General features: G+C 54.2%; 8 protein-coding genes, 1 long non-coding RNA gene and 1 other non-coding gene across 15 annotated transcripts; 7 read left to right on the top strand and 3 right to left on the bottom strand.

Annotated features, from left to right (window-relative positions):
* Nucleotides 1-11,671: 11,671 nt before the first annotated feature.
* On the top strand, nt 11,672-30,074 carry GOLM2 (golgi membrane protein 2). 2 transcript variants are annotated; one of them, XM_064389478.1, is made up of 10 exons: nt 11,673-12,368; nt 18,014-18,068; nt 19,029-19,131; nt 20,150-20,240; nt 21,092-21,236; nt 21,462-21,542; nt 21,877-21,975; nt 22,570-22,743; nt 25,483-25,650; nt 28,860-30,074. In XM_064389478.1, exons 1-10 carry the CDS (start codon nt 12,042-12,044, stop codon nt 28,931-28,933), a joined length of 1,317 nt encoding a protein of 438 aa, XP_064245548.1. In that variant the 5' UTR covers nt 11,673-12,041; the 3' UTR covers nt 28,934-30,074. The 2 variants fall into 2 exon arrangements, with proteins under 2 accessions (XP_064245549.1, XP_064245548.1); XM_064389479.1 differs by lacking the exon at nt 25,483-25,650 and having other exon boundaries at nt 11,672-12,368.
* Nucleotides 30,075-34,680: 4,606 nt separating this feature from the next.
* CTDSPL2 (CTD small phosphatase like 2) lies at nt 34,681-62,436 on the top strand. Of its 2 annotated transcripts, none has more exons than XM_064389477.1 (13): nt 34,681-34,837; nt 49,850-50,058; nt 51,535-51,673; nt 52,594-52,743; nt 53,176-53,388; nt 54,582-54,660; nt 54,931-55,042; nt 55,879-55,965; nt 57,149-57,211; nt 57,819-57,898; nt 59,669-59,795; nt 60,023-60,118; nt 60,540-62,436. In XM_064389477.1, exons 2-13 carry the CDS (start codon nt 49,867-49,869, stop codon nt 60,603-60,605), a joined length of 1,404 nt encoding a protein of 467 aa, XP_064245547.1. In that variant the 5' UTR covers nt 34,681-34,837; nt 49,850-49,866; the 3' UTR covers nt 60,606-62,436. The 2 variants fall into 2 exon arrangements, with proteins under 2 accessions (XP_064245547.1, XP_064245546.1); XM_064389476.1 differs by lacking the exon at nt 34,681-34,837 and adding an exon at nt 47,391-47,708.
* LOC135281000 (uncharacterized) lies at nt 56,466-59,672 on the bottom strand. Its single transcript, XR_010347791.1, has 2 exons — nt 59,378-59,672; nt 56,466-56,768 (listed from the first exon to the last, which is right to left on the bottom strand). It is a non-coding gene; the product is annotated as an uncharacterized LOC135281000 (long non-coding RNA).
* Nucleotides 62,437-64,960: 2,524 nt separating the features above from the next.
* On the top strand, nt 64,961-72,578 carry EIF3J (eukaryotic translation initiation factor 3 subunit J). Its single transcript, XM_064388412.1, has 8 exons — nt 64,961-65,090; nt 65,176-65,276; nt 68,384-68,441; nt 68,672-68,763; nt 69,158-69,272; nt 70,067-70,225; nt 71,195-71,268; nt 71,582-72,578. Exons 1-8 carry the CDS (start codon nt 65,063-65,065, stop codon nt 71,708-71,710), a joined length of 756 nt encoding a protein of 251 aa, XP_064244482.1. The 5' UTR covers nt 64,961-65,062; the 3' UTR covers nt 71,711-72,578.
* Nucleotides 72,579-73,007: 429 nt separating this feature from the next.
* Nucleotides 73,008-100,223, bottom strand: SPG11 (SPG11 vesicle trafficking associated, spatacsin). The gene is given in 43 exon segments (XM_064388413.1): nt 73,008-73,382; nt 73,914-74,065; nt 74,994-75,149; nt 75,575-75,663; nt 76,241-76,409; nt 77,240-77,347; nt 77,815-77,948; nt 78,445-78,582; nt 79,278-79,476; nt 80,170-80,306; nt 81,076-81,766; nt 82,186-82,400; nt 82,507-82,666; nt 83,116-83,223; nt 83,545-83,739; nt 83,887-84,114; nt 84,849-85,008; nt 85,194-85,302; nt 85,806-85,984; nt 86,987-87,152; nt 87,551-87,617; nt 87,966-88,127; nt 88,415-88,560; nt 89,249-89,355; nt 90,020-90,223; nt 90,700-90,907; nt 91,604-91,791; nt 91,827-91,925; nt 91,927-91,996; nt 92,197-92,208; nt 92,341-92,473; nt 93,318-93,389; nt 93,697-93,873; nt 94,011-94,189; nt 94,646-94,801; nt 94,902-95,034; nt 95,690-95,835; nt 96,051-96,508; nt 97,177-97,314; nt 97,857-98,031; nt 98,521-98,748; nt 98,880-99,064; nt 99,978-100,223. Coding segments are annotated over 43 exon segments (7,323 nt in total). The 5' UTR covers nt 100,184-100,223; the 3' UTR covers nt 73,008-73,201.
* Nucleotides 100,224-100,789: 566 nt separating this feature from the next.
* On the top strand, nt 100,790-103,351 carry CIAO2A (cytosolic iron-sulfur assembly component 2A). Its single transcript, XM_064389035.1, has 5 exons — nt 100,790-100,960; nt 101,188-101,352; nt 101,865-101,914; nt 102,160-102,205; nt 102,917-103,351. Exons 1-5 carry the CDS (start codon nt 100,837-100,839, stop codon nt 103,012-103,014), a joined length of 483 nt encoding a protein of 160 aa, XP_064245105.1. The 5' UTR covers nt 100,790-100,836; the 3' UTR covers nt 103,015-103,351.
* Nucleotides 103,352-106,858: 3,507 nt separating this feature from the next.
* ADAMTS7 (ADAM metallopeptidase with thrombospondin type 1 motif 7) lies at nt 106,859-141,929 on the bottom strand. 3 transcript variants are annotated; one of them, XM_064388774.1, is made up of 24 exons: nt 141,825-141,929; nt 140,286-140,629; nt 139,309-139,480; nt 137,065-137,261; nt 136,360-136,443; nt 135,707-135,831; nt 134,547-134,696; nt 133,828-133,971; nt 130,492-130,636; nt 129,605-129,697; nt 128,909-129,054; nt 127,446-127,615; nt 127,121-127,254; nt 126,611-126,731; nt 126,078-126,322; nt 124,676-124,817; nt 123,217-123,343; nt 122,427-122,640; nt 118,728-120,323; nt 117,278-117,430; nt 116,289-116,462; nt 115,462-115,608; nt 115,224-115,383; nt 106,859-108,857 (listed from the first exon to the last, which is right to left on the bottom strand). In XM_064388774.1, the coding sequence occupies exons 1-24, from the start codon at nt 141,916-141,918 to the stop codon at nt 108,691-108,693; spliced, it is 5,244 nt and encodes a 1,747-aa protein (XP_064244844.1). In that variant the 5' UTR covers nt 141,919-141,929; the 3' UTR covers nt 106,859-108,690. The 3 variants fall into 3 exon arrangements, with proteins under 3 accessions (XP_064244844.1, XP_064244845.1, XP_064244846.1); XM_064388775.1 differs by lacking the exon at nt 128,909-129,054 and having other exon boundaries at nt 133,828-133,895; XM_064388776.1 differs by lacking the exons at nt 139,309-139,480; nt 140,286-140,629; nt 141,825-141,929 and adding an exon at nt 137,349-137,827.
* A 1,435-nt stretch (nt 141,930-143,364) lies between these two features.
* On the top strand, nt 143,365-143,437 carry TRNAK-CUU (transfer RNA lysine (anticodon CUU)). Its single transcript has one exon. It is a non-coding gene; the product is annotated as a tRNA-Lys (tRNA).
* Nucleotides 143,438-143,588: 151 nt separating this feature from the next.
* MORF4L1 (mortality factor 4 like 1) lies at nt 143,589-158,799 on the top strand. The gene is made up of 13 exons (XM_064388579.1): nt 143,589-143,743; nt 145,451-145,497; nt 147,478-147,545; nt 149,606-149,692; nt 149,845-149,925; nt 151,845-151,907; nt 154,187-154,212; nt 154,753-154,841; nt 154,947-155,048; nt 155,276-155,364; nt 156,440-156,612; nt 156,922-157,006; nt 158,126-158,799. The coding sequence occupies exons 1-13, from the start codon at nt 143,704-143,706 to the stop codon at nt 158,208-158,210; spliced, it is 1,035 nt and encodes a 344-aa protein (XP_064244649.1). The 5' UTR covers nt 143,589-143,703; the 3' UTR covers nt 158,211-158,799.
* A 24,415-nt stretch (nt 158,800-183,214) lies between these two features.
* On the top strand, nt 183,215-200,378 carry UACA (uveal autoantigen with coiled-coil domains and ankyrin repeats). 2 transcript variants are annotated; one of them, XM_064388561.1, is made up of 19 exons: nt 183,215-183,262; nt 184,202-184,335; nt 184,768-184,856; nt 185,604-185,668; nt 186,356-186,413; nt 187,261-187,331; nt 187,408-187,514; nt 188,382-188,563; nt 188,999-189,036; nt 189,197-189,280; nt 189,805-189,912; nt 190,696-190,728; nt 191,241-191,339; nt 191,527-191,563; nt 192,315-192,367; nt 193,564-196,224; nt 196,781-196,933; nt 198,533-198,598; nt 198,679-200,378. In XM_064388561.1, exons 1-19 carry the CDS (start codon nt 183,230-183,232, stop codon nt 198,748-198,750), a joined length of 4,143 nt encoding a protein of 1,380 aa, XP_064244631.1. In that variant the 5' UTR covers nt 183,215-183,229; the 3' UTR covers nt 198,751-200,378. The 2 variants fall into 2 exon arrangements, with proteins under 2 accessions (XP_064244631.1, XP_064244632.1); XM_064388562.1 differs by lacking the exon at nt 190,696-190,728.
* The last annotated feature ends 43,415 nt before the right edge of the window (nt 200,379-243,793 follow it).

The raw sequence follows: 243,793 nt of genomic DNA, 5'->3' as shown, positions 1-243,793 counted from the left end.
GGCTCTGGGAGGGAAGTGTGCAGGCAGGCAGATGGTGTGACTGCAACGCTTCATCCCAGGGAAAACTGGGCTAAAAATGTAGATCACTGTAACAGAGACAGTCTTGAGGTGCAGGCTTAAGAGGCTGCACTAAAACCATCTGAGGGTGACCTTTGTCAAGAGGTCCCCAGGAATAATTACTCCTCTCTGGGCACCTGCTGCTTGCTCCTCCCTTCATCCAGGCAGGTTCCTGCCCTTGCTGGCTGTGCTGGCTGAAGACACCTGGAGCTCCTCACAGGACCCTGCACAGCCCTGCCTGCACACAGCCCTGCTGCACATCCTCACACACCCTGACTACTGTGAACTGAAGGGTTTGTTATGAAATCACTCACTCTGGAGTAACTGAATTATCCGAGTTTCAGCTGAACCAATTAACTGATATAATACATGGCTCTTGCTCTCTTAGATGAGGAGAAGCATCTTGCTTTCTGCTCATGTCTCACTGTGAAAGTGATTTTTTTAAACACTTTAATCTAATTAACTTGTTGAGACTGAGAATCTGTTGAAGGCACTCAGGTGATGAGAATGGGATTGTTGCTGTGCGTGGTGCTAAGCAGGGAGAGGAATCCCAGAGAGGGTGAGGGGGCTTGGAAAAGTGATGCTCTTAGGACACAGTTCAAGGAGCAGGAGGTCCCGCTGGCTGGCCTGCTGTCCTGCTAAAATGCAGCTGGGAAGGGAAAGCAGTCAGGAAGAAGCACTTGCAGAGTGCACTGGCTGTGGTCTCCTCCAGAGAGCAAAGCTAAATAAAGCTGAATAAAGGGGTGCGTGTGACTGGGGCCTCAGACACCCAGCTAAACCAGGGAAGCCAAGGATGCACACTGATGTGTCCAGGCAGGCCCGGCCCTTCCCCACCCCACACCCTTCCCCGTGGAAGCACAGCCTCCCTCAGTGGTTTGCCTGCTTTGCACAAAGGGAGAGCCCCAAGCACGGGCCGTGCTGCCCACAGAGGTGTTCCACCCTGGAACTGGAACGTGCCCAACGTGCAGCTGGATGCTGCAGAGCTCTGCAGGAGCAGGGAGCGTCCCCGCGAGCCCAGCGTGAGCCATCCCCACAGCAACGACCTTGCACTGCTTGTTACAGGAAATCACAGCAGTGCAGGCACGGCTGAGCTCCCTGGAAGCCACCAGCCCTTGGGTCCTGGAGCAGGCAGGCCTGGAGGCAGCACTGCATGTAAAAGAGAAGGGACTGTGCTGGCCCACCAGGCAGGGTGATAAGGAACACAGGTCCAAAGTGGGTGTTCTTTACCACTTTGTGTACTGAATGTAAATTACCTTCCAGGGTTTCTACCTCGAAATTAATCAGAGGGAAGCATCACGGATTAATTCTGGTTGGCCCTTGCAATGTGACTATAAATGTTATACAGGATGAGGTATTGTGAATGATACTGTAAATGAAATAAATAAAATAGGATGCAGATTAAGTTACACATATGCCACTAATGTTTACAAACATGAGCTGAATCTTCCAACCTACACACTTTGGCTGAGTTTAAAATAGGACAAAATAAAGATTTCCTTCTTTTCCTTTTTGTGGCATTTGAGCTCCTGTGGCTGCACAACAACACTGGTCAGACCAGATTGCCTGGAGCAGCCTGGCTGACACTGCTGGTGAGGACAAGCAGCCACTGATGGAGCCAGCCCAACGTTTTGGAGGACACACACACGTGTGATTCCCCTGAACACCCATGACAGAGATATGGACAATCTGAAGTGGCACCGAGGCTCTAAGCCACAAGCTTCCACCCCGGCCCACAGAATCATGGAATGGTTTGGGCAGGAAGGGACCTTAAAGCTCATCTCATTCCACGCCCTGCCATGGACAGGGACACCTTCCATGAGATGTGTCCTCAGAGGTGACTTCACCCCTGCTCAGCCCTGTCCCACCCAATGCCTTGCAGAGGGGGAGAGGAAAGGAGAGGCATGAGGGGTGGTCACGCCAAATGCAGATGGAATTTTTGCTCCCCTGGGATTTGGACACTCTGTGTGGACGCAGGGATGAGATGAGGGCATTGAGGGCATCTCAGTCTCTCAGCTGCTGCATAAGCAGATTAACTTTACGTGCAGCTGATCCATGGAGAAATGGATCGGCAGGAGTCCCTGACAGAGACAGATTTCTGCCCGACTCACATTCTGCTTGCTCACAGCAGACCCACCGCACGATGTTATTTACGTGACCTCTCTTCTCTCCTCCGACTTGCATCACTTCCCAACTCAACCTGCCGCCTGGGTCGCAGCCATCCCATTAAATCAGGCCCACACTGAAGCAGCCCTGACAATCACTCCCCTCCCTGATCTCTCTGTTCCCACGGGAATGCTCTTGATGCCAACCGCTGTCCCGTGGAAAAAGCATCTAGAAGGCAGAGGAGGAAACCGATTGCTGTGAAAAGCTCCATCACTGTGGTCTGGTTGACAGGGCTGGGGTTGCTCACAGGGTGGACTCTGGTCTCGGAGGCTTTTCCAGCCTCAGTGATGCTGGGGTTCTGTGACACTGCGATGAGAGGGGAAGCAGCCATGGCCACCGAGGGTGTCCCCTCTGCCCACCCAGCCTGCTCTGCCTCTCCCAGAGCCCCACAGGACAGCAGAGCTCCAAGGACAGCCCGGGATGAGGCAGCCTGGCTGCCTCCCAGCTATCTCTTTGCTCATTCCCATGCAGTAGCAGCTCCCTGTGGTAATGGATTGTCTTTGGTGCCCTCCTGGCGCCCTGGAGGTTTGAGTCAGCTCCCCCTGAGCTGCCCGGCAGAGCAGCTCTGCCCAGGCTCATGGAAATTTACTGCAGCATTCCACAGAGCCGCTCTGGGCTCGCACCATGGAAGTGGGAGCACAATTGACCCCCTTGTTCTGCACGTCTTGGCTCCGAGGCCTTAATTAGACTGAACATTAGAAAAAATCGAGTGACGGGACAGAAGCAATTTGGCACTAAGAGAACAACAAAAATTCTGTAGTGGGTGTGCGGCAAAGGACAAGGAGCAAAGGCAAGAAAGGGACGAACCACAGTCAGGGGGGCAAGGAAATACACATTTTCTCTGGAAGCATTGTTTAAATGATTTGTAACCTCATTTAGCACATCAAGGCCTGTTCAGTTTTTGAGTGCCCTGGATGGACACAGTACTTCAGGCCAGCTCTGACTTCCAAGGTCACAAGAGCTTCCCTGGACTTAATGGAACCATTTGCTCTTGAAAACGTATCCCATTTCTGCCCTATGTCAGCTTTTCCTGAAGCTGGCTCGATATCTCTTTTGCCTTTGCAGGAGCATCTACACAACGTCCGCTTCCATTTCCTTTAAGGATGGAGCCCAGGATTTTACTGCAGTGATTCGTGGCTAATGGGCCTGGAATGGACTTGGGAATTCACCCAGCCCACACTAAAGTACACGGCTGGTCCGTGTCCTGCTGAGGCAGGACCCAGCACATCCAGGTGTTGTGGCCTCTGTAAGCCACGTCCCTGATGCACACCCAGCACTGGACTGGGAGACAGCCCAGCACGTCTCCTTTCATCCCTCCTGTGCCCTGCACAGGCTGTCTGAGCCCTCAGCACTCTCTGGAAGGTTCCCAGAGAAGTCCCTGGGAAGTTGATTCCTGTTGATGTGATGAGCATAATGGGAGTGGGGTTGGGTTCAGCTCTGTGCTGGAGAGCCCGTAAATATCCACTGTTCAATGGCTGCTGTTTCACTGACACCTAAATTGAATTAGAAATGCACACTTTATATATAATTGAAACTATGCTAATGCACAATGCACACAGAGAGCTCTCCTAGTTCTCAGCTCAATCTGCTGCTTTTCCTGCACTGAAATGACAATTCCTCCAGAGTAATAAAGGAAATCTGCCCAAATTGTGACCAGAAGTTTACTAATCAAATCCTGGGATTCTACTCTGAAGTCAGAAAAAGCCACAGGAGATTCCCAAGTATGATAAAGAATGCTTTTCAATCCAGGTATTGCAATAATAATTTGTTTTCTTTTTTTTTTCTTCTTAAAATGTACTCGGGAATACAAAAGCATGCTCCAAGCTCATGTCAGGGTTTGACACACACACCAGCTATTTCTGATGCTCAATTTGTGGCTTTCTTAGTCTACAAGAAAAAAACCCCAAAAGCCACTTAGGCCTGGAATCATAACTGTGACCCAAGCAGCAGGGACAAACAGCACAAGGAATTGGGCTATTGAGACAGCAGATTCCTGCCCTCACATACAGAAACCATCATCACCTGCTTGCAACAAATTACTTGGCCTTTTAGAGCTCTTCCTGTGGAATTGGCATTCCCAACTGTCTCCCGGAGCAAGTGGTAAACAGCAGCAGCCATTTGTGTGTAAGCTGGGAAAAGCACAAGAATCAGCTGGGCTCCAGCACCACTGCTCACGGCCCAGTGAGCTCTCATTGAATCTCTCAATCCTTAATAAGCATTTGGCCTTAATTGCTGATTTTATCGTAGCCCAGTACTTATGCCATAATTGATGAACATTGTTTGCAGCAGAGTTTTATGGCTCTGCCTCGCTCCAGTGCCTGTGCAATTGGATCTGCCACTCCTCACCATGGCACGGCGGTGCCTGGCACCATCTAGTGCTGGGATGCCCGGCTGGGGCACGGCACGGGCACCCCAGCCTCAGATCATGAATCACAGGATATCCTGACGTGGAAGGGACCCCAAGGATCCCCGAATCCAACCCTAAACCACCTCTGCAGGAAGCAGCCGGGGCAGGTCAGAGCAGTGCTCAGCAAGCAGAGTGAACAATCCTCTCCCAGCTCCTGGTCAAACTGCCCTGGGCACAGCACGGGGCCCCTGGGGGCAGGAATGTGGGGAGGGGGCCAGGCAGGTTTAGGCTGTAAAATTCAGAATATCCGTGTCTCCTGCAGGCTTCCCGAGGACTCAGCAATGGAGCGCTCTCCCAAGAGGAAAGGCTGACTGGGGAAATTGCATTTCCCAGCCAGTCCCAGCCTGGCCTGAGCTCTGACCCCCAAATATCCACCTCCTCCTCGTGGAAACATCTCACCCCGAGGAGCGGAGTCCCTCAGCATGATGAGCTTTGACTTGTTACTTTAATGTGAGTTCGGGGACATTCAATTATTAAAACAAAAACAACGGTTCACAGCTGTGAATCCAGAGCACAACCAGGACAAGGTGAGATTTTGTCCTGTGACACTGCACATGAACCCTTATCATTATGACAAAACTGTTGGGGTTTTTGGTGGATGGAGCAGAAAATTCCCTGATGGAGCTGGGGATGCTTAAATGCCTTAAAATCTTGGCCTCAAGCTGTTGTCAAATTTAGAATAGGCAGCAACATAAAACTGCCCCCATCCCTACCAGTTCAGAAAATAATTATTTTAGCAGCACTCACATTATCAAATTAAGGTTTTTAAAAAGATGTTTTGTGCAACCAATTCCCATTTATCAGAAAGTGCCTCAGAAGAATACCATGCACCAGACAGAAGATTTTTTTAATAAGGCACATTTATTGGAGAATTATCTACTACCTGTTTGACCCATGAAATGCAGTTAACTTAGATCTACTGTAAGTGGCATCATGGGGCAGCTGGAGTCTCTATTACACGGCAGTTTCAGCAACAAGAGTTGAGGAAGGGCTTCATTGTCCCGGGGAGAGTGAAAACACAGAGCCCCTGCCCTTGGAGTATCTGAGTGTGTATACTTTGACCATAATAATCTGAGGAAAGTGAGGCCAGACATACATTTTTAAATGTTTTCTTTACATTTCAAGGGCGTGATCTGCAAATTGTATCATCCTGGACTCTCTCTAATCCCCCCAAATAAATCCAGTAACAATCAGCACCACACAGATATACTTGGTGTGACTTCCAGAGCAATCCCATACACTCCTGGAGGCAATGGCTGTATTTGTGTTGCCTAAAAAAATGTTATAAAAATGCTTCCAACTAAGCTGTTCCAAGAATGTTATTGGCTGTAGTAGAGCCTCTGAAATCTGGCACAGCAACACCCCCTCAAGCTACAGAAGTCTTTTCTTTGTCCCAGGAAATCTCATGTATATTTAGCAGAGTTAAATTTAAATTATTATTTTCCTCCTCTGCTTGTGCTCCCCAGCAACAAAGCAACAGTAATTGAGGTGGATGTTTTGTGAAACCACAACATGAGACAACAGAACCTCAACTCCCCATGTTAAAACACTTGTCTGCACTCCGGCTGAGCTCCTTCCCAGCACACATAACCTTTCCTTCTAGGAGCAGGGAATCACCACAGCTTCCTGCCTCCCTCCAGGGATATTCTTCTTTTGCCTCACTTCTTGTTCCCCAGGCCACCTTCTTCAGCAGCTGCAGAGGACCTGGCTGCAGCTCTGCTCCTCTGCAGCTCATCTCTTCCCAGGAAATCCACAGCAATGCCTTCCCCTTCCTACAGCCGCTCCTGCTGGAGGGAACAGGAGAATTTTGATCCCCCCACACCCACTCTGGGCATTCCCAGCCTGGTTTGCATGCCCAGGAGCTCTGTGAGTCCTGAGCTGTCAGCTCCTCTCTGAATCTCAGACAAAACCATTCCCAGAGCACCCTTCACTCTTCATTCCCTCACAGACGCTTCCCTGCAAGAATCACTCCAAAATCAATGCTTTGCCTTTCCAGTGATTATCCACAATAACCTATGGGAGCTCCTGCCAGCAGCTGTGGCTTTATCCTTGCTGGAAATGTCATTTGCTGTTACAGGAATTCCAGCAGCCCCTCGGAGCTGCTACTAAAAATGAAAACAAACCTTCTTCTGTGGAGTACTATTGAGAGAAAGCACCTTTTTCCAAAATGCCAGACTGCACTGAGCCTCCCCAGCTGCTTCCCAGGAACAGATGTGCTCCCTGCTCCCGGCCTGGGATGCAGCTTCAAGCCAATCACAATTCCCTGGGTACAGGTCTGCTCTTTGGGCTGCCATTTGGAGAGCCAATCCCAGATGTTCCTGGGTTTGTTTTCATAAAGCAACATGTTCCAGGAGATTGATTCTGATACCTCACTCCAAAGCACTTATTCTCACAAAGATTTCCAAACCTCAGGTGCCCGTAAATAAACACAACCCCATTTCAGCTCCAAGCCCCCGTTCTGATTCCATTCAAGTCCTTCTCCAGCTGCTCAAGTGCCATTTCAGAGATGGCAAACATTTCAGAGATACAGCAAACATTTTCCTGAGAAGTCAACGGGCCTTACCTGGCTTCTGCAGCCCAAGTTACACTTTTTTAGAGACGGGAGAGAGATGCCCTCAGAGCACTGAGAGCCACTGGGTACTCATCAAATGCACTGAGATGGAAAGGAATTATTTTTACCATTCTTCCTGCAAGTGAGCACCCAAAGCGTTCACAGACACAGCTCTGGGGTGAGGAGGTCCTGAACAATTGTGCTTTAAGCATCAACCTCACCTGTGAGTGCAACAACCACATTCCAATAAAACCCCTCCAATGCCATCCCCCTGCTAGAGCTGTTTTCCTGCTTTAACTGGAGTTTTACAAATCTCCATGGAAATGCTGCTCATTTGGACAGTTGCTTGGCATACCAACAGATGGAGTATGTTAATCAGTTTTTAAGGATATGCTAAAAGTCTGGGATAATTTGAGTTCTGTGTTCAGAATGTTTGTAAAAAAACACGAACTTGTAATGGATTTAAAAAAAGGTTTATTCTGCTACAGTGGAAGGGAACTGAATCCTAGAATCTTTAATCAGAGGCTTTTAAAATCACCAATTTTCTGTAATGCTGACTAGATTATTAAATCAGACTGTCTTCTCATCTTTGAGTTAAATTATGCACAAAAAATAAATATGGCTAAATTTATCTTTCATTTAAAAACCTGCTCTGGATTCTGAAGGGATCAAAATACTTGGCTGGAACAACACCTCAGATTTTTTATTGCTTTAAGTGATAAAAGTGCCATGGCAGTAACAATGCAACACTGGGTCTTGAAATACCACATGTGGGGCTCCTAAACTTTCCAACCTCACAGCAGGAAAAAAAAGAAAAGAAAAAAAAAGGGAAGCAAATAATCAGCAATTCCTTTGCAAAGTGGAATGTCTGAAGGGAAGAAGAAAATCAAATGTATGTGATGGATTTCATCAGCAAAACCAAGCCAGGAGGATGCCCTGTCCTGGCTGTAACAGTACAAGGGTTGAAGAAGCAGTTTTTGAGGTTCTTTTGCGTGTTTTCTCTGCTGATAAGGGCTCTCATGCTGCTGCTTACACACCTCTGCAGCACCACCAGTCCCAAGCATTCTTCCTTGGAAAATGTTAACACCTTCCAGAACCACTGCAATTTTATATTATCAAACTTCTGCACATTTTTATGACACCCTGCTAACGCTAACAGAAAAGTCATTCAATTACATCAGTTTTTTTTTTCTCTGTGATGTAGAAAAAAAGGCTATAAATGCTGGCTGGGTTACTTCTTCTTGATTACATTAGTGGATATAAGAGTTTGCTGTTTTATTACTGTTTTGTTAAATAACCTTTGTGTGTATTAATCTGGTTAGTGGCAGACAAATGGAAAGACACATGGAAAGATCTGGAAGGTTTTGATACAACACCAAATAAATTGTCTTCTTTGGATCCCTCGCTTTCTCCATGATAAGCACAGGGATTAAGGCTGAGTTCTTGCGCTTGTTTCAGGATGCAACACCTCGAGTGCCCCGGGGAGTGATCTCCCCATTCTCACCAGGTCGTGGGCACAGCAGCCAAGGATCAGCCAAGATCTTGTCAGAGGCTGAGCTCAGCATGCCACGGGATACATCATTCCAACACACCGTGTAAGATTACAGCCAGGGAGAGGCAGCAGGAACACCTTTCAACAGGAAAAGAACAGACTAGCACAGGAGCACAGGGCGTGGAACACAGACGAAATTAAATGGCAGATTAATTGGAAAAACAAAAATCCCTGGTATTGCCTCAGTTCCCAGATATGCAAAGGAAACCACAAAAAATTGTGCAGGGGCAAGTTCTGACCTTGAACTCGGAGGATCTGGGAAATCAAACAAATTCCAACAGGAAGAGCTGAAATAGGAGAGAGGCCAGCACCTGAGCGCCATGTGGAGAGATTTTTGAGCTGACTCTTACAGTTAATACAAAAACAAAGTGTGTGAAACCCAGATCTAGATTAAATAAAATAAACCCAGATATGGTTCTGAGCTCTGTCACATTTATGTTGTATTTCCATTACTTAGACAAACATTTCCTGGCTCGCAGCGGCCAGGCTGGCACAGAGTAAGTGCAGCCAGAAGGAACAAGCTGAACAGGGCAGACTTAGACCCTGGAACCACCCAGCTTCACAAGAAGGAAAAAATTGCAGCGCTGCATTTGGAATGTGAATCTGCACTGCCATCTGCAGAGAGTAGGCTGGCAAATTAATGGGCCATCAGCGTAGCAGCAATTAAATTGCCAAAGTGCAAATATTGGTATATAAAGTATGGAATCGGGTGGGAAGGAGAAAGCTGTGACACCATTGTCACAGCTGACAGTTCTGCACAATGTATGCCGTGTCTCACGAAGGTATTTTATATTTTATTTCTTAAATATTCTTCTTTTTGCTCCTTTTAAGGGGAAAACTGATCCCCTTCTGTTTCTCCCACATGCTCCCCACACCATTTGCAGCTGGAGGTACTGGGATTGTGCCCAGAAGTGCACTGTGACCCTCTGCTGCCCGAGGTGCTTGGTCACAGCAGTGCAGAGAACTGTTACTAAATCCCATCACAGGGAGCAAAGCCAAGCCCAAAGTCTGTGTGGGTGAACACTTGCACACCTGACATCGCTGGGATCTCTCTCCCATCACACCAAACGCTGACTTTGCTGGGATCTCTCTCCCCTCACATGGAGCCCTGACTTTGCTGGGATCTCTCTCCCATCACACCACACCCTGTCTTTGCTGGGATCTTTCTCTCATCACACCAAGCCCTGACTTTGCTGGGATCTCTCTCCCATCACACTGTACCCTGACTTTGCTGGGATCTCTCTCCCCTCACACCACGCCCTGACTTTGCTGGGATCTCTCTCCCCTCACACCACGCCCTGACTTTGCTGGGATCTCTCTCCCCTCACATGGAGCCCTGACTTTGCTGGGATCTCTCTCCCCTCACATGGAGCCCTGACTTTGCTGGGATCTCTCTCCCCTCACATGGAGCCCTGACTTTGCTGGGATCTCTCTCCCCTCACACCAAGCCCTGACTTTGCTGGGATCCCTCTCCCATCACACTGTACCCTGACTTTGCTGGGATCTCTCTCCCCTCACACCAAGCCCTGTCTTTGCTGGGATCTCTCTCCCATCACATCACACCCTGACTTTGCTGGGATCTCTCTCCCCTCACATGGAGCCCTGACTTTGCTGGGATCTCTCTCCCCTCACACCAAGCCCTGTCTTTGCTGGGATCTCTCTCCCATCACATCACACCCTGACTTTGCTGGGATCTTTCTCTCATCACACCACACACCCTGACTTTGCTGGGATCCCTCTCCCATCACATCACACCCTGACTTTGCTGGGATCTCTCTCCCCTCACACCACGCCCTGACTTTGCTGGGATCTCTCTCCCATCACATCACACCCTGACTTTGCTGGGATCTTTCTCCCCTCACACCACACACCCTGACTTTGCTTGAGCACCGGCGGCACATTAACGGGGTGTGAGGGAACCTGCCCAGGAGTAAACCCATTATCTGAGTGTTTCTTATAACATGAATGATCGACGCCGTCTCTCGGCTCCGAGCACAGGCTTTGCTCCCTCGGGAAGCCGTGACGCCCCTGCCGCAGTGTGCCCTGCCCTGGGGCCAGGCTGGGAGAGCCGGGGGCTCACCTGGAGAAGGGTGAACCCCTTCAGGGCCTAAAGGGGCTCCAAGAGACTGGGGAGACTGGGGACAAGGCCTGGAGGGACAGGACAAGACAGGTGCAGCTTTGTCCGCTGGTCTGCAGGCAGAGCTGGGGATTCCGTCCTCACGGGAGATTAGAAGATTCCGCCTTTTTGGTCCAACACCCCGCTCCTCTTTCTAGTTAGCATCTTAGGGTGAGAAGCAGAAAGGATCCAAGCAGGCACTGGACTACGCTCCCATCCCTAGACATCACCTAGGTCCCCTAGTTCTATGTTGGCCCGTTGTTTTTAGGGGTTTTTCTGGAAAACCGCAAAATGTGGTGCAATGCATTTCTCATCTGCATACCAGCTCTGATGCCACTCCCATTCTCCTGGTACCTGCAGGGTCCCTGGCAAGCCTCAGGGGGACAATGGTTAATCACCGACCATTAACGGGTAATTGAAGAAGAACTCTTAACAATGAAGCTAACTTAACAGCACTGGTCCAGCTTGTTTTAACTCTGCAACCTTAAAAAAAAAAATAGATAACTTTTTATTCATAACAGAAAGGCTTCCCACTGCCAGAGGGCATGTTGGACGGCATGCTGGACAGGAACTGTTCCCTGGCAGGGTGGGCAGGCCCTGGCACAGGGTGCCGAGCAGCTGTGGCTGCCCTGGATCCCTGGCAGTGCCCAAGGCCAGGCTGGACGGGGCTGCGAGCGTGAAGCGTTTCCCCGAGCACGGCACGGAGTGACAGCGACACGTTTTTAATGTCCTTTAAGGTGACGCCGCCGCGCCGCCCGCCACACGCCGCCTCAGGGCGGGCGGGACGCGGCTCTCGCGAGCGCTCCGCGGGCTCCTCTCGCGAGAGCCGCGAGGGGCGGGTGGCGGGCGGGGCGCCGCGGTGGCGGCTCGGCCGGTCGGTCCCTCACGGCCCGGCGGCGGCGGCTCGGCTGGGCTGGGACCGGCACCGGCACCGGCAGCGCCCTAGCTCTGCCGGACACCGCCCGCTCCCTCGGGCTCTCCCCTCCCGCCGTTCTCTCCCACCTCCCCTAGCCCGCTGCCCTCAGGGCCTCTTCCCTTCTCAGCCCCCCCACCTCACCCTCCCTCCCCGCGGACCCCCCGGTCATTCCCTCTTCCCCCGCTCGGGACACCCCCTTCCCCTCACACCCCCCGCACGCTCGGGGCCCGCTGAGCGCCCTCCCCGCCGCGCCTGAAGCCGCCGCCCTCGGCCTCCCCCATGGTGGGGTTCGGGGCGAACCGCCGCGGCGGCCGCCTGCCCTCGCTGGTGCTCGTGGCGCTGCTGGCCGTGATCGCCGTGCTCGCCTTCCACTGCTGGAACGCGGCGTCGCGGCAGGCCCTGCTGCGGGAGGAGCTGGCCGAGCTGCAGAGCCAGGCCCAGCGCACCGAGGTGGCGCGGGGCCGCCTGGAGCGGCGCAACTCGGACCTGCTGGGCAAGGTGGACTCGCACAGGAAGCAGCTGGAGCAGAAGGAGGCGGACTACAGCCAGCTGAGCAACCAGCTGCAGGCCAGGGACGGCCAGGTGAAGAGGTGCGAGGACGGCAAGGTAAGGGCAGCGGGCGGCCGGGGGTCCCGTGCCAGGCGAGGGCAGCCGGGGCGTGCCAGACTGACAGCCTGCAGCGCTGTCAGTCCTCGCCTGCCCAAGGTGTCCCCGCAGCCTCTGCGGGCGAACCGAGGCACCGAGGCTCAGGTTTGGTGCTGCCGGGGCAGCTGCGGCGCTCTCTGTTCTCTGAAAACCTCCCCAAAAAGAGCTGAAGAGGTCCAGTGTGTGTGTGTGAACAATGAAAATCCCGAGGGATCGCTCGTTTGCAGACGGCTGTGTCAAATTTACTTACTGTTTTTTAGCTTTCTGTCTCTGCTGAGAATACTTGATCTTTTGTGATTGTTCAAGAAACCGGACGCAAAAACTACAGTTTCAAGGGAAATTAAACCAGTGTGGTGTTCAGTAGCACCCTGAGCTTGCCTCTTGGAATGCCTGGTACAGCACACTGATTTTTATGCTGCCAGCGTGTACTTGAGGCAAAAAAAAAAAAAAAAACAACAACCAAACAACCCCGCTGCTGACTAACGTGTCATTTTCCTTGGCTTGGAGAAGCCAAGCTCATTGAAAATTCAGCTGTCCCTTTCAGTGGGGGTGGCCTGGGGAGTTCTTTTGTTGTGGAAGATGAGTGAATGGTTCGACTTTCACTGTTGTGCTTTCATAACCGTCCTGAACTGGGAAGTTCACGGAGCTCAGCACGCAAGTCCTGCTCAGGGGGCATGTGGGGTGTATTTGCATGCAGGTCATCTCTCTGCTCATTGAACATTGAACTGTTCTCACAGCGGGATTTATGGAAATGCCACACTCTCCAGGGTTATTCTGGATAGTTTGTTTTTCTGGCCCTTGCTTACTGCACATTGGATGAACAGCCTCAGAAAATGCATTGAGTTGTCCCAGAAAAAGCTGAATATGTACACGTCACATTCCAGAGTTAGACTCCCTCAAACTGATTAAGTTTGTATTAATGTTTCCTACTGAACCATTAAAATTAAGCCCTTTGTGTGTTCAGCAAACATCTTTTTAATTTCTGTCTCTTCTTAGACTGCAATAAAATTCCAGTTGGATATGAGATGGACTCCATGATCTTAAAGGTGTTTTCCAGCCTCAGTGATTCTAAAGCAGTTGGGGTTCAGCCAAGATACTTCCCCTTCTGTCTGCAAAGGGGCAGTCAGCTGGTTTGGTGTGTTAGTGTCACTGCCTGTGGGTGTGAAAGTCCCCTGGCAGGATTCAGGTAAGCTGTCAGGCACAGGAGAGGAAGGATTTCTTCCTGGAAGGGCTGGTCAGGCACTGGAACTGCCCAGGGAGCTTTGGAGTGCCCATCCCTGGAGGTGCCCAGGGAATTCCTGGATGTGGCACTCAGTGCTCTGGGCAGGGACAAGGTGGGGATCAGGCACAGGTTGGGCTGGATGGTCTGGGAGGGATGCTGGGGTCAGTTACTGGGCTCCATGACCAGGGGTGCTGTTAATGCAAGGAACTGGTGTGGTTTTGGAAATCTGTGGTGTGCTCCTGTAGGACACAGGGGGAGGAGATGTAGGTCTGAGCTGGGTGGTGCAGCACTGGTCACTGGAACCACGGGGCACGGCCAGCTGCTGCTGGCTGCCCCTGCCTGCCCACCCCTCTGCTGTTCCCTGGGATCTGCCTGGGCTTTGGGCACTCTGAGTGTGACACTGCCCAGGGCAGAGCAAGACAAACCTGCCACTAAACCTCCCAAATCAAATTTAGTCTTAATTGCCTGTGGTGTGTGCAGTGTGCCTTCCTCCTTTGTTCCAGAAGCTGCCAGTTAAGGCCGTGTGAGCTCGTGGCTTTTGAACACCCTCTCTCTTGTGTTCAAAACGTTCAGAGTGCCCTGAGAGGCCAGAAGAGCAGGATTTTATCAAAAGCCAATTGCTGGCCTTTTTCCCTCCCATGTAAGCCACTGTCTTTTCTCAGTGGAAACAATGTTTATTTTTTTTCTAAAACCCTTTAAGTGACTTTTTTTATGAACTACTGCTTCTCTGAGAGTAGAGAATAAAGCTTTGTTTTAGGGATAAAAGTCTGTCACAAGGAAACAGTAGCAGATATAAAGTGTCTGACCAAAAAAAGCTTGAATGATAATTTCTTTCCTCTCAAAATAGAATTTGGCAAATCTGTCCGACCAAACTGCTCATTACCTGTGATCTTTGTTTGTGCAATGCAGGAGGTGAAATAAAACCCCAGCACTGGTATCAAGTTCAAAAAATTCAGGCTCATTTTAAGGAAGACTCATTTGAAGAGTCTCAGTGTCAGTTCTGCTTTGTGCTCCTTTGTCCTCAGCTGAGGTTCTTTGCCTTGTGGTCACATAAATCAAGTGCCTTTCCCAGTGCTGAAGCAATTCCAGTTTCTGCAGCAGCCTGCTCTTGGCTCAGGGATTTGTGGAGTCAAGGCCAAACCCTTGGCTCTCCCCTCTGTCCCCTGCTTGTGGAACGAGCCAATCACACTGCACCAGGGTGTTGTTTGCTTTTGGAAGCAAATATGAGAGTGTGACCCAGTGTCTTGTGTTTAAAAAGAAACAGGAAGACATGAATTCTTGGGAATTCTCCCCTCCTGCAGTGAGCTCCTGAGGTCTGTTGGACCTTGGAACAAGCAAGGAGTTCTCTTATGAAGCGCCCTGTGAGAGGCAAGCAGGGGTAATGCCTGCCTTTGGGCAGGTGCTGCATGCACAGGTAGCACCAGCTCCCTGGGTATTCCATGGGTTTCTGGCAGCATGCCGTGGGGTTTGGGGTTTTTCCATGGCTTAGTGCACCCGTGTGCCGTGAGCGCAGTGAAGCGTGGGCCTGGCAGCAGTCCGTGCTGGAGAGGTTCCAGGTGGCAGGCACCCAGCCTGCACAGCACCTCATTCTGTACCTGCTGCTGGCCGTGCCAGGCGTGGAACACTGCCCTGCCCTCACCTGCTGCCCAGAAATGCTCGGGATGCACTGCTCGGTCACACATCCCCAGCAGCAGCTGGCTCTGTTCTTTGTTGCCAAAACTTGGTAACTCCCCAGTTTGCAAAGCTGTAGCTTGAGAGCAGCAATGTGGAGTTGTTACATGGCAAGCTTCACAGCTCGGGATTCACTGGAGGGTTGCCACATGACCATGCATAGGATTTCTGGTGGGTTTTTTTCCTGTGCAGGGCTCATTGGGCTGCAGAGGGTTTATTTTCTCCATCCCAAGTGCTTGGAAAGGCCCTGAGGAGCCCCTGAGAGCTCAGCAATACAAACAGGTCTAGACCGAAGGAGGATGGGGCCCAGGAAGAGCTGGACCTGCGCCATGGCTCATGGATTTTGGGTTTTGCATGTGTAGGTGGAACAGATCCCATGAATCATAAAAAAGCTTCCTCCTTTTCTGTCCTTCAGATGAGGGACATTTGCTGTCAGCTGAGCTGGTTTGGATATAAATTCTGTCACTTCTCTCTGAAACTCGAAATCACCAAAAGGAAGGATTGTGTGATAAAAGTGCATGCAGCTCCTGCTCACAGACAGCAGCCCTCCCCCAGCCAGGCACATGGTTATGGAAAAAGCAAGAGCCAGTGGGAAGGGTTTGTGTGTGAGGAATTCCCATAGGTCTGAAAACAGACCCCGCTACTTCCCAGGATCTCCTTTGTTCATAGATTTATTGGGTTCTGGGGAACACCTGCATTAGAGTGGAATACAGGAAAATATGGTTATTGCCTCTAGTTTTGCAAAAGGGGGAGATACTTGTTCATTCACACAGCAAATCTCTGGTGTACCTGCTCCCCTGGCTCCTGCTGGAGGGGGAGCTGGCACCGTGGGTGCCCAGTGCATGGAGAGGCTTGGTGGTGACTGGTGTCTTCTGCTGCCCTGTGTGTCCCCTTCCCTGTGTCCCCACTGCAGGGCCAGTTGTGCATTTGAAGTGAAGCTCTACAAGTCCTAGCCAGGCTGGCCCTGATGAGATGCTGCTTTGTGCATCCTGTAAGGGGGCCTGGAATGCCTCGGTGGGCAGAGCATGAGACAAACGTGGCTCTGACATGCCAGGAGGCTCCTTGAGTATCCCTGTGGGGAGTAATTTTGTCCCTCTTTCAGAGCACTGTGGTCAGAGGGCTCAGGTTACCTAAAGATCACATTCCTGGTGCAATTAATAAATGCTGACACATTAACTGTGGAGCTGGACTTTTTGGTTATGTTTCAGGGTTTGGAAGAAATATGTTCAAGGCCATTTTGTTTATTTTACTGGTTTTTTTTGCTCTGTCCCTAGAATTTTAGAGTTCTGCTTTCTTTTTTTTTTTTTTTTGGGAGAAGCCTCGTGAAGCAGCGCTGTGTCCTGTCATAGGTGGGAGCTGTGGTGGTGCCTCTCCAGGCCCTAGAACCTTCTTGGCTTTTGTTTTGGGCATGGGTCAGGATTTGCCTGTGCTCCATGTGCCCTTCTCCAGGGGTGAGGCAGGGTCCTGCCATGCCCTGCTGGCAGGGACAGCCAGGATCCTGCAGGCTGGCACAAAAGCTCTGCTGCCCAAGGAACCTCTGCTGTGTGCCCTGTGCTGCAGGAAAGCACCATCTCTGCAGTTCCTGCATGGCTGGAGTGCCAAGGCAGGAATGCCTGATCACAGGGGACAAAGGGATCAGCCTGCTCACAGTGCCTCTTGTAACAGCAAAACCACAGTGGGAAATACATCTAAAGAATGAAGAATTTGATAAAAGGGAAGGCTCAGGTGCAGGGAGGAAGTCCTAAAGGCAGGACAGATGTGTTTTGGGGTTTTTTGACAGGAAACAGAGATCTGACTGACACAGACACTTCAGGGACTGTGGGGGGATCTGAAAGAGCCCCTGTGTCCAGGTGTGTCCCCAGGTATGTCCCACCACGTCCTGGCTGAGTGGCTGTGCTGGCACTGCAGTGTGCTGTTCCCAGAGGTGATGCTGACCTTGTCACCCACGCGTGACAGCCCTGCTCAGCACCTTCCTGCAGTTACCCTTTGTGTCCCTGTGAAACTGCAAGAAAAACAGCCACAGCCTGAGGGCAGGCAGGGATTTTTACCTGCTTTTTCAGAATATTCCACACCTTCATCTTTCTGTTAGTTCCTGCTGGTTTTTTTCTTTATGTAATGACAAAACAAAGCATCTTTACTTTAGGACTTTGTGTGTGTGCATTTTTTACTTATTGTAACTATTTTTTTCCTTACTAAAAATGCCAAATCAAAAGCTGTTGTTGTTTACTGGTGTGAGATTCCCTCTCAAAATGTGTGTTAGAATGTTAGATAGCAACACATAAAAGATCTATTTAAATATAACAATTCTATTGTATCATATATCTTAGGTAACGATTGGTTTTGCTGTTGATGCTGTATTTATTTTTATCCACCTGTGCTGTGACATTGGCTGTTTACTGTCCCTCTTGCAATATCAGGATGCAGCATGTTTATTTTAGTTGAGACAATCTAGTTTTTTTGATGTAAATATATTCTGGAATTAAAATTTAAGCCTTTGTTAGCAAAGCCTGAACACAGTGTTTGGTGATGTCACTTACACTCACTAAATACACATTTCTTAGATTTACAGGAACTTAGTGCACGTCACTCTGATAATCCTCTCTGTATGTTGGCTTCACCAAGCAAACAGACACACCTGAGTGTTCACAGCCCAAACCCTCCCCATCCTGCTGTATTTATCACCTGTATTTATCCAACCTTTTCCTCCTTCCAGATGAAGCTGCAGAACAACATCTCGTATCAGATGGCAGACATACATCGGCTAAAGGGTGAGGGACTCGTGGCCAAACTCATTTGGCAGGCTGAAGTTGTGCATTTTAACTGCCCAGGTGCTGCAGAATGCAGTATAAATGAAGGATGTGGTGATGCTGGAACTCATAATTTCACATTTCTCATAATGTAAAATCTCATTGTGTTTGTCACCTGGCGTGGGTAAGTGCAGAGCTGGCTCTCACTTTGCTGCAGAAAGGATGTGTGTTCTGGCACTGCTGAGTTACAAGACACTAGAATTATTTCCAAGGCCAAACATGAGTTTAGTAGAGTTTGATCAGAAACACTGCTGGGTTAGAAAAAGTCCAGGATGCATATTTGCAGTTCTGTACAGGCATGATTATAATGCCTGGGGTGTTGTGTATTCAGAGCACTTCAGAGTGAGCCAGAACGTGATCGGATCTGAACGTGCCTGCACACAACACACATGGGCTCTGCCTGTATCCGTGTAGCTGCAGCCTAAAATAGTAGGGAGCTTCATTATTCCTAGCCTGAGGAGCAGGGAGAACTTCTAGAGCAGGTGTGAAGACAGGAAATCCGTGTTGGCTTTACGGTTAGCGGGAAGGTGCCTCCTTTTGTACACTCACTGCCACAAACAGTGTGTGAGCATCCTGGCAGCACTTCCATGTTATTCAGGGTGACAGAACTGTTCAGGAAATTATGGACATTTCCAGCAGATAAGTGACATAGCGTTGTGCAAGGTTTCTGAATGCTAAGGTGCAGGAACACTTGGGGAGATTGGCATAGTGTCAGAGGAATTTGTCTCTAATTCACGCTGCCATCTGGCATACGTGAGTAAGGTGGCATCTTCTTCAAATCGGTTTAAGAATCTTTAAAGTATGTCTAGACATGGAAGTTGAGCAATCTCTTACTTACTTAGCAATATTGGAAATTATTTCTGCCATGGGGCATTTTTTCTTATCTTTCTGTATTCATGTTGGTTTTGCTCTTTTGCCCAGAACAACTGGCAGAGTTACGGCAGGAGTTCATCCGCCAGGAAGATCAGCTGCACGAGTACAAGAAGAACAACACGTACCTGACGAGGAGGCTGGAGTATGACAGGTATGTCCTCAGGAGTGTTGGTAGCTGCAGGCTGGTGCGTGTGAGGGGGATCTGTATTTACTAAAAAGTGCTAATTAATCTCGTGTCTGCTGATTGTCAAACGCGAGTGTGCTCACTTGGTGATGCACCTGAGCTAACTGTTTGACTTTCAAGTTCTTTGTGGTGTTGTAGTCCTTCTCCCAACGTGAGATAGGAGCTAAGGAAAATCTTGACTTAGTGGAATCGTTTTGCATTTTTAAGTCAATGTATTTTTTATAACATGGAGATTTAGTTCATTAACACATGAAGGAGTCTAAAGGACAAGTCCTGTGTCACCAGCATTGCTAATTGCTGCCTTTCTAGCGGTGTAATTTCATTTGTTTCAGCTGAAGCTGAAAGCACCTTGTGTAGATTGAAATTTTAAGTTGACTTCAGCCCTTTCAGTTGATGATAGAGAAACAGGGAGAACAAATACTCTTGCTTTGAGGAGTGAGGAAGACTTAATCTTGAGAAACTGTGAAACTTGTACACACATAAAGTTCTGTACTATGCTAAGCGTTTGTGGGACATGGGAGTTTTGGTGATTGGGCTGATGTGGTGCCTTGCTGGGGCAGCTGGCTGTGTATTCAGATGTTGTTATTTGAGTTGGGAGCAGTAACTGATAGTGGCACTCGTGCACCTTCTCTGTTGACAGCCAGGAGAGACACGTTGCTTTCCCAGCGGAATTAATATTTGTGGACAGATTAACTGTGCAGCTTGACCTTTTGGGTGCATTCCAGCTTCTGGAGGAAGTATGTTCAAGGCCATTCTCTTTATTTTACTGGTTTTTCGGCTCTGTGCCTATTTTTTTCCAGCTCTGCTTTCTTACTGTATTAAGTCCCACTCCATATACATGCCAGGACCAGGCTTCTTGGACAGACTTTTCTGGTTATATCTCAGGTCTGGCTTTTTGTGCCACTTCATATTTTTCCCCTTATTTTATTTGTGGGAGAGCAGATCCAACAAATGAAGTGTAACTAATGGTGTGTTTCTCCTCAAGCCTGCAGTGTGGGCAGCAGATCAAGGAAATGAGACTGCAGCATGAAGAGAATATCAAGAAATTAATGGACCAAATTGCTCGGGAACAAAAGGTAATGCCAAAAATTTTGTGTTGAATGAGAAAAGCCCAAAGCCCGCTATTTGACTCAGAGATGTGGAGGCCTGGGACATTTCTTCCCTAACTTTGTGTTCAGGATCCCCCTGAGCAGCTCTAAGTGAGTGTTAGTGTAAGAAATCTGCCTACTGTCTCACCCAGTGGACTGAGCTCGAAGCTGAGGCCAAGTTCTTTGCTGTGCTCCAGCCTTGCTCCATGATGTCATTGCTGAGGATTTCATTTGTTGCCTGTAACATGGATATCTCTGTTCAGCTCTCCAGGGTGGGATCTGTGTTCTCACAGCCTTACCCAGTTACTGCAGAGGGAGCCTGAGCTCTGCTGGGGCCTGAGGTGCTAATGTGATGCAAATTGTGATGGTACTGGAATGGTATCAAGGGTGTGATTACATCAAGCAGGCTGCCAGTAGAATTTGGGCCTCTTTCCTGCAAACAGATGATTAAATTTTGTTTCCTTACTTCATCTATAAACATCTCAGATAATAGGGCAGACTGAGAGCAAGTTTGTCACATCTTCTCTTACAGTCTGGAATTGTTTCAAGGCTCTGACCTAAGGCTTAAGGCGTACCTTAACCTGTTTTTGTTGTGCTCTGTACCCGTGTATGGCAGTAGAAATGTCCTGCAGCTGTGCTGTGTTGAGCATTTTCTGTCCAGTTGTGTTTCCAGGTCCCCAGGGTCCAGCTTTGTGCATGGACTGCTCTGCTCTTTGCTTTGGTGATGGCTGAATTTATAAATGCAGTTTTGCTGACCCAAAGTAATCTTGAATGTGAGGATGTTTATTTTGTAATTTCCAGGAAAGTGTTTAATGTTGTCTCCTTATTTTTTCTAACAGGCCACACAAAAAGTTCAGTCTAGTAAAGACACTGCAGTCAGCCCCAGCAATGGTGACCAGGCAATACCTGAGACTGTTGCAGAGGTGGAAGATAAAGACAAAGTGAAGAATGAGGAGCCCTCAGAACATGTTGCAAACGGCAAAGGTATTTTCTTTTTTGGGCATTTGTGATAGAGAATGGACCGGTTGGGTTGCATCCTTTGCCAGCCTCCAGACTGTGCATTTCTCTGAAGTAGAAGAAGGAATTGTTTGGCTTAGGTACATTGATTAGCTGCAGTGATTGTTCTAAATTAGAGCCTTCCACAAGAGGGAAATTCACAGTTCAGACTGAAGGGTTAGTAAGGCAGAATATCCTTTTCTTGTCTTGCAGAGAAGATCAAACCAGGAGGAGATGCAGGCATGCCTGAAATAGAAGATAATGACCCTGCTAAAGCTGAAGATACTCCCACTGGTTAGGAAATACTCTTCATTCTTTCACATTTGGGGCTTGGTGGTGTAGATGTTGTGTGTGAACACCATGTGTTTCACAGTGAGTGCAGACTTTTAAAATCTCTCTGTGGCAATAAAATTCAAGTGGAGTGTAAAATCAGATCATTTCTACTGTGCCTTAGAGGTTTGAATTCTCAGAATGGAATGTTTTGGATAATGCCCCTCTTGAAATCTTACCTTTTATATTTTCATTAAGGAAATGATAAAAAACCAGAAGTTTGCAGGATTGTTAGAGGAAGACCAAGTAAATAGTGTTTGTTTCACGTTAATGCTTTTGTCCCTGTGTTCTGTTTTAGCTTTGAAGAGGCCACTTATTTCAGCTCCTAAAAGTGAAGGTCATCAGCCTGTTATCAATCTTCCAACCGAACAGCCCCATGCTCCAAACCTGGCACCAGGTAAAATTCCTGTTAGCAGGTGACGAGGCAATATTTTGGTTACAAGGAGAAAACCAAGGATAAATTCCTGCAGGATCCAAGGCTGCATTTTTACCTGGCTGAGGCACTTGGGCTGCTATTGTATGATCTTGTACCCTCCAAATCAATAATTTCTGAGCCTTTTGACCAATGACAACTAAATTAGAGTTAGAAGTTTGAAAGATAAATGCTTCGAGTGGATAGAGTAATTTCAATGAGTGTTCCTCCTTAGGGTACTAATTAGGGCTGCACCACCCCCTCAGGGGTTGGTTGTTGATCTCTTGGTAGCCACAATCAGATGTTCCTGTCGCCTGCCCAGTGTCCTCCTGTCCCTGGGAACAGCTCACTTGAGGGTGGCATGGGGAAGGTTTGGGATGTGAGAACTTAAAGTCCTGCAGTGAAAGGGTTTGGAAGAACTGCAGTTAGAAGAGAGACAAACCCAAAGAAAATGAACTCCGTGCTTGATCAAGTCACTTTAAGGTCAGAGAATATCAGGTGATGGCTGCACTGCAGGTGGCTTGTTCCAGTCCTGTCCTGCTAAAATTCTGATTGTAACTTCCCATTTCAACATTGTAGGTTTGCCCAGTGACAGTGATGGACACGCTGACATTGCCAAGCAGATCCCTCCAAATTCTCTCCAGCACTTGAATTTTGAAGAAAATGTGGACACCCAGAAAGAGCACAAGATTGAGCCAGACCAGATAAAAATCCCAAAGAGCCGAGTTAGCGACTTGCAGAAGATTAAGCAAAGTAAGTTGGCCAATATCACACTCTAATATGTGAAAAAAAATCCCTTCATTTTTTATCTGTGTAAGTACCTGTCTGGAAAATGGGGACCATTGCAGAGGGTGGCTTGGAAGAGGGAGCCTGAGAAGGAATATAATGTGTTCCTGGGTAAAAGATAGGCTTTAATGTGTTATTTTTTACATGAACATTCAGTTATTTAAAAAAATTATTTCCTTACCGGAATTTAAGATGTTTTTGGAAATTACTGCATGGTTAAATTGGTTAAGTCAGAACTTTGATACATGCAGGATGCTGAGTTACTTTATATACTTGACTTCAGTACACTTTTTGGACAATATTGTAGGAATTCAGTCAAAACTGAAAAACCTTTGGTTGTTTTAATATCACTCATAGAACTTTGTGGTGGAGCAGGGACAAGTGTATCACAAATTGTCATAGAACCTGGGCAGGCCTGGCTTCCACTCTGTGTATCCTGAGGTGTGCAAGGCTCGTTGTTTTATCAAAGCAGCTTCTGGGAGAAACTTCTGGAGTGAGAAAGCTTCTAATTTCAGTGGTTGGGTTTGTTAATGGACTGTCTCTCTTCCCTGGTCACGGATTAAATGATGGGGGTAGTTGGAGCTGGGAAGGAAATGTCTCCATTGTAGGCTGTGGGGTACCTGAGAGTCAGGAATTGTCCCCAGTTAGTCTCTTCCCTTTGCTCCTTCATATTTGGAATAACTCTGGTTGTAGGTTTTAATGGTGCAATGAGGGAGAGACTTTATCAGGGAAGGAAATAGCTGATCCAGGTTTGTGTAAGGGTCTGTCCTGATGGTCAGGGGCTGTTCAGAGAGGTCCATTGGTGACAGACTCAGCCCTGGTGTGGAGGAGCCCAGCTCTGGCCCAGCTGAGGCACAGCTCTGCAGCTCTCCCTGTGGGCAGGTGCCTGGCTGCTGTTGGTGACTGAGGGCTGTGAAGCAGAGGTCAGAGTGGGACTGTTCAGCCTGGAGGAGAGAGGAGTCTGGGGAGACCTGAGGGTGCCTAAAGGGGCTCCAAGAGAGCTGGACAGGGACTGGGACAAGGGATGGAGGGACAGGACATAGGGAATGGCTCCCACTGCCAGAGGCAGGGATGGATGGGGTTTTGGGAATTAGGAGTTGTTCCCTGGCAGGGTGTCAGGGGCTGGGATGGAGTTCCTAGCACAGTTGTGGCTGCCCCTGGATCCCTGGCAGTGTCCAAGGCCAGGCTGGACGGGGCTTGGAGTGCCCTGGGACAATGGGAGGTGTCCCTGCCATGGCAGGGGTGGCACTGGACGGGCTCACCAGACTGACTGTGCTCCCTGAGCTCAGTCTGTAGCCTTTGTGGGCCTGCTGCATTCCTGGGATCTCTTCATCAACTTCAACCTTTCCTTCTGTCAACTTCAATCCATTCAGTGCTTGTTTGTCACAGTGTCTCTGGCTATCCATGGGCTGGTTTTGCTGGAAGCTGGGTACATGCCCTTGTCTTCCATGGCTCAGTTTGGGTTTAACATGTGCAAATCCCACTGTCCTACCTGGGTTTTGTATATAATGCAGTGTCAAAAATACCAATGGGATCACTCTATTAGACATGGACAGGCAATGAATAGTGTGTGGAACTTTGGATTTCTGAATAGATCGTGGGTGTTTTTCTTGCTTGTTTTATGAAAATACGTGAAACTGGTGACCCTGGACATTTGAGCTGTGCTAGGTGTGATTCTGCTGCTTTTCCCCCATACAGAGAAGCAGGATGGTACTGCTTCTGTCCTGGTTTTTATATACACACTGCTTTAGGGAATAATGTTACTTCTACATCTGTCCATTTTTAATACTGCTGTCGAAATCATTCTCCAGTTTTACTTCTCCATTAGTTGCTTGCACTGGGAATCATCACCTGCCCTGACAGCCTTGGTGCCCAGTGTGTAAGAATTGTATCACACTTTAATCCCATTTTTCCCATTTATACACAGTGCTCCAGGCCAGTGAGCTCTGCAGACTCAGAGCTGCTTCCCTGCAGCACTGGGCTGGAGGTCTGCCTGTATCCCATTAAACACCAGCTCTGAGCTGACATCACAGCAGTAATCTCTCATGTGTGCCTGGGTGATTGCCTGCTCATTCCATATTTCCAGCTGATTCCTGTTTTTCTCCCGCATTGTTTCAGGATCTGAAACTACTCTTAATTTTTTGTTGAGAGATGGAAATGCTGGATTTGGGACATTCTGGAAATGGTTAAAGCTTGCTAGGGAAGCAGTGTGAAGCCAGCTAGAGTTTCCAAGCTGAGCAGTCAGGGCAGGCGTGTGCTGGGCTCCCTCCTGTGCCAGCAGGGCACCCTCTGCAGGCACTGCCGGGCACCAGGGCAGTGTTGGCTGGCTCCAGGGTGTGCAAAATGCCAGGCCTCAGCAAAAGTGGGTACTGGCCCTTCCAAGAGTGAGTGCTCTTGTGCTTTTTGAGGAATCTTGTGTTGGTGCCTGTGGGCAATCCAAGGCGGAGCTGCTTGGGCGCTCACTCAGCTCTTCCCGTGGAGAGAGGAGTGTGGGACAGTCAGGTGTCACGAGGGTGACACAGAGGTGTCACCTGCACTGAGGTGCTCCTTGTTCAACCCCTGCCCCAGCCCTCTCCCTTCTCCCCCCTTTCTCTCCAGCTGGATCTACCAGAGACCCCGACTGCCTCCACCTGCGATCTGCTCTCGTGTAGGATCTCCCTGTTTCTTTCCTCTCTGCTGCTGACTCACTCCTTTCCTACTCCACAGGCCGGTTCTTTGATGAGAATGAATCCCCTGTGGACCCGCAGCAGGGTTCTAAACTGGCAGATTATAATGGGGATGATGGGAACGTGGGTGAGTATGAGGCAGACAAACAGGCTGAGCTGGCTTACAATGAGGAAGAGGATGGTGATGGTGGAGAAGAAGACGTCCAAGGTGAGCTTGGGCCTTACCTCCATCCCATTGTGATAAATCCATGCTGAATTCCTTGTTGAATTTGTGTAAAGCCTCTCTGGTTTAGCTGATCACAAATTGTTCAGATAGAGCAAACAAGCTTGAAATTTGGTCTCACTCTCTGTGGGGCAGCAACAATGCAAGTCTTGAGAGACGGGGTTTTGGCACCTTACTGCACTTGTCTATAGTTCCTGCTAGGAAAAGCAAGGCTCTAAATTCCAGACATGGTTTTAGCCAAACCCCCAGCTCTGGCCCCTGGCTGGGTGGGCTTTGGGCCTTGACATTCCTAAATTGTCAAATAGAGGAATGAAGTGGTTCAACTCCTGCTCTTGTCACACCTGCCTTGAGCTGGTGTGCAGTGAGGCCTCGGGTGGTGATTCCAGGTGTCACTTTGTGCATTATACACAGATTCAACAGGCTTGTGGTGTTCTGCTAACCCACCTCGGAGCTCCTGATCCAGTGCTGCCTAACACCTGTGTGTGCATGGCCATTCCCTGTCCTGCATGCAGCTCCTGCATCGCCTCCCTCGCTTGCCTCTGCCTGCCTTGTCTGCCTTCTCCATCCAGCTCTTGGGGGATACTTGGGACAGGCCTGCATGTCTGTAGGGCAAGAATGTTGGGTCAACATGGAGAGTGTTTCCAGTTAAAGGGAAGTGTAAGATAAAGAGGGGGAAAAATAGGAAATGGGACAAAAATCCTACAGGTTCCTTGATTTTGACCCTCATAATACAAGTTATGTAAGTTAGTAAGTTTTTAGCTGGAGGTTTTTCAGGCACCGTATTTAATTGGCATCTAAGCAAAATGAATGGGCAAAGCCAGTAGAAAGCAGCTGACTGTGTGAGCAAGCAGCTCAGTGCAGTGTCAGCAGGCTGGGCTGGGCTGCCAGTTTGAAACTCGTGCACAAGTGAAGGAATAGGATGGACCAGAACCTGTGGCAATTGATTAACTTGCTAATGAAGTGCAGTGCCTGCTGCTCCAGCTGTGCCCCTTGTGCTCAGGAGTCACAGGGGGCTTGTGTGTCACACCTGCCCCTCTGGCGGGTGGTCCCTGGGCTGGCAGCTGCACAAAGTCACAGGGGCATGCAGAGCAGCCTGCTACAGTAGCAAATGTCCCTTCCTGTGGCACTTTCCTGTCCGTGCTCAGGCATGGGAGCCATGCCCTGATGGTGCTGGGCTGCTGTGGGCAGGGAGTGCAGGGTCTCCTGTGTGTCCCCGAGCCCTCAGTGGGTCCTGCCCAGCTCCTCGCTGCAGTGGTTCCTTACCTGGGCTTCAGGATGCAGCTCTGGAGCTTGTAACTGCAGCTGAGTCTGTGCTGGCTGGTGCCATCTGCCTCGCTCAGCCTGGGTGCTCTGGACAGCCCTTGCTGGGAAGAAGTGTTCCCAGTATCCAACCTGACCTTCCCCTGGCACAGCCTGAGGAGTTTCCTCTTGTCCTGTCCCTTGTTCCTGGCAGCAGAGCCAGAGCCTAGGTGGCTGCCACACGGTGCGGGGATGCAGCTCCCTGTCCCTGTCCCCATCCCACAGAGTCTCATTGCCCCTCTGTGCTGCTCCATCCGTGTGAGTTCCTGGCTGTGGGGCCTTCACGGGGGAGCTGGTGGCTCAGGCAGCAGGGGTGCCATGAACAGCTGCAGTGGCAAGGGCAGCATTCCCCAGTGCCACTTGGGAAAGAGTGGGTGTGGTGCAGCTCTAAGTGGTGGGAAAATGTTAAACCCCAGAGACTGGGCTTGTGTAACTTGCAGTGTGAGTGGTGTTTGAAAAAACAACTCTGACTGACAGTGACCCCATCAAACATTTCCCTTCCAGGTGGGGCCCCTGCAAGGTCCCTACTCTGGTGGCTTGGAATTTGAAGTTGGGGAAGGTCCTTCTCCTGATGAGCCCCTCTTTGTCTCTGTATAGACAGACTGGATTAAGAGTTGGTAGTTAGGGTTAAAGGGTGACTTCTGGAAGCTTCTTCCTGTGGGATGGTCTGAGCAGATATGTTACTACCTCAAACCACATTTCCCAAGCTTTGTTCTGTTGTTCCTTAATAACTTGTCGTGTTGGCTTGAGATGTGATTTAAGTGTGGCTGGTGGAGCTTCCAGGGGCAGTATTCCAGAAAGAGTGGCTGCTTCAGGCTTTATACTGATTTGTCTGCAAGGCAGGAGAGGCCAGAATGGGGGATTGAAGGGAGGGTGGTTATAATTGTTTAGGGAGGGGAAAAAAGGAACAAGAATTTCTATGTAAAAACTGTCAGGTAAACATCACCCAGGTCTGCATCAGGCTGAACAAAGCTGTGGCATGTGCCACAAAGCCACAGGATTCCACATGGTTTCTCCTGCTCCTAGGAATGTGTGGGTTTAGATTTAAATTATCCAGGGGAAATGGCCAAACTGGAGGATGTTCTTGGGGCAGGGCAGCACCCAGCCTGGTTCCTCCCCTCAGGCACCTGCTGAAGGGCAAGGGGGTGTTTGAAGGTGGCAGCTTCTAAAATGTCTGTTAGTGGTGGCTGGATGGTGGAGGGGGGTAACTCCAGGGTGTCCAGGTGCTGTGGTGGCACTTTCTAACAGAACAAGGCTGTGTCGTGCAGGTGAACTCCTGCCTGTGCTGCTGGGGCAGCCTCTCTGGCCCCCGCCTGGCTCCCGGGTGTGGAGGTGTGGAGAGCTCCAGGCAGCTCGGCAGCCGGTGGAGGATGGAGCAGCTCAGCTTGGATTTCCTCTGCTGTGAACAAGAGTCTTTCCTGTGAGAAAGGAAAAGCTCTGAGGTGCAGGAAAAGCTTAGTAGTTGGAACAAATGGAAGTTTTAGGGTTTTTCACTTTTTAAGGGAAGGAGGCCCTTGGTAAGGAAGGGGTGCCAGTGACTTCCCTGTGCTAGTCCCTGAGCTTCCCACCCTCTGTGAATGGTGTCAGCTCTGGGCATGGGACTTTGAGCAGGAGCTGGGTTTTAGTGGGGGAGTTTGAAAGCTTGGTAGGCAGTCTCAAAGCCAGCAGCTGGTGTGACAGTGCTGCAGTGTCTGCAGTCAGGCAGTGTGAGGGGGGGCTGCCCTGGAGCACTGCCAGCTGGGCTGGACACATCATGTCACCAGCCCTGGCCAGCTCAGGGCTGTGCCCTTTAGCAGCATGTCCTGGGAACTGTACTTCGGTGTTTTTTCAGTGATACCACATCAGATCTGATCTGAGCATTTTAATTGTGCTCTAATGACAATCTGTAATTGCAGATGATGAGGAGCGAGACCTGCAGAACGACCTGGGGGACTACAGCAAGTCCCGCCTCAGCGAGGGGGTCCTGTAGGCCCCGGGCACACAGAGCTCAACCCAGGAACCTGAGGTGCTGCAAAACTGGACCTGTTTTATTCCAGTGTTTCCTGCTTCCAGGGAAGCTGAGGACCAAGTGCCGAGAGTGCTCAGCAGCAGGAGGAGAGGACTTCCTCTGTACATATGTACATATTTGTACTGTTGCAGGTTGTATTAAACCCACATCTTTGCTGTTACTTGGAGCTGGTTACTCAGCCTGGTCCTTACCTGTAATAATCTCTACGCTTAAACCCAGTCTATAAACACAGGCTGAACTGTTTCTGCCACTTAGAACACTTGGAACCTGGAGAACTTGTACAGTTTGTACCTGAAGTAACAAAGCCACTGTGGAAGCCATGTACAGCCAAGAACTCCTTTTCTACAGTCCCACCTGCGTGGCAGAGCTGCTGCTCCTGAGTGCTGGGGTTTGTAAGCAGTGAGAATGGAATGTCAGAGGGACTGGGAACTGAATGGTTCAATAACTGCTCCTTTCTCACTGTGCCCAGCACCACATCCCACTGAACTCCTGTACAGTGACCACATCTCATAGCTAGAGCTGCAAATCTATAGTAGAACTTGAATAATTCGATACATCCCAAAATGTTGTGCAACTAATAGCTTGACTTAAAAGGTGATATAAATAATTTGCAGCTTGTAGGAAATCTTTGTGTTAAGGAGGGTGTGTCAGTGAGAGACACATCTCCAGCAGCTGTGTCAGCCCCTCAATGGAAGGACCAGCCCTAGCCCAGGTAAACACGCTGTGGGCGCTGGTGTGATGCCCCAGAGTGTCCATCCCAGCTCCAGTCACCCCAGTTCATTTCCAGTTCCATGCCCTGATCCTGAACACCCAGCACATCCCACGGTTTGGTTTTCTCCATCAGATCTGTAAGTCAGACCCTTTTCTGTATTCTGTATTCACTTTCAGAATGATGGAGATGATTCCATTGCTCTGCAGTGGTGGGAATGAAGAGGATTGTCCCCCTGCTCCCCCAAGGGCTCCTGTGGACACAGGCTGATGGCCCTGGTGAGGGTGATTGAACTCATCCCTGTGCTCTGGTGCTGGGCTGAAGTAATGGGCCAGGTTTGCTCCTTGCCAGCTCAGCGAACCTCTTAAATAAAGTTCAGTGCTTGTACAATTATGTTATGGGTTTTTAAGACAGTTTATTATTACTTCCAGTGTCAATGGCAAAAAAACTCTCCCCAGTTTCGCATTTTAAAAATGGAACTCCAGCTCAGCACCGTGTCCCAGTTCCAGCTGAACCCCACATTCTGCAAAGTAGTGCAGCATCATACAGCACAGCCTGGGAAGTCCCCTAAACAGAGCCACTTCTGAAATGCTGAGATTAAACCATTCTGTACTCACAGCCTCAGCTGCTTTTCCCTTCCCTGCCCATCAGCAGTAGCCTCTCTTGGGCTTCTGTGCTTAGGGTGGGTTGCTCCATGTTTCTCCTCCTCTGCCTTTTCTTTTTCTTGCATTCCATGGTTTTTTTCCTCTTTCTGTCCAAGTGATTATTCTGCTTCACCCTTGTGCAGCCACACCTGGAGCATTGTGTTTAATTCTGGGCTCCACAGCTCAGGAAAGACAAGGGGCTACTGGTGAGGGTCCAGGCCACCAAGATGATGAAGGAGCACCTCTCCAAGCAGGAGGTGCTATGGGCTCACAGCTGTGTCTGCAGCCGGGCTGTGCAGCGCCCCCCGGGCTCTGAGCATGAGGAGAGTGAGAAACCAGCTCGGGTTTGTTTTGAAAATGCTGTTCCGACATCCCTGTGCCATTTGTGTGGAGCCGGCTCCCGTTGCCATGGCAATGGCAGCACAGACAACGCTGACAGATCTCAAGCAGCTGCTTCCCTCCGCACCCAGCGAGACTGGGAATCAAACCGGCTCTCACATTCCGGGCCACAGCAGAAATCCAACAAAGCCTCTTCCACCACGGCCAGCCCACATTGCAACCAGCACGCCCAGGTAGCCCAGCAGCACACCCGTCCTGGGTCTGAGCTCCAGTTCCAAATCCCTTTGGATCCACGTGGCAATGCATTTCAAACAAGGAGCAGGGAGCTGACATTCGACTGCCAAGGCTGAGGGATGAGTTCAGGCAGTGTCAGAAATGCAGGCACCTCCACCCAACAGCCAGAGAAACAACTCCAGTTACTCAGCCAGTCCTAGCTGCCCAGTTTTGGAGGTTTTCAGCAAACACTCTGCCAAAGCTTTCCCGAAGTCACATGGATCCCACAAAAACAAAGAATCACTGGTGAACCCATTTTAATTTCAAAATGAGGAAAACCAAACTGATGGGCAGCATCTTGCCAAAAGGTCAAATTTGAGTTCTGGATTAAACAAACCCTCACATTTTTCAGCATTTTAATAGCCATTAAGAGCTAAAGATACTTTGAAGTGACAGGAAACAAACAGACACGAGATAATGGTTTGCGGATTTTATTAAATGCTATCATTTTACATATTCATATATGCAAACCCAGCAACAGTGGGAAATCCAAAGCCTGAAGGACAGAAGAGCTGGTGAGTGAGTGTTCTGCAGTAGTACATACAGAAAGTACAAAAGGTTTTCTTCTCTATAAATCTATTTACTACCTCTGTTTACAGTTTGCACACTGAACAATGCTTATTCATGTGGTGGTTTTGGAGGTCCTGAGCTCTCAGCAGGACCCATTTCCCTGTACACACACATCTCTGAAGAAATTCTCTATCTGAAAACTTTCTCCTTTATCCCTATTAAGGAGAACTTGCACATGCCATAAATGTCAGCTGCAATCCCTGCTCCAGGAGATACACAGAGCTTTCAGTGACCAGCTGAAGTAACCTGGGACCCTTCCTTGAGGAGACTGACCAAAATACTTGATAGGATCAAATCTTGCTGCAATGAACTAGAAAATGTGAGATTAAGCACTTTATAAGGAGGAGCAGTGTCCTGCTGTTCCAGCTGGCTCCAGCACTGAGACCAGATTTCTGTAGTTTAAATAAAACAGGAAAACAAACCCACAAAACCAACCAGGGCCATCTCTCACTCTATTTATGAGAGTGCAGTGGAATTTTCAAGCCAGCCAGAAACAGAGTAATGATATTTATGCCTGAACATTTTTATGCCAATATAGAAACCATAATACTCCAGTTCCTTGACCTACGTGAAACCCTGTGTAGCCACACTGGGATTACTGGGATGGATAATCTACAGTTCAGCTTCCCAAAGCTGGGTTTGACTACTGGTGGCAGTGCATTTGCATCCCTGGAGGAATGCCTCATGCCACTCTCCAGTGCTGCTCTGTGCCAGATCAAACACAAGGCTCATTCCCGTGTGTTTCTGCGGGGATTGGAGCAGATGAATCCCTGCTGCTGTCAGCTGGAGTGTCTGCAGTGAGAACAGCGAGTGCAGCTGCTGCTGGACAGACTGGCTCCCAGACACCGGGATGGAGCAGCAGCACAGCCTGGGAGCTGCTTCTCTCAGCTCTGGTCAGCTGTCCAATGGAACTGATCCCCTGCAGAAAGGCAACAGGGACAGCAAACACTGGAAATGGGCAATATGAACCCAAAGAAGACTCCTGAATTTGCTGAGAAGTGCCAGATGCTGAAGTTAAACTGAGAGTGGAACTGGAATAAACCCCACCCAGCCCTGTGCTGCAGATGCTACAAAAACCTGCCCCACATGAGCTCTGCACCATCAGGGAGCTCACTCTGGAGCACATCAGTTTATATGGTGTATAACCACAGAGCTAAGGGCTCTGCAAGGCTCAGGGGACAGAGCTGGGAGGAAATCCTAAACTCTGAGGACTTGGGATCCCACTGCAGGAGTGGGCAGTGGTCTGACAAGTGCACATTTCCCCTTCAGTGTCTCTATGAAGCAAACATGCTCCTCGCCTGTCTCAGGAGCCCAGATCCTCTGGCCAGGGGAAGCCCACTGCTGCCAGCTCAGCCTTTTCTTTGGCCCAAACACACTCTGAGCTCCGAAGGCTCCGTGTGCCAACGCAGGGATTTCACACTGCCCACACAAGGCTGAGGCTGTGCTTGGGGACAGGGCCGTGCTCCGTGCGGAGCAGGGTACAGCAGGGGACCTCTGAACTCCTCCCTGCACAGCAACACCATCAGAAAGATGATTTTCCATATTCCCTTTCCTGCCAGTCCAGCCCTTTCTCCCTAATTCAGCACCAGGGAACTCCAGGAGAGCACAAGGCACTGTGAAAAACAAATGTGATATCCTGTTACACAGAAAAGGGCAGTTCTCATTGCAATAAAGATCAGTTTGAACCCTGAGTCACACGTTTAATCTCTTGTCAGAATGTTTTGGGCCATGCTGGTGCTCACACAAATACCTGCTTGCTTTGAATCTTGTTGGATCAGCTCCTCTGGCTGCTCATTTCATTTTAATTACATGGCTTGAGAGGGTATTTCCACCCACCATTTCCCAAAACTCCCACTTTCTAAGTACCAGCGACTGTCCTTTTGGGGTAACAGTGTGAGACATCACACAGTTATCCTGCCATACAGGTTCCTCCCCAGGAACTGCCAAACCATCTTAATGAGGCTCTAACATGCCCAAACTAACCTTTTTCACAGCTGATCATTCACAAAATATTCACAAGAAATACGTGAATGCTCTAAAGGAATATGGTTCCCTGTTCTGAATGAGTTTCCACTGCCTTCTTACTACCTCTTTTCTACGGTAAAATTAGCTTCATAGTGTCTTCTGTTAAAGACAAATCTTGGCTTCACAGCAGCAGATGTACTTCTCTTTAACAAACCAATAAATATTTTAGGTGACTAGAGAACTGGGACTTCTATAACCTGATCCACGTTCAAAAGCCAAGCAGGGAGTCAACAGGTACCAGGAAACACAACACCCGTGTAAGTTTCTTCACTGCTAAATTAGAGGATGCCAGATACTCCTGTAAAAACCTTCCACTTTGGGCAGTACCTTGAGATGTTATCCTGTCATAACACACACGAACCTGAGAACCTTTCTGTTACAAAGACTGGTAAGTAGAAGTGATCACCAAGAGAAAAATTAAGATATCCAAGGTCAGTAGCACTGAGATGAGAAATGTAACCTCACTACATGCTCCTATACTGCAAGAGATGCCCAAGCTGCTTCATTAAGCCCTGCAAATAATAAAGCACGCAGCATCCTCAGCATTTCCCACACAAAGAGGCTGCCTAGGAAAAAAAAAAAAAAAAGAGAGAAAGCGGAAATAAAACTTCACAACACACTCCACAGGCGACTTAAAACAGCAACCGAAACCGCAAGCCAGCGCTGCCCTACGCTTCGGGAATGGGACGGAGGGCGAGCCGGCCGGGAGCCGGGCAGCGTCCGGCGGTGCCCGGGGGAGCGCGGGGAGGGGGCGGCCGGAGCCGCGACCGTCCGTCCGTCCGTCCGCCCGCGGCGAGTCCTGCCGGGCCGGCAGCCGCGGGCAGGGCCGGGACTCGCTGCCGCTCGCGCCCCGCGGGCCCCTCAGAGCTGCCCCTCTCCCTTCTCCCCTCACCTCCCGGCCCGGCGCCAGGACAGCGGAGCGGCCGCGCCTCCTCCGCCGAGCACCGCGGGCGCTGGGCACTGCTGCTGGGCACTGCTGGGCACTGCTGGGCACCGCTGCCGGTGCCGGTCCCTCCGCCGCCGGCTCCGGCGCCGCCGCCGCGCCAGGCCCCGTTCCCTCCTTCCCGGCCTGCCCCGGCCCGGCCCCCTCCCCCGGCCGGGCGCGCCTGCGCGGCGGCCCCGCTGCCATCCGGGTCCCTCGGTGCGGTGCAGCGGGTCGGTAGGCGGGAAATGGCGACTGAGCGCTGAGCGCCGAGCGCCCGGAGCGCGGACCCGCCGCCGCCGCCTGCGCCCTCCGCCCGCCCGGCCGCCCGCCCGCCCGCAGCGCGGCCCCGCGGCGCCGCTCCCCGGCCCCCGCTCCCGCAGGTGAGTGACGCGGCGGACCCGCGCGGGTCCCAGCCCGGGATCAGGTGGGGGCGCGGGGTGGCCGCTCCGAGTGACCGGCGGGATGTCCCCCCGGGGCCTGCCCGCGGCGGGCCCGCCGCCCGCGGCCGCGCCGCCTCCCGCCCGCTCGCCCCCCGCGGCCGCCGCGGAGCCCCGGGCGAGCCCCGGCCGCAGCCCGGGCGGGCCGGCCCTGCGGCGGGGAGCGGCGGAGCGGTGTCACCCCGCCTGACACCCCCCGCCCGCCCCTCCAGGCCGAGGCCTGCGGCGGGTGCCGCCCGCCCGGCCCGTCCCGCGCCCCGGGGCCGGGCCGGAGCCGCAGCGCTGCGGGCGCGTCGCGGGCCGAGCCCGCGCGGGTCCCGCGCAGGACGCGCCTGTTGCTGCCCGTGCCGCCTGTCAGCGGCCCCGGGGACCGCCCGGGCTCGGCGCTGCCCGGGCAGGGCTCCCGGCGGCGGCCGCGGCGATGTCAGCGCGGCGGGGCGCGGGGACACCAACTTTGTCGCCGTCGGCGGTGGGGGCGGCGGCCGCGCCGGCACCGTGCGGGACCCCCGCCGCCCGGGGCCGTTATTGGCATTGCCGGTCCCCGCTGGGAGCGCGGCGGAAGGAATTAGCGTGCTGCATACCACATTGATTATCTGCTCGCTCGGTGTGACTGGAGAGCACTGTACGAGCCTGTTGCTCAATTTTATGGTACTTAAGAGCGCTCGAGAGGACAGGTCTGGCTGTCTGTGCGGGGCTGTTTGGGTGAGCTCAAGCCTAGGTCTGTCCAGGGCGCTTCGTTCTCCGTGCTGACAGTTGTGATGCTTTTTCTGGTCCCAAGCCTGTTGTTTCTGGGAGGGGTTTTCCGTCGTCTTCTGGATGCTCATGGTGCACTTTAAAAAGTAATTTCGAGTCAGTCGTTATTGTCTTTGCCTTTGTTGAGATGTTTCCCCTGTTAGAGTAGCCCGTGAAGAGGATCTCCGAGTGTAACTATTACTCTGTTGCCTTGGGCAAGTGACAACCTCTTTTGCCGTTTCTCCATGAGGATAATAATGCCTTGGAGAGTTGTTACAAGAAGTAGTTAATGTTTGTAGAGGACTTAAAAGACCTAAGTGTTATTAATTAAGCCCCATGACACATTAAGGTAAGAGTTAGCGAGCCAGGTTTGCACATGGATGAACTGAGGCAGGAAGAGATTATGATTTAGCCAGAGTAACGTCCTGGATCTGTGACAATAGCAGAAAACAAGTTGTAACTACTTCATGCTGTAGGCACAAGGGAGCCGTTCTGGATAACAGATAGGATTCCAAGATTACTTGCCCCTCCCTCACCCCCCCCTCCCAATTTCAGGCTTTTCTACTTTAGGAGGTTCTGCCTGTGTGACTTCCAGTTGACTGGATAGCTCCAAGGACACTTATGGCTTGCCCACTTAAAAGTGTTTCAGCAGTTTTCATAACAAGATATATGTTCTAGGATGCAAGCCAAATCCCGACTTAAATTCCATGAAACATTCTCCTCTTTTCCCCTGAAAACATCGTGTGGAACTTAGTTTTGATCCTGTTCCAGTCAGTGCAGTGTGCACTAAAGCTGACATTCCTGTTCCATCAAAGTTCTTTATTAAAGAAAAATTCCCCTGTCAGTCTGCCCTGGAGATTGAACGGGACAGTTGGATTGTTTTCCTGAGGATGTAAACATTCCACATATGCTGGGGCCGCACGTGCATTTCATCATTGAGAGGTGATTTTCCATCCCCAGCCTTGCCCCCCTCCCAGGGTGGTGATTCCCCAGGATGTGACACTGTCAGAGGCTCAGTAGCATTAAGCAGTTAAAAAACCAGAAAAAGTTGTCAGAATTCAAAAGGAAACTGAGTCTTCACCTTCCCAGGTTTTTCCATACTGCATTGGCTCTTCTCTGATCTCTTGTAATGCCGTGAGGTTGACACCAACAGAAATTGTGTTTGCAGGAGACTTTGGGAGTCACATATGCTCTTTTGACACATTTTCTGTGCACAATATTCATTTCATATTTCTGTGGAAGAAACTTTTCCACAGGTGTAAGGGGAAGAACAACTTGGGGCACTTGCACATTTTTGTAAAAACCATTCTGGAAGTCAGGCTGAACTATTTTGGCAAGAACTTGCAAGAAAAGCTTGAGCAGGGGGATTGCACAAGATAAACTCCAGAGTGCCCTTCCTACCTCAGCCATTCTGGGAGTCTGTAAAAGCAGGATGCATGAAGTAGGGCTGGAATTTGACATAAATTTAAAATTCCTGTGTATTTCTAGACATGTGTGTGCTCTGGGAGGAGCTTGAGACTTCTTGTAATATTGGGACAGTGCCTTGGGGTTCCAGGGCATCATCGTGATCATTTCAGGATCACAGCTGGATAAGTCATCATACAACCCTAAGAGTGCCTTTTGCAGGTGATGGGTGTGCAGCTGTGCCCTGTCCAAGCCCTGTCCAAGCTCTGCCCCTCCGTGTGCTTTCAGCCTGGTCTCCCTAGGGAAGCTAGGATGTGTGCTGGGTTTTGGACTTTGCATGTGGCTGCAGGACCACTGAGGTCATCCCAGATTTAAAGGCTGCCCCTGGCACACGCTCCCTCTGTGACTGCATCCTTATTCCATAATTCCTCGGGAGTGTTGCTCTCCACAAGTGCCGTTCTCACTCATCACTGAGAGCAGCTCAGATGTGGTGATTCCTGCTCCTCAGAAGGTAAAGGACCAAGTCTGACTGAAATCCCGTCATTTGCTGGCCCCTGAATCGCTGTCACCACCTCTTGTACCTTTCAAAGAGGAGATTGGTTTTTGCCTGTTGTGTATGAAAAGTTCCTGGGGTGCTGCTCCCAGCTCTGGGCTCCCAGCACAGGAGGGACATGGACCTGCTGGACTGAGTGCAGAGGAGACCACCGAGGTGATCGGGGCATGGAGCAGCTCTGCTGTGGGGCAGCTGGCAGAACCGGGGTTGTTCAGCCTGGAGAGGAGAACCTGCAGGGTGATCAGGGACCTGAAGGGGCCACCAAGGATGGAGAGAGACCCTTGACAAGGGATGGAGGGACAGGACACAGGGAATGGCTCCCACTGCCAGAGGGCAGGGCTGGATGGGATATTGGGAATTAGGAATTCCTGGCTGGGAGGGGATGAGGCCCTGGCACAGGGTGCCCAGAGCAGCTGTGGCTGCCCCTGGATCCCTGGCAGTGTCCCAGGCCAGGCTGGGCACTGGGGCTGGAGCAGCCTGGGACAGTGGGAGGTGTCCCTGCCATGGCAGGGGGTGGAACAGAATCAGCTTTAAGGTCCCTCCCAACCCAAACCGTTCTACGATTCTGCGATTTGATGTTTGTACATCCCAATTAAATCTTCAGAAAATGCAAATATGCACCACAAGTGCAGAGCTGATTAATCAAATCCGTGATGGGTTGTGATTTTCAGGGGGCAGGCTGTTCACATGGAATCATTGCTGGGATCCTGGGAGGGAAGAACAAGCTCTCAGCAGCTGGTTGGAGAGGAGCTCTCCCGGGCAGGATGTGGCAGTGCCAGCCCTACCGAGAGCTCCATCCCGGGGGAATTCCCTACAGTGCAGTGAGGTGCAGCTCTTCCGATTGCTTCGGGGAAACTCACATGCAGCCGGTGCTTGAAAGCCTATCTAACATGTTGTTTACATGTTGAGATGCCTAGATGGCCATTATTTAGTGTTTTAGAAAAATAAATATTTGACATTCACAGATGAAGACATTTTCAATAGCACTTGAAAAATTAAGTGGGAAATCATCCACATCTAAAGCAATCAGCTCAGGGGTTGGGTCGCAGCTTCCCAGTTGGCAGTCCTAACTTTTTCTAAATAAATTACTTCCCAATCAGATCAGTTTCAGTAATTACTTTGATTAAGGTGCTCTTAACTTCTTCAGTGATAAGTTCTCTCATCATATCCTGTGATCCAAGGAAAGCCCTTGTGAGGACAATGTGCTGTAGAAAACAGGGAGTTGAGCACAGCCTGCAGTGCACTGCCACCTCTGCCAGCACTGGGGATCCGTGTGGGATCTGAGGAGATAGAGCCTTTGCTGCCTCAGTTTCCCTATCTGATGGGTCAGTGTTTTGGTAATCCCGGGATCTGTGGCCAAGGCCAGGGAAGGAGTTGTGCAGCTGCTGGTGGAGAGGATTAACTCAGCAGCACATTGATCTCTGCTCTATCAGGACATCCAAAATACAGCTCCCCGTGGGAGAAGTTTTCAGAGTGCAGCCCCATCAGTCAGATGTCTGTGCATCCTGCTGGAAATAACCCCAAAGCCAACATTTAGGAAGTGCCTGTGCTGCATTAGATCCAGCAAGGATCCGCTGCCCACCAAGTGATGCTTCTGCTGGAGTTACACAGAAAAGAGATGATGGAAATAGAAGTTATGCCTAGCAGTCCTAACCTGTCTGAATTCAGAATTCGCTTTTGGTGAGCTAGGAGTCCAGTTAGGGTGTATGAAACACCTCTAGTTCTGTGTCCACAGTATTTAGTGTAGCAGTAGAATTTTAAGTATAATACTGTCAAGAAAATAAGTGTAACTAAAAGGAGCTGTTAACTCCACAGCATCTGGAAAATAAGCTATGGATACTTGAATAAGTATGGATACTTACTCAAATGAGCATAGGTACAAAAAATACATTCTGCTAGTTATTGCTAATATTCCAGGTGTAAGTAGGAGAAAAGAATCTAGGACTCTAAAGCGTTTGGATTAGAACTTACCTGTAAATTAATTACCTTATATGTATAAACAAGAGTGTTGTTAGCAGCAGAATAGGGCCAGGCAGCTGATGCTGCAGGGCTCATTAGCATCCTCAAAGCCTCCCAGGGAAGGGAGGGATCCTGTCCTTATTTAGGCTGTGTTTGGGAATAGCTAATTTAAGTTAATAAAGTAGCAGGAACTCTGATCGAATCAGAGCAGTTGTTGTGAGCAGTTTAGCCTGTGCTGCACCAGTTCAGTCTAAATCACAACTCAGTTTACCCTAGGCCATTCTAACCCACGAGTGCTTTGATTTACCCTGTACTTCAGGAGGTGCTAATTAGTGGAAGGGAGGTGATTGAATCAAGGCTGGGGCTGTACCACAAGGGCTTCCCTGGCTGGTGGGGAGCCCCACGCGGGTTCCTTGGCTGCCCGTGCCCCCGGGAGCCTCTCAGCCTGGCTGGGGACAAGCAGCATTCCCCCCTCCCTGCCCTCTGCTGAGCTGGCATCGCCTGGGGAGGCTGCTGGGTTACAGCCAGCCCAGCACAGGTTTGCTTAGGCTGGGCACAGCTCCGGGGGGCTCTGTGTGCTCTGCAGGGGCTGCAGTGCTGGGCTGAGCCCCCCACGGCTGTGTGTGTGCTCCTTCCCCTGTGCCCCCATGGCTGTGTGTGTGTGCTCCTTCCCCTGTGCCCCCATGGCTGTGTGTGTGTGTGTGTGTGTGTGTGTGTGTGCTCCTTCCCCTGTGCCCCCACGGCTGTGTGTGTGCTCCTTCCCCTGTGCCCCCACGGCTGTGTGTGTGCTCCTTCCCCTGTGCCCCCACGGCTGTGTGTGTGTGCTCCTTCCCCTGTGCCCCCATGGCTGTGTGTGTGTGCTCCTTCCCCTGTGCCCCCATGGCTGTGTGTGTGTGCTCCTTCCCCTGTGCCCCCATGGCTGTGTGTGTGTGCTCCTTCCCCTGTGCCCCCACGGCTGTGTGTGTGTGTGTGTGTGTGTGTGTGTGTGTGTGTGTGCTCCTTCCCCTGTGCCCCCACAGGTGTGTGTGTGTGTGTGTGTGTGTGTGCTCCTTCCCCTGTGCCCCCATGGCTGTGTGTGTGTGTGTGTGTGTGTGTTCCTTCCCCTGGGCTGGGATTGCCTCAGCCTGCTGTGCTCCCTGCAGGCTGCTGTGCTTCACATCCAGCCGTGCTGTGTGTGGAGTGGCTGCTCCAGGGACGAGGGGGTCCCCTGGCTCCAGGTGACAGCTACGGCCTGTCCTTTGTCCTTGCTTCTTCCTCCAGTTCCCCTTCAGAGGATGTAACAGCACCTTTTCTCTTTCTGTCCTGGGAGCTTCTCTCATTGTACCATCCCAGGGGAGCTCATTTAGAGGCAGGAGGATTCTCTTCATAGCCAGCAGTGCCCTGGCTGCTGGGTGTGCCTGGTACCCAGTGCCAGTCCATCACTGGCAGGGGAATCCTGCCCTGAGCGCTGAGCTCCTGCTCCTGGCAGCTGGGAAACCACGGGCCGTGGTTCCCAGGAAGGGAAACAGAGGGACAGGCAGCTCCTGGTGAGCTCTGCGGGCAGCACTTCTGGGCTGGGGCTTGCCACAGCCAGCCAGAGTGTCAGCTGGAGCTTTAAGGTTTGTTTTCCCCCTCTGAAAACAGTATACAAAAAGTAAAGGAAGTGTTTGATAAATAGCAGGAATATTTACAAGAATGTTCAGGGTGCTTGCAGGCATTGTGAACGGGGGATTTAACTACAGTGTATTTGATTGAATTACCTACCTCCGTTTGTCAGACACCTTGAGCTTGTGTCAAGACCAAGCGGTTGTAGTTAAATCAATTTAAATACAATTGGAAAAGCTTGTTTATTTTGCTTATCAGGCCACAAATTATAAAGATTACAGGAGAAAATAAAGTTAGTGTAATCTTGGTGCTTTTATGATCTTAAAAATTTAGAAGAAGCTTTTGAGGACTTCATTCTAGCTATAATAATATTTCTAAACAACTGTAATTACTGGGTTCAGAGTCCTTTACTTTTGTGTTGCTTAGGGACTAGGAAGCTCATTGGTACTTTTAAGAGAAAGGTTTTTGAGACCTTAGTTGGAAAAATGGGCTGCAGAGATCCAGGTTCAGGTGAAGAGGTGTCAGACTTAATTGTTAGGTGTAATTACCCTGTTGGACTTATTTGAAGATAATTCTCTTTTGATAGTAGATTGGTTATTATATACTTGAAAAGGTTTGATAATGTTCCATCTCAAAGATTAATAGTTAATACAGAAATGTCCTAAGCCAATTAACATAACAGGGTTCCGAACCATGAAATATTTTAAGGTTAGAAAATAAACATTTGTCTTTGGTGGTATGTGCTTTCCAAACGAAAAAGCCGTTTTGAGAGGGCTCCTCTGCTCTTTGTCACTCGCTGGATTTCTGTTCCCTGCTGGCTGGGGCTGAGGTGTGAGCAGGGTGTGGAACTGCTCCTGTGCCATTTCCTGGGCATTCCAGAGGCTCCGTGCCTGCAGATGGCTCCTGTTGGTGGGAATTACGGGCTGGAGGCTTCTTCCTTTCCTAGTTTGGTTTTGGTTGTGCACTGAAGTGGCTGTGCTGATAAATCCCTGCTGCTCTGTGGTGACCTGGGCACGGGGCTGGTGGTGGCACCAGGACCTGGGGGTGGCTCCAGGGATGGCAGCCACAAAGTTCTTGTTTCATTACATTGCTGCATTTTCCAAGTGACAGAGATACATTAGACCAACCTGGAGGTGATTACCTTGTGAAAGGAATCAGTGAAATTCAGGGTGAAGTCGACTGGAAACATTACAGCGTGGATGCAGGGCAGTTTTACCCTAGAGAATTTCTGCTGTCGTTGGTAGCTGGTGCTTATTATACTTTGTATTATTGGAATATTGAGCAGAAACTTCCTATAACTTTCCATTGAGTAGGCAACAAAGGCTTGTTATTGGTTTTTTGTTTTTTTGGGTTTTTTTCTTGTGGATTTTTCACCCAAAATAAAACAGGGGGGGGAAAAGAGAATGAAAATAAAATGTATAAAATAGCTTCATTGTGACAGAATCAGACAGGTCCCTGAAATTAATTTCAGGCAAGTTTTTAGGACTGGGTAAGTTTCAAGTCCATCACGTCTCAATATTGTGTTTTAAGGGTAAAAACATAGTATCACTCACAAATGAGTACAGCTGTTAAACCTTTAGAACTTATTTTCATGTCAGTTTTAACTCAGGTACAGGCACAAATTAATCTCAGATTTGCAATTTTGCAAGAATGAAGTTTTCCATGCAGGAAAGAAGCCAGGATGGGCTATGAAAGAGTCAGTATTAATTCAGCATGTATTCATAAGGGAAAATGATTGGTTTAAATTTTGTCTGGACACTGAGTAATACGAATCCTGACTGTGCTGGAATTTTCCCCATTTTAACAGCTCCGTTGGTTGATTTTTTTGTTTCAAATCAGGGAAGCCAGGTGTGAGGAGAGCATGAAAGCAGCCCCGTGCAAAGGGGAGAGCAGAGTTTCACCTCCTGGGAAAGGCTCTGAAGGGATACAGTGTACCAAGGAAGGTGTTTGCCAGGGCAATGAGAATCATATTATCATTTAAAGAGTCTTTATCCTGCAGTAAAAATAGTCTGCTATTTTTGAGGCCAAAGGAGCAGCCAGAACCCTTATCCATCCCTTTAAAAGATAGCAGTCTGACAAGGTCCTGTGGGATCTGTGATTGTGGCTGTGATCCCTGGGAGGATTCAGGTGGAGTGCAGCAGGGTTAGGTTTTCTGAACTTAGGCAAAAGGCAGCTCTGCTGCTCTGCAGGAATTCTTGGATTCTCCTCACTAACACAGGAGTTACTCCGTGGCTTCCATAGTCCAACACAGACTTACTCAGGCTTATTAATCTGCTGTTTCTGTTGTTTTTTTAGTGAAAAAGATAACTGATGTGGGTGAGCTGAGCATTAGCACAAGTAACTCCTCGGGATTGTTTTGTGCTCAGACCACATCCCGGAAGGTCTGCTCAGGAAGTGTTTGCAACCTGTCCATGCCACGGCTTGTGACAGAGGGACAGGACTTCCATAAATAGGCTCCCTGTGTGCCTGGCAGTGTGGATTGAATGTCCAGAGAGCCTGAGGACAGCTGGTCCCTCCCAGGATCCCAACAGGAGCGGTGCTGCTTCTGTGGAATCTTCCTGCTCCTCTACAATCCAGCCCTGCAAACTTTCCTCTCCCAGCCTCTGAGCTCTCAGGAGCCCCACAAGGTCTGGAGGTGGCTGATGTGAAATTGTCATCTTGGCAGCACCAGAGGTTGGAAATAGGCCCTTCTTTCTGCAGCAGGTTTTGGGCTTTGCTCTGAGGTTTGCTCTCCTGTGCTTACCCCAGTTCTCCAAGATTCCTCCTTGCTTAGTGTGACACAGACTGGAAAGCCTGAATTAATTACCAGCGTGTACCCTCAGTGCAAAGAGAAAAATATCTTGGCTGGGAGGGAATAAACTTTCAGTTCCAAATGCATTTGGTATAATCAAAACAAAGCCTCACTAGCAAAGCAATGGCAAAACAGAAATATGATGGCTAGAGCAGAAAAATAAAGGAACAAAACGTCTATTTTCTGTTGAGGCCAGTTGTAAAAAGCTGCCATCCTTCTCTGGCAAAATCCTTCTGAGGATGGGTTTGTTTTAGGGGAGGTACTCAGACTTGGGGAGAGTAGAGTGAGCACAAGGTAGATGTCCTGTGGGATCAGGGTTCGAACAGGGTGACTGCAGAGCAGGGATTTCAAGCAGGATTTTGTTTCAGATGGAAATGATTTGGTGCCCTGGAAGGTGGGGAGAAGGAGAAAATGGGCTTTCAATGAAACAGGGAGAATTTACAGGTGCCTTTGATAGCTGTAATTCCTTACTGTTGTTTTGATGGAACTTGTAGTTGCTTTATACATTTATCCAGATTTCATAACCCAGCACCAACATCTGAATAGTATATATTGGGTGATTTGCTATTTTAATAAATCACAGCCTTTTTATTTTGCTTTCACCTACCCCAGACTAGCATCACTTCCAGACTGCTTTGAGTCAGGCTTTCCTGGTTTATTGCTCTCTCAGTTCTGCAGTGGCAGAAAAACACACGTAAAGATTGGAGGAGAGTGACAAGTAGTGCAGTACATTGGAAAACATGAAATGCGTCTGCTGGAGTGACATGAAATGGCTGTAATTTTCTAGGGAAGGGGAATAAGTTGGTTAAAAAAGGCCAAGAGTCGTTGAAGGGGAAGAGTCTCAACATCCTGAGCTAACAAGGAGTATTTCCTTGAGGTGTGTGGAGGGCTTTGGGGCCTGGCTGGGGGAAGGGTTACCTGTCCATCCTTGCCCTTGGCTTTGGGGCACACCACGGCCCAGCCCACGCTGCTGTGTCCCCAGAGCCCTGCCAGCGTGTCCCTTCCCGTGTCACCCAGGGCTGTCCCAGCTCGGGCTCTGGCTCTCCTGAAAGCATCCCCAGCAGCGTGGGGATGGATCCCACCAGGAGGAGCACATCTGCTCCTTGGGCTGTTCCTCACCTGAAATCTGGGTCACATCGCAGCCGTGCTGACAAAACACCTCTGCCGCGACTTGTCTGAAAGCAAACTGAGCAAAATACCTGATCCAGCAAGGGCTGAAAGGAGCACACACATCTCAGCTGGGAGGTGTGTGTCAGCTGGGCTGCCAGGGCACAGGGACACACTGACCCTCAATTTCAAACCCCTCAGTGTCACAGCTGGTAAACGTGGGGACAGGTCACAGCTTTGTGCAGTTGGTCACGTCTCCATCTCTGTTTACACCATGTGTCGATGCTCTTGCTCAAAATTTAAAAAATGTTAAAAAATTATTTACTTTCTTGGCTTTGCGTAAAAAATGTTTCAAGAAAAACCCCAGATAAAGAAATAGAAGTTTTTCACGTCCTGACTTGCTGTCACCAAAGTCACACTCTGGACATACTCAAGTTGTCTGAATGCTCTGGAGCTGCTGTGGTGTGGAGGTTTGGGATGGATTGATTTCTGTGATGGCAGTTCAGTGTTATTCCTGAGTGCCAAACTGAATGGAGAAATTGTTCAACACCAGAGTTTTGCATTTTCTTGTCATTTATCTCTGCCTATTGTTCTTCACCATTGTTCTTATACCATCTTCAACCTTTTCCTGTATCAGAAAGCCCTAAACCCTGTAATTAGATGTGCCTCACCTAATTTTCCTTTTAATAGTTTGGGGGAAAGCAGGGAAAACAGCAGTGTCATACGTGGTGGGAAATAAACCATCCCTAAGTGCAGATTCCGTGGAGGTGTGCTCTCCGTTTGAAATGTGAGTCATTCACAGGAATTTCTTTCCTGTAAGTACAGTGTACCTGGGCCTTGGAATAACAACAGTATTCTCAAGGCAGGGAGCCTGACACTTGGTGTGTGTGGACTCAGGAAAATGGAATTTATTGCAGCCATAGCTCCTTCAGCTGCTGCTTTTTAAGAGCTCCTACATTTTATTTTCCTGTCCCACAAATTATTGAGTGGGTATTCCTTCTAGTCCTTCATGTAATTCTCTCATGAAGAACAAGGTTTTTCCCTTTTTTCCCCCCACTCTTCCTGGGTTTATTGTAAGTGTAAAAGTAATTGAAGAGAGAAGGGGTTTTGGGAGCTGATTTCCCTGGCACAGGTGAGGTGGCAGTGCCAGCCCGGGCTCAGGTCCTTGGTCACCCGTCAGGGATGGCATGTGCTGGGGAAATCCAAATCCTGCAGGTCTGAGGAAGGAAATTCTCCTACGTGTTTAGACTTGGTTATTTTGACTGTGTTAAGTTTTGTAGCCTGGTTCAGGAAAGAACCACGACTATAATTCAATAAAAACTCTCCTCCCAGGTGGATCCAGTGCTAGGAAAGCAAACTCCTGTCTCTGAGAGGATTGTAGGTACCTGTTGCTAAGTCCATTAGAGATATTTATAACCCCAGGCTTGATACCCAGCCTGTGCAGTGAGCCAGAGGAGTCCCTGGCAGGGCTGCACTGAGGAGCTGAGTGTTTCCCTGCTGCATAAATGTGTACTCACCATTGGCACACATTAAAGAGGCTCATCTTTTGTGACTGATATTTGTTTCAGTTCTAGAAAAATCAGGCAACTTAAACTACAGCAAATTTGAAGTAATACTTTCATTCCCACATTGGAATTTCACTAGTGTCTGTCTCCTTTCCGTGTTTTACAGCTTTAATTCCTCTTAACACACATTTGTTTTGTGTGGTCAGTACAGCAGCGTGGGCACAGGCCAGGGCAGTGCCCGTCCCCTGTGCTGGCACTGCTGGGGCACCTCCAGTGCTGGGGGCCAAAAAGAGAGACCTGGAGGGGCTGGAGTGTGTCCAGGGCAGGGAACGGAGCTGGGAAGGGAATGGAGCCCCAGGAGGGGCTGAGGGAGCTGGGAAGGGGCTGGAGAATCCCTGAGGGAGCTGGGAAGGGGCTGGAGAATCCCTGAGGGAGCTGGGAAGGGGCTCAGCCTGGAGAAAAGGAGGCTCAGGGGGGACCTTGTGGCTCTGCACAGCTCCTGACAGCAGGGCCAGCCAGGGGTGTCAGGCTGGGAACAGGGACAGGAGGAGAGGGAATGGCCCCAGGCTGGGCCAGGGGAGCCTCAGGGTGGATATCAAGGAGAATTTCCTCACTGGGAGTTCTGCAGCCCTGCACAGCTGCCCAGGCAGTGCTGGGGCGAGTCCCCATCCCTGGAGGGGTTTAACAGCCCTGTGGATGTGGCACCTGGGGACACGGGCTGTGGTGGCCTTGCAGTACCAGGGGTGGGTGTACTCGGTGTTGTCAGTGCTCTTGTCCAAGCTCGTGGTTCCATGGCATCACTGGCAGGTCACAGAGGTCACAGAGGCCAGCTGGGTGTGCCTGTTCCGTGTGCCACGGCCCCACACACACTGCCCACCTCTCTGCAGGGTGTGGGGCTTCTCCTGAGCTCGGGGCTCCAGCACAGGGAGTGCTCTGGGAACGGAGCTGCCGGGACTGCCTGCTGCCCTCCTGCTGTCCTGGCACTGTCCTGTCCAGCTGTCCAGACCCAGCGTCCCCACGGGCTGTGTGATGTCCAGCTGTGTCACTGACACTCCGTTGCATTGCTCACATGCCCACTGGCTCCCCTTATAAACTGATTGGAATGGTATAAAAATGAAGGAATTTCCCCCGTTATCTCTGTGAGCTGCTCGGGTCTCTGAGGAGGAGACAAGGTCTGGAGTAAGTGTGGGGAAGAAATGAGGAGGGAGCAGGAGCAGGGCCACTGAGGTGCTGGAGCGTGTCCAGACAGGGGCAACAGAGCTGGGGAAGGGTCTGGAGCATAAATCCTGTGAGGAGCTTCAGAGAGCTGGGAAGGGGCTCAGCCTGGAGAAAAGGAGGCTCAGGGGGAAATTCTGGCTCTGCACAACTCCTGACAGGAGGGGACAGCCGGGGGGTCAGGCTCTGCTGCCAGGGACAGGGACAGGAGGAGAGGGAATGGCCCAGGCTGGGCCAGGGGAGCTCAGGGTGGACATCAAGGAAAATTTCATCTTGGAAAGGGCTGTCCAGCTGTGGCACAGCTGCCCAGGGCGGGGTTGGGGAGCCTGTTGCTGGAGAGATTTACCAGCCCTGTGGATGTGGCCCCTGGGGATGGGGACAGTGGGCAGTGGTGGCCTTGCAGTGCTGGGGACAGTGGACTGAGCTGACCACTGATGGAAGTGCTGAGCAGGGACCTATGGAAAAGAACCCCCGTGTTTGCTGGCAGTTACAGTGACTATTCCATTAGTAACTCTGTGTAACACCGTGTTTCACCCTCGGCAGTACACACAGAGCACTTTCCTGACAGCAGTGTCAGTTCAGGGTCATTCCTCCTTAGCTGCAGCACCTTTGTGTGAGGCTGAGGTTTGCCTGGGAACAGACACAGCTGTGTAACAGGTTTTCAGAAACATTATCAGTATTTCCCTGTCTGTGACTCATCCCAGTGCCACCATTGCCTTTTCCTAAGCAACATACCTGTTGTGACATTACTTACATGTTAAATGTTGCAGATTGTTTATTCTGTCTCTGCAGCAATCAGAGCCGCGCTAAATGGACTCCAGAAAGGCAACTTACATGTTAAATGCTATATTTATTCTGTCTATGCAGCTAGCAGATCTACACTAAATGGACTCCAGAAAGGCAGGCACCGATTCCTGTAGTGATAAGCATACAATTTTCTTTAAAAACCTGGGTTTTGTCATGATTTCAGCTAGGAAAGGCAAATTACTTTATTTCCAGCATTTCTGTGCATTGCACCTCAGACGGATTTCTTGCTACTTCATTTTTCTGCTCCTGATCCATCATAAGGATGATTTTAAGCAGGAGGAGTCCCCCTCAAACCAGCCCAGCTCCAGGCAGCTGCAGAGGGCACGTCCCCAGCCCAGAGAGCAGTGACATTGAGGCTCAGTGTGACAATACCAGCAGCCCACTTGGAGGCTGGAGATAAATGGGATGCATTCCCTGGAATGGCTTTTTACTCTGCTTTAATAGACAGTGCCCTTGCCTGAGTGTTCCCAAGGTCTGTGTGATTCCCAGCCTCAGCTGTACTGAAGCTCAGTTTGGGTTCCTTTGCAGAGCTGCTCTGTCCTCATCCACTCCGAGTGCCCAGGCTCGTGATTCCTTCTGGGAGCACTCGACAGGAATTTAGATTTGTGCCTCATCTCAAGTTTAATGTGGAGACTTGGAAGTGTTTTGAGGAACAGAGAGAGGAAAGAACTTCCTGGGTCACAGAGTCCAGTCATTTGGGGCTGGAGACAGCAGGCACCCCACAATCAGTGCTTTCATCAGGGCAGGTGACACCCTGCTGGTTGACAGGCTGTGATTGTTCTCAGGCTGGGCTCATGGCCTGAGAGGTGCTTTCCACCCCAGACTGCTCTGTCATTCTGAGCAGGTCATGTCAGGGTTTCCAGCCTGCCCCGGCTGGAGGGTTGTGCCAGCTCAGTGATGTCCTGGGTGCTGTGCCAGGGCTGTGCCAGCTCAGTGATGTGCTGGGTGCTCTACCAGGGCTGTTCCTGGTTCATTGATGTGCTGGGTGCTGTACCAGGGCTGTGCCAAGCTCTCCAATGTGCTGGGTGCTGTACCAGGGCTGTTCCTGGTTCATTGATGTGCTGGGTGCTGTACCAGGGCTATACCAGTGCTCAGTGATGTGCTGGGTGCTGTGCCCATGGATGTGCTGGGCCTGTGCCCATGGCAGAGTCCATGGTTTGTTCCCCTGGCAGCGTGGTGCCCTCCCTGTGCACACAGCCCTGTGCTGGAGCACCACCAGCCTCACGTCACCCTTCAGATTCGGGAGCTGCAGCTTTGCCACGTTTCTCAGTGAGGGATCACTGCTTTTCCCTTTGCAGCTTTCCATGCGGTACCCATGAAGATGAGGCTGAGGACACGGAAGGCTTCCCAGCAGTCCAACCAGCTCCACACGCAGCGGGCGCTGCGGGCCAAGCGGAAACACTCGGAGGTGGAGGAGCCCTTACCTGGCGGCGGGGGAAAACCACCCAAAAATGAGACAGGCCTCTTGTCTTCGATCAAAAAGTTCATTAAAGGAAGCACACCCAAGGTACGCCGCCTGCAGGCCCCTGCTTTGCTTGCAAGTGGGTCGTAATCACTTCAGGTTTGATTGAAAACCAGTTCTGTTAAGAATTAATTGTGTGGTGGAAGCAAAATGTAAAGAGTTGGAAGGCAACAGGTGCCTGTGAGTTGTGTCAGGTAAAGCAGACTTTGAAACCTTCAGGAGTAAATTGTAGGTGTATTTGACAGTCCAATAAATCACAGGCTTTATTGCCTGGTGTTTCTTCTTGAAACTGTCAAATAAATTCAGTACATTCTTAATATCTGTGTTAAGGATTCCTTGGATCCATATTCAAGGAATTACCAGTACTAACAACTTAGAAAAGCCAGTCTGTAAGCATTATTTTCTTGACCGTTTCTGGCAATTTTATTCAAAATTGTTCAGGAGTCATTTAATCAATGAAGGTCAAACCTCACAAATCCAAGTGCCATGGAATTGATGCAGCTGCTCAGGGATTCCTGCAGTGAGCACTTTCCTGCTTGGAGCATCACATCCAGGTTTTGCTGGGGAAAACCACAAAATCTCATGTCTAGAAAGCTGAGCTTTACTGATCTGCACATGGGAGCACCTGTTGCATGTGCTGCATGGACATTTGAGGGTGAAAAATATATATACACAAACACGCACACATATATATATAAAATATATAAATATATATATAAGAACTTTGATAGGCTGAATGTAACCTTGCAATTACTTCAAAAACTGGCTTTTTTTCTCTAGATGGAGGCCAGTTAAAAACCCCACATCATCCATCCCAGCGGTTCAGATACTGCCATTATGTAACTGCAGATTCGAAAGAAGAGTATCCAGGAAGTCAGAACTAATTTACAATGTATCCCAGATCAGCTCTGTGATAAATAAAAATCTGATAAAATTTCAACATTTTATCGACTTGTCGTAGGTGTTTTGGGGGAAAAGGGTAAGAAACCTGCCATAAACGTGTGCCTGCACATACAGCCATGCACAGAAGATGTGCAGAACTCTTTGGTTCTGTCTCATTCCCATGAGTGCTGCAGTCACTTACTCCCAGGTAAGGAGAATCCTTGGATTTTTCACAGCTCAGTTTTGCCCTGTACTGGTATGGATTGTCACATTGGATATTGTTGGGCAGTTCACCTCCTGTGTATTTAGCAGGCAGAGAAATCAAGTTTCAGGTAATTTTAGTTACTTCATGTCTGCATTTCCCAGCCTCTGCAGCACTGGAATATTTCGATTGGCTGTAAAGACAATTTTTCTACTATAGCAGCTCCATGCACAGTTTTCATTCCCCATACTTTTGACTTAGTTTAAACTCATGTAAGATCCCAGCTGGCCAGGCCCTTGTTGCACGTTCTGCACCTGGAAGTGGAGCAGTAGAGGGATCTTTGGTGAACTTTCCAAAGGAGATTACATTCTCTGGTCTGTCCCACAGAAAAAGGCACTGCTCAGTACATTTGTTTTTTCCCTCTTTTGTATTTTAAGGAAGAAAGAGAAAATCCCCCCAAGAGGAGTCGGATTGAGCGGGACATCGACAACAACTTGATCACCTCCACGCCCCAGACAGGAGAGAAGCCCAACAAGCAGCTCTCGCGCGTGCGGCGGAAAAGTCAGATGAACGGAGGTGGGTGAATGCCACGCTGTGCCCTGGGGACAGGCAGCTCTGCCACCTCAGCTGTGCACTGATCCCGGCCCTGCTGCAGCAGGGGAGCTTGCTGCAGGGAGAGCAGGGCTCAGCTGATCACAGCCAGGCAGCATTTCCAGGGGTGAGCAGCACTTCCACCCCCCCAGAGGCTTCCACGGTGTCTCTGTGAGGGCAGTTTGGATCAGCAGCTGCTGCTTTGGGACTAATTTAACTTTTTTTTTTGTTTTAATTCTTATTCTGAAAGTCCCATCATAATTTGGTTTAGCTGTTCTCCCGTTTTCTCACAAATAAAAGGGAAACATGACCTCCCAGCTCCTGATGTTTGTGGTAGTAAGCAGGTATCATTAGATGCTGAGAGCTCTTGTCAGACACAGACAGGTTTCTGTCAGAGTTGTGAGATTGGAGTTGTGGCATGAGAGCTCACCCTTGTTACGTGTCAGATCTGGAGCGTGGATGTTCATTTAGTTCTGTCCTGTGTTGTCTGTGATCACGCCTGTCCTTTCCCTTCCGAGTGGCCTCTGTGTGTGTGTGCAGAGGAACCAGCCGCGGGCTCTGGAGCAGCTGCAGGCTCAGCCAGGCCCTTGTGACCCTTTCTCGTGCCTCCCTCTAGTGGAGTCCTGGCACTGGCAGCGCCGGGGCTGCCTCCACCAAATCGCTGCCAGGACTTACACCTCTGCTCTTGCTGGGAGCAGGGGCTGCTCCCCACCTGGAGAGGAGCTTCTGAGCCTGTTGGGAATGGACATTTTGGGTTTGTGCTGGCAGAAAGTTGCTGACCTCATGGACCCAGCTGAGCCATGAACAAGAGTACACCCCTAGAGAGCAAATGCTGGCCATAAGGGAACAGAGGCACCTGAAGCCCAGCTGGGTGGTGTTAAAACTCATGCTTTTTTCTTTTCCAGAAGCTGGAAGTTATGAGATGACGAACCAACATGTAAAGCAAAATGGAAAATTGGAAGATAACCCCGCCACAGGCAGCCCCCCACGAACAACATTACTGGGAACCATATTTTCTCCTGTTTTCAATTTTTTTTCACCAGCAAATAAAAATGGTGAGTATTATTTTAAAAGCTGATAGTCTGAGAGTGATAGAGTTTTGTATGAAATAGCTGCTTTGAGTGACAGTGCACTTTTCATTCTGGTTTACAAACCAAGAGTTGAAGCTGCCAGGCAGAAAGACTCCTTGATGGTTAGTGAAAGAAGCTTACAAACATTGGAACATTTCTTTCATGGGTGTATTTAGTGGTGCACCTTTCATTAAAAAAGAAAATAAGGAGAGGGAAGAACAAAGGGGTTACATTCCTTGTCCCAGACACATGTTAAAGTCATTGTCATGGTCTTTAGTTCAGTTTTTATTTTTGTGGCATGAATCTGTGTGGATATCTTTGATTATTCTGAGACTCAGTGTGTGTGTGGCTGGTAGCGAGTGTGAGCAGCGTGACGGGAGCTCAGCTGAGGGAAGGCTGTTGGGAAATGTCCCTCAGGAACGTCGGGCTCCGACTCCCCGGGCCAGGCCGTGGAGGCCGAGGAGATTGTGAAGCAGCTGGACATGGAGCAGGTGGACGAGATCACCACGAGCACGGCCACCTCCGCCAACGGCGCCGCCTTCCCGGGGCAGGCCGTGCAGGGCAGGGCCGTCAACAACGGCCTGGGCGACCCCGAGGAGCCGGGGGACCGCGACCTGCCCCCGCTCACGGGTAAGGGACCCGACACGGGGACAGGGACACGGACACGGACAGGGACAGGGACAGGGACAGGGACAGGGACAGGGACAGGGACAGGGACAGGGTGATCCCGGGAGCAGGGCCTCGGCAGGGCCTCCTGTCCTTGGGTAAGGGATAGGGACAGGGACAGGGTGATCCTGAGGGCAATGCCTCGACAGGGACTCCTGTGCCACCTGTCCTTGGGTAAGGGAAAGGGACAGGGTGATCCTGAGGGCAATGCCTCGACAGGGACTCCTGTGCCACCTGTCCTTGGGTAAGGGACAGGGGCAGGGTGATCCTGAGGGCAGTGCCTCGACAGGGACTCCTGTGCCACCTGTCCTTGGGTAAGGGAAAGGGACAGGGTGATCCTGAGGAGCAGTGCCTCAGTAAGGACACCTGTCCTTGGGTGAGGGACAGGGACAGCAGACTGTGCCACAGGACAGGGACAGGGACAGGGTGATCCTGGGGCACAGCACCTCGGCAGGGACTCCTGTGCTACCATTCCTTGGGTAAGGGGCAGGGACTGTGCCACAGGACAGGGACAGGGTGATCCCAGGGGGGACAGCACCTCGGCAGGGACTCCTGTCCCACCTGTCCTTGGGGCATGCAAACAGTGTTAATACTGATTTTTGTGGTTGGTAGGCAAATCTGGTTTAGGCGCCAAAGACACAGTTTTGGCAGGATTTGCCTGTTCCTGGTGTAACTCAGGTGGCCTCATAGATCTTCTTCCCGTGGAAGCCGAGATTCCAGAGGAAAGGAATTGTTATTAACACTGAACTTGCACACTCTGGACTTGCTGATCTCCAAAGAGAAATTTGCTACATTTTGGTGCCTTGTATTAGAAGCACATGGTAAATGAGAAACACACAGATCCTCCATTCATTTTCCATATTTTCTTCAGAAGACAACATCTTTTTTTGACAAAAATTCAGCTTCTGTGTGCGTGGGCAGCATCAAATCCTGAGCTAAGCCCTCCCCAGACCTCCAGGCTCTGGGAGATGAGCAGCCTTGCAGCCGGGGTGAATGTGAGCCCTGGGCAGGGCAGGTGGGGCTGGAGGGAGACTTTGCCACTGTTCCCCTGCCTCGTGTCTCGAGTGCATTGTCACTTTACAGAACTGCACTAATAAGACCAGCTCTTGTGGTTTTTTGTTTTATTTTTTGTTTTGGTCCTTTTTGTTGAATTTCAGCACCAGTATCTCCAGACAGTGGCTACTCATCAGCTCATGCAGAAGCCACCTATGAAGAGGACTGGGAAGTCTTTGATCCGTAAGTGCCAGTGTTTCAACTGGAAATAGTAAATTAATCATTTGGGGTATTTAATTCAGATACTTTTATTTAAATTGGATCATTTTCATGTTACGGTAATGAACTCCAAAAACTTTGAGCTTAAAGAAAAACCTGTGTATGCTCATGTGGGGTTTATTTCAATTTAAAATACTTACTTCTGGTGCCTTAAATATTTCAAATATTAAGTTAGGCTACAACGTTGCAGTTCAATAGTTTACATTTTTACAGCAAAATCTGTATTCTTTTCAGATACTATTTCATCAAACACGTCCCCCCACTAACAGAAGAGCAGCTGAACAGGAAGCCAGCTCTCCCACTGAAAACCAGAAGCACACCAGAGTTCTCATTAGTTCTAGACTTGGTAAATATCTTTATAAACACAAACCAGAGCAGGGGAATGGAGCCTTTCCCTTATTTTGTTCATTGTGGAAATCAGTTATGCTTGCTTTAAACAAAGACTGCTGAATGTTGCATAATTTTAGTTAAAAATAGTTGAAAAAGAATTAATTGTGGTAGGAATAGAATGTGAGCTGTGTTTGTCAAATACTTAACATCCTGCTTAAAAAAAAAAAAAAAAGCATTACAGTTTTAACATCTCAAACATTTATCTGTCCCCATAAAGCTTCCCTAAATCTAGGGTGGGGAAAATGAGGTGGAATAAGTAGGAAGATTCAGTTATGAGTGTCTTTCATCAAGACTGATGAAAAATTCAACTTTTACTTTTTAGAACATTCTTAAAGGGCACAAATCCACTTTTTGAAAAGCTCTATATTTGTCTTCGTGGTGATTTGTTTCAGTGTCTCTGTTTTGAAAGCTGTTTCAGACCCTGTTAGTGTGGTGGGGTTTTTTGAGCAGCACCAGCTGGGCCATCCCTGTGATCATAGGAATGGGTGAATTATTCACACTCAAAAGATGCAGGCTGGGACTGAATGAGAGAAGAGCCTACAAAATAAAATACCTCCTTATAACTACACCCCCAGCACACAGTTTACTGAAACTTCTAAAGGATTGCAAGAATAATGAAATGTTTAATTCATCCTAAGAATTTTCTTCAATCTTGACAGCACTTGCACAAACGTACAGTTTCCATTCTAAATAAACCTGCTTTAAAATGAGCATAAAATGCAGAAAACGACTTCTGTTTTCCATGTTGTTTTTTCACACTCTTTTCTCTCTTTTATGTAACTTTTTCTCTAGGATGAAACATTAGTGCACTGTAGTCTAAATGAATTAGAAGATGCTGCACTCACTTTTCCAGTTCTTTTTCAAGATGTCATTTACCAGGTAAATAGAGAAACACAAACGTTTGGTTTTTGTTTTGTGGGATTCCTTGCTGTGTGCAGTTGTTCTCAGCTTGCTTGCAGAGGGAGAAGCAGCAGCCTGGCATTTCACACCTGTCTGGTGAGAAGCTGCAGGTGTCAGGTGTGGCAGGAAGTTTGGTGTTCACTGAGGCTGTTCCCCTTTCAGCTCCTGCCCGTGAGCCCAAACCCTGTCTGGAGTCAGAGGGGGGCAGAGCCTCCTGCCTGGGGCCTCTTGGGCTCCACAGTTCCTTACAGGGCATGGTTTCTCTGTGAGTGCAGTTCTGTGCTGGGGGTGGTTGAGTTTATGGAATTACACAAACAGCTGAAGCCTTTTTTTAAATCACTCTGCCATCCCCAGGCTCAGGTAGTTGTTGTTGGTTATTCAGAAGAGGATTTATTTCTTGTGTCCAGGGCTTGAGCTGGTGCTGCCCTGCTGGTCAGGCTCAGGGTGTTTGGTCAAAGCAACCAGTTTCATTTCTAACCTAGAGATCATCCAACTTCTGTATTTTATTCATTTTTTTTCCTAATTCCATCCAATTTTCCATCAGAATATTCAGGCTGGTGTTAGTGTGTCAGTGCTCCCTCTGAGCTGCTCAGGCTGGCACTGCTGGAGCACTGGTGTCCCTGGGGTGCTGTTGCACAGGAGGCTGATCCTTGCTCTTTGGTTGTTTGTGATGCTGACCTGGTGGGCCTGGTGGGAGGGTGCAGGCTGCCCGTGGTGGTGCAGGCTTCATTTCAGCTCTTGAATTCCCTGTCTCTTCTTATGATCTATTTTAGAGCACTTTACTGTGAATAGAAAATTGATATAACATGAGGTTGAATAGGAGGCTGTACATATTTATGTATTTAATTTTCTGTTAATGTATTGAACCTTAATACATATATTTCATGGCATTTGTAGGAAATAATGCACTTTATTTTTTCAGTGCAGAAACAGAAAGTGTTCCTTTGACTGCATTCAAGAGCTGAAGTGATTTTTGCAGAGGGGCAGGGTGGGCATGGAGGGAGGGTGGAGGCTGGTGCAGCCCCTCTTTGGGGTGCTGTCCCTGTCCCTGCAGCCCCCCTGGGTGCTGCCCCGTTGCTGCAGCCCCTCTTTGGGGTGCTGCCCCGTTGCTGAAGCCCCTCTTTGGGGTGCTGCCCCGTTGCTGAAGCCCCTCTCTGTGCAGGTGTACGTCCGGCTAAGGCCGTTCTTCCGAGAGTTCCTGGAGCGCATGTCTCAGATCTACGAGGTAAGACCTGCACCCTCCAGTGCTCCCTCTTTTGCTTTTCAGCTGTCAGACCCTTTTCCCTCACACTGAACACCAATTTATCGGATTAAACCCTTTTCTAAACAAAAAATAAAACAACGAAAAGGCGTCTTTAAAACTTTTATTCTGTTCTCAATCTCACATAAAAAGTAAAATAATACAAATGTTATAATTCACACCATTACAATCACAAACTATTTCCTAATTACAATAACTTTAAACATTTCTTAACCTATGAACTTTAACCATACCATACTATAAATACCTTAAAACCAATCATCTAAAATTACCCCTATTTTGGAGAAATTCTATTTCTGCAAAATGTCTGATCTTATTTACAAAACCACCTTTTAAAACTTATTTCTAATTCCATTTCTCTCATAACAATATCTATCCTATTCCATAACATTTCTAAGCAAACATTTCTTATCTCAAAGTTTACATACAAATACACACTATATGAAGCTTCTATCAAACTTTAAAATTTTCCTACAAATTCATTTCCCACAACCACCTTTGAATTTAATTTTGAAATTGTATCCACTTCCTGGTACGTCCAGTGGTGACTTTTTTCCCCTCCAATCCCCAGATCATTCTGTTTACTGCTTCTAAGAAGGTGTATGCAGACAAGTTGTTGAACATCCTGGACCCCAAAAAGCAGCTGGTCAGGTAAAAGCAGAACAGTGTCGTGGGCAAACTGAGTCCTGTGCCTGCCCAGAGGGGTGGGACGTGTTTCTTACTGCAGTGTCTCCCTGAATGATCCCCTGGGGGTTTGCCTGGGCTAGGAGAGGGAGAAAAATGGACTGAAGTGATGGAATTGGTGCCTTGTGATTAAATAACCCCAGGCCAAAACCTGTCCCTGATTAGTCTCTGTGAGGTTGGCTCATGGGAAATGACCTCTTGGGGATCAGAAATCTGCTCTGGAATACCCACTGCAAATAAAGGAAATTAAATGAGTGCCTGATTACTTCTAAACTTAACTTAATCACTTGAGTTATTTATTACAAATTGTGGCTTGTATAGCTTTTGCAATCAGCATGCTTTTAATTCTCATTCAATCACAAAGTCATTTGTCTGTTGGTTTTGTATTGGAGCTGGTTTGGTTTTTCATTTCTCAGTACTGAGCTCTGCTGGGAGGTGTTTGGCTTTTCCAGTTCCTCAGGGCAGAAGGCAATTCCAGGGGTGGGATTCTGTCGCTCTCACCTGGCAGGGGGACTGTACCTGGCAGTGCTGGACCCAGACTGATTTCTGCTCAGGTGTGGGGTGCCAGAGGATGGTGCCCAAGAGGGCGCTGGCACCCCAGGGCAGGGTGTGGGGCTGTGTCCTTGTGTCACACCTTCTGCAGACCCCTGATCAGCTGCAGGGCTGTGAGTGCCCCTGGGGCAGGGCAGAGCACAAGCAGCAGGCAGGCTGGGGAGCCTGCAGAGGTGTCAGATCTGTGCTGCCTGCCTCTGGCTGGGGCTGCCGGGCTGGGCCCAGCTCTGCCACCAGCCCCAGGTGCCTGCCAGGCCCCACACGTGTGACTCACACTCTATATATAAATGCAGCAGCTCCTTTCCCTCCATGGCAACGTGGGGAGCTCAGCTCTGCATGGAGTTAGGCACACTGTGCAGCTCTGAGCACTCAGTTAAACACAGGCAGCCTGAAGGGGCTGCTCTGCACTGGGGCTGGGCAGCACCACCCCTGCCTGCTTTGCAGTTTATAGTTCCGTGGATATGCCATGGGATGGGAGGTTTATTCCTGCTGGCTTTTCAATCTGAGTCCTTTCAGTCCATCCCTCCATTCCTTCTGGCATGAATTACACAGGAGCAGGCTGATGGCAGAGGCAGGAGGTGATGGATGTTTTGGCCCCAGTGGAAAAGGCAGGAGGTGATGGGATATTTTGGCCCCAATGGGAAAGGCAGGAGGTGATGGGATGTTTTGGCCCTAATGGGAAAGGCAGGAGGTGATGGGATGTTTTGGCCCCAAGGCTTTTTTTTGAGGTGTAATGACTGGAATAGGTTAATTGCCAGCAGAGGTACAACAGGAAAGGAATCATTCCTTGTGACATTTTGTGTTCTGTGAGGTGGCACAGGGAGGCCCTGTTCTGGGAGGGCTGGGACAGAATAAAGGGATAAAAAACCCCAAAAACTTGGCTCTGTGCAGCACCTGGAGCTTGCAGATCCTTGGGGTGTTCTTGGGTCCCTTCCTCAGCCTGTCTGGGAACAGGGTCAGAAAGAAGAGCCTGAATCAATACAAACACCCACCCCAGAACTGGGTTAGTGCAAAGTCACCTGAGCTGGGCATTTCACCAGTAAAAAGCTCTAAAGAGAACAGAAAAAGGCTGCAGTTCTCTAACAGGAGATGGGAAGATAAAACAATTGGATAATGCTTGGCAAAGCTGGTGCAGTGTGGATGTAGTCCTTGGCCTCAGTAATGAGTATTGTCCTTTACTGACAGGCATCGACTCTTCCGTGAGCATTGTGTGTGTGTACAGGGGAATTACATCAAGGATTTAAACATCCTGGGCAGAGACCTCTCCAAAACCATCATCATTGACAATTCACCGCAAGCCTTTGCTTACCAGGTGAGGGGCTGGGGCAGGGGACACCTCAGCTTCCTGAGGGGGACAGGGAAATGTAAGTTTGGGGCTTGCTATGGAAGTCTGCAAACCAAACTGTGGGAAAAACACTCAGGAATCTGTGGCTTGGAAACATTTTTCCCTCAAATGCTATTTCACAAGTCTTATTTGTAGATAAATTAAATATAAATTGTGTGTTGATTTATTTTTTTTTTTTCATATTTTAACTTCAGCTTTCCAATGGAATTCCTATAGAAAGCTGGTTCATGGATAAAAATGATAATGAACTCCTAAAGTTGATTCCATTTCTGGAGAAACTAGTAGAGCTGGTAAGTGTTTGCTTTCCTGGCTTTTCCCAGAAGTGTCAGTGAGTTCCTTTAATATTTTCACCTATTGTTAAGGGTTTCTGAGTCACTGAGGTTGAGGCTGGTGAAGATCCAGGGACGTGTTTGCACAGCACAAGGGGGCTTGTCACTGCTGACTGTGCTGAAAGTGCAGGGCTGTGGGATTGTGACATCAGTCCTCAGGAAACTGGGAACCCCTGAGCACTTTGTGCCACAGTGCCTGGTGCTGGCTGTGCTGTGTGTCTGTGTTCCTGGAATCACTCCTGAGCTCTCGTGGGTGCTGTGGGGTTACTTCTGTAAGCCCCTGGAGTGGCACAGTCTGTTTGTTCTGTTCAGAGAGGGTGTCAGCCCTGCTGCAGCGGGTTCTGCTGTGTTCATGCTCCTAAACCTGCCCTTTCCCCCACAGAACGAAGACGTCCGACCTCACATCAGAGACAGATTTCGCTTGCATGACTTGCTACCCCCCGATTAAAGTGTGCTCTCGCTGCGAGGGGAGGAAATGCAGGACCCTGTTGGACTAATACAAAACATTGCCATTACTGTTGAAATTTTGCATTTTTGTACCCCGTCTTGCTTTTCTTATCTTTGGTGCCCAACAATGATCAAGGGTTACAGAAAGAGACTTTCTACACCTGAGGTTGCCGCCATCAGTACAATCCAGTACCCGCAGTAGGGAGGCTAGAACAGAAAAGTCTTTAGAACTAGTGCAACTCCAAGGAAATTTTTTTATGTACAGGACATCTGCAGTTTATAAAGAAAATTCTGTTTCTGCCACCAGCAGTTTGACCTGTAGAAACACAGGATTTTATGATACAACAGAGATTGAAAACGGACTCGGATTTTCTCTCTGTTCGGTGCTCTAAGTGGGTTTGTAGCCACTTTTCTGTTACTTTTAAGATTCTCATTTCAACAGGAATGGCCAGTAAAAGTTGTTTTATTTTTCCTGTTAAGGTTTATAACCTTTTTACATTTTTGACCTGTATTAGATTAGAATTTCATTATGCATTCCTTTTAGTTGAGGCGCTTCATAGTTTTTCTGGAAATAGCCAAATTTTGTTAGTTTTTTATTAAACAGTTGGCTGGCCGTTTCCCTGCTTTGTCTGCCTGCATCCTGTATATTTGTTTAAAAATATTCTCTAGTTTTAGCCCACGTAAGTTTCATTTAGAAAGAAAAACAAAAAAAAAAAAAAGAAACCCTGCATTTATATTTTCTTTCTGTAATATTCTACTGTAGTCGAAACCTTTTCAAAAATCAAGAGACTGGCTAGATAAGACGAAGACAAGAATGACTAATATTGGGAATATCCTAAACCATTGCGATGGCACGTCCTCTGGACAGAGCACAGCTGGCAGTGGCACCACGATGGACAAGGAATACCTCAGCTCTGCTGTGCCCGGCCGGGGCAGGACGGGCTCCTGCGACACTCCTGCTTCCAGCAGCCTCTGGGGCAGGGCTGCCTGCCATCCCACTGGTTCCGAGGGACGCCCGGCCCTGGCTCCTAATGCAGCGCCCCGGAGGGGATGTTTCATAGCGGTGGGAGCCGCCTTTCCCGGAGGCTTTCCCTGGAAGGTAGGGTTTGTACGAGTTAGGAAGCTTTGCCTCTCGACTGCATTACCACGCCACAGGCTCGGACTGGTTTTGTGTAAAAGATGTCACAGAACGGCACTTTTTCTAAAGAGAAGTTTGCTATTTTGTATGCTTGATAAGAAAGTACAGTATTGGAAATTAAAGGTGGACAGCTGATAATTGAGAAGTATGTCAATTAATTTTTTATGTATATTACCTGTTTACTTGTACAATTTTATTGTACAAATTACATGCAGCTTCATTTTCAAATGAGTCCTTAAAATAAGGAAAATCTTTTTAGCAAAACATTTAATTTTTGTATTTTTGATTTTAAAAGGCATGAGTTATGTCAACTTTTTCCAGTGTATTAATGAAGATTTTAACTTTTCATCAGGTTGAGTGTTTTCTTACTATATTATCTGTTGTGTATGTAGCTAGCACATGGTGTCACTGAACTGTTAAAACTTAGCATGTAGAGCAAGCCTGTTTTGTGGAAAATCCTTATTCATTAAAAACAAAATCATCATGGCAGATTTTCTGCAAAAAAACTGAAAACATTTGCAATTCAGAATACTGATTTTTTTTGTATTTAAAGAAAGGTATTTTGCTTGCAGGAAAGAAATACTACAGATTCATTTTAATGAGAATCTTTTAAATGTATTTATCTTTAGGGCATCTGGGCATCTTTACGCTGTTTGTCTTATGTCTTTATTGAAATAAAATGTACAGAACATTACCTTTCCATCTGCTTGGTGCAGCCGTGTCCCCTGGGCTGATGCAGAGATGGAGGATGGACTCTGGAAGGGAGGGCCAGCTTGTGTGCAGCTGCCCCTTGCTTTGCAGCCGTCCTTGCTCCTTCCTTGCCGTGTAAACCCGAGTCTGAGGGTTGCAGTTCCCTGGTGAAGCTCTGCCTCACGGGGCATTCCTCCCAGTTTCTCCACACCACAGAGCTGCTGTGAAACTCCCGGATCTGCCAGAGGAGCCCAGCTGTAGCCCGTGGCCTTCTCCAGCTGTGGTGGGATGTCCAGCTGTTCCAGCCACATCCCCAGGCCCTCTGTGGCTCCAGCCATTCCTGAAGTGCTTCCAGAGCTGAGGAAACCAAAGGCATGTTGCACTTTCCAGCTGTGTCTGTGTCGTGCCCATCAGATCCGCGAGGGAGAGCCGGCTGTGAAGGAGGGGATGTGCTTCTGCATCGTGCACAGCGGGACTGACAGAGATTCTTAGTAAACACATTCAGTATTCACATCTTCTGTGCTGCAAGCCTGGTGTTTCTCACTCAACGCTGCACAGTGCTGCTGCCTCCTGCAAACCTCTCAGAGTTTTCATCCGCAGGTTTTATTTCTGTGATCATCTCGGGCAGTTCCCCGTTCCTGTGCCGAGCTCTGGGTCAGGTTGTGTCCCCAAAGCCCCCTGTGCCCGGGCAGGCTCAGCCAGTGTGAGCCCCCCAGCAGGGCACCCTGCAGTGGATCCCTGATTCCTTATGGAGGATGGTTTTGTCCTTGTGGAAAGCACCACGTCCTGTTTCCAGAGCTCTGAATGGTTTCCTCTGTGGTCTGTGCTGGGTTGTTTTCCCGTTTCCCCCCTGGATTCTGTTCCGTGTTGGAGCCCCTGGGTGCTGGCAGCCCAGTCACACCTCGCAGCCCTTCGGTGGCAGTGCCTGTTCAGCCTTTGTTTCCCTGGAGTGACCCTCGGTGCTCTGCCTCCCCCACCTTGGATTCCCCCCGCCTGACAACTCCAGTGCTTTTGAACGAAGCAGGAAGGCTGGCTGTGCCCGGACTGGATTGGGAATCTCCCAAACCGTCAGTGGAGGCACGGATGGGATTTGGGAAGAGCCCTGGAATGTGGAACCGACCCTGGCAGGGGGGACAGGAGCCCTGCACAGCAGCAGGAGGAGTTCTTGTTCTTGGTACTTGCACAAATGTCATTGTACTGATGGGGCCGAACCTTGTAAAATATGATGGGAGAGAAGTCCTGTGCTATCTGTTTCTTCTGCAATCATTTCCAGTCTACAAAAGCACAAAGGTTTGATTAAATACTTACGCTCTGGATTCTGGTTTTATGATTTTTAGCTGATAGCATCCTTCACTGAGCCTCACTTTTCTGTAAGACATTGCTCCTGTCAGTTCTCAGCCTTGAAGCGGAAGAAGTCGTGTCTGTATTTTACTGTCAAGGAAAAATTTAAATGTTCTGTGTAAATCCTCAGCATTCCAAATTACATATTCCAATATTAACATATTCCAAATGACTGCACAATTCCTGGCCATTTTGTGATTATCTCCACAGCACCTGAGGCTGTGAAGCAGTAGTCTTGGTGAGGATATACTTGTGACATTGTTGGATCCGTAGGTACAGCTCTGTTACTATTTATATTGTCTGGTAAATGGGGAAGAACAGGAAAAGGATGATAAATTTGGAAGTCTCTATTTTTCCTTTGTGTTTTTCCCAGACACGTGATTTATACAGGTGTACACAGAGCTCATTATTTGCTTTATGAAAGACACGTTTTAAATTTATTATCTTCAGCCAGAATCTGTCCTCCTTTTCCACTTCCCGGGTTCTCCCAGAAGCTGGGAGCTGGCAGAACTGAACAATGCAGCGGTTCTGTGTGCCGTGCTCAGCACGGAGGGGAAGGACAGCCGCCGGGCCGAGCCGTGCCGGGCCGTGCCGGGCCGTGCCGGGATCGTGCCCGGGGCACGGCCGGTCCCGGGGGCCAGCCCGGCTCCGCTGGGCTCCGCTCCGGGCTGGGCGAGCGACGGGCCCGGGGCGGTGCCGCGGCTGCGGGGCCGAGCCCGCTCCGGGTCCAGATCCCGTTCCCGATCTCGATCCCGTTCCTGATCTCGATCGTTCCCAATCCCGTTGCCATTCCCGTTCCCAATCCTATTCCCGATCCCGTTTCCGAACCCGTTCCCATTCCCGTTCCCAATCCCGATCCCGTTCCCATCCCGATCCCGTTCCCGCCCTGTTCCCATCCCGATCCCAATCCTGTTCCCGATCCCGATCCTATTCCCGTTCCCGATCCCGATCCCGTTCCCAATCCCATTCCCGTTCCCAATCCCACTCCAGTTCCCAATCCCATTCCCGATCCCCATCCCGATCCCACTCTCGTTCCCGTTCCCCATCCCGATCCCGATCCCGTTCCCGATCCCGTTCCCATTCCCGATCCCGATCCCTTTCCAGTTCCCACTCCCGTTCCCGTTCCCGGTCCTGGCCCCGCCCCCTCTCCCTCCCGTTCCCGCCCCGTTCCCGCGCGCCGCTCAGGCCCCGCCTCCCGGGGGGCGGGGCCGGGGGGCGGGGCGGGGCCGGTCCGCCGCCGTCCCGGCGTGCCCCGCGCGGCGCTGCCCGGCGGCCGCGGTCGGGGCAAGATGGCGGCGGAGGCGGCGGACTCGTGGGGTGGGTGCGGCGGGGCCCGGGGCCCGGGGCCGCCGGGGGCCCCCGCGCCGCTCCGCGCCCCTCACCCGCGCTCCTCTCCCCACAGACGCCGACAGCTTCGAGGTGGTGGAGCCGGTGGCGAAGCGGCTGGTGCCGGGGGTGGCCGGGGACCGCTGGGCCGGCGAGGATGAGGAGGACGACGTGAAGGTGCGGCCGGGCGGGCCCCGCCGGGACCCCGCGGCTGCGGGGCCCGCTGGGGGCTCGGGGGCGGGCGGGCCGCTGCCATGTGGCGCCGGCGCGGGGCCGCGGGCCGGCCGGGGCCGGGGCGGGGGCTCGGGGCCCGGGCCGCGCTCGGGGCTCGGCGGGGCCGGGGCGCCGGGCTGGGTCACGGTGACAGCCGGAGCGGCGCAGCAGCCGAGCCGCCCTGCCCGCAGCCGGGGCCTGCCCCGGAGCTGCAGCGAGGGCCGGTCGGACCCTGCCGGAGCGGGCTCCCGCTCTCGGGGATCCACCTGCTGCTCTCCCGCTGCTGCCCGGGCTCTGGGCGCTGTGCCCCCTTCGGGGCCTGGGCCGGGAGCGGGGTGTGCTGGTGAGACCTTGGGACGGGATTAATGATGGCAGTGCTGTGTCGGTGCTTCTGCTGCTGACCAGAAGCTTCTGTGCTCTGCCACCACGTCTTTCCCACGTCTTTTCCACGTTTTCCACGTCTTTTCCTGCTTTTCCTCACACCACGAGGCGGGACCTTGCCGTGTTTCAGCGCGGTCTGCCCGCAGTGGGATGGAACGTGTGGCTGGTCACTGCTGGTGCTCCAGCAGGCAGAGCTGCCTCAGGGGCTGTGTGCTCCTGCTGGGCAGGCTGGTGGTGCCACGGAAACCTCCGTGCCCACACCGGGGGTGCTGGGGGTGCAGGGAATGCACAAGGAGCACGCCAGGTGGGTTCCAAGGCCAGCCTGGGCAGCCTGCTCTGGTGGAAGCTGGCCCTGCCCACGGCACGGGCTGGAGCTGGGGGTCTCTGAGGTCCCTGCAGACCCAAACCATCCCAGATTCTGTCAGTGGAATAAGGCAACTACAAAAGACCTTTTTGTTTCCTCCGGCCCTGGGACATTGTAACAGCAGGTGAGGACTCAGGGCTGGTTTTGAGGACACTGTTACCAAAACCTCTGAAAAGCACCCAGAGTTTTTCTGAGGCTCAGGTGGAGTTCTTCCCATACACAGTACGGAAAAAGTAGTTAATATTTTAAAAACCCTGAAGTTGCCAAATTCCTGTGATTCCGTGTGTCACTTTCCTTCTTAAATCCAGGAGCAGCCCCAGCCCAGCGTGCCAGGTGTCAGGACAAGCACAGGTGTGTGCACAGCAGCTCTGGCACTGGCAGTGAGTGTGGAGCTGGCACAGGGGTGTGTGACTGACAGGTGTGTGCAGACACCTGTAGCTCAGGCTGTGACATTTGCTTTTCCTCCTGCCTTGGAAAGTGAGACGCTTTCCTGCTGGATAGAGTGTGTCCAGAGTGGTTGGTTCTCTCTGAGACACCTGAGGGGTCTCTGTTTAATAAAGGAGCAGACATTCCCCACGTGGAATCCCAGAATGGTTTGGGTTGGAGGGCACCTTAAATCCCAGCCTGGCCTTGGGCATTTCCAGGGATCCAGGGGCAGCCACAGCTTCCCTGGGGATTCCATCCCAGCCCCTCCCCACCCTCCCAGGGAACAATCCCTTCCCAATATCTCCTCCATCCCTGCCCTCTGGCAGAGGGAAGACATTTTACATCTTACACGTAGCAAGGATGCTGTTGCTTAACTATTTCCAAGGAATTGTGGGTTTAGTGCCAGAGCTGCACCTAGAGAGGATCCAGCAAAGAAAGGAGTTTTATTGTGGTTTATTTTCCTTTGGTTTGCCCTTCCTGCCGGGCTCCCAAGGGCCCTGCTCAGGCTCTGGATCCTCCTGCGAGGGCCCACATGGGGAAATCCCCACGTGAGGGATGACGTGGTCTAAAGGGGCAGCCCCAAGTGTTTTCTGGCCATGGCTTTCCTAAGGCACCTCACAGTGTGCTTTGTATCTGCACATCTGTGTTTTGGAGGGTTTTTGGTAATGAACTTGCAGGAACTGTTAATTTGGGAAACATCAACTTCCCGGGTTTAAAATTAGCACCTTTGGTAACAAAACTCCTCTCAGTGCTCCCAGCACACGTTCCCCAGGAGTCAGGCCTGCTGCCAGGGAATTTTCATCTATTGACTCAGGGCTGGCACAGCCAGAGCGGGGCAGTGCCTGCTCCATCCCAGAGCTGGGCTGGAGCTGGGAGCCAGTGCCCAGTGCCTGCCCCCTCCCGGAGCCCTGGGCCACTGAAGGACACAGAAACAGTGTTGAAATACTGGGGAATGAGTGTGTTCTCTGGGAATTACTGTATCACTGCAGGGACAGGCACTGGGGCAGCTGGCTCTTCCTGCAAGAGAGCTCCCTGGGTTTATGAACCAGGCAAGCTGGAAGGATTTGGTATTCCCTGGGTTTATGAACCAGGCCTGGCTGGCAGGATGGGGTCAGGGCACATCTCAGGTGTGGAGTCCTTGCCCACGTGCTCTCTGAAGTCTCCCAGACATCCCAGGGCCGTGGATGAATCCCTCATGGCCAGGCTGCCCTTCCTCTGCAGTTTGCATCCGACTCGCAGCCTGGCCAGGCTGGGGCTGAGGCAGCTCCTCAGTGCTGAGTGGAGCTATTTAAGCGGTGGGTGTAGCAAAGTTAATTAGATGTGAGCTAAAATAATGCTGCTCCAAATTCAAGTCAGCTCTGTGGAATGTGGAGGGAAGCCGAGTTCCCTGCAGGTGCCAATTATCCTGGTGAGCTGGTGGAGGGACTCTGTCTCCCTGCTTGGATCAGCACATCCCGCTGCAGCGTGGGGCTCTGCACCTCTGCCTCTGCTCTGGGCTCCCAAAAATCCCTGCAGCTGGGGGAGGCTTTTCCCAGCCCTGGAGAGCAGCCTGTGCTGGTCTGACGTGGTTCCAGCTGGGCTGGGGGTTTCCAGTGGGGCTGTGCTGCATCCATCCCTCAGGGATGTTCAGTGTGTCAAAATGCCAGAAATGAGAATAAAGTGCTGTTTGTGTCAGTGGTGTGTGGCTGTTTGTGACCTGGCTGCTGTAATTACTGACACAAGCTGGTTGTTTGACCAATCTGCCTTTTTCATGGTAAGAACTGGCCCCAGCCAGAGAGGACAGCTGCAAAAACCCATGAGGTACAGCTCGCATGGCTCCCTCACTCTGACAGCACATCAGTGGGTTTGTGGCTCTGGAAGAGGTTACAGGTGTCTGTAAAAGATCTTCACTGTTTTGCAGGATAACTGGGATGATGAGGAGGAAGAGGAGGAGGTGAAGGAGACAGAGGTAAAACAAGGTGAGAGTTTCAGATAACCCCTGGCTCTGTATCAGCATGGGAGCAGCCACTGGTGTGTCTGGGGTGTGAGGATCAAACCTGAGCGGGGCTGGGCTGGCTTTAACAGAAATGTCTTTAACTCTGCTCCCTCCCAGGAGCTGAGCTCCGTGCCTTCCAGTGTTTCTGTGGTTGTGTGGGGGGAAAAATCATCAGCCTTCTGAGAGCTGTGTTTGTTATTCCACCCTTCACAGAACCGAAAGTTTCAGAAAAAAAGAAAATAGCAGAAAAAATTAAAGAAAAAGAAAAGCTACAGAAGAAAAAGCAAGAGGAGCTTAAAAAAAGGGTAACTCCTGATTTCTTCTGGGTCACATAAAATTCACAGGGTGGGTTTGATTTGGTTTTTTAGAGATTGAGCAAGATCTGAAAAGGTCTTGATTAATCTGATAAACCAAACTTAGGTCTTGCACATGATCCTGTCTGCTGCTGGGAGCTTTAAATCCTGTATAGTTTAACCAGTGGTTGGATCAGTTTCTTTGTGGGCAGCACGTGATGGAACAGGCAGGAGTGGGAGTTTGGTGTTTCTTCCCATTCCTTGTGAAAAGAACAATTTATTGAGACTGCAGGGAGTGGGTTCCAGGATTTCCATGTGAGTCGAGGCAGCAGTGGGTGATGCAGTGGCTCTGGAGAAGGCACCATGTCTCTAACGTGCCACTTCTCCCTGTGTGCTCTCCCTGCAGTTAGAGGCACCTGAGGAACAGAAGGAGCTCACACCAGAAGAACAGTTGGCAGACAAACTACGGCTAAAGAAGTTACAAGAGGAGTCAGACCTGGAGCTGGCAAAGGAAACCTTCGGTGAGTTCAGGCAGCAGGAAATAAATAAACCCCTGGGACCCTGCAAAGCTTGGGCAGGGTTTGGCTCTCAGCACACAGAGCTGTGGCACTGAGAACAAAGAATAGCAAAGATGCTGATGCACAGCAGCATTCCTCAAACTGGAAGAGTTTCCTTAATTATGGTGAATGATTCAGCTCGTTGCTCAGGGGAGGTTGTCACAGAGCTCGGGGGGTGTGCACAGCTGCAAAGGACCAGCTGAGTTCTGCACTCAGGAGGCTGAGGCAGGAATTGTTTATTTGAGGGAAAGGGGCTTCCTGGTGCAGGTTGTCCAGAGAACAGGAATAGCTGGGTCAAATTACTGAGGTTGACTCAGCTTCAGAAATTTTTGGGCAAGGGTGTGGAGTGACAGAACAAGGGGGAATGGCGTTCCACTGACCAAGGGCAGTGTTAGGTGGGATATTGGGAAGGAATTGTTCCTTGTGAGGGTGGGCAGGCCCTGGCACAGGGTGCCCAGAGCAGCTGTGACTGCCCTGGATCCCTGGAAGTGCCCAAGATCAGGTTGGATGGACTTGGAGCAACCTAGGACAGTGGAAGGTGTCCCTGCCCTGCCAGGGTGGCACTGGATGGGCTTTAACCCTTCCAACCCAGACCATTCAGGGATTCTGTGCAATTACTGAGCTTTGCAGCAAACTTCCATCCTGTGAGGCTGGGATGGGCCCTGGCTGAGGGGAGCAGAGCTCAGGGAGGTGGGAGCCAGCTCCCCTTTTGGGGCTCACAGCTGATGTCTCTGTAACAGCCCTGCCTGTCCCTGCAGGTGTAAATAGCACTTGTGGAATAGATGCCATGAACCCCTCTTCCAAAGATGACTTCACGGAATTTGGGAAGCTGCTCAAGGAGAAGATCACACAGTACGAGAAGTCCTTACATTACGCCGGCTTTCTGGAAGCGCTGCTGCGGGACGTCTGCATTTCCTGTAAGTGCAGACAGCCCAGCTCTGCTGCCAGGGCTGGCCTGCAGCTGAGTGGCAAACGTGCTGTGCTAGTGCTCAGAGGGGGTTGCTCTGTCAGTTTGTACTAAATGAAGCACTGACCTGATTCCATTCCCACAAACTCCACCAAGGATCCTCTCCTCGTGCAGGAGTGCTCTTTCTGCATGTTGGTTAGAGACAGTTCTCTAAAAGGTGTTAATTTTTATGCTGATCTAAACCTTGCATGTTTTTCTTGAAGCCATTTCTAGAATAATAATAATAAGAGTAAATTCTCTGAGGCAGATAATTTGAGTACCTCATTTGGAGGGAAGCTATTACAAAACTGAGTTCATGTAATTCTGGAACTGCAGATTAACTGTTCTGGAATTCAGCATGTAACTATACAGAGATGAAGTAATTTAAACTCCTTTTCCCAGTGCCCGGGTGGCTGGAGCAGTGGCTGGGATGGTTCCCTGTCCTGTACCCAGTTGTCCCTCAGTGAGGGGTAACTCGATCCCAGGAGGAGCTGGGTACATCCATCACCCCAGCTGGCAGCTTCCATCCAAGGGATTCCAGAGCTCCTAACAGGAGGGACTCCCACCTCTTGCACCATTAACTGATAAACATAATAATTTATTGTTAATCCAGTGCTCCTTTTGATACATTTTATGTATTTTACTGAGACCATATTTTACTGTTCAAATGTCTCAGAAACACTGTTGTGTTCAGTAACTTTATTTGCAAATTTTACCTTCTACAAGGTTCAGGCTTCCAAGGAACCAGCTGGAATCCTTGTTGGGATTGTAAGGACCAGAACCACCCACTCTGTGTTCTGCTGATTTAAATCAAGTAATTGCCCATAGTTACACTAATGCTTATTTCTAGTTTTAGAGACTGTGGATGTTACTTAACTGCCTTATAAGAACAACATTGATAAGGAATATTTTTTTTTCTCCTTTTTCTTCCCTGATGCAGTGGAGGTGGATGATTTGAAAAAGATCACAAACACTCTGACAGTATTATGCAGTGAAAAACAAAAACAAGAGAAGGTAAGGCTGGGGCTGTTCCTCAGGGATCACGGCCCCTGCTTGGGGCTCCCCTGCATTTATTAGCTACTTGTTGAGAGTCCAGGGGAAATAGGATGAAAGGCAGAAGGGGGGCAGGACTGTGGTGCAGGGAGCTGGGGACACCTGGAACTGTCACAGCTTTCCGAGGAAGAGAAAATGCGTGGGGTGGAAACCATGGGCATTGCCACGCTCAGTGCAGGGGCTGTGGCTGCTCAGTGCCACTGGGCTGAGCCTGGCTGGGGTAATGACAGAGCTCTGGGCCCGTCCAGTAACCACCCTGGTCCTCTTGGCACAGAATAAAGCCAAAAAGAAGAAAAAAGGTGTTGTGCCTGGCGGGGGGCTGAAGGCGACAATGAAAGACGACCTGGCTGACTACGGCGGCTACGACGGCGAGTACGTACAAGACTTTGAAGACTTCATGTGACATTTATCTCCCTTCTGTTGTCTTTCTGTTGCCCATAATCCCTTAAACATGTAGCACAACCTTTCTTCCTCTAAATTCTGCCAAATGCTACAATCAGAATTGCAGTATCTGTGTGCTGGGGGCTGGAGGTGCCGGGTCCGGGCGGAAGCTCCGGGCGGGGTAGAAGGGAAAAGGTCTGGAAATTGCAGTTAAAAACCCAAAATTCTGATAATGGGCACTGCTGCTACTCATAGCAACAGCCACTAAATTGGGAAGGAATTGGAACAAGGTGAAGGATTATAACCAGCACAGCTCCATGACATGGCCTTAACTGTCCCTGCTCCAGGGCCAGGGCTGAGCAAGAGCAGTTTGCAGCAAGGGCAGGGTGTGCACGTAGAGTTCCAGTCGCTTTGTCTTGAGTTAGAGCTTGAGGATTTCAGTATTTTGGGAAGGGAACTGCTAACTTCAGTGTGGAATACTGCACCTGGGAGCCTGTCCCTTGGGACAGCCACTGCTCCAGAGCCTGACACCTGAACAGCACCTGGTGGAGCAGAGCAAGGCAAAGCCCACTTGTGTCTCAAGGATGAAGTTTATTTAGTTCCATTCATTTAAATTTCTACTAATGCAGCTGTCTGGGTTGGGTGTTCTTTAACAGTTAATTAAGGGGTTAAGTGTAAAAGAAAAAAACCAAGCCACACAACTTCCTTGGGGCTCTCCTGGGTTGTGGTGGGTCTCTCACAACTCGGCCGTTTTGTTTCATTAAAAACCAAACTTGCTTAGCAAACTGCAGCAGTTCCTACAGTTGGGCAAATTGTTATGTTAACAATTACAACATCTGCAATGTTTTATAAAGCAACTAATTTAATAAAAATCACTATTGAGGACTTCACCAGGCTGGCCTTGGAGCAGAGTTCTTTTTGGGGCCTGACAGGAGAAATACCTCAAGAGGGAGAGATGCAAAGCTGAGCTGTGCTGGGAGTGTGCCCGGAAAGGAATTTGTATTTAGTAACTGTAAAAATACATTTACACTTGATTATTTCTTTTACTCCAAGACAGCAGAATTAGGAATGGACTGTTTAAGGCTGTACAAGATTTTAGAAATCAGACTGGACTCAAAGAAGACATTATTCTACTGGGTACCTGAAATGTGCACTGATTCAGCTTATTCTACCCGCTGCCTGGACATTCTGCAAACCTGTTCCGGCCTCTTTGGATACAATTCCTGGGCTGCTCCCTCCCTCATGCCCCTAATTTAAAGGGCTGCTGGATCTCTGCTTCAACCCCACATGGGCCAGTCAGTGTTTGCTGGTGACTCAAGTAATTTATAAACAGTAAGATTTATTATACAAAACACAATTTTAGGTTAACACAGTCAGCATATAACTACTTACAACCTTGTGCAGCTTTCTGGAGTAATTTTTACAGAGCAGCAGAGCCCTGTGAGCAGGCCATTGATAAAATCTGTGTAAATCAGCAGTGACCCTGCAGCCTGGGCTGGAATTCAGCTGGAATTCAGTTGGCTAGGAGGTCGTTGAGGCAGCAGCCAGTCTGAGGGTCCTTCAGCAGTGAGTTCACCACGTCATAGAACTTGTGGTCATAGGCCAGCCTGTAGTAGGTGTAGATGTCCTCACAGTGGGTGAGGAACCGCTTCAGGTTCCTCAGGGCAGCATCAGCAGGCGGGTGCTGTTTGACCCTGCAACAATTGCACATGCAGCTGAGACACACAGGCTCCCCAGGCCCCTGAGACTCTTGCTCTGGGCCTGCAGGAATGACATTTCAACAAGAGCTTGTACTCAGCACCTACACTTGCATCTCCTGGTTGTTTATGTGCTCTGATTCATTTTAAGGATTTGCTCTGCCCAGCCCCAAGCTCCCTCCTTGTCCAGCTCAAGGACAAGGCTGGATCAGTGACTTCCCTGCTGTGCCAGGAATCAAGCCTACCAACAAATCCTTCCCTGGGAGGGTGGGCAGGCCCTGGCACAGGTGCCCAGAGCAGCTGTGGCTGTCCTGGATCCCTGGCAGTGGACAGGGATTGGAGCAGCCTGGAACAGTGGGAGGTGTCCCTGCCATGGCAGGGGCGGCACTGGATGGGATTTAAGGTGCCTTCCCACCCAAACCATTCTGGAATTCTATCTCAAATCCCCATAACAGGTTGAACAGTTAACCCTTTCCTGCTGCCCCTCTGAGGGGCCCTGAGCAGGTGAAGCTGCAGAACCTTACTCACTTCTTGGCCACCTCCTCGAACAGGCCGGGCCGCAGCGGCCGCTGCTGCCGGAACTCCTCCAGGTACACAAAGTCCCCCCTGGTGATCACCTGCTGGAACAGAACCTCAGCCCAGTCCGGCAGGAACTCATAGGCCTCGGCCACGATGGCTGCCTGCAGGGAGACAGAACAGGGAGGGGGCATGGCACAGAGCATTCCACACTGAGAGCTCTGCACAGAACGTTCCACACCAGGAACTCTGCACGGAGCGTTCCACAGAGAGAGCTCTGCACAGGGCATTCCACACTGGGAACTCTGCACAGAGCGTTCCACACAGAGAACTCTGCACAGAGCGTTCCACACTGGGAACTCTGCACGGAGCGTTCCACACCGGGAACTCTGCACGGAGCGTTCCACACTGAGAGCTCTGCACAGAACGTTCCACACCAGGAACTCTGCACGGAGCGTTCCACAGAGAGAGCTCTGCACAGGGCATTCCACACCGGGAACTCTGCACAGAGCGTTCCACACAGAGAACTCTGCACAGAGCGTTCCACACTGGGAACTCTGCACGGAGCGTTCCACAGGAGAGCTCTGCATGGAGCATTCCACACTGGGAACTCTGCACAGAGCGTTCCACACTGGGAGCTCTGCACGGAGCATTCCACACCGGGAACTCGGTACTGGGGATCTTCTGTTTGACCCAGCCCTTGCTGCTGTTCTTGAGAGCAGCTGAGAAATACAGGGTAACAAAGCACTGTGAACAACCCTCCTCAGCCCCTAAAGAAGGACAATTTCCACCATCCCAGACCACCCCAAGCCTCATCCAGCCTGGCCTTGACCACTGCCAGGGATCCAGGGGCAGCCACAGCTGCTCTGGGCACCCTGTGCCAGGGCCTGCCCACCCACCCAGGAACAATTCCTTCCCAATATCCCACCCAACCCCTCAGGAAGCCATTCCTGTGTCCTGTCCCTCCATCCCACGGGATATAAGGTCGAGGTAACAGCCACAGGCTCTGAGGCCAGGAGGAGGAGCTGAGGGCCCGGTGCTGCAGTGCCCAAGTCGTTCCCAACAGGAGGAGCCCGAGGGAGCCCAGCTCACCTGGTAGAAGCGGGGCAAGGCCAGGATGGCTCCTGGCAGCTCCTGCCTGCCCAGGTTGATGATCCTGGTGCTCTGGCCCGAGCCCAGGAAGTGCAGCTGGAGCGTGATGAGCCGCGTCTGGCGGCGGCAGCGCAGCGCCTGCCGCACACACGAGTCCTGCAACAGAGCAGCTGAGAGCTTCGGGGCAGCCAGGCAACACCCCTGAGAGCTCTGAGGTGACTGAGAGCAGTGACAGAGCTCTGCTTCACATTCTCTGTATTCCATGGGCGTTAAACAAAGCTTCATTCCCACTTCCACCATAATTACGCTTGGGTTTAAATACTGTAATTGTTCTATCCTTGCTCATTAAGCTCATGGTCCCTGCCCTGACAGTGGGGAACACCCCTGTAACCCAGGGTTTGTTAAAGCCCGAGCAGAGGCCAACACAGCACACTCAGACACAGCCATGCTGCTTGTGCCACTGGGCTGCAGACACACATCCCTTCTGGGCCCTGCACCTTCCCAGGGCAGCTCGGTGTGTTCCCCCAGCCCAGCCCACTCCTCATGGGCTCCCCCAATCATTCCATTCCATCTCACTTTACCTTGGAGTAACTTTCTGCTGCATCAATGAAGAGAGTCACAGCTTTCAGCAGCAGCTTCTTTAAATTTGGAACATCCAGAAGAGACTCCTCTGAAGCAGGAAAAAAGAAGGAATAACAATTATTTATAAAGGTGACAAAGTAAGTTACAAAACTCCCTCCCAGTGCCAAGTCTGTCCCTGGTATTGTCTCATAAAGCACCAACAAACTAAACCAAAATTGATGTATTAAAAAAGCAGGAAGGAACACACTCCCGGCTGTTCAGTTAATGGACCAAAGCTTTGCTGGAGCCTGGTCCAGTGACGGCAGGTTGGAAGCAAACCCCAGGCACACATTTGTGGCAGATCCCAGCACTGACCACTGCCAGTCCCACTCAGAAATCCCCTGGCACAGCTCCTGTGTCGCTGCTCTCTCAGCGTTGGCTGCAGAGCTCACCCCGTGGGTGCCACTCACAGACACAACCCCAGCACTGCACAGAGCCCCTGCAAGGCCACTGTCACACGCTGTGGGCTGAGGGGAACCTGTCAGTGTGTGAACCTGCTCCACAGGAACATTACATCAGGAAGGGCCCTCTAGAAACCCGGGGAGCTGCTCAGGGCAGGAGCCCCCGCAGGCAGCGGCAGCTCCAGGACCCAGGACCCAGGAGCCTCCCCGTCCTTCCCCGCTCACCCCAGGGCCGGCAGTCGATGAGTTTGAGCTGGGTGCAGGCGGCAGCCTCGTGGTTCTGGCCGATCTCCCTGCACATGCTGAAGCACAGCGCGATCATGTTGTGCTTCTCGCTGTCGCCGGGCCGGCAGCGCTTGGTGTAGTCCAGCAGCGCCGCCTTCAGCGTCCCGCTCTGGGCAGGAGGGCACCCTGAGCAGGGCTGGGGCACCCCGGCACCCACAGGGCACCCTGAGCAGGGCTGGGGCACCCCGGCACCCACAGGGCACCCTGAGCACGGCTGGGGCGCCCCGGCACCCACAGGGCACCCTGAGCACAGCCTGGGCCACCCCAGCACCCACAGGGCACCCTGAGCAGGGCTGGGGCACCCCGGCACCCACAGGGCACCCTGAGCAGGGCTGGGGCACCCCTGCACCCACAGGGCACCCTGAGCAGGGCTGGGGCACCCCGGCACCCACAGGGCACCCTGAGCATGGCCCGGGGCACCCCGGCACCCACAGGGCACCCTGAGCACGGCTGGGGCACCCCGGCACCCACAGGGCACCCTGTCCCCCCAAGTGACCACTGCACCCCAAACCCAACCGCAGCCCCACAGCCGCGCTCAGCTGGGGATGAAAATCCAGCACCTGTGTGCTTCCTTCCATACAAATGTCAACGGGTGACACTTCTTTATGGCTTACTTCAAACAAAAGTATGAGTACCTGTGATTTTTAAAACCCCCATGAAACTTTAACTGCAAATAAAAGCAAAGCAGGATGGGAAAACTCTGACAATGCCAATTTTTAAGTTTCAACGCTGCTCTCATTGTAGCCCTTAACTAATAAGTTAAAAATGATTCAACTAAAATAAGAAAAAACCCCAGCATTAATTCATTTCTATGAACCCTGACTCCCGATTCAGGAAGCAAATTTTACTCAGGAAGTAAAATGCCCAGACATTTTCACCCTGTGCAAACTGGGTGTAAATTCCTGATGAGCCACACAATTCCCATTTGTCCCCACGTACCGGGTCCAGGTTCTTCCTCATGAGCACCTCGAAGTAGTGTTTCTGGTGCAGCAGCTCGAAGATGTAGGTCATCTCATTGTACCTGCCAATGCCCGTCAGCAGGCGCACCTGGGGACACCAGGGGACACCAGGGCACCTCAGCAGCTCCAGGCAAGAGCAACAATCCCCTGCCAGGGCAGCCGTGCACACCGGGCACCGCTGGCTGCACGTGTTCCCCTGGAGCCATGGGGCACTCCTCAACCAGCCCAAGCTGCAGCTGTCCCACAGTGAGCTGAAAGGGCATCGTTTTATCTCAGAAAAACAGGCAGTGAAGCTCTCAGCACTGACACCATTCCCAGGCTGCAGGAGATCCTTCAAGGCAGCAGTTAAAGATGCCCAGTGCCACAGAGCAGCACGTTTCCCCAGCAGCTGAATCACCACTGGGCAGGCACAGCCAGGACAGGCACAGCCCCTGCCAGCTCAGGGACAGCCCTGGGACAGCCCCTGCCAGCCCTGGGACAGCCCCTGCCAGCCCTGGGACAGTCCCTGCCAGCCCTGGGACAGCCCAGGGCCAGCCCCTGCCCCGGGGCACCCACCAGCAGCCCGTACTCCTCGCGGGGGGCCAGGTGCTCCTCGGTGAGCAGCCGAGCTGCCTGCAGCACTCGTGTGATCCCCTCCATGTGGCACGTCAGGCTGAAGCAGCTGTGGGCCAGGATCAGCAGCTCTGTAACTGAGGAGCAGAACAATGCTGGCGCTTCAGTCCAAGGGCTGAGGAAGTGAATGACTGCCTCTCTCCAGAAAACACAACACACGCAAGCACAGAGCCTCCAGCCACGGCTGACAAATGTGTAACACATCATCACTGCACTGCCTGCCAGCCTGCACTTGGAAAAGGGAGGGCACGAGTTCTGCACTGCTTTGAAACATTCAGTTTCTAACTGTGGTGAGCAAGAACAAAGTCACAATGCCCCTTCTGTAACAAACCACCACGACAGCCCAGGTCACTCCCTGGCTGCATTTCCCACATCTTGCTTAGCACAAAAATCTGAATTTTACTTGGAAAATAAATCCTCAAGCAACACCCCTATCTACTGTGCACATCCTCAGCCCTACTACTTGAATATCAAATTTGAGACAGCAGGAGAGCCTCCCCTTTGAGCTGTGAGTTTGGGCCAACAGTGTTAGCTACACACAGGTTACCCCAGGCAGGATTTCCATTTACTCACTGCACGACAGCTCCCCACGGGGCACAGAGGAGATTTTATCCAGCAACTTCATCCCAACCAAGGTGTGATCCTGGCACAGCTTGGCAAGCTGCAGCAGCTCCTGGCTCTCCACTGCAGGGTTCCAGGCTTGCTTCTGCCCTGTGGCCAGAGAGAGAATCCTGTCACCACTGCTAACTGTGCAGGAGAGAACTCCTATTATTCTTTATCAGTAATTAACAAACCCCAAACAAACCAATCTGACACCATCCAGACTGACTGAGGACTTGGGACTACAATCCTAGAGACACTTTGGGTGTTATTGCTTAAATTTAACAATCAGAAAATACGTTTTTTGCCAGTTCAACCCAACAAAATCCTACTGGACAACCATCCAACTGCCCCTCATTTCCCAAAGGAAAAAAGGTAAGGGAGAACCTTTTGTCATGCTTTACACAGAGAAATGCACTTGATATTCCCAAGTCAGATGATGTGGGGCAGCAAAGACCAAGGCTAAAAATCCTTTTAAAAAAATTAAATATATGTCCACAAAAATACAACCTTAACTACTGCAACACTGGACACAGGAATAATTACAAATGAACATTTGTACAGAACTTTACATAAGGCAGACAATGCTCACAGAGCAGAGCTGCCCACACACCCCTGGCTGTGCTGAGCCCTCAGGGACTGAGTGCAGGGGCTGCTTTGGGACACACAGAGACCAAAGGTGGCCTGTCCCTGTTCCTGTTCCCCAGCACAGCCCAGGTGTGTCCCTGTTCCTGTTCCCCAGCACAGCCCAGGTTCCCCGTTCCCGTGCACACACCACCCCCAGCACACAGGCAGCCCGTGCCCACCTCTTCCCTGTGCCGAGGCCAGCAGCTCCTGGGTGATCTGCTGTGCCAGCAGCGGTGCCACGGTGGCAGGGGGCAGCCCCTGGCAGGCGATGAAGGCCTGGGCCCTGCGGCCGCGCTCGGGGCCCCGCCGCGCCAGGATGGCCCCCAGCACCTCCCGCGGCTCCCGCGCCGCCACCTCCCCGAAGGAGCAGCCCAGTTCCTGTGGGGGCACCCAATAAAGCCATCAGAGCATCCCTGACCCATGGCACCACCCAAAGGAGCAGCACCCAAACCCATCAGAGCATCCCTGACCCACGGCAACCCCGAAGGAGCAGCCCAGTTCCTGTGGGGAGCACCCAATAAAGCCATCAGAGCATGCCTGACCCATGGCACCACCCAAAGGAGCAGCCCAGTTGCTGCGGGGCACCAAAACCCCATCAGAGCATCCCCACCCACAGCACCCCCAAAGGAGCAGCACCCAAACCCATCACAGTTTTGATGACCCATAGCACGTCCCCTTAACCCCGGGCGATGCCTGCAGTCTGAGCTTTCCTATTTTCCACATTCTGTATAACTGAACTCCGAATAAAGTGCCAGCAGCTCTCCTCACAGCTCAGTCACACAGAACAATCCTCTTCCAGCCCCAGAACCAAGGACACCACTGCAGTTTTAGGCCCAAAAAGTACAAACAACAGGGAATGGAGGAGAGCAGCCTGAGAGGATGGGACTGCACCACCTGGAGCTGCAATTGCACAGCTGTGCTCAAGCTCAGCTCAGCACCTCATGTCTGGCCTTCTCCCACACAAAGGGCTGGAATTCCACCCTCTGCAGCTCCTTGAGGGCACCTGCAGGGACCTTCCCCCCTCCCTGCCCTCCCCAGCCCCAGCAGGGCTGGCCCAGGCCCCGGCCTTACCTTGGAGAGCTCGTAGAGGCACAGCACCTGCCTGCAGTAGCCCCTGCCATGGACACATTCCTCTGCCAGGGCCTTCAGCGCTGCCACCACGGCATCGTCCTCACCCCCCAGAGGGGTCCAGTCCTCCAGGCTGGATGCTGGGGACACAAAAACATCAATTCCTATCTCATAAAGGCAGACAACTCCCTCACACCTGGGCAAGGCTCCCAAAACCTGCAGCAATTCTGTAACACTTCCTCAGACTTTGAAAACTGAGCTCCTGGCACCTGTGATTTTTAAAATAGTACATTTCTTTCAGGGTGCAAACAAAATAACAGAACATAAATATCCTCAATAATATCTTAGATATAAAATTTCTAAGCAAAATATTAAATAAGGGTTCTGCAGCCTTCCTGATGGGTTGGGATTAATTTATGCTCTTCTGTGTCTATTCAGCTTTACACATCAGTATTAGTAAGGGATGTTCCAGCTGAAAGTTGCTCACTCACACTTCACGGACATGCAGAGAACTTTACAGATAAACATTCTCTGCCTTAGCCTTGCTACTAGACAAGAAACACCAAACCCTTCACAATGCACAAAGGAGTCAGAAAAATGTATTAATTAAAGCACTTCCTTGCTTCAGCTACAGAAAAAAAAGTTAGTGGAGTGTCTTCTAAAAGCAGGAAGAGGGATAAAGCACAGGGCTGCTTTACTGGGCCAGAACTGAGAGCTATGACAAATGAAGGTTCAGGATTGATGGAACCTGCACACAGAGCCCTGCCTGGGGCACACAGGGACACGCGCAGGGCAAGGCCACAAACTCCTTTCAAAAAAGCATTTCTGCAGCAGGGAGAGAAGCCGGGAGGAGCTGTTAGAGCAGAGGCAGGGGAGGTGCAGAGGAGGGGAGAGCTCAGAGTCACTCACGGGCGGGGGCTGCGCCGGCCTCGCTCAGCAGGGCCCGCACCTCGGGCTGCTCCAGCCCGGCCTCGCCCAGGGCCAGGGCTCTGCACAGCAGCACCAGCGCCACGTCCCGCTGCCACAGCTGGAAGTAGTGGCACACTCGGGCAGCCTCGTGCACGCCGCCCTGGTCCAGCAGGGCCCCGAGCAGCGCGCCCAGCGCCGCGCGCTCCGCTGCCGTCAGCACCGGCTCCTGGGCTGGCAGCCTGGCACAGGACAGCTGCTGGGCCAGCCCGCCCTGCCCGGCCGCCTCCAGGGCCGGCAGCCTGGCGAAGGACAGCTGCTGGGCCAGCCCGCCGAAGCACAGGGCCGCGGGGCACGGCGCCGAGCCCGCGGGCAGCAGCGCTCGCTCGGCCACGCGGCACAGCCAGATCTGCTTCTCCAGCTCCTGCAGCTCCTGCACGGGCGCCCCGGGCTGCTGGGCCAGCCAGTGGCCAGCCAGGGTGAGCAGCAGCTGCCTCTCCAGGGTGCTGCTCGCCGTGCCCGGCCCGGAGCAGTCCCAGGCGCTGTCGGCCTGCTGCAGGAAGAACGCCGCTGCGGCCCGGCTGCAGATGGAATGTCTGCTGAAGGTGTCGTTGCACTTCTTCCAGAAGTCAGCTCGTGTCTGGCTCTGATGCCACTGTCCAGAGTCTCTTAAATGTTGTAGATCCCTCAGAAGCTGTGGAATACACAGAGGTTTATCACAATTATCTTTCCAAGAAAGAAAACTCCAACTCACACAGGATGGCCAGCACCGAAACACTGGATTTAGGGAAGTGCCCCAATATGCAACAAGTCACAGAACTGGTTTGGGTTGGAAGGGACCTTAAAGATCATGTCATTCCACCCCCTGATGGACAAACCCATCTATCTTTCTCCCCAAATAGAACTGATTGCATACAAATGAAAACAGGAAGAGAATGAGGACAGCTGTCCTGCACTCTGCAGCTCAACACTTACAGCCTGTGTGTTGGGTGCAATAACATTTAAAATAAAAAATCCTTTAACAAAAAAATTGATGTTTCAGGAAGGCTGAGAAGTTGCATGCTGAGTCCTGGCAGCAGCAGGAAGAGGTGACTGTCACCAAGTGCACTGTACCTCGTGTGTGACCACGCTGTCCACGGGCAGCTCAGCCAGGGCTGCCACCTCCCGAGCCAGGCTGAACATTCCCTTGTCCTGCAGCTGCTCCAGGATGGAGCTGCACTCCCCCTGGAACGCCTCCAGGCTGCAGCAGGTGAGGATGGAGCGGCTGATGGAGATGGAGGAGCCCCTCAGGGCCTCACTAAGGGCACAGAGCCTCCTCAGGTGGGGGCCTGCCAGAGAGAACGAAGCTCAGCACAGCTGGGGCTGAAGGCCGGGGGAGGCTGAGCCTCCCTCAGGAGCCAGCCCTGCCGGGAGCTGGGATCCAGCTGTCCTCACCGTCCAGCAGCAGGCTCTCTGCTGTAGCCAGGAGCTGCAGGAGCCTGCCCAGCTCGTAGTCAGTGTGGCACTGCTGCAGCATCAGCTCCAGGAGGAAGAGCGCCTGCGAGCGCAGCCACGGCAGCGGCACCTCGGGGGCTGCTCCCCCTGCAGCCCCCAGCTGTGGGAAACAAGGCCTTGGGGCTCAGGGCTCCCACACCCAGGGCTCCTGGCAGGGAATGGAAGGTGCAGCAGCTGTGTCCCTCCTGAGGGAACAGGGAACTGCCAGCCCCGAGCTGGGACATGCCACAGCAGGGGAGCACCAGACACTGCTGAGAGCCAGGGGCAGGGGGAGAGCTCAGCAGGGTCAGCAGGGGCCAGGCAGAATTAATTCTTAAACAAACATCCCTGACACTGCTGGGAAGGGAATTGAGCTCTGAGCCCAACGTCCAACAAGGAAAACCATCAATGACAGGGAATAATGTCAGTTAGCAGGGACCAGAAACTGGGAGGGAAACAAAGACTTGTCAAAGCATCTGCACTGAGAGACAGAGTGTATCCACACACTGCTCCTCTTGGCCCAGCTGCCCAATGCCAGCAATGGCATTTACAGAAAATTGATTTCCTTACATTTGTGAGGCTTTCCTGAAATTTCTCCAGTTTGGTTTTAGCTTCGTTGTACTTCTTACAGTTCATGCACAGCTCATACATCTCCAGGATGTGCAGCAAAGGGGAATCCTTTAAGACACAAAACCAGATGATAATAAATTCCCAAAAGTACCTCAATAAATCATGCTTTAAAAAATCATCTATTATTTCATTCAATCGATGTAGAATTTGTCTCCCTCACCAGCAGAACAATGAAGTTTTAATTTATTAAAATTGCATGCAAGGTCGATGTGGGATCCAAAAATCTGTGATAATTGGAAGAACTTCCACTTTGACTGGGAATTTCAGTGGACAGCCAGGTTATCCTTGGCACAAAGGAAGGCAGAGGGGGATTTACAGGCCCAGAAGCTGAGACACATCAAACACACCCCTGAAACCACATCCCCTCACCTTTAAGAAGAGCTGGAAGCCATTCAGAAGTGTTTTACTCTTCTTCTTCCTCAAGAAGACTTTCCAGATGACAGCAAGGTCCTGCAGGTCCCACTGGGGACTCTCTGCCTGGGTGTGGGCAGTGGCCTCAGCCCTGGTGGCACCATCCACAGAAGTGATGATCCAAACACAGAGGCAGGAGATGAGGTTGGCGTCCTGGAAATGCCCACAGGAAGGGTTTACACCTCCCCCGGTGGAAGGGGGCACCACAGAAACACCACAGCAGCTGTACCCCAGTGCAGAGCAGCCCTGTGGCAGAGGACTGTGCCCAGGCACCCCCCAAAGCAAGGGAAAGGCACTCACGGGGCAGCAGGCTGCCAGCACGCTGAGGATGGGGCTGTGTGCCCGGAGCCCTTCAGCCAGCAGGAACCAGCAGGGGCTGGGCTGCCCCTGGCACTGCAGCAGCGTGTGGAACAGGCTCCCTGCACGGGCCCTGCCAGCAGCACCTGCCTCAGCAGCCAGCAGCCTGCCCAGGGCCAGCTGCAGGTGATCCTGCAGCACGGCAGGGAACTCCTGCAGCAGGGCAAGGACCTGTGGGGACACAGCACCAGAGCCTCGTGAGGCCAGAGGGCACGAGGGGAGCTCTGCACACACAGAGACAAAACACCCCCCAAATGCAGTTCTGAGAACAGCTCTGGAGACCTAGAGAGGAAAAAGGGTTCTGTAGGTGTGAATTATTCTAATAACAGCTCATCCTTTTCTCAAAGCTCAAACGTCTCCTAGGGAGCCTCGGTTCTGTTCTCTCTTTTATTGCAGCAACAGAGCATTAAAAAGGTCTACTCAGGTGCTTTTGTGGAGTTACAGATTCTTCAAAACAACAAGGAGATTCAAGTTAAAATCCTCGGCCTGCTAAGCACCATCTTACCTGGAATCTCCCACCTAGCTTCCTCACATGACTTTTCCCAATTGCTTTTATTGGAGGGTTTTATTCATTTTTAAATCACATTCAAAATCAAAGGTGGAAAATTTGGATTCTCAAAAGCTGAATTATCTTTATAAAAAAATCAATTTGAGTTTTGAAAGGAAAGATGAGTGGCTTTATTATAACTTACACTGAACATCTGGCAACTCTCCAATTAAAAAAAAGCAGTAACTACTTGAGTTTAAATTAAATTTACAAGTGTGGCTGCAAGGGAAGGGCTACCACAGTCCCAGGGTATGGACATCCCAAGAGAACCAAAACCCAGGAGCTGGTCAGGCCCCTGCTGTCTGCACACTGGGACATTCTCTTGCCCCAAGCCCCAGTTTGGTGCACAGGAGCTCACCTGGGCTGGCTGGTGGCCGTGGAGCTGGGTCTGGATCAGGAACTGCAGCCACTCGTTGGATCTGGCACATTCCCTCAGGAAGGACGTGCTCAGCTCCAGGCCATGCAGCTTGCAGAACTGCATGACCAAGGACCACTGCCTCCTGCAGTCACTGGACGTCCTGCACAGAATTCAGAGAGCTGCAACTCTGCAGCAGGTGCTCAGGCCAGAAGTGACCCTTCAGGGCATGCCAGGGGGCACAGCAGCCAGGCCAGTGTCCTGTGCTGCCCTCTTGGCATTGCAGACCACAGAAGGCAGTGCTCAGCCTCCATGTCCCAGGTAAGCCCTCAACCAGGCTGCTCTCACCTCTTTATGCCCTGCTGCTCAATGGCATCCCAGAAGGCCTCTTCCAAGGAGGTCAGAAGTGCTGCTGCTGCTGCCTTTTCACCATCAGCCAGCTTTGTTAGCTTCTCAACTGTTTAAAAGAACACATTCCTCAGGTGCTATTGGGGTCAGAGCCAGGGCAGCATTTTCAGGAGTAGCTTCCTAGCTGGGAAAGCCCTGGAGTTAGAAATTCAACTTTCTCAAGTTATTTCTAGGATAAACTTAATTTCCCTACAGCTTTGAACACCTGATCTCCCTGCAGGTATGTGATAGGAAGAAGAAAGGAGATTTGGCAATGGACTTTGTTTAACTCTCTGTAATATTATTACAACTGAACCTCACTAATATCAGTCTCAGGCAGCTGCTGGACAGTGTCTGTTAGATCCTGATACAGGCTATATCAGTCCTCCTGTCTTATTTGGCACTACAGGATCAAAATGCACCTTTCAAAATTAGTAAAGAAACAGGGACAAAAGAACAACACAGTTCTAGCATGCTTTCAGTGCACTGCTGAGCCCCAGGCAGCCCCTCTGCACCCCCGTCCCTTCCCAAGTGCCCAGAGCAGCTGTCCCAGGCAGACCAGCAGAGCCTTACCCAGGGAGTCCCTGCAGGTGCCGTGGCTGCAGAGCAGGCTGGCAGCCCTGAGCTCCACGCGCAGCCCCAGGCTGTCCTGCCCCAGCAGCTCCAGGAAGCACACGCAGGCTGCAGCCACCGAGGGGACCCCCAGGCAGCTCAGGGCCAGCAGCTGGGCCTCCCGAGCTGCCTGCTGGATCCTGCAAGGAGCCACACACAGCTGTCACCCACTGCACCACCGGAGCTCAGCCTCCCTCCCCAACTAAACCCCAAACTCGTTCCCAGGCAAACAAGCACCTGCGGGGTTTGCTGACCCTGAGCCATCAGCATCAAAGGAAACCAGGAGCCAAAAGTCTCATATTTGTAAAAAATGTGGGCCTGAGAATGGAGGCTCACACGTGATAAGCAGAGTTTGCAATTGAATACGTTTATCAAAAACTAAAGGCAGTGGAATTGGTTATAATTAATGTTATGATTAACAACACAGCCCCTCAGCAGCTGAGGGCAGAAAGAGCCTTTGCAGAGTTTACAGCTCACTGCAGCACCAGGAACCTGTCTGACCTGCAGATGGTGCTAAGAGAAACATGGACCCAAAGGGTTTTTCACAGCAGTCACTGGAATAACCCTGCATCCCTGACTGTGTAAAACCATGGCTTCACTCCACAGTAATGTATGCTTCCCTTTTTGCCCCAGTTTTACCTGTTTACACAAGAGAAACTGATCTGTGTGGAAATGATGGAGAGAAACAAACAGTGACTAACACACAAACCAGACAGAAACAAAGTGATTTGCTCTAATTCCCCCACTAAACAGCCAATTTCATGTATTCAGGTAAGGTGTGCCACTTGGCCGTCCCCTTCTGAGCACCTGATTTTGAAGCTTCGGCCAGGACATTTAATTCCATCAACCTCCATGGCATTTTTTGCCTTACTAAACTAAAGTATCACCACTAGGAAATATCACAGAAAAGGGGCACCATGCTCCTACAAAGTCACCTAGGAGCTCAAGCTGCTAAAAGAGGAGCCCCCCCATGTTTGATCAGGCTGGGGATCTTATCCTCGCTTCCCTCGTGCAGCTTTATTGAGGTAACTCCCAACAAAGCTGCCTCCTTTCGGTGATATCTGATTTCTAGCCCTCAGGCCGCCCCCAGCTCCACGCTGAGCACCCTGTGTGATGGCCTCCCTCCCTGCGGGGACACTCACAGCTGCCGGGGGGCTTTGCTCCGGGCCAGCTGCTGCCCCACGAAGGTGCCGAAGGCGAAGGCGGGGCGGCCGTGCAGCAGGTAGAACAGGAAATCCAGGCTCTCCTGCACGCCGTGCCTGCTCACCAGCCCGGCGCTGGAGAAGTGGGGCAGCTCGCTCCAGGCATCTGCAACAACACAGCAGCACTGTCAGGGACCCCCAGCAGGGAGAGGCTGCACAGCCTCGGGGCAGCCAAACGCGCCCCTCGGGCTCCAGTCACAGCCAAAACCCACTGGAATCCACCGGGAAAGCAGAGCTCTGCACCACCTCGGCTTGCTTGGAAAACAAAACATTGCTTTTCTGTCTTATATTTAAATCATTTTCTATATTTAGAAAGAGTTCTGCCTGTGAAGAGCTTAACGCGAAAATCTAGAATTCTGTTTTGAATTTCAGTAAATTACACTATGTTTCTTGTGAAAGAAACTGCTTTTTGAGTAAATTTATCTGCCAAATAATTCCCCTGGAAAGCAACTTATTTTAGGTGCTCATGCTAGGAAAGCACGTGGACCTTGGCAAGGGACATACCTGACACAGCAAGAGTGTTTGCTGACTGCCAGCCAAACAATTTCGTGGGATCAAAGGGCATTAATGACTGAAAAATCAGAAACAAAATAAACTGAGTCAGCTTAAGAATTTCACATCACTGTCCTGTAACTCTCAATTTCTAATTCTCATACCGTTGCAAACATTATAAAATTGAAATATTGCAATTTCTGCACTACCAAACACCTTGCCCACTGAACACAGTGAGAACATCCCTCTCTGCCATTCCAGCACTGCAAACTCACAGGGTGCAGACACCACTTGAAACAGCAGCTCAGGATGAAGCTGTGAACTTCAGCTCCACATCAAGGATCCCAGAGAAACAAGCCCTGGCCCCCACCCCCAGCTCCAGTGCAAACAAACTGCTCTGTCCTCGTGCCAAAAGCACTCTGTGTACCTGCAGCAGGTGGTAGAGAGAGATGTCAGGGGGCAAAATCCCATGAGCAGTGCAGGGGGGAAAGAGAGCAGCCTTGAGCTTGGGGTAAGGGGTCAAGGCCATCTTCAAGAGCTGTGGATCAACTTTCTTGAGAGGTTTTTCTGTATCTTCGTTCTGAAGGACCTGCATTGCAAGCCAGCAAAATTAATTAGGAGGAAACTGCATTCAATAGCAACAAAACAATTTGGGGGTGTCCCAGTCTACCCCAGGGGAATTTGACAACACAGAAAGCATCATCTTCTTTCCTGTAAAATGCTTTTAAGTTGTATCAGACCCACGCTGCCCAGCAGCTGTGGATCAAGACCCTCTGCTCATCCCCTCTGCTCCAGCATTTTCTGCCAAAGGGGCATTTTCCTGTCACAGCCACGAGTGCAGCACAGGGGAGCAGCAGACAGGGGGTCAGGCAGTACCTGGTCAATGCCCCCAGGCCCATAGACCGTGGTGGCCAGGGCCAGCAGGGTCCTGCCCTCCAGCAGGATGCTGCTCACACCCCCCTGGCTGCTGGGAATCAGCATCTGAGCGTTGGCCAGACTGGCCTGGAAAACCATCTTGGGATCTTAAAAGGAAAAAAAGTGACATTTAATTGCATGTAAAACCAGTATTAAACCATCAATCACACGTTACAGCTGTCCTCTGACTGTGAAAAGTGCTGGATTTTTCACTTTTTGTTGTCCATACTGGTTTCCCTCACTCTGCCTATAAAGACAGAGAAGATGAGCTAAGCTTTACCAAGCTTTGCCTACACAGATAGACTGGGCTTCAGCCCCACAGTTCAGCACTGGAGTGGTTCAATTCTTTATCCTACACTGATTGTGCTTTCTAAAAAAGCTTCACTTGGGATAGTTTAGTCTTTTGTTGATGTGTGACTCTGCAGAAGATGGAATGTTTTAAAAGTGCAAGGAGTTAGGGGCACAAACTCTACTGGCTTTCAGCAAAGCAAACACACAATCCAAGGGCAGAGAAATCAAAATGCACCACAGGGACTAGAGGAAGGTTTCATTTTCATGGGGTGTGTGTTTCCCTATGAATTCTCCCTCTGCTCAAGTTGGGAATGTAACTAACTGGAGGTAAGGATGATTACACACAGAGTCATTCTCACTTTAGGCACAGCTCAAGCAGAGTTACAATCCAGATTTCATGATGAAATGATGGACAGGGGCTTTGCAGCAGAGCAGAGGTTTAATCCAGCTGTGCCAAGCCCTGGGCTGGGCAGGAACATCAGCCCCCTCTGGAGTGATTCCTACCTCGGGGATTGCTGGCAACCCCTCTGCACTGCACCAGGAACTCAAACCAGGGGTGTGCTTCCTGCAGCTCCTTGTCATCCAGGACAGGGCAGTTTGAAGGGGTTAAACTGGAAATAAATGAGCAGCACAGTGAAAATACAGCACTGCCAACCACTGCTGTAACACAGCATTAAAGACTGGAGCACCTCATGGGTGTTAAAGCCAAACACAAGTGGTTAGACAAACAACCAGAAAATTATGTACTGGTTTTTCTTTCTGGTCCACTTATACATCTCTGGTAATTCCAGTGTTAGACTGGAGTTAGAGCTCAGGAATATTAATTGCCAAGCATCCATTAAATGGGAAGTATTCATATAGCTCCAACAGCTACTACTGGTACCACCTTCAAACCAACTAACCCTAGATTGGGGGGAAACCAGCAATTTCCTTATCTGTGAATATATCAGGAGTCAATTTGTGCTCAAGAGAGTTTCTGGACTCTGTAAATTCTGAGTTGCTGAAGAGCAACTTGTCTTGGCTCGTTTAGGATTGTATTGCTCACAGCATTATACTAATTACAGCTGTAATTGTTTCCTTTCATGACTGACACACAAATTAATATTAAAACAGTCTGAACAAAGCTTCAAAATGCAGCTTAAAATCTCACACACTATCCAACTAAATGACACTGCCAGGGCTGAGGAAAACTCTCCCCACCAACTGTTCAAATTGTGTTTCCTCCTTTAAATCTGGGATCCCTTGTGGGGTGTGAGGGATGGGAAGCATTCCTACCTGTAATAGTCCAGGTAGGTGTACAGCAGGTACTGCAGGCTGTGCTCCAGGCAGTGGAGGACAAACTGAGCATGGAAGTCCAGGCCACTGGCAGTGCTGTACTTTGGAACTGGGTGAGGATTCTGCAGGACTCCCCCCAGGCACCACAACCTCTGGAGCAGCAGCTCAAAATCTTCCAGCTCAGAAGGGACAAAAATCCCCTTTCTGTCAGAAAAAAGCACAGACACTGACCACACAGCTCTCTTTGACAAGTTCTGATGGGTGTTTCCAGCTCACAATTAGAGCAGACCTTTCCCTCTCAGGGATTAATTCCCTACTGAGGCAAACACAGCGTGCCAGAATCCATCTGCCTGTGCCCCAACATCACTGAGGTTACTGCAGGGCTCTGCCCAGAGTGAGGTGTGAGCAGGGAAATGCTCAGGATTTCCTCCCCTGCATTAACATGGGCATCAAGAATATAACCCCTGGGAAACACCCAAGGGCTGAGGGAGGAGTGCTCCTGCTCTCATGGCTCTTACTGCTGTCAGATAACTGAAAATTGGAGACTAAAATCACATTTCTCAATGGATCTGTGCTGTTTCCAAAAAGAGCAGTATAAAAATTAGCATGTATCAAGGATTATATGTCTGATTTTGGTTTCCCACAGGAAGGAGGCAGAGTGTGAAGCCTTGGGGCCCTACCTGGCCAGCTTGTTGAGGATGTCCTGTCTCATGTAGGGGCTGCACAGAGTGCTCCTGTCCACGATGTCAGGGCTCAGGGGGGGCCAGGCAGCTCTGTCACACGGAGCCTGGCTGGGCTCTGCCTCCTCAATCCAGGAACAAATGCTCAGCCAGTCATGCTGGGCTGTCAGGTGCATCCAGAGCACCTCAGCACTGCACGTCATGAGTTCTGTGTTTCAGAAAGGCAAATGGATGAAACCAGCACACACAAACACTCCTGAGGGAAACACTGGTGTTATCTTACACAGAACTGTGGAATGGTTTGGGCTGGGACCTTAAAGAGCATCCAGTGCCATGGCAGGGACACCTTTCACTGTCCCAGGCTGCTCCAAGCCCTGTCCAACCTGGCCTGGGGCACACCAGGGATCCAGGGGCAGCCACAGCTGCTCTGGGCATCTGTGCCAGGGCTGCCCACCCTGCCAGGGAACAATTCCTCATTCCCAGTATCCCATCCATCCCTGCCCTCTGGCAGTGGGAGCCATTCCCTGTGTCCTGTCCCTCCAGGTACCTATTGTTAATGAACAGTTGCCATGAGATCAAGGGCAGCTTTTGGAGCCCAACTTTGGCAGAGCTGGAAGCAGTTCCTCAGGGCAGGAGGTGGGACAGGACGTGGCAGAGGGTGGCAAAAGGTGGCATTCACACCTGGCAAGTCCCTTCTAGCTAATTCCAAACCCAGGAGGAGCCCAGACCCAGGATGGAGCAGGGTGACACCCCAGGGATGGAGCAGGGTGAGACCCCCGGGATGGAGCAGGGTGACCCCCACGTCACCCACTGTGAGTGCCAAACAGCACGAGCTCTGAGGCTGTCCCCAGCACCCCCACCCAGCCGTGCCCGAGCAATGCCAGCCCAGCTGCACAGCACTTGCCTTGCCGTGGCTTCCAGGGCAGCAGCAGCATCTCCTGCAGCAGCGGGTCCCAGCAGAGAGCCCAGCTGAGGGTCACTGTGAGCCGGGGGGCCCCGGGGCTGCCCCAGCCCAGCTGGGAGCCCAGCACTGCCCGGGGCCCCTCCAGCTCCTGCTGCCTCCTCCAGCGGCTGCACCTGCAATGGGCTGGGCTCAGGGGGGCTTAGGGGGGCTCAGCACAGCACACAGCACCTGGGGGAGGCTCAGCAGAGCCCCCAGCCCGGCGTGCCAGAGGGACTGAGCTGAGCTCCAGGGCTGAGAAGTAAAGAACTGCCTTGTTTTGCCAACAAACTGTGAGCATCGTAACAGTTCTACCATTGTTTAACTGTAAAATTATTTCCTAGGTTATTTGGTTTGCTGTGTTAAAGACACCATGGATCAAAACCAGAGCAAACAGGAATAACTGAGCGGTGATTCCAGTATCATTATTAAAAATGCTTCGTTGGAAGCAGGGCTCTGTCACCCTCACAACAGTTTGTCATGACTCACACAGCAGTTTGTCACGAGAGAACGTGGCAGCAACTGCCACAGTAATGAGAAAATCACTCAGCCCCCACACTGACTGACTTCTGCAAACCAACTCCAGTGTGAAATTAATGAAATTAAAGACTCTATTTGTTAGTGCAGTAAACCTCACAGAATGTACAATCCAGCACATTTTAAACCCCATTCATGCTATTAATTAATAATTAATAACCCACGTTACCTGGAAAGAGACTGAGTCTCTTGCTTTTCCTGGAAGGATTCCGAGTAGAATCTTTCAACCTGATGCACAAAGTCTATAATTTTCTTCTCTTTTTCAGAAAAATAATTTTCTTCTTGTAAGACTTTCACCTTTAATTCAAAATTAAAGCATTACCTCCACCTGTTAAAATATTACCTCCAATTGCCCCCAGTTTTTATCTATCTTTAAATGATCCTGCAAGGGCAAACAATTAACCAACTGTAGGGAAACAATTCTGGAAGCAGAGGGCAATGCACTGGAATGACAAGAGGACTCCAGGCTGTGAGAGAACCAGCCCAGAGCCACGAGTGACACTGTAACAGCTCTGCAGTTTAAGGGCAGATGCAAAGGGACGGGGATGTCCCAGGAATGCCACCAGGGGCAGCCACAAGCCCTGGCTGTCTGCTCTGAAGGTCAGTGCAGTCAGGGCTTTTCTCAGACTAAGCTTTTTTCTGACCCAGAGATGGGGCAACTGAGAGGTGCTGAAAAGCTTTTATTCCATTTTCAGTCTCATGAGAAGGGTGGGACAGTACAGATGTTATAATTCACACCATCACAATCAGAAGCTAATTATTTCCTAATTACACTAGAATGTTTCTTGGCCTATCAGCTTTAGCCACACCATGCTGTAAATGCCTTAAAGCCAATCACCTAAAATTACCCCCCATAAGTCCTACTGCAATACACCTTTCATGATTCTATTTCTCTAAAATATCTAGTTTTAGTTGTAAGGCCATCCTTTGAAACTTGTTTCCAGTTCCATTTCTCTCTCAGCCTGTCCTGTTCCATAACATCTCTAAGTCAATGTTTCTTACCTCAAAGCTCACATACAAACACACACTGTCAGCCTTCCATCAAACTTGGAAAGTTTTCTATAAATCCCTTTCCCAGAGCTGCCCTGAGCCCAGGCCCAGCCAAGGCAGCAGGTGGAGCCCAGCAGCTTTGCTCACTCACCAGGAGCTCCCTGACGCGCCTGTCCTGTGTGTGCAGGCAGATCTTGTGCAGCTCCTGCTTCACGTCCAAGCCCTGCCACAAAGACACACCCACTGTGAAAGGTGCCCAGAGAACACATGGAAAGATCAAACCCAGAATGGACACAGCTGCTTTCCTCCCAGAGCACCCAGCCCTGACAAACAGGCTGTGCCAGCCCCAGCTCCTCCAGGGATGTCCCTGCTGTCCCCAAACCCTGGGACCCCTCCCCAGGCACAGCCAGGCTCCCTCAGCAGCCCATTCCCACTGGAATCCCTCCTGTTCCAGGGCAATCAGTCCCCCCAGGGCCTGAAGCCCCCGTGCCCTGCAGTCCCAGAGCACAGGGACCACCCACTCCTCTCACCATGTTCCTGAGCAGCTCGGAGGCCTCCCTGGGGCTGCCCCTCAGCAGGCAGTCATAGACCAGGCTCAGAGCTGTCTGCATGAACTCCTGCAGGCTCTCAGCAGGATGCTGCTGCCTCCTGAAGAAGATCTGGGCCTCTGGTATTTTGTTGCTTAGGATGGCCTCAGCAATGACCTCCTAAAGACAAGAACATGGGACAAACTACATCATCCCTGTGCTGATTTTCTTCCCCAGTGCTTTCAGGTACTTCCACATAAATGATCTCCTTGTATAAACTTGATCACAGTAATAAAATCTGGGTTACTGATTTTCACCTCTGGTGTCAGTTTTTCCCATTTTTGGCTCTCTTCTATCTCAGGCAGGTCCTCATCCAGCTCAGCTCCTGTGTGCTCTGGGGTCACCACTGGGTGAGGGTATCTCCTCAGGAACTTCCTCAGTCCGATGATGTAATCAGTTAAAATATCTGCAGCCTTCTGCAGGAACTCATCAGGTTCTGCCAAAAGCACCCAGGAGATCAGTCAAATGGGAATGAACAGGCAGGGTTTTAATGTTTAGCAATGCTGAATTAATAAATGTGCTGATTATGATTAATAAGCAGACACCCCTCAGAGGGAAGAGCACATCAGCTCTGCCCTGGGCAGGCAGTGACAGCCCAGCACTCCCAGCACCCTGTCAGGACACAGCCACAACCCCCCAGAGCTCCCTGCCCTCACTCAGGGGTTTTCCTGCCCAGGGACCAGTAAAGGAGAACTGAAATTTTGTATTATTCCCACCAATTATTAGTCAGGTTAATCCAATCTAAAACACAGGGATGAATATCTTTCACTCACTTAATTGTAGTATTTTTCTGTTAATTCCAGGCAAATTTAAGCTTTTAATTAAAAGAATTAGCAGTTCTTACTTAAATGATGACACACTACTAGATGTGAGCCAGCAGGAGTGATCTTACCCTCTGTGTGCACAAAGATTTCCTCCAGCTGCTTGGTGAGGAACGCCAGGGTGAGGTTCAGGAGCTGCTCAGAGAAGGGCTTGCTGTGAGGCTCCATGTCATTGTCTTGGATTGCTGAGCAGAGCAAGTTTAGAGCTGGCCTGAGCTCCTCCAAATCTGCAATGTTCCAGAAACAGCTCACACACCTGCATCCTGCACTGGGCCATGGGGAGAGAGGGGTGGAATAAACCCCGAGCAGCTGAGCTTCTTCACTCACTTCTCAGGTAGGACTGGGAGGCAGCACCCCCAGGGTGCTCGGGCCCAGGGCAGCCTGCAGACAGACTCAAACCACTTTCTTTGCTTTTTAAAAACAAGTCCACCGTGTCCAGCTGGCGATTCTCCAAACCTGCCTACACAAAGAGAAACACAACAATGAAGCATGGATTTACACCCATACCTGTGCACTTGCTGCTGGGATTCCTCCTCCATCCTCAGTGACACACACAGAAAACCAGAGGGGATTTAACTCTGTGTGCAGCACCTGCAGCCTGGAGTGACAAGGTGACCTGCACAGAGCCTGCCAGGCTCCTCTGCCAGGCTCTGCTCCAGCCCTGCCCTGCATCTCCACACACAAATGTTATTGCAGCAATATGAAGTAAATACTGTGAGAATCAGGACTCTGAATAAGCATACAGCAATTTTATAAGAACAGCACAATAAACACAGAAATCTAGTTCCAAGGATTTCTCTTCATATTTAACATTTTGCAAGGGGACAAAAACTACTGCAGAAACTGGCAAATTTGCTTTTGGGTCCAATTAAGAGGAAATTTTGAGCACTGCTTTGTTCTCTTTATTTTATTAATGTGCACTGCTGTACTTCTTCCTTTGGGTTACTCATCTGCTTGGGGTTTTACTGTTTATTCAATAACTAAACCACTTCATTTTGCCCCTAGGTTTGAGGCACACTTTTAATTGTGTCTAAACCCACGCTGGCATTGCTAAACTGCATTCAGTGCTTGAAATAGAGGGTTTGTTTTTGCAAGGCCTGGGCAGTTTTCCTCACCTCGAGGGCATGGATGGGAATGGAGCACCTCTCCCACCCGTTGAGCTGACACAGGGAATCCACGACTGCAGCGCTGCCAAACATCATCAGCCTGGTCAGGAACTCCTCCTGGGTGACCCCAAACAGGACCAGGGACAGACCACGCTCTGAACGACACAACAAGCCATTATTAGAGACAGAGCAGCCACCTTTTGGGCAGCAGCATTTCTACCCACTGCTGCTTCCAGAGGAGAGGCAGAGCTGCAGTGGCTCTGTTTGGATTCCCCCCGAGCAGGAATGCAATGAAGTTCCCCACCAGCAGCCAGGTAAAACACTAAAAACCCCTAAAGCAGCTGCCTCAGGACAGCTCAGGAGCCCTCACCTGTCAGCAGCAGACACAGGGGCAGCTCTGCACTGCTCTCCACGTAGACACTGCCTCTGCCAAAGTGGGAACACGTCACGTGCTGGGACTCAAAATCCCAGAGGGCCAGAGACAGCCCCGTGTCCTGTGCCTGCAGCACAAACACAGCCTTCGCTGCAGTCACCAGTCTGCACTCCAGCTTCACCAGCTCCCGGGCTGCTCCCACGGGGATCTGTGCCCACTGCTGTCCTGCACCCCCAGGCTGGCCTTGCAGGGCTGGGGAAGCTGCCCACGTGACAGCCCGGGGGACAAAGGCCACCATCCTCTCTGGATCCTCACAGACTTCAGGATCGTGGTCTTCAAGATGGGTCAAAAACTGATACCAAGGCAAATTCAAGTCGTGCGCCAAACCTGGAGAGCCTGGTGTTCTCCTTCTCCTCACTCTGTCCCACAGTGAGGACAGGTGTGCCTTCCAGGACCTGCCAGGGGGACAGAGTCACCTCTAACACCAGGCATTACCCCAAGAACAAGGCAGGTAACGCTCTCTCAGTTAAATAAAATGCACTAAGAGCTCATAAAATCCATCCAGCATCTTGCATTTCAACCTCACCATGGCCTCTTTATTTGCATTTAAATACTCCCTGCAGCAAAACTGAGTGACCACAGCTGGATCAGCTGACAATGTCCATGTTCAGCATTTTTAGTGAAAAGTTTTCTTTTCCTCACAGAAAATGCCAATTCAAAGATAGTAGAACAGGCAGTTATAGATAGCTATATATAAATTATAGTTATGGTTATATATCAATGTTCTACTATTTTTAATTGATAACCAATAGTTATCAATTAAAAAGCAGTAGAACAGAATTCCCTGCAGAACTGAACCTTTCTCATCTACACACCAAGCTGTAACTGGCATGCTTCATTAGTACCAATGCCTAAGACTGAGAGTAACCCCCAAGCAGCAATTCCTCTCTGGAAGCTGTCCAGTGCCACAGCTAAAGCTGTCTTGGTCCACCCCACACTCAAACCATCTGCAGCAGGATGGCTGATGCTACCTGCCCCAGCTACACTGCAAACACAGTCAGCAGTGCATGGTCAGTGCTGCACAGGAGGCAAAGGCCAGCCTGGGCAGCTGTCCCTCCTGTACCTGTCTGTGCGGAAAGGGGCTGCCAGCAGCTCCATGCTGTGCTCAGAGCTGGCCAGCTCATCCTCATCCAGGCCCTCTGGAGGCTTCACTGGGAGACTTTCAGGATCTCTCCTACAGAGCAGATGTTCAGGGAACTGTCTGTAAAGAAATAAACATGAAATTTCACCTTGCTCAGATGATTTAAGGTGTTTTTTTCATGTTTAACTCCTCCAGGAGCTCTGGGTGCAGTTTTCTCTCAGGGTAACAGGTGAGCCATCAAAACATGACGCTCCTTCCTCTGAGGTGGACAACACCTCTTAATTACCACCTGGCCCTAATTCATCAAGCTAAACCAGCACAGCTGTACCAGTACAGTTTGATCATTCCATACCCCACAGTATTTCTGAAAGGTTCTACCACCCACCCCTGGCACTGAGAGCACCTCATCCTCCTGGCAGAATGTGAAGGGCAGGACAAGGTTTACCTGCTTGTTAACAGGCAGATTTAAATGAAGAGGTGTTACAGATACAGTTCCCTTTGTGACAGGGAATAAATTAGAGCAAGCAATGCAAGGACAATGTTAAACAAAGAGAATTTCTGCTGTAGCACAGAAGTCAGAGGGAGAAGCTGCCAGCACCCTGGTGAGGACAGGCCCAGAATTCAGGAGCTGTGAGGGTCAGGGCAGCCCACGGGAGCTGTACCTGAAGTAGGTGTTGAGCTGCACAGCCAGGGCACGCTGGCAGCTGCTGGTCACCACGGCTGTGCTGAGGTCAGGGGACACTGCCAGAGCAGCCAGGGGGGACACAGGGCCCTGGGCAGCTCCCAGGGCTACAGCCACCTTCCCCAGGGTGGCTCCATCACAGCAGTCAAGTATGTCTGCAAACAGCATCAAGGAAAAGGCCATGCAGAGCAGTTACACACCAGGGGAAGGTGCTGAATTTTGGCTCCAGGAGGAGGGAAAGGCAAGCTGACTTTACTGTGCTTTAAGAGCCAGAGGAGAGGACCAGGGACAGGTTAAATCCAGCAGCTGGTGGAGCTGACAGGCATGAGCCCCTGCTCATGCCAGCACAAACCTGCCTCCCAGGCTCCCTGTGTGCCTGCAGATCATTTCTGGTTTAATTTAGCCATGAGATGACAGCAGGAGTTATACACAGAGCCATGAATCAAACCCCTCAATGGAACCCATAAATCCAGATCTGCACACACTGCTGTGGTACTCTACAACAGCCAGGACTTGGCTGCACAACCTTCTCTGCAGGCACCACTTCAGTGTCTGCAAAGAAATTTCTGCTCGGCCCTGACAGCAGAGAAAGGCAACTTTGCTCTTGCAGCTGATTTTCCCCCAATCTCTCCTGCAAAGGATACAAATCCAGCCAGCACTGTCCAACAGGAACAGGATGCCCCTGCAGAACTGGGAGTCTGCAATTCTGCCCGCAGCTCCCGGAGGCAGAGCCAGGGGGAAGCAGCCACAGGTCTCTGGGGGTGAGCCTTCCCCAGGAAAGGTCAGGTGCACAAGGACAGACTGGTTGAGCAGCAGTTTGCACTTGTTGTTTCCAAAAGACAGGATCTTCACAGAGGAAATGGAAGGCAGAGCTGTAAATTTAAAGATATTTAAATTTCACATTGCAGCCAGCTGGGACTTTGGATTTGTAAAGGAATCCCACCAGGAGCAGCAGAACAGACCTGCAGTATTTCACACGTGTAACACACTGAAATTTACTCACTTATGTTTTTAGCTTCAAGGAGCTTTTTAAGCGTCTCTGCCTCACAACTGTGCAGGGAATTTGGGTTGTGTTTTCCATCTTCTACACTGAATTCATAGACAAACAGGTCATGGCTTTGAGCAAGAGCCAGCAGCTTTGTCTTGCAGGATTGTGCACCATCATCTTCTGAGCTGTCCCAGGCGAAGCTGAGGGTGAAACATTCAGGAAGGTCATGGCTTTATTCCCTCTGCCCAGCCCACGCTGACCATTCTGGACGTGCACTGACTGGGGACACCACCTCCACTTCAGTGAAACCCCTGCTCCAGCCCAGACCCCAGCACAGAACTGCTTCATCCCTGGCAGGACGAGCCCGAGGAGCTCCTCCTCCTCCTCCTCCTCTGCAGGACAAAGGGGTTCCATCCACCCAACACCAGGGATGCTGTGCTTCAGGAGAACACCAGCGCCAGGGGGAGCAGAACACACTGCCCATTGCCAGACTCTCCCTGGTGTGCCACACCTGCTCCGCGGTGCTGGGAGGGGACAGGGCAGGGCAAACCAGAGAGCAGAGCCTTGGGACACTGCCCAGCCCCGGAACATCCCGGGCCAGCTGGACACGGGGCTGGGAGCACCCAGGGACAGTGCCAGCGTCCCTGCCACGGCCGGGGTGGCACCGGGTGGCGTTAGGGACCTGGCGGCCGGAGCAGCCGGGGACTGTGTGTGACACGGAACGTGCGGCTGCTGCTGCCGGACGCTGCAGTGCTCAGCACCAAGGCGTGCTTTCGGCTTCTGGCTCGGCACAGAGCTGCCAAAGCAGAAGGGGAAGCCAGCACGAGCTAAAGCCAGCACGAGTTAAAGCCAGCACGAGTTAAAGCCACCGTGTGACCGCCGAGTGTCCCCGGGCGCAGCACCCAGGAAGCCGACAGCCCGACAGACGAACGCTTCTTGTCCGCTCCGGGCTCAGCTGCCGTGGGCACACCCGGCCGGACGGACAGACACCGGACGGACAGACACCGGACAGACAGACGGGACCCGGCCGACGGACAGACACCGGCCGGACACACGGACACCACCCGGTCCCCTTGCGGTGCCGCGGCCCGGCCCGGCCCGGCCCGCACTCACTCGGCCCAGGCTCCCGGCAGGACGCTGCCCCGGGCCCGCGCGGCCCCGCCCGGCCCCAGCGACTCCAGGCGGATGGCGCCGGCCGGCAGCAGGGCGCCCAGGGCGTGCCGGGCTCTGCTGAGCCGCACCCGCGCCTCGTCCCGCGGCTGCCCCGAACGGGGCACCAGCAGCACCCGCAGCTCCGGCCGGGCCCCGGCCGCCGCCATCCTCCCGCCCGGCGGGGCCGCCCCTCGTTCCGGTCAGCTGGGCGCGCCGGGCGCGACTACAACCCCCAGCATGCACCGCGCGCAGCAATGCGCGCCGGGAGCTGTAGTCCCCCCGGCCCGCCGCCTGAGCAGAACTTTCTTTATCTTTAAGTAGAATTCTCTGCGTCTTTTCTCTGATTTCTGTTGCAGATGGATCCCCGTGGCATTTCTGTGTCCCCACTCTGGGGCAGCGGCTGTCCCGGGGTCCCTCCGTGTCCCCACTCCCTGTACCGGAGGTCTCTGCGTGTCCCCACTCTGTGTCCCGGGGGTCTCTATGTGACCCTGGGTCTCTCCGTGTCCCCTCTCCGTGTTCTCTCTCTATGTCCCGGGGTCTCCCCGTGTCCCCACTCGCTGTCCCGGGGTCTCCCCGTGTCCCCTCTCCGTGTCCCGGGTCCCCTCCCGGCCGCGGCTCCGCGGAGCTCCATCGCGGAGGCGGCGAGGCCACGCCCCCACATGGGCGCTGCTCCCGGCATCTCCTCTGCCATTGGCCCCGCCCGGCCCCGGCCCGCTCGCCATTGGCCCCGCCCGGCCCCGGCCCGCTCGCCATTGGCCGGCAGCAGTGGCCCCGCCCAGGCGGAAGCGGGCGGCCCGCGGGCCGATGGCGGAGCGCGGCCATGGCGCTGGCGCTGGCGCTGCTGTGGCAGGCGCTGGGCCGGGTGTGGCGGAGCCCCGCCGGTAGCGCCCGCCATGCGCCCCCGAGCCGCGCCATGGAGCACGACAGGGCCATCGAGGTCTACGGTGACTGCCCGAGCGCGCGGGGGCCGAGCGGGGAGCGCCGGGCGCGGTCCCGGTGTGCCCTTGGGGGCTGAGGGGGAACGCCGGGCCCTGAGGGGCCCCGAGGGGCTGGGGCAGGGAGGAAGGGCCCCGTGGGGTCGCCTGTGGCTCCCGAAGAGCAGCACAGCGGTGCGGGACGGGGTGCTGTGGAAGTGGCGCTGGTGGAGCCCTCACTGTGCTGCTTGTCCCAGATATCATCCGCACCATCCGCGACCCGGAGAAGCCCAACACTCTGGAAGAACTGGAAGTGGTGACGGAGAACTGCGTGGAGGTGCAGGAGATAGGGGAGGATGAATATCTGGTGATCATCAGGTTTACACCAACAGTACCTCATTGCTCCTTGGCCACCCTCATCGGTGAGATCCCGTTAATTAGATCACTAATAAAATCACTAATAAAGAGCTCGGCTCCTCTGAGCCTGCCTGGATGCCAGCAGTCCCAGTGCACGGTCAGCCTTGCCTGGCTGCGTGGGTTTGATCAGGAATTGTAGCAACCACCAGTGCAACCAAACCAAAAACCAAACCAAACCAAGCAAAAAAACCCCCCAAATCCAGAGAAATGGGGACTCCCATCTGTTTGTCATGTTAGGGAATCTCTTCAAGAGAACTTCTTAAAACTCTGCTGGGTACAGAATTCCTTCTTCGCATTCTCCAAGTTACTTCACTGACGTTATTAATTGCCAATTTGTCAGCTCTTAAATTTAAAAAAGCAAAAAGCTTTCTGCTTGTCCCCTTTGCCTCTGGCTGGTGCTGCTCAGAGTACAAAAGGACATTGTCAGTTACACTGGTTGTTAAGCATGGATTCTCTGAAAATGCTCCTCAGACCTTCAATTTTAGAGGAAAATCTCTCTTGTGTTCTCTTTTAACAGGCCTTTGTTTAAGAATAAAACTTCAGAGATGTTTGCCTTTTAGACACAAGGTAAAGTGCCTGGTTTGAAGCCTGTTTTAAATCCCATGAATGAATGGCAGCCTCCCTAAATTAACCACAGAGACTCACAGCCCTTCAGAGCCTTGACCACAATAATTAAAAGAGCACATTAATTACCTGGGGGTCGCTGCAGTTGGTTTTTGGGTGGTGGCAGCAGTCCCCTCCTGTGTGGGGGGGGTTTTCCTGCCAGGAGGAAAGTGCTGTGGTGCCCCTAACCCTGCTGATCTCTCCTGCAGCTGGAGATCTACATTTCTGAGGGCACACATTCCACGGAGGAGGACAGTGAGTAGAGCCTGTGCATGCATGGCTTCAGCCTCCTGTGCTCTGTCCTCTGCTCCCCTGCCTTCCCCCAAAAACCTCAAATCAGAGCCTGGAAACCCAGTGGCATCACGGTGTCCCCAGGGCTGTGCTGGCTCTGTGACCACCTGCTGGTTGCTGGTTTGGGTTTATAACCAAACCCCCCAGCTCTGGCAGGTGTTTGTAACCAAACTGAGTCACTGACGTGAGGAGCTGCCTCAGCTGTTGGTCCCACTGTGCTGAGCTCCCCACAGCAAACCTGGACGTTTCTCAGGCAGGTTTTGCAGGAAAGCTGGCAGGTTCTGCCCAGCCAGAGCCAGCCCCTGTCCCAGCAGTGCCCTGGGCTGGCACTGTGTGCCAGAAATGGGATATTGTGGCTAAAGAGCTGCAAACTGAACCCAGGGAACCCGGGCCACTCATTTTCCCTGAATTTCACTCTTGATTCTGGGACACGCCACTGGAACACCTCACACCCTTTTTCTGAGCTGGAAAAGTGAATTATTATTATTATTGTTATTATTATTATCATTATTATCATTATTGCTGTGTTGTGACCGCGCTTGCACCTGCCTCGTTCCCCATTTCCCAGTAACGCCCCTCGTTCCCCATCTCCCAGCAATGCCCCCTGAAATGTCCTTTTCTGCTGGGCCCCCGTGTCCCTGAGCCCTGCTGAGCCCTGTGCTGGGTGTTTTGCAGTCAACAAGCAGATCAACGACAAGGAGAGGGTGGCAGCAGCCATGGAGAACCCCAACCTGCGCGAGATCGTGGAGCAGTGCGTGACTGAGCCCGACTAGGGACCCGGGACAGCCCTGCTGCCAGCCCAGCAAACCACAACAGTCGAGGCCTTGGGGTTCATACTTGAGCTGGTTTTATCTTCCATGTGGTTTTTTTTAAGAGAAATTGTTTATGAGATAGATTTAAATTATGAGGAATCAGTCTCTAAAGAAAGCCCGGTGTATAACGCTGGAAGTTTGTAATTTTTGGTGTCCAGAGGAATATTTTGTGATTCAAAGCAACACATCTGCATTGCCTTCTGAGAGACGTTGTGATACAAATTCAGTTTTGCAAGTTGAATTTCTACATTGTTTCAATCACTGCACTGTAAAAATAAAACAGATTCTTGTACTGAAATGTTGCTTTCTGGGTCCTGAACTTGTTTTGTTTTTTATTTAAGGATCAAGTTTAGATTTCTATTACAGAAATTAATTTCATTCACCTTCTTCGGTGTTGATAAACATTAAGGCTGAAATTAATTCAGAAAAAGAATTTGGAGCTGAGGGACTGGACTAGAACAAGGAGATATTTACTGGGACACAATTCCTGCTGAATCCTCGTGCTCTTTTCCCTGTTAATGTCACACACTTCTGATTCTGGAAGCTTTGCTTTATAACCACCCTGAGGGTGAAGTTTCCCTGTGGATGAGAACTTGATCCTGCTTTTCCTGAGTTCCTTGCAGTGTGTGACAGCATCCCCCAGACCCCCTCTGGCTGCCACTGTCCTGCTCTGTCACTGCTCCCTCACTCCCCTCACCTGGAGCATCCCCAACGTTTCCAGCTGCCCACCTTTCCCACTGGGCCACTCCCCAGCTCCTTCCAGCATGGATTTACCTTTCCCTGGGGATCAGGGGTTCCTCCTGCTCCTCAGGTGTCCAGGATCTGCTGGCTGCTGAGGGGTTTGGGGAGCTGCTCCTCCCCGGAGTGCTCCCTGGCTTGTGGCTGTTTCACAGTGAGAGACCCTCGGGGCACGGTGCAAACATCTGTGGGGATTTCAGGCATTTGTGGCCCTTTTAATAAACCCCATAAAGCTTCCCAGAGGGCATGGCATGGACTCAGCATTACAACAGGGAGTGTTCCCCTGGCAAACCAGTGAGCTGCTCCATGGCACTGCAAGGCCCCTCCCCTCAAGTGCCAAATCGGCTGAAAAAGTTAATTAAAGGGGGAGCAGAACAATCCCTTATTTTCCACAGGTTCGTGCAGGTGTGAAAAAACCCTTCTCAACTGCAGTTACTCAGCTTCAATTAAATTTCAGCTCCATTTTCCAACTCCTTTGTAGCCCCATGGCCAGGTGTGCCTCAGGTGCCAGCACAGGGGACATGTCCTGTGTCCCACCCCACGGCTGGGAAGGGCCCAGGCAGGTCATCCTGCAGGGATGCCCCAAAGCTCCAGGAGCCTCAGCTGCCATTATCTCTGGCTTCTTTCCTGGAATTTGCTGGGTTTTTTGCCCTCCAGCAGGGGGGTTGATGTTTTCTTTCCAGAGAGCAGATATCTCTGCCAGCACGGAGGTTCTGTGCATCCTGGGGCCGTGAGATAGCAGCTGCTCTGCCTGGGTGGGCTCCCGGGGGCTCTGTGTGCCCTGCACACTGGGTGCCACCACCCAGACCGCACTCCCAGCTCTGACAAAAGCTCGGAGGACAGGGAGTGGGATGTTCTGGTGACTCTCCTGCTTCCTGCAGTGCCCTGGGGTCCTTAGCCCTGAGGGCTTTGTGCTGGGGCACAAAAGGTTAAAAGCTCTTCTCCGGAGCAACAATTTGGGAAAATGGGCCTGATCCCAAGCCCAGGTCTCTGGAACCAGGAATGTTCCCGGCTCCTCGGGCAGTGGAGCAGTGCTGGGGCTCTGGGAGGGGACTCCCAGTCTGCTGCACTTCCAGCGTTCCCAGTTTAACTGGGAATGTCTGGGATGTCTGTCCATCCCTGCTGCTGCTGCCCCACGGACCGGCTGGGCAGAGGCCTTGCTGCCTTTGGGGACGCTGAGGTGACAGAGGAACAGCCAGCGAGCAGGAGACACTGAGGGGGGGACGGGGACAGCTCCAGGGGGACCCCACCGGGCAGGGTTCGGGGTGCTGGCAGAACTCGGGCTGGTCCTCCAAACCCGGGAGCAAAAAGCCCTGAAACTGCTCCTTCGGATGATGAATCCTTTGCATTTACAGCGGGGAGGAAAAACTGCAGAGGGCACCAGCGACCCGCGGCACCGCTGGGCCGGGAGGAGCGGCCCGGGGACCCGCCCGGCTCCGGGGCCAGCCCGGGGACCCTCCGGGACCCCTCCCGGGGACCCTCCCGGCTCCGGGGACCTTCCCGGCTCCGGGGACCCCCGGCTGCCCCGTGCCCGTCACCAGCTGCTGCAGGAGCTGCGGACGAGCAGAAGAGGAGGAGCGGGCAGGGCAGGGGCTGAGCTGAGCTGAGCAGGCTCTGCCCTTTCGCTGCTCTTTCCCGGCGTGGATCACAGCTCTCTGAGCTGGAGGGGCCGGGTTCTGTGCAGGTTCCCCGGCAGGAGGCTGCACTCCTGGGTCACCCCTGTGCAGGGGCTCAGAGCAGCGGAGAGCTCAGCAAACCCCCAAAACCCGGAGCTGGGGAGCTCGGCCAGGGCAGCTGCTGGCGGGCACCTTCCCTCCCAGGGGCTCCTGAGCTCCTGGCCTGGCTCAGACCTCAGCCCGGCAGAGACATTCCCACCTCTGCTCCCCTGGAAGGACAGGCGGGAGCTGAGCTGCTCCTGGTGCCTCTGGCTCTGCTACCCTCTCACCTGCCCAGGCAGGAACCGTGCTCCTCCCAGTCCACGGGGAAGCACTGGTGACCCTAAAACCCTCCAGCTGAGGTCATCTGGGCTGGACAGAGGCACCTGGTGAGCTCTGAATCTGTGACCACAGGTGCTCTGCCAGGAGAGCTGCTGCTCCCGGGGCTGTGGAAGCACTCGGAGCATTCCCGAAGGTCTGAGACACAAACAAGCTCCTCCACCAGCAGCTGCTGCTGCTTCCCACCCAACGAGCTCCTCTTCCTTCCTGTCTCCAGCGTGGAAATGGCTGGAGGTGACCAAGGCAGGCACAAAGGTCTGACTTCTGATCTGAAGCCAAAAGCTCTCTCAGAGAGTCTTCCAGCAGATCATGGAATCATGGAGTGCTTTGGCTGGGAAGGGACCTTAAAGCCCATCCAGTCCCAGCCCGTGGCAGGGGGAGGAACTGGATGGGCTTTAAGGTCCCTTCCCACCCAAACCACTCCACGATCCTATTTCAAACATCTTTTGATCCACGAGCCCTTTCCTCCTTTCGCCCCACTGCAGCAGCTCTGTCTGAACAACATCCTGCTTGTGTTGAGACAATGCAAGTGCCTTTAGAGGAAGAAAAAAGGCATTTCTATATCCCATCCAAGCCTGCCCTCTGTCAGCGGGGAGCCATCCCCCTTCTCCTGTCACGCCAGGCCCTTGTGAAGAGCCTCTCTGCAGAGACACTCACTGGAGGTGTCTCACTGAAAGAAAATATTGCAGATATTTAAGCCAGATGTGTTTTATTGTCACTGACAATGCAGTTTCTGTGCTGGTGAGAGGCCTGGCTTGTTATGTGGCTAGGAATGGGCTGGTGTCCCACAGGAGGGATTGTCCTGTGCCCACAGCTGGGACCCTGCACGTGGAGAGGCACTGCAGGAGGGCTCACCAGATCCCGGGCCACGAAGAAATCGATTTGCAGGACTGATTTACCCCATCAGCCCGCCTCATGTTTCAATCAACAAATCCCAGTTGCAAAGGGCAGCTGTGAATGGTTTTCAGATGCAAACTGATGGTTCCTTCCTGCTGCCAGTGCCTGAACCATCTCCAATTAGCTGAAAACCTCTGGAATTCCCCACGGGGAGGAGAAAATGTGAAACCCACCTGTTTCCTTCAGTAACTGTTTAATTTAACACACTTTGGGAGCTGTGGCCGTGAGACCCCAACAGAAGGGTTGTCCCTTTGCAATCCTGGGAGGGTGACAGGGTGTGGGACAGATGGTGCAGGGGACAAGGAAACCAGGACTGGACACAGGTTCTTGGACAATAAAAACTTTACACCACCTTGGAACGGAATAAAGCACAAATGGTGAGGTCATGGCTTGTGTTCTACATACAAATGACACACAGGAATTCGGGCTGAGCACTGCCCAGGGAGCAGCACCTGGAGCTCTGCAGCCCGGGGTGGGCCCCAGCCTGCCTCTGCCCGTGCAGGGAGGATTGCCCTTCAAGGTCCCCCGGGTTTTGGGCACCCTCCACAGCCTGAAGAGTAATAGGGAAGGGAATTCCTACCTAAATGCCCCTGCCCTCCTCTAGAGACCAAGCTGGCAGGAATCCCTCCCCGAGACAGGGAGGGGTTTGTTCCCACACCGCTCTGGGAGCAGGCAGCAGGGGCTGTGCCTCAGAGTAAATTGGATATTCTAGTTAAAAATCAGCTAACCTTAACAGAGGAGAATCTAGATAAGCAGGAAAAAAAGGGTTCAGCCTGTAAGGCCATAGAAAAACACCTTAACCAAGCATTACACTGCTACACATACAGAAACCCAGGGCCTGAGCACCTGGCTGCCCACGAGGGAGGGGATGTGCCACTCTCCTGCCCAAATAAATGCAAGGCAATGCCCTGGTGGACTCCACACCTCAGGGTCCCCAGCGATGCCCTCTGCTCCAGAGGGACACAAAAATGGCTTTGGCAGAGGAAGCCAGCAATGGGGAGACAGAGCCCTGCACAGCCCCAGCTGAAGCTGGAACTTTATTCCTCTGCCCTGCCTCCGCTTCTTAAATTAAATCTATTCAGCTTCAGTGCGTAAACATTTTAATGAAAATTACAGGAGTGGGTTGCCAGCTTCAAGTCCTTAAAGGCAAAAAAAAATATCCCTACCCCAAAGGGTCAGCAGAGCCGTGGAATGCTGGATGCTCACCTCAGAGATACAAAAATAACAATAAAAATCAAGGTTCGTGCTGGCCAGCCAACACCTTGGAGAGGCTGCAAATGTCAAATGATAGCACCATGAGCATTTCTGAGGGGTCTTCCCCAGTCATTGCTGCTTTCATTCCCCCTCCCTCTGCTTCCCCTGGCGTGCCAGGGCAGGGTGCCCGGCAGCACCCCCGGGATGCGGGTGGGGAGCAGCGGGACCCGCCCAGCCCAGCCGGGCTCGGAGCACCGTCAGAGTAGCGCGGGTTAGAGCGCCGGGCAGGGCCACCGAGCCGCGCGGGGCCGGCAGCGGGGGGACAGCGCTGTCACCTGGTCCTGGAACTGGGGGACAGCGCTGTCACCTGCGGGTCTGGCAGCGGGGGGACAGCGCTGTCACCTGGTCCTGGAACTGGGGGACAGCGCTGTCACCTGCGGGCCCGGCAGTGGGGGGACAGCGCTGTCACCTGGTCCTGGAACTGGGGGACAGCGCTGTCACCTGCGGGTCTGGCAGTGGGGGGACAGCGCTGTCACCTGGTCCTGGAATTGGGGGACAGCGCTGTCACCCCCAGGTCCTGGCAGCCTGGGGACAGCGCTGTCACCCGGGTCTGGCAGTGGGGGGACAGCGCTGTCACCTGCGGGTCCGGCAGCCAGCCTGGGGACAGCGCTGTCACCTGCAGGTCCTGGCAGTGGGGGGGACAGCGCTGTCACCTGCAGGTCCTGGCACTGTTTGGGGACAGCGCTGTCACCCCCAGGTCCTGGCAGCCTGGGGACAGCGCTGTCACCTGGTCCGGCAGCCCGGGGCCAGGCTGTCACCTGCGGGCCAGGCGCTGGTGGCCGCGGGCGGGCTCGGGCAGCGGGCCGGGCTGGCGGCAGCTCCGGCAGCACTGGGCTCGCACGGTGGGCAGCGGGCACCGGCCCAGCAGCCGCAGCGTCCGGCAGAAGGCGAAGGTCAGGCGGTCGCGCTCGCAGGGGACACCTGGAGGGGAGGCAGGAGCACAGGAATGTCACAGACATGTTTATGGGAAAGCCTTTTGCCGGGATCTTTTCCCCTGAGAAGCTGGGAAACTTCGGCTTCTCCGTGTTTTGCTGCTTTGGAGAATTGTTTACCCAGCATGTGAAATTGTTTTTACTTGATGACCAATGACAGCCACCTGTGCGAGGCTGTGAGCAGTCACAAGATTTTGTTATTCATTCCTTCCTTTCCTTTCTAGCTGGATCCTCTCTCTATTCTTTTTAGTATAGTTTTAGTATAGTAAAAATATAATATAATATAATATAATATAATATAATATAATATAATATAATATAATATAATATAATATAATATAATATAATATAATATAATATAATATAATATAATATAATATAATATAATATAATATAATATAATATAATATAATATATCAGCCTTCTGAAACACAGAGTCAGGATTCTGGTCTCTTCCCTCGTGCTGGGACCCCTGAACACAACCACACAGGAAGGTGTCAGTGCTGGTGTCAGCACAGTCACCAGGTGTCCCGTGTGGAAATGAGATGCTGGTTAAGGTCCCTTCATCCCAAAGCCATCCAGGTTCTGTGGAAGCTGGCTGGAGACACAGACAGGGCTCCCCTGGGCAGAGCCCTCCTGCACCTGGGCACTGCAGAAAGCACACCTGGGCTGCTGCCAGCAGCTCCAAAGCACTGCCCAGGGACAGAGCTGAGGTGCAGGGGACAAACCCCCCCAGTGTCCCCTCCTGCCAGCCCCCAGCCCCCCCAGTGCCAGCGGAAGGGCCAGAGTTCCTTTGGCTCTGAATTGTTTTGGTTATTTTGAGAACCTGCATCATCTGGTTCGCTTCCTGCAGGTGTCCTGCAGCCCTCAAAACAACTGCTGCTGCTCTGAGGATGGGCTTTGTTTAGGGAACGGCTGCTCCAGGGGCAGCCCAGGCCCACCTGGGCTCAGCCCAGCAGCACAGACCATCCCCAAATACACATGGTTTACATGAACACAGAGCTGCTTTGTTTGAATTTTTGATTTCCTCCTTCTCCATCTCAGAGCAAGACTCGCTGAGCCTGCAGCTTCTCACCCAGTGGTGTCAGACTCACTTAAATTACATCAACTCAAAACCCAGCCTAAGCTCAAAATCTCAGATTCTGTGATTCCAGTTTTACCTCCTGTACAAGGAATGAAAGCAGATGACAGCTTTTCTCTGGAAAAGGACAGAGCTGATGCACTCTGGGGCCAACCCCCATTGCTTCTCCCTGGGACCAGGACCACGCAGGGCAGGGACAGAAGTGGGGCAGGGAAATGGGATTTTCTCTTTCTCAGGACACTTCTCTGCAGGGACAATGCTGTGACCGAGCCAGGGGAGCTGTCACTGACACTGGCCCTCGCCCTGTCCCCTCTGGAACAGGGGCTGTGCCGAGGAAAGGGCTGCTGCCCCATTCCCACAGGAGAGCCAAAACCAGGGATGCAGAGCAGAGACTTTTCCCTGCTTTGGGATTTCAGCCACAGCCCCCCTCCCCCAGCCCAGCAGCTCACCACACTGCTCTAAAACTTATTTTCTGTTTCAGCTGAGGTATTTCCTCCCTGCTGCCCCAGCTGCAGCTCTTTGTGCACGGCCAGGGTGTCCCTGTGCCCCCAAAAAGCTGGATCCACAGTGCTGACAGAGCAGGATGGAGGGATCCCAGCTTCACACCACACCTCGGCCTGGGGGCTGCAGCCCTGCCTGCTGGGACACCAGCAGTGGGTGTTCCCTGCTGGCTGGGCAGAGCAGATGAGAAATCCCTGCCCAGCCCAGGCCAGGAGTGCAGCACACCCCAGGCCTGCTGTGGGAGCACCAGAGCCACTGGAAAAAGGGAAGTGCTTGTTGGGCTGTGCTCCACAGGGCTGGCAGGATAACATTCCTTGAGAGCATCCCTGTGGCTCCACAAGGCACCCCCTGACCCCAGCCCTGCTGCACTGGGACACTGGAGCACAGGAACTGCCCCTGGCTGCAGGACAGGGGTGGCTGCAGGGCTCCTAAAGCACCTCAGGGCTGTCCCATGACAGTGGCAATCAGCCTGCATGCCCAGGAGGGCTGGGAATGTCCTGGGCCCTGCTGGGGGATGCCCAGCCCCTCACAGCTTCCTAGAGAGTGATTTGTGATCACAACCAAGCTGCCTCCTGCCGTCCTTGGAAAGAGCTGGGAAGGCTCAGGCTGGGAAGCTGCTCTGCAGCCTTGGAGTGATGGCTCAGCCCGTTCCTGCTCCCTGTCAGCAGCCTGGGCCCATCGGGCAATTCCTGCCCCTGCACCATGCCCAGGCACACGGAGCCCACCCTGCCAGGGGTCCCAGCTCCCTGAACACCTCCCCAGGCTCTCAGGATGGGAGCACAGCTGCAGGGATGGCCTTGGGTGTGGGGAACGGAGCCACCACCCTTGGCTGCAGGCTCTGCTGGCCTTGCAGGAGAGCCCAGGGCTCCAAAGCCAAATGACCTCGTGGGTCACAAAATATCCAGCTTGGAAGGGACCCACGGGATGATCCAGCCTGGCCCTGCACAGGACAGCCCCACTCCCCCCCACGCCTGGGAGCGTTCCCAACGCTCCCGGAACTCAGGGAAGCCAGTGGGAGTCCTTGAGGGCTTCAGTTCCCAGCACTTTCCCAGACCCTGCTGCAGTCTCAGGGTGGATGCGTGCGGGGTCAGGATCAGGTCTGAAAATCTTGGCTGAGCTTGTGATTCCTCCCTGGAATTCGGTCTTGGGCAAGGGAAGCTGCAATAAGCACTTAATTTGTCAGCTCTTCAGAGAGGGACCTGCAGAACCCACCCAATTTTCATTGAATGCTTGTACTGCTATTTCTTTCTATTAACAATTTTTTATATAATCCTCGCACTTCATTTGGAAACACATTCCATATGTCTGTACCAAATTTTAGGCTAAAGAAATAGCTTAAAGCAGGGCTTTAAAAATCCAGGCTAAGTCAGCACATTACAGACTGAAAACCCCCACTTTTTTTTTGGCTGTTTTTCTTAGGTCACTGTGGAAGTCGCTTTAAATTTCATTTAAGCTTCTGCCAGCCAGACCTAAGCTTTTACTTTTATTCCTGGGAAAAACAAACTTCCTGGAACACGTTTTGTAAAAACAAGGAAAGGTTGAGCTTGGAGCTGAGCTAGCAAATCCAGGGAATTAGGCTGCTGACCTCTGGCCCTCGGGATGCTCTCGGAGCTGAATTTAACAAGGGAATTATCCCAGAGTCCTGCCCTGGGCTGAGGTGCCTCCCTGTGGTGTCTGGTCAGCAGGAGGGGATGGGATGGGATGGGATGGGATAATGGGATGGGATGGGATGGGATGGGATGGGATGGGATGGGATGGGATGGGATGGGATGGGATGGGATGGGATGGGATGGAGGGGGTGCATGGGGTGCATCCCCACTGACACAGCCACAGCTGGGAAAACTGAGAGAAACCCCCAAACCCCACAGTTTTCAGGTGTCAGCCCTGCTGCAGGCAACATCTTTCTCCTACATTTTATCAAAGCAGGGAGTCCTTTCTGGAGCATGCCTTTCCCGCTGACTCCTGCTGTTAATTAGCAGTTAATTAATTGCTCTCCATGCCTCACTCAGCAGCACCTCCTGGCCCCACCACTTGGATAGGGACTTACACGCTCAAATGACAGAGAAAATTGGGATTTGCTGCAATTGTTTCCCACATGGATCCCTTGTGGATGAACTCTGCGACTTGAAGAGCCACAAACAATTTCATTTCCTCGCTCAGAACAAGCAGGAGCACCACGTTTAATTGCCAATTAATAGAAATACAGGCAGCCCTGGATAAGGAGCCAGCAAACAGGGAGTGGGGCAGTGATGGTGTCTGGGACTGACCCCGTGTGGGCACTTCACCCCTTGGCCCCAGGCAGTGCTGCTGCCAGGACACGGGCTGGGCTCCACCCTGCTCCCAGGCACCTCTGGACACACACTTGTCCTCCAGCCAGTGCAGCCTGTGCCTCATCCCTCTGCAATTTCAAGCAGAGACACCTGTGGAACGGCTGTGTTTGCTGCTGGAGCCAAGAACTGGCCCCATCACCTGTCTGGGGCAGATTTGGGGAGCTCAGAGACCTCCCTGGTATCAGATCTGGAGAAACTGGCACGAGGGAACTGATTAATTCCCTGGCATGACCCTGATGAGCACCTGGGGCTGCCCTGCTCTGTCCTGGGCAGGGATGTGTCACCACCACCACCAGGTCTGCCGTGTCCAGCACAGCCACCACCCTGCAGTGACCAGCCGAGTGACCAGCTCCATTCACCTTGATTCCTCCTCCAGTACACAGCAATTCCCATTTTTCTGGTTTAAATCTGTCTGATCTGCTGCATAAACTGCTGCAGGCTTCTCCAGACCCCCATGCTGGCCTGGTGAGGCTCAGCTCCTTTCCATGACACCACAAACATTCCCAGATGAATGTCCCCAGCCTCTGGAGCATCCCAGGGAGGCACTGGGGTGCCCAGGGCTCTGAAGCTCCCAGGAGCCATCTAAGGACACCCTCACAGCTGGCTGCAGCTGTAAGGCAACAGCCACATTCAAAAATAACCTTGGTGGAATCTTCAATTAATTTATAACCTGGCAACAGCTCAGGACTCTGGTTCTAATTAATCCCGACCTCCTTTAATTGAGGAGCCGACTGCTGTGAGATGTTTGTGCTTCATCTGTTCCATCTCTGCTCCAAATCCATCTGATTATGGTTTGAACATTTGAACCCTGCAGGGGTTATTGGCACTTCTGTGTCCAGTGAGGACATGGCCACTCACAGAGCCAGCCTGGTTCTGCTGGTACAGGAGCACCTCGTGCCCGAGGAGGGAGAGGCTCCTGTGCTCCTCACAAAACCATGGATCGCTCCAGCCTGAGCCCTTCTTGTGCAGCAAAGATCCCCTAAAGCACAGGAAAGGGCTGGAGTTACATTTATGTCTTTCTGGGAGCCTTTGCCTGTGCATTTACACATCTGGGATTTCCTGCCATGTGAAAGTTTTGTTCCCCTTCATGCTTTGGCTGGAAACGTTTGTATTTCCAAAAGGCGTTTCCTGCCCTGGGCTGCAGCCAGAGCATTTATGTCATTTTTGATCCAGGATTTTACCATTTATTTGTGTGCTTCCTACACATCTCAGTGGTTATTCTGGTCCAGCCTTGGCTCCACAGCTCTCATCACCAAGCCTGGCACGGAAATTTTCCCCTGACCAAAACAACCGGAACCGCACATCGTGCCTTGAGCAGGGCTGACTCATCATTTCCTAAATGCAGGAGTGCCCCATGGCCCTGAAAATGCTCCAAAAAAGGAGCAGATTCATGGCTGAAAACATCCTGATGGCCAGCAGTGCCAGTGGCCAAATCCCAGTCAACCAAAGCCAACGCTCTGGAGTTGGTGTTGGGAGGAACACACTGGGCACAGGATGAACAAAAAGAGCTGGGAGGGTGGGACGGGTGTCGCAGGCTGCAGAGGGGACCTCAGGGATGTGTGCAGCAGCCATGGATCCAGCTCCTCCACCCCAGGCACCAGCTACTGCTGCCCCCCTGCCCCATCTCTCAGCCCTCCCTTTGGCCAGCAAACCTCCTGGAGCTCCAACAATACCTTCTGGGCAGCCAAAGAGCTTTTCTTTTACACAGACACATTAAAGAGATAAAGCTGATAAGTGACTGACACGACACACCAGTGACATCTAATCCCTCATTATACTGCTTTTCTGTAAGTGCTGTTAACCCCTGCAGTGCCCAGATTTCTGTCTCCCAGGGAACTGCCTGGTGCTTGGGATCGATCTCTCCAGTGAGTGGAAGAGGGAGAAGAAGCCAAGTGAGTGCCTGTGGTGTGGCCAAGCACTGTGGCTGCAGCTGGGGCAGGTAAATGACAAACAGGTCGACATGGGGCTGGCTCCAGGTGTGTCTGTCCCTCAAACACACCTGAAGATGCTGAAGAACTGCTGAAGAACTGCTCCTTTATTCCATCTTCTCGTGCTGGGCCCAGCTTGTTTCACAAGTCTTGTGTTCTGGGACTTTACCACTGAACAGTTTCCTGAGAGCTCCATCACTGGGTATTCCCCTGTGCCTTCCTTTTCCTGAACGCCCTGTTGCCTCTGGACGGGGTCCCTTGACCCCACGGGGTCCCTCGGGTGTCCCTGTGCTGGGTGACACTGCTGACCCCAACAATCCCATCCCAGCTCATGTCTGTGCCAGTAAAACCCTGCTTGGCCCCTTGAGGGATGGATGCTCTGACGTTTACAGACATTACCACATTCCCACTTAATCATCAACCAGCCAAGTCGGCCCCACACAACCCAGTCCCAACCGCTCTCTCCGCGTCCCCCAGAGCTCCCACCCCATTCCCAGGTTCTGCCTGCTGCTCACCTGGCTCGGGGCTGTCGCACTTCTGGGGGTTGCACTTCTGGGTGCTCTCTGGCCACGGCTCGTGGTCACACAGGCTGCTGTCCTCCTCGGCCACCCCCGTCCTGGTGTCCATGCACTTCACCTGGCGCCGCTGGATGCCCCCTCCGCAGGGCGCCGAGCACTGCGGGGACCGGGGCTCAGCCTGGGGGCAGCGCCAGGGCCACGCCGGGCGCACGGTGTGCCCCCATCCCCTGCTCACCTGTCCCCAGGAGCCCACCACCCAGGTGGTGCAGGGCTGGCTGTTGCAGGGCCGGGTGCTGTTGGGCCTCAGGCTCTCCTCGCAGCGCCCCGGCTCGGGGCACGTCACCAGCCGGGCCTGCTCCCCGCCGCCACACGGCTCTGAGCACTGCGGGCACACAGAGAGCTCAGCCCTGCACACAGCCCTGCCAGGGCTGAAGGGACGGCTCAGAGCCCTGCCAGGGCTAAGGGGACAGCTCAGAGCCCTGCCAGGGCTAAAGGGACGGCTCAGAGCCCTGCCAGGGCTAAAGGGGCTCCAGGGACAGCTCAGAGTCCTGCCAGGGCTAAAGGGACAGCTCAGAGCCCTGCCAGGGCTAAAGGGACAGCTCTGAGCCCTGCCAGGGCTAAAGGGGCTCCAGGGACAGCTCAGAGGCCTGCCAGGGCTAAAGGGATGGCTCAGAGGCCTGCCAGGGCCTGCAGGGACAGCTCAGAGCCTTGCCAGGGTCTGCAGGGACAGCTCAGAGCCCTGCCAGGGCTAAAGGGACAGCTCAGAGCCCTGCCAGGGCTAAAGGGGCTCCACGAGAGATGGAGAGGAACTGGGGACAAGGCATGGAGGGACAGGAGCCAGGGAATGACTGCCACTGCCAGAGGGCAGGGATGGATGCGATCTTGGGCAGGAATTGTTCCCTGGGAGGGTGATGAGGAGCTGGTATGGAGCTCCCAGCTGTGGCTGCCCCTGGATCCCTGGCAGTGTCCCAGCCAGTGGGACACAGGGCTCGGAGCCGCAGGGATGGCAGCGGGTGCCCCTGCCCTGGCAGGGGGGGCTGAGCGGTGCCCAGGCCAGCGTACCTCTCTCCAGGAGGACGTGTACCAGTCCAGGCACGGGGCACTGCGGCAGGGCAGCTGCGCCGGGGGCTGGCCCAGCCCGGCCTGGCAGTGGAAGGGCCGCAGCAGCCGCTGGTCCCTGGTGTCAACGCAGTGAACGTCCCGCACCTTGGTGCCCCCGCCGCAGCTCCTGGAGCACTGGGGAGGGACACACAGCCATGGTGGGGAGGGACACACGGCCATGGTGGGGAGGGACACACGGCCACGGTGGAGAGGGACACACGGCCACAGTGGGGAGGGACACACGGCCACGGTGGGGAGGGACACACGGCCACGGTGGAGAGGGACACACGGCCACGGTGGAGAGGGACACAGCAGCAACTTGGGTTGGGGTTGAGTTGACACTTGGCCTCCTTCCCCCTCTTGCTCTAGGCCAAGCCAGAGCACAGTCTGTGCAGCTCATCTGTCACTGGCACCCCTCTGAAACCAGCTGGCTTCCAGCTGGAACATGAGCAGTGTTTATGCCTTAAAGAACTGATGATCCCAAGGAACAGCGTCCACCCCGAGCAAGGAGGGCTGCTCCCCACCACCAACCCTACCGAATTCACCCAACCCAACTGCAAACAGCCCCTGGCAGGGCACAGTGGCCAGAACATTGTCCAGAGAGTGACAAATCATAGAACCACAGAATGGCTTGCAATGGACCTTAAAGACCACCTTGTTCCAAGCCCTGGGGTGGAGGGCTTGGATGGGATGACACCTGCTAGACCAGGCTGTCCAGCCCCACCCAACCTGGCCTTTCACCAAATCCCTTGGTTTAGCTTTTACAAATTCCTGACTTTATTATCAGACCAGGAAAAATGAAAACACTGTGGGATGAGCAGCTTAAACCCTGTGGCAAGCACAAACCTTTACCTACGTGACACACAGGGCAGGAGCCCTCCCCGAGAGCAGTGTGACCCCACACCTTGCCCCGCGGGTTTTGGGGACCCTCCCTCCCCGCAGAGCCATACCTTGCTCCAGTTGCCCACACGCCAGGCCGAGCAGGGTCTCAGGGAGCACCTCCGGGCGGGGACGGGCCTGTCGGCCGCGGGACAGCCACCGTCACTGCCGCTGCTGCAGCGCACCGGCCGCCACACCGCGCCCAGGCCGCACGTGGCCGAGCACTGCAACACAGGGAGTGCTGCTGTGTACCCCAAACACCCAGCTCTGCAGCACAGGGAGTGCTGCTGTGTACCCCAAACACCCAGCTCTGCAGCACAGGGAGTGCTGTGTACCCAAACACCCAGCTCTGCAGCACAGGGAGTGCTGTGTACCCAAAAACCCAGCTCTGCAACACAGGGAGTGCTGTGTACCCCAAACACCCAGCTCTGCAGCACAGGGAGTGCTGCTGTGTACCCAAACACCCAGCTCTGCAGCACAGGGAGTGCTGCTGTGTACCCCAAACACCCAGCTCTGCAGCACAGGGAGTGCTGCTGTGTACCCCAAACACCCAGCTCTGCAGCACAGGGAGTGCTGTGTACCCCAAACACCCAGCTCTGCAGCAGAGGGAGTGCTGATATGTACCCAAACACCCAGCTCTGCAGCACAGGGAGTGCTGCTGTGTACCCCAAACACCCAGCTCTGCAGCACAGGGAGTGCTGTGTACCCCAAACACCCAGCTCTGCAGCAGAGGGAGTGCTGATATGTACCCAAACACCCAGCTCTGCAGCACAGGGAGTGCTGTGTACCCCAAACACCCAGCTCTGCAGCACAGGGAGTGCTGGGCACCCAAACACCCAGCTCTGCAGCACAGAGAATGCTGCTGGGCACCCAAACACCCAGCTCTGCAACACAGGGAGTGCTGGGCACCCAAACACTCAGCTCTGCAACACAGAGAATGCTGCTGGGCACCCAAACGCCCAGCTCTGCAGCACAGGGAGTGCTGTGTACCCCAAAAACACCAGCTCTGCAGCACAGGGAGTGCTGTGTACCCCAAAAACACCAGCTCTGCAGCACAGGGAGTGCTGTGTACCCCAAAAACACCAGCTCTGCAGCACAGGGAGTGCTGCTGGGCACCCCAAAAACCTGAGCCCAGCTCTGCATCAGGCCAGGAGGGCGCTGGGTGAAGTGGGGCTGTGGGATGACGTGGGGAGAGGACCTTTCCCCTCTAAGCAGCCCCACATCAGGCAGTGCTCAGGGAGGGAAGGGGAGGAACACGCTCCTCCACAGCCCATTCCAGCTGTTCTGCTCAGGGTGGGACCAACCCCTCCTCTCCCTGCTCAGTGTTTGCTCCCTGGAGCATTCAACGGGGCACCCCCCTGGGGCTGGGGGTGCCTTTGGCGTTTGCTTACCGCTTGTTTCCTAATTAGCACTAATGACCCCATGCTGCCAGGAGAAACGTCCCAGAGCCAGGGCAGGGACAGGGACAGGTCTCACAGCCATACTGGCCCTGTCACACTGCTCAGGGGACTCACCACGTACCTCACTCCAGTTCCCGACCTCCCAGCTGGGCTTGGCAGTGGCTGCTGCGGGGGGCGACGGGGGGAGCAGAGCCTCCTCCTCCTCCTCTTCCTCCTCCAGCCTCTTCTCCCAGAGCAGGAGGGAAAAAGGGGTGGGCTGGGACAGCTCCTGCCCCCCGTCACTGGAGGCAGGGGTCCCCGGGGGTGCCCACGGTGAGGGGTCCCTCGTTGGTGTCCCTGGGGGTGCCCATGGTGAGGGGTCCCTCGGTGCAGGGACGCTGAGCGGGGTCCCATGGGAGGTCAGCTCGGTGTGGGGTGATGCTGGATCCAGGTGCTGGGACACCCCCTCTGTCCCCCATTTCAGGAGAGGTGGGCCGTGAGCTGGGGCTGTGGGCATGGCTGTGCCCAGGGCATCCTGCTGGCTGAGGCTGCTGGAGGTGAGCTGGGTGGCTGGCCCGGGCACGGCAGGGGACAAGGGCACTGGAGGGGGTGTTGTGGCCACTGGGGGGGTTGAGATGGGGGCTGTGTGGGCGTGGAGCTCTGGCTGGTGCTCTCCCTGTCCCACGGGAGCCCCATCAGCACCCACAGGAGGGGGACTCACGGCAGGGTGAGGGCTGCCAGCCCTCCCTGCCACCCCCCAGCCTGGGGTCTGCAGGGTGGGCAAGGCAAGGTGTGCCCTCTCCATGCCATGGGATTGCCCTCCTGCCCAGCCGTGCTGCTCGGTGGGCTGTGGGGCTGCACCATCAATGTCACTGGTGGTGGCCAGAGCCACTTCCCTGGAGTCCCCGTGGCTCACAGGGCCCTCGCTGTCCCGTGCTGCTGGCCCCAGGGACACATCCACCCCAGCTGTGCCCCAGCCCACGCCAGCTGGGTGGGGACCCCAGGGAGCAGGGACACCCTGCCCAAGGCTGCTGCTGCTGGGCACAGCTCTGTGGGGCTCAGAGTGGGGCACAGGCACCGTATCCTCCTCCTCAGCCAAAACTCCAGGGGTGGTGTAGCTGGGAGTGGCTGATCCCACATCCTCGGGGCCCATGCTCAGGAGGTCGTTCGTGGCTAAAGCCCCGGGCTCTGTGTGCTGTCCATCCACAGGAGCAGGGGTGTGCTCCTCCTCGGGGGCTGCCAGCTCGGTGGGCAGCTCCCAGGGCCCCTCCGTGCCAGCAGTGCCCAGCTCTGCCTCTGGCTCCTCGCCCTTGGGCTCCTTCTCTGTGAAGGGATAGTAAGACAGATCCTCGTGGAAGTTGATAAAGTTGTAATCGTAGTAAAAATCATCGACAAAGACATTTCCTTTCCTGGCTGAGAAGTCCTCCTCGGTGATGACGTTGACGTCATTGGACTCCGGGATGTTCGGGATCAAGGGGCTAAGTTTAGGAATGTGGTGGCTGGGGACGTAATGGATTTCATTGAATATCTCCCTGCTGGAGGAGCCGCTGCCAGACCAGTCGCTGTCCCATTTCTGGTGGCAGGGTGGCAAGGAGCAGGGCCTCTCGGGGCTGGGTCTCTGGGCAGGGTCGCAGGGGGCCCCGCTGCTGCTGCTGCTGCTGCTGCTGCTGGTGCTGCTGCTGCTGCTGCTGCAGTGGACTGCACGCCGCTGGGTCCCGTTCCCACAGCTCACCGAGCACTGGCAGGGGAAGAGAGAGGACAGGTCTGTGGGACAAGGCCAGGAGAGGTGCCACAGTGAGGGTTCCCTCTGTGAGGGCTCCACATCACTCTGCCAGCTCCCACCTGGCCCCGGACAGCTGCTGTGCCAGTCCCACCCGTGGGTACTGCTCACCCTGGCATGCACAGCATTACTGCCCAAATCCCCTCTGGGGCTGTCCCCGCTGGAGACCGTGCCAGAGCAGGGCTGGAGCTGTGGGGACTGTGCTCAGGGTGATCCTTGCCCTGCTTTCCAGCCAGGAACAGCTTTCCCGGGAGAGGGAGGCTGGGAAGGGCAGGGGTGAGATGAGCTAATAGGCCTTTCCTGTGACCTATTGCCATGAATTGCAGCTCTTCTTCTAGAAGAGCGTTCTTTGAAGCAGGGAACAACAACGTGGGTGTTGTCTGAGTAGGGAAAAAGCAAAGGTCAGGGAGGAGCTTTGCTGGGGACACACCATCCCCATAATGGGCTCTTTGAGATGGGTCAATACAAAAAAAACTGAGAAGCTGGAAAGGAGAACAGCAGCACTTTCTGCTGCATTTGGGGCTTGGGGCAACCCAGGCTTGTGAAAGGTGTCCCTGCCCACGGCAGGGGGTGGAACCAGATGAGCTTTAAGGTCCCTTCCACCCCATTCCAGCATTCCCAGGTTACACCACGTGCCCACCACCAGGCATTTCTGGAGCTGGAATCAAACATTAGCACACACCAACCCCTGTGAGAGGGCTGCGAGGAGCTGCTCCCCTGGAGAACACCAAAGCAGCCCTCTGACTGCACCAGCCCCTCTGGAAACTGCACAAAGCTGCACGTGCAGGGCTGCGGGCTCCTCTGAGGCACTGAGCCCCAGGGTGAGGCAGCCGTGGGCCCCCCGAACCCCAGAGAGCCCCTGGCAGGGCCAGGTGCCCCAGTGCCAGACGGGCACACTGCTCCTGCCTGGCTCTGCCCCACCCTGCTGCTACTGCTGACAGAAGGACCACGGCTCTGGGAAGCTCCCAAGCCCCTCCAGTGCCCCTAATTATGGTGGAAATGGAAAACAAAGAGGGCTCTCCCTTTAAATTAAAGGACAGAAAAATTTCAGCTCCTCAAAATCCCAAACACATTTTCTCCAGGGCTCACAAATCCACTGGTGCCAACACCACAGAGGCCAGCTGTGAGGGCTGGGGCTGCCCTGCCCAGCACTGACCCACCTACAGGCTGTAATTTTCCCTTTAAATCATTGCATCCATCTTTCTCAGCCCTTAATTGTGGCTTTTGGGGGCCCCTAGAAAAATATTTCCAACTTGCTCTCATCTAGCCTTCAAATCCTCTGCTCACATTTGATTCCATTTGCTCCTTAGCAACCAGCTCTGTTCCCAGGCTCTCTCCTTTCTCTCCTGATATTTGTCTTCACTCTGAACACTTTTGGAAAGGCTGTTTAAATTAGGAGTTATCATTTTCTGGTTGAAACCCTCAGCCTGTGGTTAAGCTGATTCACAAAAACACAAAAATAAATCAAGGCTACACAGAGTGCCACCATTAATCACCCCATGGAATCATTTGGTTGGAAGGGACCTTGAAGATCATCCAGTTCCACCCCTTGCTGTGGGCAGGGACACCTTCCACTGCACCAGGCTGTTCCAAGCCATGTCCAGCTGAAAACCCCATCTCTGCCCTCCTTGTGCCAAGCACAGAGCGTGGAGCTCACCCTGTGTGAGGGAGCTGCAGAGCCCAGGGCTGGGGCTGAGTTAAACTGCCCAACGCCCCCTCCCCACCCTGAGCCCCCTCCAATGACTGGAATTCACATCCATGGGGGCTGGGGCAGAGTTAAACTGCCCAACGCCCCCTCCTCACCCTGAGCCCCCTCCAAGCAATGGAATTCACATCCATGGGGGCTGGGGCAGAGTTAAAGTGCCCAACGCCCCCTCCTCACCCTGAGACCCCTCCAATGGACAGAATTCCCATCCACTGGCCCCACAGGGACACAGCCATGGATCTCTGTGAGCAGGAGCACAGCCATTGCTCTGGGGCAGGCTGAGGTGTCTGGGGACCCCTGTCCCCAGCTCCCACCCATTTGCAAGACACTGGGACACCCCCAAAGTCCCCTCTCACCTCGGACCAGTTGCCCACAGCCCACGGGGAGGGACAGGGCACCTCTGGGTGGCAGGGCATGGTGGCATCTGGCTTGGCGAGGTGCTGGCAGTCTGCTGGCTGCAGGGCCCTCTGCTCGTCCAGCCCCACGCTCTGGATGCACAGCACTGTCCTCTTCATCAGCCCTGCCTGGCCACACGTGGCTGAGCACTTCTGCCACTCGCCCACCCACCACCTGCAGGGGAAAAAGGGAAAGGGGAAGGGGGGAAAAGGGGGAGTGGGAAAGAGGGGAAATTAAGGGGAAAAGGGGGAAAGGGAAAAAGGGAAAAAAAAGGGAAAAAGGGAAAAAGGAAATAAAGGGGAAATAAAGGGGAAATAAATAAAGGGGAAATAAAGGGGAAATAAATAAAGGGGAAATAAAGGGGAAAAAGGGGGGAAAGGGGGGAAAAAGGGGGAAAAAAGGGGAAAAAGGGGAAAAGGGAAAGATCTCAGCCAGAGCAAGCAGCCGTGCCCCAGGACCCATCCCACTGCCCATCATGTGAGGCCACGGGGAAAGGAGGATCCCGAATGTGTCAGCCCAAGGTCTGGGAGCTGGGACAGAGGGTCAGGGATGGGACAGTCCCCGATCTGTGCCAGGGTTATGTGCACAGAGGCAGAGAGGAGCATCCTGCCAGGATGGCACCGTCTGCGAGGCTCTGCCTGTGGACAATGCCCTGCGGCGGTCAGACAACCGCAGGGATGCTGCCATGGACCCCCCCAGGGCCGGGAGCCCATCCCCAGGGCCAGGGAGGGGGAGCAGGGCGGGTGGCACCTGGCCGGGCAGGGCTCCTCGCTGCAGGCGCGCTGCCGGTCGTCGGGGCGCGCGAGCGCGTCGCAGAACCGCTCCTCCACCAGGCCCGCCAGCCTCTCCACGCAGTGCACGACCTGCCGCTGCACCCCTGCGGGTGGGTGGGCACTGAGGGCACCCCTGGGTGCTCACAGGCACCCCCGGGCACCCGCAGGCACCCCCAGGGCACTGGCACCACACGGGCACCAGCACGGCTTTGGAAACCGAACCCGACCACCCAGCAGGGCACAGGAGGCTCTAGGTGAGCCAGGAGAGTGGGGAGAAAATGAAAGCACCACTTGAAGCTGCAAGTTCCTTGGTGCTGAGGCTGAGATGGCCTGGCAGAGCCCTGGCACTGGGGCAGGATGGCAGCTGGAGCCGTGCAGGCTCGGAGCTGCACCGGCCTGGCAGCGCTGCCCGGAGCACACCCAGCCAGGAGCACTGCGAGTTCCGGGGCTGCCAAGGGGCAGAAGCTGGCTCTGCTGGCAGCCCTGCCCCAGCCCAGCTCAGCACAAAGCGCTGCCCAAAGCCTCGTGCCCCCAGTCTGCTCCCAGGGGTTTTTATGTGACCTCACCACACTGCCTCGCCCCGGCCTCTGTCCCCGTTCTGTAACACGTACTTGACCTGTGACATGGAGAGCTGTCACCACAGCTCAGCTGAGACTGACAGAACCCTGCTGAGCTGGGCTCTGGCTCAAGCACTTGGGAGCTCACAGGGCCTTGGGACTCACCAGAGGCTCACTGCGAGCTCTCCCAAGCCACATCTCATCTCACATCATCACTCAGTGCAGGAAGAGGGGCTCAGCCCTCCTCCAGCTGCTCACCCTCACCCGACTCCTGCCTCATTCACTCCTCTATTTCCCTTCTGTTCTGGAAGCCAAGCACTCGAATCATACAAAGAAAAGCTGGTTTTAAACAAAGGCCATGTCCTGGTACTCTGTGCTACCTAGAAAGCACAAGTGTCCTTGAATTCCCCTTTTTTCCAGTGCCAGCTGCTCTCGAGGAAGTGCTTGCTGCTCCCAGTCTCTCCTGGCAGAGCTCCAGAAATGTCCCTCTGCACCAGCTGCCCCAAAAGCTGCCCTGGGGACCCTGGGACACCCAGCCAGTGGTGCAGGGTGGCAGGATGGGGAAGCAAACATCCACACACGGACACCGTGGGGCTGTAAAACCCTGGATGTCCTCCCCCCGTGGAGAGCCCCAGCCAGGCGGGAGAGCAGCCCTTCCACACTCCCTGATTTCTCTAAAGCTCTTTTGTCTCCATCCCGTGCCGGGTAACAGGACACCGAGCCGGGAGCACTGATAAAGCCCTGGGGTTCCTGTGGAGCACCGTGGGCATGACCTCAGCACATGTCCCTTTCTTCTGCCCCTAGGAGCCCCTGAAACCCAAGACCCAGGAATTTCCAAGGCTCCCCTGCTCGGAGGGGGAGTCCCGGGGCTGCACTCACCTGTCCCACAGGTGGCCGTGCAGGTGGTCCAGGAGCCAAAGCGCCACAGGAACTCGGGCTGCTCGATCTCGTTCTCGCTGTCGGCCGGGCGCTGGATCGTGTACTGGTACCTCACCCCGGGGTTGGTCTCCTGGAACAGCAGCTGGGGACATGGGGACAGGGTGAACAGCAGCTGGGGGACACGGGGACAGGGTGAACAGCAGCTGGGGGACACGGGGGACAGGCAGGGGGTAGTCAGGCAGGGCAGAGGGGGTGGTACTGCACCAGGGGCCTCTCAGGGTGAAGGAGCTGCCCAGCAGGGCCAGAAGGACGTGGCCCTGTGCCCAACTCCCCAGCAGAGCTGGATGGCACCTGGAGTAGCTCAGTTTGTGGAAGGGGTCTCTGCCCACGGGTGGAATTTCCTACGCTGCCTCCCATCCAGAGGGGCTCCTGCTGCTGCTGTGGTTGACACAAGCCCTCTGGCAGCGCCTCCTGCACCCACGCTCGCGAGGGCCAGGAGTTCATCCCTGTTTTTCTTAGCCTAAGCACTCCCATTATTGCCAAAGCTTTGTTGTTCTTGGAGCTTTGGCAGGAGCCAGGGCGTCTTTCCAAAACCTCTCCGTGAATATCGAAACGTTGTTGTCCACAGGTTTTAATTAGCTTATGAATCCCAGAAAGTGATTTGTGGGTGCTGAGCACGCCAGCATTCTCATTAACAGTGTCAGCATTCCCATTAACTTCCCTTGGCAGCAGCGGGCCCAGGATCCTGCTCACATCCCACCCCGAGCTGCTGCTGAAGGAAAGGCAGAAGGAGATTGTGGCTGCTCGGGGTGGCTGAGCTCTGAGTGAGCCTGTGCAAGGCAGGGATGTTCTGCTGGCTGGGCCATGACTGCCAGGGCAGGGGGATCTGGGGGTCCATGGGGTGCAGCTCCGTGGCCACCACCACCTCTGCACCACACCTGGCACCACGAGGGATGTCAGCCTGGTGCCAGCTGTGCCACCACGTGTGGGATGACTCCCACTGGTTTCTGCAGAGGAAGGCTTGGCCTCACGGTCACAAGGACACTGACTCCAGCAGCTCTGCATGAGCTGGCAGCTCCCTCACTCCTGACTGTCCAGCCCAGCCAGAAGCACCGGGGGCTCTTTCCCTGCTGGTGATAAGATAGGGGAAAGGCCTCAGGAAACGGCTCTTTCTCCTCACACTCCCTCTCTGGGTAAATATTCTGCGGAATGCTGCAAAGGGGATGAGGCTCAGCTGCAAGTGGTGTGGGCTGGAAACATCCCCGGGCTGGCAGCGTGTGCTTGGCTGCCCCAGCTCCCAGAGAAACAAACCCTGAGGAGGGGCAGAGCCCATGCCCTGGATGCAGGGAGGGCCGTGAGGGGCCATGGCAGCTCAGCCCAAGGAGGGCAGGATCCATCCTACCTGGATCCACACGGGCTCCACGGTGGGCCCCGGAGAGGTGAGGTTCTCCCAGTTCCCTGTCCTCTTGTAGGTGAAGGTGGTGCCTGCCACCCTGTAGTCCCCGTTCCACTGGATGGTCCAGCCACCATTCAGGAAATATTTCTCCGGGTCCTCGCTCCGCAGCGCCAGGAAATTCCCAGCTTCTGCCACCTCCTCAATCCGGATCTCCCGGGCTCCCACGGGGATAATCCCAATGTCCACATAACCTGGGAATGGAACCACGCGTTGGTCTTGGGGGAGTCAGAGGTGTGTGAGATGATTTTTGTCCTTGGGTGGGTGCCTTGTCCCCTGGGTGCCAGCACTGTGCCAATCCCTACACCTCTGTAAGGCACCAGCGGGCACCAAGCCCTGCCCTGAGCCCACCTGAGTTCCCTGCTGTCTTATCCTCAAAAAATCGACAAGTTGGAATAAAACTGCCCTTCCAAAGGAGCAGCAGCAGCCCAGCAGTGCCGGACCAGCACGGGGTGCTCAGGGACAGCAGGAGGTGCCCTTACCCAGCCCCTCGCTGTCCTCGAAGGTCTTGTGGACGGTGTGGCAGGTGGAGCCGTCCCCGTGGCACACCCCGCAGCGATCCTCCACGGCGTGAGAGTCAATCTCATAGTCACAGCCCACGTTCTGCAAGGCAGCCCGTCAGCCCCACACCAGCACCTCCCAGTCCCTCCCAGCACCGCCTGCATCATCCCCAGGGGATTCACGGCATCCTGGAGGGCCTGGGGTGGAAGGGACCTTAAAGACAATCCACTTCCAGCCCCCTGCCAAGGCAGGGACACCTTCCCTGACACCAGGGTGCTCCAAGGCTGCTTCAGGTTGCGTCCATCCTGGCCTGGGTGATGCTCTGGCTCCTTGAGGCCAGCACAGGGGCTGACACAGCCCGAACCACTCACCCCACAGGAACGCTCTCCAAGTGGGGAACGGCCAGAGGAGCAGGCTCAGCACGAGAGGGAGGGGATGCCGAGCGCCCGAGGGTGCTCTCCCGGCCCGGGGTGTGCCCGTGGCAGCCCCACCTTGCAGATGCCGTTGATGCAGAGGTCGCGGCTGGCGTCGCTGTCGTAGCAGGGCGTGCCGTCCACCACCGCGTCGCGCAGCTTCTCCGCAAAGTACTCCTGCTCGGGCCGGCAGTGCAGCTCGCAGGGGTTCACTGGGGAAAGGCACACACTCAGCCCCAGCACCGGCCTCTCCGAAAGCTCAAATCAACCCTGCAAGCCCAGGGCAGCGTAAAATACAAAACACAGCACGAGCGGGCAAGGCTGGGACACAAACTGCCAGCTCCGGCCACTCCGGGGCCGTGCCCGAGCTGCTGCAGGTTTGAGGGCTCTGCCCTGCACTCACTGTTGTTGGGCACTGGTGTCCACTTGTAGAGCTTCCCTTTGTAGGGCATGGGGTTGAACTGGCTGCACTGGAGCTGGCGGAAGGAGGGCTTGTCCGGGGGGCAGCGCCGCACGTTGCAGATCCGGAACCGCTTGCGCTCGCCCAGGCAGTAGCGGCCCCCGTACTTGGGCCTGGGGAGGCAAAATCCTGTCACACAAGGGCTGGGAGGGCACAGACCTCGGCCACAGAGCTGGGGAGTGGTTTGGGTCGGAAGGGACCTCAAAATCCACCTGTGTTCCACCCCCTGCCCCTGGCAGGGACACCTCCCACAGAGCAGGCTGCTCCAAGCCCCGTCCAGCCTGGTCCCTCCCTGCGGCTGCTCTGGAGGAGCTGCTCTCCTTCCCACCCAGGGAGTCCCCCTGACTCTGCTGCCCCAGGGAAAGGCACAGCTGGCACTGGACTTTTTAAAGCACAGCAGTGCTTTTCTCAGAAGCCAGCAGACCCTCACGACATGGCCACCATCTCCCGCCACGCTGCCTTGTCCTTCGGACACACCACAGCCCGTGGCCCATGTCCCAGTGACCTCACGAGAATTCCTTCTCCTGGGCACACTCTGCTGAAGAGAACGAAGCTAATGATTATTTTAGGGCTGTGTTTACACGCTCTGCCCTGAGGAATGGCTGTGGGAGGGGGGATGCCCAGCACACATTTTCTCACTTCACATCCCAAGGGCAAAGCTGAAGATTTACCTCCAGTGGCCAAAGCAAACAACTGCCCAGGAAACTCCCAGTGTTTGCTCTCCTGCCTGTCCACAGCTGTGTTTGGAACACTCCACAAATCACCATGGCACCTCTGCCACAGCGTTTATGTCAAACACAAACCCAGGTCCTGATCCAGGACTGAGATGACAGAGCACTTCCCTCAAGAGCCCAGCAGCACGCACCAAACTCACCCGAGGAAGAGGATGGGCAGACCATGTCTGGAAGAGTGAGGAGCTCATTCCTGGGGCTGCCAGAGCTCCCCATGCCAAGGATAAGTGACTCCCCTGGAACATCACTACAAAGCCCTTTTCCTCCCCATCCCAGGCTGCTCTGACAGCAGGCCAAGCCAGGGGTTTTGGCTGAATGCAGTGCAACAGGGATTGGGTGGCCAAGGGGACATCTGGGGAGCAGATGGGTCAGCAGAAATCCCAGGATGGAGATGGCAGCTCCTCCAGCAGCGCCCGGACACTTCCAGCCAGCACTGGCTGATGGAATGCACAGGGCGATAAACTGCAGCAGGATTTTTCAAAACAACTCTGAATCAGGCTCCAGGAATGCCCGCTTTGCTGTCCTGTCACTAAAGGACACTGGATATGTTTTACATCTCTGCCCTTTGTCTGAGTCACAGTGCAGCACTCCGGGGCAGGGCACGGAACCAGTCCCTCCCAGCCCCTCCACCCCAGCGTTCTGACTCCTCACTGGCCTCCTGGGGGTCTGGCTTACGTGGGGTGGCTGCAGTGCCTCTCGGCACTCTGCACTCCTGCTCCACAGCTGCGGGAGCAGGAGGCCCAGGAGCTCCAGGAGCTCCAGCCGCCGTCGATGGGCTCGGGCCGGAATCCCACGGGAACGCACTCGCCGTTGAAGCACCACTGTGGGACAGGGAGAACGGGGCTCAGGGCGGGAGCACTGGGGCCCAGCACACAGATTGTCCCATGGAAACCCCTGCTCTGCTTGCTTGGAGGTGCCTGGGGTCGGCTGGGCTCTGCCAGAGCCTGGAGCTCCTCAAGCTCCAGCTTCCCTCCAGCTCCAGTTTTCCAGGCATGGGAAACTCAGAGGTGTTGGCTTCTTTGAGGATTTGAGGGAAGCAGCAAACCCAAAACTCCGTGGAGACCCCTCAGCAAGGGGATTCACAGCCCAGTGTCAGCCCAGAGGGGCTCAGAGGTGCCTCCCCAGCAGTGGGAAAGATCCCAAGGAGGAGCATCCACCACGGCAGCAGATCGAGCCTTGTGCTCTCCTGCCACAGTCATTACCTGTGGGTTTCACCTTCCCAGGTGATTCAAGTGACCCCAAGCGAGTCACCGTCCCTGAGGGCAGTCCCTGCTGGGGGCAGTGGGATGACCCACCCCTGCCCTGCCCCTGCCTAGCCCCTGTGTGTGCAGGAGCAGGCTCCCCCAGGCCATGAGGGGTGTCCCCTGTTACCTTGCTCTCCCCGCAGGCCGTGCCATCCACAGCTGCGTCCAGCTTGGAGTGACACGTGTTCCCCACTGTGCACCACAGCGTGCTGCAGACACTCTGTGGGAAGAGAGGGACACGTTCCTGCCTGGCACAGAGCCCTCCCTGGGGCTCAGAGCCCTCCCTGGGCCACAGATCAGGTCTATCCTTTGGGCACAGATCAGATCCCTCGGGCACAGATCCCTCCCTGGGGCACAGATCAGATCCATCCCTTGGGCACCAATCCCTTCCTTGGGCACAGATCCATCCCTCAGGCACAGATCAGACCCATTCCTTGGGCACAGATCCATCCCTCAGGCACAGATCAGATCCATCCCTTGGGCACAGATCCCTTCCTTGGGCACAGATCCATCCCTCAGGCACAGATCAGACCCATTCCTTGGGCACAGATCCATCCCTCAGGCACAGATCAGATCCATCCCTTGGGCACAGATCCCTTCCTTGGGCACTGATCCATCCCTTAGGCACAGGTCAGGGCTATCCTTTGGGCACAGATCACATCCATCCCTTGGGCACAGATCACATCCCTCCTTCAGGCACAGATCCCTCCCTGGGGCATAGATCAGGTCCATCCCTCGACCACAGATCCATCCCTTGGGCACAGATCAGATCCCTTCCTTGGGCACAGATCAGATCCATCCCTCTGGCACAGATCCATCCCTTGGGCACAGATCAGGTCCATCCCTTGGGCACAGATCACATCCCTCCCTGGGGCACAGATCACATCCCTTCCCCAGGCACAGGTCCCTCCCTCGGGAACAGATCCATCCCTGGGGTGCAGACCAGACCCATCCCTCGGGCAGGGTGGGCACAGCCCCAGCAAAGCCCCCCATGTCCCCCCATGTCCCCCTTACGTCCATGTCGTCGCAGAAGGTGGAGTAGGGGCCGTACTGCAGCCGGCACTGGTGGCCCACGTCGTACAGGACGCCCGGGGGCACCAGGGGAAAGTCCAGCAGCTCCCGGGCCGGGGGGTCATCCAGGCACAGCCCCCAGCCCCGGCTGCAAGAGAGAGCCACAGCAGTGTCACCCAGCGTCCCACGCTCCAGCAGGGGCTGGGAACAGGAGCTGGGCACGTCCCAGGAGGAGCAGCCAGCATTTCCCACTGCCACGGCCCTGCCTCTGCATCCCTGGAGCTGTTCTGATGTGGAAGGGCACCTCTGGGCACCTTCGTGGGGTGGGAGCCCCCCAGCGCCATCCCCCCCATCCCCCTGGCGTGGCAGGACATGGCAGAAGGGGAAACCACCACAAATGTGCCAGTGGACATTTATCTCAGCAGCCAGGAGTGTCCCTGCAGCTGCTGCTCACAGAACAGAGATGATCAGCAGCCAGATGTGCCACCACCGTGCCACGCACAGGACAGCTGTGGGCAGGGCTGGCAGTGAGGCGGGCAGTGCCCCCTCTGCTTTGCTGTGACACTTCCCACACGCGGCCGGGGCTGTCACCAGCTCAGCCCACCCGTGTTATTTCAAACTCGTTTCCAGCAAGGCCGAGCCCCTGGCAGGATCGGATTACCCGGGTTTGCTGGCATGGGAACGGCTCGGAACTCCCGTGCCATGAGATTCCCTTCTAACCCAAAGCAGCAGCACAGAAATGGCTGGCAGCAGCGGAGCTGCTGCTCTGGGTGCTGGCAGTGCCACGGGGGGTGCCCAGCAGAACCAGCATCCCCTCCTCTCTTTCCCATCCCACCCAGAGTTCCACACCTGCAAAGAGCTCCCTTGGCTGCAGACAGCCCCTAACTCCCCTGCATGTCCTCACTGAAACACACTCTATTTCCCTGTGGCAAGAACCAGGAAAGGGCTTGCTTCCAGCAGCCCGGGGGCTCAAAAACCTCCATTTCCAAACCCCCAACAGCAGCAGCATCCAGCCCAGTGGGAAGGGCAGGGTTCCCTCCCTGTGGGTGATGGGGGCTGAGCAGGGATGGATGGGGCATGGGCTGGGCAGCTGGACAGGGTCCACATATTCCCACAGAATCCCAGAACCCTGGCATGGTTTGGGTTGGAAGGAGCCTTAAAGCCCATCCCATTCTGTACACTTGCAGTGTTTTCTCTAAAAACAGAAGGTGTCCTTACTGGAAAAAGTCCAGGCTCAAGCCCTTCATCCTGGCTGAGCCCCAGGTGTGACACTTGTGCTGCTCTGACCCCTCACCCTGTGCCTGTTTGGGCCCCACAGGTCCCCCCTACACTGTCCCCAGCCTCCCCTGACCAGCTTGGGGCACTCCCTGCCCTGCCCCAGCTCACAGAAGGGTCTCTGTCCAGTCTGGGGGTGACTGGGGTCTGCCTCAGCTTTCCAGCTTTTCCAGAATCTATTGCTTTGTTAAAAGTTTTACAACCATTCTCATGGTCTGTTCAATCGGCCAAAACACATCTCCAAGCAGGGAAAAATTGGCCTGAGTTTCCCTCTGGCTCCCAGGGATCTGCAGTAAATCCCAGTCCAGAGGGAAAGATGCAGGGCCTGCACTGCTCTGCCTGCTCCAGCCCGCTCTTAACGAGCTGGAGGATGGACTGGATGGAACAGTGATTGAATCCCCATCTGTGAGCAGCCTGAGAGGATCTGCAGATACATTTGAGAGCAGGATTAAAATTCCAAAAGCTCCCAGAGAACTGGAGGAAGGGTCCAAGGAGGCCAGGACACAATTCAACAGAAACAAAGGCAAAGCTGGGAGCTTGGGAAGGATCAGCTGCACAGCCACGGTGGAGGGGCTGGCACAGGGGGCACAGGCAGGGCAAGGGCAGCAGGCCCCAGGCCCTGGCAGAGGAGGATGATGGAAGAAGAGCTCCAGCACTGAGGAAAAAGGCTGAAAATCTGCCTGTCTGATGTAGAGCAAAGTCTGAAGGGTGCCTTCACCAGCAGAGCATCAGCAGCCACGCTGTGCCAGCACTCTACACGGGCCTGAGCGAGGGGACACCTTCCTTGGGGACAGGACCTGTGCCAGTGTCCCCTCGTGTCCAGGCAGAGCCTGAGTGAAGCCCCAGCTGCAGCCAGCCCTGACTGCAGTGCTGGGGCCGGGAATCACTTTCAGATGCTGCAGCACTCAGCAGTGCTTGTGAAACAACAACGACCTCGTGTACAACAATAATCATCACATCCAAGAGCGCGGCTCTCCCAACGTGAGGTCTGTTCCAAGCACACCCCGCAGCCCCAGGTCAGCAGGGTCGGGTTTCCTGGCTCCCTCCCTGCTGCTCTCCTGCCAGCATCCCCTTACAACACGCTCCTGCCTGCTGGCCCTGTGCTGGCCCTGGGTGTCACAGCCGGTGACAGACGCCTGCCGGGCCCTCTCCCGAGGAAGAGCTGCTCCTTCTGGGGGAGCAGAGAGACCAAAACCCCAGCAGAGGGGCTTCCAGCTGCTCTGCCTCCCCATCACAGCCTGCAGCAGCCCGGGGTCAGCACAGGCAGGAAATTCTTCCTCCCCAAGTGAAGGTTAAAAGCAGAGGGCCAAGAGCGCTGCGGACGCGGGCGAGCTCCATTCCTCCATTCCTCAGAAAGCCATAAATCAGCAGCAGCTCCCCTGCACGGGGCCAGCCCACATGGCCAGGCTGGATCTGGGAGCAGAGCCTGGCCCCAGCAGCCTCCCCTGGCCCTGCTCTCACTGCTCCTCACTGCTTCCAAACCTGCCAGCAGCACGGGGAAATGTTCCTCCAGTGCAAGCCACTGCTGACAAACCAAACTCCGGGCTGGGCTGCTTGGAACTTCCTAACAACAGGCTGAAAAATCAGCCACGGGTGCTAAAAATAAACAAAGGCAGGGAAGAATTTGGCTGGATCTGGTTTGCCCATGACAGGCAGAGAGAATGGAAGAGATTCCGCAGGGAATCTCCTGCAGGGAGCACTGAGGGAAAACACTCTGGTTTTATCTGTGCAGCCACAGCCCCTGTGCCCCCCAAAAGCTCCTGATCCCCATTCACAGCACAGAGTGAGGCAACCCAGGGTGGATCCATGGAATCGTGGAATGGTTTGGTGGGAAGGGACCTCAAAGCCCATCTCATCCCACCCCTGCCATGGGCAGGAACATTTCCCACTACCCCAGGCTGCTCCAAGCCTTGGCCTCGGACCCTCCCAGGGATGGGGCAGCCACAGCTGCCCTGGGCAAAGACCCCCAGCACTCTTAGAGAGCTGTCTCAGAGATGAGAGCACCCCCATGCCTGGCCCCGACCCCAGCCCCGTCAGTGAGGAGGAAGAGGAGGAAGCACTCACTCGAGGAAGCGTGTGATGTACTCGCGGCTGCAGCGGGACCAGGTGAGTGGGGACGTGTCATACAGGAGCTGTGGAGACATGATGAAAGGTCTTTTCCCAACTGGCTCACAGTCATTGCTGCTTCCATCATGCTGAATCCCAAAACTGTGTAAGACACAGCCCACGGAGGGGAGGTGAGCCACGGCCCCACAGCCCCACCGCCACCGCGCGGGAGCAGGGCCCTGCCCTGGGGCCCTGTGCTGACAGCCCTGGGCCTTGTCCCCTGCTTCCCCTGCAGCTTTCCCGCTGAAAACTCAGCAATGTTCTACAGGATCTCGCTGGTGGGTATTTCCCACACACGGATGTCTATTGGGAACTGCAGTGTTCAAGGGATCCTGTCAAAGTTTAACTGAAACTTGGGCAAGCAAAATTCTTTCGCTGACATTACAGACAGATCCTACTTTAAAACCTCTCAGTGGGCAAGCCCTGCTCCAAAACCTTCCCACACCACCCCAGGACAATACACAGGTGCAATTTCTCCAGGTTGCCTTGGATTGTGTGCTTCTCATTAAAGCTGAGACAACCCAAAACTTCACTCTGGAATGAAACCCTCAGGGAGCAAGGGAGTGTTTGCACCCGTGAGGAACCACCTGGGAACCATCTCCCAACTTCCCCCCGTGCTTTCTCCAGCCCCAGGGCGCACGCAGAGAACAGGAGGAGGAGGAGGAAGAGGGTGGTACCTGTGTCCCAGCTCGTGGGCCACGGTGAAGGCGAGGGGCAGCCCCGTGTCCTCGTTGATGTTGCAGCTCCGGTGGGGCTGGCACATCCCGGCCACGTGGGACAGCCCCAGGGTCTCACAGGGCCTGTTCATGGCAGCACAGATGTCCTTCCTTGGCCGAGGGGACGAGGGCACACGGACAGACAGACAGACACAGAGCAGAGAGGGCGTTGGAAGGCGGCAGGACCCGGCACACGGACAGCGGCCAAACAGGAGTGAGAGCAGAGACAGCCAACATCCTTCCACAGGGGAAGCTTTTATGACCTCTCCTTTCCCCTCTCCTCTCCCAGTATCCCCAGCTCACGATTAAGCCTGATTAATGGGAGCTGCTGGCCAGCCTGGCTGCGTTTATTCCCTTGTATAAATAAAGCTGATGCTGGGGATAATCAAACAATGTTTGGGGGAAGCACATCCCAGAGGTGCTGCGGTTTTCCAGGGCAGCTCCAGCCACCCAGGAAGAACAGCCCCACTAAAGTACAAGGCCTGAAGTGCCTCATTTCTGCTACAAAGCAACCTCCCAGGGAAGACAGAGCTGCTGTGGGTTGTGGATCTCCACCCAAACCACCACAACAGGCAGCTCACGGCAGCCTGAAAGCCTCAAACCAGGCTCTGACTGCAAGGTACACAAACTTGGCCCCAGGCAGGAATTCCTGCCAGCTCCGTGGGAGGTCAGGGGCTTCCCAGAGGCTCCTCTGCCAAGCCCAGCCTCTGAGGGAAAACGGAGAGTTAATCCTGTGTACAGCTCCTGCATCCAGCCCTTCTGGGGCTTGGCAACAGGGCCACGGTGAAAACCTGGTTTGGAAAGCTCAGCTGGGAGCTGTGTCCAGGTTCAAACCTGAGATTTGGACCAGTCCACGGAATCACAGACCCGTGGAATGCTTTGGGTTGGAAGGGATCCTAAAGATCATCTAATTCCAGCCCCCTGCCCTGGGCAGGGACACCTTCCACAGCAGCTCCAGCACCAGGAAACATCCCCAGATTTCACACTACAGATCTTACATGCAGGTGTCCAGGCAGGGAGAGCGAGATTTCAAGAGCTCCCAGATGTCCCCCTGGCTGTCCCCACCTGCAGCCAGGTGAGGTTTTGCTGCACAGCCCCAGAGCTGTGCGAGGGCTCCACACCTGGTGAGCAGCACGGCCACGTCGTGGTGCAGGGGGTGGGAGTCTCCCTTCACGTTGATGCTCTTCTGCCACTTGCAGAAGCTTTTCAAGGTGTTGTCTGCGTGGTGGGAGATCTTCAGGTCCTCCTGCCAACATGAAGGGAGATCTGCTGGAGCTGTTTGGATTTTGGGACGGGGAGGGGAGAGGTCTGAGCCCAGACACATCAGAGTGGGATTGGGAGCGAGTGCCATCCAGATGGAACTGCTCCATGTTTATAGCTTGTAGGCTGGGTGGGAAGACAGCCCTTTTCCTGCTTTCTTTTCATCTGTGATTCAACCAAAACATTAAATCATCCCGTAACGGGGGTTAAGAACCACTGCAGGAAAACCCCGTGTGCTGGCTGGCAGTGGAGACCCTGAGTGGCCTCGGGCCCCCCAGAGCCACCACGGCAGCTTGGACAGGACCACCCAGTGACCCAGAGCCCTCTGCCACCACAGTGACACCACTGTGTCACCATAAACCACCCAAAGCCAGGCTCTGCAGCTCCTCTGCCCATGCTGTCCTTGAGTCCACCAGCCAGAAAGGAGGCAAAAGTGGGCACCTGGACTTCTCCACACACTCTGGGCCAGGCCAGGGGGGAGCCTGGTCCCAGCCCAGCCCAGTCTGGGCCTCACCTCCTCGTGCTCCAGCAGGATCAGCCGCACTATGGCGATGTTGATGGGGTTCCCGATGCTGGCGTGGTGGAACAGCCCTGCCACCTGCAGTGGGACACCAGGGCACATGACTGGGGACACACAGCAGCCAGGACACTGCTGCAGCCCCCTCCAGCTGCAGCAGCTCCTGCAGGCTGCTGACAAGACGTCAGGAATTCCCCAGGTGGGAGACAAGAGCAGACACGGGGCTGGAGCGAGGCTGCCATGAAATCCACTCACACTGATGTGATCTGTGCAGGAACCCAGCCAGAAACGCCCGGGGACCCCTCTGCTCTCACCCCTGCTGGATGTGTTTAGCATCTCAAAGGAGTTTGGTGCTCTCTGGGCGCCTTCAGCACCCCAGAAATCCATCCAGGGATGTTACCTGAGCTCCTCTGCCCCCTCCCACCCTCTCCTGGCATCAACCAAAGCTTTCCTCTGGAATGCCAAGAGCCACCCCGGCAGCAGCAGAGGGGCAGCCTGAGCCACCTCCCTGTCTGCTGGTGTCACGGCAGCAGCACAGCCCCCAGACTGCCAGCACAGACCACCACGCCTGGCTGTCCCTGCTGTCCTTCCCTCAGCTGTCCTGCCCACGTCCCCGTCCCCGTGGTCCCGTGGCAGGGGCTCCTGGGTGAGCTGTGGGTGCCTCCCCACCCGCAGCACCCCGGGCCTGCAGGCAGCACTCACCATGTTCATGACGGTCAGCACGTACTTCTCGATGTTGGCACTGCCGTGGAACTCCACCATCTTGGTGTCTGCCACCACCAGCGTCTCCACCCACTTCTCCCTGCTGATGGAGCGCTGCCTGATCCTTCTCCTCCTCTGCTGCTTCTGCTCCCACCTCTCCCTGCGCCTCTCAGACCGCTCCAGGCCTTCCTGAGACTCTGAGGGATTCAAGGGCAAAAAGATTTCTTTCCTTGATCAAGTGCCTGCAACTTTAATATCTTCTTGTTTTAATTCAAAGGAATCACCTTGGATGTGGAGAAGGCTCCCACTCAGAGCCACAACTCTAACTCGGAACACAACTCAGTAACTCATGTGCACTTTGCTGTGCTCTGCTCCAAAGGACTCTGAGCTCAGCCTGCTGCACATGAGCAGGACACAAAACAAAACCAAAACAAAACAGAGCATTTGGAGGAATTTCTTTGACCAGAACTGGGTTTGCAATATTCCTCAAGGAACAGGGAGCCTCCCAAAGCAGAGTCTTGGCGTTTGTCCTGACACAGGAATTTGTAGACAACACTGCAGAGATGCTTGAGAAACAACCCCAGGAAAAACCCCAGTGGCTGCACATTTGGGGTCACCCCAAATCTGTGTTTGTCAGGAAAGGACAGTTCCCACCACGATGAACTCTGTGCCCCCAAAGCAGGAGAAGGGAAGGGGAAGAGAAAGGGAAGAGGAAGAGGAAGAGGAAGAGGAAGAGGAAGAGGAAGAGGAAGAGGAAGAGGAAGAGGAAGAGGAAGGGGAAGGGGAAGGGGAAGGGGAAGGGGAAGGGAAGGGAAGGGAAGAGAAGAGAAGAGAAGAGAAGAGAAGAGAAGAGAAGAGAAGAGAAGAGAAGAGAAGAGAAGAGAAGAGAAGAGAAGAGAAGAGAAGAGAAGAGAAGAGAAGAGAAGAGAAGAGAAGAGAAGAGAAGAGAAGAGAAGAGAAGAGAAGCTCCTTCCCGAGGGGAAAAGGGGAATGCTGGCTGGAGCGCGGAGGCGGGGGAGCTCAGCGCTGCTCACGCACAGCAGCTCTGGAATTCTGCAGCGGGGACTTTTCCTGTGACACGGCTCCAAGAGCAAGGTCAGGGTCAGCCCGGGCTGGGTGAAGGCTTTACAAACCTCATCCCACACAGTGGGAATCGCTTTCATGGCTTCGGAGCCTCGCTCCCCTAACAATGCACTCCTACATTTCCCGGGCTGCAGGGAGCGCGTGCTGTGAAAGGGCGTTTCATCCCCAGCCTGAGAAACCCCAGCTATCTGCGCCTCCTGATGAACTGCTAATACCACTGGGACAGTTTAATCGCACTTGGAGCTCGTTCCTGGTGTGGCCTTAGTGCTGAGCTGGGATGTGATGCTGCTGCAGAGCTGGGGTGCCTAGCGGGGCATTTCCTTTGGGATGATCCCTGTCAAACAGCACCCAGCTGAGCCCAGGGCAGCCCTGGGCATTGACAGGACTTAAACAACACCAGCAGCATCTGCCTGTTGTAGCAAAGCAAAGAGCAACACAGCAGAGCCCAGAGGGAGGATGGCAGTCACTAAAATCTTACAGACTTTGGGACTCCTTTGGGATTCCCCTCCAGGGCATGCACAGCACGTCCACCCCTCTGGTCCTGATTACAGAGCAGATCCACAGGCCATGGAATTACAGAATTACACACAGGCCATGGAATACCCAGAGAAATTAATGCTCAAGAATAGACTTCAAAGTCCAGAAGGGACTTGAGTCAAGAACAGACTTCAAAGCCTAAGTGAAGCCATTAAGATTATCACCACAGATTAAGTAATTAATTTAGATTATCAGAAGAATGCCTGAAGATAGCCCTGTTACAGAAGCAAACCCCAGTTTGTGAAAGCAGAGAGCTCCAGAAAATGTGCAGCACATAGTGCACTGCAGCTTCACCAGGGAGCAAAGTGCCCACAAGCTTCTGGGAATGCACTGAATTCCTCAGAACTCCTCAGCACTTGAAAGGCTGAAATTTGGGAGTTTATCCAACCCATCTGCTGTGCACAGGGAAGGACCCACAGTGGGAACTCCCGGGGCAGCCACCGAGCTCCACTGCCAAAGTCCCATGCCCCGGCAGGTCAAAACCAAAGTTTTGCTGGAAATGAAAGCAAAATCTGTCTCCACATCACCCCCAGCCTGCAGCAGGGCTGGGAGCAGGAGATGAGCCCAGAGGCCCGAGGTCCAGCACCCAGTGGGTCACTGGTGACACACAGGAGGGGACAGTACCTTGTACACCACAGGACTCCCGCGGGGCCGGGGCTCTCCTGCCCTGCTCAGCCCTGTCCTGGGGCGCCTGGCGCTTGTAGATCCTGTGGGGCTGTGCTGCTCCCTCCTCCCGCGGGCTGCTGGACACGGGCTCGATGAAATAGTCCTCGTCCATGAGCTGAAACACACCTTTCTGCCAGGGAGACACCAAGTGCCACCGTGAGGCCACCTGCAGCCCAGGTGGAACCTGGCACTGGGAGTGATCACGGGACCGTGGAATGGCTGGGGTGGGAAGGGACCTTAAAGCCCATCCAGTGCCACCCCTGCCATGGCAGGGACATCTCCCACTGTCCCAGGGTGTCCCAAGCCCTGCCCAACCTGGTCTTGGGCACTGCCAGGGATCCAGGGGCAGCCAATTCCAGCCCAGCCCCTCCCCACCCTCCCAGGAAGGATTCTCCCCAGTGTCCCTTTACTCCTCTCTGGCAGTGGGAAGCCGTGGAGGATCCCATGGCATTGTGCTCCCTCCAAAGTGAGGGACAGCAGTGTGAGCACTGCCCCAGCAGGTACGTGGGGCCATTTCTGCAAACCCACAGGATCCCTGTCCCCCAGACTCCTCCAGGTCACTGCTGCCCCAGGAAATACTGAGAGCGGAGCCGAGGAAACAGCGAGCAGCTTCACTGCCCAGGAGCTGGGCTACCACATCAGCTCCAGCTCCCAGGTGTGCTCCTCACAATCCCAGTCACGCAGCAAGCAGAGAACTGCTCCTTTTGGGAATCTGGACACAGACAAGTAAACCCAGCCCCGCAGGGGTCCCACACCACTGCAATCCATGGGAAATTCACAGTCAGCTCATCCAGGGTGCACCAGACCCGCGTGAGGAGATGCTGACTGTGCTGCCGCTGGGAATTTTGGTGTCAATTTGGCAGAAAGAAGGGTTCCCCCAGCAGATGCTGCCATTCCCGGTGGAGCAGGGCTCGGTGAGGAGGGGCTGCACTCACCAGGCCGTCGCAGGTGCTGAGGGCAGCCAGCCCCGCCTGCGGCGCCCGGCCCCGCACCTCGCCCACCATGTGGCACGGGTTGTAGGAGCGCGGCTGGATCTTGGCGCCGGCGAGGCCCCCGAAACGCCTCTCGCTGACAAAGCCCGGGGCCAGCAGGTGCCTGTTGAGGCTCAGGTTGAATTTCAGGGCTTGCCCTCTGTACTGCAGCTCATAGAAAGCGGGAAGCTTGCTCCTGGAGGCAGGGGACCTGCGGTGAAGGGCCCGGTACGACAAGTCGTAGGACAGGAAGGCTCCGCTCTCGTCGACCCTGACGGGATGGACGATGTCGCTGCCGGAGCGCGGCTCTGGGAACAGGGGTGCGCTGGTTACTCTTCACCTTTCCCCTCGCACCTTTCCTCTCACACCTTTCCCCTCGCACCTTTCCCCTCGCACCTTTCCCCTCGCACCTTTCCTCTCGCACACCTTTCCTCTCACACCTTCCCTCTCGCACACCTTTCCTCTCACACCTTTCCTCTCGCACCTTCCCTCTCGCACACCTTTCCTCTCGCACCTTCCCTCTCGCACACCTTTCCTCTCACACCTTTCCCCTCGCACCTTTCCTCCCGCACCGCTCCCCCCGCTGGACCCGGGCAGCCGCTGGCTGTGCCCGCTGGCCCGGCACGGGGCAGGGACAGCACGGACTGTCCCCGTGCCCTCGGGGCCAGCGTTAGGGTCAGGGCCCGGCGGGGCGAGGGGCACTCAGGCAGCCCCGCTCAACTCCCGCTGTTAAACCCCGGCCGCCAGTGATAAAAACACCGAACAAACAACGGAAAAACTCCCAGAAAATGGAGAATCCCCGCTTTGGGGCGGTGCTGGGACACGCCGTCTCCGGGGGCAAAGCACCCGCGGGCACGGAGCGCCCCGGAGCCTGCCCGGGCGGGGACCGGGGCCGCGGGCTCCGAGCGTGCCCGGCCCGGGGCGAGCGCCGCAGCGGCGGGACACCGGGCTGCAGGCTGGCAAGCATTCCGCCGAAAATCCCGCGGACACCCGGCGCTCATTCCGCTCATCCCGCGGACAATCCCGCGGACACCCAGCTCTCATGCCCCGGACAATTCCGCGGGCACCCGGCTCTCATCCCACTCAATCCCGCAGACAATCCCGCGGACACCCGGCGCTCATCCCGCGGACAATCCCGCGGACACCCAGCTCTCATCCCACTCAATCCCGCGGACAATCCCGCGGACACCCGGCTCTCATCCCACTCAATCCCGCGGACAATCCCGCGGACACCCGGCTCTCATCCCACTCAATCCCGCGGACAATCCCGCGGACACCCGGCGCTCATTCCGCTCATCCCGCAGACAATCCCGCGGACACCCAGCTCTCATGCCCCGGACAATCCCGCGGGCACTCGGCTCTCATCCCACTCAATCCCGCGGACAATCCCGCGGACACCCGGCGCTCATCCCGCTCATCCCCGCGCTCCACGGCCACCCCGCCCCCGTCCCCGCGGACCCCCGCGCGGCCCTCCCGCGGTCCCCGCCGTGCTGTGCCCCGGACCTGTCCCCGCGGTGCCCCCGGCCGCGGCCAGCGCCAGCGCGGCGGCGACGGGGACGAGGGGCAGGAGCGGGAGCGGCGCGGCCGGGGCCGCCATGGCTGCGGCGGGCGGGGGGCTCCGGGGGCGGGGCCTGCGCCACGGGGCGGGGCCACACACAACGGGGGCGGGGCTACACACAACGGGGGGCGGGGCTACACACAACGGGGGGCGGGGCTACACACAACGGGGGGCGGGGTTATGCACAACAGTGGGTGGAGTTATGCACATCAGATGGGCGTGGTTATGTGCAGCAGATAGGCGTGGTTATGCACATGAGATGGGCGTGGTTATATGCAGCAGATGGGCGTGGTTATGCACAGCAAATGGGTGTGGTCATACACATTAGATGGGCGTGGTTATGCACATAAGATGGGCGTGGTTATGCACAGCAGATGGGCGTGGTTATGTACATCATGGGGCGGGGTTATGCTGATACTTTAAGATTGAGCTGTCACATTTTCCAGAGTCTGCACTACGTTGGTATATAGCTCTGAACTCCATTTAGAGTGTCAGCAGTTTTCCTCACAGCTCGGTCAGACAGAACAATCCTTTTCCAGCCCCAGAAACAAGGACACTGCTGCAGCTTCAGGCCCAGAAAGTGCAAACAACAGGGAATGGAGGAGAGCAACGTGAGAGGATGGGACTGCACAACCTGGAGCTGGAATTGGGCAATTAACCCCAGTATGGAAATGGACCAAAATTTATGAAAATGTGAAAACTCGTGACCTGGAGTCCAGCTTGGGCATAGCCATGGCTGGGCTCTTGTACTGCCCAAGGTGTACCCTGCCTTTTAATAAATCCCTGCTTTATTCTTTAACTCTGCCCAGTCCCTGCTCCAGGCAGCCCCTCAAGGCAACAAGGCTCAGCAGATGGGCGGGATTATGCATATTGAGGCGGGGTTATGAACATTAGGGGTGGGGTTATGAACATTAGGGGAGGGGATATGCACATTAGGGGCGGGGATATGTACATTAAGGGCGGGGTTATGCATATTAGGGGGCGGTACTTATCGTTGCCGGCGTGGCCCGTGGCGCCCCCTGGCGCTCGTTTGCCGCTTTGCTTCGTCTGCCCGCCCTGAGGACCGCGATTAAAAAAAAAATCACAAAAATGCAGTGAATTTTCGGTCAAAAATAAAAAACCGTGCTTGGCTGACGCCGCCACGTCCCTCCTCTCCTCTCCTCTTGCCCGTCGCTGCCTCCTTTTATTTTCTCTCAGGCTGAAGCGCACCGGGAGCAAACACCGGGCATTACTCGGCTCTGCTAATTACCGCCTCGGGAGCTGCTCGCGGCTCCGGCAGCGCACAGCTTTCCCGTGACGGCCGCAGCTCGGGTGGCTCCGCACCTGCCGGGATAATGGGATAACGTGGGGGATAATGATTAATTAGGCGATAATGTTAAACATGCAGATGGGCCGGGCGCGCGCCCCCTGGCGGCCGGAGCGGGGAGCGCGCACCGCGGGCGGGGCCGGTGCCGACACCCGCGGCGGCCGCTGGGTGCGCGTGGCGCCCGGCTAGCTCAGTCGGTAGAGCATGGGACTCTTAATCCCAGGGTCGTGGGTTCGAGCCCCACGTTGGGCGCATTGTATTTTTCCTGCTTTCTCTTGGTTTTTATTATTTTTTTTCCCCCCAGCCTGGCTCCTCCCGGCGCGGGCAGCCAGCCCTCGGCAGGCAGGCCACCCCCTCCCGCCGAGCGGGGCGGAGCGGGCGCGGAGGCGGCGGACTGCATGTCCCGGCATGCCCGAGCGGCGGCTGCGCGGCGGGGCCGGGCCGGGCAGCGCCGGGGCCGGGCCGGGCAGCGCCGGGGCCCCGCGGGGAGCGGCCGGAGGAGGGACCGGCCCTTATAAATGGCGCCCAAGCAGGACCCCAAGCCCAAGTTCCAGGAGGGTGAGTGCGGGCAGGGCTGCGGGCTGCGGGCCGGGGCTGCGGGTGCGGGCCGCGCCCGGCGCGGGGGGCTCGCCCCGGCCCCGCTCGGGGATCCGGCTCCCCGCGCCCTGCCCAGCCCGGGCAGGTGCGAATAGGTGGGGAAGGCGGAATTCCCGCAGGCTTTGTGTGCTCCCGGCCCTCTCCTCCCTGCCGGAGACACGCGGGCCCTTCCCACCCCGTTATTCCAAATATCCTTCGTTTTCATGCGGGCGGGTTCGTTGGCATTAAAACCGCTGGAATCCCTCTGGTTCGTCCGGGGGTTTTGTTTTAATGCCTTGAAGGATGGTGGTTGTTTATTGTCCCCCGGAAGGGCGCCCCGTGCAGCAGGATTCATGGAGGCGGCGCTGGATTTCAGCACAGCTGGAATCCACATCTGCCGCAGAGCTCCGGGCTTGGGGTGCATGGTGGATCGCGCTTTTCAGGAGGCTTTTTCCGCGTGTATTTTGATTTTTAGGTAATGATGCGGTTGTGAATAATACAAGTAAGGTAAATAAAAATAGCAGTGCGGTGTAAGATGGATGCCCCATGCCTGAATGTCCCAGGCCAGGCTGGGCAGGGCTGGAGCAGCCTGGCACAGTGGAAGTGTCTCTGCCCTGGCAGGGCTGGCATGGGATGGGCCTTGGTGTCAGGAACGGCGTGTGCATCCAGGAACAGCCCTTGAGTGAGGGATGGAGCCTGCCGGGCTATCATGGAGACAAAGAACCCTTTCTGCAAATCACCCGTGTGGTTTTTAACGAGGAATGTTCCTCAGTAGCCGTGGGCATCCCTCCTGGAAGACACTGCCCAGCTCTGAGGCAGAGGGTGTCACAGCGCTGTGACAATGAGGGTGGCATTGTCACCTCTGATGGTCAGCCCCTCTGCAGGGATACTTTAAAATAAATACAAGTACGGACTGTGTGCTGTGTCAGTGTGGCACCTCCGGGAGAGCCCTCCTGAGCCTTTTTCTTTGTTGGGGCACAGAAGCATTTCACAGCTGTGCAGCTCAGCCTCCCAAAACCGGGAGGCACTGCAGCTTCCAGGAGATGTGTGCCCTCAGATGTCCGTGTTAAGCACCCTGCAAATCCCACAGGGGAACCACACAACGAGACTTGGCCAGGAGAGATGAAGGCAGGCTGAAGGACAGTCTCACCCTGCTCCAGACCCCAGCATGAGGGGATTCTGCTGCTGCCCTGCCCTGGCCCACAGGCTGGGTGGGGAAGCAGCATGGGGGTCTCTCTTCCTGACTCCCTGAGCTGGGAGTGCCACGTGCTGCCCTTCCTGCAAGAAAGGACACGGGTGACGGTGGCTTTCAGGCGTCAGGAGCTTCAGGTGCAGAGTGGGATGTTAGGAGAGGGCCTGGATCAGGGCCCTGTGGCTGAGCCCAGGCTGCTGTGGGGGCTGCAGCCTGAGCTGAGGCTGGGGAGGCGATCTGGGCATGGCAGGGATGTGGAGTGTGCTGCCAGGTGCTGCCCAGGGCACCAGCTCTGTGACTGTGCCAGTGTGCAGCTGCTCCTGGGCTGCTCGGGGGTCTCTGCTCTGGGTTCCAAACAATCACAGCTCTGACCCCTTTGCTGGGACAGAGAATTTGCTCCTGCAGTTGGCTCCTGCCTCGGGGCTGCCCCTGTGCTGTTGCAGGAGACAGGGCTGTGGGAATGCTCTCTGAGCTGTTTCTCTGTGCTTCCCTTGCAGGTGAGCGAGTGCTTTGTTTCCATGGACCTCTCCTTTATGAAGCCAAGGTGGGTGTGTGTGGCTGCAGGAAAACAAGGACGTGTTTCTGTCTGCTGTGCCTCTAGATGGGACCAAGGACTGGAGCTAAAATGAACAAAAACCTGTCTGAAATCAGTGGCAAGCCCTGGGGTTCTGTTCCAGAACAATTTCAGGAAGCCCAGTGGCACCGTGCAGCTATTCTGGGAACGTCCCCGAGGCTGTTAGAGCATCCCAGAGCACTGGAAATATCCCAGAACACTTTGTGCCTGCAGGGTTTGGTGCCTGAGCTGCTCAGGGGGAGGGGGCTGAGTACAGCCCGTGGTCTTCCACAGTGCCCAGGAGGAGCTGCACTGCAGTGACAATGCAAGTGGAATCCCAATTCTGCTTCCAGTTCTGCCTTTTGAGCCACAGGAGCCTGCACTGCAGATTTGTGCCCCTGCTGCCTCAGAGCTGCTGCAGGCACAGCTCTGGCTTTGAGTGCCCCCACTCCCTCTGGAAGGGAAGGAAAGGGCTCTTGGAGCTGTGTGGGTTGGAAGGTTTGCAGGAATTCCTGGGGCATCTCAGGGATTTAAATCCTTCAGGATTTGGTGTCAGTGAATGTTAACACAGGGAGGCAGGAGAATCACTCAATTTCTCTCTTCAGGAGAGAGTTGTAATGCTAAAATCTCACTGAGAGGGTTTGGGCTGCTCCAAACCATTCCCACTTTAGGGTTCCTCCTCTGCTCCTTCCTGCTCTGGAACAGGAGGGTGAGCCTGTGGGAGTGTGGGACAATTCCCACCTTTTCTTGGGAGTGTGTTGTGCCAGTGCCTGCAGAGAGGAGGGTGAGGGAGGCTCTGGTTTGGAGGAAATGACCGTGTGCCACTGGGCCAGCCCGAGCTGGGCAGCAGCTGTGCTTGCCCTCCTCTTGCCAGAGTGGAATGAGTGCTGCAGGGCAGGCTGTGCCTGCTGGGTGCTGAAGGGAGCTCCCAGCTCACAAGTGGGTTTTGGCTGGCTGTTTGTACTGAGTGCATCCTTCTCAGTTCCTGCCCTGGCAGAATGAGCTGGAAGTTTCATTTTAAAAAGGTTTGACTTGTTTATTTTAAGGGGTTTAATTTTAAAAGCTGCTTTGTCAGTAGTAATGAGCAACAACCTTGGCTTTCTTCCTGCTCCTTTGATCTGTTTTTCTCCCATGGTTCTCGGCCCAGCAGTTGTTTTGTTCCTGACCACATCCTTGGTGTGCCACAGCAAGGTGGTCGGAGCAGCTCCTTGTGAGGCTCATGGCAAACAGGAGCTGTTTGTGCCTCTCTGCCATGCAGAGTTAAGGGAGATTCACTTCAGGCCCTTCTAACCCCCAGCAGGGAAAATATTTTGCTAAGAACTGTGTTTGAGTCATCTTTTGCTTGGTGCTCAGCCCCTTTATTCCCCAGAGCAAGCAGAGGCAGGCACAGGCTGTGTGTGGCTGGGTTTAGCTCAGGCTGCCAGAACAAGCACTGCTGCAGCAGGAGCAGGAGAACCTCAGTCCTGGCTGCAAGTTCACGTGAGCCTGGGTTTAAGTTCATGTGTGGCACGTTGCAGCTGTTTCCTGAAGCAGGAGGTTCCTCTCTGGCAGAATTTTGTTGTTGAGGCAGGTACAGCACAGTGTGGTCTTGAGAAAATGTTGTGTAGCCAAAGGTTCTGCCCTCTCAAACACTTGGAGATGGCTCTGCATGCCAGGAAAATACCCATTATAATTTTGGGAGTAGTTTTTACTTCAATGGAAGAAAAAGCCTTTTACATAGACTCAGATCTGGAGCCCTGCAGGTTTTAGATCAGCCTCATTCTGTCACTGCTCAAGGGGGGCAGTGGCAGCTGAATCTCAGCTCCTCCAGAACAGGACTTGAACTTCCTGGAGGAAGTGTTGAGTTGGTGGATTTGATTTGTACAGCCAAGAAGTTCAGGGGCAGGGAAAGCTCCGCAAACTAAAGCAGCAAAATTCCCTGAGATCTCCTTGTTTTCCCTGGGACTGACTGACCTTTCTTCTCTGTTCCAGTGTGTAAAGGTTGCCATAAAGGACAAGCAAGTGAAATACTTTATCCACTACAGTGGTTGGAATAAAAAGTAAGTAATGCATGGAGTAAAAGCAAGATTTCTCTTTCCTTTCCAGGGAGATGCTTTGTGTGAGTGTGGGCTGGCTGCAGCAGCCCTGCCATGTCCCTGCAGGTGGCAGATCCTCTGGGATTGAGCAGGGTGATTGAATACCTGAGCTGCTGGTTTGTGGAACACAGAGAGCATTGCCAAACTGGCCATTTCCTGCAGAGCTGGCAGGAGGCTGCTGGGAGTGCTCTGGGACATTCTGGTTGTTCAGGGTGGGAAACACTGGAGTTCCTCCCTGGCAGAAACCTCTGCTGTGAAAACTTCCTTGTCATGCCTTGGGAGGAAGGGCAGCTCCTGCTGAGGTGGGGCACAACCACCCAGATCCCTTGCCTCTCACCCCCGGTATTCAGGGGATTTTGGAGCACAGCTTGCTGAGGGCTGGGCTAGCAGCAGGTGCAGCCTGTGTTTCAGCTCCAGCCTCTCAGTTAAAGTAAACCTACAGATGCTTTTTCCTCCTTAAAACTGGCAGGGCTCCAGGTGGGAGATGGCTGAGGGTTACAGGCACCTCTGTGGGATAAATGTTGAGCCCATTAGCAGTGAAAGCTTCCATGAGGTTGTTGTATTGATGTACTTTTCTCCCTTTTTTTGAGTTGTTTTCCACCCCTCAGTTTGAATTTAGGAAATGGAGGTTTTTTAATAGGTGATTAAAAAGCTCAGCTCTTCAGACCCAGAAGTCTCAGAGGGCAGTTTCCTGTTTGGTTTGGTTTCATTTCAATGCTGAGGACTCTTAGTCACAGCAGTCTTGATCTCTGTGATGTGACTAAAAGCTGAACCTCGTGTTTCAGATGTGACTTTTAATTGCCTCTGCTCTCCCTGCTGCCAGGGGGTGGCTCAGTGTAAACACAACACTAACAGGGGCACAATCACTTTGTGTGGTGGCTCCTCTTAATGAGGCAGCATCAGTGTGGCCCTTCCTTCCCTTGTTTGTGCCACGGAGGGGGCAGAGGTGGTGTCCTGATCCCGCTTTTCTTGCTCGTGCTGTTTGAGTTTTCATTTTTGCCTCCAAGCTCCAATTAAGGCCATTAAAAGTGGCAGCACAGCCTTCATCTGCAGCTCTCAGGGCCTGGCTGGGAGTGATTCTGCCACTATCAACAGTCAGGATGCCAGGAAGCTTTGTCACCGTGGGGCACAGAGGTGTCACCTGGGCACACAGCACTTCTGGAAGGTCCCTTGCAGCTGGACAGGCAGGAGTGGAATAAGTGCCTTAGACAGCTGAGCAGAGCCCAGAGGCTTTGGGCACAGCTGGAGGAGTCTCTCTGCAGTCTGCAGGTGCTGCCCTTGCCCTCTCTCCACCCTCTGGAGTCCTGCTGCTCCTGCAGCAGTATTGGTTTGGCCACATGCTGCTCCAGGAGTGCAGCTGCTGAAAACTGGCACAGAACTCTTCCTAAAGAGTTTTAACTGCTGTACTTTGGAATACCTCGGCCACTGTTAATGTGTTTTATTTGAGATAAGTTGTCAGATTGCTCAGCTGAGGCACTCTGTGTTGAAGTGGAATTCCTGCTGTAGTGGCAATTTCCCCAACGCCTGTTCTCTTAAATGGTTCACTTCAGATTCTGCAAATATTCATGCTATCTTGGTTTCCTTCACAGACAGAAATCAGAGCTCTTCTCCTTACAGTGAGATCCTATTGCTGAATTTGTTAACCTATAAAAGGTTGGAATAGATAAAGGAAACTTTCTCAGTAATAGACTATGGCTATGGATATCCCATAATTTTGTAAGCATAGAGTATTTTTTTTCCCCTGTGATGCTTCTTTTGAATGAAAGACTGTTCTCTCCCTCCTAAATTGCCCATCCCTCAAGTTTGGGAAGAAAATGCCAGAGGGTTACACTTCCCTGGATAAATCATTCCAGCTCAAGTCCGTGGAATTTGGTGACTGTGGCCTTGAGCTGTGCCAGTCCATGACTTGACACAAAGCAGAGTTTAATCCCAAATTCTGTGAAGCTTTTAATTGACTGTTGTGTGTAGAAGGCAATCATGGGATGGCTTTGAGTGATGATTTATTTCTCTCTGGGTTTTTCCAGCTGGGATGAATGGGTTCCAGAAAGCAGAGTGCTCAAATACGTGGATACCAACCTGCAGAAACAAAAAGAACTCCAGAAGGCCAACCAGTGAGTAGTGGGGAAGAAGGGATTGTCAGGGAATGTTTGTTCAGCAGAGCTTCAGTCCACAGTTATCAGGGCAAGGTGCTGAGTTTCAAACCAAAACCAGAGAAGCTTCTTTTTCCAGCAGAATCTTATTTCTGAATATGTTCTGTTTAAAGGGAACAATATGCAGAGGGGAAGATGAGAGGAGCTGCTCCAGGCAAGAAGACTTCTGGTCTGCAGCAGAAGAATGTTGAAGTGTAAGATTCTTTTTATTTAAAAATAAAAAACCCACCCCCAAACCCTGCCCAAAACACCTCCCAGACTTTGGCTCATCAGTTTTCCTTTTAAAGGCTCTGCAGCTCAACTCCGTTTCTTGTGGCCTGTGCAAAAGCAGTTTAATGGCACCAAAAAGGCCTTTGTTGAAGTATTTCATTTAAAATGCCTTTCAGATGGTGCACAGTTAATGTTGAATTGAGGTGCTGAGCAGACACTCTGCATTTTTTGCAGTCTATTGTTGGTGACCTGACACTCAAAAAGTGGTGGTTCCTCATAAGTCTTGTGTATCTCAGTAAAACCAGTTTCTCTATAGAATTTCTCAGCTCTTCCAAGCACTTTGGAATAAATCCTCACAATGCCTTGCATTCTGCCATGGTGCAGTTGTCCAAAAGCATTAAAAGAGCATTTCTTTGGCTGGTTTTGACAAAGCCAAACCAATAAATAGACCATTAAAAATGGGTCTGCATAAGAGACCAGAAGCAAGCTCAGGCATCTACTAGAAAAACTTAATTTGAGCTGTGACTGTCAGATTTCCTTTACTCCATTCTTTTGGTGTTTCAGCAGAGATTTTATGGTAGATTTTCAGACAATCAGTCCAGTTCTGCTCGTCTGTCATCTTCAGTTTGGGCAGGGTTTCACTGAATGATGGATGTGGCCCTTACTAATGGGATGTTTTGAATCTCTGATTTCGTTTGTGATCCTGGCTGTCGTAAGGAAGCTGCTGAAATGCCACCAGTTCTTCAGAAGTGGATTTGGCAGCAGCCTCAGGCTGCAGGGCTCACTCAGGGCCAGGTTTGGTACAGAATGTGAGTCATGGCTTTGAGCAGTGCAGCACTTTCTGGGAGTCACTGAATTTGCTTTCAGGGGCAGTTGAGATTGTAAGTTTGAGAAGTTTTCCAGGAGCAAGGTTAATTACTGTAAAATCTTCAGGAAGGCTTTACTGCTAAATACTGTCTATACTTATATATGATGAATATGGTAGATTTACACATAGCCATGTGTGTGGTACTACTTCTATTTTTATTTTTATTTTGCTACATGCTGAAGAAGGCAAATGTTGCCTATGGAGGTGTGGAATATCCCAAAGAAGTAATACTTAGATATTGGGAATTGGGGTTTGCTCTGGATCCTGGAGCAGTTTCACTTTGGGACTGGCCAAAGCCTGGCCGGGGCTGTAGCTGGCTCCTGGTTTGGAGACAGGGGGCCAGTGGATCTGCTGGCTCCCCCTGGATCCCCCTGGGTCTCCTGGCTGGGTGCTGCCCTGTGCTCAGGTGCTGCAGGCTGAGCTCCAGCTGAGTCCTGCCAGCTCAGGGCCAGCTGCACAGGAAGCAATCACTCACTGCTGTCCTCGTGTGGGGTCAGACAGAACCCAGCCCAGCTCGGTAGGCAGCTGATAATGAGTGTCATTAGAATCTAATTAAAACAGGTCTGAGTGATGACCAGCAGTGATCTGGCTGCTTCAAGGGCTGTTCCAGCTGAGTGTCTCCATGTGAGTGGTGGGAGGGAGCTGATGGTGGGTGTGAGCTTGACTCAGCTGTGAGTGTGTGTTGATTGCACTGCAGAGTAATGCTTCCCAAAATACACTTCCAAAATCCAGCCTCGGGGTTGCTCCCTTGTACATCCCAGCTCATTGCAGACACACAAAGTACTGCTGGTGGGGAGGGGAGAAACTGCTCACACAACTGTCCTAAAAGGGTAACGCTGTCCACCTCTGTGGAGAATGCACCTTCTGTGGAGCATCTGGGGGAAAGGTGGTTTGTATTCCAGAATGTGTTCTCCTGCTGACCAAGCAGCCCTGCTGTGGGCACAGCCTGTCCCCAGGAGGGCTCAGCGGGGAGCTGCAGGAGGGCAGTGCCCCTGTGTGGGGGCTGCCCACGAGCTGTGTGTGCCCTGTCCCCAGGTTTTTCCGGCGGGATGGAGCCCACACCGTGTGCTGCCTGGAGACCCCGGCCATCTCCACGCGGTGAGTGAGGCCTGGCCCAGGACTGCCACCCTGGGGCCACCTCCCTCTTCCCTGGGTTCTTCCTTGGTTTTGTGGTTGGGTTTTGGGCAAGCCCTGGGAGCCCTCAGCTCTCCTGGGGCCCACCCTGCTCTTCCCTGGGTTCTTTCTTGGTTGTTTTGTTGGGTTTTGGGCAAGCCCTGGGAGCCTTCATCTCTCATTGGGCCTGCCTTTCCTCTCCCCTGGGTTCTGGGCAGGCCCTGGGAGCCCTCAGCTCTCCTGGGGCCCACCCTCTGTCTTCCCTGGGTTCCTCCCTGATTTTGTTGTTGGGTTCTGGGCAGGCCCTGGGAGCCCTCAGCTCTCCTGGGTTCTCCCCTGGGTTCTGGGCAGGCCCTGGGTTCCCCTCTGTGTTCCCTCCAGGTTCTCCCCTGGGTTCTGGGCAGGTCTTAGGAGCCCTCAGCTGTCCTGGGGCCCACCTTTCCTCTCCCCTGGGTTGTGGGCAGGCCCTGGGTTCCCCTTGGGTTCCTCTCTGGGTTCTAGACAGGCCGTGGGAGCCCTCAGCTCTCCTGGGGCCCACACTCTGTCTCCCCTGGGTTCTGAACAGGCCCTGGGTTCTCCCTCAGCTGTTCCTTGGAGCCCTTGGCTCCCCTGGGTTCTGGGCGGGTTCTGGGCTGACCCTGGGTGCCTCCAGCTGTCCTGGGGCCCACTTTCCTCTCCCCTGGGTTGTCCCCTGGGTGCCCCCAGCTCTCCTGGGGTGCTTTGGCAGCAGGGCCTTGTTTGGGGCTGTTGAAAGCCCCCTTGCAGCTCCTCTGCCCTGCACCTTTGGGTGCAGTGGGAGGACACTCCCTGTGTCCAGCTGACTCCAGACTTTCAGCCCTGGATCCTTCTGGAGGCTAATTCCTGCAGCCTGGAGCTCCAGAACGCAGCACCAAGGAGTTTTCAGGGGCCTTGGAGCAGCGCTGGTGTTGGGAGGGAGAGCTCAGGACCTGCTCCTTGTGCCGTGCTTTGGTGTGAGGCTCTTCAGGGTAACTGTTCTGCAAACTGCAGCCACTGGTTCCAAAAGCTGTGAGGCAGTCTGTGATCAAATAGAAATATGTATGAAATGCAGGTTTGGGTTTAAGATAATTAGTCATCCTCTGATAACTGGAAGCTGTAGCAGAAAAAATGTGTAGTTAAAGCAGGCTTTATGGCTGCCTATGCAACACCTTCTGACTCTGTTAAATGTGCTGAATTCCAGCTTCCAAGAGTTTATTCTACATTTCATGGGCCTAAAAATCAGTCAGAGTTAATGGGTGCTTGAAAAATAGGAAGAGTAACCAAGTGTTCTGGAGGGAAGATATGGCACTGAGTAACAAATTAGGGAATAACATCTGGTTTTAAATTACCTAAATGGAGTTTTAAAAAACTCTGCTTCTATTCTAATGGTTAACCTGATTTTTATCTTGTGAATTAATCCTGGGAAGCTCTCCCTGTTCCTCCCTTTTGGGTTTGGAAGAAAAGCCTTTCTCTTCAATGCACCAGCCCACTGTTAGTGCCTTACCCTGGGAATTGCTCCCTCTGAGGGATGAGCTTTGTCCTGCCCACAGTTCCAGCCTCACATCAGCTGCTTTGCCTTTAAACAAACCCTTTACCTTCCCTATCTCCAGCCCTTCCTCAGAACTCTGCCTGTTTCCTGGCCCTGATAAACCCAGTCCAGAGCCTGAAAACAAGAGCCACTGATGGAGTGCTGAATTTCTGAGGGGTCAGTGTTGGCTGGTAGAGTTTTATCCACCCAGTGCCCAGTTTTTGAGCAGTGGATCCAGGCTGCTGTTGGCAGGGAGCAAACTGAGAATGAGTCATGGTGCTCCAGCTAAAACTTGCTGAAAATGGGTAGTAAATAGACAAAGTGCTCCTGCATCCTCCCTCTGCTGCTGCACTGGTAAAGCTGGAGGTTTTTCCAGTCTTTTACTGGAAGTTAATTCAGTTGAGTGAGATTTTTCTGGGAATTCCCAGAACTTATTTTTCCATGTGCCACTTTCTGTCTGAAATAAAGCAGCCACAAACCTCATGTAGTTCTCCAAGAGCACTTGGGAAGGACAAAACTTCCCAGAAATGGTGAATTCTAACCTGTTCCATGAATAATCTTGTGGTACCGTAGCTCTGAAGCCAAGTTGTAGCTTGTGTTCCCTCTGTGTCCTTAGCTAAACACTGCCCATGCCCCTGAGGATCTGCTCCCTGTGCTTGGACCATTTTCTGCCTTTCTGCTGTGGCTTCCTTAAGTATCACTCCCTTGACATGTGCACTAATTTGTGTTCTTCTTGCAGGAAAACAAAAAAGAACAAGCAGAAAAGTAAGTGTGTTTTATTTTACGTCTGAGTGGGTCTCTCTATGCAGGATTTGTAGCTGAAATAAGACCTTCAGCCTGCCCCAATCGTTCAGTGACACCTTGTGCTGTCCCTCCTCTGCTCACGAAGAGGAAGATTGACACTTTTCTGGTTGATACAAAATGTAATTGTTTCAGTCTGTCAGGATTTTGAGCTCTTGCAATTGCAAAGCGAAGCTGATCTGCTGAAATAACTTCCTAAGCCAAACTTAGGTTTTCTTACTGAGATGGAGATGTGACACAGCTGCAGAGCTGAGCTGCTGGGTCCAAAAATTCTCCCCCAAAATTCTGACAGACTGGTGTGGTTCTGGTGCAGAAACCTCCCTCAGATAAGTGCCAGTGCAGCAGTTTAAACTGGCACAAACGGGGGGACTCCCAGAACAGAATGTTTAAAACAACAACCAAAAAAACCCCAACAGGTGCAAAGGTGAAAAACCTGAGTCTTTCTTTGAAATGCTTCCCCTAACTGTTGCCTGCTGTTTTCTCCTGCTGCTGTGCTGTGCACAGCTCCAGGCATTGGGGAGGGCAGCAGCACCAGTGAGACTCCCCAGCCTCCCAGGAAGAAGAGGGCTCGGGTGGATCCAACTGTGGAAAGTGTGAGTATTTTCCATTCCCTCCCAGGGACTTTGGGTGGAAAACAGAAGGGTGCTGTGCTCCCAATTAGTACCTGAGAGTAATTAGTCTGGCTTGGCTGTTCTCAGGAGGAGACGTTTATGAACAGAGTTGAAGTGAAGGTGAAGATCCCTGAAGAGCTGAAGCCATGGCTGGTGGATGACTGGGACTTGATCACCAGGCAGAAACAGGTGAAAACAGCTCTGGGGCACACCTTCCACTATCCCAGGCTGCCCAGCTTGGTGGGTTTTTTTTAATGCCCAACTAAACTCTTGGAGTAGTCCTTTCCTAGCCTGTATCATCTTAACCTGCTGATTTCATCCTAGAAATGTCCTGGTGAGAAAGGATTTCAGTTCAGCTTCCAGATATAAATGTCTGCAAGAATGAGACAAACTTGTATTCTGTTTTGCATTTGTAGCTCTTCTACCTCCCTGCCAAGAAGAACGTGGACTCCATTTTAGAGGATTATGCAAACTACAAAAAATCCCGAGGAAATACTGATAACAAGTGAGTAGTGCTCACTGCCAGCCTGAAACACCTCCTTGGCTCTTGTTGTTGGACTTGGATTCCATGGCAAATGGAATAAGGTTGTGAAACCTGACACAGCCCCGTGTCCAATGCCCTGTTCCCAGCCCAAGGTGATTGTGGTGTTCAGAAATCCTGAGGGAATAATTCCAAACTGCACGTCTGCTTTCTGGATATGATTTCTGCTTCCCCGCTTGCCCTGAGCCTTTTCCTGAAGGAAGCTGACAGAAACTTCCCAGAGAAGCTGTGTGGGGTGAGCTCAGTGCCCTGGGGCTCCCTCACAGAGCCAGGGGCCAGGGAGGTGCACGAGGACTTGTAAATACTCAGATGGGCAAAGCCAATTATGTTTGTAATTACCCCAGCAGTCAGCCCGGAGCAAAACAAGGTGTGTTTACTCTGCAGGAGACTTTCCTGTTTGAAAGGGACAACAGAAAGGGGAAGTAATTTTCTTCCATTCAAGAGGAAGCAGATTATTGACTTGTCAGGGTGTTTTAACCTGCTCTGATGATGCCTGTTCTAAATTTGTTGGCAGGGCGGGGTGAGGGTTGTGCTCCTCTGTCACTGCCAGGTCCTGTACAGGCAGGGTGAGGTTGGAGGCCTGCAGGAATCTGGCAGGAGAGGCCTGGGAGGAAGGGAGCAGGTGCCTGAAATACTGGGGGACTGTCCACCTTCTCAGTGTAATTAATTCAGTGTTGTCCTTTGAACAACAAAGGAGCTGGGATGAGCTTTGGGTGACACAGAAAGCTGAATGTCCCCAGTGCTGCCTGTGCCTTCAGATGGGCTGCTCCAAGTCCATCTCCTGGAGAGGATGACTGAAAACTGCTGCTCTTGGTTTGCAAACATCCTGGCTCTGTTCAGAACAGCCCACTTTCCAGGGGGGTCTGGAATTGCATCCCTCCCTGTGGCTGTAGATTTTAAGGTCTCCAGACTAATTTCCTTGCAAGATGTGAACGCCTGTGAAGGACCCTCCCAGTTTTGGTGGTCTCCCCAAGCCAAGCCTCACCTTGGAGCAGTCCTTGTTCCTTGGAGCAGGCCTTGCAGAGCTCTCTGTCCCCAGGGAATATGCTGTCAACGAGGTGGTGGCTGGGATCAAGGAGTATTTCAATGTCATGCTGGGCACCCAGCTGCTCTACAAGTTCGAGAGGCCCCAGTACGCCGAGATCCTGGCGGATCACCCCGATGCTCCCATGTCCCAGGTCTATGGGGCCCCACACCTCCTGAGGCTCTTTGGTGAGTGCCACCTGGGCAGGGGGAGGAAGAGCTCTGGGAAGGATCCAAGTTTCCCCCTCTCGAGGCTGTGGCAGGCAGCTCTGAAGGGTGGGTTCATTCCCTGTCCATGTGCCCAAAAGGCTCAGAGCCATTGCGCAGTTTGGGATGGAAATTAATTTTAAAATCTGGTTGTTTTGGGTGAAATTGTGGAATTTTGGGTGGAATCTGTTGGAATAGATTCCTGGGTTGCTTTCCTGTGCTGCTGTAAGGCTGTGGACTTGCACAGTGCCTTGAAGCAGTGTTTGTGACAAGTGTCCTTCCTTTGGGCAGTGCGGATCGGAGCCATGCTGGCCTACACGCCCCTGGATGAGAAGAGTCTGGCTTTGCTCTTGAACTACTTGCATGACTTCTTAAAGTGAGTACTTGTGAGGTCTTCCAGCAAGAAAGAGAGAGGTCAGGGAGCTGAGGCTGCCCCTTTTCAGTGAATTGTTGTGTAACTGGGGCTGTGTGTGGGATCTTCCCCACGGCTGCAGTGAAGCCTCTCAGACTCCACTTCTCTGGTCCTGTTAATCTGCACTCCTACCCTGTCCCATCTGCTCCTTGTTGCAAAATAAATGCTTCAACATTTATTTATAGCTGCTAAAAAAAGCAGATGATAATTCCAGCAAGCTATTAAATTACACAACAGTTACTCAACAACAATTGAGCAAATGTTTAAAAAGTGATGAACTTTAGGAATGTTATTTCTGGGACAGACTGTCACTGGGGCTTTAGTGTGCTATGGTACCCTGTAGCCGTGGGATGTTCAGGAGGAAAACATCCTGATAATAATAAAACACTTCAGTGTGAAATGAGGTGAGCTTTAAGGTCCCTTCCAACCCAAATCATTCTGTGATTCTATGATTAGCAGCTATTGGAAGCTGAAAGAAAAGCCTCAGTAAAACCCAGGCCAGCTCTTCAGCAGGGCTTGACAGGAATCAGCCTGGTAGCCAGGGAAAACCTGCCCTGAGATAGCCCTGGTCCTTTGGGGCACTCTGAGGTAAATGCAGGTGCTGAAGAGCTCGGCCTGTGAGGCAGAACTGTGACCCCAGTGAGCAGAAATGCTGAACCCATTCCATGAGAATTAATAGCATACAGCTTTTACCTTTGGCCATCCTTGTTGTGCCATCCTTCACTCAGCCCTCGAGGTCCCTGTTTGTGCAGACAGGTGTCTGTTCTGTCCCTGCTCCTTTGGGTAGAGCAGTACCAAGCTGATTCTAGTACAGCAGCTGCCTGAACCTCAAATACCAACAGCTTCATCCTGTTAATCCTGAGCTGCCAGAGCTCACCTGGAGCCAGAGGTGCTTGGCAGCTCCTTTGCAATGGATTTTTGGGCTGAGCTGTCAGCTCTGTAAGCGCTTGGCAGAGCTGATGGGAGCAGCTACTGTGGGGCTGACTGGTGCTTCTCACCTGTTGTGTGTCTGGGCATTGACAGTTCCACTGAACAGCGGAGGATTTGGGCACGAAGCAATGCAATGTTTTGTTGTTTTTGTAGGTATTTAGCAAAGAATTCCTCCGCGTTGTTCAGTGCCAGTGACTATGAGGTGGCCCCTCCGGAGTACCACCGGAAGGCAGTGTAATCCCATGGAGCAAGGCTGGGGTCCTGCACCACTGTCCACTTCTGCATCCTGTCCTTCACCTCCCCATCACACAGCTCCCGTAAACATAGAGTGATTCAAGTTGTGTGTGTGAAGTGCAACTGCCACCTAAGTCCGGAAGATTCCTTGTTCTGCAGTGGAATTTTTTGTCCCCAAGTGGAAGCTCAGAGCTCCTGGAGCTCCGTGGCGTTTCTGGCTCGGTGTGTGCATCGCTGGGATGTAAAGGAATGTGTTCTGGTGTGTCATTGTCTGAACTCAGTGCTCGTAGGGCTGCTCTCCCCAGAGGCTCAGCCTCACTAACCCGCTTTGTTCCGTAGTCATGACAGACCACGAGGGCCCTGTCACCTGTCTCGGTGCTATTGACTGTCTCACTCACCCCAGTGACTTCTTGGTGTTGAAAGTTCAATGTTTGGTTCATAAATGTCTGCTTTTCATGGGGTAGTTGAAGGACTGTGACTTTTTTTTATATTCTAATGATAGGAAAATGCATTCTCATCTCGTAGTGTTTGGAAACGTTGGTCTTTCGCAGAGCTGTTTTACGGGTCTGCAAATAAACTTTTTTAATTTCAAATGTGGTTTCTCTGTTTGCATCTGTCGCTGCCGTGTGAGTGTCCTGGCCAGGCTGAGCAAGGGAATGAGGGGTTTGGATCTCTTAAAGGCATTGCATGACTTGGCTCTGAATAGCTGCTCTTTGCAGGCAAAATACCAGGTTTTAATCACAGATGTTACTGCAGGAAGCCACAGTGGCCAGGGATCTGGGACCCATCCTGTCCCAGGACTGCTCTGCTGCAGCTGGGGTGGGACTGAGCCTTTCCTGAGGGGCACGAGGGTCCCACACGTGTCCCCAGCATGGGTGTGCCCTCCCAGCCCCTGCTGGGGGTTGGGATGGGCTGGGGGAAGGTGTGAGCACATTCCCTGGACAGGAGCCCAGCAGGGTCGTGTCCCACCCTGCCCTGGTGCCCTCCTGTGCTGAGCACAGCCCCGGGTGCAGTTGGATAAGGAGCTGTTTGTAAAAGCAGCAGGATCTGCTGTTCCATGGAAAAAGAGCGATATTGAGCAATGGGGTGAGGGGAAGTTGCCATGGAAACTGAGGCAGGGCTGGGAGCAGCTGTGGCACTTCCAAGGCGGGTTCCTGCTCGGAATGCTGTTCAGGGCAGGCAGGGAGTAGGGAAGGGGCACTGTGGGGTCCCTGCCCAGCTCCGGGCTGGGCTGGAGCCGTGTGGGAAGGTGGCTGCTCCTCTGGCTCCTGCTGCTGTTCCACTGTTCCAATCACTGCCTGCTCAGCTCAGCGTTGTTAATTAGCCACTTATTATTTATCCAGGCCATTACCCAGAGCCAGGATCATGTTCCAGTCTGAACAATGGATTTATCCTTTGCCAACCACCCCAAGAGTGAAAACGACCTTTTGCTGTCAGTGCTTGTGCTCACAGAGCAGGGTTTGTACCGAGGCCTGTTGGGATCTTCTGGTCATTCTGTTTTATGTGGGAAGGCCCTGGGCTCCTGCTGGCAAACCAGGGTTCCCAGGGAGAGTTCACCTGGTGCTGTGTTGCCCCTTTGAGCTGGGAGTCTCTGCTCCTTCCAGCTCTTCCTGGAAAGGGTGAGCAGGCTGAGGCAGGAGTCGTTGTCTTCCCTCTTTGGCTTTGTTGGTGCCCTTGGCCCCCATGGAGGCTGGGTGTGCTCATGGTTGTTGTTCCTCAGACAGGGCTGTACCCCCTGGAGAAGCTGAGGAGTTTGTAGAGCAGGAAACAAAATCTTTGCAAGGATGGACTGCTGGAGTCCTAGCCCCATGGCCAGGAAGGGAGGCTCTTGGAATTGTAGTCCCTGGCACAGCACGATGTGACAGAGCCTGGGGGAGCTCAGCTGGCCGAGCTCCCTGCTGGAAAAAGTGCTTTTACACATGGGAAATTATTATTTGAGGAGTTGTGGGGAGCAGTGAGGAGCTGTCCCTGTTGGGGTGACCCTGGCAGTGGGGTGGGGCCATGCTGTGCCAGTATAGGTGTTCCAGCTGTGCTGTTCCCAGTGTTCCAGCTGTGCATCCTGCCCCACGCTGTGTCGCCTTTTTCCTTCCTTTGCCCCGATGTGAGGGTGGTTTCCTGTGCCGTGGGTGCGGAGGGCTGGGTCCCTCCTCGCCCTGTTTTCCTGCTGCCCTTTTGAGCCTGGCCAGTGCCAGATGTGATCCCAACACTGCTCCATCCCGGAGCTGCTCCCTGCCCTGCTGCCTCAGCACGGAGAGGAGAGGAGAGAGCAGAGCAATCCCAACGCTGCTCCATCCCGGGGTTGCTCCCTGCCCTGCTGCTTCAGCACGGAGAGGAGAGGAGAGAGCAGAGCAATCCCAACACTGCTCCATCCCGGGGTTGCTCCCTGCCCTGCTGCCTCAGCACAGCCAGGAGAGGAGAAGAGAGGAGGGAGCAGAACAATCCCTGTGGCACTGCCCCAGCTCAGCCATGGCATCCGCACAGGTGAGTGTCCCCACAGCCACCGTGTCCCGGTGTCCCCTGGCTGTGTCCTGCATGTGCCGTGTCTGTGTGCCTCTGGGTGTGCTGGGAGCTGTGCCCTGCCCAGGGATCTGTGCTGGGGGGGCTTGGGGGCTCGGCCCTGGCATGGCAGAGGGAAGGAGCCGGGGCTGTCGGAGCTGCTGGGCGTTCTGGAGCTCTGCAAGGGACAAGGAGCTTACTGCAGGGGATAAGGAGCTAACGGGTCCCAAAGCCCATTAAGGCTCCGTGGGGCTCCCTGTTACCTGCAGTAGGCACGTGCTCACGGGCTTTCCATGCTCTAATGCCACACCAGGATTATGCCAAGGCTTTGCCCTACTCCCTCCAGTCAATTATTAACTGGAGTTAATGAGATGAAGGGTGGAGAGATGCAGGGAGCACTGCAGAGGATGCTCCCCTGGCCCGTCACCCCAAGGATCTGCTGATGCCCCCCAGAGCAAAGGCAGCACCAGAGCCTCCAGCCCCAGCTGGGTTCTGCTGCCTGTGTGGCCTTCCTGGGTGTCAGGGAGCTGTAATCAGCTTCTCTGGAGTAAAGCAGCTTTCTGCAGCTGCCCTGGGCCATGAGCAGGGCGTGCCAGGGGCTGCCAGGAGCCCTGTGTCCCCTGAGGACCCTGCTGCTGGGTGGCACTATTAGGTTTCCATTCCCATGGCTTCACTGGCTGCTGGAGGGTCTGGAAGGCCTTGGCCAGGCAGCACCCACTGGAACACGAGTGGTGGAGGGCGGGAGTCCCACGGGATCCAGTCCCTGTCCTCGGCAGGAGCAGCCAGGGCAGCAGGGCCAGGCAGCAGCTCTGGCTCAGCGCTGCTCTCACCTGTAATTGGCACTGAGGGCTTGCTAAACGCAGCAGTGAAGGCTGCTGGCTAATTAGTTTATTCTCTGAAACAGCCTCTCAGTAGCAGCTCGGTGATCAGGGAAAGGCCAGGGCTGGACAGGGGTGTCATTACCTCGTTAGGGCAGCTAATGGAGCTGGGAAACACAAACCTGTGACACAGCAGCCGCGGGTCCGTGAGTCCCCGGTGTGGTACGGGCACCCCTGAACCCGGTAAACCTTCCCGGAGACAGGGCCGAGCAGCTGCCCCGGCTCCCGGCCCCGACAGCCCGCGGGCACAGCCGAGGACCGAGGGCAGTGGCTTTTCCAGGGGCCATGCGGGTGGGAGCCGGCTCGGGCCGCCCTCCCTGCCGAGCTGCCGCAAGCGCTGCTTTTGTTTCTGAATTGGGTGGGGAGTGGAAACCCGGCGTCCCTTCCCGTGTAAAACAACAGGGATTCGTTATCCAGGGCCCCAGTGCTCCACCCATGGAGCTCCCATCCTTCTCCATCCCTCCTGATCTCTATGGAGCTCTCCATGGAAACGCGATCAGCATCATCCCTGCCAGTCCCACAGCCCTGCTGGGTTATCAGGGCTGGGGCTCCGAGCTGGCACCGGAACAGCTGTGCCCTCCCTGGCCCGAGAGGATGCCCCGGTCCCTGTGCCCTCCCTGGCCCGAGAGGATGCCCCGGTCCCTGTGCTCTCCCTGGACTGAGAGGATGCCCCGGTCCCTGTGCCCTCCCTGGCCCGAGAGGATGCCCCGGTCCCTGTGCCCTCCATGGCCCGAGAGGATGCCCCGGTCCCTGTGCCCTCCCTGGACTGAGAGGATGCCCCGATCCCTGTGCCCTCCATGGCCCGAGAGGATGCCCCGGTCCCTGTGCCCTCCCTGGACTGAGAGGATGCCCCGATCCCTGTGCCCTCCATGGCCCGAGAGGATGCCCCGGTCCCTGTGCTCTCCCTGGACTGAGAGGATGCTCCGTGCTTGAGGGACGGGTTGGTCCTTCCCTTTCCTTCCCTTCCCAGGACCTGCGGCTCCGTACAGCAGCAGGGCAGGTTGCAGTGCCCGCTGCCATCCGAGGGACAGCGGTACAGAACAGGGGAGCTCACTGCAGTGACTGGGCCGTGCCGATTTTCCCTGTTCCTCCCTGGGTTGCTCAGCGCATGGGTGATGCCGGGAGCGAGGAATGCAGGGCTGGCCGAGCTCCTGCTGCCAGCCCAGCCCAGGGCAGGTATCGGCACCACACCCAGACCTGTGCGGGGAGCCCTGACCCCGACACCCCCGAGCCTGCGGCCGCAGGTGGAGGTGATGCTCCGAGGAGGAGGAGGAGGGATAATTACTGGCCCGGGCCATCCTTGCGTGCTTCGTGGTCCAGCGGCTCAGCAATTAGCGCTTGGGAGCGGCCGGGGAGGAGCTCCTCGTGATCCTTTGTCTCTCGCAGTTTCCCAGCAGAAGCTGTTCCCCGTGAATTGCTCTGGAGTGTCGCTGCCCCAGCTGAACCTGTGCGGCAGCTGCTGCCTCACCTGCCCGCAGGTCTGGGCAAAGAAAACGCTGGTCCCTCCATAAAGTCAACATCACAGCAGGCTCTGATTATATCTTGCAAACAGATGCAATCACACATATCCATGATTTTTTTTTTCACCCATGGAGAATTAATCACAGAGGAAAAATTAATTTTGATTAACAACTGATGTGTCACCAAAAGGGATTTTTTTTTTTTTAATGAGGGGAAAAACAGTTATGCCGGAATAATCCCAAACTGGTGCCTCAGCCAGTCCTCTGACCTCTGAGGAGATGGGATCAGATCATCTCTGAGGAGATGGGATCAGTACTCCAGGAGCAGGAAAACCGGGGCAGACGGAGGTGAGGGTTGGTGGAGCAGGCTGTGCTGGAAGGAGAAGGTGCAGCGGGACAGAGAGCTGGCAGTGGCTGGCTTGTCACCTGTCACCTCTGCTCCACGCTCACTCTGCATCCCCGAGCCCGGGGCAGTGCTGGAGGCTGCAGGAGTGCCGGGCTGGCTGCAGCTGGGAGCACTGCGGGTCTGCCTGGCACGGCTGGCTGTGACACCGCTGGGTGACCTGCAGAGTGGGCACCTTGTGTGCCACCCCAGCCCCTCGCAGCGGGGGCTGTCCCCAGCAGAGCTGGAACCAAAGCTGGGAGGTGCCCCGAGTGGTGTCTGGTATGTCCCCGTGGCCCGAGCCGGGAGCAGTGGGATGAGAGCCCTGCATCCATTGGCATGTTTCTACTTTTAACACGTTAAGGATCGTGTCTGTAACCTGCCCTAATTTTAGGCATTGGTCTCTGGCGCTGAATCCCGCAGGGAAGAATGAGTGCAGGTGTAAAATTAGCCAGATTATTCTGGGCTGGCAGTTACCAGTGCCCCACCAGGGAAAGGTCTGGCTCAGCCGTGTGTGTGCTGCTGCCTCCCAGGAGCCCTGTTCCCACCTCAGGGTCAGCCTGCAACCACAATCTGTTATCTACGTGGAGCTTTAGAGGGAAAGGACACCATTCCTGCATTTAGGAACTGATCCATGGCAGGGGCAGTAAACAGAGGAGCCTTGAAGTCCCAGTGGTTTGGCTGGGAAGAGATTGGGAAGCAGAGGCTGGACATGGATAAATGGTGCATTTCTAGGCTCTGCCACAGCTGGAGAAGAGATTATGTGAAATAACTAACATGGAAATGTTAATCAGCATTAGCTGCAGCCCAAATTCCATTAGAGGAATGCTAAACAAAGAGAAGGAAAAGGCTGGGATTAAGGTGGCTTGGCAACAGGCTGTCCTCCCCAAAGTTTGGGTCTCGTGCTCCAGGATTCAAGCTGTTATTTAAAATACAAGTCATTTTCTTTCCCTCCTTGGTGCAAACACCAGAACGTCCAGGTGCAGAGCAGCTGGACCCAGCACATGGAGTGTGCAGCAGCCTGGAACGCTCCACTGAGGACACAGCACAGCAGCAGCTCCTCAGTGTGAGCACAAACATCCCTGCCCAGGCTGCTCCTGGCACTGCACTGCCAGGGACAGTGTCACAGAGAGGAGGTGACCGAGGGGGCTGCAGGGGACACGGCCAGGCTGGGCAGCTGAGGGCACTCTGAATGGACATTTCTTGGGGTTCTGGTTTTTCATGCCTGGACATGATCTCCTGAGCTTTGGGTTTTTAACATCTTGTATTCGACTGTTCACTCCCTGGTTCCAGTACTTTTCCCTGCTTGCTTTGTCCCGGCCCTTTTTTACTAAGTTTAGAGAGTTAATATTTCTGAAGTAACCCAGGTTCCTCCAGTTCTTCTCCTAAGGAACCAGGCTGGGAGAGCTGGGGGGGTTCAGCCTGGAGTAGAGAAGGCTCTAGGAAGATTTTAGATCCCCTTCCAGTGCCTAAAGGGGCTCCAAGAGACCTGGAAAGGGACTTTGAACAAGGGCCTGGAGGTACAGGACAAAGGGGAATGACTTCACACAGCTTTGAGGTCCTTTCCAACCCAAACCAGTCTGGGATTCTGTGATCCTGTGTTCTCATTCGAGCTGGGAATGCAGGAGGACGTGGAGCTGTGGAGTCTGACACAGGGGAAACCCCTAGGGCAGAGTTCACCCCAGTCCTGCAGAACTGGAAGGGCTTTGGATTTGGCTGTGCCTCTCCCCCCACTTGCACACTCCTGGAGGGCTGCCGGGCCCTGCAGGGGATGGACAGGGAGCAGAGCTGTGCAGTCACACACGCTGTGATCTCTGCGTACAGCTGATTGTTCGAGAGGCTCTTGTGACAGAGGCCACTCTGGAGTGCATCCCAGGCTGGACGTGAGGTGGAATTTGAGTGTGGAAGCTGCCCTGTAGCAGGACAGAAGTCATTTTCTCCGTGGAGTTTGCAGATTGCTCACTGCACTTGAGAGACTGAGCAGGCAAGTGTGTACAAACAACAGAATCCAAGAGTGATGGGCACTGACACTGCTTAGCAGGGCCGAGTCTCACCAGCTAAAAGAAGCCCTGAACTGAGGAGCAGGCATTGCCCCCACAGCCAGGGAAGCATTCCCAGGTGGGATGCCCAGCCAGGGAAGCATTCCCAGCCAGGGAAGCATTCCCAGGTGGGATGCCCAGCCAGGGAAGCATTCCCAGCCAGGGAAGCATTCCCAGGTGGGATGCCCAGCCAGGGAAGCATTCCCAGGTGGGATGCCCAGCCAGGGAAGCATTCCCAGGTGGGATGCCCTGCTGCAGGAACCATCCCGGCTTGCTGGAGCGGCTGATGTCGGCACAATGTCTGGTGTCTGCTCTGGGCTTTCACCACACCAAAAGGGCACGGCACAGCACTCCCGGACAGGTTCCCAGGCTGTTTGGGTGCTCTGCCCACGGATATTTTTCCCTGTCTTGAAATGACAAGGCTTTGAGAAAAGCCATCCTTGAATAGCAGCGCAGCTCGGCAGGGAGCCGGCTCAGGTTTCCCAGCTGCCGAACCCATCCAGCAGGTATTTCGGGCAGCCTCGCGCTTTGTCCAGCAAGCTGTGGGGTGCCGGTGGAATTAGGACACAGTGTGCCTGCCCTTTCTTCCAGGACTGCTCCAAGGGCTGAGGCCTCTGCTCCACAGAGAGATCAGCTCCCGGATTTGCGCACAGATTGCTGCCTAGCAGGAGCCAGAGCTCCTTTCCAGAATGAATCCCATTCACAGGAAATTCAGCCCCCGTTTGCCATCGGCCAGCATCCAAGGGAGAGCAGTACCAGCAGACACAGGATTTATTTTGAGTACCATAAACTCGGGGGTGCAGTAACTGGTGTGAGTGACAGTCGTGTGCCAGCCTCAGGTCACCCTGCTCTCCTGTGCCACCCTGGGGTTGTTCATGCCCCAGCCTCTCTCTGTTCTGCGAGGCCAGGCTGGTTTGGCTGCTGCAGGTTCAGCTGCTCCCTCCGAGCAGGCAGGAGCTCAAACCCCGCTGGTTTCCCACTGCTCAGAGCAGATGGAGAGCAGGGAAGGCACGGCCAAGATAATGGAGCTAATTTGTGGGGCTCGGGGAGCTGTGTGGGGTTTCTCCGGCTTCAGGAGACGCTGCTGGTTGGGATTACTGTGGGAGACACTGGGGTTGCTATTATTACACTGCAAATCCTGCATGCCTGGATGGTTGCTAACCTGGGACGCTGCTTGCTTTGCTCCTCATCGCCCTAAAAATGAATCCAGGATCTCTCCGGTGTTGACAGGAGTTCCCAAGAAGAGACAGAGGGTGAGGGAGCTACCGAAGGTCACAAGGCTCCAGTTTCACTGTTGATCCATTGGAGCTTAAACGGGGCTCCGCGCTGCTGATGGTCCAAGCCCAGACATCACACACAGAGAAGGATAAGAAGCTTAGGAAGAGCTTTGCCTTTGCTGGTGGCTCTGAAGCTTTGGAAAGTGCGCCGTGGTTGCCTGGGAGCTCTGGTTTGCAGCGCAGCCGGCCAGCCCACCCTGAGGATGGAGGGAGATGTGCTGATGACAGCAGCTGTTTGAGATGCCTTTCCCTGAGCTGGGCTGGCTCCCCGCAGACAGAGCATTGTCTCCCTGAAGACCTGTCTGCAGCTGTGCCTGTGCTCTGGTGGATTTGCACACTCTGTTGCCACAGAGTCCCGTTTTTCTCTCTCTTTTGCTGCAAATGAAACAGTTAAACTGCAGCATGGTCACTCCCTGGCCAGACTGCTCTGTGCAGGAAGGCATTCAGCTCTGGTTAAATTCCTTTTGATCTTTACATTCCTTTGGCTCCTTATCACTTCTCCTTATCCCTGCTGTTAGTCTGTCCTCCCATTTACCATAGTCCATGGTAAGGCTTTATCTCCAGGATCAAACCAGTCCAGAGGAGATCAGAGTTTCTCCTGCCATTGCTCTGTCCTGGTGCAGCCCCAGGAGCCCTGGTCCCAGGTCCCTCTTGCCTCCGTGTTGCAGGAGTTGCATAATCCCATGGAAAGCCTGCCTGCTCATGCTGATAAACCAAGGCAGCAGCAAAGCCTGCTTCTGTTTGAGGTGAGGGGAACCAGAACCTATCAGCAGCAATGTTCTGATGGGAACCTGAGAAGCTTTTGCTATGTCCCTTGCACCCACTTCTGTTTCTAATTCTACTTCCCACCCTTGGGTGTGACCAGAGCACCATGACACAGTTCAGTCTGTGTGGGACACGCTGCCCTGGGATCACTTGGGAACTCGGCTTCCTTACTCTTGCTGGAATGTGCTGCTTAATTAACACAATTTATCACACAGATACTGCCACCACAGTGAGCACAGGCCTGCTGGCTGTCTCTCTCAGCATAATGATTCCGCTTCTCTGAGAGTGAATTTGCTTTCTCTCAGCAGCTGAGCTGCTCAGCAAGGCTTGGAGCCCCAAGAAAAGATGCCTTCACTGTACACCTTCTCCAGTGACATTCCAAAACTTTCTCCTGGCATCTGGAACAACAGTTTACTGCAGTCCAGAAAATTAAATTCACCACTCCCCTGAAAGCACGTGTGAGTGGGGAAAAACAGAGGAGCTGTTTTCAGTCCTCATCCACAACCTGAACTTTACCCTCTTCTGCTGCCAAACCAGATTCCCTTCCTTTGGGGCGTTTTCTTCTTTTGGGATGTGCTATAATCCGCAATGAATCCGCAGGACGGTCTGTTCTGCTGGCTCTCCGGGCAGCAGGCAGCAGCCCTGGTTTCTGCACCCACTTGTGCCCTGACGTACGGCCTGGGACAGCCTTTCCCAGCTGTCCCCGTTGCCAGCGCTGCCCTGCTGGCTGCACCCCGCAGCCCTGCAGGAGCTCCTGCCAGGCACGGTTGCTGCACACGCTGGCTCTGGGCACGGCTGCATTCCCTGTGCCTGTCGGGCACTGCTCTGCAGCAGCCAGCAGCGAGGGCCAGCAGCCAAGCTGGCACCGGGCACTCGCTCTCACACCCCCGAGAGGTTGGCACACGCTTTGTTTTTCCCCAGCTCGGCCTCAGGCCAGGCGGGCTCAGGGCTCAGTGTGCAAACACTGCTGAGCGCAGGTTGCCGTCTAAACATGTTCCCTTCCTCCTCCCCTTCTGGGAAGCCAGGACAAGATGGGGGTGAAAGGAGTAAGAGGAAAGGAGGCTGTAGTGATATGGCGTCGGGCTCTTCTCCCAGGGAACAACCCACAGGATCAGAGCAAACAGCCTCAGGTTGTGCCACCAGAGGTTTAGGTTGGGTATTAAGAAAAATTTCTTCACTGAAAGGGTTATCAAGCTTTGGAAGAGGCTGCCCAGGGAAGTGGTGAAGTCATCATTCCTGGAAGTGTTCAAAGAAACACTTGGATATGACTTTCAAGGACGAGGTTTAGTGCTGAGCATGGTGGTGTTGCATGGTTGGCAGCCAGACTTGATGAACTTAGAGGTCTTTTCCAGCCTGAACAATTCTTTAGTTCCACGATTCTCTGGAGCTGGGACACTGGTTTGCTTTGGCTATGTGTTGTTAAACCTTCCCACCGCTTGTCTGGACGTCCCTGGGGCTGTGTCCCCTCCCCATCCAGCAGTGCAGGTTTGTGCACAGCTGGGGATGGGCAGGAGCTGCCCTGGGCAAGGTGGGAGTCAGCCAGGCTCCAGGGCCTGGCAGTGACCGTGTGTGTGCTCCTGCCCATGTGGTCACTGCTGCTGCAGGGATGTCCCTGGTGTGACCCTGGGACCTCCGAGAGACACTGAACAGACACGTGTGTCCTGCTGGGGACACTGCACCCAGCGGGGTGGCAGACACCCCATGGCCCCGCTCTATCCTTGCAGTGGAGACTGGGACTCTTCCCAGGCTCAAGAGCAAAGGGAGATAAAATTATATTCTCCTCTCTGCGTGTGCCTGGCATGGGATTAATTTATCCGCATGATTAAGGCAGCAAGTGATGCAGGAGCTGGCTGGGTAATTTAATGACCCAGGTGGAAATAGAAAGCCAGGAGCGTGTTTCCCTTTCAGCCGTGCTGGGGTTTGATTTTTATGTCCTGTTACAAATGGATTGATAAATGAACCCCCCGGAGGAGTGGAATATGTTCACACTGATCTGCTTCTCTGTCATACGAAACTGCTGAGGACCAGAGCTCGCTGAGCCTCTTTTTGGGGACAGATGTGGCCACGGCTTGTGCCAAGGGGGCTCCCCAGCTCCTGTGTGGCTGCCGGACGGTGTCACTGAGCACAGGTGGAGTCCTGGAGTCACATCCCTGTGGATATGGGCCTCACCCACTCAGACAGTCGGTACCACTTTATTTTGTGGAGTGTGTGACCACCTAGCTCTGTGATTTTGTGCCTGATTCAAAAGCTCTCTGAGTTCTGACTGGGGTAAGAGAATGGCACAAATGCTCTTCCACTGGAGCAGAAACACAGGCTCTGGCACTGTAACTCTGGAAATCCCACCGTGCTGCAGCAATTCCTTCCTCCTGCCTCGCTGTACAGTTTGGCTCCAATTAGTTGGTCTCGACTGCTACATGTGCAGGCCAGCACCGCTTCTATTTCAGGGGGACTTGCCAGAGATTAATTAGATCCCGGGCCTGCAGAGGACCAGCCAGCACATTTCGTGTGCCATTAACTCGGCACTTATCAGGCAAGCATTGTCGGGATAAATCTCCCCTTTGTTGTGCTGCTGTAAGCGAAGGTTGTCACAAAGATGAGCTTTGAGCAGACACAGGGTGATGGTTTGGGAGCTGCATAAGCTGCTGGCTGAGCTCAGACGCCAGTCCCGCTCTGCTCACGGAACTGCTGAGGCACAGCATCCACCAGGCCCTGAGTCAGTGCACAGAGATGTGCAGTGTCAGCCTCTGCTCCAAGGAAACCTGTGCTCTGAAGGGTAAAATCACAGACAGAGCAGTCGTGGAGCTGGGGAGAGCGGGGAACGGATCCCCAGCAGGAGCTGCAGATTTCTGTTTGGAAAGCATGAAGTGACCTTATCTCACCAGCCTCAGGTTGTGCTCTGCCCTTGGTGCCCACGCACTGGGAACACAAACCACAGCAGGCTGGCTTGTCCCAGCTCGTCTCACTTCCAAGATTGCTGGGAGAACGTCTGGCCAGACAACGAGGGACAGGAGCCAAGAACCAGGAATGGAGTGATGGCAAGAGCGAGACAAAATCATGGACCAGAAACAAAAAAGAGGCTTGGAGCAACCTGGTCTGTGGAAGCTGTCCCTGCCCCTGGCAGGGGCTGGAACTGGACGGCCTTTAAGGTCCCTTCCAACCCAAAGCACTCCAGAATTTTATAATTCCACGATAAATCATCTAGCTAATCTTCTAGAGGGGATGGGCAGTGCAGAGGGGTGATGTAGTGGGAACTGCATGCCAAGAATATTAACGGCAACAGCCTGAATTAATTTGAAGAGCAAAGTGAGAAGTCTGGAGAAAAAGCCTGCAGAAGTGTCCAGAATGAGGGAATAGTCCTGGCAGTGTGCTCAGGGAAGGGCCAGACGTGGAATCTGCCCGGACTGCACTGGAACAGCCCGGCCTGGCCTGGGGACTGCGAGGTGAGGTTGCTTAGCTGGGCTCCCGGGGCTGCCACTCACACCGACAGGTCAGGCTCCAGAAACCCAACGTGAAACATCTTGTTGTGGCGCTGACACATCGGGCTGGGAGATGGCGCTCAGATAGGGAGCTTCCTGCTTGCCAGCAGGGGAACAACAACGGCAAGGTTCTGCTCCAGCTGCTCCGGCTGGGGGCTCTACCCTGCACAGAGCTGGGCAGCGAGAACCGCGCTGTGCCCGGGACACGCTTCCCTGGGACGGGCTGCAGGGGACACAGCTGCACCCCAAGGCTGGGTGCCACCCTCTGAGTGCCATCCTCTGAGTGCCATCCTCTGAGTGCCATCCTCTCAGTGCCACCCTATCAGTGCCATCCCCTCAGTGCCACCTATCAGTGCCATCATCTGAGTGCCATCCTCTCAGTGCCATCCTTTCAGTGCCATCCTCTCAGTGCCATCCTCTCAGGGCCATCCTCTCAGTGCCATCCCCTCAGTGCCACCTATCAGTGCCATCATCTGAGTGCCATCCTCTCAGTGCCATCCTCTGAGTGCCATCTTCTCAGTGCCATCCTTTCAGTGCCATCCTCTGAGTGCCACCCTCTGAGTGCCACCCTCTGAGTGCCATCCTCTGAGTGCCATCTTCTCAGTGCCATCCTCTGAGTGCCATCCTTTCAGTGCCACCCTCTCAGTGCCACCCTATCAGTGTCATCTTCTCAGTGTCATGCTCTCAGTGCCATCCTCTGAGTGCCACCCTCTGAGTGCCACCCTCTCAGTGCCATCTTCTCAGTGCCATCCTCTGAGTGCCATCCTCTCAGTGTCACCCTATCAGTGCCATCCTCTCAGTGCCATCCTCTGAGTGCCATCCTCTCAGTGCCATCCTGTCAGTGCCACCCTCTCAGCGCAGCACTGCTGAGCCCAAGCCTGGTGCCATCCTCTCAGTGCTGAGCGCTCGGCAGAGCCGTGGCTCCTCTGCCTGGGGCAGTGTGTGGATGTGTGTGGTTATCAGGGGACAGGCATTGGCTCTGGAACTGGCCGAGCACTTGGAACTGCTCCGTGCGGCTTCTCGGCACTGACTCGAGAGCAAGGAGTTATTTTTAAGATTCTGCTTTCCCTCGTAGTGGAATGACTCAGAAGGAGCTTCCTTTAAGCAGCACAGATTTGGTGGGAAAAGGGAAAGCTGCTGGTGTTAGCTGGGTCCTGAGAATGCGACAATATTTTTGTAAAGCTGAAACTTCTGGCAAACTTTTGGTGAGAGGCATCCACAGCTGGGGCTGCTGCTCCAGGACATGCTGGAGTTGGTGACGGATACTGCCTGAAACATGGCTCTGCAGGGAGAAAAACACCACAAACTTTAAGCGGCGTTTGGGGCATACACAGTGCGTCTCAGAGAGCCCAAATCTGGATTAATCCGTGCAGGACGAGGGCTCAGAGTGCCAGGGGAAGGCTTCCATTCCGCCGAGCTCCCCGGCCACCCTGCTGGGCAAAAATGAGTTCATATTTAACAGCACCGTTTTCTTTCCTTCTGAACAGGCCACCTATGGAGCAACCCAAGTGTTTGAACAGGGCTTGGCCAGACTGATTAAAAGGCACTGACATTTACCTCCAGCCTTGCTTATATTAGAGATCCATTGATCAAACAGCCCCATTCCAGCTCTAATAAGCAAGGTCTTAAACCCAACCCATGGGCTATAATTAAATAAATCTTAGATAAGCTTTAAAACCTTCTGTCATCAGTGCAGTGCGATGGGGCTGTGGGGAAAATGGGGTGAGAAGGGGACAGTAAACAAGAGCCCGGACAAGCAGAGCTGAACTCAAACTCGGACATGCCCACGCCGAGGCTGCAGTTAATTGTGTTGTTTAAACCGTGCCGTGCCCAGCTCGGGCCTCTCTGCGTGACCTCTTCATTCCGCGCTGCACACATATTGTGTTTATTACAGCGAGTTCGCACGGCGGCCATTGGCCCGGATCGCCCGCTGCAGGTGAGCGGCAGGGAGCTCTGTACTCCGGCGGTCCCCCCGGCACCAGGTACACCTGTCCCGGAGCTTTTCCCGGAGCTTTTCCCGGGGGTTACCCCGGTGCCCCAGCCGCGCCCTCTCTGTGGTGCCCTGAGGGGCCGCCCCGGGCCAGAGCGCCGCCCCGCCCGCCTGCCCCGCCCGCCGCGCGCCCCCTGCCGGCCGGGCGGCTCCGCGCCGGCCAGCACCCCTCGGCCACGAGGAAGTCCCTCCCCTCCGTCCCGCTCGCTGATTGGCCGCGGCGCCCGCGAGGCGGGCGGCCATTGGCCGCGGCGCGGGTGGGCGGGGCGGGGCCGGCTCGCCCCGGCCGTGGCGGCGGCGGGAGCGCGGCGGGGCCGGTGCGGTGCGCGCCCCCCGGCCGCGGCCGCGCCATGAAGAGCCTCAAGTCCCGGCTGAAGAAGCACGAGGCGGTCATCGCAGGCAGCGCGGTGGGTGCCGGGGCACGGCAGAGCACGGCGAGGTCCCGTTTGCTGGGCTGGGGCAGGGCGCGGCGGTCCCGGCGTTTGGACGGGCAGGGCGCGGAGCGCGGAGGAGCGGAGCGGAGGGGAGCAGAGCGCGGAGGAGCAGAGCGCGGAGGAGCAGAGCGCGGATCGCGGAGGGGCAGAGCGCGGAGGGGAGCAGAGCGCGGAGCGGCGGAGCGTGGAGGGGCGCGGAGGGGAGCAGAGCACGGAGGATTGCTGCTCCCCGGGGCGCGGAGGGCCAGGGGAGCCGCGGTAACGCGGGGCAAGGCGGGCCCGCGGGGCGGCTCCGAGCTCGGGGCGCTGCGCTCCGCTGCGCTGGAGGAGCGGGGCTGAGCGCTCCCCGAGCCGCCCCCGGCCCCTCGCTCCGGCCGCGACCCGACAGGCTCCCTGTGCCCTGGCTGCTTCCTGGCTCCGGCACAAATTAACGCCTCTTTTACCCAAAAAAACGTGGGGAGCCGGTGCGGAGCGCGGGCGGCGGCCGCCCCGGGGCTCGCTCGGTCCGTGTGCGGGCACGGCAGAGCCGGTCCTGTGCGGGGACTCGGTGCGGCGGAACGGAGGAGCTGCTCCTGCACGGGCTGGAAGCCGGCACCGCGCGGCTGTGGGTGCCCGTCATCCCGCTGGAATGCGCGGCTGGGCACGCAGAACCCCTGCACACGCACCTTGGTGATGGTGCTCTTCTCTGTGCCCTCCTAGCCAAAACTTAGGCTGGCTTTAGCTGGCTTTGACTGCCTTTCTCGGTCTTTATTTTCACTTCATTCATCCCTGCGGATGACTTCTGTCGGGGGAGGAGGTCTTTGTAACTGGAGAAAGCCGCGCTTGGAAACTGTTGGCGCGGTAAATCATCTTTAATCGTGCCTGTGCAGTGAATGCTTCCCCGGGAATCCATCCTGAGCTATCCCTGTGCTCTGCCGAGCTCGCCGCTGGCTGCGAGACATAGCGGGACGGGGAGGTGCATGTGAGACACTGGCTTTATCAGCCCTCCTTGAGATACTGGCTGTCTCTGAATCCTGCTCTGGAGATGTTCCTGGCAGTCGGAGCCCCTGGGAGGAGCTGGAGCTGATGACAGCTCCCGTGCCCCAGCATCCACGGGGCTCAGCAGTGATTCACGAGGCTGCTATGAGGATTTCTCATGCGTGGGCTGGCACTGGCTGCTCTGTGTTCATTAGCTGTCCTGTACTTTAGAGCTGTTTGTTATTCTCAAATTAGCCCGGTAATTACATTCAAACAAAGACTGGCAGCACCTGTGTTTGCTTTTGAATAGACACGGAGATTTTTCACTTCCAATAAAACTTCTCTTCAGAGGAGGTTTGAGCAGTCTTGATACCTTTGAGAGCTGAAGTTACTCTGAAATACATGAAGGGAAATTGCTTTCAGCAGGATCCTGTGAAAAGAGGGATTTTTGTCCATAGTAAACTTGCTTCCCCTGTTTATTACATAGTTTGGTTGTGTGATCACTCCACCATCTCGTCAAATAGCAACTTCTAATCTTCTCTGTGGGGGACAGAGGCATCCCGGTGGGGAGCTGATGGGATGAAGCCGGTCTCTGTTCTGCTGGGAAGGAGGGGACGTGGGAGGGATCCCTGCCAGCGGCAGCTTCAGAGGTCCTGCCTGAAAGGAGCGCACAAGAGCTGCCTGTTTGGGAAACCTCATCCCTCCTCTCCCCACCCAGCGCTGTTTCCTTGGGGTGGAGAGAAACTGAATCCAGCCTGCTTGTGGAAGTTTTCCTCCAGGTGAAAATTTGATTTGTGATGGAGGGAGCCACGAAAAGCAGCAGAAAGTAAAAACCATGTTAGTTGTTACTGATTCCACCGTCATCCAGAACCTGAAGTGGAATTACCTGGTTTTGCCAGCTCCAGCTGGCTGATGGGGGCTGGAAAATCATCTGAGCAGCCTGCTCAGTGCTCTGCACAGCGAGACAAATGCCTGTCATTAGCAGGAGGGCAGGCTGGAAAGTTGGCTGTGGGCTTCCGTGGGGCATGCAGGTCAGAGGAGGGGCCTCATCCACCAGCATTTACAGCAAAGACCTTAATTAATGTACTCAATCCCACTGGGACTGCAGCAGCCCCCACTGCCCGTGCCTCTGACATCCAGAATTCACCCTGACACCACAAATGTGTGTTTGGGACCTGTGTTGTGGTAAGGAAACGTGTTCTTCAGCAGAGTTGGGGATTGTGTCTGTACCCATGAGATGCTCACAGGCTGGTCCCTCTAGAGAAGCTGACTGGGGAAGGGTTGGTTTGTTGTTCTGCAGAACAAACCTCTTCTCTCTGGTCACACCTTTGCAAAAGGACCTTCAGAGCTGAGTTCTGACTGTGGCCTCTGCAGGGCAAAAGGCACCTGCTTATTCATGGCAGGGAACAGCTGGGGCGGGCTCTGCTCAGTCTCAGCTGTGTTATCCCCTCAGCTGGGTAAAACCTGGCTGTCCCTGGTGATGAGCCTGGAATTCAGGGAAGGGACACCTGGAGTTACTGGGAAACCACCAGGGGGTTCCTGGTGGTGCTCTGAGCAGGGCTGGAGCTGCAGCCCAGGGTGGGATCCCATGGCTCAGGGGGCACCTGCAGGAGGTGATGGGGGCTCACCTGCAGGAGGGGATGGGGGCTCACCTGCAGAGGGAGGAGGGGATGGGGGCTCACCTGTGGCAGGAGGTGATGGGGCTCACCTGCAGGAGGGGATGGGGGCTCACCTGCAGAGGGAGGAGGTGATGGGGACTCACCTGCAGAGGGAGGAGGGGATGGGGGCTCACCTGCAGGAGGTGATTTGGGCTCACCTGCAGAGGGAGGAGGGGATGGGGCTCACTTGCAGGAGGTGATTTGGGCTCACCTGCAGAGGGAGGAGGGGATGGGGCTCACTTGCAGGAGGTGATTTGGGCTCACCTGCAGAGGGAGGAGGGGATGGGGGCTCACCTGCAGGAGGTGACGGGGATGGGCAGATACAAAACCATGTGAAAACTCCTACCAATCCTTTCTCCTCTGGGAAAAGTGGTGCTGGGTTTTGTTTAATTAAGAGAAACCAAACCTGCCATATAATTAGCGGAAGCCATTGTGCAAGGAACAAAGGGACACCTGAGCGCTTGCCCTGGCGTAATGAGCTGTGATTATTAAATGAATATCTGAACAAGCTGCGGAGTTAGTGACAGCTGAGCTTGTTCAAGGTTGTGTCAACACTTCTTTCCCTGTGGCTGCTGCCCAGCTCTGCTGAGTGGATGAGTTTTCCTCTGGGAAAGGAGTGGAGCTTTGTGGGGTGCCCCAGTGCACCATTAAACATCTGCTTCTGCCCTGTCAGCAGCAGGGAGAGCAGGTCCCACCTCCTGCTCTGCCTGACCCCTTTTGTCACGGGAATGAAGGATGCTGCTTGAGTTTGCTAATTCATCAGCAGCACCTTGTTGTTGGCTGTGCAGCAGCATAAATGTTAGCAGTGATTTGTAGCTGTGTGCTGTCAAATGCACGTTAGTAAGCGAAGGGGTGAACTGAAAACCAGGTGTTTGATAACACAACTGTAACCCTGTAAAGGTTAAAAATCATTAACAGGAGAGGAACCTGCTGCTGCTGGGGGCACACGGGAGTTTGTACACCAACAAGGCTTTGTGGTGTTGTGTCCTGCCCCTGCCCTGTGCAAGGACACAGCCCAGTTTGTCAGCCAGGCTGGTGCCAGTGCCCTGACCCATCTGCAGAATTTTTCCAGTGTTGCTGCTGCTGGCTGGAGCAGTTGTGTGCTGTCCCCCCTCCCTGGAGCAGCCTGAGGTGACTTTGCCATGGCATCCTCAAGCACCCGCAGCTCTGTAATATTCCAATGTCATTCCTGCCTGGCTGGGGCTGTTCCTTGGAGCTAGTTTGGTTCCAGGAAGCTTTATTCAGGCTCGTGCTAATGTGTTTGTTCTTGGAAAAAACTCTCTGTGTGATTCATTTGCATTTAGTTAACTGGAATTAGAGCTTGTTTGTGTGATGTTTGGGGTGAAGCTGAAGAAACACAACTGGCAATTTGTGGTGCAGCAGAAGCTTTGTGGTGCAGCCTGTTTACAGGTGCATTGTAATTTTCAGGCTCCGTAGAAAGGAGAGTTAATGCTTTATCACTTTGGAATGTAGCAATTAAAAATATTTAAAAGAGTGGAGGTTCAGTGCAGGCCTGGGAGCTCAATATCCTGAGCTGATGTGCAGACATAATTACACAGATAAGCTCCGTGCTTATCTGTTTGGGGTTCATATGACCTTTTGTGCAGAAGCAACTTACGGAGTACTTTGTCAGTATTTAAATATTAATTCCAGCAAGCACATGCTTGAACATCTGAGGCTGATCCTGTTTGCATCTCTTGCTGCTGGCTGGCCACGGCAGGGATTTGTTGCTCCCTTCCCCGTGTGCTCGGGGCTGGATGCAACATCAGGTTTCATCACCCCTGGTACTCCCTGATGCTTTAATGAATGGGAGCACACAAATCAATGGGGCCGTGCCTGAGAGCTCAGAAATTCCAGCTGATGCTGTGCCTGCAGTCCTGGGGAGGTGGGAGCTGTGCTGCTCCACAGGCAGCTGCACTCTGCCCCGCTCCTGTTTCTCCCTGTTTAAAGGGGAAATATTTCTCCTGGGCGCCTGTGGGGTGAAGCCAGGCTGCTGCAGGGGCTGGGATGTTCCTGGAGGGTGTGAGTGTGGCCCCAGCATGGGGAATGTCCCCAGCAGAGGTGGGAAATGCAGCTGCAGAGCCCCAGCAGCTCTGGTCACTCCCGTTGTGTCCAAGGCAGGCTGTGCCTCAAGGCTGGCACTCGGAGCCTGTTTTATCAATAAAGCGCTCTGGAGTTTTGTGTTGGCCGTGAGATATGAGAAAGTTGTTTCAGAACAAAACTGGGACTGTTTTTAGTTCTTTCAGGCGGCTTTGCCTCCTGCAGGGGCTGTAGGCAGAATCCTTTGGCACTTCCAGTGCAGCCCAGGAGCTCCTGTGGCTGGTGCTGGTGGATTTTCCCCTGGCACAGCCTGGAAGAGGGAAACTGGCACTGCTGTGGGAGACCTCTCACTCCTTGCAGCAGGCAGTGTTGATTTTGAGAGGATTTTTTGGCAGGTAACCAAGCCAGAAGTCAGTTCGAATGGTTTCTTGATTCTTAATAAATTGATCTTGATGGGATATGCTGACTTGGGAGGAAGATACCTTCAGAACAGGGTAAAACCAGCAATGTTTGTGAGGAGAGGCATTGCCTGCTTTAAGCTGTTTGTTAGGACCCTGGTACCTGCATTAATGACAGGCTGCAGTTAATTTAAGCACACCAAGCACAGCCGTTCAGGTGAGTTTTTGACAGGAGTGTTTTCAGCACCATACCAAACCAGAGCAGGCCTGGGGGAACTGCTGGTTTTGATCCCATTTTGAGCTAAGCCTTGCCCACTTCGTGGCATTCAATGGCTTTTTTATTCGGGGGGATTTTTGGAGAATGAGGTGGTAACACAAAGTGCTGCCTGTGGGAAGGTGCTGGGTGAAACAAGAGCCCTGTGTTCAGGCTGTGTCTGCTTTTCCCTTGCACAGACTAAAGCCCCATCTCACTCTGCAGTCTGGCACTCCAAAGCCTTTACACGTGCAGACAGACGTGTCCCGGGCAGTAAGATATGCTTGTAAAGTACAAAATGCCATTTCTGCTCGCCCCAGTGGGGTTTAACCCAGTGTGTGCAGTGTTTTTTCAGACAGGTAAGCCAAATTCTTCAGGGGAAATGGGTTTAGTGAAGTGCCCTGCACTGCAGGGGAAGCTGCACCTGGGGAACATTTTTAAAAACCTGTTTTCTAATCTAACGTACCTGTTCATTCTGTCTGTGCAGTTCTAGAACAAATCAAAGCACTTCAGGAGCGTTTGTCACTTTGTGCCATTGAAAGGGCAGGGTGTGTCTGTCCACGTTGGTTTGATGACAAATGTACTCTGCCCTCTGGAGAAAGAGCAGGGACTCAGAGTGTGGGGCTGGTGGACGTGTGAGCCTGCCCTGGCTCTGAAAGAGGTGGTTTGGATTGGATTCTGGGAGGAAATTCCTCTCTGAGGGTGGGCAGGCCCTGGATCCCTGCAGTGCCCCTGGACAGGGCTGGGTGCACCCTGGGACAGTGGCAGTGTCCCTGCCGTGGCAGGGGTGGCACTGAGTGGGATTTAAATCCCTTCCAGGTGCTCCTGGGGTTCTGTGAGGGGCCACTGAGAGTGTGTGAGCTGTGCTGTGCTGGTGCTGGCAGTGTCCCCAGAGCTCTCTGCTCTCCTGTGTGCTTGTGTCACCCGCTGATGGCATTAGAGGGGCTGTGTCCCTGCTGGGGGCAGGATCAGCCTGGCCCTGCCGTGCCAGGAGCTGGGCTCACTTTCACAGCTTTATCCCAGCTCGCTGTGAAGGGCTTAGGAGCTGCTTTGGGTTACAGCTGGTATTCCTGAGCTGGGCTAGGTGACCCTAGAGCCTGCCCAGTGCCACCCCTGCCATGGCAGGGACACCTTCCTCCATCCCAGGCTGCTCCAAGCCCTGTCCAGCCTGGCCTGGGACACTGCAGGGATCCAGGGGCAGCCCCAGCTGCTCTGGCACCTGTGCCAGGATGCTGGCAGCCAGGCTGCTCCTGGTCCTGGCCCAGCAGGGAGGTGGGCTGCTCCTTGTCTGTGGAGACATGGCTGGGCAGGATTCCTGCCCAAAACAAGTGCTCTGTGTCCACACAGAGTGGGCAATGTCAGCCTTGGCCGGGCGTCTGTGCTGTGGGGGGTGATGTAGCACTCCAGAGATCTGCACTGCTGGGGTCTGATGATGCTCCTGGTCTTAATTTTGGGAAAAAAACCCTGAATTAGGCTATCCACTTCGGGTAGTCTAAAGAGCATGTTTGAGTGGGTGCCTTTGAGCTGTCTGGATTGAGCTGCCTTGGAGAAGGTTTAATCCCTGGGGTTTTGTTTCCTGAAGCTGCTCTGTGCCTGGCTGGAGCTGGGCAGGGCTGGGGAATGTGGTTTAGCAATCCCAAATCTTGTGGTCTGGGCTGTCTCAGGAGGATCTGCAGCACAAAGGGGCTGCAGGGTGAGTGCAGCTCATGAGACACGAGGAATGTCTGCAGGCAGATGGGATGGAGACACGGAAAACCTTTGGGATGAACACCTGGAAGCCACAGTCTTACCTACATTTCTCACCAAACTGATTTTGGTGAAGTGGGGCTTTTCTGTTCCTGCCACTTGGGAGGTGTATTTATTCTCCCCACACAAAAAAAATATCCATTTTTAGCTTGAGGAGACAGAGTTGGTTTGGTCAGAAGACAACACAGTCACTGCACTGTTTTGGAGTGGCTTTGTCACAGGATGCTAATTGCAGAGAGGTCTTGGAACATTCTTTGGGGGATGTGGGTGCTGTGGGGCAAAGGCTGGTACTCACACAGGGGACGAGGGGACAGTTCAGAACTGACTGGGAAAGAGAGGATTTGCCCAAATCCGAGTGATTGATTTTAAAATTCTCTGCTGGGAAGATCCATTTATTAGGTTATTTGCAGCCTCTGCTGTGTGTCCTCCAGGGTGAGTATAAGTGGTTTTCCTGGCCCCGGACCAGGTTTCTCTCCTGCAGACAAAACAGTGCATTGCTTGTCTTGTTGACCTACTCCTCTAAATATGGCACTTGGGAGATCTCCATTTAAATTTAAAACTTGTGAAAGGGGATTCTCCATCTCCCTCCTGTTAATCATTGTGCTGTCTGTTTAATGTTTTCACAGCCTCTGTGACTCCTCTCGTTTCACATGTTGGGAGACAGACTGGCAGCAGCAGTAAGCTGAAACCAGGTTTTATTCAGAAAGGGTTTCAGTGCTGTAAAAGGAGAATTTTTTTGAAGCGGAGGCATGTGTGTTTTCTAATTTAAAATGGGTTGCATTTCTGTCAAAATAGGATCACGCATTCCATCTGCTCGGCGGTTGTAGCTGTCTGAAGGCTGAGCCCGAGTCTGGTTACAGCTTTGCGGGGGAAAGCATGACTGCTGGGAGTATTTCAGTCCTGGCGCGTTGTTAGCGGTGCCGAGCGCGGCCTCGCTCCAGTGGGTGCGCGGTGGCCGTGGGGAGCGTGTTTGTCATTTTGCAGCGTGTTTGTCCGTCTGCAGGCTGGCCTGGGGACGTGCCTGTCCCCTGAGCTCACCGCCGGCACCGGGGCACGCCGGCAATGTATTAATAGCTATTGCTTTCTGCCCATCAAGCAGTGCCTTATCAGAAAATAGATGGGGCTGGTGAGCGGGCTGCTGCTGTTCGCGGGCTGCGGGCAGCATTTCCCTGAGCGCTGTCCGTCTGTCCTCCCGCGGCCCTGCCCAGAGGAATGAAGGCTGAGGATGATGCTGAGGATGGGGAAGGCAGCCCGGGGGAGCCGAGCTAAGTGAGGATGGAGCGGGAGGAGCCGCGGGCGGCGCAGAGCAGCGGTTCCTCGCCCTGAGCTGGCGCTGGTGGCTCCCGGCAGCTCCGTTCAGCATGATTTGCTGGTTCTCTTGTGCAGCCAAGGACACAGTAGGTATCTCAGAGCTGGGCTTTCATATCCTGGCAGGAATTTACACCTGCAGACACGTGGAAGCTTGGGCTGTGCAATGGGGTGTAGTACTTCTGTTTAATTGATGAGTCTTGTATCTCCTTAGCAACTCCTCCTGCGAGGAATCTTCCCTAAATGTGAAATGTGTTTGGTAAATATATAATGATTTAATCATAGAATGGAAGGGATTCTAAAGCTCATCCCACCCCTGCCACAGGCAGGGACACCTTCCACCATCCCAGGCTGCTCCAGCCCCAGTGTCCAGCCTGGCCTTGGGCACTGCCAGGGATCCAGGGGCAGCCACAGCTGCTCTGGGCACCCTGTGCCAGGGCCTGCCCACCCTGCCAGCCAGGAATTCCTTCCCAATATCCCATCCAGCCCTGCCCTCTGGAGTGGGAATCATTCCCTGTGTCCTGTCCCTCCATCCCCTTTTAAGCTTAGTACACCACAGGCCGTGGGTACAAATGGCTGAAGTGTTGTTTTTTTCAAAGTAATGCTTCTGTTAATCAGAACTTCTATGAAATGGGAGCAGGGACTGGCTGGGGAGGATTTGGGAGGATTTTCTGTCTGTTTGGTGAGTTGTGCTGGCAGGTATCAGCTGCAGAGGTGCAGCCCAGCAATCCCACCCCAGTGTGAGCACCCAAGGTGAGATCCCTGTCCTGTAGGGATGGGAAGGCACCAGGAGAATTTCGGGAGCACAGGGTGTGGTGCTGTGTGAAGTGTCTCAGGTATTTGACATGAAAAGCTGAGCCTTGCATGAGGAGGTGGCTTTGCAGGGCAGCCTGTCCAGGCTGGGGAGGGACATGGCACTGGTGATGCCACCAGTGCATGACTCCTCAGGCCAGGCTGCCTTGGCTTTCAGGCTAATGGATGTGTTAATTGATTGATGAGTCAGTGCTGCACCTCAGCCCTGGTGCTAATTTCATTAGTGCTCTATTTTTATTACTCCTGTCACTTCTAGCGGGGTTGGACTGGGTTAGCTGCTGCTAAGCCTTCATGATTACTGTAATCTTGTTTATTGTGGGAAAGCAGAGTAAAGATTATCACCCAGGGCTGTTAGGGCTGGCAGGGCCCTCTGGAGATCCTCCAGGCCAGCCCCCTGCACGGGCAGGCTCACCTGGAGCAGGGGATGTGTCCAGGTGGGGTGGGGATGTCTCCAGAGAGGAGAATCCAGCTGCTCCAGGCTCTGCCTCATCTGTGGAAAGAAGTTCTTCCTCATGCTGAGGTGGAAATTCTTGTGTTTTAGTTTCTGGCCATTGCTTCTTGTCCTGGGCACCACTGAACAGTGTGGATCATCCTCTGACACCCCTTGGAGATATTTGTATGGATTGATGGGATCCCCTCTGTCTCCTCTGATCATGAGTGCAGCTCCCTTTTACAAATCACTGCAGGTGGTGGCAGTGGATTTTTGGGGTTGTTCTTTTTTGTGTACCCTCTTTTATTTAAACACCCCCTGGGCTGGGGTTACCTGGTTTAATGCTCTTCACATTGTGAGGAATTTCTGAGCCACAGTGAAAAGCAGCTTCATGCACCCACAGGCTGCTTGTGTCTCACCCTTTTGCTGTGCAGAGTTAGATTTGAATGATATATTCCTATTTTGAGTAAAATACTCCTTTGGAAGCATTGTTCTTCCCTTAAAAGCTCCTTGGATATCCAGTCATCAGCGTCCAGCTTGGATGAGAGGTTTCTGTCACAGAGCAGTTTCCTGGAAAGCCCTGAGCCACTCACAGGGATGGTTTGGCAGGGAAGAGAAGAGCTCTGCATTTTGGGATGGGAGGCTTGGCCTGGGGCCTGGGATTCTAAGTTTGAAGTAAACAAGAGAGGAGTGGGGGTGAGGGCTGTCTGGGGCTGGATGGTGGTGGTCTGTTTATAACTGGTTGGGCTTTCTCTGCCCTCTGCAGGGCTTTGGGAGCTGCAGGCAATTCCCAGCTATCGACTTTGAATTTCTTCCTCTGCAGCTTAGTAGCTGTTCTTCCCCTGAATATCACACTTAGCTAATTTATGACCCACTGAACAGTCTGGCACAGCCAGGAAAAGCCATGTCCTGGAGTGTATTTTTAGCGCATCCATTTGTTTTCGGAATATGACAAACTGAAACAGAATGAGGAAAACCAAAGACATTTGATCCTAAAGGCCTCCTTTAGGACCCAAGTGGCTCAGCCAGGCTGTCCCAGGGCTCTGCACGTTCAGTGCCAACAGGGATGTTGCACAAATAGCTCCCAGCATCCTGGTGCAGCACTGTTTGTAAACCAGTTTGGGATTTTTGTCACGGCTCAGCCCCTGGTGGGTCTGGTGCTCCATAAACTCACATCTGTGCTTGTGTCTCGCAGCTGAACCCAGACTGGAGCAAGTATGATGACAGGTTAATGAAGGCAGCCGAGAGGGGCGATGTGGAGAAGGTCTCATCCATCCTGGCCAAGAAGGGGGTCAGTCCCACAAAGCTGGACCTGGAGGGGAGATCTGCGTAAGTGACTTCAGAGCTCGGGAATGCTGCTGGAAACCATGCTCCTGCTGCCCTAGAATCCTTTCTGGGTACAGAAATCTGCGTAGTACCTCATTAAATCTAGCTCCACTAAGCTGGCTGGAAAGGGAAACTCCCAAACAATCTTCACTTCAAGTGAGGATGAGTGTTTAAAGACGTGCTCTTGCCGGGTTTGAGTATTAGAGAGAAACTGAAACCCCACTGGTTCACTGATCCAGGTAAATAATGACTGTTTCTCAGGAAATTTGCCATGTTCCTTGAAGTAATATTTGCAGAACCCTTAACTCTGGGTGCTGTCCCCTGTAACACCTCCCTTATACAGCTGCTGGCTTTGTCTTTCCTGGCCAATACTGCCACTTTTGTGTACAAACCAGCTGTGCCTAAGCAAAATCTTTTCTCTTTTTTTTTTTTTAGATTCCATGTTGTAGCATCAAAGGGAAACCTGGACTGCTTGAACACCATCCTGGTGCACGGAGTTGATATCACAGCCACTGATGCTGCAGGTGGGCTCCTCACAGGCCCTGAAAGGGCAGCCTGGAAATGCTCCCAGCTGGGTTTGAATGCTCTTCCTTCTTTCTGTAGCTGGCAAAAAACAAATTATTTGTGTGGCTTGTTGCTGGTCTTGAGGAAACTGGCCGTGGCCTGCCATGGAGTTCATGAATGCAGCAGAACTTAAGGAATGTGGGTTTGTGCTGCTGTAATTGTGTTTATAGTGTGCTCCAGACTCGCTGGTGAGATCAGCATTTCTGGGTGAGGACAACAGGATAAGAACAGTTTGAAATGAACCGGAGGTGAGGGTCCAGTGGAGTGCTGTGGGAGGTGTTTGTGTGCCCAGCTGAGCCTCAGGAGCTCAGAACCTTCCAGATTTCCTTGAGTGCTAGCAGAGTTTGTGGAAGAGACAGTTAAAAACAGATGCTAATTTTCAGGTTATTACCTCAGAATTTAATAGGTTTAATATGAAGCTGAGAACGAGAAAATTTACAGAGACAACTTGGCCTCCTCCTCTTATGTGAGAGTTGATTTTTTAAATCCTTGTGTGGAGTCAGATATGCAGTATTTTGAGATTAATTTCACAAATGAACTCTCATCCTTGATTGAAGATTCACTAGAGTAGGAAAAGGCTGTAAGAAAGTGAGGTGTCCTAGCACAGATCTGCAGGGACTGGCACACAGGAACTTGTACCTAAAATGCTGGGAATACTCCTCAGGAATTCACTGACCCAGACCTGAGCTGCTGTTCTCTGTTTTCAGGCAGGAACGCCCTGCACTTGGCTGCAAAGTATGGCCATGCTTTGTGCTTGCAGAAGCTCTTGCAGGTATGAAAATACAGCTTGTCTTTTATATTGAAGGGGAAAAGGGGCTTTAAATACACTGGTTCAAAACTGGGATATGTGATTTCTTTCTTAATCAGATTCCTTTTAAAAAATAATGGTCATGGGGGAAAGACCTTTTCAAGTTGAGTACCAGGTTGGGACTGAAAGAGGGCTAAAATAAAGAAAATAAACTTTTAAAAAAATCTTTTCACAGATTATCAAAGTTGTAGTTTGTGGTTCTTGAAGAAAATGGGTCTGAGTGTCTTTAAAAGACTTCTGTTCCCTGTCTGAATACAGTTCAGAAACAGCAACACTGGCTGCTTCAGAGTTGTGTTTGCTTCAAAAGCTGGGCATTTATAGCCACACACTCTCATTAATGAAACAGTGTTGGAGAGTTGTCTTAAGTTTGTGTGATGTTTATTTTTTCTTCATTTACTCCTGGTCAGTGTGTGCTCATTTAATTTTTTTTTTCTTGTTATTTTAAATGGGTTCTTTTAAACTTTTAATTGATGCATGTCTCCATGCAGATATAAAGGCTCATTATCTGTGAAAAGTCTAATGAATTGTGCAATTCCTGTGCATCTTTTATACTTAAATAATGTTTTATTGCTTTAATTTAAAGCTCAAACACCTGGTGTTGTAAATGCAGTCTGGATTCTGATTGATAACTGGGATTATTTATTTTAACAGTACAATTGTCCGACAGAGAATGTGGATCTCCAGGGAAGAACTGCTCTTCATGATGCAGGTGAAGGGCTTTGCTTTGCTGGGTGTGGAAATGAAGATTTAATTAATGGATTTACTTCAGATGGGCTCAACTCTTCTCTTTTAATTTTGGTGGCTGTAGTAGGAGAGAGGGATGGTTTGGCAGGGTCATGACATTTGTCCTCAATAATGAACCTCACAGTGTTACAGGGCTTGGAGGTCTGAGGTGAAGTTGAGTAAAATCTTCAGGTACCACGAGCAGAGTTTCAGGGCAGGGCTGGAGTGGGTGAAGACCCTTGGCTGTGGGTTTTCTGCAGCCTCCTTGTGCTGGAACCATGAGCAAAGCTTTAGGGCAGTGCTGGAGTGGCTGAAGACCCTTGGCTGTGGCTGTTTGCAGCCTCCTCATGCTGGCATTGTGAGCAGAGTTTCAGGGCAGTGCTGGGGTGGCTGAAGACCCTCTGCCTGGCTGTTTGCAGCCTCCTCGTGCTGGTACCATGAGCAGAGTTTCAGGGCAGGGCTGAAGACCCTCTGCCTGGCTGTTTGCAGCCTCCTCGTGCTGGTACCATGAGCAGAGTTTCAGGGCAGTGATGAAGACCCTCTGCCTGGCTGTTTGCACCTCCTCGTGCTGGTACCATGAGCAGAGTTTCAGGGCAGTGATGAAGACCCTCTGCCTGGCTGTTTGCACCTCCTCGTGCTGCAGCGTGTCTGGCACAGCCGTGTTGGGTTGCTGTGGGTGGTGTGAGAGCTGAGCCCTGCAGCCTGGTCAGGCTTCAGCTCAGCTCTGGGGGTTTTGGTGAAGCAGGGCTGTGCTTGGGGCCTGCCCAGGCTGCTGTCACAGCACGGGGTCCCCTCCCTGCCCTGTGTCACCTCCCTGCCTGCCCTGTCCCCAGCCATGTCCGACTGCTCCGCCAGCATCCAGCTGCTCTGCGACCACGGCGCCGCCGTCAACTCCAAGGACGGGGTAAGGGGCTGCCTCCCCCTCCTGCTGCACCCCCGTGTGCCCCTGGGCTGCCCTCACGCTGTCCCTGTGTCCCCAGGACGGGAGGACCCCGCTGGTGCTGGCCACGCAGATGTGCCGCCCCGCGGTCTGCCAGCTGCTCATCGACAGGGGCGCCGACGTCAACGCCAGGGACAAGCAGAGCAGGTGAGGCCTGCAGGGCACTGCTGGGGCTCCTGCTGGCCCCCAGGGAAGGCTGCCCCTTGGCACAGTGGTGGGCTCAGTCTGCGGGAGGAGAACCTGGGAGTTAGTTCAGAAGCGGGTCTGCCAGTTCAACACCTGGTCTTTTTTCCTGCTCCTGCTGGCATCCAGAATATTCCCAGGCTTGTTCTTGCCAGCAGGAAAACTGCACTTGGTTATTTTTAAAGGGTTTTTCTGTCCCTAGCAGCCTTTGGGATCAATGTGCACGATGGGCCATGGCAGAAGTGGTGCTCTGGCAAGAAGTCCTGAGTCCACTGGAGCTCCCAAGGGACCTTGAGCTGTTTGTTCCTGGGGTCAGGGGAGGGGTTCTGTCTGTGGCTGCTGCTTTCACCAGTTATTTCTTGGAGAATTCCCCCATGACATGAGACTGCTGTGGGACAAAGCCTGGCTACTCACTCTGCACGTCCTGCAGCTGGGGAGTGTTTGGGGAAGCTGTGCCAGGGCTGCACTGCCAGGGCTCCCAGGCACCCCCTCTCCAAACCTTGTCTAAACTGCTTGCCTGGTGTTTGTTGTGTCTGTTGACATTTGTATCTGGTAGAGGAAACCAAAGTCATGGGAGTTCTCCAAACACCGCGTGAATTTCAAAGGCAACAGTCTGTGCTGGTTTCATGGAGATACTGTTACTGTGGTGGGTTTGTTTGCCTTGCACAAATATTTAAACACTGCCCGGGTGACTTTGGAAAGCTGTTTCCTCTGTGGGCAGAGGGAAGGTGCCTTGGCTGAGGTTTCTGGAGCAGATGTTTGTACTGGTTGGCTCTGTGGGTGATGCCCTGTGGATCCTGGGTCTCTCAGTCCCCCTCTCTCCCCTGCCAGGACTGCCCTGATGTTGGGCTGTGAGTATGGCTGCAAGGATGCCGTGGAGGTGTTGCTCAGGAACGGTGCTGATGTTGCTCTGACTGATGGCCTTGGGCATGACTGTGCTTACTATGCCAGGATTGGGGACAATATTGACATTTTGGCTTTAATAAAAGCTGCCGTGGAGGACTCCGGCCGAGGTAGGAGGAACGTGCAGCCCCTTCCTTTGGGTGGAACTGTGTCCCTGCTCCTGTGGCTCCAGGAGCTGCTCTGGAGGGCAGCTGTGGTGCTTTGACCAGCAGTCACAAACTGCCTGCTTGGCAGGGGAAGGACAGTTCTTGGGCTTGTGTGGTTTTAGCAAAGCTTTTAAGAGGGTTGCAGGCTGTGGTGCCTCAAGGGCTTAGCAGTATTGATCATGGGAGTTATTTACCCTTATTTGTAGAAATAAATAGCCTTTATTTTATAGAAACCTTGTGGATGTTTCCATCTTTGATTAATTGGGGGTCTGGTGAGCTATTTTTTGAAATGCCCTCCCGGGGTGGGAAGGGGATGGAATTAGCTGAACATGTCTTGTTGTTGGATGAATCTGAACAAAATGCCTTTTGTAACTCCCTGTTTTTGTGGTGCTTTTTTAGGAAGAGACAGCTTCAGGAGAGGGCAGGCTGAGCAAAAGGTACTTGGTGAGGCCATTTGCCACTGAGGCGTTGAGAGGGGATTGTTTGTGTGGGGCTGAGCTCAGGGGTGACCCCGGTCCCAGTGGGAGCTGGGGAGGCTGGGGTGGCACTGGGGGTGCTGCAGGGATCTAAAGGAATGTTCTGCTGCTGCACTGACAGGCCACCAGCGTGCCCCAGAAGTGGGGTCGGGGCTGTGGAGCACAGGAGGAGCTCAGAGTGTTCCAGAAGGATCCCAGCACTCAGGTGGGTGGGCAGGATCAGACCCTGCGGGTTCCCACAGGCACTAAAGGCAGCTGGGCTGCTCAATGAGCACAGTGATCCCATCAGCAAAGGCCATGTATTGCTGTTTGCTTAAAACCTAATTGCACGGTGTGCAGTGTGGCAATTATGCAGATGAGCTGTAAGCTTTTTTCAGGAAAAAAATGCACACTTTTGGGTAATAAATAGTGGGAAGTGTCCCTGTCTTAACCTTTCCTACCTCTTAACCTTCTGCCTCTGCAGTAAAATCAGTCACAAATGAGGAAGATTTATTTTTCTGACATTCTCAAGAGATGCGTGGCTGTGTCATACTAAAAATAATCTGTGTCATAATTGTTCTGCTAACCAGCATTAATTCCCATGTCATTGCAGTTTCCAAAAGGCTAGGCAGGCTTGGAGTGCTCAGTAGCTGTTAAATCTGTTGCCTCAGAGTCTTTACCTTTCCCAATGTGTGTGTAGTTTGGAGAGCTCTTCATTTCTGTTTTTAAATGCCATATTTTACTTTTAAGGACTTGGAGCTGGAAAACCAAGATTTGAAAGAGCGAATGAGGGAAGTGCAGGAGGAGCAGAGGATGCTGCTGGACAGAATCAGTGGGCTACAGCTGCAGCTCACTGAGGTAAGGCAAGGCTTGGAGTGCCTGGCTGGAAGGCTGGGACAGCACCTGGGGCTGCCAGGAGGGCCCATGGAGTGAGGGTGTGGAATGCTCTGCTCTCCTGGGAATTACTGCACTGTGTCACCCACGGTCTGCTGGAAAAGCCTGTGGTCCTGTAGTGGAAGCACAGAGAAAAGAAAAAAAAGTCTTCAATTGGCAGGAAAAAAAAGCCAAAGGTTTCCAACAGAAGTTTCTCACCCAAATTGGAAATGCTGATTTAAAAAGAAATTCCCTCCTTTTGGAGGTCTAAATGTGATCAGTAGAAAGAGAATATAAGGAAGATTTTTTTTGTTGATTTTTTGCTTTGTGGAGGCTGTTGCTTTGGTGTGTTTTTGTGGAGGTACATTTATGCAGCTTCTCCTAAATGTAGCCCATGGATAGAAAGAATATTTCTTAGTGCAGTCAGCAGCTTGTCTGCACTCCTGTTTTAAGCATTGCCTTTATAAAATGAACTTGTTAATAGCCACTTCCCCAAATCAGCAAACTTCTCCTGGAAAGCTGTACTTGGCTGCCTCAGTCGTGTCTGAGCTGGAGAACAGGAGATGTTCCAGTTCCCAGAGACACTGCTCTGTCAGACACCCTTGACTCCTGGCTAGAGAAATAGGAAACACAGCAACAAATCTGGATGGAAATTGGAAGGGGAGCATTGGAAGCTGGGGTGGATTTGTCAGCTGGTGAACTGTGTGTGAGCCCCTTGAACATCATTGAGAAAATGATTTGGGGGGGATTTTTTTGTCATTTTTGCAGGAGCAAATGTTTGCAGATGATCTTGAGAATGAGGTAGGATGTGTCACCTGCAGCTGTAACAGCACTGGGGAGTAGGGGAAGCAGCTCTCTCTTTTATTTCCTCTGCAGTTTTAAATACATTACTTAAAAGCTACCTAAAAATGCCAAATGAAGCATCTACTGCTCTGGATCAGTTCCTGCAGCTCCACAGCATTTCTGTAACTACAAATAATGATCCTTCCCACGGCTCCTTTAAAGCTCACTTAGGTTATTAAGCACACTGATAATATTAAGCATCTCTGTAGTGACTTTCAGTAATGCAAGACTAACCAATATGAATTAATTAAACAGTAGCAGATGATGTTGGTGCATATTCTTGACTCATTCTTCAAGACTCCTCCTGTAGAGGAGCAGCCTTGAAGAACAATTGCAGAAGCAAGAATTAGGAATTCTTTCGGTGCTGATCTTGGTTGAAGTTCTGTCTAAACTCTTCAAAACGTTCCTTGAGGTCTTACAAACCTGTCCATTCTTGTGGCTTTGGCTATGTGGCACTCCTTCTCTTTCAGAAAGATGAGTTGAAGAAAATCCTGACTACCAAGGAAAAGCAGCAGGAAGAAAGTTTAAGGACTATTGAAGCTCTCAAAGCTAAACTCAAGTATTATGAAGTATGTTGAGTGATTTGAAATGGGATATAGCAATTGATATTTACAGTAGGAAGTACTTCAGCATTTTAAATTGCTGAAGCTGCTGAATGGTTATCTCATTGCCAAAGCTTTCCCTGCCCCTTCACCCCTAGTTTAACACAGAGCAGAATTTTCAGCCTTACTTTTGTTTCTTGCTCTTTGATTTTAGGGTGACTCTGCGGGGTCTGGAGGTAACTTTGGAAACAGTAAGTCCAGTTACTTGTTAAAGCGTGCTGTGCATGATGGCTGTTAGAATACAGGGATAAAGGGGGTTTTGGTCATCTCTTCCTGTTGCTGGTCTGAAATGCTGCCAGGGCAGCACTGCTCCATCTGCCAGGAGTGCCTGGCCTTGGGACATGTCCCTGGGACCCTGCAGTGCCCTCTGAGCAGGTTCCATGCTCCCAGGGGAGCAGCCCTCTGGGCTGAGGGGCAGCAGCTGTGTCAGTGTCAGAGCTGGAGTGGAGCAGGTCTGACTTCAGCACAGCCCCTGAGCTCCAGCTGGGTGAGCAGTGAGCCCACTCCCAGGACCTGCAGCCTCCTGCGCCCAGCCCAGCTGCAGGCCTGCCTTGCCCTTGTGTAGCACAAGGGCTCTTAACAGATTAAATGGAATTTGGAGTGTTTGGCTGCCTGGCAGGAGGACGTGGAGTGCAGGGGATGCTTTCCCTGCTGAGGTCACGTGCAGAGGTGAGCTGGGCGAGCTGCCAGCTCTGCCCCTTCTGCAGGACAGAACCCAGCCTGGCAAACCACTTCTGTCCTCCTCCTTAGCAGGGCTTTGGCCAGGCTTCCCGTGGGGATTAATTAAGTAGAAGTTGTTTTAATAACAAGTACTTAAACACCGGCCTTCAGCCTGGTGTGACCCCAGTGGCCAGAATAAAGCTGGGCAGGAAAATCAGTGTTCTTGTGATTGTGTTCCTGTTTTTAACCAGAGCCTAAACACTGTTTGCTTTGAAAATCCAGGAAAAGAAGATTTATTACTTAAACAAGGCCAAGCATTTGCAGTGGAATCCCAGGTAATAAATATTTTACCACTGGAAGGAACTCTGAGATAGTCGTGCTGGGAAAGCTAAACGTGCTTATAAAAGTGTGTTTATTGAGCATTGCTTCTGAGCACAGTTTTGGGGAATTGTTGCTTTTCTGTGTTTATTTTTTACTGCGGGTGCCCTCTAGAGTCCTGTCTGTGACAGGGCTGGAGGTGCTGGGAGCTGCTGGGTCTGTCCTGAGCTCTCCTAAACATGTTTTAGGAGAAAACTGAGGGGTCATTTCCATTATATTATTCTAATTTAAGAATATGTTTTAATATTATAATGATACCGTTATAATATTATAATAAAATATACATATTATTTAATTTTCCTGCCTGCTATATACTAATTCCCTGACAATTCTGTTTGATAGTATCAACCTTTTAAAGCAACAGTTTGGGTATCAACAAGGTCCAGAGACCCTTGGGGGTGGAATGAGATGGGTTTTAAGGTCCCTTCCAACCCAAACCCTTCTAGAATTCCAAATGACTGCATTCCTCAGTCTTCTCAGCAAGAAGGGTCTGTTAGCCATGGTATTCTCTGCTCTGATTCCTTATAAAATTATTTTCACACACTTGAGGGATGGGATCTTAGTAAATTAAATTTGTTCTAGCAGATGAGTGATTAAATATGAATGCAGAACAAGGAAAGTGGAATTAATGCATTATACCTGCCCCTCTACATTTAGATGGGATAGTGGGAAGGAATTTTTTCGTGGGAGGGTGGGGAGGGGCTGGGGTGGGATTCCCAGAGCAGCTGGGGCTGCCTCTGGATCCCTGGAAGTGTCCAAGACTGGGTTGGACTGGGCTTGGAGCAGCCTGGGACAGTGGAAGGTGTCCCTGCCATGGCTGGGATGGGATTTAAGGTCCCTTCCAACCCAAACCATTCCATGACTGGGGAGAAGTAATGTGGAGCTATATTTGAGATTTTTGCTGTTAAAAGCTGAAATACCTATTCTCTAATAGGGGTAATAATAACACTTACCGTGAGGAGGAAAAAAAAAATAAATTCTCTTGTACTAGTGATGCTCAGATCCAACTGGATTTTAGGCAGTTCCCATACTAAGTAATGGTAGTTTCCATACTAAATAATAGCAGGTTCCATATTAAATAATGAGCAATAAACACGTGTGTGTGACCTGTCAGAGTTGTGAACTTTGATTTTTTGTGCCAATTTCCCTTCAGTCCCGGTCGATGCTGAGGCCCCTGGAGCTGTCCCTGCCCACCCAGTCCCCCAGCTCTGAGAAGGAGGCTCTGAAGAAGGAGCTGGAGAGCCTGAGGAGCTGCTTTGGGGCGGCCAAGGAGGAGATCAGCAAGCTGCAGAGGGAGCTGGCCCTGAAGAGCTCGGAGTGCAGGGCTCTGGCCGCCGAGTGCGAGAGGAGCAAGGCAGAGTCTGACAGCCAGGTCCGGCAGCTGGAGGATGCCCTGAAGGACGTGCAGAAGAGGATGTTCGACTCCGAGGGCAAGGTGAAGCAGATGCAGAGCCACTTCCTGGCTCTCAAGGAGCACCTGGCCAGCGAGGTGGCCTCGGGGAGCGCCAAGGTGACGGAGGAGCTCAAGGAGCAGCTCCGGGAGATGAAAGCCAAGTACGAGGGAGCCTCTGCTGAGGTGGGGAAACTGAGGAACCAGATCAAGCAGAACGAGTTGCTGGTGGCAGAGTTCCAGAGGGACGAGGGCAGGCTGGTGGAGGAAAACAAAAGGTTGCAGAAGGAGCTGGTGAAGTTGGAGATGGAGAGAGATAAAAGGGACAGGAATGTCACGGAGTTGGAAGGGCAGCTCAGAGAGACGGGGGCCAAATTGGCCCAGTCTGTGAGCGCAGAGCAGTTTGAGAGCATGAAGGGCTTGCTGTCACAGGAGGTGAGTGAGAAAGCAAGGAGGTTAGCAGAGGTGGAAGGGGAGCGGGAGAAGCTGCAGGCAGAGGTGCTGCTGCTACAGAGGGAGTGTGAGAGTCAGAGAGCTCAGCTGGCACAGCATGTGAAGGCAGAGGAGCACCAGCAAATGAGGAGTGGCTTTGAGCAGAGGGAAGAGGAGCTGGGGAAGGCAATTTCTGAGCTATCACACAAGAATGAGGCTCTGCAGAAGGAACTTGAAAGATTGCAGGCTGATAACAAGGTGCTGAAGCAGCAAGTCCAAATGCTAAAAACTGAAATTAAAAGCCAGAATGTGCCTTTAAAAATTCATGAGGAGTTGAAGAAAGCAAACGATCTGGCTGTGGGTGACCTGACAAAAAAGCTTTTTGAAATTACAAAGAAGTACAATGAAAGCAAAGCAGAAGCTGAAAAGTTGCTGGCAGAGAAGAACAACTTAAATGAGAATATCAGCCACTTGCAAGCTGTGTACCTGTCTCCAGAGCAGCACAAGAAAGAGCTGGAAGCTTTAAAATCTAATGGGATTGAGCTTGAGAAGCAGCTTGCTGAGCTTCAGAAGAAATGTGATGAGGAGCAAGCAAAAGTGGGCAAGCTGGTGGCTGAGAACACAGGCTTGAGGGAGAGCCTGAGGGATCAGTACGTGCTTGCCACCACGCACGAGGAGGTTAAAACTGTCCTCAACAGCACCCTGGAAAAGACCAACGGGGAGCTGTCGGAGCTGAAGGGCAAAATTGGAGAGATAAAGCAAGAGTTCCTGAGGGTAAACGAAGAAAACGGAGCTTTAAAAAACAAGGTGAAGCTCTTACAGAACCAATTAAACACGGAGTATATCAGTTTAAAAGATCACGAAGCCACGGTAAATACTTTAAACAGAAGCGTGCAAGAGCTGCAGGAGAGCAACGCTGCCGTGAGGGCTGAGCACCAGAGGGGGCAGGATGAAATCTTACAGCTGCACGCAGAAATTGAAGCCCAGAAGAAGGAGCTGGACACAATTCAAGAGTGCATCAAGTCAAAATACGCGCCGGTGGCCTCCTTTGAGGACAGGGAGCAGAGCCTGGAAGCCGCGGTGAAGGAGCTGAGGGCGCAGCTGCAGGAGCAGGAGCAGAGGCGCAGAGGAAGCGAGGAGGAGGTGCAGAGGTGCAGGGAGGAGAACGAGAAGCTCAGGAGCGGGCTCCTGTCCATCCAGAACGACCTGCAGCAGAACTACGTGCTGGCGGAGAAGTCCCACCAGCTGGAGAGGCTGTGCGCCGGCAGCATGCAGGAGCTCAACCAGCAGCTGCGGGCCCTGCTGAGCCAGCACTCGGGGCAGCAGGGGCAGCAGGACGGGGCCGAGGCCCGGCAGCGCCCGGCCGAGCGGCTGGAGGCGCTGAGGGAGGCTCTGGGCCGCACGGTGGAGGAGCTGCAGCAGGCCCTGAGCAGCAAGGAGCAGCGCTGCCGCGAGGAAACGCTCCGAGCCAGGCAGCTGCAGCAGGAGCTGGCTGCCCTCAGGGAGTCCTCGGTGCCTCGGGAGGAGTACACCCAGCTGAAGGAAGGGCTGGAGGGGGAAATCGCGGCCGCCGAGCGCAGCCTGAAGGAGAAGGAGGCAGAAACGCAGGCCAAGAGCGAGGAGGTGCTGAGGCTGCAGGAGGAGCTGCGGCTGAGCCAGCAGGCCTTGGCAGAGCTGCAGGGCCAGGAGGTGGTGGCCATGGCCGAGTACAGCTCCATGAAGGGCGCCCTGGAGGCCCAGGTGAGCAGCATGGCCGGCCACCTGGCCAGCATGAGCCAGAAGTACGAGCAGGCCTGCGAGGAGGCCCTGCAGGCCAGGAGGAGCGAGCTGTCCCTCAAGGACGAGAAGGAGCTGCTCCAGCTGAGGAGCTGCAGCATCGAGCAGGAGATCAAGGACCAGAAGGAGAGGTGTGACAAGTCGCTGACAACCATTATTGACCTGCAGAAGAGGATCCAGGAGTCTGCAAAGCAGGTGGAAGCCAAGGACAACAAGGTGAGATGCGGGGCTGGTGCTCCTGATGCTCTCAGCATTCAGGGACTGGGCTCTGCAGCTCCTGAGATGCTCCAGCACCACTTTGTGCTGAGCATTAGGAACCCAGGGCTGGCCCAAAGCAGCTGAAGTCCTGATTTTACATCATGCAAAGTTTTCCAGTCCCTTATATGTTCTGGACATTGTGTAGTGTTTAACTTCTGTTAAAGCTTCAGACTTCTGGGGATATCAGCTGCTGTTTCCACTGGAGCTGTGTTTGTGGGGCATCTCTGACTTGCCTTCTAAAGGTTCACTGTTCTTCCTAGAAGTTAGACCTGGAATGTCCTTAGATCCTCCCTTTTTTCAGTCCCTTATGTCACTGCAGGGTCTGTACCTGCCACACCCCAGTGCCAGGGAGCACAATGACAACCAGCACGTCAAGAAAGCAAAGTCCTCTCTCTGCAAGCTGGGACAAAGACCCTCGAGTGTTTTCTGGGCTTCATCAGACTCAAAAGAATGTTAAAGAGCAGTTTGCAGTGAGACATCTTTAAATGGTGTTTTCTGTGTGGTTTTTTTTAAGATAACAGAGCTGCTGAACGACGTGGAGCGGTTAAAGCAGGCTCTCAACGGCTTGTCCCAGCTGACATACACCACTGGGATCCCCTCCAAGAGGCACAACCAGCAGGTGGAACTGCTCCAGAGCCAAGTGAAAACACTCCAGCAGCAGCTGGCTGTAAGTGCTCACACAAGGTGTTGTCTGACGTGCAGTAGCATTGCTTAATTCCTGTGTAAACAGGGAAATGTGGATGTGCCCGCTGGAGCAGGGGTGGGACTGCAGCTCACACTCCACAAGTACACCATCCATTGTTTGCTTGGGCTTTTGCCCCTGGGTTCTGCTTCTCTGTAATTTTTTTCCTGCTTTCCTCTTCAGTTTGAGTTGCAGCACTTGACAGCTTCTCCAGATAAAAGGGATATAAGCAAAGTGGGGGAATCTGTGCCTGTGTGATACTCTGCTCTAATCCTGCCCAGACCATTTCTGAATGCAGGCTCAGCTTTAGTCATTTCTTACAACCATATATTTTTTCCTCACCTTGGAAGGGGCAGGTGGTAATTTCTTAATGGCTTTGAGCTGTGTTCCTCTGCCTGCGAGCCCTGGGTGTGTTGTTGGTCCTGAAGCACTGACAGAGCAGGGGGCACGTCCTGAGTGCTGGGCTGTTGTGCACACTCCTGTGGCCTCAGTAAGGCTCATTATCAGAGCTGTGTCTGAGCAAAGAGAGTTCTGCTCCTGCTCAGATTCACAAATACCTCTGTCAGAGTACTTGCAGGGTTGATTCTTGTGAGGGAAAGTGTTCTAAAAAGGGTGGTTTTAACCAAATAGCTGATGTTGGTGATGAAGTCAGTGTGCAGGGCTGTTGCTGCTGTATTGAGGACGGGTGGATGAAGTGACATGACTGATGTTTTCAGAAGGTAAAAGCTGAGTTTATTAGACTCACATTCTTTTTATAGATAGTTCTGAGAAGGTTGGACTTGACTGGTCTTCAACTAATACTCCTTACACTCTTGGTTAATTAGGAACAACACTTTTCTTGTAAACATCTTACAGGTTTGTTGCAGCGATCCTCCCATGTGTGAGGCCACGAGGCTTGACTCCATTTTCCTCAGAAGGCTGGTTTATTATGTTATATTAAAATACTACATTACAACTATACTAAAAAGAACAGAGAGAAGAGATCAGAAGGCTACAAAGACCAAGAATAGAATAGAATGCATAACAAAATCCTGTGCCTGCTCACAGCCTTGGCACAGGTAGCTGTGATTGGTCACTGATTGAAAACAATCCACATGGCCCAATGGAATATGCACCTGTAGCCTTCCACAGCAGCACACAGTTATTGTTTACATTTCTTTCCTGAGGCTCTCAGCTCCTCAGGACGGGAAAAATCCTAGCAGAGGATTTTCCATAACATATCATGGCTACACAGGTTCAAAATACTAGTGGCATTGTTTTAATTCTTTTTCCGAGTTTTCTCAAAACTTCCCAGAGGAATGGCTGGGAAAGTTTATCTGACTTTCTTTCTGCCCAGACTCTCAATCACCGCAGTGGGCCAGGAGCTGGGCTCTGCTGGTCCTTTCCAGCTCAGGATATTCTGTGATCTCAGCTCCTGGCTGGCTCTGGCAGCCTCCCAGCAGACGAGCAGTCACTTTTTTCCCTTGATTAGTGGAAGGGGTAAAACTCAAGCCTGGAAATTCAGCTGTGGTTGGCCTGGCAGTGCCCAGGGCTGGCAGGGGCTGAGGGTGTGAGGAGCTCAGCCATGTCCCCGTTCTCTCGCAGGACGCCGCGCGGCAGCACCAGGAGGTGGTGGCAGTGTACAGGACACACCTGCTCAGCGCTGTCCAGGTGAGCCTGGGGCTGCCCTGGCAGGGGGGGTGCTGCTCACGGGGGTTTTCAGTGCTTGTGACCCGTGTTTGCTCCTGCAGGGCCACATGGACGAGGACGTGCAGGCTGCCCTGCTGCAGATCATCCGCATGCGGCAGGGCCTGGTGTGCTGAGTCTGCTGTGCCCGTGCAGGGAGGACCTGCGGGGCCCTCGTGCTGCTTTCAGTCAGGGATGGTGGTAACGCTGCACTTACAGCCTCCCAACACCAAACAACTCTCGGAGCTGAAGCATTTTCTCCTCATCAAACACTAAACCAGGGCTATGGCGTTTCAGGCCTGGTGCTTTTTTCATGGGATGGATAGAAGGTATAGAACACTTTTAAAACTGTCAAAATGATGACATAGAGGTTAAATTATTTTAATGTCTGATTGACCACTTGTTAAAGCAGGACCTGTACCCAGAAGCTCCAGTTGATCCTTGAACTTGAACTCTCATGGGATGGTTAAAAATAAACTGTGCAGAGCAGCGTGGCTGAGTGTTGTAGCTGTGGATGTCCCTTAATGAGTAAGAGAAAGTGGCTCGTTTGTCACACTGGCTGAGCAGGATGTGCTGTGACACACACAGGAAGGTGTTTTGCTGTCTCTTGTAACTTGGCTGGCCAAGTTACAGCCTTTATTTAATATATAAGCTTAAGATTTAGTGCCTTTGCTTCTACAAGACTTAAAAAAAATCAGGTTTTCCATCCAAACACTAACACTCCCTGCCCTCCCTCCCCCAAAGTGTCCCTGAATGCTTCAATCCTGACTCCTGCAGGCTGGAGTGGCCTGGTTTGGGGACAGCAGTGCCATGGTCCTGCTGCTGCTGCTGCACAGTTCCATTCCTCCTCAGGGGGGGACTGAGCAGCTCAGTGGCGCAGTTCAGGCACTGGGTTTTCAAACACCAGCTCATGGAAGCCTGAGCTGTAAATGATGTGCTTTAATCTTATTTATGGGGGAAGATGTCAGTAGTGAGGATTAATGGAAGGGGAATTTTTAATTGCTGGAACCTCCCTATGAAACAAGGCTTCATTTTTAACTGAAGGATGGTTTCCATAAGGAAGTTTTATGAAAAAAAACCAAAAACAAACCATGAAATTTGTTGCTGTTCAAGGGAAGTCTTTGAAAAATGAGCCTGTTAAGGACCAGGGCTGTTTAAATTGAGCACCAGTGAGTGCTGACCTCAGTCTGCTTTTTAAAAGCCTTTGCTGATAACCACCAAGGGGGAATGTGGCATCGTGATGCAGAAAAGCCAAACTTCTCTCCATATTCCTGAAAAATGAGGGCTGAAGTCAGAGTTCCCTGCTTTGTGTTGTTTGGGCTCCCCCAGCTGCCCCTCCAGGCCTTGGGCTCCTTTTTTTACACCAGAGTTGTGTTTATCTCCTCTTTTTTCTCCCTTTTTGGGCAGAGTCTTGTAGGATTGAAGAGGCCACGTGGAGGCTCCAGACAGTGATGGATGTGCAGGGCAGTTTTTATATAGAAATACCCTTAATATATTTACTGAATACGTGTCTGTAGTAAAACAGATCTGCTGCTGCTTTCCTTTAGTTTCTTAGAGGACTATTACAGAAAACATCTCAGAGTAAAGACTTACTTTTTAGCCAAATTCTTTTATGATTGCATTACTTGAAACTTATTGGAGAGGATTTGTTTTGTTGTACTAACTGGCCTATTTTGATACTGTGTTTCCTTATCCAGGGAGTTCTAGGTATGTTTTTCTAAATCTCTCCCGTATTACAACATCAATAAAATGATTTCTTCTTTTTTTTGTATTGTAGTGGTCAATTCTTTTTAGGGTGCAGAAATATCAGTGGAGCTTTGAGCTTTAATGGGTGTGGATGGTGTAAATGCTGGGGAAATGGGGGTGTCTGCAGGCTCGTGGAATGAAGCAGTCCAGCCACAAGCCCGTGCCCTCCCTGGGGAAGGTTCCACATCCATGGCCAGGAGGAAATGGGAGGTCAGCAGAATGTCAAATGCCACCAGAGAGGCCCCAGGGTCCCCTGGAGCAGCAGCGCCACATTAACGAGGTAATGGAGCCTGGAGCTGGGGCTGGCACGAGGCTCTGCTGTGGAGCAGCTCTCTGGAAAGGGAAATGTGCCTTTTGTCTCGGGGAGCTGCCTGGGGAATGGCTGGGAATGCTGGGAGGTTGGGGCTTACTGCTTTTGTCATCTCGTGCCTGTGTTGCTCTGCCAACTCAGAAAATTGCCTTTTAATAGGAAGGCCATACACGTAATTGTCACAGCCATTAGGTCAGATGGATTTTACAGGAAGAGAAGAAGATGTTGAGCATTTAAGGGCCATTAAATTGTGCAGGTTTTCATTGGTGGGCTGCAGCCTCCGAGGCAGCACAACACTGGGAGGGATATTTATTTTTACATTTGCAGAGCAGGGGAGGGAATACGTTGCACAGGAAAATAGGACACGAAAATGGGCTGGTTTTCCACTTGGTGAACAGCTGGTTTTATTTCATAATAATTAGTTTTACACTTCATTAAGTGATGGGGGTTTTGCTTATATACTTTAAGAACACAGTGGAGAAGATTTAAAAATTCTCAGCAGGGCACCAAGTTACAGTTCTATAATGTAATGAGGAATTTCAGAGGGAGATGGGATGAGAATTAGTGTGAGTTCAGAGACACTTCTGGTTGCCCTGGTCTCACTGTACGTCTTGCTGGAGTTTGGGGGTTGGAAGGTTTTGACTTCTGTCCCAGTGGGCAAACAAGTGAGAAGTGCTGCTGTGGGGAAGAGCTGCAGCCCAGCCCAGGCAGCACCTCTGGGTGCTGGGGGGAGCACTGGGGCTTTGGGGGCTATTGCAGAGAAGGGTTTGGCTGCAGAGTTCAAGTGCAGCAGGGCCTTCAGCAGCTGATTTCACAGGAGCTCAGCACGGACTGTGGAGTTCCAGGGGTGATATCCATGTTTGCCTTGCCTGGAGGGGAATGACCCCATCCCCTCTGCTGAGCTGCAGCTCCGTGGAGCTGTGAAATTCCCAAAATCCGGATAAAGGCAGCTCTGTGCGTGGATCTCAGCTCGTCAGGCTGACAGCCTCGGGCTGCTGGAGGAGTTGGAGGTGCTGTGCTGGATCCTCCTCACTGCCACCGAGTGGGAGGGTGCACTGGGAGCTCTGCTGTTCCCCTGGTCCTGGCAGGAATCACAGACATCCCGTGCTCCCGTGTCTCCTGCAGCCCCAGGCTGTGATGTCTCCCACATCCCACTCCTGCTGGAAGGTGGAAGAGGAGAGAAGTGAGTGGGCTGAGGAGCAGGGACTTGCTGGGATGAGAGGCAGCTCCTTGGCAGGCAGCAGAGCCTTGCAGCAGGCTCTGAGGAGGCAGGGCAGGGCCTGAGGAAAGGCTGGCAGGATTCTCCTGGGGCTCAGCTTCACCTGCAGAGAGGGCAGGGTGCAGAATTGCAATCGTTTGGGCAGCTTTGAAGAACTCTGGCAGTCTGCTTTTCTCTTTGTCCTCTCCTGGGTGAGGACAGAAACAGACCTGAGGAAGAGGGTGCAGGCAGAGGGCTCTGGAGATGAATCCACAGGGAAATAAATCCACACCCACAGGGGAATCCACAACCAGTGCGGGGCAAGGGCACAGCTGGGGTCCCACTGCCAGAGGGCAGGGTTAGGTGGGATGGTGGGAAGGGAAAAAACCTCCCCAGTCACCTCTGCAGCATCTCCAGTGCACTGGATGGGGGCTCCAGGGCCACATCTGGAGGTAAATGACATGGAACAAATAAACCAATCTGTTCCTAAAGCACTCCTGTGCCTTTGAAAACCCAGCCCTCACTGACTGCTCGGGGTTTTTAAGGGAATTTTTATCCATTCCAGTCCAGTTGTTGCCTTTTTTTAAGGTCACTGAACAAAACCCCAGCCAGGACTGGGGGCTGCTTGGGAGAGTCTGTGCACAGGCCCTGGGGAACATTCCAAATCCTGCTTGTTCCAGGTGCCTTTGGGGCCCTGTTCCAGATGCATTTGGGGCTGTGTTCCTGGTCCCTTTTGGGCCATGTTCCCAGTGCCTTTGGGGCCGTGTTCCAGGTGCATCTGGGGCCGTGTTCCTGGTCCCTTTTGGGCCATGTTCCAGGTGCATCTGGGGCCGTGTTCCCAGTGCCTTTGGGGCTGTGTTCCAGGTGCATTTGGGGCCATGTTCCTGCTGTGTTTTGAGGCTGTGTTCCAGGTATTTTTGGCCCTGGTTTGGGATCACTGACCCTGTTCCCCTGTGCCATGGGATCACCTGGGTTCAAACCCCTCTGCCTCCAGCGGGATCGTGTTGGTGCCTTTCTGGGAGCAGCTGGAAGGGGCAGTGTCCTGCTGGTCCCTGCTTGGCTGGAGCAGCCTGAGGACAGAGGTGAGGACAGAGGTCACTGCCCTGGCATGGGGCCTGCCAGGGCAAAGTTGACGTGCCAGCCCTTGGGAATGTGTTTGACCTGGCTTGGGGAGTTTGATGAGCACTTCCCTCCTGGATCAGACCCCGCAGCAGGAAGGTGATGAAACACTGAAATGGCTCTGCAGGTTCATTCCCCTCTGGCTCTTGTTGTCACCAACTGGTTTGGTTCCTGCTCTCAGCCCTCTGAGGTGACGTTTCTGTGCAGGTTTGGGGTATTCAGGTCCATTGTCTGCAGTTCCTTTTTGGAGCCAGGAGGGCTCTGTGGTCTTCCAGGAAAGATCAAAACTAGACCTGGCCTAGCAAAGCTGCCCTTCCAGCAGTGTGGGGAGGAGGATCTGGCTCATCCCAGCCCCTGGCAGATCCGCCTCTGGAAGCTGCAGTTCCCAGAGTGGTGCTTCCAGAGGCTTTTAATCGCCAGGTACTGCCTGCTCCTGCCTGCTGGAGCTGCTCTGCCCCGTGGCTCCAGCTCTGCCCTGTGCCCTCCCCAGTGCCAGAGCCCTGCAGCAGCCGGGATCCAGGGCAGGGAGCGCCCGGCTCTGCCCCCAGAACCTCCCCAGGAATGTGCTTATCTCCCCGTTCCCAGCTCGGGCAGGAGCCTCGTGTTCCCGATGAAATCGAGATGTACAGAAGAGGTTACAAACCTGCCCAGGGATTTTCCTCGGGCTGCAGGGAGGTGTCACCTTACCTGTGTCAGCCGGATGCCTCCGGGGGCAAAGCTGGGGCACTGAGTGCCAGGGCAGGACACCGGGAATGGCTCCACTGCCAGAGGGCAGGGATGGATGGGATACGGGAAGGAATTGTTCCCTGGGAGCCCAGAGCAGCTGGGGCTGCCCCTGGATCCCTGGCAGTGCCCAAGCCAGGTTGGATGGAGCTTGGAGCAGCCTCACCTCTCTGTGTCTCCCTGCTGTCCAACCTAAACCTCCTCTCCTCCAGCTTGAGGCCATCCTCCCATGCCTCAAAGGGGCATGAAGGACACGAAAATGATTTCATTTAAAAACCTTTCCGTAGTCCTCAGAACACCTGGGCTCTGGAATCTGCCCTGGAATGCGGCAGCAGCAGCTGGCTCTGTGCTCTGTGCCAGCACTGCCAGGCTGTTCAGCAAGCCCCAGAAAAGCATCTTTTACCCCAGCCCTGCCTCCCCCGGCCGTGGTTTGTCGGGTCCCTCGGCAATCGGGTTCAGCCCTGGTTGGAAACACCACCACGGCTTCATTACAAGCTCCGCGGCTTCCCCGGCACTTAACATTCCCCACAAATTGTTTGCTCAACTCTGGCATCTCGCCTCGGAGGAATTGTTGTCATATGAAGGTTTAAGTCAGCTCTTTGAGCCCTCGCAACTGTAAATAAGAGGCTGCTTGGAGGAGAGCTGCTCCACTTTTTTCCCAGCCTCTCCCAGGGATGGAAGTGCTGGAATCCCTGTCGCGCTCGTGTTAAAGAAACCCCAAACCCTGCCCTGGGAAAACTCATTTATAGAAAGCAGCGAAATGAGCCGCTGTTTTTAGCCACATGTTCCTGATTTTGCTTTTATTGCTCGAACATGTCTGCACTGGAGCAGTGCCCCGGGAGGCCGGGGGTGCCAGCTGCACACCTGGCCCGGCCGGGGAACCGGGGCTGCCCTTTCATCTCCAGCTCTGCCTGATTGGAACCACGGCTTGGCCGCAGATCAGACACAGGGAGCTGAAAACCATCCTCGGAGCTGGCTCCTGCAGGAAGCCTTGTAGGGCCGGGGGGGGACGGGTGGGATTTTTTTCCTTTTTGGAGCTGTTGTATCGAGTTTATGTCCTGGCAGAGGCAGGAAACCATCGTGTGCAATGTGGCAACCAGAGCTCACAGGCGGCCCGGCCAAGGGCTGTAAATTATGGCTTTAATTTCTTGGTTTATGGGCTCTTGTTGACTGCGGATCAATAGGAAAAAGGTGCACGGAGCCACCTCTTTTAATTAAAATGCTGCTGGGACTGGGCTGCAGGGAGAGGAGGTGGTGCCTGGAGCAGCTGCTGGCTCCCAGTGCGGGGTTTGTGTGCCTCCCCTGGCTGCTCCTGCTTTCCAGGGGCCAATTCCTCGAGGAGAATCCAACCTCAGAGACTCACGGAACACCCCGAGCTGGCAGGACCCACAGGGATCACGGGTTCCAGCCCTGGCCCTGCACAGACACCCCCAGTCCCACCCCAGAGCGTTGTCGGAGCGCTCCCGGAGCTCTGGCAGCCTCGGGAATGTCAGCATTCCCAGAGCTGGCTCCAGCCTGGGCTGTGTCTGCCCCTCACACCCCGAGCCAGCTCACCTCGTTTTCCAGGGAACAGAACCGCAGTGCATTTCAGCAGAACCCTGGTTTCAAACAGCTCCAATCCCCCTCCAGCCCGAGCTCAGGATGCCTGCCCCAGGGCAGGAGTTTGCCCCAAACAGGTGCAGCAATATTTTTCTTTGGGAAGAATTTCCAGAGCACATCTCCCATGTGTGCCAGAGGCTCTTTTCCTGCTCATGGCCCTCTGACACGGCCCTAATTAAAGGCAGATATTAAAGCCAAGCCCAGTTTATGTCCCGTCATTCCTGGGAGAACAACCCATCTCGTGAGATTGTTTGAAGTCTTAGTTAACCTTTAATCATTTGAGGCTGAGCCTGGCTTTGATTTTGCTGCAGGAAAAAAAAAAAAAAAGAAAAAGGATATTTTGCAAATTCTTCGGGAAGGAAGCATGCCAATGCTGCGGCATCTCTCATCGTGCAGGGAATGCTGTGTTTGGAATCTCCTTTGGAATGAAGGATTTTTCCATTTCCTTGCTTGGGCTCCGTCTGTTCTGTCCGAGGTACCCAGCACCAGAGCTGGGTAATTACTGCATTTAAAAAAGCTGCTAAAGATAATTGCTGCATGCATGGGTGTGTGCTGGAGGCTCTGGGGGGGAGGGATGCTCAGGCTGAGTCTCAGCACAGGATTTCCTCAGAGCTGAGTGGTACCTGAGGAATCCAGGTGCTCAGAGCAGCAGAAGGAGGATGGCCCAATCCCCAGCACATTCCGCGATAAATCCAGAGCCAAAAGCTCCTGAGCACCTCCCTGCTTGTTTGTTTTTCCCCATGGGAGGTGCTGGCTGGCTGACAGGGCTGGGACAGCGGCCAGCTCGGGTGCCAGGGAGCCAGGGCAAGAATTCCCTGATCCCACCCGGAGCGTGGAGCGGGAGCTGGGCCTGGCTCTGCTGGCTGTGAACAATTCCTCAGAGGGCTGGGATCAGTGCCTGCAGCTGGGAGTCCTTGGGCTGCTCCTGCTGGTGCAGGGTGGGCTGGGAGCTGTGCCCTCCTCAGCCCAGCACCTCCTCCCAAAATCCCAGCCCTGCAGCTCCCGACCTCCTGAACCCTTCAGCCCCGTGCTGGCAGCTCCTGTTCACCACAGTTCCTTCCCCAGAGCTCTCCCAGCTGTTTCCTCCTCCAAAGAAAGGGAAATAAGCTCCCTGAGCCCCGGCCAGGACCTGAGCACTGCTGAAGTGCTGTCAGCAGGGGCTGCCACAGGCAAGGGGGGCAGTGGGGGAAAGGGGCTTCCCACCTGCTTCAGCCAGCCCTGGGAACTCCTGCCCTGCTCCTGGGACAGCCTGAGCCCTGCACCTGCACCTGCAGGTGAGCCTGGGCACACCTGGAGGGTGGGATGTGCTCAGGGCCAGGTGCTGCCCAGAGCCCTGACCGCAGGACGTGCAGCTGGAGCCCCAGCAAGGCTCAGATCCTGTTCTCTCTGAAATCTTTCCTTTTCCTTTCTCCATCCATCCATCCATCCATCCATCCATCCATCCATCCATCCATCCATCCATCCATCCATCCATCCATCCATCCATCCATCATCCATCCATCCATCCATCCATCCATCCATCCATCCATCCATCCATCCATCCATCCATCCATCCATCCATCCATCCATCCATCCATCCCCTGCAGTTTGGACTGTGAACAGGGTGCTACTGGAACCCCCCTGGGCTGGATTTGGAGCTGAGGCTCTGGCAGTTGTTATTCCCCCCATGAAGCTTGCAGGGACCCCCCCAGCCCTGCCCTGGACAGGCTTTGCTGTGGGCTCAGATCCCCCCTGGGCAGCTCCTGCACCTCCCTTCACTCTCACTCAGGAGCTTTCAGAGCCCTCCTTCACTCCCTGCTGGCCGGGCTGAGGGGCTCTCTTGGCTCTCTCTCACAAAGGGATTCTCTCGGGAAGCTCTGAGGGACATTTCTGACAGGCTGCAGGCGGGCTCTGGGCTCGTCCCCAAAGCCAAAGTTTGGGTTGGACCCCAAATCCAAGGTCTGGGCTGCTCCCCAGGGCTCTCTGGGTGGGTCCCCAAATCCAAGCTCTGAGCTGCTCCCCAGCGCTCTCTGGGCTCGGGGTCTCTGCCCGTGAGCCCAGCTGGGGCTCTGCAGGAGCACAGACAGGGGGAATTGTGGAATCTGGGCTGGGGATCTGGGCTGGCTCCGGCTGGGGAGGGCCCTGTGCCGACCCCCCAGCACCCCTGCCCCTCGCAGGGACACGGTTTGGGTTCCCTGGGGGCTCGCACGGATTGCAGGGACCCTTCCCGGGGCACGCTGGGCTGGAGGGCTCAGCCCAGCGGGGATTTCGGGCTGGAAATCCCGGCTGAAGATCCATCCCATCCCAGCTCCGTCAGGAGCCGCCTGCAGATGGTGCCAGAGACGGGACAAAGGCGGGCAGAGCCGCGCTCGGGGACCAGCCGGGAAACGGGAGCAATCTGTGCCCAGGGGGTTCCGGGGGCTCACCCCACATTCCCTCTCCTCGGAGGGGTCACAGCGGCTGCTCCTGCTCCCGGCACGGGCACGGGGCTGCTCACAGCCGGGGCAGCTCCAGCATCCGGTGACACCGGCCCCGCTCCCTGCTGCTGCCCCCAGCCCCAGCCAGAGCCTCCGGGAGGCGTTAATTGGCATTTTAATTGGCATTTTAATTGGCGTTGCTGGGTTGAACCGTTCTCTTCTGCACCTTCTCCTTATCTCCTGTCCATCCCACGGGAGCAGCCCCAGGTTTGGCACTGGGGGAACTGGTCCCAGCTGGGAGCCCTGGGACCCCTGAGTGCCAGGGGGGACCCCTGAGTGCCAGGGGAGCCCCTGAGTGCCAGGAGGGACCCCTGAGTGCCAGGGGGGACCCCTGAGTGCCAGGGGAGCCCCTGAGTGCCAGGAGGGACCCCTGAGTGCCAGGGGGGACCCCTGAGTGCCAGGAGGGACCCCTGAGTGCCAGGGGAGCCCCTGACTGCCAGGAGGGACCCCTGAGTGCCAGGGGAGCCCCGGGCCATGGTGCTGCCAGGCGTGGGGGCTGGCAGGGCTGGCTGTGCCCTGCAGCAGCTGTGGCTGGGGTCTCTCCTGGCTCCCAGACGGGGCAGCTCCTGGATGGCATTCCCCCTGGTTTGGGACCTGTTTCCCGGGAGGTGAGAACTTTACAGAGCAGAGTAATGAGCACATGTGGCAGAGCCGTGCCGGAGCCCATCTGGGCCTGCCCTGCTCCTCGGAGCAGCCAAGGCAGCAGAGGGAGCTGCCCCAGCGCAAGTGGAGCAGCTTGACCCCTTTTCCCCCTGACAGGCCTGTTACCTTTTAGGATCAAAGCTTTTCACATTTGGTCGCTGCTCTTGAAGAAGCTCAAGTGTTTCCACTGCAGCCCTGAGTGATTCTGGCTCTGCTCCTGCCACCCAGCCCCGCTCTGCTCTGTGAGCAGCTCCTTGAAACTGGAGTTTACAAAAATAAAACCCAGATTAAAGCCAGTGCAGCTGCCCTGAGGTTTAAATCGATGCTGGTATGATGTGCTGCCAAAGAGAGAATTACTCAGGAGTGTGGATTAGAGCTGTTTGTCTCCAGGAAGACCTGGTCTTCAAAGCCAGGGAATTTTCCCAGCTCTAGCTGGTGCATCTTCAGACACGAGGCTCTGGTGCCCTGCTCCGTGGGCACCAGCCTGAGTGATCTCGTTTTTATCTCAGCTGCTTCATCTCCTTTCTTCTGCTTCATCTCTTTCTTCCTGTCTGCTTTGGTATTCTCCCAGGCTCCTGCTCTGGCTGGAATTCGCTGGCCAGGGCTGCCCTCCAGCCCTCCCGGTGCTGCCTCTCCCCAGCTGTAACAACTTCAAGGCTTTCAAAAATATTTTCCTTCCTGTTGGGAGAGCGGTTCCATTTTTTGGTCGTGTTTGCTCGTTCTGAGCAGCCCGGCTCTGCTGAGGGTCCGTGCACAGGGGCAGGTTTGGGCTGAGCTGTGCCAGGAGGGGCTGTGCCACCTCCCAGAGCAGCAGGGCACCCCTGCCAGAGGGGAGCAGAGGGCTCAGGGCAAGGCTGGGGCTCGGCAGAGGGGCCGAGCTCTGCCCTGGCAGAGCCTGGTGCCCCTGCCAGCCCTGGGGTCCCGTGGCAGGCTGTGCCCATTCCAGTGCTCTCCCTGAGCTGCATTCCCACATTCCCAGCAGCACGGAGCCTGCTGTCCCTGCCTCCAGCGTGTCCAGGGAGCCCCCAGCAGGAGGGAGGCACGGCTGGGAGCTCACAGCCCCGCCAGAAGTGATGAAAGAGGGGCTCTGCTCTGCCCAGGGCACCCGTCCCTGCCAGGCGTGTGACCCGCGAGCCAGGGGCACAGCAGGGCAGCTCCCACCTCTGCAAGGGTGCCCGCTCTTGTTTGGCTCCTGGAGCCAGCTCTGACCCTGTGGGGAGGCCTGGGGTCCTGCTCTGGCTCTCCCTGCTGTGGATTGCTGTGCAGCCCCAGCTCTGAACCCCCTGTGCAGGTTTGGGTCCTGCTCTGGCTCCCAGCCCATTCTGTATCCCATTTGTCCCCAGCACTGACCCCCCTGTGCAGGTTTGGGGTCCTGCTCTGGCTCTCCCCGCTCTGGATCCCATTTGTCCCCAGCACTGACCCCCCCTGTGCAGGTTTGGCTCCTGCTCTGGCTCCCAACCCATTCTGGATCCCCTTTGTCCCCAGCACTGACCCCCCTGTGCAGGTTTGGGGTCCTGCTCTGGCTCTCCCCGCTCTGGATCCCATTTGTCCCCAGCACTGACCCCCCTGTGCAGGTTTGGGGTCCTGCTCTGGCTCTCCCCGCTCTGGATCCCATTTGTCCCCAGCACTGACTCCCCTGTGCAGGTTTGGCTCCTGCTCTGGCTCTCCCTGCTCTGGATCCCCGTTTGTCCCCAGCACTGACCCCCCTGTGCAGGTTTGGCTCCTGCTCTGGCTCTCCCCGCTCTGGATCCCCGTTTGGCCCCATCCAAAGGGAACTCTGGATTTCTGGGGCAGGGAGGAGGGGCTGGGGGTGGCACCCCCACCCCGAGCGAGTCCTTTCCTCCCCAGCCCCCGGCTCCCCGCAGAGCCCTGCCTGTCTCAGGGCACTGTTTGTCCCCCAGGGACCCTGCAGTGCAGCCAGAGCTCCCCGCTGGGACTGCTGCCCGTGCTGAGCCCAGCCTGGGTGGGCTCAGGCCCAGCCTTGGCCGTGGCTCAGCAGGGCTGGACAGCAGGGGCTGTGCCCACCCTGGGGGCTCTCAGAACAAGGGGGGGACACCCCTGGGGGTGCTCCCGTGCAGCTGCAGGGAGCTGGGGCTGTTGGGGAGGGACAGGGAACACCGAGTGCTTCTGCAGGGCTGATGGAGGCGGCCAGGAGGGTTTGATGGATTCGGGCTTTATTTATTAATGTTCCATTTCTGGCTTGTTTGTCCATCTCCTTAACAAGGTCACGGCTGTAAAACAAAAATAGCATCCACCAGGGATCTCAGCCTGCCCTATTAAACCTCCTGGAAAGAAACACGGGCTGGATCTTTAAAAATAAAAAGTCCACCTCGGCACGGGGGAAGGGTGAGCCACCAGATTCCCCTCCGGAGAGCAAATTTCTTCCAAAAAAACGAGGACCTGCTTCCTCATGCGTCGAGACCCCAAGACGGTTTAATTTCGGTGTCAGTGCTAATTGATTGGAAGCAACAATTTTGCCAGGCAAAGCTGTAAATTAGTTTCAAATGGGGGAACCGGGCCACCCACTGCCCAACTATCGAATTGCAGTAACAACATTAAACACGGAGCAAACCATAACCCGGGGAAGGAAAACCCAAGTGAAACCAGATTTGCACTCACTGCCTTTCCCCGGCAAAGTGGAAGCAGATGCTTTGTGGCTTTGATAATGAGCGGGGCCGATCCTTTCAGGCGCAGCCCGGGCTGAGGAGCGCACAAAGGCAGGAAAACCCTCCCGGGCAGGAGCTCTGCCTCCGGAGACCACCGGCATGTACACCCCTCCCAACCCAAACATTACCCAAATTGGCTGCCTAATTGCAGCCCAGCCTCCCTCGCTGGGACGGCCCCGCGCATCGCCTCCCGCAAATTCCAGCGCCGCTCCCAGCCGCAGAGGCAAATCCCTGCTGGTTCTCCTGCAAATCCCTCATGGTTCTCCTGCAATTTTTCCCGGTTTTCCTGCAAACCCCTCCCGGTTCTCCCGGGGGCCGGAGCGGGGTCTGGTCTGGGGGAGTCGGGGGGTGCTGCCCATGCCAGCAGTGCTGCACCTCCTGCAGCCGGGTTTGGGGCTGTTACAGGGTGCCAGGGCTGGGAAATCCCTCCCAGACCATCAGGCCCAGGCTGTGCCCATGCCCGCCTTGTCCCCAGCCCAGTGCCCCCTCCAGGAATTCCTGGGACCTCCAGGGATGGGCACCCAGCCTTCCCTGGGCAGTGCCAAGGCCTGAGCCCCCTTCCCGTGGGGAAATTGCTGCTGGTGCCCGAGCTGAGGCCGGGGGGTCTCTGGGGTGAGGGTGCTGAGAGCCCTGAGCTGCTGGGCAGTTCTGGTTTGTGGCTCTGGCTGCCCCCAGCCCGAGGTGGGGCTGGAGCTGCCCAGGTGTGCCCAGGTGGGAGCTCTGCTGTGTCCTGTGCTGGGAGCTGGCCCTGGCCCCGTGTGAGCAGCTCTGGGCACGTGAAGGGCTCAGGGCCTTCAGCCCAAACCCCTGCTCTGCCTTTGTTGCACAGGGAGCTTTTTGCACCTCCTGTTGGTGTCCCCCTCCGGGGCTGGCTGGAAACAGCCTGCAGGTGCTCCAGAGGCCAGGTGGAGCTGGGCATCAGCCCATCCCAGCCTTTGTTTGAGCTGGGACTTGACCTTCAGCAGGTAAAGTCTGTTCTGGGTCTCTCAGGGCTTCGTGCTCCTCGTGCAGCAGAAGGAAGGAGCCCTCTGTGGGGAGACCCTGGTGCCACAGACAGCCCCGCCTGTGCTGGGGGTGTGTTTATGGCCGGACTGGGTGCTCTGAGAGGTATTTTCCCAGCCCAACCACTCAGTGACTGCATTTCCTGCCCCTGCAGGGACAGCCCAAACTGCAGCTCTGTGAGGAAAGTCCCCACAGGGACACGGAGCCCCAGGCCTGACCCAGGCTCAGCAATTCCACGTGTCCCACCCAACGCTCCTGGGAGCACACGGGGTGCAGGGACACAGGAACTCGGGCTGTGCATGGAAGAGCTGGTGGAAATTCCTTCTGCCTCCACAGGGGCCAGCTCTGGGCACAGGAGGGCTCATCCTGCAGGCAAACCCTCCTGGCTCTGGGCTGGGGTCTCCTCGTGGCCACAGCAGCTCCGGGATGTGGAGGGGGCTGAGGGAAAAGATTCCTGCCTTTCTCGCTGTTAGGCTGTGAAATATGACTTTATTCCAAGCCAAGGCTTCCCACAGCCGCCCTGGGAATTGCCTTGGCAGAGGATTTTCCCGTGCTGGTGGGGAAGCACAAACAGGGGGTTTGGGCTCGGGGGAGCAGCCCGTGCAGCCGGCTCACACGAGGGCTCCGGGGGTCTCTTCTCCCTGTGCTGCCCACCCGGCCGTGCCCGGGGGGCTCGGGGGGCTCCCCTCTCTCTCAGCCCTGCTCCCAGGTGATCAGAGCTGTTCCTGATGGAGATGGAGATGGGCTCAGGGCTGTTGGGCTCTGCTCCTGCCCCAGCTCGCCTTGGGTCACCCGTGGGGACAAGCAGGACACGGCGTCAGTGGCTTTGACTGAGGGAGCTTGGCCTGCCAGCCGTGCCAGGGCAAGTCTGGGGGAAATTCCCCCACTGAAGGGAAGGAAGGAACATTGCAGCAGGCTGCCCGGGCTGCTGGAGCCCCCATCCCTGTTCAATTTAACTGCCCTGTGCGTGTGACACTTGGGGACGTGGATTAGTGGGGCCTCGGCAGTGCTGGGTCTGACCTCAGTGGGGTTTGCGAGCTAAATGAGTCTAAAAAGGGCCGGGGCTGTCCAGGTGAAGCCTCCTGGCCTCTCCCCACAGGGGCCAGCTCAGGGTGGGCTGGCGGGGGTCCCCTGCATCCCCCTGGCTGGTGTCCTGGGAACAGCCCGGGAGCATCCCCAGAGCTGTGCCCGAGAGCCCCAGAGCTGCTGCCCTGCTCCTGCGGCCCCGGGCTTGTGAAACACGGCGTGCCAGCCGCGGAGACACAGGAAATTCCCAGCAGGAGCCGAGAACAGCCCCTGGTCCCCGGACGTGCGAGGACTCGCAGCTCTCATTATGCAGGCGGCATCTCCCCCGGGTGCCGATGGAATCACAATGCCGGCTTCTCCCGGGCTAATCGCTGTTTTGAGCAACGAGATTGATTGCTTTCTCCTTTAATTATTTGCAGATCGCCGAGACTTTGCGGAATGCTCTAGGTGACACAAACCGCAGTTTAGCGTGTTGGCATGTGCCCATCTCGGGGATTTTTCCAGCCCAGCCAGCAGCCGGGCTGTGGGAAAGGAGGAGCGCAAACATCCCTGTCCTGCGGTGACCCTGGCACTCAGGCATTCGCTCTGCCTTCGTGGCAGCGATTTGGGGTGGCTCGTCCCCGTCCCCATCCCTTTCTGATTAACCTGCTTCCATTGAAGCGCTTCACACTTCTCCACCGCTAATTCGTGAAATAAATGGGCAGGAGATCTTTCTCCTTTTTAATGCCTTTATTAAAAAGAATCAGCTCAGGTGGGGAGAAATCGAACGGGTTGCGCCCACACCGCCGCTGCTCCCAGGCGTGGCACGGAGGAGGAGGAGGGTGATGCAGCTTTGTCCGCTGGTCTGCAGGCAGAGCTGGGGATTCCGTCCTCACGGGAGATTAGCAGATTCTGCCTTTTCGGTCCAACACCCCGGGTCCTCTCTCTAGTCAACATCTTTGAGGTCAGGATGAGAAGCAAAAAGGATCCAAGCAGGCACTGGACTACGCTCCCATCCCTAGACATCACCTAGGTCACTTAGCTCTATGTTGGCTCGTTGTTTTTAGGGGTTTTTCTGGAAAACTGCAAAATGTGGTGCAATGCATTTCTCATCTGCATGCCAGCTCTGATGCCACTGCTATTCTCCTGGTACCTGCAGGGTCCCTGGCAAGCCTCAGGGGGACAATGGTTAATCACCGACCATTAACGGGTAATTGAAGAAGAACTCTTAACAATGAAGCTAACTTAACAGCACTGGTCCAGCTTGTTTTAACTCTGCAACCTTAAAAAAAATAGATCACTTTTTATTCATAACAATTTGCAGCTCGAAAGCGTCGGCGGCGAACCGGGCGGTGCCAAACCCGTGTGGCGGTGCCAGATCCGTGTGGCAGTGCCAGATCCGTGTGGCAGTGCCAGCCCGGCCCGGGGGTGCCCGGGGGCAGCCGGGGCTCACGGAGCCGCCCGGGCTCTGCTGGCCTGGAGCAGATCCCTGCCTCCTGCAAAGGTCACCGCATCCGCAGCGCTTCTGCAGGGCCGGGGCACATCTTGCGCTTGTCGGCTCTCGTTGGGGAGAGCAGGGCCGAGCTGTTGGCAGCATCACACCGAAATAGCTCTTCCCGTTCGGGGAGGGCTCGTCCAGCCCACCCAGCCCCTCCAGCATCTCCAGCCGTGCCCGCCGGGCGGGCCTGGGCTGTCCCCAGCTCCCATCACACCTGTCCCAGGCTGGTAGGAGGACACCGAGAGCCACCTCGGGCACCGGGCTGAGGGGTTTTTGTGCTGAGGAGACAAACGAGCTGTAGAGAAATGCGCGTCTGCTCCATAATTCCAATTAAAGCGCAGCTTGGTGCTGATTAGATCTAGAAGTTACATCAAGAAAAGGAAAAAAATGTAAATAAGCAGTATTATTTCCCCCCCACCCCCATCCTTTCGACAGATGGAGCCGCGCTGATTAGCTTATCTGATCTCTTGTGAGAGAACAAATTGTTGGTGGGAAGCGCTTTGTGGGTTCTGACTCGGCTCGGGCTGGGGGATGGCGGCGATGACGCCGGGTGAGATCCCCGGGTTTGCTCCCCGGGTTTGATCCCCAGGTTTGTGCCCGGGTTTGATCCCCAGGTTTGTTCCCCGGGTTTGTTCTCCGGGCTGTTCCCCACACTCTGAGCCACTTCCTCCAGCCCCATGGGCAGCTGGGGCCACCTGGCCCCTGTCCCCACTGCCCTGTCCCTTTGTCCACCACCCCATCCTTGTTCTGACCCCATCCCCATCCTGTCCCCATCCCTGTTCTATCCCCATCCTGTCCCCCTCCCCATCCCTGTCCTGTCCCCCTGATCACCATCCCCACACCCCCCTATCCCCATCCTGTCCCCCTCCCCATCCCTGTCCTATCCCCATCCCTGTCCTGTCCCCATCCCTATCCCTTTTTTGCCCCCATCCCTGTCCCCATCCCTGTCCTATCCCCGTCCTGTCCCCCTCCCCATCCCTGTCCTGTCCCCATCCCTGTTCTATCCCCATCCCTGTCCTATCCCCATCCCTGTCCTGTCCCCATCCCTATCCCTTTTTTGCCCCCATCCCTGTCCCCATCCCTGTCCTATCCCCGTCCTGTCCCCATCCCCACCCCTGTCCTGTCCCCACCCCGGTGACAGCCACCACCACCGTTCATCCCTGCTGCTGCCAGGCTGGCTCCGTCTGCTTTCGGGAATAAGGTTTTTCTTAAATGAAATCACTTCCTCGGAGTAATTACATCAGCTAATTAGGGACCTAATTGGCTAATTAGAGCGCAGTGACAGTTTCTCCCCTGCACGGAGAAGGAACACGGTGTGACTGCAGAGCTCCCGGCTGCCAGTGCCCGCGGTGCAGGGGACAGGGGTGACAGGGCCAGCTCTGCCCTTCCTCTGCCCTCTGCAGGGCTGCCCTGCCGCGCAGGCAGTGTGGCTGCTGGGGCCCTGCTGGAAGGCTCGTGGGAAGCAGGAGATCCGTGCCCACAACCCCCAAAGGCTTCGGGGGCAGCACCTGGAGCACGGCCCAGGGAGTTGTGGAATGGTTCAGGTGGGAAGGGACCTCAAAGCCCACCCAGTGCCACCCGTGCCATGGGCAGGGACACCTCCCACTGTCCCAGGCTGCTCCAAGCCCTGTCCAACCTGGCTTTGGACATTCCAGGGGTGGTGAATCCACAAAACCTCATCCTCCCTTTCCTCTGGGCTTGGCTCTGCTGGAGTGTCTTTGTTGGGAGAAAGGTTTGGGAGGGATCAGAGGGAAGGATGGCTGTTACTTTCCCCGTCTCTTTGTGTGCTGCAGACAAAGGGAGCCGAGAGCAGTGCCCGGGTCTGCGGTTGGGTTTGGCTCCTCTCCGGAGCCCTTGGATGTGGTTTGTGTGTCAAGGGCTGGGAGCTCAGCCCTGGATGCTGTTCCCTGCTCTGGCACTGCTTTGGGGTGGCCTGGAGCAAATTTCTCCTCAACCCTGGGCTGCTTTTGCTCTTCTCTGCCAGCCTTGCCTTATAAGTGACCTCCTTGGAGCAGAACCACGTCTGTGTATCCATAGCAGGCCTGGGTCCTGCTGGGAGCCACGTAGGCTCCATCCCAAAACGACTTGGGCATCTAAATCCGGCCCTGCTATTCCTGGGAGCCTCCAGCTGGGAAATGCAGGTCCTCCCCCACGTGGGATCTCACCCTGCAAGTGTCCAGCAGCCGGACTCTGCCTCCACGCCCATGGGGGCCAGGGCAGCCTCTGGAGCAGCTGCCAGGAGAGCTGAAGGTCCCTTCTTAGCAAACAGAGGTTGGAACACAGCCCTGGAGCAGCTGGAGCTGGGATGGACCCCCAGGGGTCATTGGTGCAGCCGGAGGTGCCTCAGTTTCCCTTTGCAGTGACCCCACACAGGACGGTCACACTGTGGGCTACAACCCCACAGGTTTCTCACCGTGGAGTTCACACAAACCAAAAGCTGGCCCAGCAGGAGCCAGAGGTGTTCCCAGAGCCCATCCTGCACCCCTCTCCCTTTCCAGGGCCCCCCCAACTCTGTCCCTGCCAGGTCCCGCTGACCCAGGGACAGGTGGCACTGGGGTCACAGCTCTGCCCCTGCCCCTCTGCCCAAAGCCCCTCCAAAGGCGGCTGCAGAGGCTGAATTCCAGGTGGGAACTGCGCAGGGGAACCCCTCCCCTCTTCCCCTGCAGTAAAACCCCTGGCTGAGCTGGGGTCTGCTCCCAAAACCGAGCCAGGGGCCTTGGGAGGGTCTGGAGCTGCTGTGAGCATTCCCCAGCTCCAACACGGAGCTGCTCTTCTGGAAGCTGCTCACTGCAGTTAAATCACAGCGCTGGATGCTCCCTGGGACGCTGGCACCAGCTCCACAGCCTTCCCTTGGCTTTCCAAACGTGCCAGGAGTGCCACAGAGCGAGGCCACGGCCTGCCAGGGGCCAGCCCAACCTGCAGCTGGCAGGAAAAGGCCTCGTAGCACTTAAGGATAAAGCATTTCAAACTGGTTTTGTAGCGCAGAAAAGAATATTTCACATGCAGAGGGAAGAAAACAGGCAGGGAAAGGATGTTAAATTCCTCCAGTCAATTGCTCAGGGAATTTTTGCTGGACTCGGATTTTACCAGAGGGAAAATCCAGCTGTGGTGGTGATGCTGAGTGCCAAGGAAATGAGGCAAGGCTCCCAGGGTGACGAGGGTGACAAGTGGCACAGCGGGGACTGCGGAGGGGAGGGGCTCTCCGGGCAGGGCAGGTGGAGCTCAGGTGATGCCTCAATCCCTGCAGAGCCCTGGGGACATGGGGACAATGCCAGCCCCCCTCGCTGAGCTCTCCTTCCTGGGATGAATCCGCCCAGGAACCAGCGTCTTCCTGTCAGGTCTTTTTTAAATGAAAAAAATTCCCTTAAAACAGGTTGCTCCCAGAATTTGGGTTTCCTGGGGTGTTTGTTCAGCAAACCTGGGAGGAACCAGCTCTGAACAAGCCTTTCTTGTCTCTCTTACTTGAAATAGAGTTTTGGTTTCTGAAGTAAAACAACAAGAAAAAATCCGTTTCAAATCAACGTTTTGACTTGAAATGTCATTTTGTTTTTAATTGAAGAACCAGAATGAAATGACATTTTAAGTCAAAATGTTAATGTTTTGTTTAGACGTCTCCCATGGGAAAATTTAAATGTTTCAGCAGAGCTGACATTTGCCTGAGAAAGATTCCCAGAACTGGGGGTTTCTCCGAGCAGGGGTGAGAGGGGTTTCCAGGGCAGTGCCCGGGCAGGATCTGCAGGTGATGTGGGGTGAGGAGGGGCATCCTTGGGGCTGCTGCTGGCCAGAGCCTGGTGGTGGAGCTGAGACAGTCCCGGGTGGTGCCGAGCCAGTCCCGGGTGATGCTGATCCAGTCCTGGGTGGTGCTGAGCCAATCCCAGGTGATGCTGAGCCAGTCCTGGGTGGTGCTGAGCCAGTCCTGGGTGATGCTGAGCCAGTCCCAGGGGATGCTGAGCCCCCGAGCCGCTGCATCTCCAGATCCTGTGGCACGTGAAACCAGGAGCTCTGCTAATTCCGGGTGTTCGGCTGGGATGGGGAGCTCCTGCCTTTCCTGCAGGCCCAGCGCTCCTGCCCGGGCCTGGGGATCACGGGCTGCATCCCAGGGAAACGCTGGGAGCTGCAGAGAGCACGTGAGCTTCAGTGCAGGACAGGACAGCTGTGCAATGCAGGGCAGCAGTGCAGGACAGAGCAGCCGGGCAGTGCAGGGCAGCGGGGCAGGGCAGTGCAGGGCAGCCGTGCAGTGCAGAACAGAGCAGCCATGCAGCACAGAACAGAGCAGCCATGCAGCACAGAACAGAGCAGCCGTGCAGTGCAGGGCAGCAGTGCAGGACAGAGCAGCCATGCAGCACAGAACAGAGCAGCCGTGCAGTGCAGGGCAGCAGTGCAGGACAGAGCAGCCGTGCAGGGCAGGCTGCCCCTCCTGCCAGCTCTGAGGCCGCTCCCGGCGGGCAGGAGCAGGGGGATTTCTCTCCCCCAGCCCCGTGTGCCGCGCTCCAGGGCCCGCGCTGAGGCTGAGCGGCTGTGACGGGCGGGAGCAGGTCCTGGCAGGGCGAGGGAGCGCGAGGAGATGGGGCTGGCAGGTCCCGGCAGCCCCTGCTCGGGGTCCCACGGAGCGCCGGGGGGCTCCGTGCCTTGCCCACCTCCCCCTCTGTGCAGCAGAGCAGGGCAGGAGCTTCCCAGAGATCCAGCCTGCTCCTTGGGCTCCCTGCCCTGGGGGTCCTGCTGGGTCTGACCACAGCTCCACTCGCTCCTCTCCTGCTGGATGGAGGCAGCTCCAAGCAGTGAGGGGCAGCAGCGTTATCTGGGAGGGCTGAAAGGGATTTTGGCAAAGTAAATCCTCTCCGTGGCAAGGTCAGCGAGCTGGAAGTGTCCGAGGGCAGGAGAGGGCAGAGATGCTCCCGGGAAAGGGGAGCTGTGGGGTCCAGAGCTCCCTGTCCTGTGTGGGAGCGGGCTGCTCCAGGCATGGCTGGGGGCAGGCACGGGCAGGGCTGAGGCAGCAGCAGGGCCCACATCCAGCAGCAGTGCCGTGGATGTGCAGCTCAGAGGTGATTTTGGGTGTCAGGCAGCCCCTGGCTCCAGCAGAGCAGTGGGATGTGCAGCTCAGAGGTGATTTTGGGCGGCAGCAGCCCTGGCTCCAGCGGAGTGCCCAGGCTGGGCTGTGCCCAGAACACCCCAGCTCCCTGCAGAGCGCCCTGCCCGGCCCCATTCCCAGCTCCAGCTGGACATCCCGAGGTTCCCAGTGCCCCGGGGAACCACAGACCCGTCTGTGCTCGGGTTTAATTGCTGCTTTTCTGGAGCACTTCAAAGAATGTTGCTAACCGCAGTATGTGGCACACATTATTAGATTTGTTTTTGGAATATAATGATAAACTGTTGCCATTATGGAGGTAGACGTAATTATCTGAAATCTATTTTAATCTATTCTGCCTTTTAAATATTCTATGTTCCCTTTTAATAAGAGGTAGCATCCAGCCTTTGATGTTGTAGCGGAGGTGTAGAAAGCTCTCCTCTCCTTGCTGCAAATGTTAATTGAATAGCCTCCCTTTCTCTTCATTAGCCGCATTAGCTTGCATTAACACCTTTTAATATCTCTTTAAAATCTTGTTCAATTTACTTTCTTTAATCTTTTCCTTTCCCAGAGTGTTGCATCACTTTGATCCTCATCTTCTTCTTTTCTTTGATGACAACTTGGAGTTTAATTTGTATTTGAATTGAAATGGAAATTTCCTAATTCCCCAGAATTCAGCAGGCATTTTACAAGGGTTTGGCATCTGCATTAGCATCTGGGGCTGCCCGTGCTGGGGAGGGCATGGGGGAGGGATGCTGGAGCTTTCTGGGTTCTCAGCTCCCCTCCTGTGCCCGCTCTGGCAGAGGCCTCCAGGATCCCAGGCAGGGTGATGGGGGCTTGTGCAGCGCCTGATCCCAGATCCTGCCTGTTCCTGGTGGAGCCGAGGGCTCAGCAGCACATGGGGGGCTCCAGAGGTGCAGGAACAACCCTTGCACCCCTCCTGCCAGCCGGGCAGCGCTCACAGGAGCCCCTGCACTGCTGGGAATCAATCCTGGAATGGGATGGGGTCCTTAAATCCCCTCCAGTGCCACCCTGCCATGGCAGAGACACCTGCCACTGTTCCAGGCTGCTCCAGGTTCCTCCAGCCTGGCCTGGGATGCTGCAGGGATCCAGGGCAGGGATCCATCCCCAGCTGCTCTGGCACCCTGTGCCTGCCCACGGCCTCCTCTGGACTCTCTGACTATGGATTGTTGGGATTAAAATGTAAGAAATCAGCTCTCCTTTGAAAGAAATACTAATTTTTTTTAAGGTCTTTATTCCTGATGCTCTTCCTCAGAGCACTTGATATTTGTCAAAAGCACCTTGGTGTGGATTTTAACAATAACACCACAGATGAATCACTGCTTTTTTCTGAGTGCTTTGAATGGCACTCGGTGAGCCCAAAAGAAGAGGCTGTTGATTGATACATTATTCCCAGGCTTGAATTCTTGATTTCTGTAAATCCTTCCCTCCCCTGCAGAGCAGGGGCTGGGATGTGGGGCAGCCCATTCCTGCTGGCACCGTGGCTTGGCCTTGTTTTGCAGTGGTGGGTGGCTCAGAATGCAGAATCAGTGACGGGCAGAGGGGCCCCTTCTGACCCTCAGCCTCAGGGGGGCTCCTGCAGTGTCCTGGGGACTCTTCCCCGTGTCCCCCACCCCAGGGCTGTCCTCTGTGTCACCCCTCAGCTGTGACAGGAGCCAGGGCTCAGCTCGGGGCTGGACGTGCTCCAGCCCATCCCAGCAGCTCACACCAGCCCCCTCAGCCCCCCAGCTCTCCTCACAGCCCAGTGCCCCAGGGATCTCAGAGCCCCCAGGGGCTGCCCATGCCCTCGGTGCCCGGGCAGGGCTGAGGGGGGACCCTGCTGAGCGCCCTGGGCAGCTCCAGAGGGACCCAGGAATTCGGGATGAGGCCGATGTTGTCCCTCCAAAGGCTCTCAAGGACTCCAGTGTGGTATTGGATGGATCTCCAGGCTCCAGGGAGTGTTCAGAGGGGGACTGTGCTGCTTTGTCAGGCGCTCTCACCTCCACAGCCCTGCCTGCACAGAGGGGAATTCATGGCGTGCTTTGCATCTTCTCCCTTTTAAACCCCTGTAAAGGAGGCTCTGATTTCTGAAGCGCTGCTCTTTTCCTTCTCTGCCTTTTCGGGGGAGAGGAGCTTTGCTGGAGGCTGCTGCTTTGCGGATGCTCCTGGGGAAACGGGAGATTTGTCACTTCCCCACCCGCCTCTCCTGCCGCGCCTCTGATCCTCCATTTAAACCAGAGGCAGCGGCTCAAAGCACCTCCCAGGCTGCCAGGGAAGAGCTGTGTAAGATGGAAGGATACAGGGAATGTCTTTGAGGGATCACAGCTGATCGGGGACAACAATAAACTCCGGGCTGGGGGGTGCCTTGATGCGGGGTCACGGAGCACGACCTTCCCCCAGGCTCCCGGCAGAGCAGGAGCACGAGCGAGACAAAGAGTGTCACAGAGGCAGAGCTGGCACTGTTCTGTGTCCTTCCTCAGCCACACACCTCCTCCTCCTCGCCACAGCTGGCAGCTGTGCCCTGCTGGACACCTCCAGGCACGCGTGGCCTCCTGGACCAAAGGGTGAGACTGTCCCCGTGCCAGGCGAGGTCTTCTCACCTCTGGTGTTGTTTTGGGGCGGAAAGGAGCCGGGGGTGGGACCTAGGTGTCTCTAAGGGCTCTGCTAGGGACAATCAGCAGGGATGTGCCATCGCTCTGACCCTTGGACCGCTCTGTGTCCCCTCGCCCGGGTCTGGGGGCACGAGGACCTGCAGCAGTGCCACCTCCAGCAGGTCGGGCTCAGCTCGGTCCCACTAGCTCAGGGGTGCAGAGTGAGGAGCTGGAGGCTTTATGGATTGGGCCAAAGGGCCGTTCCCATCCCAAATTTCCAAGGCACCTGGCGAGTGCGGCGCTGCTCCGGCTGGCTGTGGTGCTCTGCACTGCTCCAGATCCTGGGAGAGAAAAACAGCCTGGAGCACTGTTGGTTTTCCTCCCTCCTCACGTCCTGGGAGAGATTTGTCTGTACACTGCACCTGATTGAAGTGGACTTTTATCTTCCTGCTTATTTTCCTGCCTCCAACCCCCTTGGTAAACCTCACGCTCTGGTGAAAACCTCGAGCTGTGAAACCCCAGCTGGAGCCGCGCCCGGTGCCTGGGTGGCACTGCAGGGGCACGGGGATTCCTGGGGCTGGGAACAGCCTGGCAGCCCCTCCGTGGGGCACCTCGGGCTGCCCTTGCCACAGCCCCACGGCGAGGGGCGCGGGTGCCCCTCAGGACAAAGCCGCAGCAGGCCCGGCGGTGCCGCTTGCGCAAGGCCCCAAATGGCGGCAGCTCCGGGCCTGCCGCCCCAAACGCATCCAAACACGTGTTCCTGCCCGCTCCTGCCCGCTCCTGTGGGAGCCTGGCAGGGACGGGGCTGTGTCATCGCAGCCGTCTCACGAGCAGCCCGCAGCAAGGGCCCGGCGTGGCGTGAGAAGCTGCCCGTGGATGTTTGCGTGGCTGCCGAGCCTCTGCCTCGGCTTCTGCGCTCAGGGCTGTTTGTCTCGTGATTTACAGGGGAAAAGGAGGCACGGGGTGTGAAAGCCGGCCTCGGTCGGTTTAATTAGGTTCTAGATGAGAAGAACAAAGAGCTTGGGGGTGCTGAGGGCCGTGGCAGATCCCAGCCTTGCTGGCTGTGGCAGTGGTGGGGTGGGACGTGCCAGGTGCTCTTTGCCTGCTCTGCTGGGCATTTCCCTCCTGGCACCCCCTCCTGCAGCGTGCCCAGACCCCCCAGTGCTGGTTTGTGACTGCAAACCGGGCTGGGATCCTGCCGTGTCCATGGGCTGCCCCGTGGGATTTGGGATGCTGGCAGACCCCAGGGCTGGGCTGTGCTGGGAAGCTCCTGGGAGAGACTGGCTCGGGGAGCTCTTGGAAAAAAGGCTGCAACAAAGCAGCTCCTCGGTAATTGTGAGACTCCAAGGGAAGGAGATTTAAATACTGCCAGGAGGCTGTGCCCACATGAAGGGAAACAAACCCAGTTTTCCATGTGCTTTGGTCCAAAGAGCACCGAGCATCCAGCGCAGGCCCCCTTTGCTGGAGAGGGACATCTTCGACGAGGGTGGTTTGACTTCAGAGGCGTACGCACAAGAATGAGGAATATTTCCCATTATTAAATCCAGTTTTATTTGCTTATAACTTTACAGTTAGCTCGGGGGGAAAAGCTTTCTGTGGGCAGCGTCTGCTTTAGGTTGAAACTTTGTATTTGGGAAGTTTTGGCGAAAACAATCCAACCACATCTGAGAGCGCTGGGAGGGAAGCAGTCTGCTTTGACATGTTGAAAAAGCCAAATAAAAGGCACGCAAGAGCCCCCTGGCACGCCGGGCAGCACGGCAGGAGCCAGGGCTGCTGGCATCCCACAGCTCCAGCCCTCTGGCCCCCTGTTTGCTGCTCTGGGGGCAGGACAGAGCCTGAGCTGGGCATCCTGAGCTGGGCATCCTGAGCTGGGCATCCCCAGCCTGGTGTGGCATCGCTCTCAGCGCTCCCGGGCAGGGAGGGTGAGCCAGGGTTTGTCTGTGCCCCACGGGGGCTCTGGGTCACGTCCCAGTGTGGGTATCGGGGCTGCTGGCCCTGCCCTGCCACCCCTGTGCCACGGCAGGAGGGTGGCTGGGCCTTGCCAGGGGCTGTTTGTGCTGGCCCCTCGCTGTGTCCCACCTGGCAGGGGTGGAAAAGCAGCCCAAGGGTGCTGCTGGCCAAGGGATGCAGGGATGTGCAGGGTCTGCAGGGGCTGCTGATGCAGATACCTGGCTGGGGATGCTTGGGCTGCATCTAAATGTGAGCACATCGCTGATATTGGATTCATTTCATCAGGGCCAAATTCCCTCCCTCTGCAGCAGGAAAAAATAATTTTCCCATGAAAGCTGTGCTGTGTCTGAGCTGTGGCCCTGGCATCCACCTGAAGGGCTGCTGAAGGAGCACCCATTTCTGTGCAGATATTGGTATGGAAATCCTGCAGGGTTATTAGGCAGAGAGCGGTGAATTTATTCTGGTCATTTATTATTGATAGGTAACACGACACTATTTTAATAATGTTCTCTGATCCTGCTGCAGCTCAGCAGGGAGGGGCTGCAGGAAGCTCGGGGGAACCAAATCTCCTTCCCACATTTCTGGATCAGCTGAGAGCCTGCCTGAGCCCTGGTGTACCCTCAGCTGCCAGCCTGGCCTGGGTCACAGAGCGAGCGGGGGACAGCTGGCACAGAGGGGGCTGGACACGGAATCAGAAAATCCTGGAATGTTTGGGTGGGAAAGGACCTTAAATCCCACCCTGTTCCACCCCTGCCCTGGGAGGGACACCTCCCACTGTCCCAGGCTGCTCCAAGCTCTGTCCAACGTGGCCTTGTCACTTGGAGAGGAAATGATCCTCAGCCCATGCCAGGGAACCCCTGGAAGCCTTGTGCCTCCCGGCAGACATCGGGGTGCTGTGAAATGCCCCTTTCCCATCCCCGAGGGGCTGCAGGCACCGAGCGTGACCCCGGCGCTCCGCAGGGGCTTCCTGGGCCCGGCAGCTCCCGGAGCCAGCCTTGGCACAGCCCAGCCAGGCTTTGTTGGGCACGGCTGGAGAGCCCGGCCCGGGTCTCGCTCGGGTGAGGGCACAGCAAGGAGGAGGCGCCGGGGCTGCTCCCGCACAAAGCCCCAGCCCTGCCCGAGCTGCACTAATCGCTCCCTAATCCTCCCGAGGACAATCAGAGCCAGAAAGGGACCCCCGGCCCTTGCAGAGCTCGGGGCTGGGCTTGGCTGCCCAGCCGGGCATGGCTGCTGGCACCGGCCCCGGCTCCAGCAGCTCCTGCAGCTGGCACGGGCAGGGACCGGGCTCGGGCAGGATCCCAGCGTTTGTCCCACTGGGACTGGCCTCTCCTCCCGCTTGGTGCCTGCTCTGCCATTGTCCCTGTGAACGAGGCACGGCCCTGGAACAGCCTCTGCTGCCCATCCCCTTCCCGGGGGTCCTGCCGGGGTGGGACCCTGCTGCTCCGGAGGATCCGGATCCTGATGGCTGGGGGACCCGGTGGCACCAGCCTGGGGGTGCAGGGGGCCCTCTTGGCGTGCAGGGGCTCCTCTTGGGGTGCAGGAGGTTGTATTGGGGTCCAGGGGCTCCTCTTGGGGTGCAGGGTGTCCTATTGGGATGTAGATGATCCTATTGGGGTGCAGGTGATCCTGTTGGGGCGTAGGTGACCCTGTGTGGCTGCAGGGTTCAGGTGATCCGATTGGGATGTAGATGATCCTGTTGGGGTGCAGGTGGTCCTGTCAGGGTCCAGGTGACCCTGTTGGGGTGCAGGGCCCTGCTGCAGGCACAGGGAGCTCCGACACCCACAGATCATCACCCCAACCTCCGCCCCATCAGCCCTGCCAGAGCCCAGCCCTGCCGGCCTGGCCAGGTGCCCCACAGGTGTGTGCTTTGGGGGCACACTCCCCTGGGGAGGAGCAGGGGCCCCCAGGACTCTCCCCAGTGTTTATCCCGGCCCGGAGCCGCAGCAGTGCCGAGCAGCTCCTGCAGAGTTTGCTCAGGGTTATGATGTACAGAGGGCTGAAATGAAAGGGAATACTGTGCCTTTGAAAAGGAGAGGAATCGTGTCTGCTGTGTTAAATTCACAGACCTGGATGCGGGAAAAAAAATTGCGTGTGGGTGTGATGAAAAGCTTCCCAGGAGTTCATCCCGTGTAATTGGGCTGGGAGCGGAATCACGGAGCTGGGCACGGAGGGGACACGCGGGAGGAGGGACACAAGTGACACAGCCCGGGCTGGTGTTTGAACAGCGCCTGCGAGTCCCAGAACGGCCCATTAGGAATTAAAGAGATGCTGTTAATGCGGGCTGGAAATAAAGCAGGACACACACGAGCTCGTCTGGTTGGTCTGGCCTGCTGCTGGTGTCAGCTTCAATTGGAATAAACAAGTGTTGCTGGGCTGCTGCAGCTCCTGGAAGGCAGAGCAGGGCTGGGAGCGCCGCTCCCACATGAGAACCACTTGCCCAATTCCTGCTCATTTTTAAAGACAGGCGGTTGTGAAAGCGAGAGGGTACTCAGGGGTGCTCATTACCACTTCTGCCTTGCAAGAGTTTTCCTCCAGCGCCCATAAAAACCCTGCTTGCTCTCACCAGAGACTCCACATCAAATATTCAAGGCAGATTACACCCAGAGCCACACAGGAGGAGGGGGGAGGGAGGAAAAAACCCTCTAAACTGTTCAGTTGCTTTAATAAAGGAGCCAAAAAGGTTAAGAAAGAGAAAGGCGGGCGGGAGGGAGGGGAGAGGCTGCGCTGGTCCCGGGGCAGCGCTGCTGGCGGCGAATGCCAGCCCAGCCCAGCCCGGTTTTGAAGTGGGTGCTGCTCCTGCTGAGCCAACTCGGGGCACAGGTAGCATGCCCTGAGCCAGGAGCAGAGCCCGGAGCTGCACGTGGCTGCTGCGGCAGCTCCGGCAGCGCTGCTGGCTGCAGCAGCTCCCGGCTGGGCTGGGTGGGTGCTCGGTGCTCCTGCCGCCCCTGGACACGGCTGGCTTTGCTCTGCGCCCCACACAGGGAGGATCTGGGTGGGAAAGGCTCAGTGTGGGTGTCTGTAAGGGCTGGAGGGGCCAGCTGGGCCCGGAGCAGAGGCAGCTCTCTGGTGGCAGGGATGTGCTCTCCCTGCAGCCCGGGGTTTATTCCGGTGCTGCGGTGGAACATTCCAAACGTGCCCAAGCTCCCGGGAGCGCGGCTCCGCTCCACCACAGATAACATCTCCCCCCAAAACACGCTTTGCTCTCTCTCTCTCTCATGTTTTTCCACCACGTAATTACTTTTCTGCTCCTAATTGAGCAGAGCCTGGTGCGGGGGGAGGCGGTGCTGCGGTGTGCGCCCGGGGCTGTTTTTGGGGAGCTGTGCCATCCTGGCTGCTGGCACTGGGACCGTGCCCGGGGCTCTGGGGGCACCTGGCTCCCGACCCTGAGCAGCACCGGGGTGGTGAGCAGCCTGCAGGAGGCCGTGTGGTGCCTGTGTGGTCCTGAGCCCTTCCCACACCCCCCGTGTGTTACGGGGGATGGTTTTGGTGCCAGGGCTTGAACCCAGCCTGGCCCTGGTGCCCAGAGCCCCCAGCCCTGCCCTGTCAGATGGCAGGGATGGATGGGATATGGGAAGGGATTGCTCCCTGGGAGGGTGGCAGGCCCTGGCACGGGTCCCAGAGCTGGTGCTGGCGGTGCAGGGGGGACACTGGGGCCCAGGACACCCTCAGGTCACCCCCAGGTCACCCCAGGGCCCTGGGGCTCCTCCACAGCTCCCTGTCAGAGGCTGGTGACACGGGCGTTTCTCGGGATGGTTTTTTATTCCTGTGGTCTTGTTTCTGGTGGAAATTAGTCAGCGTTCCAGGGCACAAACCTCAAGCCACATTCTGAGCCGGCTCAGCGCTGCCACCATTCCACAAACCACTTCCTTCCTTGCAGCCTCCTGCAGCCAGGCCTGAGGCTGATTAGAGGGCAGGAGCAGGGCTGGGGAGAGGAGCTGGGCATCCCCAGCCAGGCACTGCTCCAGGGCACAGGCACACGGTCCCACCTGGAATCCAGAGCTCCAGAGGGGTTTGGCTTGGAAGGGATTTAAATCCCATCCAGTGCCATGGCAGGGACACCTCCCAGTGTTCCAGGTGTTCCAAGCCCTGTCCAGCCTGGCCTTGGGCAATGCCAGGGATCCAGGGGCTGCTCTGGGCACCCTGTGCCAGGGCCTGCCCACCCTCACCATCCGCCTTTGCCATGGACAGAGACATTTTGAAGAAGGGATTTTTTTACAGCTGGGTGCTCCTTTTCCTGGAGCTCCTGCAGAGAGGGAGGACACGAAAGGGAGCTCTGCAGGGCCCCCACCTTCCCCAGGCACAGGCCCCCACAACAGATGCATCCCACTGATTCCTTTCCTTGGGTGGCAGGCTGCAATTTGTGTTGGAGTTTGGCTTTCGAGTGAAACTCTTGGCTTGTCACTCTCAAGGCACAACACGCTCCCTAAATAGCAGGCTAAATTTCCCCACCTAGCCTTAAAAAATAAAAGAGTCCTCTGCCAAATGAAAGGACATATTCCAGTACTCTTTGTTGTTGCAACAAATTGGGTGGATACTGTCAGACTTCTGTATTCTGGGAATACTTCCAGAGCCTCTTTCTGTGTGCAAGTCGGTTACCATGTAATTGTCAACTTAAATTGCAGTGTTGGATAACTGAGCTGGGGCTGGAGACAATCTCTGCCTGAGCCTCAGCCCCGGGGCTCTGCTGGCCCTGCCAGGAGAGGGAGCAGAGGGGGTCCAGGCCCGGGGGGCTGCTCGGGGGGGTTTGGGGTGTCGATGGTGGCGCCACGGCTGAACACACCCTGCCCGGGCGGGAGGGGGACCACGGAATCATTGAGGCTGGAAAAGCCCTCCCAGCTCATCAAATCCATGCTGTGCCCACCTTGTCACTGCATCCAGGCCGTCCTGGGGCACCTCCAGGGGTGGGGACTCCACCTGGGCACTGGGTCAAGGTCACAGCCAGGGCACGGGACAGGGGACAGGGGACAGGGACAGGGCTGTGGCTGCGGGGACGAAACAAACGCTGCTTTCGATGCGATGGGAACTTCTTCACCCTCTTCCTTCCCCTTTCAAACCGGCAGCTCGTTGTGCTGTGTTTGTTTTAGCCCCAGTCCCAGCGACAATTAGCGCTCCGAGGCCAGATTAAGCTGTTTTTGCTTGTTTTCCTTTTCACTTTGATTTCCACCTCCTCCAAATTCTTAATCCTCCTGAATATTTCATCTCTTGTAAGCCCATCAATGGAAAGGCTCCCAGCGGGCCCAGCTCTGTTCCAGCTGCTCTGCTGGAGCTGAGCTCGGCGCTGCAAACCGCGGCATCCGCCCGGAAAGCCGCGCCGCGGATCCGGGAACCGCGCCGGGCACCCGACGGGAACCCGGCTGCTGCCTGGGAAAACAGAGCTGCCCTGGTTCCCACCTTCCCCCCGGCAGGTGGGCAGCCCCTGGTGAGGCCGCGGGAGGGAGGTCCCGCCGTCACTTTGGGAAGTGGAGGGGCCGGGGGGTGTCACGGGGCTGGTTTTGGGCAGAGCCCACGGGGATGCCTGTGTGCAGGGGGTTTGTGGGGTGTGGGGATGCTCCTGTGGGGGTCAGGGAATATCTGAGCTCGGAGGGAGCCACAGGGATCATCCAGCCCAGCCCCTGGCCCTGCCAGATCCCCCCACAACCCCACCCTGGGCACCCCTTGGAGTGCATTCCAAATGCTCTGGCAGCCTCGGGGCCGTGCCCAGCACCCTCTGGGTGAAAAACCTCTTCCCCATATCCACCCTACCACAGCTCCGGCCATTCCCTGGCTCCTGCCCATCTGATTGTGATTCCCCACCAAAGCTGCACTTTTGCCTCTGTTGCTGTGGCTGCTCTGGGACTCAGGGCTGGGGTTCTGCCCTGCGCTTGTGCTGTTGACAAAAACACTTTGTGATGGGGAGCTGCTTTCTTCTGCCTGTCAGAATGTCATTTCCAGCTTGAGCCAGCTCTGCAGGGCTGTCCATTGGGACAGACACACTCCCACTCCAGCTCCTTCCTCCTGCCTGGGAGGACAGCTGGGACAGGGGGCTGGCGCTCACATCCCAGCCTGCCTGGGGCCGTGGTGTCCCTGTCCCAGGGCTGATGTCACAGGGGCTGGCTGCTGTTTGTAAGGAGCCTTTTTACCATCCAGACCTGCTCCTCGATGTCCCCTTTACCACCGAGACCTCCCTCTGCTCCTCGATGTCCCTTTTACCATCCAGACCTACTCCTTGATGTCCCTTTTACCACCCAGACGTCCCTCTGCTCCTCGATGTCCTTTTTACCATCCAAACCTGCTCCTCGATGTCCCCTTTACCATCCAGACCTTGTCCTGCTCCTCAATGTCCCTTTTACCACCCAGACCTGCTCCTCAATGTCCCTTTCACCACCCAGACCCCCTCAATGTCCCCTTCACCACCCAGACCCCCTCAATGTCCCCTTCACCACCCAGACCCCCCTGCTCCTCGGTATCGCCATGGGCTGGCAGGGCTGTGTCTCCAGGAGGAGCCCCCTGACACGAAGCAGCTCTTCCAGCAGGTTCTGGGAGCCCTGCAGAGCGGCAGTGCCCCTCACCTGGGCCGTGTGCTGGCGCCCAGAGCCCCACGTGGCTGCGGGCTGGCTGGGAAGAGCATTCCCTGGCAGCAGGCGGCTCCAGGAGCCCGTGCCAAGGGAGCTGCGGTGGCATATGTTCCCTCTCAGAGCAGGGTTACACTCCCGGCTCATTAGGAGCTCCTTCCCTCGTCTTGGGGCATATGCAGGAGAGGCCGGTGCCAAGCTGGCAGCGCCCAGAGGCTGGCAGGGAGGTTTCTCCTGCACTTGTGTGCTCGGTCCCTGTGCTCCGCACAAAGGCAGCATCCCCCTGCAGGTGATCCCTGCGCAAGGAGCGGTCCTGCCTCGGGAAGGGTGGGCAGGGTGCCGTGGGTGATGGGTGGGGGAAGCCGGCAGCCCCCGGTACCCCCGAGGCCGGTGCCAGGGGCAGCCCGGCCCCGATGGCTGCGGGGAATTCGGCGCATTCCTAAATAATGGCTCTGGTGGTTTAGCAGGATCTGGAGCCCATACTAATGGCTCATTGCTGAACCGTAAGTGGTTGTGTTATACTTGGGATTTATTGGAGGCCAAGGGATTAATTTCCTGAAATATACGGTCATGATGTTGAGGTTAAATTAAGATCTCATTCAAAAGGATTCTTTTTATTATATTTAATTTGTAACCCCTTTTCTCTAGCCATTTTACAGCTATTCCTCCCCCTCCCTTCAATGTTCAGTGTCATGTTTCCAGGAAGAATCTTATTTCATGCAGACTAAGAGCATTTTTCAGTATAACCTTTTACAGTTCCTCACCGTTCAAGTTCCTCCAGTCTCGCTTGTTTATACACAACAAGGTCTTAAATCCTCTCTTGGAAAATAAAGATGTTGATGCAAAAGCAACAAGAGCTTCTGGCAGAGCTCAAATCCATCCGTTCTCTCCTCCTTCCCCACATGCCACCCCCTTCAATCTGCTGGAACTAAAAGCCCTTTTACTTCAGCGCTTGAGCACTTTGATAAAATGCATGTTGAGTAAATCTTACATGACATTTTTACTCTGGGTGAGATGTATATAAAGTCGAGCTGGCTCAGTGCTGGCCTCGCTTCGCCCTTCCCCACGATGCCATTACTGAACTGATAAATTAACTGTGCAAATCGGCGCCGCCAGAGGCGTGAGGCGGGAAGGGGACCGGGAACGTGGGAAGGACGAGGCTCTGCCTGCAGGGAACGGGAAGAGATTTGGGAAGGGAAGGCTGTGGGGAGACCCTGGAGCTCCTGAAGGGGCACAGGGCTCCAAGAGAGCAGGAGAGAGACTTTGGACAAGCGCAGAATTTGCAGCTCAGAATTTGCAGTGCAGAATTCCCAGCGCAGAACTCCCAGTGCAGAATTCCCAGCGCAGGCTGCCCGGGAAGGAGCCGGGGCTGCGGCGGCTCTCACCCCGCGCTGTCAGCCGCCGGGATTGTCTCCTTGCCCCCGTGTCTCCCCAGAAGTGCTGACGGACACGCCGAGTGCCGTATCTGCGGCTCGCAGGCCGCGCGGGTCAGGCGGCGCTGGCGGGGCCGCAGCGGGTGCTGACTGGCATCCACGGGCCAGATAAGATAAAAACAACTGATGACAGCAGGGAAGTGAAACAGTCAGCTCAGCACTTGGATCTGTGCCCGGCAAAGAGGAAGGGAAAAAAACCGAGGAGGGCCGGTGGGGAGGGGAAGAGGGTGGAATATGGATTAGAATAGAAACTCTGGAAAAAGCTATCAGGAGGCAGCAGATTTGGGTGTTAAATATTTATGAATTAGCGGCACTTGTCGGGTTCTCTGTGAGCTGAGAGTTTCCAGGATGGGAGTGAGTGTGGCTGAGATCCCGCCGTGCCAAACTGTGGATGGTGAGGAAAGCAAAGGCAGGGATGGGGGAAAGCAAAGGCAGGGATGGGGGAAAGCAAGGGCAGGGATGGGGGAAAGCAAAGGCAGGGATGGGGGAAAGCAAAGGCAGGGATGGGGGAAAGCAAAGGCAGGGATGGGGGAAAGCAAGGGCAGGGATGGGGGAAAGCAAAGGCAGGGATGGGGGAAAGCAAAGGCAGGGATGGGGGAAAGCAAAGGCAGGGATGGGGGAAAGCAAAGGCAGGGATGGGGGAAAGCAAGGGCAGGGATGGGGGAAAGCAAAGGCAGGGATGGGGGAAAGCAAGGGCAGGGATGGGGGAAAGCAAAGGCAGGGATGGGGGAAAGCAAGGGCAGGGATGGGGGAAAGCAAGGGCAGGGATGGGGGAAAGCAAAGGCAGGGATGGGGGAAAGCAAGGGCAGGGATGGGGGAAAGCAAAGGCAGGGATGGGGGAAAGCAAAGGCAGGGATGGGGGAAAGCAAGGGCAGGGATGGGGGAAAGCAAAGGCCTGGCTGGTGGCAGCCCAGGCAAGGTGACCAGCTGCAGTGGCTCTGGCAGGGCCGAGGCTGGCAGCAGTGTGGGATAAACCCAGATGAGGAGCAGAAAGGATAAATGAGGTGCCATAAAAGTGACTATTATTATTCAGAAAATTCTGCTGAAGAGCATTGGAGTAATTAAATCATAATTGCTTATTACTCAGCTGAAGTGACATTGTAAGTGGCTGAAGGTCTGTGACGAGCAGGGGAAGGGGGGCTCTGCTGTTCCCGTGCTCTGGCTTCTCTGGGGATGGGATGGGTGGATTCCCAGCAGCTGAGCAGGAATCCTGGCCCCACTGAAGGTCAAAAATCCCCCCTGAGCCTGCCAAGCTCATTCCCAGTGGGACAGAGAACCTGTGGGTGATGCAGGAAGGGAGCCAGGAACAACTTCACCTCCTGGGACAAGAGGTGCCCAAACCAGCCCAGGTTGGCCAGGTATTCCTGGAGAACAGCCAGGTATTCCTGGAGGTGGGAATTCCTTGGGGTTAGGCTGACCCACTAAGCCTTGAGAGCTTTAATGGAGCTGTTTCCCACCACGAAACCGAGAGCTGCAAATGCTGTAAGCCCTTAATTACAGAGCACTGCTTGTGGAACATGCGCAGGGCTCAGGTACCCTGGCAGCACAGGGAGGTGGAGGCAGGGCTGGGCAGGGGGAGCTTCCCGGCCTCTGGTGCCATGGCAGCATTCCCTGGGCCAGCCAGGCTGGGGATCAGCTGCCTTTTCAGCTCTAGGTAACGTGTGTGGGGAATGTTTGGTTTTGTTTCAGAGTCACTCCATGCTTCCCTTGCTGGAATGTCCCGGTCCGAGGCCTCCCTGCACTGAGGCACAGCTGAGCATCCCCTCGTGCATTCCTCCCGCAGCCCTCTTTGCTTCCCCCTCCCCACCTTGCCCTCCCGGTGGGCAGGGAGAGCTGCCCTGCCCCCAGACCCTTCCCGCAGGATCATCCTGACCAAGCCCTGGCCATGTCCCACCTCCCGGTGAACTCTCCCGGTGGGAAGCAGAGAAGGGCCCGTTGCTGTCGCTGCTGCTTGCCTTTATCCTCCTCCAGCTGCCGCCAGCAGAGCAAGGTCCAGCCCTGAGCACCAGGCTGGCTGGGGAGACGCTGGGAAGGAGGGAGAGGAAGGAGAGGAGCATCCCTGGAGAGGCACCTGGAGGATCCCCTGGCTCCCAGGCAGCGCCAGCCTCCAGCGGAGCCGAGGAGCTGCTGCCGCTCCCACCGGCTGCATGCACTCGGATTTTGGGAATCGCTGTCAAATGAGTCACCTGGCAGAGCAGCAGGAGCCCCCCGTGAGGAGAGCGGCGCTGCCAGGGAGCTGCTGCCAGCAGAGCACCCGTGCCTCAGCCAGCCTCGTGTGCTGGGCTCGGCAGAGCCAGCTGGGGAGCCAGGCTGCTGCCAGGCTGACCCCTGGGCTGTGCCAGCCCTGACCCTGCACTGTGCCAGCCCTGACCCTGCACTGTGCCAGGCCTGACCCTGCACTGTGCCAGCCCTGACCCTGCACTGTGCCAGCCCTGACCCTGCACTGTGCCAGCTCTGACCCTGCACTGTGCCAGGCCTGACCCTGCACTGTGCCAGGCCTGACCCTGCACTGTGCCAGCCCTGACCCTGCACTGTGCCAGCTCTGACCCTTGCACTGTGCCAGCTCTGACCCTGCACTGTGCCAGCCATGACCCTGCACTGTGCCAGGCCTGACCCTGCACTGTGCCAGGCCTGACCCTGCACTGTGCCAGCCATGACCCTGCTGCTGCCAGGCTGACCCCTGAATTGTGCCTGCACTGACCTTGCATTGGTTACCTCTGTATCCATCTGGGTGTCCCTGTGTCCATCTGGGTGTCTCTGTGTCCCTTTGGGTGTCCCCGTGTCCGTCTGGGCGTCCCTCTGAGCCCAGCCCAGCCTTTTCCTTGGCTCCCGCTGCCCTGGCAGGGGTTAAAGAGCCGGAGGAGGGCGCAGGACTCTGGAGCTGCAGACAATAAAACTTCCCTGAAGTTTGGGAGCCCCTGGCACAGACCCATCCCTGTACTTAAGCAGAAAATCACCAGAGAAGTGCTATAATCTGACAGATTTTTCACAGGCTTAAATATTCATGAATTAGAAGAATTGGCAGAATTTTCTACATTATTAGCTTTCATCATGGCTCCAGGAGCAGTTGGTGCACTGGCTGCTCTTCAAAAGCTATTAATCGAGTCTGTCATCACAGCAGCCATTTTTTAATTAGCTGCTTTACGGAACGATCTGGTGCAGGAGGGGGACTGCAACATTTAAATGGTATTAAAGTTTTAAAGGTGCCCCTTTCCATTTTTAATCCTGGTTCTGGAAGGCCACGATGGGAACCGAACGCCTTCGCTCCGATGGTTAACTCCTGCTTTCCTCTGGAAAAAAAGGACTCTTGGAAAACCCAGCTGCTTCTGCCCGGGGAAGGAATTGCAGGGAAAAAATGCTTCTGGAAGCTTGCAGCATTCCTGCCCGATGAAATCAAGCGGGATGTTCGTGGCTGCAGCACGGAGCGTTCAGGGCTGGGGCAGGGGCAGGACGTGGCCTCTGCCTGGGCTGGGATTTTGGGAACACTCATGGGAACGCTCTGCTGCATCCCTGCGTGGCTCCAGTGTGTGCCAGGAGCATCTCCTGGGTGGGCAGAGCCTGGGGAGCCCTGGCACAGGCAGGTGCCACCCCCAGCACCCAGAGCTGCCCGGGGAGCAGGAGCTGGCAGGAATCCTGTGGGATGTAACCCGGAGACCCGGAGCTTGGGCAGCTGGGAAAGAGCTGCAAAAACACAGGGGCCTGAGAACCCCATGTGTGGGATCCTTCTGCATCCATAGGGGATGTTCCTGCATACCTGGGGCTGTCCCTCATCCCTGGGGCTGTCCCTCATCCATTGGGCTGTCCCTCATCCATTGGGCTGTTCCTTCATCCATTGGGCTGTCCCTCATCCATTGGGCTGTTCCTGCATCCCTGGGGGCTGTTCCTGCATCTGTGGGAGCTGTTCCTGCATCCCTGGGGCTGTCCCTCACCCATTGGGCTGTTCCTGCATCCCTGTGCATTGCTCCCACATCCCCCGGGCTGCCATGGAAGCACATCTTTGGCCCCACTTGGGAATTGTGAGGGCTGTGATCCCAGGAATTGTGAGGGCTGTGATGCCAGGAATTGGGGCATTGAATCCCTCTCTGCCCTGCCTTGGCCTTGGCAGAGGCCTGGGCTGGATTTACAGCTGGACTTTCCTTTGGGATTCTCCAGCCCCTGAATCCCTGCACGTGCTTGGGAAACAAGCTCCAGAGCCGGGATGCCACTGAATGTCCTCTGGAAACACGTCCTGACCAGGAGGTGTCCAGCTCGGGGACCTGTGGGGGCTTGGGGACGGGACAGATCCCTGCCCACCTCCTGGGACTGGGGTGCAGGGGGAGCAGGGAGAGGCTCCCTGCCCTGGAGGTGGGCACAGAGCCGGGGTCACCCCCAGGCAGCGAGGGAGGGGTCCATGGGAGGCTCAGATCCATGGGAGGCTCAGATCCATGGGAGGCTCAGTTCCATGGGAGGCTCAGATCCATGGGAGTCTTGGATCCATGGGAGGATCGGATCTGTGGGATTTTGAGGTCCGGATCCATCGGATTACCCCATGCCAAACCTGCTGTCGGAGCTTTTCCCTAAATTTCACCAGCCCTGCCCTTGGCTCTGCCCCCCGAGCCAGAGGTGCCGCTGCTCTCCTGCCTGATTATTTGCATGGGAAACACAGCAAAATTCTGCCTTTGTGGTGGCTTGAAATGGGAATTTTTTGGCATCAATGTCGCTCTCCAGCTCTGGCTGCTCCTCCTGCCAGCGCTGTAATTTGTGTATTGTGGTGCCGGTGTCCCGCTGACCGGGACGGGAATTGCTGTCTGGGGAAGATTTCCCTCAATTGTCATGTAAAACATGGAAAGCAAAGAAATTGGCAGCTAAAATCGCTAAAATGCCACTGCTGCCTCTACAGCCCTTGAGAGGCTGCTCTTTGTGATTCCGTCTGGGGAGCAGAGCATGGGGGTTGGGGATTTTTGGTGATGTGGAATAGGGAAAGTCTGAACCTCGGGCTTCAGGTGGATTTTAATCCTTTGTGGGAAACCAGTCTTTTATTGAAGTGTAAATATTTGTGTTTTGGAAGCAAACGTGATCCCCTGTGAGACCCAAACTCTGCCCACAGATCCTCAAGAAAAGAGGGAACAAATTCTGCTCTACTCCGAAGCTTCAGGGGAGGAAGGATGGGGAAACATTCCCAGAAAAAAAAAAAACAACTTTTGCTTACATGGAGTGGCTTTTCCTGGGTTTCCTTGCCTGGTTTGGGTTTGTGGGTTTGTTTTTCCCATTGTGAATGGACAGGGCTTGGAACAGCCTGGAGTGGTGGAAGGATCCCTGCCCATGGAGCGAGAGGAGCTGGGAGGTGCCTTCCCACCCAAACCATTCCATGATTCCGTGGTGCTGCGTGGATGTGAAGCCTGCTGTCCACAGAAACTCCCCCAGTGCTCAGAGCCCTGGAGAAGCCAGCCCGGAGCAGGGTGGGATGTGGGATGTGGGATGTGGGATGTGGGAAGGGCAGGAATTGCTGCGTCACAGCCACTCGCCCTCGCTCTCTTAAAAACCCCGTGGGTTTGTTGCTTTTTTATACCTCTGCTCCATCATTTTTCATGTTTAGTCACTCCAGTGAGGCACACGCCCTCCTTGGCAATTAATTGTGGTTGTTCCCTGTGAGTTCTTGAACAAAACTCTCTTTATTAGGACTCCAAGCGTCCAAAAGCTTTGCAGAGCTGCTGGGATCCTGCAGCTCCCGCTGGCCTTTAATTACATCCCCCGGATAGGAGAATTTATTAGCAGAATAAGTTCTTTAAAGTCTGCAACACACGGCTCTGCTTTGCTATTTACCTTTTGGGGTAAAAATGAGGATTTACATTGCAATTCAAATGGAACCTGAGCAAAATGAGGGGGTTTGTGGAGAGCACCCCCTGCGATCTCTCAGTCCTGCCCTGCATGGGGTTTAACGGGGCTGGGAAGGAGGAAAACGCTGCTGGAGGGTGGGGAAGTGCTGGGGAATGGCAGGAGTGTGGGCTGGGGCTAGGACTGGGATTGGGATGGGGATGGGAGCAGCTCTGCAGCCAGGCTGGGATTGCCACAGCGCTGTCCCCGTGCTCCAGAGCCCCTCGGAATGTGGGGCTGGGAGGGAACTCGCACACCTATGGGAGAGAGCCCCAAAACCAGCTTCATCTCCCTGCTTGAACAATGCGGCCATGCGGGCTTGCCGCATTGTTCAAGCGAGGAAAGCACTGCAGAACGAGCGTGGAAACCGGCATAATTAAAGGCTTCTCTTTCCCCAGCCGTGGTGCTCCGGCCTTTGAAGAGCTCGGGGATCCCGGAGGAACGCTCTGAGCTCGGCAATATTTTGATAGCTGCAATAACATAATCAAAAGATGCTTTCATGAGGGGAGCACCTTGTGTGCATTGCCCGCCCTGCTCCCCTGTGATGGGCTCCAGAGCCCCGAGCATGTGGGGAGCTGGGTTTGCTGCCAGGGCTGCTCCGGGGGCACTGCCTGAGCTGGGCTGGCAGGAACCAGAGCCATCCCCTGCTCCCTGTGCCCCTGTGCCCTGCCCCAGCCCTGGGGTGACCCGGGCAGGGGGTGACCCGGGCAGGGGGCTGCAGCCCCAGCCGAGCCTCCCAATGGCTGCACACAGCGATTCTCTGCTGCTGGAGAGGCAGCAGGGTTGTTTTTCATCCTGAAATCCTCATTGAGCACTTTGGTGTCTCAGCTGCGGGCAGGAATCCGGGATCCTCCTCCCGCTGCAGTGCCCGGTTTGTCCCCCTGTCCCCCGGGCCAGCCCCAGCCGTGCCCATCCACCTGAGTCCTGGCACGCTGGGCTGCCTGGAACCAGGAACTGGGGCAGTGCCTTAATCATTAAGCTGGAATCATTAAGCTTTAATCAGGCCAAATTAGGGTTTTGGATCCCGCTGCCTCACACCAGGCACTGATTGTGTGAACTGCTGAGGCAGAGCTGGCCCGGGCTCTGGGGCCCTGCGGGCACAGGGCCACCACTGTCCCCTGCCCCGGGACCCTGGGGCTCTCTGGGGGCAGATCCCAGAGTGGTTTGGGTGGGAAGGGACCTCAAAGCCCACCCAATGCCACCCCTGCCATGGCAGGGACACTGCCACTGTCCCAGGTGCTCCAAGCCCTGTCCAACCTGGCCTTGGACATTCCAGGGATCCAGGGGCAGCCCCAGCTGCTCTGGGCACCCTGTTCCCTCCCAGGGAACAATTCCTAATTCCCAATCTCCCATCCGTCCCTGCCCTCTGGCAGTGGGAGCCATTCCCTGTGTCCTGTCCCTGTCCCTTGTCCCAGTCCCTCTGCAGCTCTCCTGGAGCCCCTTTAGGCCCTGGAAGGGCTCTGAGCTCTCCCTGATCCTTCTCCTCTCCAGGGGAACATTCCCAGCTCTCCCAGCCTGGCTCCAGAGGAATTCCAGCCCTGGAGCTGCTCCACGGCCTCCTCTGGAGTCTCCCCAGCAGCTCCACATCCTGCTGGTGTTGGTTGCAGCACTTCAGGCCCCATCTTTGTGTGCTGATTTTCCCCCAGTCAGGTTTGGGGTCGGTACCCACGGGAATTCCCTGCCCCAGTAAATCCCCCCTCGGGAATCCTCGTGGCCAAAGGTGCCCGGGCTGCTGCACCAGCAGCACTTCTGTCCCACCCAGACTCCCAGGCAGGTGAGATGGGCTCTCCTGGATCTCCTGGCACCAGGCTGGGTTGGCAGCTCCGGGCTGGCACTCCTGGGATCCCCAGGGATCCCCTCTCCCGTTCCCATTTCTCACAGGGCTCTCCCCATCCTCTCCCAGCCTCAGCCACATGGCAGCCACATCACATAATGCAACTTCTGTGCCGAGATTATTCTCTTTTTTTTTCCTTTCCCCCCCATTGTGGCTTTGCCAAGATTCCCCTGTCGTTCCGAGGAGCCGCCTGAAAAGAGCAGCGGCTCCGGAGCGAGGCCGGGCTCCGGAGGCAGCGCGAGCAAATCAACTCGACAAGGGCCTTCACAGGAGCCAGGGCAGCTGGGGAGCAGCCAAACAAAAGCCCCTCCAAATGGCTGCTTGCATTTGAGCTGGTTTTCCTGGAATGTCTCCTCGCAGGCAGGAACAATGCGGCGGGAGGAGGAGCTGCTCCGGGAAAGGGCGGCCCAGGGAAGGGTGGCTCTGGGACAAGGCTGGAGCCCAGCACGGTGGGAGAAGCAGCACAAACAGCTCTGGGACATCCCTGGGGTCTGCAGCCAGGGAGGGAGCTGGCCCTGTCCCCTGTGGACACGGGAATGGGGTCTGTAAGAGGGGCTGTGGGCACCACCTCCAGCTCCGGCTGCCCAGGGGCTGCTCCGGAGGTCTGGGAACCACCAAAGAGGGGAGATGGGAAGAAATGGGTTTGTTTAGGCTGGGAAAGGGAAAACAGCAGGAGAGAGGGGGGTTTTGGGGGCTGGGGGACAGGGAAGGGGCTGGAGTGGCTCCTGTGCCCTGGGACCAGGAGCTGCCGTGGCCAGGCCCCACTCTGGGCACTGGGAAATTGCCCCAGTGCAGCCCTGGGATGCTGGGAAGTGCCCAAACCCCGGCATTTCTGCCCCAAACTCCCCAGCTGTGGCAGCCACCATGGCACTGCTGCTTTTTGACATCATTTCTGGGGGCATTTCTCACAGGATTTCTGCCCTGCCCTCACCGCAGGTCAGCCTTGGCCCTTTGGAGCCAGAGATCAGCCCCGGGCAGAGGCAGGGAGGGCTCAGCCGGAGGTTTGGGGAACGATTTCAGTCTCAGGTTTGCTCAGATCTGGTATTTATCAGTTGTGGGCCAGCATTCTGTGCTCAGCATCCTGCCCGGAGCTGTTTCCATGGGAGATGTTGGCCAGGGGAGCATCGAGGGTGGAGTGGGACCATCGTTCCTGAAACACCTTCACACCCAAACTCCCTTTATTGCCATTTCCTTTCCTTTACAGCTGCTGGAAATGGGTTTGTTTAGGACAGGAATTTCCACGTTGCCTCTTTCCCCCCAGACCCACCCTACCTTCGTTTCCCCCTCATTTCTCCATCTTTTAATTCTCGACTCCTCAGCCGTACTGGCCACTTTAGCATAAGAAATGAAATTAATTCTCATGCTCAGGCTCCGAATGTAAATTCCTTTATTAATAATTGAAATGGGTTTATTTATGCAGTTTGATATTTCTCAGGTTCAGGGAAGCAATTCATTTTTCTCGCGTTGGTGATCAACAGACGCCGTCATTAAGCTCTTCCCCCCGCCCCATCCCCTTCTCCCATCTCCTCCTGGTAAACAGATAAAAGCTGGGAGCCCGCTGGTCCTGGCAGCCCCCAGGGAAGATTTCCATGAGCTCTTGGAAGTAAATAATTAATTGGACTTTATCTTGCATCGACTTCGGACAGTTCCTCCCCAGGAAAGGGATGGATTCTCCTCCCAGATGAATCCAGTCCCCAGCATTTCCAGTCCCCAGAGGTTTCCAGTCCCCAGATGTTTCCAGTGCCCACCATTTCCACTCCCCAGATGTTTTCAGTGCCCACCATTTCCAGTCCCCAGATGTTTCCAGTGCCCAGATGTTTCCAGTCCCCAGGAGTCCCAAGGAGAGCAGCAGCCATTCCTGGGTCACCCGGAGAGGCTGGAGCATCCTGTGGGATCAGGGATGGGTTTGTGCAGCCACAACACCCCAGGCCGGGAGAAATGGGGATGTGGGGGAATATTTTTAGCAAGAATCACATGGATTTCCTTGGAATGAGATGTCCCAGAGCCAAACCCCCGTGTGAAGCCCTCCCAGCCTCAGCCCCCCTCAGGCAGCTCCTGGCACCCGGTTCTCACTGGCCTGAGGGGCAGGGATACCACAAAAAACCGGGAATGGTTTGAATTTCCAGCTGCTTCCTTGTGCTTTGGAGCCCTGGAGATGCACTGGGCTCTGGATCCGTGCGGGTTTGGTTTCCTCCTGCAGGAATGACGCCCCATGCCAGGCCCAGCTGCACATGATGTCACACAGCTGAAAGCAGCACTTTTGGCCCCAAACTGAGCCCGATGGCATCGAAGTGAGGCCTCAGAGGCAGGAAGAGCTCGAGGGTTTCCTCGGGGAAGCACAGGGGATGTGCTGAGGTTTCCCTTTCATCCCAGCTCTGTCAGAGGCAGAAGGACCCGAGCGGTGCCGAGCTCGGCCGTTCCCCCATCCCCTCCCGCTCGCTCTGCAGAAGCTTTAACATTTCTCTTTTATCTCACTCTTGTGAGCTTCAAAGAGGCTGGGGAGCCCAGTCCTACCTTCCTGCAGCTGGGGATTCTCCAGCCCCTGCTCTGGGGCTGCCAGGTATCCTTGGGAACTGGTTTGTTTGGGGATGGGCAGATCCTGTGTGGGTGCAGAAGCAGGAGGCTCCTGGGCTTTCCAGCACCCTGGCACCATGGAGGGCAGGGGGATGGACAAACCCAGCTCCTCTCCCCTCCCTGCCTGCCCAGCCTGCTCCTGCAGGCAGCAATTTCACAGGAGTTTCCAGCAGAGGTGTGGGATGGAGGGAGCAGGGGAATGGCTTCCTGCTGCCAGCAGGGCAGGGGTGGATGGAATTTGGGCAGGAATTGTTTTGGGAAGGTGATGAGGCCCTGGCACAGGTGCCCAGAGCAGTGTGGCTGCCCCTGGATCCCTGGAATGTCCCAGGCCAGGTTGGACAAGGCTTGGAGCACCCTGGGACAGTGAAAGTGTCTTTACAAGAAAAGCCTTCTCAAGGAAATCTTTTCAAGAAAAGATGTTGTATTTCTGTGTTGCATTCCTAAAGCAGGGAGGAGCTGGCTGGGAGTGCACTGCTCCCACCCCTGTGCCCAGTGCTCACAAACCCTGGCATTCCTGCATCTCCACAAACCCTGGCATTCCTGCATCTCCACAAACCCTGGCTTTCCTGCATCTCCACAAACCCTGGCTTTCCTGCATCGCTGCCATCTGGGAAGATTCAAAGGCCACATGCAGATTTGGCACACGGAACCAGGAGAAGCACTTGAGTCCATTCCATATTCCCTTGGAAGCACGAATCTGACACTTTTAAACCTGCAACAAGATGGGCCTTAAGGTCCTTTCCCAGCCCAACCATTCCACGATGGAGGTTTGCAGGATTTCTGCATTGCTGGAAGAGCAGGAGCCTGTTCTGGTGCTCTGCCCACACTGATCCCTGCAGTGTGTCCCAGTCCTTGTCACCCCCACCCCGTGTCACCAAACCTCCTGAGCACCTCTCGCGGCCCAGTTCCTTCTGTGCACAATTCCAATTACGTTTGGTCATTAATTGCCAAGTGCAGGATCCCACACAATGGAGGGAAATGAGTGAAACCATGGAAATTCAGGGGGGAAATGCTTTAAAATGTGAATTTTGCAGCAGAGAGACCTCCCTGTGAGGGTTCCATGAGATGCTGGGATCAAACCACGTCCTTATGGAGATGGTGTTCCCAGCCAGGCTCTGGGCACTTCCATGTTCCACTGCTCACCTGCCTCTTGCTTGGATCCTTTCCTGGCCTTCCACAGGTTGATTTGCACTTTTTTTTTTTTTCAGGGAACAAGTATTTTTTGGGTTGTTTTGAGGTAAATTATTCTCCTGGGAGGCTCGCAGGTGTTGCTCTGGTTTGTCCCATTTTTGTGGGAAAGGCTGTGCTGGTCTGAGCTTCTCTGAGCTCCCACTGGGATGTTTTCATGTGGGAAAATAAAAGGTT

Source organism: Passer domesticus, chromosome 14 (genome assembly GCF_036417665.1).
Source record: "Passer domesticus isolate bPasDom1 chromosome 14, bPasDom1.hap1, whole genome shotgun sequence".
In the NCBI taxonomy this organism is placed as follows: Eukaryota; Metazoa; Chordata; class Aves; order Passeriformes; family Passeridae; genus Passer; species Passer domesticus.
This window is presented reverse-complemented; position numbering and strand designations above follow the sequence as displayed.

Excerpts from the sequence above, each read along its gene's own strand:
- GOLM2 (XM_064389478.1), top strand. The coding sequence starts at position 12,042 with ATGGTGGGGTTCGGGGCGAACCGCCGCGGCGGCCGCCTGCCCTCGCTG. Across the intron at positions 20,241-21,091 it reads AAATTGCTCGGGAACAAAAG|GCCACACAAAAAGTTCAGTC; the intron begins GTAATGCCAAAA and ends TTTTTCTAACAG. Across the intron at positions 22,744-25,482 it reads CTTGCAGAAGATTAAGCAAA|GCCGGTTCTTTGATGAGAAT; the intron begins GTAAGTTGGCCA and ends CCTACTCCACAG.
- CTDSPL2 (XM_064389477.1), top strand. The coding sequence starts at position 49,867 with ATGAAGATGAGGCTGAGGACACGGAAGGCTTCCCAGCAGTCCAACCAG. Across the intron at positions 54,661-54,930 it reads GACTGGGAAGTCTTTGATCC|ATACTATTTCATCAAACACG; the intron begins GTAAGTGCCAGT and ends TATTCTTTTCAG. Across the intron at positions 60,119-60,539 it reads TGGAGAAACTAGTAGAGCTG|AACGAAGACGTCCGACCTCA; the intron begins GTAAGTGTTTGC and ends TTTCCCCCACAG.
- EIF3J (XM_064388412.1), top strand. The coding sequence starts at position 65,063 with ATGGCGGCGGAGGCGGCGGACTCGTGGG. Across the intron at positions 65,277-68,383 it reads ATGAGGAGGACGACGTGAAG|GATAACTGGGATGATGAGGA; the intron begins GTGCGGCCGGGC and ends ACTGTTTTGCAG. Across the intron at positions 68,442-68,671 it reads GGAGACAGAGGTAAAACAAG|AACCGAAAGTTTCAGAAAAA; the intron begins GTGAGAGTTTCA and ends CACCCTTCACAG.
- CIAO2A (XM_064389035.1), top strand. The coding sequence starts at position 100,837 with ATGGCGCTGGCGCTGGCGCTGCTGTGGCAGGCGCTGGGCCGGGTGTGG. Across the intron at positions 101,353-101,864 it reads CTCCTTGGCCACCCTCATCG|GCCTTTGTTTAAGAATAAAA; the intron begins GTGAGATCCCGT and ends CTCTTTTAACAG. Across the intron at positions 101,915-102,159 it reads GTTTGCCTTTTAGACACAAG|CTGGAGATCTACATTTCTGA; the intron begins GTAAAGTGCCTG and ends TCTCTCCTGCAG.
- ADAMTS7 (XM_064388774.1), bottom strand. The coding sequence starts at position 141,918 with ATGGCGGCCCCGGCCGCGCCGCTCCCGCTCCTGCCCCTCGTCCCCGTC. Across the intron at positions 129,698-130,491 it reads CCTTCTGCGACGACATGGAC|AGTGTCTGCAGCACGCTGTG; the intron begins GTAAGGGGGACA and ends CTCTTCCCACAG. Across the intron at positions 127,255-127,445 it reads GACACCAGTGCCCAACAACA|TGAACCCCTGCGAGCTGCAC; the intron begins GTGAGTGCAGGG and ends GCCTTTCCCCAG.
- MORF4L1 (XM_064388579.1), top strand. The coding sequence starts at position 143,704 with ATGGCGCCCAAGCAGGACCCCAAGCCCAAGTTCCAGGAGG. Across the intron at positions 143,744-145,450 it reads CAAGCCCAAGTTCCAGGAGG|GTGAGCGAGTGCTTTGTTTC; the intron begins GTGAGTGCGGGC and ends CTTCCCTTGCAG. Across the intron at positions 151,908-154,186 it reads ACCCCGGCCATCTCCACGCG|GAAAACAAAAAAGAACAAGC; the intron begins GTGAGTGAGGCC and ends TTCTTCTTGCAG.
- UACA (XM_064388561.1), top strand. The coding sequence starts at position 183,230 with ATGAGTGCAGCTCCCTTTTACAAATCACTGCAG. Across the intron at positions 189,037-189,196 it reads GAGGGCAGGCTGAGCAAAAG|GCCACCAGCGTGCCCCAGAA; the intron begins GTACTTGGTGAG and ends CTGCACTGACAG. Across the intron at positions 189,913-190,695 it reads TACAGCTGCAGCTCACTGAG|GAGCAAATGTTTGCAGATGA; the intron begins GTAAGGCAAGGC and ends TCATTTTTGCAG.